This window comes from Megascapheus bottae, chromosome X (genome assembly GCF_031878675.1).
Source record: "Megascapheus bottae isolate mThoBot1 chromosome X, mThoBot2.hap1, whole genome shotgun sequence".
NCBI lineage: Eukaryota > Metazoa > Chordata > Mammalia > Rodentia > Geomyidae > Megascapheus > Megascapheus bottae.
In genome coordinates, this window is record NC_143547.1 from 74,891,871 (window position 1) to 75,180,228 (window position 288,358).

The 288,358-nt window shown below is 38.5% G+C and overlaps 4 protein-coding genes across 6 annotated transcripts; 3 read left to right on the forward strand and 1 right to left on the reverse strand.

The window, feature by feature from the left end:
* Nucleotides 1-7,696: 7,696 nt before the first annotated feature.
* On the forward strand, nucleotides 7,697-20,603 carry LOC150041353 (UDP-N-acetylglucosamine transferase subunit ALG13). 3 transcript variants are annotated; one of them, XM_090326852.1, is made up of 4 exons: nucleotides 7,697-7,800; nucleotides 8,516-8,678; nucleotides 10,407-10,545; nucleotides 20,522-20,603. In XM_090326852.1, exons 1-4 carry the CDS (start codon nucleotides 7,720-7,722, stop codon nucleotides 20,556-20,558), a joined length of 420 nt encoding a protein of 139 aa, XP_090182978.1. In that variant the 5' UTR covers nucleotides 7,697-7,719; the 3' UTR covers nucleotides 20,559-20,603. The 3 variants fall into 3 exon arrangements, with proteins under 3 accessions (XP_090182978.1, XP_090182977.1, XP_090182980.1); XM_090326851.1 differs by lacking the exon at nucleotides 20,522-20,603 and adding an exon at nucleotides 13,115-13,282; XM_090326854.1 differs by lacking the exon at nucleotides 20,522-20,603 and adding an exon at nucleotides 13,115-13,282 and having other exon boundaries at nucleotides 7,714-7,800; nucleotides 8,620-8,678.
* LOC150041354 (UDP-N-acetylglucosamine transferase subunit ALG13-like) lies at nucleotides 20,530-52,740 on the forward strand. The gene is made up of 23 exons (XM_090326855.1): nucleotides 20,530-20,691; nucleotides 21,157-21,240; nucleotides 23,805-23,855; nucleotides 24,743-24,789; nucleotides 27,297-27,369; nucleotides 30,859-30,940; nucleotides 31,130-31,292; nucleotides 33,990-34,065; nucleotides 34,602-34,710; nucleotides 36,024-36,088; nucleotides 37,040-37,140; nucleotides 38,516-38,643; nucleotides 39,079-39,325; nucleotides 40,349-40,462; nucleotides 41,172-41,325; nucleotides 42,261-42,369; nucleotides 45,396-45,428; nucleotides 45,509-45,564; nucleotides 45,927-46,092; nucleotides 47,508-47,645; nucleotides 48,483-48,523; nucleotides 50,362-50,539; nucleotides 51,771-52,740. Exons 1-23 carry the CDS (start codon nucleotides 20,551-20,553, stop codon nucleotides 52,034-52,036), a joined length of 2,622 nt encoding a protein of 873 aa, XP_090182981.1. The 5' UTR covers nucleotides 20,530-20,550; the 3' UTR covers nucleotides 52,037-52,740.
* An 11,047-nt stretch (nucleotides 52,741-63,787) lies between these two features.
* On the reverse strand, nucleotides 63,788-239,585 carry Trpc5 (transient receptor potential cation channel subfamily C member 5). The gene is made up of 11 exons (XM_090326750.1): nucleotides 239,112-239,585; nucleotides 135,604-136,000; nucleotides 101,253-101,774; nucleotides 82,407-82,743; nucleotides 80,756-80,895; nucleotides 76,428-76,750; nucleotides 71,680-71,875; nucleotides 67,724-67,927; nucleotides 67,435-67,476; nucleotides 66,175-66,264; nucleotides 63,788-65,549 (listed from the first exon to the last, which is right to left on the reverse strand). The coding sequence occupies exons 2-11, from the start codon at nucleotides 135,979-135,981 to the stop codon at nucleotides 64,857-64,859; spliced, it is 2,925 nt and encodes a 974-aa protein (XP_090182876.1). The 5' UTR covers nucleotides 135,982-136,000; nucleotides 239,112-239,585; the 3' UTR covers nucleotides 63,788-64,856.
* On the forward strand, nucleotides 87,846-99,090 carry Trpc5os (TRPC5 opposite strand). The gene is made up of 4 exons (XM_090326751.1): nucleotides 87,846-87,997; nucleotides 93,649-93,769; nucleotides 95,379-95,467; nucleotides 96,956-99,090. The coding sequence occupies exon 4, from the start codon at nucleotides 96,968-96,970 to the stop codon at nucleotides 97,277-97,279; it is 312 nt and encodes a 103-aa protein (XP_090182877.1). The 5' UTR covers nucleotides 87,846-87,997; nucleotides 93,649-93,769; nucleotides 95,379-95,467; nucleotides 96,956-96,967; the 3' UTR covers nucleotides 97,280-99,090.
* Nucleotides 239,586-288,358: the final 48,773 nt, after the last annotated feature.

Here is a 288,358-nt window from a genome sequence, read left to right on the forward strand (position 1 = left end):
CCCTGAGTTTAAGCCCCAGGACTAGCAATAGAAATTAGGTAGAAATTGATTCCATATGGGGCTGGGAGTGTGGCCTAGTGGTAGAGTGCTTGCCTAGCATGCATGAAGACCCAGGTTCAATTCCTCAGTACCACATACATAGAAAAAAGCCGGAAGTGGTGCTGAGGCTCAAGTGGTAGTGCTCTAGCCTTGAGAAAGTCCAAGGACAGTGTTCAGGCCCTGAGTTCAAGCCCAGGACTGGCAAAATAAATAAATAAATAAATATATATATATATATATAAAAAGAAATTGCTTCCTTATGCATTAGCTTCCTGACTGCATGTTGCTCTTGCTGGAAGTTTCTCCTTACTGTGGCTCTGCAGAGACATTGACTTACCCTTGAGATGAAAAGAGCAACTGAATATATTCATTGAGTTTCAAATCTTAAACTGATTTTGTAACCCTGAATTAATCCCTATGGTCATAATGCATAAGTCTTATGTATTTTTTAACCTCTAAATATCAGGTAAAAATTGGTTTATTTGCATTTTCTTGGTTAATTACACACTTTGGAATGATCTTTCCATGTGGAAGTCATTGATAACAGAATCTAATTCCAGACACCAAAGTGACATTAGTTTCATTAAATTGAAATATTTCAAAGGTTGGAGTCAAAGCCTGGGAATTAGAACTTGTGAGTTGTAATTACATCTTTTTTTTTTTTTTTTTTTGCCAGTCCTGGGCTTGAGCTCAGGGTCTGAGCACTGTCCTTGGACTTTCTCAAGGCTAGAGCTCTAGCACTTGAGCCTCAGCACCACTTCTGGCTTTTTTTTCTATGTGGTACCAAGGAATCGAACCTGGGTCTTCGTGCATGCTAGGCAAGCACTTTAACCACTAGGCCAAACTCCCGGCCTGTAATTACATCTTGGCCACAGATTGGTGCTTTTCTTGGAAGCACACAAACTCAAAAAATTCAAGTGCCTGGAAAAATGACAATGAGAAATATTTGCATCCTTCAATATCAGTCCTTTATGTAGTTTAATGAAATATTATCTATAAATGTCTCTGAAATGCTAACATGGTGTTGATTACTTTCCTAAAACCTTCAATTAAGGGACAATTTTAGCACCATGGACAAATAGGTAAATTGGTTATGCTTTTATGATCCTCTTTTATTAAAATTATTACTGTCTGCTCTGATTCAGTGTGGTGTACAAAGTACAGTCATTTATAAGGAAAACGTGCTTGTGGCAGGAGAGAAATCTATCTTGAACTGGATTCCTACTTTTTTGACTGGGTTTTCAGATGCTCTCTTCACTTACTCTTTTTTTTATTTAAAGACTTTATTAAAATTGATTTTTACATCATCTTTCAAATGACGTGTTTAACAAACAAATATTCAAGAAGAAATCTCTATAGACAATCACTGGCACTTAGATTTTACAACATAATTAAGATTAGGCTGAGGGTTTCTATGTCATAGATACATATTAACCTATGTAATAAAACATTATATCTATAGAGTCATAACTTTTTTTCACAGTCATTTATTTTGCTATTACAATAGAAATTATAGGTACATAATTTATCATCCAATAATACACAAATTAAAAATTCTTTAACTCAAATTACTAGAATGTATATAGAGAAGTTAATCATCTCCATAGCACTGCAGATTTTTTTTCATTTTGAATTGTCATTTCCAATGTACTATATTTTTACAGAATTTATTAACGTTGATTTTTACATCTAGAGTCATAACTTTTTTTTTTTTTTTTTTTGCCAGTCCTGGGCTTGAGCTCAGGGCCTGAGCACTATCCTTGGACTTTCTCAAGGCTAGAGCTCTACCACTTGAGCCTCAGCACCACTTCTGGCTTTTTTCTATGTATGTGGTACCGAGGAATCGAACCCGGGTCTTCATGCATGCTAGGCAAGCACTTTAACCACTAGGCCAAACTCCCGGCCTTAGAGTCATAACTTTTTATGTCTATGTAGTTGTGTTTATATTTCCAATACCATGTCCATAGCATTGGGTAAGCGAATATTGAGTCATCACTCTTGTACTGTTTGGATCTAATGGCCACATTTTAAGGATACCATGCGCCTTTTCTTTCTTTGGTCTTAACTTGCCACAGTCAACATGATTTGCTGTAGATTCATCCACTTCCCTGCAAATGCCATTACTTTATCTTGTCTGTTGGCTATGTAGAATTCCATTGTATATACCACATTTTTTGTACCCATTCATTTGCAGTAGGGCATCTGGATTGACCAAATTGGCCCAGGACTGCCCCCCCCAAAAAAGAAGTCCATTTCATTTTGAGCAATTTAAATTAATATTTGGTGTGGAAAAAAAGGGCAACTGAATAGCTAGGATTGGGTAGTTCTGAAAAGACAAAGGTCTGGAAGTACAAAAGTCAGCACAAGCCATACACTCTCCTAATGGCTTGGTCTTTTGTTCCAACCAGAGAATTTGTGCTAAAGTTTAGTCTGAAGTTTGTTTGCAAGGCCATCAGTAGCTCACTGGAGTAGTTTGACATAGGTGTAGGATAGGTTTTTGTTGTTTGTCTGGCTTTGGGGTTGAACTCAAGGCCTAGGTGCTGGCCCTGAGCTCTCTTTTCCTCAAGGCGGATGTTCTACCACTTTGAACCGTGGTGGTGATTCTAATTTTGAGAAGTTAGTTGGAAATAAGAGTCTCATGGGGACTTCCCTGCTCTGGCTAGATCCTCAGATCTCAGCCTCCTTTGTAGCTAGCATTACAGCTTGAGCCACCAGTGCCTGGGTTATGTGTTTTAAAAACTAAAATCTACAAGAGCGAGGACTCAATATTTCTGTACCCAATGGTATGGACATGATATTGGAAATATAAACACAACTACCTAGACATAAAAATTTATGACTCTATACACATAATGTTTTTGTTAGGGTCCAGTCCCCCAATATTAGGGTCCGTGATCAAAGGAATGAGTCTGACACAAAAGCGGAAGTTAAGCAGAGTTTTATTCTGTGCCTAGCATCGAAAACCATACTGTACGGTCAGGGCCATCTCTAAAATGTGAGTGAGAGAGCGACCCCACTTAATCTCACAGCCAATGGAATCTCAACATACTTGAGTGATGGCTGGGGCAACCACGGACACCTTTGCTGTTTGAACTGACCTATCATCTCAGTGGGCTTCTGGTGCACTGCTATGATGAGAAAGGAAAGGGAGGGAGTTTCCTGGCAGGCCAAGGGGGTAGGGTGGGGGAGGAATTCTGGTAACTCTACCTGGTTTAACTGCTCTTGTAATCTGAGCTGTTATCTGGGATTTTACAGCCCCAGCCTTGAGTCAAGTCCTCCTTTGTCATAAAGTTGGGAAAAACCTATAGATGGTGGACTTTGGTGAAGTCAAGAAAGGGGTACTCAGGTACATCTTATTATGTAGCCTAGTCTGGTCTAACTCATCTTTCATTCTCTTCAGTTTTATTACATAGATTAATATGTATGTATGACATGCAAACCCTAATTTTAATTATGTTCTAAAATCTAAGTGCCAAAGATTGTATATAGAGATTCCCTTCGGAATACTTGTTTGTTAAATACGTCATCTGAAATAGGATGTAAAAATCAATGTTAATAAATTCTTTAATTAAAAAATAAACCTTAAAATCAACGTTGCACTTGAGGCTGGGTTGGCACCCCATCCTCCCCTAATCTTGGTAGGATGTGGCTGAGGGAACTGGGCCCCTGGGAAGTTGTGTAACTTTCACTGGGTAGGACATTCTTCAGCACTGTGGTAGAGGGATCCAGCAATTGGCTGGGAATGTGGCTTGGTGGTAAAGTGCTCTCCTAGCATTCATCAAACCCGGGATTCCATTCCTTAGTACCACCTAGTCAGAAAAACCAGGAAGTGGAGGACAGGCTGACAAAGAAAAAAGAAGTAACGGGTTCCCAGCAAGTGTAGGCTCATTGTACGTATGCAAATGACCTCTAAAGGAGGAGCATAAAGCAGTAGTGGGGGGATCCCAGTATTCCTCTGCTTCCTGTTTCCTAATCGGAAGGTGGATAGACTTTCCTCCTCAAACTCCGGGTGGCGAGTGTTTCCTCCGAACACAACTGCGTGGTCTTCCTGAGGTAAACACAGCAGCTTATGGGGGGGATTCTAGCCTCACATAGTGGACCAGGACTTTGCCTCCCTTTTCCCAGCCATAGTCAATAAAGTCTTTTATTTCAAAATGGGAATTGGGAATTGATGGCCACCATGTGAGGACTTTCCGGGAATCGAGTAGAAGTCTACGTAGGTGGTAGAGACCTGAATGTCTCACTGGGAGACACAATTCAGCTCATTACAAAGAACTCCCTTTTGGATGTTGTGGTAGGCACTTTCCTGATGGGAGAAGTGGGGAGGTGGCCTTTAAGTAGGCCAATAGCTGATGCATAGCACTGGCTTTCCAGATTGGCCGCTGAGGGTTCTCTTCAGTCTCTATCGTTCTCTCGTTGCCTACTGACTTCTGTAGAAGTACACTTGCGGGCCAGCCACCACTCCAGGTAACCGAGACTAAGTCCTGGTGCTGAGAGCTCAGCTTCTGCTGGTCGTTGTCGGAAGAGTTTCACAAAACTTTACCGAATTATATGACTATTCGCTTGTTTATAGCGGGGAGCAGATATGTAAATTTTTTTGCCTTCCTTTGTTTTTGGGGGTCGGTCTGGTGTCTGGAAGTCGGGGTGTGGGCACTTTTTGGTCGGTTGTGGGACTTGAGCTCTCAGTCTGCGCTGCTGGCCATGAATTCTACAGCTCAAGGTTACTGCCCTAGTTCATGGGCTTAGGCGCTGGCCAGGAGCTCTTCAGGTCAAGGCTACCGCCTTACCCCTGGCGCTGCAGTAATCACTTCCCGTTTTCTGATAGTCGGAGATGAGTCCTTTGGACTTTTAGTGCCTTGGGCCGGCTTGAAACCGAGATTCTCAGTCGGCCTCCTGAGTAGGTAAGATTACCGGCTTTAGCACCTGGCTTGCCCCTCAACACTCTTGTTCAAGGCTAGTGAACACAGCAGGCTTTGCGTTTTCTGGTGGTTAACTGTACATAAGTCTTGCCAAATTTCTTCCTTAGGCTGGTATGTGAGAGGGATGGATTTTTAACTAAAGTGGAAATAGAAATAGTACATTCAGGATTTAGTTGTCTGTAAAATGTCTCAAAAGTATTTCTGATTTCATATTTGCCTTTTAGCTCTGGAGAAAAAATGTTAAACTAAATAAGTCTGGTAGCTTAAAAATGGGAAAAAATCTCAGCAATCCTATTAAAATCCAAGCTGATTCTAATGCTAGTTTAATGAAACCCCTACTACTATAAATGGGGATTTAATATGATGAAAAGCTGTTTACAGAGAAAACAATTTGGCAGGGCCAGCAGCATGGCCTCAGGTAGAGTGCTCACCTAGTGTGAATGGAGCCCTGGCTGGGTTTGGGGTTTTGTTTCCTGGGTAGAAATGTTTGTGAAGTAGAACTCGAATTGTGGTTGTTTTTCCGAGAAGGATAAGATTTTGAGGTAGAAAGTCAAACGGGACAGGGTTTGATTGCAGCACATTATATACACACAAGGAAACAATGCTGAAGCTCCTTGCTGTGATAAAAAAATAAGTGCTAATAAAAATGAAAGGAAAGAAAACTGTATCTTCCCCCAAAGATTACATTTGGAAATGCAAGAAACTGATATTTGCTACTACTTTTAAAAGTTTAAGGTGGTAATGGTATTGCTTATACTGTCCTGGCCAAATGCCTGTAGCTCATACCTGTGTCCTGGCTCTTCAACAAGCCTGACATTTGGCCACTACAGTTTAAAGCCAACTGGGAAGACTTGTGTTGAAAAATACATGTGAAATTAGCCAGTTAAATGCCAGGCGTGACTTGTGTGTTGTAATATGGTAGCGGTGAGAAGCAAAGCTATGTGAGATAATAAGTGGCACACAGATATAAATCTATTTTTTGATTTGCTATTTAAAATATAAACATTTTGTTTTGCTGTTTACAATTCTTATAAAATAGAATGAAATAATTACTGAAATGTAATGCTAGTTGCTAGATACAAAAGTAAAATTTTAATGCCTGTCTTATTATTTGCATTACTTCAGACAAGAAAATAAAGAATATTCTGTTAACAGGAAAAACATTCATGGGCTTCCTGTTATTTTCTTTTAGATAAAAACATTATTAATGTTACTGAACTTTAAATACCAAAAGACACATCCTGATACTGTAAAATAAGTTTAAGAAATTTATAAATCAGGCCCAAGATTACTGGCAGAGTGCTTGGCTAGCATGCAGTAAGCCCTGGGCTTGATTCCTCAGTACCACATACACAGGAAAAGGTGGAAGTGGCTCTAGTGCAGAATGCTACCCTTGAGCAAAAAAAAAAAAAAAAACAAAACTGTCCAAGGACTTTGCCCTGGCAAAAAAATTGTAAATCAGTAAACACATTATTAATCTGCTTAAATAAATCATTTGCTTGTTTCCAGTTATGTATGGTATTTAAAATAGAAACAATAGCAATTATGGATGTTTTTGGTCATTTTTTATGCCAGATACTGGTTTGAGCTCTACATATAACATTTCATTGCTGGTAATATTTTTTGGACAGACCAGGAGCTTAAATGCAGGGCCTGGGCACTGTGTCTGGGCTTGTTTTACTCAAAGTTAGCACTGAACCACTTGACTCACAACACCATTTCTGGCTTTTTCTGTGTGTGTGTATGTGGTACTGAGGAATCAAACCCAAGGCTTCATGTATGCTAGGCTAATCACTCTACCACTAAACCCAATTCCCGGCATTGTAGCTACAAATAAAGCACTATTATTACCATTTTATAGATGAGCAATTTATAAATCCTTTGTTTATCTGCTTAAGTTACACAGCTTACAAAACAATAACATAAATCTGGAATTGAAACTCAGTGTGACACAGCCCCAGCTCCATAGCTTATATACTATTGTATATTGTATATAAATTGTTGTTCTGGTGGTCAATAGGTCTACTATGCTGCAGAATAAAGATGCTTTGGCTGTACTTGTGTCTATTGTGGTGAAATTATGTTTATTAGTAATTAACAGTTTCTGTAATAACGATCAATATGAACAAATGTGATTCAGTGTATAACAAGGAAAAGTGGATGTTTCCTACCGAATTTTCTCCAACATACAGAGGGCATGTGAGAACTGAGGTTGCTTTCAAAGAAGGCAAAAGGGAGCCTCTTGCTACAGCTAGAGTCATTCCTTCTTTACAAAGAACGGTAGAATTACCTAGTGGAGCTAGTTTGAAAGTCAGTAATGTTGGTATAATAGACATATGGACGGAGTCAAGCCCAGATAGTTGCCGGAAGGTCTTAAGTGGGAATAAATTTTTGTCTGGTGCTTGTCAGGAGAATTTGTCTGGTCTGGGAGAGGTAAAGGTTGGAGCGTTAGTGAATCAGGTGTGTAGTGTTGTGTGCCTTCAAACACCAAGCATGTTAAACTTAACCATTAGAAGTGTGCAGTACGCAGTGATGACACCACTAATGTGTTTGGATTTTTTTTTTAACTGTTTTTGGGTTAACACCCGCAACTCTTGAAGTTGGTAACGCCCCACGTCCTCATCACGTGGGACATCACGTGGGACGTCGCGGGACGCAATTTCACAGGCTTTTTTTCCAGCCACGCCTGTTTCAGTAATTTGGCACCGCCCCTGTGACGCAGCTTCCGGCGTCGCGATTGGGGTTCTGACGCACGCGTGAGATGAAGTGCGTGTTTGTAACCGTAGGGACCACCAGTTTTGACGACCTCATTGCGTGTGTGTCGGCGCCAGACAGCTTGCGTGTAAGTGCGGGTAGTCGAGAAGTAGGCCCCGGAGGCGTTTGTCGGTCGCTGGAGGCTTTTAGGCCTTGGGCTGGCCAGGTAAACCTGGCTTGCTGCGGTAGTTAGAGAGGGGTGGGGGGAGGGTGGAAAAATACACGTTGCCGTTCTCTAGTGCCAGTTCCCTTACTGACCCGTCCCAGCTGGGCGTCAGTACTCAGGCTTCTGGGGTCTGTGGCTTCCTGTTAATTCAGGCCACTTCTGCCGTCTTTCTGGCTCCATATTTGCTGGGCTTTCTTTCCGTTAGCATCATGCCTCTGCTGACTTTCTACGGCTTCACCATTCGTAACTGCAGCTGATGTCCGGGTGAAAGCCACTTAAAACGTCTGTGCCCTAGGCCATGAGCACCTGAGCGGACCCCCACAGGGACCCCCCCCATCGCTAACTTCGGCTCACCGGACATTTGCTAATGTTTGACTGACAGTGTCCCCGGCCTCGGAGGCCAGAACAACAGCTCTTTCAAAATCCTCTGGTGTCCTTACATTCCTCAGGCTTATTGATTCCAGCTCCTGGACAGGAGGGAGGCTTGAGGTTCTTTATAAAATTGAAATGACACAGGTGTTCTAGTTAGAATGCACACTGAAGGTTGATTATTAGCTCTTGCTGTTAACTGAAAGCAGGCCCAGCTGTTAAGAGTAGCCAATTAAAAAAGCCCGGGTTTTCTTATTTCCTTTTATAGATCATCCAGAGTCTTGGTTACAGCCGACTTATCCTCCAAATTGGTAGAGGAACCGTGGTACCTAAACCATTCAGCACTGAGTCATTTACTCTGGATGTTTACAGGTACAAAGATTCCTTGAAAGAAGACCTTCAACTAGCAGATCTTGTTATTAGTCACGCAGGTAAATTTCTAAGAATGTCAGTTTTGTCTTTGATTAAAAATATTTTAATTGGGGCTAGGAATTAGGCCTAGTGGTAGAGTGCTTGCCTAGCATGCAGAAAGACCCGGGTTCTATTCCTCAGTGTCACATACGTAGAAAAAGCCAGAAGAGGTGCTGTGGTGCCTGTAGAGCTCTACCCTTGAGAAAAAGCCCAATGACAGTGCTCAGGCCCTGGGTTCAACCTCAGGACTGGTAAAAAAAAAATATATATATATATATATATATACACATATATATTTTGCCATTACTTTTACTGTGTCATTCAGTGTAACCTTATTGGATATGTTTGACTTTTGTGAATGCAAGTTTCACATTTGTGGATAAGGATAGGAAATGACTGTATTACCCCAGTTGTACAATAAGACCCTTAATTCAGATGGACAGAATATTTTACCCAATTAACATGTAGCAGATTGTCAATTTGAATTAGAACTGGAAAGGGATTGAAAGCAGGACACAGTTGGTAGTGCACTACCCAATGAGCAAAAGTAGAAGGTATCAAGTTTGAGCTCTAGTCTTGGACTTAAAAGAAAAAGAATATTCAATACTATCAGTGTGAAATATATGTCATAAAATATGTAAATATGTAACTACATAGCTAGGAAATTATTTGTAACTTCTGAGAACCATCCTGTTAAAATTTTTTTTTTTTTTTGCCAGTCCTGGGCTTGAGCTCAGGGCCTGAGCACTGTCCTTGGATTTTTCTCAAGGCTAGAACTCTACCACTTGAGCCTCAGCACCACTTCTGGCTTTTTCTAAGTATGTGGTACCAAGGAATTGAACCCAGGTCTTACTGCACCACTAGGCCAAACTCCCTGCTCCTGTTATATACTTTTAAGACTTTTCTGCCTTTAGATGATTTGCTTTGATGGATCCCTGCAGTATTGCATACTGTCTCTGGTGGGAAGATATTTGTTGGTTTTCACAGAGGATTTACTTTGAAAAGAGAAGCAACTAGAAATGACACTATTATAGATTGGTGAATAAATCTGTTCAACTGCTCTAAATGTTTTTGTGGATATACTTTTGTGTAAATGCTTAAGTTGTTTAGTCCTATCAAACAATTCTGTGCACTTTATGCCGGTATTTTTCCATTTTATAATCGAGAAAACAGATACAAAATGCTTAAGTAGCTTATCCAGCCAGCAAGTCATGGATAGACAATTTAGTACTGAAGTGTTTGTCTTGAATTTTACCTGTCTCCAAGTATGGTATAGCACTAAATCATAAGCCATATGTTGTAACTGTAAAGTTGTTATTTTTTGCAAGTTCCATGGGTTTGAATCTGCCTAGCAAATAGGAAGACTAGCAATAGCTTCAACTTAGTGTATCAACAATAGAGAACAACTGATGAGTATATTGTAGTTCACATACTTTAAGTTATTCATCTTTACAGTTCAGAACGAGACTTGATAAGTAACTATTTATTTTGAATCTGGTCTGAGCACTGTCTCTAAGCTGTTTTACTCAAGGCTAGCTCTTTACCAATTTGAGCCACAGCACTACTTCAAGTATTTGAATAGTTAATTGGAGGTTAAATTCTCATGGGGATTTTTTTCTTCCGGAGCTGGCTTTGAACCTCCATCCTCAGGTATCAGCCTCTTGAGTAGCTAGGATTACAGGCAGTAGCCATCAGTGCCTAGCTACAATAAGTATTAAATATTAGCAAATTTAATTTTACTTTTGTAGGCGCAGGAAGCTGTTTGGAGACTCTGGAAAAAGGCAAGCCACTTGTTGTAGTGGTAAATGAAAAGTTGATGAACAATCATCAACTGGAATTGGCAAAGCAGCTACACAAAGAGGGACATCTCTTCTACTGTACCTGCAGGTAGAGACTGATTATTTCATCTATTGTCTAGACTTTTCCATCTGTCATTATCAGTCTACCTACCCCATCTGTCTCTTGTTTCTTTAACCAGACGTATTTGGAGTTTTTCTTCCTACAATACATTTGAGTTTGATTTGTGTAGTTTTTTTTTCTTTGTCATTTGTTTGCATGAGAATTTGAGACTGTTTATATTTTCACCTGGATGTGCAAGTTTCTGTGAATCTAATATTTAAACTCATTATTTTGATTTTTGGTTCTCAAGGTGTTTGCTTCTCTTTGTTACTTTGATTTTTTTATAAGTTAATGGAGTCATTTAATGTGTTAACTCAATTATACCTAACAATGTAATTGACACTATTAAGTGCTGAGGATATAGTGGTAAACATGAGGTAAAAATCCATGCTCTTAATGTATTTGAATTCTAGTGGTAGAACTTCATATGGTGAAAGATGCTAAAAAGATTGGCTTGAAGACTTCAGAGGTAGAATACCTAAGGAAGGCTAAGTAGAAACATTTGAAGTAACACTCAAGTTGTAAGAGGGAATCATAGGAAGCTCCAGAAGCAGAACTGAACTTCAAAATCTGAGTTATAGGGGTAGGAAGTGACTCAGTTAATACTAGTGGTAGCCATTGAGCATAAGTGATGGATACCAAGTTTGAATCATGGTCTGAAACCTAAAAAAACATAAATGCCCTAATTTTGGAAATGAGCCTGGACTTTGGTATTCTTGGAAACCAGGAAAGTATGACAGGAGTATAAGGGATAATAGACTATGTGCCAGGGAGAGGTTCACTTAAGTGAGAGGTGTGATTTTGGTCTATGTTCTCTGGGAAACAACAGAAGAATTTTAAGCAAATGAATTGTTTTATAGTAAGAAATGTTTACTAGAAGTACATTAGAAGTAACCAAGAATCTATGAGGGAAAATGGCTGGATTTTGTTCTTTGAGGCTCTACAAGCTTGCTAAAGGGCCAGGTTATCAGTAATTGCCAATTGTTTTAATTGAAAGGCTGCCCTAATGTGATGTTTTAGAAAGTAGCTTGCTGGAGTTTTACTTAATAGGATAATTATCCAAGTACATTTCATGTGACAGAAAATTTGTTTTCACTAGAAACTAGTTACAAAACATTTTTAATTTTTTTCTTCTGTCTCTTTAGATGTTCAGTAAAGATTTGTTCAGTAGCTAATCATTGAATACCCATTATGTGCCAGATATTTTCTAGGCATATGCATATTGTGTGATATATATTACACACACATATTATACACACATGGCTATAGGTAGAGATCTGAAGAAAGCAAAGATTCACTATTTCATGAGGGAAATTGGCTGGAGGCATGGTTCAAGTGGTAATTACCAGTTGAGCAAGCAAGTTGAACAAATATGAAGCTTTTTAGTTATGATCCTCCTGATGGCAAGAAAAACCAAAAGAAGACAGATGCCTAATGCTAGCAAGTCAGGAAGCGGAGATCCACATGGTTGAACTTCAAAAGTCAGAGAGGAATGCTATATGTGTTGCAAACTAACTATACAAGTCAGTGTTTCCAGATAACTTTTGGTATTTTGCCTTCATTATAACTTTATGAAAAAAGGAAATTTGATTTCATAAAAAAAATCCTAAAGTTTAACTTGGGCTCATTAGAAAACTGTACTGTTTTATTTATATGTCATTATAAGAAAAATCAGGGGGCCGGGAGTTTGGCCTAGTGGTTGAGTGCTTGCCTAGCATGCACGAAGACCCGGGTTCGATTCCTCGGTACCACATACATAGAAAAAAGCCAGAAGTGGTGCTGAGGCTCAAGTGGTAGAGCTCTAGCCTTGACAAAGTTCAAGGACAGTGCTCAGGCCCTGAGCTCAAGGCCCGGACTGGCAAAAAAAAAAAAAAAAGAAAAAGAAAAATCAAGGACACGAACTATTAAGAAGCAAAATTGTGGTATTATCATGTAAGGTAAATCATTTATTTTTTCCAAGTCTAGGCTGCCCTAATTTAGGAGACTGGGTCAAACAAGTGTTGAGGTAATAATTTTGTGTTAAAAATTACAACCTTATTTCCAACAGGCAAGATTACTGTATACTGCTTAATTATATCAGAATTATAATAGTAAACTCCTAGTAAGAAATTAGGCCTGGAGTCTGGCCTAGTGGTACACTGCTTGCTTGTCTAGCATGCATGAAGACCCAGGTTCGAATCCTCAGTACCACGTGCATGGAAAAAGCCAAAAATGGTGCTGTGGCTCAAGTGGAAGAGCTCTAGCCTTGAGAAAGCCCAAGGACACTGCTCCAAGCATCAAGTTCAAGCCCCAGGAGTGGCAAGAAATACAAAATAAGTTCCCAGTCTTCATTAATGGTCTTGTAATCTGTATTAACAGTTTTTCTATTGCTATTTCAGTATGTTATAGTGATTTCAGTATGTATAGCCTATAATACTAAAATACATAAAAGTTTACACCTACAGTTTAAGGAGCATCACTGTATTCTTGGAAGTTAGATTCAGTCATCAAGTGGACAACAGATGAACTAATGACATTTTCTCCCATGTTACCTAATATTTTTCTTCTTTTGTTTTAGCACGCTTCCTGAGCTGTTACAGTCAATGGACTTATCAACACTGAAATATTATCCTCCTGGCCAGCCAGAAAAATTTTCTTCATTTTTGGATAAAGTTGTTGGATTACAAAAATAAACATTACACTATCAACACTTAAAAATACCTCAAATATGGGCTGGGATTTTGGCCTAGTGCTTGCCTATCATACATAAAGCACTGGGTTCAATTTCTTGGTATCACACAGAAAAGGCCGGAAGTGGTGTTATGGCTCAAGTGGTAGAGCGCTAGCTTTGAGCTGAAGAGCTGAGGAATAGCACCCAGGCCAGAGTTCAAGCGCCACTATGGACCAAAAAAAACAAAAAACACAAAAAACCCAAATGTAATCCATTATATGTAATTAACTTGAAATAGATGTATACATTACAGAATAATGTATACTTAATGCACCCATTGAATGCATAGGCTGTTTCATGAACTTATTGTATGAACTTAGCACTTGGGTACAAATCTTATTAGGAGTTCATAAACATAGCAGATTATCCTAATCTTTAATATGAAATGAGTCTTGTGCTACAATCGCAAATGGATTTGGAAGTATTTTTCTAAAAAATAAATCTACCTGTAAGAGGCTGAAGCAGGACGATCATGAGTTGGAAGACAGCCTGAGCTCCTTTGCCATTCTCTGTCTTCAAAAAAAAATTGAGAAAACTGTCAACAATTATAAAGGCAGTTTAATAAGTGGTTCTGTGGCTCAAGTGGTAGAGCGCTAGCTTTGAGCTGAAGAGCTCAGAGACAGCTGCCAGGCCCAGAGTTCAAGTCCCACGACCAAAACAAATGAGTAAATGAAGTTGGATAATATTCAGATTATAAAACAGTAACAAAAGTTTTTGCATGAGAGGAGCTCCAGTTTCATGATTCACAGAACCATTTTTTTTGATCAACAGCAACGATGAAGTAAAAAGCTTAGTAATTACGTAAAAAAGATGGCCACATGTAGTTGATGTACTCAGAGAAACTACTTTATCTGGAGAAAGAATGAGCATCTACCCTTTTGGATTCTAAGATATAAACACAGTATGTGAAAATAGCCTTGTCTATTGTAAACGCTTGAGGGTTGAAAAGACTAAATCAAATAGTAAATATATTTTCTGGGTGCCAGTGGCTCACACCTGTAATCCTGGCTAGCTACCCAAGAGGTTGAAATCTGAGGGTTGTGGTTCTAATCCACTTCTGGTAGGAATGTTCATCAGACTTTTGTCTTCAGTTAGTCATCAGAAAGTTAGAAGTGAAGCTATTGCTCAAGTGGTAGAGCACTATCCTTGATCCCCAAAAATCACTCAGGAACAGTGCCCAACACCTGAGTTCCATTCCCAGGCCCAGCAAACATAAAAAGTTTGTACTTGTTTCAGTAGATGTTTGTTAATTTTTCAGGATGTTCTATCATAGTGATAATGAAATATATACTGTATCAGAGAACTGGACATTGTGTTTATATAAAAAGTAGTTTTACAAATGAAAAATAAATGTATATAATGGCTTAAATACATGGTTGTAAAACTCATATGTGTATCACATGTATCCAGGTCGATGGGTACATTTGAAATTGTTTTTTATTAGGGTTTGTGCTTTTAGGACGTTTACATTGAAGGTCCTACTTATGTGGTAGAAAGCTTAGATATCAAAAGTAACATTCTGAGCATAGTTCAGTAGCACATACATGTAATTAATAGCTTTTGGGGAACAGAGGGGAGTAGTAAGTACTAGGCCAATAGTGAAACTGACCTCAAAACCTAAACCAAAATCTTGTTCATTGTGGAGATGAACCCATTGTTTCCTCAAAGTGTTAACATGTTTCTATCATTTTACTTGGGTTACACTATGTATTGGTTTTTGCAGGATTTTGGAATTTTGTTTTACATGGAAAATAGTAAATATTTTCTAATGGTAGAAGACAGTAGCAGTGTACTCTGCGTAAAAGTAAGAAGCCAGCTTGGATTAAAATATTGCTTAGAATTAATATTGGTGCATTCACTTTTACATAGCTGAGAATTCATAGAACCATAGTCATAACTATTGTGTATTAATAATACGTAGTGTTTTAGAAAAAAGTTCAGAATCTGGGTACCAGAGTGTTCTTTGAGATCTTCAACATGTTTCTCATTTGAGAAAAATTCTCATGAAGTTTATGTTGGTTACTCAGTATTTTATGGCATTCAGAAATAAGCATAGCATACCAGAAATGAATTTACTCAGATTGGACTGGAAAGTTGAACTTAATTGTGGACTTTTTACGTCTAAGACATTGTAGAATCAGTTTGATTTTGTAGAATCAGTTTGATTTGGTAAGGATCCTCAAGAGATTAGTCTAGTTCCAAGGTTCTCAGTTTAGTAATGAGCATTTGCCAGAAATGTCAGTAGAAATGGGTTCTTGACTCGGTCCTGTGCTCTTATCGTGCTGTAATATTTGCTGTAGGCTTTCCATTTTTTGTAAGTGTTTGCCTACTTTTTCTATTTCCTTCCAAATTTTGCTTATTTGAAGTTCTTTGATTTTGGTGGGAAAATTTTGCTTAACTGGATTTTTCTTTGGTGCGTGGATTCTCATAGACTTAGAAATCTGATTGATGAGTTTGGGGAAATTGTTAAAATCCATGATACCGTGAATGAAAGACAATTTTAAATTTTTAAGAGTTGGAAGATGATTTTGAGAATAGCAAATGCCATTCAAAGGTGAGGAAACAAATGAAAACATTAAATTTCAAGTTTATATGGTAGTGGTCCTTAGAAGAGAAAAAGATAATCCAAATTATATTTGAAATATATTTATAATAAAAGTAAATTTTGTTTTATTACATAATAGCTTCAGGAGCAGGATTAATGTAACACAATTTTTGATTAAAGATATAGTGATCCCTAACTTATCGCAGTATTATGTTCGCAAGGACCCGGTGACCAGGTAAAAATTAGCCAAGTAGAAGTAAGTGAAAGATGATATAGCAAGGGCTGACTAAGGCTACTATAGCACTGGTATTTTGTGGATTTTCAGTTATTAGGGGTGTTCAAAGCCATTTGGGGCACAAAAGTCCTTGAGACTCATCTCCAATTGACCCGCCAGAAACCTGGAAGTGGTTCTGTGGCTCTAGGGATATGGCAGTAGCCTTGAGCTGAAGAGCTGGGGGACAGTGCCCTGGCCCAGAGTTTAAGTCCCACTACTGACAAAACAAAATAAAACACACAAAAAAAACCCATAACAAAGAAATTACAATTTCCTGATACATTTCAAAATAAAAAGTGATGCTGGGCATGATAGTACATTTCTATAATCGCAGAACTCGGGGTTGTAACAGAAGGATGTTAATTCAATGCTAGCATAGGGTACATACCCCCTGCATCAGAAAACAAGTAGCGTGTAGGAATTAACACATCAATTTCATGATAACTTAAATATTATATAGCAATAATATTAGGTACCTTGGTGCTAAACATTGAACATGCAATATGTTACCATTGCAACAGACTTAGTTTTAGACTACAGAGACATGTCTCAATTGCTCAAATTGTGCAACACTGGCACATGATCTGTGGAATTAAAGAGTAGGCCTTCCTTAGAGCCTTTAATATTCCTAATAGACGTTGTGGATTTTGAAGATAGAATTATAGAATTATCAGATACTTCTACAGTGCTTCTAAGAAATACCAACCCAGTCTTATGGGTGACCACAGTTGCAATATATTAAGTTACAATTTGAATATTTTTAGGCTTCATACAAGGAAGAAGCATCTTAAAATTAACATTTATTTGACAAGTTGTAACTATTTCAGAGAACAATGTGTGTGCATGAGTATATATCATTTAGGATGATTAACTCAGCATAGCTTGTCACTTGACACATTTGAAATTTAGTTATTTAGAATTAACCTGTTCTACAATAGATCTCCCAAAATACAATAGAACTCCCAATATACCTATTAACCTGGCATATTACACTTAGTGTAATGTTCTCCGTTTATATCCCATGTTCTGTTTATATTTATGTTGTTAAGGCTCAATTATATTCCAATGTGTGCAGACACAATCTCAATATCTTGGCTATTAAATATGTTTCTAGAAGTAGGCTTGCTGGATCATATGGTAGTTATATTTTTTGGGTTTTCTGATAACCTTTATACATATATTCAACAATGAATGTACTAATTTGCATGAGAGCTCCCTGTACCCTCTCCAACATTTATTGTTTCATCTTTTTGATATTGATAAAAGCTACAGTAACAGATATGAAATGATTTCTCAGGATTTGACATTTTTTATTTACATTTATCTCATGGTTAGTGATGATGATCCAATCTTTCACATACCTGTTTGTCACTGCTGTCTTTTCAAAGATAACTTGTTCAGTTCTTCTGCCCATTTTTAATGGGATGGTATTACTATTCAGTTGGATTTCTATATATATGTGGGATATTGTTAATGAGACATAAAATATCTCATTTTTTGTGGGCTCTTTTGTCTGGCCAAAGTACTTTTGTTAGATATCATTCATCACCTTTGGTTTTGCTAGTTTATGCACTCAGTATTGAAGTATGTTTCTAGTTTTGAAGTGATGACTATCAGAGCAGCTAGAAAATTCTTGTGTTAAGGTTTTTTGTGATGTTTGTGTTCACTTCCATTACCTCTGCATAGATACCTACAAGTGGGCTCACTAGGTAATGTGGAGATTTTGAGTTGTTGATCTGATTTCTAGATTGGCTGTACTATATCAGCATGAGCCTTCCTGTTTTGTATTTGGTGAACAAATTGTATTGTCAGTTTAAATTTCTTAAGTTCCTAATCATAAGATACATGTCATGCTATCTCCGTAAAAATATGCGAAACATTGTTAATGGAGGTATACAGTGCAGATATGGTTCTGTAGTAGAGCATATGCCTAGTATGTCCATGTCCCGGAGGCAGCGGCAAAAAGATAGTATGATTGATAAACAATGCATTATTAGTCACTTGGGAAATGCAAATCAAAACTACACTGAAATTCCACTTCCAACTTGCTTAGATGGCTATAATTAAAAGATGAACAGTAAGTATGGATTAGGAGAGAAATAGAAACTTTTCATATTCTTCTTATGAAAATGTTAAAATAGGACAGATGCTGTTGAAGAGCTTCACAGATGTTTATAGAATTATATAATCTAGTAACATAGTATGTACCTAGGAGAATTAGAAAAACATGCCCACGTAAAAATACCGCTTATGTACTTTTTTCTATATAAATGGTCACATCACTATTAATAGCCCTAAATAGAAAAATCCCAAAGTTATGTTTACTGATGAATAAATACTGGTCAAGTATATATAATGGATTGAAATGATATTATGTTCTACTGAAAACCTTTCTTCAGGTGAAAGAACTATACATATTGGTAAGTTTCTTTTCTGTGGCAAATCACATTCTTACTAGAAAACTCAGAAAGTAACACCAGGTGTGATTGCTAAAGACAAAGCACCTGCCTATACATAACTTTAAAACCAAACCCCCTGCCTTTACCTTATAGCAACCCAAGGAGCTTTTGTGTATCTCTATGTCTTTTCGCTCCCCTCTGTGTCTCTCTCAGGGTCTCTATCTCCCTGAGAGTACCCACACTGTTAACAGAGTATGCCCCCGTCCATCTTTTTGTCAGATTGCCTGCTTGTGTATTCACTCAGTAAAGTTCTGGCAAGTCATTTGTCCAGAAATTCTTATTCTGCAATAAAAGTCAAGGACCCTCAGTGAAGAGGTTCTATATTTAAAGGGAAGCTTCACTAAACTTATTGTTTGTCTGGTGACTAATGAATTGGCCATATCTCTGTAGTTCTACTTCTGTGTACTTCACTTAAATGTACTTTTACGTTTTTGCCACCCAGTTCCTAATTTTTCTGATCTTCCAGTTGTCTCCTATTTTCTTTTTCTTTTCATCTGACTTTTTCCTTAGTCAAAATGTACTATGGGAATCATTTGATTTACTTTAAAAGGCAATAGATACTGCTGGGTGCCATGACTCACGCGTGTAATCTTAGCTACTCAAAAGGCTGAGAGCTGAGGCTCAAGGTTCAAAGCAAGCTGGGCCACAAAACCTGGACCTGGTCAGCTGGACCTGACACTCTTATCAGTGTAAGTGTGCAGGAGATCCTGGGGCCAAACAAATGTTTGGTCTCTATTATTGCTATACAGCAGTTGGAAGACATTCTTCAAGAAGTAATATTAGAATTTGTTAGCATAGGCAATATATTTAATTTCTGCAATCCTAGCAGGTGTAGAATTAAATGAGATTGCGTATAATGATTTAAGTCTTATACCTTAAATATTTATGTAGTTGCTTTGATACTTAGATATGTGACCTCTGCCTCCATAGATAAAAGGAGATCCCTTTTTGTAATCTTTTTATTAGCATATGTTTATTTTACAAAAAGCCTTCATTGTAATTTTCATTTACATAACTCAAAGGTAATTTCTCTGTGCTGGTACTTAGACTTACAGTTTAGTTTTGTTGCTCACAGTTTACCACTTTAACCACACCTCCAGTTCAGGTTTTGGGTGATTAATTGGAGATGGAGTTTTTCTGCCTAGCTTGGCATGAAACTGACAACTTCCAGGTCTCTGCCTTCAGAGTACTTAGAATTATAGGCATGAGCTATTGGTGCCCTGAAAAAAAAAAAAAGGCACTGCCCTTGGGTGAGATTTTGCTCAGGACTAGCGTTTTGCCCCTTGAGCCACAGCTCCATGTCCGGCTTTATGTGGGTATGTGGTACCAAGGAATCGAAACCAGGGATTTCATGCATGCTAACTGAGCACACTACAACTAGGCTACAATCCTAGCCTCACTTGTCTTTTTGACTCAGAGTGGTGCTGTATCAGTTTAGTTACACCTCCACTTCCACAAAATATATTCTTATTGCAGAAGCCAAGCAATCAGGATTTTTGCCCAGCACTTACTGAAATTGTGAAGAGAGCAGGGCATTTACAGAAAGTACATGGAAATCTTCAGGTAGACACTATTGTAGACACTTGAGTAATTGTGTACAGGCTGGCAATTGCAACTTCATACAGCTCTTTGCCTGAGTGAATCTGTAAACCCTGTTTTCTTTGGAAACTCGAGGTCAACTTCTGCCATACACTTTTCTCAGCCTTGATTGAATTAGTCCTACCTTTGCAAAGCTGTGCACCTTCTACTGCCAGTGTTTCCTCTTAAAGTTTCTTATTCCTGGGGCATTGCTTCTTCCTCTTTTCACAGGGTCCTGCCTTGACTTGAGCCATCCAGCTCCCTGCTTTTCCTGCTCCTGGGAGGTGCCAAGAATCCACACTGCTGACGCCAACTGGCCCTTGGTGCCTAGACCTTGAACTGCTTTCTGGATACATTGCTGCCTATTCTTAGCTGCACCTTTCTTTTGCTTCATTCAGCACTTCCATTTCCTCCTCCCTGTGGCACAATGCATAAAGGATGGAAAAAGTACTGCAACCAGAAGTCTTTGAATGAAGCATCAATGGATGAATATTTAGGCAGTTTAGGGCTGTTTCGAAAGCTGACTGCCAAGGATGCCTCTTGCCTCTTTCGGGCTATTTCAGAGCAGGTAAAATAAAAAGAAATACGTCTTGCTATCCTTACCTTTCTGCGTTTGAGATGTGTCATAGTCCTGTAGCTAGAGCTGTAGCCTAGCAAAAATAGGAAGATAATTTTTTTTTTGGATTCTTATTGAAAACACCCAGACATGTATCAAAATTAGTTGTACTTTGTTGGTGCAAATTACAACAACCTGTGCCACTGCTGGTTAGTACAAGTATGTTGGCATGTTTATTGTTGAAATTACAGTTTGAAAGCAAACTGGATAACTGTATCTTAATTCCTTAAGTAGAAAGGGGGAAGGCCCCCTTCCATCCAAAATAACATTCTATCATTAAATAGTATGAATTCTCAATTTCCCTATTTCCTACATATACTCTAGAGAAGGGAGGTTTGTATAGAGTTCATGTATTTGATTTAAAAGCTTGTTTCAGATGATTTTTAACAGTAAGTTAGTCTTCCTCTTCTTTTTTAGTTATTTTGCAGCCAGGTCCACCATTTACAAGTCAGGAAGGCTTGCACCTTATATATGAAGGAGAATCAACAAACTTTTGAGTCTGTAAGTACATTATGTGCCCTTGGGTACGTATTGATGAAATAGATGTGCAAAAAGAACTGTAAGCATGTGCATGTGAAAACAACATAGTCTCCTCTTTTCTCAACAGTAGATACTTTCTAACTGATTTCCCACTTAGCATGCTTCTGAAACTCTGCCCAGAATTTGGCTGTTTTGTATGTTAGCTTAAAAAATAGAAAAATATCTAACTGGCACATACCAAGCACATATTAGGCTAAGGCAGGAAGAGTTCCAGAAGTAGGCCATCTTGGCTACATAGTGAGACCTATCTGAAACAACAATTAGATACAAATTTGTGTACTTCCTACTTCTTATCCTCAAATCCTAAAAATTAATTTGGACTGCCATTTTTACATATTTTAATTTTAATAATGTATAGGTTTGGCTCTGTAGGTTTCATACACATTTTAATACATCTGTAATAACTTTCAGTGTGAAGAGTTATAACAATTGTAAGGAAACAAATTAATCAGAATTATTTTTTTTGGTTTTCACAGTGCTGGGGCTTGTACTCTGTGCCTGGGCGCTGTCCCTGAGCTCTTCAGCTCAAGGCTACCTCCTTACACCTTGTGCCACAGTGCCACTTCTGTTATTCAGCCTGGGCTGGCTTTGAACCGAGTTTCTTAGATCTCAGCCTCCTGAGTAGCTAGGATTACAGGGATGAGCCAACAGCACCTGGCCTGAACATCTTTTAACATATGAGAAATTCTAGTAACTGCAACTATTCCACAAATAATGGTATTTAACTAAAACAACTTTTAGATATTCAGTAATTTAACTCTTACTAAGACAGAAACACTTTAACCATGTTCTACTTTGTGTACCCTTCCATGTGACTTTTCATTTTTATATTCCTGTCCAATACTAATTTCTTTCTGTTTATTAAATTTCCCTGCTTTCTCTTTGAAGTTCAATCTTAATTTTTTAAACAGGTTTCAATGAATTTAAAAGTGCAATGAAGGATTCTTTTAAGGTTGTTACCTTAAAGTTGAGTATGTTTTCCACACCTGGGGAAAGCATTGTTCATGACATTCAAATGAAAGGCTGTGGTGTGAAGAAGTGTGTCAGTATTTTTGTATATTAATATCACCTGTGGTTCTTGTTAAAATGCAGATTCTGAGTCAGTAGATCTGACTTGAGACCTCTCATAAGATCTCTGCATTTTCATTAAGCTCCCAAGTGAAGCACAGTTTTGGTTCCTGATTGAATTTTGAGACTATGGATAAATATCATTACAATGAGTGATAAGAGCTACATACCCCTAACAAAAAGTTTATAGTATGTGACTATCCTTTAAAAATCAATCTCTAGAGAAAATTATGCATATTATCCTAATATTGACGATTTTTGAATGGATATGTACATAAGTAAAAAAATGCATTGTTTACATTATGTACTGTATTACATGTCAGTTTGATCTCAAAAGTGAGTTGTTTTTCATATAATTTACTGGTCCCTGGGCTCAAACTCGGCTTGAGTGCTGTCTGTGAGCTCCTTTTGACTCAAGGTTAGTGTTCTACCAATAGAACCACAGTGCCCATTCCAGGTATTTCTCTGAATAATTGGAGGTGAGTCTCACAGTTTTCCTGTCTGTGCTGTCTTCAAGCTTCAGCCTCTTGAGTTAGTAGGATTACAGGTGTGAGCCATTGTCACCAGGCTGAGAATTCAAAACTGCATTTTTAAGTCATTATGCACATGAATAGAAGTAGAAATGTTTCCTGATTTTAATTCATCATTATGTACATGAATAGAAGTAGAAATGTTCCTTGATTTTAATTCATCATTATGTACATGAATAGAACTAGAAATGTACCCTGATTTTAATTCAGTTGTGTGTGTGAGTGAGCATGTGTGTGAGCACACGCCAGTCCTGGAGCTTGAACTGAGGGCCTGTCACTGTTCTTGAGCTTTTTCACCTAAGGCTAGCATCCTACCACTTTACTTACAGCGGTACTTCTGGTGGTGGTTAACTGGAGATTAAGAGTCATGTACTTTGCTTGCTGGAATGGCTTTGAATAGTAATATTCATACGTCAGCCTCCTGACTAGGTAGGATTAGAAGTACAAGCCACTGGAACCCAGTAATCTCATTTTTACTGAGATATACTATACGTTTACTAAGCCATACGAGTTTAGTTTCTACAGTTAGGATATGGAACATTTCTATCACTCTTAAATTCCCTTGTGCCAGGAGCTCTAGTGGCTCTTTTGAGATAAATAAAATTCTCTAATGTTTCTCAGTTAGATTTTGAGTACTTTTTCATTCAAATTTGAAATCCTTACATTAAGTGACCTAAGCTTGCATTTCAAAAGAAGCTCAAAGGATATTTGTTGAAATTCAGTGGCATATAGATAAGGCAGGATAACTCCTCAGGTACATTTCTAGTGCAGCTGTTCTCCATTTAACATTTTTATACATGTGGAAGTCTTCTTGAGGTATAGTACAAGGTAGTAATTTAATGCCATAATTATGAAGCTGAATAAGGTCTATAATCAGATGTCAGTAATTCTGTGTATTTGGTTAAGTCGTTTGTTTTATTTTTTAAGTGTGTGGAGGGATCTTTTGAAAAATACCTGGAGCGGTTGGGAGATCCCAAGGTAAGATGAAATAATGGGAGATTTAATATTTTCGGTGATTTGGGACAGTAACCTGAACATAAGTCTTTATAACTAGACACAAAATATTTGCAGAGGTAACCAGCTGTATTAAATAAACTAGTTACCTAAAAAAGTTGAAGACAAAGCCGGGCGAGGTGGCTCACGCCTCTAATCCTAGCTACTCAGGAGGCTGAGATCTGAGGATTAAGGTTCAAAGCCAGCAGGGCACAAAAGAACCTGAGACTCTTATCTCCAGTGAATCTCTAGAAAATGGAAAGTGGGGCTTGGCTCTAGGGTAGGGTGGAAGCCTTGAGCTGAAGAGCTCAGGGACAGCACCCAGGCCTGCTTCAAGCCCCATGACCCACTAAAAAAAAAAGTTGTTTTAGTGTTGAATATTCAGAATTGGTCGTTAATCTCATCATCCATAGACTACTGGAATCATTGCTTGGCAAAGAAAGTGTTGGGAAACAAAGCCTTTCTATGTTAATGGGGGTGGAGGGTAGTAATGTTATGAAGACATAATTTAAATAATTAATAATTGTTCTATTTGTACTCTTTTGGGAGTACAAAGCATATATTTAATGTGGTCAAAATAATTTCATGTGAAAATCGATTCTAATTTTTTGATTAAAAAGTTTAGTAAATATTCTACTTTGATGTTATTATTGTAGCTCCACTTTTGTGTCTCTTAAATCACATATTAATTGTATCATTATTTAAGAGGGATTTTTAGTCTATTTTTACATTATTTACCAAGTGTCATATATTCTCCAAATAAATTACAGAATGCTTACAAACCCTTTATCTGAAACTATTAAAAACCATGTGTTTAAAAAGCTTACTAGGTATGAAATACTTTTACCAACTTGTATAATATTTATGTTTAGGAGAGTGCTGGCCAGCTGGAAATACGAGCTCTTTCTCTGATTTATAAGTAAGTTGTATTTTCTTTGCTTTGGGAAAGTATTTGCAATGTATAAGACTTAAAGTCCCTTTGGAGAATTTATATGTTCCTCATGTATTCTGAAAAGGTCAAGAAAGCCAGGTTATTGCACTTTTTGTTAGCCAACCTTGTTAAACGATAAACCAGTAGTAGTGTCTTACAACTATAATTTTACGTATTCAAGCTCAGATGTGAGGATTGCAGTTCAAAGCCAGCCTGGAAAGTCAGTGAAACTCACTCATACTCTATTTTTAATTAACTACTCAGAAAAGTTCAGAAATGATACTGTGGCTCAAGTGGCAGTGTGCTAGCCTTGAGCACAAAGGCTCAGGGGCAGTGATCAGCATCTGTGTTCAATTCGCAGGACCAGGAAAAAAAAGGAATGGTCATTAACCTTTACCTCAATCATTCCTGTCTGTAGGAGCTCCTGGAAGTTGGGCATGGTGACACAAATTTGTAAATCTGTAATCCCATCACTCAAGCAGTTAAAACAAAAAGATTGTGAGTTTATGAAACTAATTGAGCTTCATAGTGGGAGCCTGGATCAGTCTATTTATGCATCCTGCCCTTACAAGAAGTCAGAATATCTTAGAGAAATACTGAATGTTTAAATTTGCTTTTCAGTGTATTCTTAGTGTGGCAATATCCTTCCTAACAATCTAGCAATTGGTTTGGAGCTGGTGTAATGGTTTAAGCCCTAGTATGTTAGACATTTGGAACACGGAGATGAGCCTTGGTTTGAAGTCAGCTCAGGCAGTATCTAAGACCCCACTTCAACCACTGGTTAGGCACAATGATATCTGGATTGCAACTGCTATGTAGACTGAGGAATCCTCAATGTTTGACATACTGTCAAATGCCTGTTGTTGCCAATTAACACTGAATAGCATAATAAGAAGAAAATAGATCAATTCCGCCGGGCATACAGAGATACTTACTCAAAAGCAACCAATGCAGAAAGGGTTTGGATGTGTGGTTGAAGTGGTAGAGTTGCCTGTCTGGTAATCAGGAGTCCCTGAGTTTAATCATCATTGCTGCCCAATGATGACATTGGTTTGAGGTGAAGCAAAACACTCAAACAGTTTATGGTGCAAAAAGAAAGGAACTTTACCTCAATAAACACTATATCTGTGTTATTGAAATTTTTTATGACATTTGTTTATTGTAATAGTTGACAAAAACTTTGAGGATGCAATTTATTTTGGCTAATCCTGGGGCTTAAAATCAGGGTCTGCAGACTGTCCTTGGGCTTTGTCAAAAATGCTAGCACACTACTACTTAAGCCACACCACCACTTCCAGGTTTTCTTTTTTTTTTTTTTTTTGCCAGTCCTGGGCTTGAGCTCAGGGCCTGAGCAATGTCCTTGGACTTTCTTAAGGCTAGAGCTCTACCACTTGAGCCTCAGCACCACTTCTGGCTTTTTTCTATGTATGTGGTACCAAGGAATCGAACCTGGGTCTTCATGCATGCTAGGCAAGCACTTTAACCACTAGGCCAAACTCCTGGCCCCTCTTTTTTTTTTGCCAGTCCTAGGCTTTAGCTCAGGGCCTGAGCACTGTCCTTGGGCTTTCCTCAAGGCTAGTGTTCTACTCTGAGCCACTGCACCATTTCTGGCTTTTTCTATGTATGTGGTACTAAGGAATCGAACCTGGGTCTTCGTGCATGCTAGGCAGGCACTTTACCACTAGGCCAAACTCCCAGCCCCCACTTCCAGGTTTTCTATGTGTGTGGTAGGGAGGAATTGAACCCAGGTCTCCATGCATGCTAGTCAAGTGCTCTTTTTTTTTTTTTGCCAGTCCTGGGCTTGAGCTCAGGGCCTGAGCACTGTCTTTGGACTTTCTCAAGGCTAGAGCTCTACCACTTGAGCCTCAGCACCACTTCTGGTTGTTTTCTATGTATGTGGTACGGAGGAATCGAACCCGGGTCTTCATGCATGCTAGGCAAGCACTTTAACCACTAGGCCAAACTCCCGGCCCCTAGTCAAGTGCTCTTACATGAGGCCAAACTCCCGACCCTAGAAATACTTTGAATTTGAGAGAAATATGTAGCTACAGAGATCAGTGTCAAATAATCCTTCCTGAATCATCATAAATTAAAGATGGCAGTAGTGCCAGCCTCAGTGGCTCACGCTTGTAATCCTAGCTACTCAGGAGGCTGAGATCTGAGGATCAAGATTCAAAGCCAACCCAGGCACAAAAAGGCCTGAGACTCTTATTTCCAATTAACCTCTAGAAAATGGGAAGTGGGGCTTGGCTCAAGTAGGGCCTAAAACTGAACAGCTCAGGGACAATGCCCAGGCCCGGGGGTAGGGTGGTAGCCTTGAGCTGAAGAGCTCAGGGATAGCACCCAGGCCGAGTTTAAGCCTTATGACACACACTAATAAAAATAATAATAATAATAAAAATAATATATTAGTTGAAAAGCACAAATATTTGTATTTCTATTTGTTTCATGTAATTATCTCTTTCCACACTCACCTTTGCATTGTACCCTTGTAGTCGGGATTTCATTCTTTATCGCAATCCCGGGAAGCCACCAAGTTATATCACAGATAATGGCTATGAAGACAAGGTAAGATGAGTGAATGTTGACCAAAAGAATTTTAATGGTGCTAGCTTATGAGGATATTATGGGGTGTGTGTGGGGGGCACTTTTAATGTAGTTAATGAAGTAATGTAGTAAATGTGACATGCTCATTCTAACCTGTCCACTCATTCCGAGTGATTGTAACTCTAAACAAATCTGTTCCTGTCATTCCTCTGTAATTGAAAGATAGGAATACTTTTAAAACCCTAATTGGGCTCTTCACAGATGAGAGGGTAAGGCTTAAAATCTGAACATAGGTAATTGGTGTTTTAACGTGACCAAGAAGTTGTGATGAGAATATGTACACATGTGTACACCATGCTTCCTAATGTGAACTTTTTAAAATTTTTACACACTTCTTGATGGTATTTCTTTATATCTCCATAAACAATTTTCTATGTAATTATATTATCACCTTGTATTTATATACTTCATTATTATTTTCATTGAGGGCCAAGTTTCTGCTGCCTATTAAAGTTCTTAGATGGGAAATAGTATAATGTAGTTTATTTAATACTTATTTTTAATTTTATGTTATTGTTGAGGTGATGCACTGAGGGCTTAAAGTTAGATACATCAGGTAGTGGTTACATTACTTTTTTTTTTTTTTTTTTTTTTTGGGTGCCAGTCCTGGGGCTGGAGCTTAAGGCCTGAACACTGTCCTTGGGTTTTCTCAAGGCTAGAGTTCTACCACTTCAGCCACAGCACCACTTCTGGCTTTTTCTATGTATGTGGTACTGAGGAATTGAACCTGGGTCTTCATGCATGCCACGCAAGCACTCTTACCACTAGGCCAAACTCCTGGCCCGGTTATATTACTTTTTGAACATTGTTATCCCTACCTATGTTTCAGAAGGTAGTTTTTTATTGCATGCGAATACTAAACAGGTAAAGTTCATTTGAATTTTTCTGTTAGGCTCCAACTCAGCCTGGCTGCTGTCCCTGAGCTCTTCATCTCAAGGGTACTGCCCTACCAGTTGAGCCACAATGCCAGTTCCTGTTTTCTGGTGGATATTTGGAGAGTCTCACAGACTGGGATGGTTTTGAAGAGAGATCCTCAGATTTCAGCCTCCTGAGTAGCTAGGATTACAGGGATGAGTCACTGGAACTGGGCGAAAATAAGTGTTTCTTTCAGGAGGAGTTTGTATTTTACTTTTAAAACCCTTATCCTATGTATTCAGTAAGGGAATATGAGACTGGGTAATTCTCGACCTTTGTAGGTCTTCACAACTGAGCATAATACTAATGTAATGATGACAAGGCAACACTAAATCACTGAAAACTTTATTGTACTGTTACAGTGACATAAACAAAAGATCTGAATTAAGGGAGTGGTGTCAGGAATAGAGTACAATGAATAGGACATAACATAGAAAATTATAGATTGGGACACTTGCTTAAACAATGGCTACCATTTAATTTGTCTAGCTAACAAGCACTTTTCTGGATTTTGAGGGTAACAGAATGACTATAATAAGATATTTGTCTTTCAGCATGTGAAGAGCATTGATTATACATAGGGAAATATTTAATTAAAATGATAACATCAAGTTTGGTAACAAAGCATGTACAAAGCATGCAAAATAGAAAGCCCTTCTCTGCTTGTAATCTGTACAAAATGAGTACGTGTGAAAGGCAGTGTACTCAAAAGGCAAGAGATCTTTAGAGACTATTAAAGTTGGATGTAATAAAGGTAATTATGGACAAATTGGGTAGCATGAAGTAATAAGGGGGTGAAATAAGCTTGTTCTGAGAATATCACTGGATATTGTGAGAATAGTCATTTGAAGCCTTGTCAAAATAGCATTCAGATTTTTCAGGTGTATAACTGAAAAGAATTTTGTCATATGTGAAGGTATGGGAATATTCCATAGCTCCAAGAACAGAACTGGAGCAATTCTTTTTTTAAAATATTTTTTATTGTAATTAATAAAAGGGTTACATGATATTTGCCAGATAGAAGGTGCAAGAACTGGAGCAATTCTTAAAAAAAAAAACGGGGAGAAGATAGACATGGTATTGGAAATATAAACACAACTACCTAGACATAGAAATTATGACTATAGACATGTTTTATTACAGAGATTAATATGTATCTATGACATAAAAACCCTCAGCCTAATTTTAATTATGTTCTAAAAATCTAAGTGCCAGTGATTGTATATAGAGATTCTCTGCTGAAATACTTGTTTGTTAAATATGTCATTTGAAATATGTAAAAATTAATTTTAATAAACTCTTTAATAAAAAAGGAGAAGATAAGTTATTGACATAATGCACACTATGTGGGAAATGAACTACACAACTTGCAGGTGGGGATGAGAGAGAGAAACTGGGAGCAAGAGAATGGGTAATATTGTCACAAAAAGAAATGTGCTCTATAACTGCCTTTCCTCTATATAAGACCTGCATAATAATGATAGAAGTTTTTGAAATATCTCTGAAAAGAAGAAAAGGAACATGGGCTCCATGCTTTCTATTATTTGTAATACTTAATATGCATCTAGGATTTTCTTAGCAGAGGAGTGCAATATGTATGCTCCTAATGGATGAGGCTAATTGAAATGTATTCAAGATAGGGAATACAGAGATTTATCCTTATGTAGTATGTGAACTTATTTCTTTTTTTTTCTTTTTTTCTTTTTTTGCCAGTCCTGGCCTTGGGCTCAGGGCTTGAGCACTGTCTTTGGGCTTTCTCAAGGGTAGAGCTCTACCACTTGAGGCTCAGCACCACTTCCGGCTTTTTGCTATGTATGTGTGGTACCGAGGAATTAAACCCAGGTCTTCGTGCATGCTAGGCAAGCACTCTACCACTAGGCCAAACTCCCGGCCCAGTGAACTTCTTTCTTTTTTTTTTTTTTTTTTTTGGCCAGTCCTGGGCTTGAGCTCAGCGCCTGAGCACTGTCCTTGGACTTTCTCAAGACTAGAGCTCTGCCACTTGAGCCACAGCACCACTTCCAGCCCTTTTCTATGTATGTGGTACCGAGGAATCAAACCTGGGTGTTTGTGCATGCTAGGCAGGCACTCTACCACTAGGCCAAACTCCCGGCCCTGAACTTATTTCTTATGTTTTATTTTTTTTCACTTTATGATTTGTCCTCTGTTGCTGCTGTAGCTGGCGTACCTCTTACATTGTATACACATTTATTTGTTTGATTTAGGGAAGGGAGTGGGAATACCAAGAGCATGTGACTAAGGACCAACCAGTGTAAGAGCCATATTCACATTTATGTTGGAAATATACTCTACAACTTGGGAGGGGTTAATGGGAAGAAGGAAAGTAGAAAGAAAAAAAGATAGGAAGGGGTAACAATGTTCAAGAAATAATGCACTCAGCACAAAAAAGAAAAGACTGAGATATGGCTTATAATTATTGACATTTCATATTATAAAATTTTATAACAATTTATTGTATTTTTTATTGCACTTATTTTCATGATTATAAGATAATATTCAATTTTCTGTTTTTTTCAGATTATACTGTGCTATACAAGTAATGGTCATTATGATTCTGTGTACTCAAAACAATTCCAATCGAGTGCAGCCATTTGTCAGGGTATGTGAAGGCATTATAAGTAATTGGGTGTGATTTCACATGACCTACAATAAAGGTCCAAGCATAAACACGACCTTTTGAAGACCGTATTTATATATAAGGAAATTATATTTGAGTAATGACTGCTTCTACTTTGTTATAAAATAATTTATTTTGACAATTGAATTTTTCTCCCTTTTATCCCTTCAGCTGTACTATATGAAATCCTCTATAAAGATGTATTTATTGTGGATGAGGACATGTTAGAAACTGCAATTAGTATGTTTCGAAGTGGTTCCCGGAAGAATAGACACAATGCTATAACTTCAAGTGAGAATGCTGATACTGATCAGAAGAGTTCAACTCAGGATAGGTAATAAAGGGAAAAGGGATGTAAACTAATTTTCCAATCCAGGGGCTGGAACTCAGGGTCTCTGTACTGTTAAGCACATTTGCTCAAGGCCAGGGCTTACTGCATGCTACACGAGGTCTCTACCAATAGGCCACATGCATATCCAGGATAATCATTGTTCATGTCTTTCTATCTAATCATTGGAAAGTGGAAGAGGCCTAATGGGCTATGAGATAGATTGCATATACATAAATAAAATGCACAAACACAATGTGTTCATAAAAGATTTTTTCATGAAGAGAAACTTCCTGAAAGATATGTTTTCTTATGATGCTTTTATTTTGGGGGCTTTGTTCAAGTCTCAATGTATTTTATATAGTTATCAGAGACTGGAGTTATCTAGTGACTTTCAACCCTTATTTATATATTAAGTCTCATCATTTGTTAGATTTCATTGCTTATTGTCAAGATTTTTGATGTTGGAGTAGGTTCATAAACCTCCCATGTTTTTATTAGTACTACAGTTTAAGCTCAAGTTTTCACATTAGTTAGGCATGCAACCAGCCCTTCACTGTTAATTCTTTTCATAATAGCATTATCATGCTATGTTTTGTAGGCTGGCCTTGAACATCATGGTACTTCATGCCTCAGATACGTAAGTGCTGGAATTTTAAGCATGTGCCACCTGCTCACCCCCCAAAAAAAGCCCCGAAAAACAAAAACAAAGCCAAAAAAATCCCAGAATAATTGTGTATATAAGGATTGCCAATTTGAAATAGAAACTGAGGTTGAATGGTAACTGGCATACACATTAACAAATAGGATGTTTTTTGGCTAATAGGGCCTTTGAAGCTTTTGAGTATATTCACTAAGTGGAAGCATAGACCTCTGTGGAAGCTGCTATTGTTATATACATTTAGTTGCAAAATTCCAAGTATTGGGATAATAAAATGGAAATCACATTTCTTTGTGATTCTTTGTTTGAAAACTCAGATTTTGTATCCATGATCGATCTTCTTAGACTTGTAGTTTTATTCATTGTTTTCAGTGTTGTATCCCTGAATTTTTATAAAGAATTTTGGGGAAAAAGAAGATACTTTCATAGAAGGTAGTCAATGTGAAATCAGCTAAAGAAGGGAAGTAGCTCTGAGTTGGGACAAACAGGTATTTCAATCTATTTGAAGGTTGTTCAATATGGAAAAATAAGTGGTAAAAGGGAATTATGTATTAGATATATTCATGACAAATGGACAGGGATAAAATTCTTCTTCCCTTAGCATTAATGGATACTGGTTAAAAAACATTGTCAGTTATATAATAGAGATTTTATATATTGTATAGTTGCAGAGTGGTAGGTCATCTGAGCTGTGTCTCAACAGCTGTAGAAAAACACAGGGACAAGCATTTGAGAACAAATATGAAGAGTGCTTCAGAAAATTGCATTGTACTTAAAAAGTACTTGCAGCTTTTGTCTTTTGGACAGAAGATGAATTTTGTGTGTCTATTTTTTTAGAGGTGGTTGTAGGATGGGGTTACAGTTTAACATGTCATTTTTTTGATTGGTCTATCTTGATCAGCTATCTATTCTCCTCTTCCTCTACCAGTTACAATAATATTCTTACTCCCACGTTTTTAATTGAGTATTATGAGTGAGTTCATGTACTATTCCCTCTCACTCAACACATGTTTCAGCTTCCTGATAATTTATTGTCTAAAAGAAAAAAATCAGAGGATTTTTTTTTCCTTTTCTTTTTTTGCAAGTCCTGGGACTTGAATTCAGGACCTGGACAGTGTCTTTGGACATTCTCAAGGTTAGCACTCTACCACTTTAGCACAGCACCACTTCTCTAAGCCATGACTTCATGTCCCTAAGAATTTTTTTTTTGGTCAATACTGGGACTTCAAGCTAAAGTTTTGTGCTTTTGTTTGGATTTCGTTGCCCTCTGCCACATGAGCCAACATTTTTTTTTTTTTTTTGCCAGTCCCAGGGCTTTAGCTCAGGGTCTGAGCACTGTCATTGGGTTTTCTCAAGGCTAGAGCTGTACCACTTGAGTCACAACTCCACTTCTGGATTTTTCTATGTATGTGGTACCAAGGAATTGAACCTGGGTTACATGCATACTAGGTGAGCACTCCACCAGTACTCCAAACTCCCGACTTACAGTACAACATTTCAAGTTAGTAACTTGAAGATAGTAGTCTCAACATTTCTGCTAGACATGGGCTTTTTTCTTTCTTTGTTTCTTTTTTTAGTCTTGGTGAAATACCACATTGACTGGCCTGGAATGGTAACGTCCATGATAGGTCGATGTCAAGCTTTCTGATTTTCTTTCTTTCTTTATCTTTTTTTTTTTCTTTTCATGGAGTAAACTTTTTTATTTATTTTTATTTATTTCTTTTTATTTTTTTGCCGGTCCTGGGGCTTGAACTCAGGGCATAAGCACTGGCCTTTGGGCTTTACTCAAGGTTAGTGCTCTACCTCTTGAACCACAGCACCATTTCCGGCTTTTCTATGTATGTGATACCTATGAATGTGGCACCAAGGAATGAAACCTAGGTCTTCGTGCATGCTAAGCTAGCACTGTTACCACTAGGCCAAACTCCCGGCTCATCTTATTTTTAGATCTAAGCTACTTTACCTCAAGTTGGTGACATAGTTTGTTAAATGTAAATAAAGTACTGCATTTAATGCTCTTTGCTGGAACTCTTTTCAATTAGGACTGAAGAGTGTGGTGCCTACTGCAGTGCTGAAAATATACCAGAGGGCTGTACTGATGAATCAGAAGAATCAAAGGTTTGATACTTCCCAAGATTAAAAAAAAATTAATATTGCTAGATCAATAGTGTTGTAATTGAAAAGTTAAATACAAGTTTTCCATTCTAATTTTGTGTGGCTCATGGAGGAATTTATTGTGGTTTTTATGAAATTGTGAAATCTTTACCAAACTGAACACTTTAAAAATATCGGATAATTATTTTCAACTTAATAATAATAATAATAATGATAATATGTCAGTATTTAATTTTAAGCAATCTTCTTGTGGTAAATTGGTTTATTTCCTTTAAATGATAGTGTCTTTCATATTTCTGGAATTTAGGTACTGATTCTGGTGCAGAAAGGAGACGTTTTAACATGCATATGGACATTAAAATCAAGCATGTTTTTTAAGATACATGGGCTAATAACCCTAGTGCTCATATTTACTGTGGTGAATAACTAAGAAATAGTAGAAAATTAGTTCCTTTGGGAATTAGAATTTGACCAAAGAAAGTTTTTCAGAAAGAAGACTTAAAAATGGTGAATTTGTAGCTTGATTATTTTTGTTTTAGTCTCCAGAAAATCTGCCGAAGTTGCTCTTCCCATACAAGGTGCTCAAAGCGCTGGATCCAGAAATCTATCGTAATGTAGAATTTGATGTTTGGTTGGATAGTAGAAAAGGTAATGAAATATCAGTGTGATCCTTTTGATTCCTGACTAGTCCAGAATAATTTTGAAAGTTGTTTTATAAATGTTTCTAACATACTGATATTTTTAAAGGTATGACCTTTTAAACCATCTGTCTATATTTTTAATGTCAAGGAGAAGAGACGTTGGTTTAGAAGTCAAGAGGGCTCTTTTTGAACCTTTACCTTATCTGGAATTTAAACTTTGGAAAAGTTACATAACCTGCAAATTAAGCACTAAGATTACCCTTGATGAATAGGTAATTAATTTAGACCTGTGGAGATATGACTCATTACCTGGTATTGGTCCAATAGTTACTCTTAGCTGATTTTAATTGACAAAAAATTAAAATATTTGTAACATGATTATGTAAAATTTAAATCTCCGTGTTTATCAAGTTTTGTAGCAAAATCAAGTAGTTTTCTAACAGTGTTTGTGTGGGCCAGGAAATTTTAAATACTTCATGGCTCCATACAGAAGAATTCATCAACCAAATAACTTGCCCTTAATGTCAGTTTTTACTGTGCCACACTTAATTAAATACCTTAATAAGATAAAGTTAATATAGTAAGTTGTTATTAACGGAATAGAAAAAGTCCATAATATTATTTTGAAATGGTCCTCTTTTAGTGTTTGGCTACTTAGTTCCGAACTCTGTGTTTCAACCTATTTGCCATTTTTTTTTTTGCCAGTCCTGGGGCTTGATATCAGGGTCTGCACACTGTCCAGGAGCATTCTCAAGGCTCGTGCTCTGCACTTGAGCCACAGCACCACTTCAGCTTTGTCTGTGTATGCAGCCATGAGGAATGGAGACCAGTGCTTGGTGCATGCTAGGCAAGCATTCTACCACTAGGCAACATTCCTATCCCAGCCCATTTGCTTTTTTAAAACACAAAACTATGTTCCAAAAGTATTCTAAGTGACCACAGGAATAACTCATCAATAATATTACAATGGCTTTTAAAGACTTTATATGTTGATTTTTTTTTTTTTTTGTCAGTCCTGGGCTTGAGCTCAGGGCCTGAGCACTGTCCTTGGACTTTCTCAAGGCTAGAGCTCTACCACTTGAGCCTCAGCACCACTTCTGGCTTTTTGCTATGTATGTGGGGTACCGAGGAGTCGAACCCGGGTCTTCATGCATGCTAGGCAAGCACTCTACTACTAGGCCAAACTCCCTGTCCCTTGATTTTTTTTTTTAACCTTACAATGAGAGCATTGGCAATGAGAAACGCTGTAGTAAAGGTAAATTAGGAAATGATTAAAAGTGGGAAATCTGTTGTAATCCAGTTGTATTTTTGTTTTATTAGAACTCCAGAAATCGAATTGCCTAGAGTATGCTGGGAGACAGTACTATTTGGGAGACAAGTGTCAGGTTGGTTCCTTCTTCGATCAATTTCCCCAGGATTGTACTTGTAGTCAATTACCATGAATTAGACACAGTAATTGCTTATAATTCTTGAACTTGAGAGGCTGAACCAGGAGGATCATGAATTTCAGGAAAGCATGGGCCAGATACATAGTGAGTTCAAGCCCTGCCTCAGCGATATATACTGAATCCTGTCTCAAAAAACTATTGTGACTCTAACTCAGTGACTGAAAGCACTTAGTAAGACTGACTGTTATCCCTCACATTACAAAAAATTATTTGATCATAGGTTTTTTTTTTTTCTTTTTTTTTGCCAGTCCTGGGCTTGAGCTCAGGGCCTGAGCACTGTCCTTGGACTTTCTCACTGCTAGCACTCTACCACTTGAGCCTCAGTACCACTGCTGACGTTTTTCTATGTATGTGGTACCGAGGAATCAAACCCGGGTCATAGTGCGTGCTAGGCAAGCACTCTACCACTAGGACAAACTCCTGGCCCTGGTCATAGTTTTATATACAAAATACAAAAAAATGTTTTTAGTATTTTTTTAGAGTTTAATTGTAAACCTTTGTGGTATTTATTTAGATTTAACGTTCTTTCTGCATGTACTTGTTTCATTGATGTCAGTGTTGTCATTTAAAAATGGTACATATTTATCTTTAATTGGGAAATACTAGTTTTGTTTTGGATGGTATGTTTTTCTTGTTTTTTTTTTTTTTGCCAGTCCTGGGCTTGAGATCAGGGCCTAAGCACTGTCCTTGTGACCTTGGGCTTTCTCAAGGTTACAGCTCTACCACTTGAGCCTCCGCACCATTTCCAGCTTTTTTCTATGTATGTGGTACTGAGGAATCGAACCCGGGTCTTTGTGCATGCTAGGCAAGCACTCTACCACTAGGCCAAACTCCCGGCCCCCGTGCTGGATATGTGAGTAGACATAACTGGATAACATTATTTTTCAGGTTCGTTTGAAATTGGATGGGAAATATTACAATGCTCACATTCAAGAAGTAGGAAATGACAACAATTCAGTAACGGTTTTCATTGAAGAATTGGCAGAAAAGTAAGAACATAATCTTTAATGTAATTGGAAGTCTAGTACTGTACTCATAGCATTTTTCAGAGTGTGAATTTAAGAATTAACAGAATGTTAGTAAGAGAATCAGATATATGTTACTGGCCTAATATTTTGCAATATAAAACATCGGCTACTGGGCCGGGAGTTTGGCCTAGTGGTTAAAGTGCTTGCCTAGCATGCACGAAGACCCGGGTTCAATTCCTCGGTACCACATACATAGAAAAAAGCCGGAAGTGGTGCTGAGGCTCAAGTGGTAGAGCTCTAGCCTTGAGAAAGTCCAAGGACAGTGCTCAGGCCCTGAGCTCAAGCCCAGGACTGGCAAAAAACAAAACAACAAAAAAAAAACATCGGCTATACTATAGCTAAATACAGAGAAATTCAGGAATCACATACTGAAATTTTCAAATCATAAGCTTATCACCAACTTATTACAACTTACTAATGATAACAAAATTTAAGTAGTTTTTTGAATTTCTCCAACATCAAAATAAGCTAATTCAAATTTTATCTGCAATCTCAAAAACAGATTAAACTTGATCTTTTGAAGTCTCAATGTCCAATACCTTGGATTCCTAACAATTTCCAGGCATTGCTTATGCTGTTAGCCCACTTTAGGATAAAGTAAAGTGAACTGTCCCCTGGTAGAAGACCCCGCCTGTAATTCTAGCTACTCAGGTGGCTGAGATTTGTAGCCAGCTTGGGCAAGCAAGAAAAGCCATGACATTTCTACCTCTATTTAACTAGCAACACAATCCGTAGAACACTTGCCTTGTGCCAAAAAGCTCAGAGACGGTGCCCAATCCCTGACTTTGCCACAGGAGTGATATATCCACCAAAGATACCTTAAACTAAACTATTCTGACCAAACAATCAAACATTTCAGCAGTGTAAAATAATAAAAAGTTATTTTCATACTCGTTTAGATGTATCATGTCCATAGTGAGTCAGTAAGGGAAGATGTAGATTGACAGTGGCTCTGTTTATATAAATGGTTCCCTGTTTGCATACATTTATCCATGATCACAATGTAGAAAAGAGTATAACATACCACTTGGTGTTCTTAAATATCTTACATTTTCTATAGCCAATGCAGAGGGGAACAGATTTGATACTCTTCTAAAAAGAAGCAGAAAATCTTTATGATCTAGCATATATCATAGTATGTGCTACAAATGCTTCTGAAATTGTATAAACTAGTCCTAGATTTTCTAACTTACTTAACAAACCTTAATGGGGAAGCTACCAACAATAGACTTAAAGAAAATCTACTTGGAAATGAAGTATGAGGGATGGGGATATGAGTAGTGAATTAGTAAAGTCTGTGTTGTACTGTCTTCATGATGACTTATTTAAATTTAAGGCATGTTGTTCCACTGGCTAATTTAAAACCAATTACCCAAGTGAAATCTTCTTCGTCTTGGAATGGCATACCAAATCGGAAAGGAAGAGGTTATCATAAAACACATGGAAACTACGTCCCAGAAATGGGTTTGTATGCCAAAGGTTCTTTTTGTTTGTCCCTTTAGCTCCTACACTCATTGCGCTTTCTAAATGTATACTATATGTCTTGTGTGGTTTTTCAATAAGTTATGCTTTGCTGTAGAAAGAGGGTTCTCCTGTGCTTCTGACTACTTGGTGCTAGTGTGACTATCAATTAGAACATAGCAGATGTACCTCAAAGAGGGGAATGGAAGATTTTCCCTCGTGTAGATTTAATGGTATAAATTCACTTGCTGAAATTTTTCTTTCAAATTACCATGAAGAACAGCTAGAGATGTGAAACGGCATTTTGGGATAGAGTAATGTGGGTGGCAATTTCTCTCCTTATATCTGTTATATCTTATTAAAAGCACTCTTGTGGGAGTAGAGGTCCGCTGGACCTGTTATTTTCATCATGAAACTAACTACGTGTTTTCCTAAAAGGTATGTCACAAATGAGCGTAAAGCAGCGGAAGAAGATGTTCAAAAAAGGTCGAGGGAAGGAGGGATGTATGAATATGGGCTATGGCAGAGGAGAACCCATCTTCCCGCCTAGGGTTCATCATGGCATACAGTTTGGACATGGCCCTCCACTACAGTACCCACAGATAGCTGGCAATGTTATGTCCAATGAATGTTTTTATCCTCCACATTCATCTCAAAAACATGGACGTGGTTATGGAATGTTGAGGTAATACTTTCATGATAATATGTCTTAGAAAAATGATTCGTGATGGGCCGGGAGTTTGATCTAGTAGTAGAGTGCTTGCCTAACATGCACGAAAACCTGTGTTCGATTCCTTGGTAGCACATACAGAGAAAAAGCCAGAAATGGTGCCATGACTCAAGTGGCAGAGTGCTAGCCTTGAGGGAAAAGCCCAAGGATAGTGCTCAGGCCCTGAGTGCCCAGGACGGGCAAACAAAAAAAAAATACTTCATGGGATTCCAGGCTCTGATGGTTCTCGCCTGTAATCCTGTACCCAGGAGGCTTGAGATCTGAGGATCGCGGTTCAAAGCCACCTTGGGCTTATCTCCAATTAACCACCAGAAAATGGGAAGTGGCGCAAGGGATAGGGCAGTAGCCTTGAACTAAATAAATAGCTCAAGGACAATGCCCAGGCCCAGAGTTCAAGTCCCACAACCAATTTAAAAAAAAGTTAGTTCATGGGGCTGAGAGTTTGGCATAGGGTGGAATGCTTGCCTAGTATCCACGAAGACCTGGATTTCATTCCTTGGTGCCTCATACACAGGAAAAGCCAGATAGAAGTGGTGCTATGATTCAAATAGTAGAGTTCTAGCCTTGAGAATGCCTAAACACAGTGCTCAGGCCAGTGTTCAAGCCCCCAAAATGGCCAAAAAATAATAATTCATGATTAGAATAATAGAGTTCAAAAAACCCTTATTATTTAGACAGTTTTCATATTATGTGTCCAAAGAGAGCTTAGAGGTGATACAGACTTAGTTCTTGTCACATGAATTTATTGACAAGTGTCTATTCTCATGTTTGTACGTGTGAAACAGTTGAAGAGATACTTGAAAATTCAATGGTATCAAATGAGTGTTCTTAAGGTGTTTGCCTCTATATTTATGGGTAAAGCTAATACCAGTACAAAGTTCTTCATGACTGGATGTTCCCAAAAATGCATTATGAATCTTTGTAATTACAGAGATTGACTTATTTAAGGGTTCCATTTTCCTTTACCTTTATTTTTAGGGATTCATCTCGCTTTATAAATAGGCACAATGTACCAAACCCTAAAGTGGGTTATTACTCTGGCCCAGGTAAAAGGTATTTCCAGAACTATGATAACGTCTCCTATAGATCTCGGTAAGTAGTTTATTTTGCAAGTTATAACAATACTTAGACTGGTGATACGACTAGTTTTGTAAAGTATCTATTGTATTGTGTTGGAATTGTTACTTAGAAAGCATAAGGAAGCTGGCCGCGCTATAGGTGCATGCCAATTCTCCTAGCTACTTGGTTGACAGAAATTTGGAGAACTAATTGAAGGCCAGCTGGGTAGAGAAGAAGCTCTTCTCAGTGGAAAACTGAATGCAGTGGGCAATGTTTGTTATGCTAGTCATGTCAGAGAAAATATGACATAAGCAAATCATGCCCTACTATGCAATGAGGTAGGAATCAAGACCATATGCCAGACATAACCAACCAGAAAACTGGCTCATTGATAAGAACACCTGCGAGTTTGGCTGTAAGCCTGATTTCACAGCTTATTACCTTAAAAAAAAAAAAAGACAAAACAGCCAGGTATTGGTAGCTCATACCTGTAATCTGAAATGTGAGAATTGTAGTTCAATGGCACCCATTGGCAGAAAAATCTGTGAGTGTTATTTCTAATTAACTGTCAAAAAGCAAAAAATGGTGCTGTGGTTGAAAGTGGTAGAGCACTAGCTTTGAGCACAAAAGCTTAGGGATAGTGCCCAGGCCTTGAAATGAAGCCCAAGACCAGTACCAAACAAAAACAAGTTATTACCATGTTTTAACCTATTCCACCTTTTTATTTTCCAAATTATGTAAGTTCCTTTAGACGCAGTCAACGGCAGTCACACTCTATGAATAAGGAATACCAGTACAGGTTTGCCCCTGGAGGCCAGATTCCCAGTGGCCTGGAAGAAAGTATTGCTTACTATGAAGTTGCAGAAGGCAATGATACTGCTTATCCACCTTTACCTGTAAGTATATCATAGCTTCACTCTTAAGGCTGTTTATACCTGTTTCAAATTAATGGTAATGTATGTAAATTTTGTTTGTTTTTTTGCCAGTCCTGGGCTTAAGCTCAGGGCCTGAGCACTGTCCTTGGATTTTTCTCAAGGCTAGAACTCTACCACTTGAGCCTCAGCACCACTTGTGGCCTTTTCTAAGTATGTGGTACCAAGGAATCGAACCCGGGGTCTGGGTGCATGCTAGGCAAACACTCTACCACTAGGCCAAACTCCCAGTCCAATGCATATAAATTTTAAGTTTATTTTTCTGGCGCTGGGATCAAACCTAGGTCTTCATACAGAGCGGGGAAGCACTCTATAGTTGAGGTATCACCTCAGCCCTAATTCTGAGTATTACTAAATATAGGCCATCAGGGTAAACACCAACTTTCCTCTTTGATCTTTTAAACGTTATCTGTTTCTTTGTTTTTCTTTTTTATAAATCTTTTTGGCCTGTCCAGGGGCTTGAACCCAGGGCCTGGGCACTAGCCTTGACCTTTAAGCTCAAGGGTAACACCAGAGACACATTCATAGCCCTCTTTGTTTTTCGTGACAAGATCTCATAATGTTGCCAGAGCTGGGTTTGAGTTTACAATTCTCATTTTCCCAATGGTTAGGATTATTGGCATTTGCCACCATACCTTGTGAAAAGATCTTTTTTTTGCCCCAAATGGATAGACAATCTTGTCTATGTATGGGCTAATACATTCTGGTTTTGTGACCATTATTTCATACATTTTTCTATGGTAAACTACAATTTGAACTATTTATTTAATACAATTCTGTTAAATTTGCAATTTATAGTGTTAGTGTAGTTTCTTTAAATTGCTTTCAAATCATCCTTCTAACATTTTACTGATTATAAGCAGAGACTTGTGAGTGTGTGTATCTGTTTTTTGGTACAGAACCATGGCATTCCCCCTACGATGGTTCCTGTGACTTCCGGATACTGCATTACAAGACGTGGACATGGCTCAGGAAAACAGACTTTGGACAATGGCAGTAATGACAATGGTGAGTCATTTAGTGTCAAATAGTTTTTAAAAGATTCTTATTAAATTAGAACATAAGAACTGTGATGTCAACCAGAGGTTTGGTTTAAGAAGGTGTCAAACTGTTAGCTGATAGCTTATTAACCATAGAACTCTAAATTCTCTTTGTAGCTTTGTGGGTTTTTGAGGTACCAAGGAATTGAACCCTGATCTTCTTACAGGGTATTCAAGTACTCTACCACTAGGCCAACTCTAGGCCTTTAGATTTCTATTTTTTAGTAATCTACCAAATTATTAGACAATATTGACAATATTCTTAAATATGAGTTTTGATTTGGTCATATATCATATGAAAATATTCCTTAATAGTAATTTATTATTCAAAATTTTCGTTATCATTTTTATATTTTCGGTTTTTTATTCTTTTTCTTTTTTTTTTTTTTTTTTTTGCCAGTCCTGGGCTTGAGCTCAGGGCCTGAGCACTGTCCTTGGACTTTCTCAAGGCTAGAGCTCTACCACTTGAGCCTCAGCACCACTTCCGGCTTTTTTTCTATATGTGGTACCGAGGATTCGAACCCAGGTCTTCATGCATGCAAGGCAAGCACTTTAACCACTAGGCCAAACTCCCGGCCCCTCTTTTTTTTTTTTTTGTTTTGTTTTGTTTTTTGTTTGGTCGTGGGGCTTGAAGTATAGGCCTGGATACTATCACTGAGCTCATGAGCTCAAGTCTAGAGTTCTATCATTTGAACCACTTCTGCTTTTCTGATGGTTAATTGTAGATAGGAGTCTCATGGGCTTTAGTGCCAGGCTTGATTTGCACCTCCATCCTCAGATTTCAGCCTCTTGAGTAGTTGGGATTATAGGCGTGAGCCATCAGTGACTGGCAACTTTAGGCTTCTTATGTGACTAGTACTTATCCTAATAAGACTGATGTGCAACAACTCCTTCCTCCAAAGAACTCTGTTTCATCCGTATTTATTGATATAAATTTGCTATCTCTTCTAGTAAGTGTATTTATAATTTATTGAAGTTGTTATTGCATCCTTCTGAGAAACTTAGAATCCCCAATATATGTAGGTAAAAAAATGAAATTCAAAGATAAAGCTTGAGCTCAAGGCCTGAGCACTGTCCTTGGACTTTCTCAAGGCTATAGCTCTACTACTTGAACCTCAGCACCACTTCCTGCTTTTTTTCTGTGTATGTGGTACCAACAAATCGAACCCGTTCTTCGTGCATGCTAGGCAAGGACTCTACCACTAGGCTAAACTCCCAGCCCCCACAGATAGTTTTTGTAGCACCTTTATTGAGCTCTAATTTGCATACTCTATAGTTTACTTATTTAATATGTATGATTAAGTAGCCTTTGGTGTACACTCATCACCACAGTTAATAATAGGGCATTTTTATCATCTTTCAAAGAAACTGCATATCTACTCTCACACACACCCCTTTGATCATGAAGTGTTTATTTCGGCAAATTTTTTTGTTGTGGCCATTGTCCCAGAGATCTTCAGCTCAAGTCTACCACTTCCATTTTTCTGGTCTTTAATTGAAGATCTTAGCCTCTTGGACTTTAGTCCCTGGGCTGACTTTGGACTAGCATCCTCAGATCCCAGCCTCCTGAACAGATAGGATTATGGGTATGAGCTACTGTGCCTGACTTGACCATTTAATTTTTATACTTTTTATCGATTCTGGTGTTTGAACTATAGGGCTGGGTATTTCCAGAACTTTTTTTGGTCTAGGCTTTCGCTATACTATTTGAGACACAGGTCCACTTCCAGCTTTTTCTGTTATTGTTTGGAGATATGAATCTGACAGACTTTCCTGAGTAGACAAACTGCAAACAATGATCCCTAGGTTTCAACCTCCACAGTACACGGAATAATAGATTTAGCCGTGTACTTTTAAATAATGTGTAGCTACTGAAAAACTGCAGAAGATTTAGTGTCTTGAAATTACAAGGTAATTTCAGTAAATAGAGTCTCAGTAAATAGAATTCCTATCTTTTTGGTATTTAAATGCAAGAAAACTAATGATTTTCAAAATGAAATAAGGGCAAGAATATCTGACACAGAAATGATTGGTGATAGGCATATTCTTGAAGATCCTTACTGTCTTTTTCTTTTTGTACCGACGGGTAACTTAACAGTAGATGTACTACTGTCTTTTGTTGACCTAACTGAAGGAATAAAATCTTTTTCCTAAACTTATATCTTGCTTCCTGTTTGATTGATGGTACTGTTTTTAGGAGTAAAATCCAATTTACATCTTTGGGCTTCATTTGAATGACAGTTTGCAATAAATGAAAAGTTGTCTGATGAACCACCCTTTCAAGAAACACTTTGAAGATAAATTGTATACACACATACACGTATCAGTATATATACACACATTCATGAAACATAGTGGCGAACTTTGAACTGAGGCTTCTACTTGAGCATTGCTTCCAACACTTTTTGGTTTGATTTATTTTTCAAGTATGGTTTTGTGTCTTTGCCAAGGCCTTATCTTACACCCTGATACTCTTTACCTATAGCCTCCTGTGTATTTGAGACCACAGGTATATACCAACAAGCCAGGTTTGTTTGTTTGTTTGTTTATTGTGGGTCATGGTGCTCCTCAGCTGAAGGCCACCACCCTACCCTTGAGCCACGCCCCACTTCCCATTTTCTAGAGTTTAACTGGAGATACAGGTTCTTTTGTGCCGGGGCTGGCTTTGAACCTTGATTCTCAGATCTTAGCCTCCTGAGTAGCTAGGATTACAGGCATGAGCCACCGTGCCTAGTCTGGTTTACTTTTTATAGCTTATTTCTGACTCTATCTAATTGGCCCAAATTATAAGGTAATTTTGGTTTTGGAAATGTGCTCAATGGGCTAGGAATGTGGCTTATTGGCAGAGTGATTATCTAGTATGCATGAGGCCCTGGGTCAGTTCTTCATTTACTACATAAATTTACAGAATATGGTCCTGACATTAAAGAAAAAGCAAGTTCTGCCTATTGGCTAATAAAATGCATTTTCCTATCTTTGTCTTTTTGTTTTTAGGGGGTTATAATGAAGATTATCTTTATGCATCAGGTCAGTGAGATCTAGATTTAGCCTTATGTGTTATTGTTGATGAAATTCCAAGCTAATGTTATTTTTACTTTATGTTCTAGAAGCTGACTATGAAAATTCAGATGTATATAGCACGAGTGTGTCTACTGGAAACTTGGTAGGTACTTAATAATTGGTAACTCCTACTATAGTATGTCACTATTCTAGGAATTCTACATATAACTGTTTAAGTGAGCAAAGCACTGTTTTATATAGATATACAATAGCTCTCTGGAATGGTATGCAGAAAATCCAGACATTACCTTTGAGGAAGAAGATACCTAGGCAGATCTATATTACTGAGAAACTTTCCGTTGTATATATTTTGATGTTTGATTTGTAAAGTTTATTAACAATAACCTTCAGAAAAAAAGAAAGCTATTAATCTGGAATCTTGTGAAAGAAATAAGCTTCCTTTATATAGAATTTACAGAGATTGACTTGTTTTAGTTTTCAATATACATTATTTCCTATTTATAGGTGATCACAAATTCTGTAGCAACTGAAAATTCATGTGATGGTCATATTCCAGCTTCAGACTTGCCTAACTGTGCAACAGGTGATCAATGTAGTAGTACCTCGTCAGTTTCTTCACGTAATTCTATGCAGCCTGTATTTGTCGCTCCACCTACACAAGGTCCGGCAGGTAGGTTATAAGTAATTCCTTATTTTGTGAGTCTCTTTTTCAGATGATTAACATGCACACACAAGTGTTCTGCTTATCACATATGTTTAATTTCCACAGGTAAGTTTGTGTAACCTAGTAAATATTAGTATTATCTCTCATGAGATTTGAGAGTCACAGTTTCAGTTCATCTCTAGTATAATTTTGTTGCTTATTGAATGTAATTGAACTAGTTTCTAAAAACTTTCTAGTTTAGTTGTATTATATAAAAATTGAAGACTAGGAGCGTGGCCAAGTAGTAGAGTGTTTGACTGGGATGCACAAAGTCCTGGGTTCAAGTTCTCCATACTGCATAGACAGAAAAAGTCCGAAGTGGTGCTGTGACTCAAGTGGTATAGCACTACCTTGAGAAAGCCCAAGGTCTATGTTTAGGACTGGAGTTCAAACCCCAGGACTGGCCACAAAAATAGACATAGGTATAGTTTCACATTATAATATAAATTATTGAATGTTGACTATAAAATGTAATGCATCACTGCCCTGAGAATGTCATAATAAAGAATATTAGATTCTAAACTTAAGAGGTATGAAATAGAATCCCAGTTTTGCTAATTTACTAACAGTATACTTTTGGACAAATTATCATTATATGTGAGTTTGGGAGTACTATCAATACCAATTCATGATGTTGTTGTGCAATTTAAATTTCTTAGTTGTTCTGGGAAAATGATGACAACAGCTGGGCGTAGTGGCTCATGACTGTAATCCTAGCTGCTTTGGAGACTAAGCCTGATGACCATGGTTCAAAGCCAGCCTGGCACTAAATTCCGTTAGACACTTTATGTCCATTTAACGAGCAGAAAATGGGAAATGGTATTGTGTCTCAAGGGGTATAGGGTGGTAGCGTTGAGCTGAGTAGCTCTCGGTAGCACTCAGGCCTAGAGTTCAAGCCCCAAGACCAACCAAAGAAAACGACAATATCAACATAGCTTGACAATCCAAGTTCCAATATAAAAACGTATTTCACAAAACCAACCTCATATGTAGAATCTTGAATAAAAATAGGAGACATGGTTTGTTCTCAAACATCTAAATAGAGGCAGATAGTGGCAAGCCACTATTTACTAAGCCTGCACAATGTCAGGGTTTGTGTGGGAACAAGAAGATGGAAGTTCAGAGAACATTGCTGTGTGGGCCTGAGGATTTTTAATAAAGTTGACAAGATTTCACTTATCAATTTAGAAGGAGCATCTAAAATGGGGAAGGGATATGGTTAATACTGAATATATGAGACAAGTAGTATAGGGATTAGAGCAATGCAGCCATTCAATAAAGCAGTTTAGGAATACAATAAACATTGATCATTGTCATCCCTATGTTTGGTTTTCTTTGTCAGTAATTGCTATCCTCTCTATACCCCTCTGCTCCTTTTCCAGGTGCTGCGGCCTCTCTGCCACCACCACCACCTCCTCCACACATTCCACCTCCCCATCTTGAAGTAGGAGATGCTTCTAACCTACCACCACTACCTCCACCTTACTCCTGTGATCCAAGTGGACGTGATCTGCCTCAAGGTAAGCATGTTTTTTGAAAATTGGATCAAGAATATTTATATTTGACATTTAAATATTTATACTGTTTTTTGTTTGGCCTATATGTCAAATGAAAATTGATGAGAGCATAATTCTAGGGAAATTGCTAGTGAACAGAACAGCTGAATACTGAGAATGTTTTTTCACATATTCAACAGTAGGTTGCTTGGGTTGATGATGGCACACTGGGATTTTTGTTGTGCTTTGATAGGTACATGGACAGGAAGACATTCTCAAATGTACAACTTTACGTTTCTCAACTATTTTTCATGACTTGACAAGCAAGAATTTTTCATTAAAGTTTTATCCATGTATTAAGTTATTTAACATATATATGAAATTTTTGCACTATTCAACATTTTGGATGCTGAGTTCTCAAAATTTGGAGTGTTCAAAGGTTATGATCTCAATGTTTATGATATGAGATAGAGATTGCGATTGTTTTTCTCTCCCCCACCCCTGTCGCTATTCCACCAGTACTAATTGTCAAAATGAGTTTCCTTTCCTTGTTTGACTACATTTGTGCTTTTGTCAAGTTGAAATAATGTGCTGAGGTATAAGGATGGTGGTTTATAAAATTGGAGAAAAAAACATAGTGGAAAAAATACTTTCCTACATATATACAGAATAACATTCCTATCAATTTGCTTAATATTGAGGCTAATAATATTTGTATTTTCACAATCAATCTTAAATCAGAGAATGATCTTAACTATAATGGTAAGTAATGATATCTAATAATGCTCAAAGAAAATACTTTTAAATGGTAGTTCTAATTGCTTAAGTCCGTTTCACTAAATTAATATTCTTTCATTTTAGATACAAAAGTTTTGCAGTATTATTTCAATCTGGGATTGCAGGTAAGAGTCATGTTGAAATTAGTTTCATAATTCCAATTTTTAAAATACAATCTTTTACAAAAATCAGAGTCTTGAACTGAAAAATACCAAGTATATTTTCAGGACCTATAATTTAGTTTTGTGAATATGATGTAGATCAGAATATTATTTTAGCCTCCCAGAGATTTACTTTCTCTTAATATATTTTCTTGCTTGGGTAAGTCTTGAATTGTGAACTTCCCAGCCTTAGTCTCCCACGTAGCTAGGGTTACAGATGTGAACCACCATAACTGGCTAAGGTAGCTATTTGTGTATGTGCCAGGCATGGTACACTGAACTTAAGTTCTTGGCCCTATCCCTTAGCCTTTCTGTCTCTAAGCTAACACATGAGTCACAACTCCCACAACTCACTTCTAGCTTTTCTGATTTGTCTTACAGACCTTCCTATCCAGGTTGGCTGTGATCCTTAGATCTAAGCTTCCTGAGTAGCTACTGTTTTGGTTTTTTTGTTTGTTGGTTTGTTTGTTTTTTTGGTGATCAGGGGACTTGAACTCAGCCTGGGCACCGTCCCTGAGCTCTTCAGCTGAAAGCTGAAGGCACCACTTCTGGCTTATTATTATTTTTGCCTGTCCTGGGCCAATGTGAACTCAGGGCTTTGGCATTGTCCTTGGGCTTTCTCAAGGCTACAGTTCTACCACTTGAGCCACAGCATTATTTCTGCCTTTTTTTCTATGTATGTGATATGGAGGGATCAAACCCGGTTTCTCATGCATGCTAGGTAAGCACTACTACGAGGCCAAACTCCCAGCCCCCTTAGTGTAATTTAAGAATTGATTATGTACACTTTTTTGTTGCTGGTTCTAGAGCTTGAACTCATGGTCCAGTGTGCTACTTCAAGCCACACATTTATGACTTTTTGTTAGTTAGTTGGAGATGAGCATCACAAACTTTCCACCCAGGCTAGTTTTAAATCATGATCCTCTGATCTGAGTCTCCTGAACAGCTGCACTTATAGGTGTGAGCCACCAGGCCCCAGCATATATACACTTTCATTTATCTTAATTAGCTAATGACCTATGGAAAATTTGTTACGGTTCACAACACTGAGGTATTAAAAAAAACTCATCTATTTCAAGTAGAATAATCCATACATATAGTCATAGCTACTCAAGAGGCTGAGGTAGAGGGATTACATGACCTCAGGAGTTGTAGGAATATAGTGCTTAATTTCTGTGTTTTTTTTTTTTAAAACAATCATGGGGCTTGAACTCAGGGCCTCAGCACTGTCCTTGGACTTTATCAAGGCCTAGTGGTCTACCCCTTGAGCCACAGTACGAGTTCCAAAATATGGACTCAACCCAGATGCCCCTCAGCATATGAATGAATCCAGAAAATGTTTATATATACACAATGGAATTCTATGCTTGTAGAAGAAAGAATGATACTTCCATTCTGAAGGAAAATTATATTAAGTGAAGACCCAAATAAATAGAAGCCACATGGGTTCACTTATTTACTGAAACTAGAAAGTGCCTATGAATCTGCAAGTAAAGTGGATGATAAGAGACAAAAATTCACATAGCCATGATAAATTATACTAGACTACAGGCAGTCAGATGGTGAAACTACAGAAGGATTATTCTTAGGAGGATCACAAAGGTTCAGTAGCTACGTGCGTGTAATCATATAAAATGATCTTCATCTAAATGAACTTCAGGATTTTTATACTGGTTCTATTGGACATGGACTCTCCGAGAATTCTTTCTGGGCTTCCTTTGAATCATAATCCTCCGGATCATAAGTGGCTAGTTTTACAGTTAAGTATTCATTTGTTTATGTCATTTTTTTCTTCACTCCAGTGCTTTCACCACAATTACTGGCATTCCATGTTCTACATGGCACCAATGCAGCCACAGCAACTTCATGTAGAAAATTTTCCAGTTGGTACTGAGTCATCTCTGGTAGACCAAACTGATCCTCACTTATACAATGAGGTAGACATAGCAGATGGTACCCAGGCAGAAGCATCAGCAAATGGTGAGTATCTACTAACATTGCCAGCAAGAAAGGCAATTAAATTTTATTGGGAACAATTTAATTATAGTCTTCAGATGTTTGATTAGATCTATATACTTGTTCTAAGATTTCCGAAAGAAAAGAGTTGTGATCCCCTTGGGATTTCTGAAGCCAGATAGATATATTCACACTAGAACTTTGATTTTATGTTTCCTTTCACTGTATTACATTTGCATTCAGATATAAAGATTATTGGTGGCTGGGCACAGTGGCTCACACCTACAATCCTAGCTACTGAGGAGGTCAAAATTTGAAGATCTCGGTTCAGAGCCCGCCTGGGCACTAAAGTTTGTGAGACTCTTATCTCCAATTAACCACCAGGAAACGGAATAGGGTAGGGCAGTAGCCTTGAGATGAAAAGCTCAGGGACAGGGACCAGGCCCAGAGTTTAAGACGCATGACTGACACAAAGGAATTGAGTGTTCTAACTTTTCAGACATAGTTGTTCTACCCAACATTTTCTCAAATGAGCAGAGAGCTTTTTATTTGCGGATAAGCATTTAATAATATTTGTTATAAAAAGAAACTTTCAGGGGCCGGGAGTTTGGCCTAGTGGTTAAAGTGCTTGCCTAGCATGCATGAAGACCCGGGTTCCATTCCTCGGTACCACATACATAGAAAAAAGCCGGAAGTGGTGCTGAGGCTCAAGTGGTAGAGCTCTAGCCTTGAGAAAAGTCCAAGGACAGTGCTCAGGCCCTGAGCTCAAGCCCAGGACTGGCAAAAAAAAAAAAAAAAAAAAAAAAAACTTTGAGATTTTTTTTTTGTCAGTCCTGGAACTTGCACTTGGGCTGAGCACTGTCCTTGGGCTTTCTCAAGGTTAGAGCTCTACCACTTGAGCTACAGCACCACTGTGGCTTTTTCAATGTATGTGGTACCAAGTAATCAAACCCAGGGCTTTCTGCATGCTAGGTAAGCACTCTACCACTTGGCCAAACTCTACCCAAAAGATACCTTTGTCAGGGAGGGGGTGGTGTTGTGGGACTTGAACTCTGGGCCTGGGCGCTGTCCCTGAGCCACTTTTCCTGTGTATGTGATGCCATGCATGATAGGCGAGCACTTTAGCACTAGGCTATACTCCCAGCCCAGTTTCAGTGATCTTATAATGAAGAATATTTAATTTTCACCTGTTGAAGTATCCATTTAATTTGTAGTAGATATTTATATAATATACTGTATCTATTCTTTGTTTCAGATTCTTTTCCAAATGCTGACCCTGCATCTGTCCCCCATGGAACAGTCTATTATCCAGTAATGTCAGATCCGTATGGTCCTCCATCTTTGCCTGGTTTTGATTCCCGCTTGCCTATTGTGCCGGATTATCCCTATGTTACCACCTGGCATCCAGTTGGTACAACATATGGTAGTTCTTCTCAAATCCATGGTGCTATGAATCCTGTCCCAGTTGGCTATACATGTTCACCTCACTTGGCTTCTCGTTATATACCTCAGAATATGTAAAATTCAGCAGTATGAAGTATTATTACACTGCCATTTGATTGCAATTTTTTTTTTCTTAAGGTGTCATACATAACTAATTTCGGTGGTAACAATGCTTACTGTATTGTATCTGCCCTTAAGATTTTTTTGAATGTAAAGTACTCCTGTAAAATGAAGAACATCACTTGAGTTTTTGAATAAGAAAATTGAGAAATGTGTATAACTGGCCTTTTATTGTTATTTTTCTACCAGCCAGCTTGTCAGCATTGTATTATTAGTTCATGATGCCAATTGACAAATGGAATAAATTGTACCAATTATTTCCTTTGTTGTTTTGAGCATATTAAAGTGCTCAAATTGGAATTATTTCCACTTTATGGAATGTAAAACAGCAAAACAGAACCTTTGATTCTAGGTACTAAGTATTTTTTTTTGTAATTCTTTTTTTTTGTAATGTATAAAGGGGTTACAGTTATATTTGCCAGATATTAGGCGCATTACTTCTCACACATTGATACCCCTTCTCATGTTTTTGCTAGGTAATATTAAATGAGAAAATTGACCAAATTTCTTTTAATATATGATAGGTTGTATTCTGTGATTAGTTTGAAGGAACATGGTGCTCGGCTTTAGATTTACTCAATATCTATAGCTTACTTTTGGATTTATGTTATTGTTTTACTGCACAGTATTGAATTGATGTCTTTTGCACAATTGGCAGTAAATAAAATCTAGCATTTAAAATTGATATATAAACGAGTGGAATTTTCTTCTGCCTTTTTTGTTTTTCTTTTTCTTTTCTTTTTTTTTTTGCCATTCCTGGGCCTGGGTTCAGGGCACGAGCACTGTCCTTGGACGTTCTCAGGAATAGAGCTCTACCACTTGAGCCACAGCACCACTTGTGGTGTTTTTCTATGTATGTGGTACCGAGGAATCAAACCCAGGTCTTTGTGCATGGTAGGCAAGCACTCTACCACTAGGCCAAACTCCTGGCCCCCGCTTCTACATTTTCACGGTAGCAAACAACATACCAGGCATTTGATTGTTTCAAAATGTTTTCCCTGTCAGCTTGGTTGCAAACAAATATGAGTGGTTGAACTGTAGGAGAATATTTGAAGGACCACGTGAAATGTTTTGTTTTGTTTTTTGTTCGCTGTGGGGCTTGAACTCTGGGTCTGGGCATTGTCCCAGACCTCTTCAGCTCAAGGCTACTGCCCTACCCCTTGAACTACAGTGCCACTTCAGCTTTCTAGTGGTTAATTGGTGCCTGGGCTGCCTTTGGACTTGCAGTCCTCAGATCTCAGCCTCTTTAGTAGCTAGGATTACAGACGTGGGGGGCATGGCTCATGAAATATTTTTGAAGACCAAGTTATTGTAATGTTGTATTTGTTTTTTTTTATTGTTTAAAAAAGCGTTACTGCCATGGCTGGGAGTATGGCCTTGTGGTAGAATGCTTTCCCAGCATGCACAAATCCCTGGGTTTAATATCTCAAAACCACATACACAGAAAAAGCTAGAACTGGCACTGTGGCTCAAGTGGCAGAGTGCTAGCCTTGAGCAAAAACTGTCCAAGAACCAGGGCCTGAGTTCAAGCCCTAGGACTGAAAAAGAGGTTGAGGAACTTTAACAGAATTTTTCATTGTGTTACACGTTTAATTGTTCATAACTTGTCAATTTTGTCCTTCAACTTTAATTTCTCACGGCTTGACTTAACTGTGACTTCCTATGAAACTTTTAATTATTTTTTGCCTTTTACCTTTCAACTAAAAAAAGAGAAACCCATTATTCTCTTTTGATTATTTCTCTTTTGATTACTATTTTGATTGTTTCCTTTATCTACAAATTGGCCTCTGAAAAATTGAATGGATGATCAAGACAATACACACTTAGAACAGCCAAACTTTGCATAGGGGTGAGAGATGTGGCTCAATGATAGTATATGTGCCCAGCAAGCATGAGAAACTGAGTTCAAATTACAATATCGCCCAAAAAATGACAACTGTGTGTATACTAATATTTCAATATCTTGTCTAACCTTCTACGGTGTCATTTTATCCTGTCTACAGTTTTTTTTGATGAAAAGGTTTTGGTTACAGTTATAATATGGGATAATCTCTTTGTAAGTTTCGTTTTTGTGCCAGGCCTAGGCTCTGTTCCTAAGATCCCTTTTGCTCAAGGATAGCACTCTACTACTTGAGTCAGAGCTCCCCTTTCTTGTCACAGACTTTCTTGCGCAGACTGGGTTCAAACAGCAATTCTCAAATCTTGGCTTCCTGAGTAGCCAGGATTTACAGATGTTACCCACTGATACTCTTCTCTCCCTAGCTTACTTTTACTATTATAAACATTTCTAGAATTTTATATGTCTCATAGCAAGTGTATTCCTGTATATTCAATTGATGCTGGTTCCCTAAATAGCATCTAAGAAATATGGTAGAAGGGAGAAGATACTAGTCTATCTTGATAATGTGGGTCCAGAATTTGGCTGGTTTTGAGACAAATGTGTCTGCTAAGGCAGCTCCTTTTTTACCTTTATTTCAAATTTCATGAATATTTGATGCAATTTAATCAATCATCTAGAATCTTAGGTTAGTGTTTTATAAACAAACTACTTATAGTAAATCTACAGTTCGTAAATGAAATCTTCAATATTTACGGTTTAGATCATACAAATATAAGCCTCTGATTTCATGTGATAATCCATCTCCTGTAATTTAAAAATGGCCCTCTTTTGGATGGGGTGAGGTAAAAATAACCTGCTGCTGAAATTTGCAAGAATCCTTGGATACAGCTACAGAAAATACAGGTGGCTTTTCTATTATTTAAAAAAAAAAGGGTGCTTGACACTAGTGGTACATGCCTATAATCCTACCTACTCAGGAGGCTGACATATGAGAATCATGACTCAACAACAGTCTGACAAGGAAAGTCTATGAGACTCTTCATTTAACTACCAACAAGCAAAGGAAGCTGTGAATCAAGTGGAGTATAGCTGTAGACATGAGCAAAATGGTAAGGAATGGTGCCTAGCCCTTGCATTCAAGCTCTAATACTTGCATCAAACAACAAAAACCCAAGAACAACATTCAACGTTTTCCTCAGCCTGTATCAAAGATGGGTGAGTGGTCTTTATTTTGTGTATATTTAGTCATTACCTCTTGATTTGCTCTTGATGATCCAAAAATTAGCATTTTTCTCTTGTTTAACATTATGTCTAGTTAAAATTAACAGGAGGAGATAAAATTGCACCATGGCTTTATTCATCCTCCACTTACAGATATAGATCTAATTATACTGAAAGGTAGAAATTGGATAATTTCCATAGCACAGAATGAGTTAGAATTCATTTTTATGCTGTACATATGTTCTCTCAACAAATTGTGGGATTTGTCTTGATTAAAAACAGACAACACTGAATATTTTATACTTGAAAGTCAAAACTAGCTAACTTAAATCATCTTCCATTGCCTTGGAGTCTAGAATCAAACTATAACCTTTTTAGTTGTCTTTGAAAATAAATTCATGATTAAAAAAAAAAAAAAGTGGCGTGCTGGCTCACACCTGGAATCCTACCTACTCAGGAGGCTGAGATCTGAGGATTGCCATTCAAAGCCAGCTGGGGCAGTAAATAACACTGTGAGACTTTTCTCCACTTAACCACTAGAAAACAGAAAGTGATCCTGTGGCTCCAGGGGTAGGGCAATGGCTTTTTTGCTGCCCCAGGGCCAGACTTCAAGCCCTATGACCAACCAAAAAAAAAAGTGTGTCCAAGTGCTTGTGTAATATACACAAAGCCATGGGTTCAATTCCTTGGTATCACACACAGGAAAAAAGGGTAGTGGTTCTGTGGCTCAAGTGGTAGGGTAGTAGGGAGAAAGCTCAAGGACAGTTCCCAGACCCTGAGTTCTGAGTTCAAGCCCTAGGAGTGGCAAAAAAACAAAAAAGCACCAAAATGATTGAGATATATCTATGAATAACTAATCAACATTTTGTTTTCTTTCATTCCTTCCAATTTGCTGAAATAACTTGGAACTAACAAAGCATGATATAGTTTTGTTTTTTATAAATTTGGTTCTTTTCGCTTACTGCTTTTTTTCCAAGATTTATTTTGAGAAATTATACAGAAAATTAGAATTGTGCAGTGAACATCCCTGTATTATATCTGCCTCTTAAATTTAGTTCATATTTATACTATACTTGCTTTTTCACACCCATTTTTAAATCATTACTAAATTTTAAAATGAAACTGCTGACTTAAATACAGCTTACCCCTAGACATTTCAACATGCATAATTGTTAACTAGAGGTCAGCATTTAAGATTTTTTATTTCCCCCTTGGAAGTTAAGTGCTGGATATAATGAGTTCCTATATAAGAGTGAATAGTAAACCCTCATTAGATACCATATCACCTGCCAAAAATGTCCTTTCATAATTTCCTCAGTTACTTGAATCCCATTTTCATGTAATTCTCCCTGATGCCCCACAGCGTAGATTAACTTTCAATAAGTGCATATATATGAACCAAAATGTGTTCTTTTGTGTAATACTTTTTCAGCATAGTACTTTGGATTCATGTATGTCAATAGACTGTTCGTTTAACTTTTTTTTTTTTTGCCAGTTGTGGGGCTTGAACTCAGGGCCTCAGCACTGTCCTTGGGTTTCCTCCAGGCTGGTGCTGTACCACTTGAGCCACAGCACCATTTCCTGGTTTTTCTATGTATGTGATGTATGTGGTACAGTAAGTAATTGAGCCCGGGTCTTTGTGTGCTTGCTAGGCAAGCACTCTACTACTAGGCCCTGACTGTTCCTTTTTTTTTTTTTTTTCGATCCTGGGCTTGAGCTCAGGGCATGAGCCCTGTCCTTGAACTTCTCAAGGCTAGAGCTCTACCTCTTGAGCCTTAGCACCACTTCCGGCTTTTTTCTATGTATGTGGTACCGAGGAATCGAACCCGTGTCTTAGTGCATGCTAGGCAAGCACTCTACCACTAGGCCAAACTCCCGGGCCCCCTGACTGTTCCTTTTTATTTGCAAGTACTATTTCTCTCTCGCTCTCTCTCTATATGTATATATACTATAGTTTATCCATTTTTTACTCTCTTCTTATTTTTAGATATTATCAATGAAGTCTCGCCCACAAGTTTTTTGGTGAGTACTGTTTTCATTTTTCTTGAAATAAAAATATTGGGTTATAAGTTAATTACATGCTTAAATTTACAAGGAACTACTAGACATTATCCCAAAATGAGGTTGTGATATTTTAGACAATGACCAGCAAGAAATGGAAGTTCTGTGAATAGATGGCATCCTTTTATTTTTAAAACCATTCTAGAAAAAATGCTTAACTTACTCAACTACCTGCAAGTGGTTATGACCATCTGTATGTGGTTTCATCCTTGTGGTTATTGACTATGGGCATCTTAAGATGACATCATAAGATGACTACCACCTGTGTGGGCTGTTTGCCTTTAGAAGCTCAGCCCCATGGAAGGTCCGGGTTGCTTTCTATCAGCCTGAAGGTACATACTGGCCTCTGCATTGTTACTAAACTGACTCCGAGCTCAGTTTGCTGACTGCTAGTGACTACTGCTGTGGAGGGGATGGGGGTTGGGGCCCCACAAAATGATTAGGATATTGCATGTGTAGTAAGTGGTTCTTTACTGACATTTTAATTTGCATTTCCTTCATTATATTTTTCATGTCAGACATTTTTCATTCACATTATTGCATTGCAGGACTACTTTGTAACTGGTTGGAAATCTTTGTCATATACTAGACTGCATTTTGAATTGTCTTTCTTAGATAGCTGAAAATAATTAGGCCAGAAGTCAAGGTGAGTTATTTAGCTAAAATTAAGCTGTTTTAATATGCTAGACAATGCTTTGGCCTAAAGTTTTTCAAATACAATATAATAAAGTTTCACAATCTGAACTGAATAGAAAGAGAAAGTCTATTCAAGAAATACTAAAAGGAAATGTTCGTTGACACTTGAACTATTTTTTTTTTCCAATCCTAGGGTTAGGCTCAGGGCCATAGCACTGTCCTTTGACTTTCTCAAGGCTAGAGTTCTACCACTTGAGCCACAGCACCACTTCTGGCATTTTTTCCATGTATGTGGTACCAAGGAATCAAACCCAAGTCTTTGTGCATGCTAGGCAAGCGCTCTACCGCTATGCCAAACTCTTGACCCTTGAAGTATTTTTTTTAACAGTTCTGGGCCTTAAACTCAGGGCCTGAGCGCTGTCCTTGGACTTTCACAGCTCTACCATTTGAGTGACAGCACCATTTCTTGCTTTCTTATAATGTATGTGGTTCTGAGGAATCGAACCCGGGTCTTTGTGCATGCTAGGCAAGCACTGTACCACTAAGTTAAACTCCCGGCCCAACACTTTTTCAGATTTTACTAATCATGCCCAGATTGACCTCAAGTGACTAAATAGATTCAAATTGTTTCATGTAAAATAGATCATTTGAAAATACTCAGTAATATGATAATTTCTTCTTCTCACGTCTAGGCATGTCTTTGATTGTTATAAGCTTTGGTTTTCTTTCTTTTTTCTGATTGGAGCCTAGCCACTGTCTCTTAGCTTTTTTTGCCCAAGGCTAGTGCTCTATCACTTGACTTACCTTCACCTATACTTCTTCTTTTTGGTGGTTAATTAGAGACAGAATTTCAGAGACTATCCAGCACTGGTTTGCCTTTGAACAACAATCCTCAGTTCTCGTCCTCCTGTTTGTTTGGTAGATTGTGCGGCTTAAACTCAAGGTCTGGGCACTTTTCCTGAGCAGAACCTGAGCTTTTCTGCTCAAGTATAGTGTTGTACGACTTTGAGCCACAGTTCTCTTCCACTTTTTCTGGTAGTTGATAGGAGATGAGACAAAATTTAATTATTCATAATTTAATTACTCATAATTTCATAATTAACAATTCTCAATGTATACTGTTTTCAAAATCATTTTGTATTCTGAGGTCCACAGTTATTATTTTTGATGGTTAAATTATGTGAAATCCATTGTTGTTCATAAATGTTTATTAATAAATCATTACAATGGAAAAGGGAGGAACAGAGCATCTTTAAGTAGCCATACATTTTGGTAGGAGAAAACAAATGCTTTACTTTTGTTTATACTGAAGCTAAAATACACAAAATTATTGTACAAGTTAAGACTGACAGTGACTTTTCACTTTTTACAGAAATTAGACAAAAGTAATATATACTCAAAAATTTAAGCATTGAAAGTTGTCTGCAAAGCCAAACAGCCATTTGCACAAACACATTTGGAACTTTCCCTTTCTTGAATTAAGCTCAGGAGAGAAAATTTTAGCATTAAATTTGACACATTTTCTATGTGGTGATGTATGACAGGCTGCCAACTAGGCTGAGAAAGTGAATTAAGCATAGCCTATTTTTTAGAGTATATTTCTGTCTTGCTATCAAGTTTGCCTGTAGCTACAAATTACATGCATTGCTTCCACTGGGAGTACAGACCCCATCCTCTATTTCAACCACATTTCGAGTAATCTTAAAGAAATGGAATCCTGTGAAGAGTTATGATATTCGTGCCTTGCTAAACACTACCTTTACATGTTCATTCCTCTGCTAGGAGAAACAAAACCAATGTATTTTCCCTAGAAAAGGATGTGGTACTATATGGGAAAAGGTTTGTCATTGACAATTGAAAGGTAAAATCATGTGGCTTTACCTCTGCTATCTTAAAGAAGTAATTTAAACAGGTTTTATTTTTACTGTGTTGAAGAACTCATTTGAATTGTTTCTGGGTAGTGGTGCCAGTGCTGGGGTTTGAACTCAGACCAGGTGCTGTCCCTGAGTTTTTTTTTTTTTTTTTTTTTTTTTTTTTTTTTTTTTTTGCAAAAGGCTAGCACTCTACTGCTTGAGCTTTATTTCCACTTCCATCCTTTTTTCGTGCTTGAAGATAGGAGTTTCACAAACTTTTTGCCTAAGCTGCCTTCAAACCACAATCCTTAGAACTCTACCTCCTATGTAGCTAGAATTAGAGGAGAGAGCCATCAGCACCTGGATAAAACAGTTATTTTAAAAGCTAGTCATTTATACAGTTGAATTTTATAAAATTGAATTTCCTTTACCATTAACAACAGGTTGGCCTTAGAAGTCTTAAAAGATGTGACAGAAAGTGATAGAGCTATGCTGTAACACCATTTCCTTGTCTAAACATGGGACTTTTTAGTATATCTGAAAATTCAAGTAACTGCTGCAATCCTTCTACATCTTGCTTTATGGGAAAAGATATAAAATGAGCAAGTCCAGCTTAAAGGACTTGCATGTGATTGGTAACTTTCAGTGAAAGTAAGAAGTACCAGTCAGGGAAGTATCTTGGGCAGGTGTGTGTTAGTACACGTCATGTATTTGGAAGTTAAGGAACAGCTTACAGGATATTAAGTTTTGACATTTGCTAAAGTCAAAAGGTACGATATGTTGGAAATTAAAATGCCTTTTCTCATTGTTAGCAATAACACATAACCCTAATATTAATGTCTTAGCTTTAACAAAAGTGGAGATTCTGGTTGCTCATGTCTAACACAGGACACTGACACCCATTGGATAGCAGTTCAAGGCAAACCTGGACAGGACAGATAGTTAATTTCCATCTCCAAAATAGCCATCTAGGCTAGAAGCATGGCAAAAGAACAGAAAAGGAGGACATCTCTGATAGAATAAATGACTATGAAAAACAAATGGAAATGACACAAATACAAACCTTAAAGATACTATTTCCTCCAGCTTTGATGCCTGTATCATGCCAGCACTTAACTCCTCTGTTTTCCAATATTTCATTTTTAGAAAGCAAAACTCTTAAGAAGATACACTCTTTCTTTGGACCATCAAGCAGCATACTGGTGAGTATTCCAGGTCATATGTAGACATTATCAATATATTTCTGCCACAAAAATATGTACATTTTAAGGGGGTTTTCCTACCTAAATGCTTTATTTTTTCATAAAACTAGAAGGCCTGAGTCTGATACCTCACAATATAATATTTGTCCAGGAAGTATCTTTCCAATGAGAAAGTTTTTCTCCTCCAAAAAGATGTAGTAATTACTAAAAGGTATAAAATATCAAGACCAAAATAATCAAATATTATGGTTTTGTGTGTTGGTGTGCATATATACCAAATTTTCACTTATATTTCCCAAAAAACAAAGCAAGCCAAAGGATTGCCTTTAAAGTGGCCATTGGCAATACATTTACAACAGCATTTCTCTATACTAAAATAAGGCTCACATTGGATTGGAGTAGTCCCTAATGGTTACTTCTATTCCAACAAAGCAGATGCTTAGAGCAATTAAACAAGCAAAAGATATAATCTAAAATATATTTTTGAGGCAAAGCTTCTAGGAATTGCAGTTAGGGACAGCTTTAAAGTAGGTTTGAAGAGGTTATTTGGATGGTCTAAACAATTCGTCATTTATATTGACTAGTCTATAAAAGTTTCTAAATATTTGGTAACTTAAATAATATGTGCAATTTGTCTTATGTATTTTTCAACAAAAGGGATTTCTGCCTAAATTCAAATGCTTTTTATCAGATAATTTAACAAATCAAGATCTTTGCTACTAAAACTAACTCAAAACACAACTTGAATCCTCCAGACAAAGCCACACAAATACAAAATGGTTATTATTCTTATTTTCTAGCTAAGGTATCAATTCATATTTTTCTCTAAAATTCCCATTGTAATGTTCAGAGGAAATTTGTATTCTCACAAGAACTACAAAGTTCATTTTGAAAATTGCATTTATTAAGTCATTCAAAGAATGTACGCTGTCCCCATGCCTATAATCCTAGTTTCCGTACTTGTTAACATCAGGTAGGTCACAGTTCACGATCAGCTTGGGCAAAATGTTCATGTGACGGTATTTCAACCAGTAGCTGGTGTGCAGTTACATGTGTCTGTCATCCCAGGTTTACAGGAAGCTGAGATAGGAAGGATTGTGCTTGTAGGTCAGCCTGGACAAAATATTTGTGAAACCCCCTTCAGCAGAAAATGCTGAGGATGGTGATACACCCCTGTCATCCTATTTCTAATGGGAAATATAAATAGAAGAATCATAGTCTAGTCTGGCCTAGGCAAAAATAAAAAGACATACTCTATCTTGACATTAACCAGCAATACAGGAATGGGGACATGCCTAGAAAGCATCCAGTACTTCCTAAAGAGATGGAGGGTGTACTTGTTGACTAGGAATATTGGATTAATAAAGATGTTTTCATATAAATGGAAACTATCCCCCATTCTAAATGAGGCCTCAACATAAGTAAGTGAAGTCAAATAAGCCCAGAAAACGAATGTACTCCCATGAAATAGGACACTAGTTTCTTTCAGTAATAGACATTGACTACTGTGCTTTATAGCTTTTCTCTACACTTTTCTGAGAAGACTTATTTTGGATTTATTTTTCTAACAAACTGATTTACAAAGAAGATGTGTTTCTTTTCATGAAATAGAGATATATTTGTTTATTTGGTAGCATCAGTGTGAGTTAGGAATGGAATCCTGATGTTATTATTATTGAAAATAAATTTGACAAGAGGAAAACTTGAATCTGTAAGTTTACAAAACTTACTTATGGAAAGTCAAAGCCATTTATTGTAGTTCCATTTACTGAATCAAAGGAGAAGTTAGATTAGAATAAATGATCACCTTAGACAAGAGTAAAGACTTATCCTGGGACAAATATTAGCCAAATGGGTATCATTATTCTTTACTGGATCTGAGGTTTTTTTGGTTGTTGTTGTTGGTGGTGGTCATGGGGCTTGAACTCTAGGCCTGGGCGCTATCCCTGAGCTCTTCATCTCAATGCTGCCACCCTACCCTTTCAGCAACAGCGCCACTTCTGGTTTTCTAATGGTTAACTGGAGTTAAAGTCTCACAGACTTTAGTGCCCGGTCTGGCTTTGAACACTGATCCTCAGATTTCAGCCTCCTGAGTAGCAAGCATTACAGGCATGAACCCATGAACCACTGCGCCTGGTTTGGAGTTTTTTTAATTTTTTATTTTTAAGACCTTCACTTCCTCCTGTTCCTTCCCTGATTTACTTCTTCTCTATGAGGAACAATTAGATCATCATCCACCAGTACTAGGAATAGACATAGGAATCAATTCAAGTAAGAGTAGTGTCCAAGGTTCTTTGAAAAGTCCTTCATTTCACTAGCACCAGAAATGTTCAAGAATATAGAAGGATTTCTATTGTTACATTTAAAAGAACACGTGGCTGGGTTTTTGTCCTAGGGATAGAGTGCTTTCCTAGAATGCACGAAGGCCAGGTTCGATTTCCTCAGTACTACATGCCTAGAAAAGCCGGAAGTGTTGCTGTGGCTCCAGTAGTAGAGCACTTACCTTGAGTAAAGCCCAACGACAGTGCTCAAGCCTTGAGTTCAAGCCCCAGGACTGGCAAAAAGAAAAAAAAAGTGACACATAACTTTCTTGGTCTTCCCCCACTTCACTTTTCGTCATTATATATTGTTAATATCCGAGAGTAATTTATAGCAGTTTTAGATGTTAGATTAAGAAATTCTTGGTGCTAATGTTGGTTAAAAAAAATCAACTTTTTTCCCCAGCAGGTATTGTTATAACTTTAATTATAAATTTGTGCCTCTGTATTCAGAGAAATAATTAATTTGGATGTGTAAATGGTGCTTTCCTTGAAGACTAAGTAGAGTTTGCATTCCATATATATGTCTATGAATTGACTAGGGCTTGTTATATCTGCAACATATGATATATATATTTATATGTATATGTATATGTATATGATTCTACTGAATAGTAAATCTGCAACTTGAATTAGGGTACCTAAACCTAAATTTGTTTTGTTGGTTTTTTTCCCAGAAAAAAATTAAACTCGCCAAAAGTCATTTTTGTCATTAGAATATTTTTAAATCCACGCTTTCCTCATAGAAATCCCTTGATAGCAATAAGGGCTGAAACTATCAATAGCTGGTAGGACTAAAGAACTATGCTAGCTACTTATATTTTCTTGCCAATTTCTGAGACGTGGTCACTAATGCAGTGCAGTAAAACTTTTGAAAAAGAGTATACCTTGTAAATACTAATTCTGATGCTATCAAATTTTAAAATGTTAACTGAAATACATCAAGGGAGGAAAGGAATTTAACTTTTTACATGTGAGATAGATGCTATAGAGTACTGTCTCATTGGCACACATAATAAACTAACACATCTTTAAGGAAACACAAAGCTTCACAGTGCCTTCAATAAGAGTAGTGTTTAGAGAGAACACAGAAAGGCCTACTATCTAGAAACCATAAGCTGACAATAGCCAGCCTCCTTTTGATGCTGTTTATTTGAACAGCATAGGCAGCATTTAGCACTGAATGGCAATAAAGATAGGCAGATTGATTTGCCTTTTCTGATAGCGGTGGAAACTGCTGAACACCCTCCCCCACCCCAAGCTTGTTGGGGAGATGCCTTGTGAAATCCTGTGGCAGTTGAGGAATCTGTGGGGTAGCAACAGTAGCAAGTGGCACCTGGAGATTCAAGGAAGCAAAAGTAAGCAAAGCAAAAAGGGTTAAGCACCCAACTGCACCTCAGCTGATTAGGGGCAAGACCCCTTCAAGACATCTGTAAGATTTAGTGTCTATAGGTATAAAAAGGCAAACGATAGTAATAATACCACAACCAGGACAAAATTGGAGAATGTGGCTATCAAAGATGGGGGGAAGGACATTTTAGGAGTTTCATTCTCCTCTCTATGGGGCAGTGAGGGGATCATTCTGTCACCTCTGACAACAAGGAAATTACAAATTTAGTCTTGAGTTCCAGAACAGGTGATAGGGACTTAGAGCCGAGTTGTCACTTGTTCTTCCTGTCCGTCACCCCATTTGTGCATGAGCAAGTCACAAGCCTCTCCCCAAGTTTCAAATACATCCTCAGAGGAGTCTAAAAGTTTAGAATTTGAGGAGCAGATACTGGATGCACAGTGAAGAGAACTGGAACAGGCTAGAGGGCATTCACTGCTCTGAGCAGCGCCCCGGACTTCACCTAATTCTACCTCACTGAGGTTAATTTCACTTTGAGAACACGCCTCTGCTTTCCCTTTCTCCATTTGAGAATATCTGATGTCCTGCCACATATAGTGCTGCTGAACGAGTCCATCAGAAATTGTGTACATTGGCTCTGAACTGGGTTCAGACATATGACCATTAAACTTGGAGAATAAGAAACCCAGTTTCTTGAAAGAAGGACCCAAGAAGGAGCGTTTGCTTGATGACTCGGCTTTTGACTTTCCTTGGGCACTGCTGGCTCTTGGCATGGTTCTGATGAGAGGGGGTCCATGACAGGCCTTTTTTTTGCAGCCTAAATTAAAAGAGACACTCTTGGATTTGGCCCGAGCCCCACCACTGCCATCATTCATATCATCCCTCTGAGAGAGTTCAGTGCTGCTAGTGGAAAAGCTTCTCTTTGGGGGTTTTCTATTTCCTAAGAGATCAAGCACTTCATATCGAAAGCTGGAGATGTCTTGCTTTAATTCCTAGAGGAAGAGAGGAAACAGTTGTATCAGGATGCTTGATCTTCAGTGCAAAGATGGCAAATAGGATACTTTGGAATATTCTGGGTTTGTCTGGGAGCAAATCACAACCTGTATCTACTGGATGCTGCTGTAATAACCCAAACTATCACCACACTGCCCCGGAGACAAAATGATTTGTGGTTCACAATAACTGTCTTACATTAATGCTTAGTAGCTCTGGCTAGTTCATGATACCTAATATTAGTTCCTAATATTGTATGAACATTTTAATATTTAATGGTAGAGTTTCTTAAGATTTTCAATATAATAACAGTTTTTTTTTCTTCTGTGTATGTGGCAGGACCCGGGATTGATGCCTCAATACCACATACATACAAAAATGCCAGAAGTGGTGCTGAGGCGCAAGTGGTAGAGCTCTAGCTTTGAGAAAGTCCAAGGACAGTGCTCATGTCCTGAGTTTAAGCCCAACACCGGCAAAATTAAACAAACAAATAAATAAATAAATGAGAAGGTAGAGCTAGAGTGTATCTCAGTGCCAAAGCATTTGTCTAACATGTTTCAGGCAGTGGTTCAATCCCTAGCTATACAGATGACTATCAAAGAAAGGGCTTCATGATTAAGTTACCTTAAAATTTTCTTCTGTTAGCCCCTCATTTGTTTTGGAATTTCTTATCATGGCAGCCACATATCTTTTGACTAAATTCCTGATAACTTCCTAAAATTGAAAACAAAACAAAACATAAATAGGCATTCAGTTTCCTTCTGAAGCTATCAAGGAAACAAGCACTATACCAGAAATAAAACATGCCCAGGCAATCTATGCAATACAAATCTACCCTTTTTAGACTGAGAATACCCTAATTGGCCATTGTCAATATTCTTTCCCTTCAGGCTATATTAAACATTAGTGCCAATAAGACGAGAGCCTCTTGATAAAATTTGCAATCAAGATATTTTTTTTTTATTTTTTTGCAAGATTTACATTCAAATCTTTATTTTTACATTTAATTTTATTGTAAGGGTGATAATCAAGATATTTTAATGTTTTTCTGTGTGGTCTTGTTATGGAGTTGTACTCAGGGCCATGTTTTGGTAGTAAATTATCTAGCACTTGAGGCATGTCCCTAACACCATATTTTTTTATTTTTTTTTGCTTGAGTTCCTTTTTTTTTTTTTTTTTTTTTTTTGTCTAGCCCTGGGGTTTGAACTCAGGACCTGAGCACTGTCCTTGGCTTTCCTTAAGGCTAGGAAGCTCTACCACTTGAGCCACAGAACCACTTATGGCTTTAAGTTCTTAATATAAAACTTTAACTTCATTAAAGATATCTTCCTGTTATATATTGCTATTGTATGATGTAGTCCCATTACCCTGTGTTTTTTCGTTCACAGCAGGTTTTATACTTCTAATCACTTAATTTTAATACTAATGGCTGTATGATAAACTTCAAAAGGGGAGACATTGTGTCTTATTCACAGTGATTGTTCACGGTGACTTTTCTAGTGTTTTTGTATCTGATATACAGTAGGTGCTAAATAGTTGTTGACTGATTATCCAACCACATACCCTATTTTAATCTCAAAACTGATACAGGCTGGGAGTTTGGTCTTGTTTAGAGTGTTTGCACGGCATGCACAAAGACCCAGGTTCAATTCCTCGATACCATATAGAAAAAAGCCAGAAGTGGTGCTGTGGCTCAAGTGGCAGAGCTATACCATTGAGAAAACCCACAGACAGTGCTCAGGCCCTGAGCTCATGACCAGGACTGGCCAAAAAAATAAATGATAGCTTTCCAAATTATGAATATTGTTGATCCAGCTGGGAAAATGTTATATATCTTGGGGAGTCTCCAAAACCATTGCACCTAGTCTTGAGAGGAATCTTTACCTGATAATGTTGATTTTGTATCAGGCTGTCAGCATGGCGTTCCTGTAATTGAGAACAAATAGATTAAATCAACAGTCTACTTTACCCACCAATCCCAATATATTTTCCTACCCACCCATCCTAGTATATTTTCCAGTATTAGGACAGGAGAATGATATAAGTGCTCTTGCTTGATAGATCCACAAAGAGTAAATGAGTTTGTAATGATGTTATATTGTTAGAAAGGGACTGTTAGAAATAAGAAAGGGAAGAAAATATTTATTTAAGTAGAAAGTTTGAAAAGTCTTACTGTGAAACTTCTCAAGTTGTGCCTTCTCCGTCTACCATCAGGATCTCTTTTAGGGCAGAAAGTATTGTTGAACCAGTTACCAAGATATAGAAATGATTTAGGACTGGGGATGATGTTGAAAGGAGGTGGCAAAGTACCACCTTCATCAAAATAACTCATCCAGAGCTTTGTTCTTGCAAACTTCCACTCAATATCAGCATGATCCTATGAAAGACAAAGGTTCAGATTGATTATTTATTTACCCATTCTGAGGCTTGAACTCAGGGCCCGGGTACTATCTCTGAGGTTCTTTTGCTCAAGGCTAGCCTCTTGAGCCATAGATAGCACCACTTCCAGCTTTTTCTGTGTATGTGGCAAGACCCGGCTTTGATTCCTTGGTACCACATGTATAGAAAAAATCCAGAAGTGGTGCTGAGCTGCAAGCGGTAGAGCTCTAGCCTTGAGAAAGTCCAAAGATAGTGTTCAGGCCCTGAGCTCAAGCCATGACTGCTCCCCCCCCCAAAATCTATAGATGGATAGATAGATAGATAGATAGATAGATAGATAGATAGATAGATAGATAGATAGATATGGAGTGTAGCTTAGTAATAGAGTGCTTGCCTAACACAGAAAAAGCCAGAAATTGTGTTGCTCAAGTGGGCAGAGTGCTAAACTTGAGCAAAAAGTGTCGAAGGATCGTGCGCAAGCCCTGAGTTCAAGCTGCAGGACTGCCCCCCACCCGCCCAAAAAAAAGAAAAAGGGTAGGCCAAGAGTTTGGCCTAGAGTTGGCTGTGGTTCAAATGGTAGAGCTGTAGACTTGAGAAAGCCCAAGGTCAGCAGTCAAGCCCTGAGTTCAAGTCCCAGGACTTGCAAAAAAAAAATGTATATATATATGTGTGTGTGTATATGTATGTATGGCAAAATAGCAAAAGACTTGCAATTCAAGAATTATCTAAAAGGATAGAGCCTAAAGAAGAAATATGTGGAAATAATTCAAGGAGGTAATAGAACCATGGAACTTCCTGTTTTGAAAGAGTACTTTAGTCATTTATTTTTTTAAACATATAGTTGGTTGTGAGTAACAAATCATTATAGCATTCAGACTCCACTAGATACATTTAAATGAATAACAGGATAGTTTTTTTTCAAATGTCAGTCTACCATATTTCAGAAATTACATCCTTTGCACTATTTAAATTTATGAAAAATTTAGATATCAACACATAATACATAAGCATAAATTTTTATCAGTGCATATTCACGCAAAATATCTGAATGTCCATGTTCTCCTTAACTTGCTTAACTTCAGCATATGAATTGTACATAGAAGGGGAGACCCTGAGAAATCTGAGGGGGATGATTAAGGCTGAGCATTGGACTTGGGCTCTAGGCAGAAAGGGAGGAGATAAGATATTCTTATCCATTTGAGAACAGAACTTATCAAGACATTGCCTTGTTGTGTTTTTTTTAAATAGCAAATACTGGTGAGAATGTGGAGTAAAAAGAATTCTCATACACTGACATTAGAAGAAAAACTAAAATAACAATTATGGAGATTATGACCCAGCTCTCCAACTTCCAGGTATATGCCCAAATGAGGTAAGGTTAACATATTAAAGAATAGTTCATAATATCTAAGACATGGAATTTCTCTCTCTCTCTCTCCCTATTTATATATATATATATACACACATATGTATAATTTGTGATTCTGAGATTGTCCCCAGATGACTGGGGGTGGGTGGAGAGACCACCTGCCTTCTTTGGCACTTCACTTCAGTGGTGTGCAATAGCTCTTCCGATCCTTGTCTGCTATTTTGGCTGTGCCAGGTTTGTTTAGATGAATGTCTTCATTTGCATGGTCTATTCATCATCTGAGCCTGCACACGCTGCCATCCTAAGGGATACAACTAATCCTATAGATTTGGATTCTCTTCAAGCCAGCAAGCAGCTGTGCCTCAGTGAGGCCCATGCTGTTTACTTATAGACAGCATTCGGGTGAGCACTACACAGCAGCCAGCTAAAAAACTGAAGGGTTCTTTTTCCTTCCCACCAAGAGTTCTTAATAATTTACTGAATGAGGTGTGATAACAGCTTATCATGAGCTCCAGGCTTTGAATGTGGGTCTGAGGGAAAAAATAGGACCTAATATAAACTCTGGGACTGGGTCATCTATTCCATCTAATATTTTACTATGACTGACTCTTAGGAAAATAGGATCAAGAAAATCTACTTGATATACATGGATATGTGTATCAAGAACAGTAGCTTAAGAGAGCTTCAAAGATAAAGAAGGGAGTCATTAATTCTTCATTGAAAATAACAGTAACATATAGCATGACCAGCTTCACTTGGGTAATGCTAATGGGAAACCAATAGGACAGACATGGAGCTATCCCTGCTTCAGTATACCTTGAGGATAACTTTGTACATCACCCATGTAGAGTCTCCTCTCGCAGAGTAATACAGATCACTCCAGATTTCTGGAGCCAGATTACCATAGCTCTAATTCCTGTATGAATTGTTGATAAAGAGTTCAATTGTTCACCAGACTGATATTAGCTAGACTTCTTGGACTCTGAAGCAGAATGTGCATGAACTGGATTCGAAGTGCAGAATGCTGAATCTCGATCTAGACTGTCAGCCGTGATGCCTTTTGAAGCAGAAGAAATTGATCTTTAGTGCTTTCTATTTCTGTAGAAGCCCACACAATATCAAGGTAGGTCCTTATAAAGATTATATTCAAGAGCCAGGCGTGATGGCTCAGGCCTGTAATCGTAGTTACTTAGGAGGCTGAGATCTGGTGATCAAGGTTCAAAGCCAGCCTGAGCACAAAAGGACCTGAGACTCTTTTCTCTAATTAACCTCTAGAAAAGGAAGTGGGGCTTGGCTCAAGGGTAGGGTGGTAGCCTTGAGTTGAAGAGCTCAGGGACAACACCCAGGCCCAGGGGTACGTTAGGTACATTAGGGTACTTGAGGGGAAAGAAAAATCAACCTCTGAGATTCCATGCCTACCCTATCTAGCTTCTAGATTCACACTAGGAGGGAAGGGAAAAAGTGAAAGAGGGAGGGAGGAAAAGAGAGGTGGGGAGGAGAGGGGAAAGTGAGCAAATAAAAATGGAATTATATTACATTTCAAGAACAACAGATAAACAGAATTCCAGAGCTACGAAGGATGTGTCAGCCTATTCCATTCATCCACAGACACACAGACTGACAAGAATATTCATGATGATCAATTCCAATTCATTGACTTATTGGATGAAGAAAACAGGCCCTAAAAAGTAAGTAATCCATGTTATTCCCATTATAAACAATAGAGACAAAGTTATCGGTTTTTAAATTAAATTTTTTCCCATTACACTTGTTTCACAATTATTTACCTATGTTGATCAAAAGAAATAGCCTCATTTTCTGAAGAAAGGCCATCTATGTATATGAAGTTCTCACTTTGGAAAGTGGGCTATTATCCTGCATTCTATCAGGAGTTTAAGATCAGCTGAATATGCAGGCTATCAATGGCCAACACCTGTATTCCTAGCTTCTTAGGAGGTTGGGTCTGAAGATCACTGTTCAAAGCCACCCAGGGTAAGAAAGTCACTAGAACGCCAATCTCCAATTAACTATCACCTTGGAGATTAGTGCAGTGCTAAATTGTGTGGTCTATTGTACTCTAATCGCTTTTTTTAAATCTAAGGCAAAAGAACGAGCTCTAAAGTTTTAAAAATATTTTCAACAAGTGGCAAGAAAGTCATTAATAACTCATTAACAGTCCTGGCTATGTTGCTAAGGTTTAGTAGGCTCAGAATCTAAACAGAATTGTCTCGGAAAGAAAGAAGCCAATCTAACAACTGAAAAAGCAAATGTATGTTAACTAAAGCAGATGATTTCCTTTCAATGAACTTGCAATGGGTTCTATGGCATTGTAAGACTTCCTGAAACCAAAGTAAGCACCCTTGGAAAGCCCCTTTACTCACAGCAATAAGCTGGTAGGAGTTGTTCATCATAGCAATTAGCATGTTCAACAGCACTACCAGAGAGATGACATTGTATGTTCCAAACATGGTAGCTCCAACAAACTCAGTGAACTCATGTCTGGCTTTCACGTTGGTCACATAGAGATTTAAAAGGCCAAATACAGACCAGAAGAGTGACTGTAGGGTTTCAAAGAGCCTGAAAGAAAAGAGGATAAACAGAGGCCATCTGTAATTTGCAACATGTATAGTGATGAGCTTACAATATTTTGATCTTGTCCCTAATACAACTGATAACTAGGTCACTTTGTTCTTGTTTCTATGTCTTACACTTTGCTCTTCTACTTGGAATATCGCTATTTTCTCAGCTTACACATAACCTAAACATTTGCCCGGTTTATTTCTTTCATTCTTTATACCAAGTGATCTATCATTATAATTATGCAGGGGCAGCAAATGCAGTGAAGAATGTGGAATTGGGGCTATATTGTACTTGGGTTGAAATCTCAACTGTGACATTTGTTAGCTGAATGAATGTAAAGCAAATCACCTTTTTTTCTTTCTTTTTGGTGCTGAGCATGAAACCTACAGCCTCAAACACGTGAACCATGTGCTCTGTCACTGAGTTACACCCCAATGCACAAGTTACCATTTCTCATAGTTCTTTTTATGGCTCTCACAAGGTCAAATGGTGGTAAGTCCAAAGGATGATTTTGATATCTGTTCTATGAACTGCTAACTGAATGCTTATATGCTTTATTAATATGCATTATTATTGGAAACGTACTATATATAAGCATATTATGCACTTTTATGTATATTATCCTGAGATCTTTGTAAAAGTTGGTTTCTAATGAGGAAACAGCCAGACAGAGGTTGACTTCTTCAGGGACACTCAGGTGCTGAGTCCGCGTACGAAACTACATCTACCCAATGATAGATAGCTTTGTCCATTATTATTTACTGTCTAATTCTCCACAGTCAAATATGGAACGGCAATGTTATGCTTTTGGTGTTAAGGGTTTCTTTCCCCTTATTCACAAATCTTGACACAGCCTTAAAATACAGGCCACTTCTGGATAACATAAAATAGCCATTTCCCATGCACACAAAAGAGATACAAGATGGACACTTCAACTTTTCTGGAGTGTGTTGTTCTTCTCCTTGATTTTTTTTTTTTGCATTTTTATAGAAAATTTTATTCAAGTGGTAGAAGGTTAGCCTTGAGAAAGCCCAAGGATAGTGCTTAGGCCCTGGGAGCCAGTACCGGCAAAAAAAAAAAAAAAAAAAAAGTTCCTCTTATTTCTTGTCATTATTAATAGCTCAGCTCAACTATCACTAAAAATTAAGCTAAATTCTTTTTCCCTGTTCTATTTTTTTTTTTCCAGTCCTGGGGCTTGAACTCAGGATCTGGGCATTATTGCTGAGCTTCTTTTTGCTCAAGGCTAGCATTCTACCCCTTGAGCCATAGAACTACTTTCAGCCTTTTCTGTGTATGTGGTACCGATGTATCAAACCCAGGGCTTTGTGAATGCTAGGCAAGCACTCTACCACTAGGCTACATGCTCTGCTCCTCTATTTTATTTGTTCAAGACATAATCATTGTATAAGATGGTGGTACACTGTGTAATCAGAACAAGGCCATTACTATCTTCATCTCTTCAAGAACTTACCACTTGTTTGCAGGGAGGAACATTCAAAACTCTCATGTTTTGGAATGTGTTGTTCATTGTACTTTTATCTAAGTTTCCCTATGTGCCATAGAACACCCAGACCTCTTGTTTCTATTCAACTGTCACATTGTGCCCACTGGCCAACATTCCTTCTTTTTAACAACTGCAGTATTATCCCAAGTGGCCAATTTCTCTCCTTTCCCTCACCCCCATTTCCTACCTCTGTTAACCACTATTTTATTCTCTACTTCTATTCTCTGCTTTTACTTTGATATAAGTAAGTACCAATTGGTGAACCATTTTGGAATCATCTGTGAGATGAGAGTGTGTGCAGGCCTTGAAAATCAGAAAACTTGGGCTGGGAGTCTTTCCTAGCATGCACGAAGACCCAGGTTCAATTCCTCGGTACCACATACATAGAAAAAACATCAGTTAAAGGAATCAGCAAGTTGAGTACATTCACACGAGGCTTTCAGTAATGATTAGCTGACTGTATGACAAAAAGGCAAATGTCATCAGAATGTTGGTAGGGGCTGGTGATTGTCCTGAATGTATATATTATATTTTTTTTATTCATTATAGCTGCAACAACTAAACTGTAATGTTTGATGTTAAATGTACTGTTCTACTGCTAGTTTTTCCAATGATGGATACAGATTTTTTTTTTTTTTTTGGTTGGTTGTGGGCACGGGCACTGTTCCTGAGCTCTTCAGCTCAAGGCCTGAGCTCTACCACTTGGAGTTACAACACCACTTCCTGTTCTCTAGTGGTTAATTGGAGATAAGAATCTCATGAATTTTTGTGCCAGGCTGGCTTTGAACCATGATCACATGTGCTTGTCAGCAAGGAAAAAGAATTCCCTTTGAACTTTGTGGCAGGGATAAAGAACATTCCCTATTTTTATGTAGTAGAATCCACTAAAATCTGAATCTTTCTGATAGTCTGACTGAGCAAGATATACTTTAGTAAGAATTCAAATTGCCTGAATTGAAGCATTTAGATGAAAATATAAATCTGAATCAGGCCTTAATGTAGAGGGGGGAAAAAAACACCAGATAAGTGGGAAAATTGAGGTAATATCCCTGCTGATTTGGCTCCCACATAACAATGTTTCTCCATAACTGACACCTGAAGATATAATTTTGTATAACACAGGTGTCCATTTTTGGCAGTTGCCCCTGCTGGGCAGGTGAAGGAAGCAAAATGTCAGTTGGTATCAGGGCTTTCAAGAAGGTCTTTCATAAACATTCCCAGCAGAGTTCCCATAAAAAACATGGCCTCCTGGAAAGCACTTTGCATTCAGGTGGTCAAGCCTGTGGAACATTTTGATGGGAACAAATGCAGTCTCCTGGTGCTCCAACCACTACAAAATTTCTCATTCTATTGAAAACAAGCTGACTGAGTTCTCTCTGCAGTGACATTTAGGAGAGGAAGCAGTTATACTGAAGCACTAAGAAAGTGGCAAGCTACCATTCTGCCCTCTTGGTAGGCCTAACAAAACAGTACTAACTCTTGGCCAATTTATTTTTCTTCTTTTCTCCATTTCCACCTAATATTTTGGCCTGATTTCTGGGAGGAGATGGAGCTATGGTCTATTGGATAGACAGGGGAGTGTTACACAATGGACAACAGTATGAGCCAACTGTTTGAAATTCAGTTCATATGAGTATCATCCTGCAGAGATCATTGAATGATAGCAAGGGTAAGAATGTGTGTAGCCAATATACTCTGACAACTTCTGTACATGGACACCTTTTAAATGGTGGCATTAACATGCCACTGAATTGTGTATTTTTTTAAAAAAATTTTGCCAGTCCTGGGGCTTGACTTCAGGACCTGAGCACTATCCTTGGACTTTCTCAGGCTAGGGTTCTACCACTTGAGCCACAGCAACATTTCCGGTTCTTTCTATGTATGTGGTACTGAGGAATTGAACCCAGGTCTTCATGCATGCTAGGCAAACAGTCTTATCACTAGGCCAAACTCCCAACCCTCAACTGTGTACTTTTCTTTCCTTTTTTTTTCTTTTTTCTTTTTTTTTTGCCAGTCCTGGGCTTGAGCTCAGGGCCTGAGCACTGCCCTTGGACTTTCTCAAGGCTAGAGCTCTACCACATAAGCCTCAGCACCACTTCTGGTTGTTTTCTATGTATGTGGTACTGAGGAATCAAACCTGGGTCTTCGTGCATGCTAGGCAAGCACTCAACCTCTAGGCCAAACTCCCGGCCCTCAACCGTGTACTTTTTAAACCTGTGTTAAGAAATAGTACTAGAGGTAAATAAGATGGATAGGTTAGCTAGCACAGATAGATTTTTCCCTATCACTGATATGTTTGGTCAAGTAGAAATCTCTGTGCCTGGCCCTTTTTTGTTCTTCTGAGACAAGTTTCTTACTATGCAAGCCAGGTTGAACTTGAATTGTCTATATAGCTCACAGTGTTTATAAACTTGTTATCTTCCCAACTCAGTTTTCCAAGTTTAGGAATTATACAAGCACCATAATGCTTTATCCTGACCTTTTTTGTTTACCATCATTCTTGAATGTCAGTCCGCTGGACTGACTTGTAGAGCTAAAGGATGTTATATGGAAAGTAAGGCAACTAGAAAAATACTGCAGGATCTCACGCTGAGGATAGAGTGGAGAATGGGAAAAGTCTGGTAAATGGATAAAAGTTATACTTAGATAGGAACAAGATGTTCTGAGGTTCTGTAATACACAAGGAAAACTCTAGATAAGGACAATGTATTCTGTATTTTATACTGTCCAAATGAATGCTTGCAGTGATAAAGATTAATGTTACAACACAGTGTATGTACACATTCACCAAAACTACACTTCACAATGGACTCTTTATAGTTGTGTTTCTGGGAGTCTGCACATTTCTTTTTCTGTCCTCTGTCCTCAACTTTTCTTTCTCTCAGTCCATTGTAAGCAAAGACCTTTTTCCACCTCATACTCTTTGAGTGGGTCCATAGTAAGCTTTGCCTACAGCCAGGATGTAGTGTTGAATCTTGGTGCTTAAAATAGGACAAAAAAGTAAAAGGCATAAAAAGAGCAGAATAATAGACTGAGGAGTCTTACGTGGAGAAGGCATTGTTCTGTTTCTCACACCGGATCCCTTTGCAGTTGTTAGGCTCATCGATAGCTCTGGTCTCATAATAAAAGTAAAGCTGGTTCAGTCCATTTGCAAAAGCCAGTAGTACCAGACAGTAGATAAAGAGGAATTTGAGGATATCAAGAAGCATGCGTCCCAAAGAGATCTGTAGAGGCCCTAAGTGGGAATTGGCTGTGAACAGGGATATGAGACGCAAGGAACTCAAAATGTTGGATATTGCGAAGAGTGCCTCTGCAATTAAAGTTGGGTGCCACATTTCCCATTCCTCCCTTGGACGAGAACCATTATACTGGTGGGGGAAAAAAAGAAATAGCATTTAAGATGAGAAGTACAGTAAGCATTTGTCAAATTTCCCCCCTTAACCCTTCCATATTCAAATAAAGCCACCATAATAATACACATCAAACACTTATATAAGACAATAACATGACACTGCCTTTTTGCTATATTCAGTGAGCACTACTATCTGCCTCCTACTCCAATCCAAATACATACCCAGCATAAGTACATAGCAGCATGAATCTTGGAGCATTCATCTGGAGTAGCCACCTGTGGTTTATCAATAGACATTTTTGAACTTGGTTTACCAGGTTTGTTAGAGAATGCTGCTAAAATTCAGCCAGTGTTGTGCCCAAGGTAGAAGGCACAGTTCACTCTGTTTCTTAATGAGATTTCAAACCCGATCTGTTCCCTCAGTCCCTCCATTGGGTCTGAGATCCATAGTAACTGCAGTTATTCAAGGACAAAAGTAGATTCAGCCTTGTTAGTGTGAGGTGTTTGTCATTTCTCTGTGCTGACTGTGGCTGGGGCCTTAGAGAACTTCCTTTGGGATCTCGTCATCAGAGTTTTCTTCTGAATTTTAAGCAGTAATATTCTAACATTACCACAAATGGCACAGTCAAAAATCAATGATTAATTTATATATCTGAATATGATAAACAACATGATTCATGCTTGCTGCTTTTGTGTAGATTATAGCTGGGTACCTAGAAGATGCAAAATAAATGTTAGATGAATTAACTTCATATTAGGTTCTTGAAAAAATGGAAGTCAGAAGTAAAACTATTTAAGGACTATTAAACCAAGATCTAGTGCATTGCTAAGAGTTTACATTCAATTTAGATATATTGTGGGATGTGTAGAACTGTCTTTAGAAAACATACAACAAAATTTCATTTGAGCATTTTCATGATTCAAATATAATTGTAAAAGCATAAGTGGACCTTAGAACAATTCACATAACCAGCCTAAATGTCAGCTTCCTCACTAATAAGAGCAGGAATCTGAGTTTGATGTTCCTTCCAGATTTAACATTCTGAATTTCTATGACTAATATCTCTTTTAATTAAACAAGATCATTAGATAACTTAGATTATACATACATATATATGTATATATACATATGTATAACCCTGTGATTATGAATGGGAATATACATACAAGGAAGGAAATATTCATTAAAAAAATTAAAGGACAGGGCTGGGAGTTTGGCCTAGTGGTAGAGTGCTTGCCTAGCATGCACAAAGACCCGGTTTGATTCATTTGTGCCACATACATAGAAAAGAGCTGGAATTGGTGCTGTGGCACAGTGGTAGAGCTCTAGCCTTGAGAAAAGCCTAAGGACAGTGCTCAGGCCCTGAGTTCAAGACCGTCGACAGGCAAAAAAAAAAATCGAGCCTGCAGTTTGGCCTAGTGGTAGAGTGCTTCCTAGCATGCACGGAGACCCGGGTTTGATTTCTTGGTACCACATACATAGAAAATAGCCGGAAGTAGTGCTGAGGCTAAAGTGGTAGAGCTCTAGCCTTGAGAAGGGGAATCTTATCCTTGTGGATTTTCTATCTCCACACCTAGAAGAGTAACTACAGAATTCTGCTACTCATAGGTTAATCAACTTAGATTTCCAGAACACTTAGAAATATGAAAGATTATTCTCATGGAAAATTTGTATTTTGCATATATACCTCTGTAGAAGTCATATGTATTGCTTAGCATGTGAGTACAGGAAATTAACATCAAGCCATCTAAAATATATGTCTGCAATTTTTTTTTTTGTCAATGGCTAGAAAATGCTTTTGTTTGGGTTTGTGGACTGTATGTTCCCTTTTGCCACTACTCAGTTCTTCTTTATAAAGTATGAAAGCAACGTTGATAATATATAAACAAATGGAATGGCACTAAGCCAGATTTGGTCCACAGAAATGAGTTTGCTGACCTCTGATACAACTGTTTTCTAGAACCTTATGTTTCAAAGACACTGTAGGAGCATCTATGGCCCACTGTCTGAGCCGAAGAAGAACCTTAGAAGACTCATTGTACAAGACAAACTTAGTCCTTTGGGCTCTCATATTAGAAATCCATGTATGTTTGCTTGAACTTAGGATCTGAGCACTGTTCTTGGGTTTTCTCAAGGGTAGAGCTCTACCACTTGAGCCACAGCACCACTTAGTTTTCCTATATATGTGGTACTAAGGAATCAAACCTGGGTCTTCATGCATGCTTGGCAAGCACTCTACCACTTGGCCAAACTCCTGGCCAATGACTTTCTTTATGTATAAGTCATCTCTTGGCCATTCCATGTGCCACCAATGCAGCAATGGTTGGTTTGGTCTGCTTAGGGAGTCATCCCAGACTGGGAATGCATCTGTAGGTGACAGGATCAGATCCAGCCCATTTCCAAGTTATTATTACATTCTTGTTTCTTCATATACCATGTCTTCTTTAAGTTATGCACTGAGGAGAAATTCACCAGCTTAATAAAGTGGTGGGGAAATCTGTAGCTCTTTGGAAATCTCACCAGTAAAGTGGATAAATTATATGGTTAGGTAATGCTGAGCATTTATGCACATATTTTTTTTTCATTCTACCAAATGTCAGTCCTTTTCCTCATAATTTATTCTAAACATGACTAAGCAAAACCTAGAAATTCTTGTAGTGTCACTAGTGTATCCATACCACTTCTAAAGGGAGCATTTTTTTTCCATTTTTCACATCAGTTTTCCTTTTATGGAAATTGTTAGTATGTATTAAATGATCACCACGTGCATAAGGCATACTCTGGGGTTCCTTGCAAAAATGTTTCATGAATGCTTTCAATATTCGTACTCTACTAACTCCCAGTGTCTTAAAATTCAAGCTTTACCTTCTATGGGGATTGCATCAAGGTTGTGTGTGTGTGTGTGTGAGAGAGGGTGAGAGAGAGAAGGAAAGAGAAGATCATTTCTCAGTTGATTGAGAAGTATGGCTTGGGTAATAGTCAAAAGCTGGAATTATCCTGCTTGTGAAAGTGCTAAAGGAAAGCAGGCTACTAAATGTCTTTGCCTGTAGTGGAGTTTTCTGGGATACAGCTATCTTTCATATGAAGAATAGTAGAACAGTACAGGGAAAGTGGGAATATTTAACTTTGAGAATCAATGACTCAGCGGGTAAGGGAGAGATGACTTCATGCCCGGAAGCACAATTATGGAAAAGGAACATTCTTGTTCTCTGTGACCCCACAGGGAAGGATTGCCAATGCATGTGGCATGGGGGGGAATAATATTGGACAAATATAAATTATTTCTGTGACAAGCTTTAAATAGGTTTTTGGAGATTGCAAATTCAGTGAATTTTCTGGCCCTTCCCTATGCAAGCATCAGTGAACATTCTTCTTGGCAAGAACAGGAGATTTAAGCACTGACAGTGGAAGACCCTTTACCCTGGGCGTCTAAGAAGCTGATGATTCATTAAAAAAAGTTCCATTTTCTTTGCTTAGGCAGCTACTGCCTACAAATCATAGAAGCAAAGTCTGGTTTTTTTTTTATTGTAATTATTATAAGGGTTACATTATTCACCGGATAGAAGGTGCATTACTTCACAAACATTGATACCCTTTCTCATGACATGGTCCCCATTTCCCTCCCCCCCACCCCCTGGCAAAGTCTGTGTATGTGGCAGTTTGTCAGATGCACAGAACTCTCACCATTACTTTTCCCCTAAATCTATATTGCATAGTTCCTTTTATAGTGTTGCTCCTGGGTCTTGAACTCTTTTTTTTTTTTTTCTTGCTCAAGGCTTGTGTTCTATCACATGATTACAGCTCCACTCCCATCTTTTTGAGGTTAATGGGAAATAAGAGTCTCATGGATTTTCCAGCTGGGGCTAGCTTCAAACTACTATCCTCAGATTTCAGCCTCTTGAATAGATAGGACTACAGACATAAGCCACCAGCACCCAGCTTAAAATTGTATTCTTTCAATGCAAAAAATTAACATAACCAAATAACTGCTTAAGAAAAATGGCAGCCATTCCAGTTTACCTTGACATAGGCCACAATCTTCAAGGAAATCGTAGCCAGGTACAGGGAATTCATTGCAAAATCCATCAAGTTCCACCAGTCGTGGATGTATTCAGTAAATCCACCATCCCACATTTCCTTAATCTCCCCCCAAATGAAACCTGAAGAAAAATGGCAAAAAAGTTTACATCTACACATAGCAGTTCTAGTATTCCTAGAAGTCTTCTGTCCAGTACATGAAGGTGAATTCCAGAGTAGCACTTATTTCTCCACTCCTCTTTCCTATTTTAACTCTCAATGATGAACTAGTCATACATGATAGGCTTTTCATAATGATGCCCATAAGATGTATGGTTCTGGGTCCTTCTTACTAATTTTTCCTATAGTTACTTGAATATTCTTGCCTTTTTGTCCTACTGTGTTGGGATATGAGCTCAGGACTCAGTTCTACATGGTTTTCTTGCTTCTACCTTTGTCTATAGCCACACTTCCAGCTTGTGTTTTGTTGTTTACTTGGTGATAAAGTTGTCAATTAATTAATTAGAACCAGTAGTTGAAGATTTCTCTGCCCAAGCTGGCTCTGAAAATCACAATCCTTCCAGGTCTCAACTTCCTGAATTGCTAGCATTACTGGTGTGAGGCACAAAGCATTTTCTTTCTTTCTCTTTTCTTTCTTTCTTTCTTTCTTTCTTTCTTTCTTTCTTTCTTTCTTTCTTTCTTTTCTTTTCTTCCTTTCTTTCTTTCTTTCTTTCTTTCTTTCTTTCTTTCTTTCTTTCTTTCTTTCTTTCTTTCTTTCTTTCCTTTCTTTTTGCCAGTCCTGGGGCTTTAACTCAGGGCCTGAGCACTGTCCTTGGGGCTCTACTCTTTGAGCCACAGCACCACTTCTAGGTTTTTCTATGTATGTGGTACCAAGAAATCAAATCCAGGTCTTCCTGCATGCTAGCAAGCACTCTACCACTAGGCTAAAGCTATCTGAGTCAATCTTCCCAATTTGGAAGGTACAGATTAGATCAATATAACACACAGTCACTATGTTCTAGTAGATTCTGAAAGTAACACATCCCATCATTTCTTAGAACAAGATGTCCATGAACCATATTATTAGATAGTGGAACTGAATCTAGGCAGTGAGCCCCCAGATAATTTAGGACCCTCTTCTTTCGTCTCAGTGTCTGAGGGTTTTGTGGAATTTTTCCTGATGAAATTGGTGTCTCAGTCAAAAGCTATGGCTGTAGTCAAAGGCTGCACTTCACAAGGACTTGTAAGTGCATGTGTACCAACTGGGGAACATTGAACTTTCAGCTCTCAGGTGTGATTTAAGATGTCTCAGAAGCTGCTAGTTAATACATAGAGTACTGATTTTCAGACCAGAATTTAAGTGCCATAGACTTGGATGATAGTTATATTTGGAGAGTCTATTGCCATTCATTCTATTTTTTTTTTTTTTTTTTGCCAGTCCTGGGGCTTAAACTCAGGGCCTGAGCACTGTCCTTGGCCTTTCACAAGGCTAGAACTCTACCACTTCTGGCTTTTTCTACTGAGGACTTGAACCCAGGGCTTCGTGCATGCTAGGCAAGCATTTTACCAACAGGCCACACTTTCTGCGCCTAAGATTTTCTTTAGACAAATTTAAAAGGCAGTGTAGCCATTGTTCCTGGGCTCTTTCACTTACCTAGAACCCAAGGCAATATCATCCATTCTACAACAGTTGGGGGAGGCCCTTGCACATGAAGGTCTGTCCTGACGATGTGCTGAGAAGCCAGGAGAAGCATGAAGAGGAAAGTCAAATAGGATGCTGTGTGGCAAATGAATTTGATAAAAGGTTTCTTGATGAACAGTCCAAGATTGCTCCTGGGTGAGATTAGATAGGCTATAGACAGCATAGGAAACAGGAATCCAATGGTCATGCATGTCAGAAGTTTGACAACCCAGTGTTTCCGCCGCCATCCCGGGAAGCCATCATACCACAGGGTGGCAAGCAACTGTTGGCAATTGGGTTGAGCAACAAACTGAAAAAAAATATAAGAGAACAAGTTATATTATTAGGGTACTCAAGAGGCAGTCTACTTTCACATTTTCACACATATCACCCCAGAAAGAGGCTATATGGCTGATCCCAAGAGGAAACTTATTTTCCATGTTCTCACAAATAGATTTTACCCAGAGTCAGATTTACATGTAAAGAAGCTATATTTTTATTAGGGTGTCGTATGTTTTTTACTATTACAACGATTTTATCCTCTTGGGTTTGTGCTTGTGTGTGTGCTTGTGTGTGTGTGTGTGTGTGAATTGTGCTTAGTAAACAACTCTTCACATAGGCAGTTTATCATAGATTGAGTTGTTATAATGTTTTAGACATTGCAACGGCTTTTCTTTTTTTTTTTTTTTTCTTTTTTTTTTTTTTTTTTTGCCAGTCCTGGCCTTGAGCTCAGGGCCTGAGCATTGTCCTTGGACTTTCTCAAGGTTAGAGCTCTACCACTTGAGCCTCAGCACCACTTCTGGCTTATTTTCTATGTATGTGGTACCAAGGAATCGAACCCGGGCCTTAGTGCATGCTAGGCAAGCACTTTGACCACTAGGCCAAACTCCCAGCCCCACAACGGATTTTCATATGTATTATCTTAACACAACCTTGTAAGCAGATAACAGTATCATGTCCATTTTACACACCATGGGACTGAGCTCCAATGACATTTCTTTTTAAGTAGGAGAGCCAGGCCTGGAACTCCAATCTATCTGATTCCCATACTAACCTCTGAAATAGTACATTGTTTGACAATCCGTGGAACAAGTAACTCCAGAATTTCTTTTTCTTTTTTGTCCCTTTTTTTTTTTTTTTTTTTTTTTTTTTAAGTAAAAGTTTTGCTGTGTAGCCCAAGTTGGCCTCAAACTTGTGATTCTCTTGCTTCAGACTTCCCAGTAATTGGTGTGTACCCCAATGCACAGTGATGAAATCTAAAATTCCTAATAACTTACCCACTGACCTTGCCACAATGATTGGAATGCCCATAGCAATTACTGCTTTGGCAAAAGGCACTGAAGTTGAATTACAGATGTAGGATGTGGTGGTACAGTAAGAGAAGCTCGAAAATATCTCGAACAAGTTGGAGTGAGTATATTATAGTAGCTGGTTAAAGGACTAGCTAGGATTACAGATGTGAGCCACCAGTGCCCAGCTGACAAGTTTTTCTTAATCCCCCTTCTTCAGTCAATCTTTGTTTTGGGCCACAGAGCTCTCAGTAAGAAAAGAGTTCAACAAGTTGATAATATAATTACCTAACTAGTTTTCAGGTGATTTAAATTTTTGACTATGTACATAAAATGCAATGGGAGGGTCTGAAAGAAAGGTCATCTTAACTCCATCTTGCTATTCAAAAGTTTGCAAAGTAATACAATTGGGCCTTGGCTTCCTTACATCTGGCCAACCTAGGATCAAAATATTTCTGGGCCGGGAATTTGGCCTATTGGTTAAAGTGCTTGCCTAGCATGCATGAAGACCTGGGTTCGATTCCTCGTTACCACATACATAGAAAAAAGCCGGAAGTGGTGCTGAGGCTCAAGTGGTAGAGCTCTAGCCTTGAGAAAGTCCAAGGACAGTGCTCAGGCCCTGAGCTCAAGCCCAGGACTGGCAAAAAAATAAAAAAAAAATTAAAAAATAAATATTTCTTTAGGCCAAATATGCCTTGGAGATCCTTATCTCCAGTTAAGCACTCCAGAGAATATTGGAAGTAAAGCCACCCCTCAAGTCTTAGAGAAACAGCCTTGAGCAAAAAGCTCAGGACAGTGCCCAGGCCCTGAGTTCAAGCCCCCAGACCAGCACAAAAAAAAAAAAATGTTTTTACATCTGTGTCATTCCCCACGCAATACAGCATAAAACTATTTATATAGAATTTACATAGTACTGGTGTTCTAAGTCATTTAGGGATAAAGTATAAAATATACAGGAGAATCACAAATACAATGCGACTATATGAGAGACTTGAGCATCTGATGATTTTGGTGTGGGGGTGGTTTGCAGAACCAATCCCTAGCTGTAAAAGCCTTTTGTTCTCTGATTAGCAGTCTTTTATGTTTCTAATAGAAATCAGTGGGGTTGAAAATGGAGAATTTCCACCTATCAACATTTTCTTTCTTTCCTCCCTTTTGAGATGTAGAAAATTTGAGAGATGAGAATGAGTCCTCTACTCAAAAGTGGGTAGGTGAAGATGAAGAAAAAGCAGTTACATGTTATGGCAAGATGGGAGGTAAGGGCTTTCTCAGTCTGAAAACATGTGGTGATCTTTCAAGAATCTCTTCTTGCTCATTCAGTGAATGGCTATACATAGAAATGGGCCCAACTATCATTATTCTGTGTTAACTCTTCCAAAGATAGCCTGGTTATAAACAAGTGTGTATTTTAAAGCCAGCTCCAGGTGAGTAGCTATTTGGGAGACTGAGATCTGAGGATCATGGTTCAAAGCCAGCTGAGGGAAGAAACTCCATGAAATTGGATAGGGAAGGGGAGAAATGAAGATAAGTCAGGGGGGGGAAGGGGAGGGAAATGGGGACCATGTCATGAGAAAGAGTATCATTGTTTGTGAAGTTATGCACCTTTTATCTGGTGAATATAATGTAACCCTTCTATTAATTACAATAAAAATAAAGAAAAAGATATGAAAACCATATATTAACAGTAGAAAAAAAAGGAAAAAAGAAAAGTAAACTCAACAGATCATTGTTCATCCAGAAGGAGAAAGAATCAAATGAGCTGGAATCCCAAGGGATTGATTATTTCTTCTGAATATTTGACCACTGAGACCTCTCTGGTTTTGGTTTAAATAAATTGGAAACCTCTGTTCTTTCTCCTTCTTTCCTAGGACTAGGCTTATTAGTAATTGTCCCCCAGGGGATCTTCCATGGATGGAGCCTAGGGCCTCTGCATTGGAAGCAAGCATTGTCTTTGGGTTTTCCTCAAGGCTAGAGCTCTACCACTTGAGCCAAAGCACCACTTCTGGCTTTTTCTATGTATGTGGTACTGAGAAATCCAACCTGGGTCTTCATGCATGCTGGGCAAGCACACTAACACTAGGCCAAACTCCTGGCCCTTTTAGTAATAATGACTTATTGAGGGCCGGGAGTTTGGCCTAGTGGTTAAAGTGCTTGCCTAGCATGCACGAAGACCCGGGTTCGATTCCTTGGTACCACATACATAGAAAAAAGCCGGAAGTGGTGCTGAGGTTCAAGTGGTAGAGCTCTAGCCTTGAGAAAGTCCAAGGACAGTGCTCAGGCCCTGAGTTCAAGCCCAGGACTGGCAAAAAAAAAAAATAAAATAAAATAATGACTTATTGACATCTTGACCATGTACTTATCTTTATTCATTGTTTTTCTTTCATGTTCTTTTTTTGGGGGGTGAGGAGGGAACATTGTGGTGCCGGCTGTGGATCCTAGACTCAGGGCTTGGGTGCTGTCTCTGTCCTTTTTGCTCAAGGTTCATCTCTATTATAGCTACTCCGGAGGCTGAGCTGTGAGGATTGTAGTTTGAAGCCATCCCAGACAGGAAAGTCCCTGAGAATCTTACTTCCAATTAACAACCCAAAAAACCAGAAATGGAGCTTTGAATCAAGTGGTAGAGGGCTAGCCTTGGTCAAAAACAGTAATTAACAGTGTCCAGATCCGAAGTCCAAACCCCAGACTGGGCATACACACACAAATTACATGACCAGTGGGCAGGCAGAGAAAGATCACCAGCCTGCAGTTTGTGACTTACAAAAAAAAATTCCTTCTTGAAAACAGGAAGTGGGGCTTGGCTCCAGGGTAGGGTGGTAAGCTTTGAGCTGAGGAGCTCAGAGACAATGCCTAGGCAGAGGTGGGGAGGGGTAGCCTTGTGCTGAATGAAGAGCTCAAGGACAGTGCCTAGGCCGAGTTTAAGCCCCATGACCCTCACACACACAAAAATTCTTCTTACTGGGTGCCAGTGGCTCATTATGGTAATCATAACTACTAAGGACACTAACCTGAGGATTTGTTAGAAGCCACCTAGAGCAGGAAAGTCTGTGAGACTATTATCTCCAATAAACTACCAAAAGAGAAAGAAAAAGAGAGAAAGAAGGAAGGACAAAAGGACAAACATGCATGCTAGCCTTGAGCATAAGAAACTCAAAGAGACAGTGCACAGGACCAGGACCAGCAACCACCCCCCACCCTCAATCCTTCTTCTATGTTGTTTTTGAATGGACTCTGATTCCAATTTTTGAAAAGTGACATTTTACTAAAGACTGCAGTTTATGTTCACCTTCCATTCTCCAGGCGCCTGTAGCAACTACAGAAAATTAAAAACCAAGCCAACAACAAAAAACTGTTCTTAGTTGTGCTTGGTTAGTTTCCCTGATTAGAGGCTAAATATCTTTAAGGCAGTTACCATGGTTTATATCTCCCAGATTTAGGGAGAAGGAAAGAATAACTTCTATTAAACAATAGAAGGGGCCTATGGGTGCATCCCAGTCTTAGAACACATATATAAGGATGTAAAAGGTTCCCTATTTGATCCCCAGCACCTAAATAAATAACACGCACAGAAGCAAACAGTAAAGGGATGCCTGTTTGCAGTATGTGTGCTTTCAACCTGGAAGGTAGTTGAAATGAATTTTTGAAGCAAGGTCTTAGGCAGGTGTTTCCCATCTAGAATCCCAACATTAAGGAGTCTGAAACAGAAGGAATGAGTTTTAGGTAAGCATAGGTTACATAACAAGACCTTCTTTACCTCACTTGCCACCTGAAAAGCAGCAGCACACAAAGCAAGGTCTTTGTGAAATAAATGAAATGTTTCAATGTGTTGTTAACAGAGCCCAGAACAAACCTCCCCATCAAACACAAATAAAATAGAAAAGGCAACATCACAAGAAAAACTGCCATTGAAAACAAGATACCAACTTCCTGTTGAATGATATAAACATCATGCTCAAGCAAATTCTCAGCTTGTTCACAGAGTTAGCATGGAAAACCCACAGGTTGTTGCAACAGGAGTTGAGAACACAGTGGAACTCGTGGTAAGACCCAGCAGCCTTAGGGAGTGAGTGAATTCTTTATAAAGCTATCTTCTTTGGTGCAGAATGTAACTTTTGGCTGATTTTGTTACAGATGACTATCAAGGTTATAACTACTCTGTACCACCCGGGGTTTCACAGCAGTACTTCACTGCCTTTACTGGGGCTGCCGTCTATTTCTCTGATGAAATGAGAAAATGGGAAGCTACGAGTGAAAAACTGAATTCCTGCATTCTCAAGGGTATGGTGATGGCTTTCGTTGTATGTAGCTTTACCTTTGACTTAACAGCTCATATAATTACTTGATATTTTGTGGTCATAATGCTAATTTTTAATTATACTCTGAAGTTCTTAAGTGAGAAGGCTCCACATCTTTGTGATACTGTTCTTAAGGATTCAGACTGCATAAATTCTATATGGATGGATAGATGATTACCTATGTTTGAATAAATTTGTGTTTCAGAACGAGGACTCCCTTCAGCATGGAAGACAAATTCCACAGGAATGACATTGGGTGATAGAATGGCTGGGGTCAAAACGACTAACCTGGGGTTTCTTATAACTCTTGTCTGAGAAGCCATTGAGACTTGAATTAGATTACAAGATGGAGAGCACTGCAGTACCAAAGATGATGATGGTAAAGGAAATATTTTGGAAATAGAGTTGACAATATTTGGCCGGGAGTTTGGCCTAGTGGTAGAGTGGTACTCTAGTTTCTGGTACTCGGTACCAGAAACTAGAACAAGTTGGTTACTATAAATTTAGCATCTGCTGGGTTAGTATAGGAGGTTTCTGGACAGCAGCAGTACGAAGGAAAAACATGGATATGATAGGTGTAGTTTAGAGATTGTTTGCAAACCAAAGGTAGAGTGTTGCATTACTCCTGCCTCCAATCTTTTGTATTCAGAATAGGAAGGGAGGAAAATGAATGAATATAATGTTTAATAGGAAAAAATAATCTCGTAGCATCTATGGGCAGATACCACATCCACATACACAAAAATACCAATGGTGTTTTTCTTTCCAGTCCTTGACATTGCCAGGATGGTTGTATTATAAGAGAAAACATCTGCAAGAGTAGTTGTCTTTCTAGTTACCCCATGAACCATCTTGCTGTATATAAATGGTGTGTTTGTGAGTGTTTGTGTTCCAATCGTGGGCCTTAAAGTCCTGGTCCAGGCGCAATTCTTTTTTTTTTTTTATTTTTTTCTATTTTTTTTATTGTAATTAGTAGTAAAAGGGTTACATGATGTTTGCCAGATAGAAGGTGCATTAATTCACATACATTGATACCCTTTCACATGTCTTGGTACCCATTTCCCTCCCCGCAGGCGCAATTCTTGAGCTCTGTTACTCAAGTTTAGCACTCTACTACTTGAGCCACAGCTCTACTTCTGTTTTTTTCATGCTTAATTAGGGATAAGTGTCTCAAGAACTTTTCATGCCGGGAAGGGACAGGGACTCTGGCCTAGTGCATGAAGTCCTAGGTTCGATTCCCAGGAACCGCATATATAGAAAAAGTCCGGAGTGGCACTGTGGCTCAAATGGTAGAGTACTAGTCTTGAGCAAAAACGTGTCCAAGGGCAGTGCCCAGGTCCTGAGTTCAAGTCCCAGGACTGGCAAAAAAGAAAGGAAGAAAGAAAGAAACTACGCGCCAAGGCTGAGTTTCAGGTATCAGCCTCCCGACTAGCTAGCCAATAGCATCAGATCTACATGAGGGATATTTTTGCTTGTTTGTTTGCTGTGGCCAATTGCAATTCAGAGCCAAGGGAGTGGCAAGGGCTGGCGTAGAAGGCCACGCCCACATCCCACATCCCACATCCTGGTCCTCTAGCAGGTTGCCTGTACCTGTAGCAGGTTGCATGTGCCGCTTGGGAGCTGATCCTCTTCTCCACAAGGTACTGTCCAGTCTTCCCTTGAACACCTCCCATCTTATCTATTTTAACACAAACTTTGCGGAAGGTCTTCTGTTATATTTTATTTGTTTATGTGAATTTTAAGGAAAGAGGTCTTGGGAATTATTAAGAAAAAATGGTTTTCTGGTCTTTACACACTATTTGTCCTCCTCCCTCCCACCCAGTTGTGACAAACAACTCTCCAACTCCAACCAAATATCCCCTGAAGTGAGTTTGTGTCCGGCGGTGGGGGGTGATCTATGATGAACCTCTCTTTGGGGGGTGGGGGGGGTGGGGGACTAGGCCTGTGGCATGAACAGGGTCCTGACATTGTTCCTACTCTTCCTTTTTTCAAAGATGGTACTTTATCACTTGAACCAGAGCTTTACTTACAGGATATATATAGATATATATATATATATATAAATTTTTTTTTTTTTTTAATTTAAGAAGTTAATTGGGGCCGCGAGTTTGGCCTAATGGTAGAGTGCTTGCCTAGCATGCACAAAACCCTAGGTTCTACTCCTCACTACCATATACACAGAAAAAGTCGGAAGGGGTGCTTAGGCTCAAGTGGTAAATCTAGCCTTGAGAAAGCCAAAGGACAGTGCCCAGACCCTGAGTTCAAGTCCCCCCCCCCCCAAAAAAAAAGTTAATTGGAGGTAAGAGCTTCAGCAACATTTCTGGCTTTTTTCTATGTATGTGGTAGTAAGGAATCAAACCCCGGTCTTCTCGGATGCTAGGCCAAACTACTAGGCCAACTCTGGCCCCTCAAAGCCATTCCTAGTCCTAGCTAGGTCTAATCCAGTTTAACTCCAGTTATGCTCCAGTTAACTCCAACTGTCCCATTTAAACTCCGGTAATTCCCAAGCCTAGTTTACTTGATCTAAGGCTAAATGTGCTTGAAAATAACCCTTTGACTGGGACTAAGTCCCAGTTATTTTTTTTGTCAGTTATGCGACTTGAACTTGGCCTGGTCTCTGTGGATGGCTACAGCCCTCTCCGCCTTGAGCACCAGCGCCACTTTAAAGACTCTTGATCTCCAATTAGCCACCAGAAAAAACACTGTGGCTAAATTCACTCTGTGCTAGAATTCAGCTGAAAAGCCCCTTAACTGACAAAAAAAAAAAAAAAAAAAAATGAAAGAAACAAAAAGAAATATAGGGGCTGGGAGTTTGGCCTAGTGGTTAAAGTGCTTGCCTAGCATGCATGAAAACCCTGGTTCGATTCCTCGGTACCACATACATAGAAAAAAGCCAGAAGTGGTGCTGAGGCTCAAGTGGTAGAGCTCTAGCCTTGAGAAAGTCCAAGGACAGTGCTCAGGCCCTGAGCTCAAGCCCAGGATTGGCAAAAAAAAAAAAAAAAAAAAAAGAAAAAGAAAAAGAAATATAAATGGAGTGAATTTTATCAAAGTACATTGTATGTGTCTATTTAAATATTACATACTACTTTATGATGATTCGGTTTTTAAAAGATAGGACACTGAAGATTACATAGCGAGTTCAGGGCTGGCTGAATTAAGTGGTGAGACTTAAAAAACTGAAGCCTGGGGCCGGGAGTTTAGAGTGCTTGCCTAGCATGCATGAAGACCCAGGTTCGATTACCTGGTACCACATACATAGAAAAAAAGCCAGAAGTGATGTTGAGGCTGAAGTGGTAAATCTCTAGCTTTGAGAAAGGGCTTAGGCCCTGAACCCAAGCCCAGGACTGGCCCCCCCCTCAAAAAAAAACAAAAAAAACCCTGAGGCCTAAGGATGGGGGAAGATGATGACAGGGGTAGCATTGAGCAAAATGTGTTGCATTATAGAGAATCCCTTCTTGCATGCTTGTTCATTAAACATGACATTTTAAATATGATATAATATGATATAATATATGATTTAATGTTAATAAATGTTTTAAAAAATGAGTGTTTTATTTACAAATTGCTTTGTTGAATGGTAACTCCTTTGTACTCTACTTAAAAACAATTAAAAGAAATTTGAGTACATAAGGCCATATAGTATGACACTAAATGTAAGGACCTCCAGGATATAGAAACAAAAGCCATATAATGAGTGATTATTGCCCTTAATGTACTATGTTATCTCTCATCTCTTTTTACTGTCCCTTGGTTATCTCATAATGTTAAAATATTTCACCTTGTTATCTGATATATTTTATATATGCTTAGTTGGTTATTTGAAATAGGAAAGGGAAGGGGGGAATCAAGTTGTGAGGGGGCAGAGGGGAGGGAAATGGGAAACAGGACATGAGAAAGGGTATCAGTATTTGTGAAGTAATGTACCTTCTATCTGATGAATATAATGTAACCCTTCTATTAATTACAGTAAAAATATATATATTAAAAAAAACGAAATTTGAAGGCTGGATAGCTTAGTTGTAGACCATTTGCCTGGCATGCATGAAGCCCTAGGTTTGATTCCTTGGTATTATATACACAAAAAAAGGCCAGAAGTGGTGCTGTGGCTTTTAGGAAGCCCCAAGAACAGTGCCCAGGCCCTGAGTTCAAGCCCCAGGACTGGCTGCCAAAAAATTAATTAAGCCCTAGCTAGGTCTAATCCAATTTAACTCCAGTTATGCTCCAGTTAACTCCAACTGTCCCATTTAAACTCCAGTAATTCCTAAGCCTAGTTTAGTTATTCTTGGTTTAAGGCTTATTTCGGTCTAATTAGAGCCTAATTAAACCCGGCCTGGTTCTTTTAAAATTACCTAAGCAGTGCCCATCTTGGGTTTATCTAGTACAATTTAGTGAAATATACATACATACATATATATATATATATATATATATATATTGATTGTAGTTTTTTAAGGGATGTATACTGAGGCTGGTGGCAAAAGTGAATTAACATTCAGCTATTTCACTGATTTCTACACCAAACTTCCCACCCCCCCTTTTCCCTTTGTCTCTCCCAGTTTCTCCTCATAACCCTCATAACCCTCTTCTGTTTCCCCTCCCCTCCCCCGCCCTCCATACCTGACTTACTTTGTTGGAGGGAATTAAACTGCTTGAATTCTCCCCTAAATATACCATCTTTTCGTTAATACATTTGTGTCCATTTTCATACCATTTGAAATAAAACAATATTATTTCTAATAAAAGGAGTAAAATTATACTGTGTATATCTGGTGATTATTGCTGCAGTGAATATGGTTATGGTGGCTTTACTGTATCCTGGTTTGTAATCTTTGTTTTGTTTTTGTTTGTTTGTTTCCATGGGCCATGTGGCTTGAACTCTGGGCCTGGGCACTGTCCCTGAGCTCTTCAGCTCAAGTCTACTGTTCTCCCTCTTCAGCCAGGCCCCACTTCCTGTTAATTGGAGTCTCAGGTCCTTTTGTGCCCAGTTGGCTTTGAACTTTTATCCTCAGATTTCAGCTTCCTGGGTAGCTAGGAATACAGCCCTGAGCCACCATGCTGGGCCAGATTTGTAATCTTTTGGGTAGATCTCAGGTGTGAAATTGCTTTTTTTTTTTTTTTTTTTTTTCCAGTCCTGGGCTTGAGCTCAGGGCCTGAGCACTGTCCTTGGACTTTCTCAAGGCTAGAGCTCTACCACTTGAGCCACAGCACCACTTCTGGTTGTTTAGTGGTTAATTGGAGAGAAGAGTCATGGTCTTTATCTTTAGTGCCTGAACTGAGATCCCCAGAGCTCAGTCTCCTGAATAGGTAGGAATACCCCACTACACCTGGTCTTATTGCTGTATTTATTTATTTGTTTGTTTGTTTGTTTGTTTGTTTATGTCAGTCATAGGGTCTGGGCACTACCCCTGACCCCTTCAGCTCAAGACTAGCATTCTACCACTTGAGACACAGTGCCACATTTCTTCGCAATATGGTTTTCTAACTGTAGGTGTACTCTGGGGACAACAATCCTGTTCAGATGAAGGTAATAATTGTCTTCCAGGTGATTTCCAGCTTTTGATCCAACTGGTTAGTCACTTCTCATGGTTTATGGTGTTCTTATTGCTATCATAATCCTGGCTCTTATTCTTCTAGTGATTTGGAGGTGTTTATAGCTTTAGAAAACAAGCTGCGGAGAGCAGAAACTGCTCAGAGTGCTGAGAACGTGAACAATCAACTCTCCATCCTTTCTAAACCAGCTGTGTGATCTTGGCAGGTAACCTACACTTTAAGGGTTTGTTTCCAAAAAGTGTTCAGAATTTGAATTTGAGTACGGGTCTGCTTGATATACCATATCCTACCTTATAATTATTAGCATCATTTTACTCTCTTCCCAAAGAGACTTTAATTCCCGAGCATCCAACAAACATGGGGCTTCTAGGGAACCAACTTCCCAGGATAGGGCCTGTTCACATTCCCCCGAGAAAAGATGGGGTGCTTGGACAAATGTTTTGAGAAATTTTTATGATTCTCTCTAGGAAAATAACTAAAAGATGTTTTCAAAACTAGTTGTTTTCCTATAGTGACTCGTTTGTGAAGGGTAAGCAAGAGTCTGCCAATCTCTGCAGCAATGAACAAATTTGGAGAAGGAAAGAAAATTCTGTGGAACTTGGTTGAAATTTGCCATAAGGACATTTCCTACTCAGTTTCTGTTTTGAATTTTTTTGGTGTATATTTTCAAGAAGGTGCCATGTTTAGCTCTTCAGCTGTACAATTCTCTTTTCTTGATAAATTAAAGATGGTTCAGAGGATTTTAAATGTCAATTCCTATAACAGGCAAGTGCTGTATTGCACAGGTTTTTTTTTTTTTTTGGCAAAAATTGGAAGCTTTGAAAAAAGTAGTTTGAAGGTTGAATCCTATTTATTTTTTTCTTGGTATCCTTCCAGAGATGTTCCTGCCATGTTAAAATGATAAAATTTGCCCTTTGGGGATAAAGTTTTCTTGATGTCTCTTCATAGGTTAGGGAGGACAATGAGAACTTAGCTATGCAGAGAGGTGTTCTATTTTTTAAGTCCAGATTGAAGGCTTATATTGAAATGGTACTGCACAACTAGTGAAGGGAGCATTATGAAAAAGAATACCATGTTTATAAGTAGAAAACGGTTGCCTGCATTCACCAAAGGCATATTTTAATCTCTCCTACATAACTGGCTCTGTTCCCCTTGGATATGAACCAATTTACTTTGTCTGATGAAGAAAAGGTTATCAACTATAAACATAAATTCAGAGGATTTGAATTCTTTCCTCCTATTCTATTCTACTGGTAAACACACATTGCCAGATTTCCAGTTAGAAGCAGTGCAAAATAAAAGTGTAAGACTCTAGGTAAAAAGAAAAATGAAGGGGCAGGGAGATTGGCCTAGTGGTAGAGTGTTTGCCTAGCATGCATGAAGACTGGGGTTTGATTCCTTGATACCACATACATAAAAAAAAAAAAAAAAAAAGCTGGAAGTGGTGCTAAGGCTCAAGCCCAGAACTGGCCAAAAAAAGAAAAGAAAAATAGTGGCTTTTCATTAGTTGTGTTTGCAAAATTCTAACTATCCAAAGGATAAACACAATCGCTTCCCCCACTGTCTCTCTGAGCTACTTTTTTTTTTTTTTTTCTGGGTCATGGGGGCTTGAACTCAGGGCCTGGGCTCTATCCTTAAACTTTCTCAAAGCTAGCTCTCCACCATTTGAGCCATAGCACCAATTCCAGCTTTTTCTGTGTATGTGATACCAAGGAATGAAAACCAGGGATTCATGTATGCCATACCACTGAACTGCCACTAGGTTATGCTCCTAGCCCTGGAGACCATACTTGACTCTTGACTTTTCTGTCTAGGTGCTTGTCTACAACTCAACCAGCTCAACTCATTTGAGGATAATAAAAACTTCCCTGGCCCAGGAGTGAAAGCACACGAGAAGCCTCAGGTAATATTAGCATAAATTGTAGTTCTTCTAGAAAGCAAAGTAGAAAGAATGGAAAAGCTATAAATGTAGCAAGTCAATAAGCCACCCAAGATACGGAAAATTGCTAAGAACTTCCTGCATTCTTACTATTCATTTTTAATGGTAGAAGTGGTAAGGCAAGGCTGGGAAGTGGTAAGACAAGGCTGGGAGTTTGACCTAGTGGTAGAGTGCTTGCCTATCATGCACAAAGACCTAGGTTTGACTCGTTGGTACCACATACAGAAAAAAAAAATCTGTAAGTGGTTCTGTGGTTCAAGTGGTAGAGCTTTGGCCTCGAGAAAGCGTAAGGACAGTTCTTAGGCCCTAATTCAAGCCCCGGGACTGGCCAAAAAAAATGTGGTAAGACAATTAATGGCAGATAGATAATGTTGAGGCTTATTCTTAGATTATTTCTTTGAGACAAAGTCTTACTACATTGCCCAGGCAGACCTGGAGCTTACTCTGTAACCTAGATTGGTCTTGAACTTGTAAATTTTCCTTCCTAGCCTCCCCAGTGCTTGGGAAAGCAGCAGTGGGCTATCATGAGCAGCTCAAATACTTGAACTTTAAAGACAAAGCATATTGCCTTATAGAGGTATACTAGTATATTAGTAGTCAAGTTAAAAACAGGTATGTAGAGTCCACAAGAATTATAGATAAAAATATTATAACCATGGCTTTAGATATAGGTTGAAGAACTGCTAAATATAGGTGAGCAGTAAGAGAAACAGTCAAGGAACTAGTATTACAAATAGAGCTATTCAAAATTTGGCAAAAGACATAGAATGTGAGGTTTTACTTACCATGCACTCTACAAACATCATAAACCTCGATAGGACCACTATTCTCATTCAGGACCAGCATAATCAAATCAGCATCCTCATTTATCATACAAACTAACCATAAATAACCATTGCCACCCCACAGATTTCTATTGCTATTTACTATAGCTTTCAATTCATGTACTACTTAAGTGGAGTCCTTGATTTTACACCCGATTAATAAAAATGGTTGAAGAGCTATTGCAGTTTATTTCACAAGAATAAGTCCTCATAATTTGGGTAATTGGGAGTTTCAATGAATGGATTTTTTTTCTTTTTTTTTCTTTTTTTTTTTTTTGGTCAGTCATGGGGCTTGCTCCTGGGCACTGTCCCTGAGCTCAAGGCTTCAGACATAAGGACATAAGTTACAGTGAGATAAAGATGCTAAGAAAGAGTTCAAATGTTGAATGGATATATACTGTCTTACAACAGATATACAAAGATATTTTATTGACACTTCTTTCACCAAAAGGATTAAGATCACAAGAAATTCAGTGTTCATTGCAGTGACTAAAGGATTAAGAATAATAGCTAGAAATCTCCTTTTAGCTTTAAGCACAATTCTCAGTAGGGTATTCTGTGGGTAGAATCTGTAGGACAGAATGAGGATCATGGGTAGTAATCTATATGTCTATTTTACTGTCATCAGGTAAAAAGAGCAATGGAGGCCAGGTCAATTCCCGAGCTTGTCAGTGGACTTATTGAATGCGTAGCCCAGCTGCTAAGAATCGCTGAAGAGCTTCTGCAGCTTATTTCGCAGGAACATCAAGTTCCTAATCCAATTCCAATGTCAGAGAGCGAAACAAGTTCAGTTCATTCTGATGATATGTCACTACCCGATCTCGGGGATCTCTCTGATCTAGAGTCAATACTTTCACTAAATGAAGATGAAGATCTCGTCATTGATATCGATGAAGCAATGTTAGAAGCCGACCACCTGTTAAGTAGCGATGATGAAATGGTCACTCCGTAAGTGCCCATTGATGGCCTCCAACATGGGAGGGCCAAGCTTATTTCAATTATCTGCTGGTTTTTCTACACATTAGCAATACGCATTTTCTTGTAAGCAGTTTTTTAAATTTTTTAAGGGTTACATTATATTTGCCAGATAAAAGGTGCATTACTTAACAATCATTGCATTTTTAAACTGTACTTTTATTACTGAAAGTTTATTGGCTAAGGTTTTAATTTTTCTAGCAATGACAATTTTTCTATTTTAAATTTCTATTTTAAATTTTTGTAAAGAGTTCAGTGTTATGGTTTTGCCTTTCCTTCTGCTTGTCCTCTTAAGAGTCTTGATGACCCAAGCCAAGAATCTTCCCTCACTATCAACAGGGTGAACAACTGATGAGTGCTATTTTATCTCAGGACATGTTCTATAATAAACAGGGCTTAGAAAGGGGAAATCCTCCAGGTTAGAGTTAAGCTAAATACCTGTAACCTTGGACAATGCTAACACCAGTAGGTCCCAGTGGACAGTTCCTGTAAATGCTGATCCACCTTGAAATTGCTTTGAAACATTGGTTGCTTAATGGAGAATGGTAATATGTCCAAATATGTAAAAGAGAGGATGAATAAGAGAAAAGAGGATGGCTGGAACAAGCCCTGCAGTGACTAGTCACCAATGGAAAGGCAAACCACTTTGCATATAAACCTACAGATGATGTTTCAGGAGGGAAAATGGAAAAAAGTTTCTTATTGGATGTAACTGAGTTTAAATCAAAGAGGACTCTTACAGTCTTGGTCTACTAATATTTACTATTGAGAAGGTACCCTAATAATGAATATGAAGAAACTAGTATTTAGACACATATTCTTCAAATATATTGAGAGGAAATATAACCTTTGGAGCACTCTCTCACTTGAACAGAGAAATGAATATACAGGAAACTCACAGATAACATCGATTCTGTTCCAGAGCGTCCTCTCACTTCCATGTGGAAAATTAGCTATGCAACAGTTCTGCCAAATCCATGGACAAATAGTATGGACTGTTTCTTAAGATATGGCCTTTATATGTCATGGGATGGGCAATAACTAAGGGAAATGGATACCATTGGGTGGACAGTTTGTTATGGGAAATTATTCAGAGAGTTAAGAAAATTGGTTATAATGTTGTGTCCAAATAGAATGCAGAGCACTAGTCATTATAGACCTGGTGTGCTTCAGCCATGATAGATATTGAAGGATAGCTTTTCAATCCAAGTAGAGCTCTAAGATACAGAGCTCTTGAGAGAAAATGGCCATCATGCTAACATCCACAGGCCATCAGAACAGCATTAAGAGAAATGTCTAGATGACTTTAAGAGCTACTAGACTTGAACAAGTCTGAACTTGTAAAATGGTGTAAAGTGCTTGGGTGTCAAAGATGAGAGATGTTGCAGTCTTGTTGTAGGTAGACCTGCTGAGCCTCTTTTGACCTGAATCATCATTTTTAGTAGGATTTGTGTCACTTTTACATATTTAGAAGTTAAGATGTAACCCTTTGCTAAGAAATAGACATTTTACAAATTACATTTGCTATTTAGACAGACTTAAGAATGATAAGAATTTTAAGAAGTAAGATAAGGACCGGGAGTTTGGCCTAGTGGTAGAGTGCTTGCCTTTGTGCATGTACAAATATTCGGGTTCAATTTTTCGGTCCCACATACATAGAAAAAAAGCCAGAAGTGGTGCTGAGGCTCAAGCCGTAGAGCTCTGGCCTTGAGAAAGCCCAAGGACAGTGTTCAGGCCCTGAGTTCAAGGCCCAGAACTGGCAAAAAAAAACCCAAAACAACAACAACAACAAAAAAAACTTAAAAAACTAAAAAACTTTAAAAAAAATTTAAAAAAACTAAAACAAAAAAAACCAAAACAACAAAAAAAAAGAATATCTTTAAGAGCTGGAGCAAGCAACCAAGGTATTTTCAGGGGAGAGGGAAACATTAGTGAACCCTCAATACTTATATTTTTATTTTATTTTATTTATTTTTTTTTTGTGTGTCTACCCTACCCTTTTGCCAAGGTCCACTTCCCATTTTCTAGAGGTTCATTGGTGATAAGAGTCTCAGGTTCTTTTGTGCCCAGCCTGGCTTTGAACCACCGCACCCAGCTACTATCAATATTTTTACCCCTCTTCAGAGTGGGAAGACCTTGCATGGAGTTAGGCCTAAGCAGATACATCAATGATGTAGGTTCAAGGAGAGGTAGGAAGGTTAACACTCCAGTAACTGGGTGCCGGTAAATAAAATCTTGAATCTCATAGAAGAGTAGAGGCAGATTATTTGTTGATGGATCTTCTTGAGAACAATGCAAAGTCAGGTTTTGCATGACATGGAGTGAGAAAAAGGGAGTCCTGCTTGAAGGTGTTAAAAGTAAGGGAAATGGATGTGGTAGATGGCAGTGGAGTAGGGAACACAAATTTTCTTTGATGTGGTTTGGCTGAGATACATGGGCACACTTAAATGTCATGATTGCTTCCAGTTATTACATTATAATTGTTTATTGTGTTTAATTACCTTTTAATGTAACCATTTTAACATTTCTTGTAACATTGTTGGTTTTTTTTTTAAAGATGTTTGAACTAATAAACATTTAATCCTAAAGCAAAGAGCTTGTGGTTATTTTATTTGATCATTATTTGTTTATTTGGAGCCTACGAAATGGTCATAAAAGAACCTAACTCACAAGAAGTTAGTCTGCTTGGCATGTAAAGATTATCCAATAGTTTTATGCCAGCTTTTCACAAGACTAAAGATTTCTTACTCTATTTTGCATCAAAGTTATAACTTGGAATCAGCTCTTGTTTCATTCTTTGGAGTTTATTTTTTGCAAAATTAAATTCTTTTAGGGAGTCTGAGTTCTAGTAGGAATAATAATGAGGAAAGTACAATGATGAAAAAAGGCCTCAGGAGATAATGGATTATATTCCATGTAAGGCTAAGATTTTGGTCCTGAGAAGGTTATGTAACTGAACAGTATTAACCCCTTAGCATCCAACTAGATTTATACAATTATTTTCACTAAGGTTGACTAATGTGTATTTCTTGCTGATGGTCCTATCCTAATCAACTAAAGATATTTAGTGATTCCTCTTGAATATACTCATTTTTTTCCCAAGAACTCTTTTTTTCAGTTCACATTTAAAACTTGATATATAGATAGATATATAGGTAGATAGATATAGATATGTGTGTGTATATACATATGTGTGTGTGTGTGTGTGTGTGTGTATGCAGAAAGCTTACATAACACAACAAATAGAAAAAACTAAAACAAAAAGTAGTTTCTGTACTTATTTGGGAACTAATTTGTATTTATCCATACAACTGTCCATTGCTTTGAATGTTTCTTTGCCCACCTTCTTCAGGTCATCTGGAAAAATGCCCTTTAAAAATGTCTCCAACTAGGCCTGGGAGTTTGGCCTAGTGGTAGAGTGCTTGCCTAACATGCACCAAGACTCAGGTTCGATTCCTTGGTACCACATACATAGAAATAAGCCGGAAGTGGTGCTGAGGCTCAGGTGGTAGAGCTCTAGCCTTGAGAAAGTCCAAAGACCGTGCTCAGGCCCTGAGCTCAAGGCCAGGACAGGCAAAAAAAAAAAAAAAAAGTCTCCAACTGGGGCTGAGAGTTTGGCCTAGTGGTAGAGTGCTTGCCTAGCAAGGAGGAGAGGGCAAGGAGGAGGAGGAGGGAATAGGGGAATACGAGAGTAATAGGAAGGAGAAAGAGGGGAAGGAGTAAAAGTGGAGGACAAGGAGAGGACACAGAAGAAATACTTTCCTTTTGAAGAGCCATGTGGCTCCATAAGGGTGTATCTACAGAGACTTCTGAGTCATGGGATAAATGGACATGTTTCTGAGGCTTGGCCAACCATTCATTTGTTAGGAGTCTAAGTGGTAGGTAAATGCTGAGCCTGGCTTTGCTGCTGGCCTCTGGAGGCTGTACACATCCCTGAAAGCAGAGCTTACCTCTTTCTGGTGGTATTTGATTGCCACCTTCAGCTTAGCTAGGTCATGGTATTTCTGAGGGTCAAGTTCTTCACTGTGGTCATCGCGATGGTTGAGGATGATCTCCAGTTCCCGAGAGCTTCGAGCTTGGTCCAACAGATCTTTAGCAAAAAGCTTGCACTGCTGGGAGAGCTCTTCATATTCAGCCTTGAACTCATTCTCCACCTTGCTGAGCTCCTTGAGCTCCCAACCCAGACGAAATGCTGTTAGAATGGGGTCCTCACTTGATAAGGCAATGAGGGAGGGGCTTGCCAGAGCCTTATAAATGTTCAGCCGGGAGCGGGAGTGGCGTAGACTGTCCACTTCTGAACTGGACACACACTCCACACAGTTGCAGCGGATCTGATGGGGCCGTGGAATAGTGACCCGTTTTTGGACAAGCAATTTGATAATTTCATAGTTGTTGGTATGGGCTGCCAGCATGATGGGTGTGATGTCTGGTGTGAACTCTGAGAACTGAGTGTCCATCATCAGAGTGGGGACCTGTGTACAAGAAATGACAAGCAAAAGAAGGGCAGGATTAAACTAAGGAGAGAGAAGGAGCAGATGACCCCTAAAATGGTAACTCAGGAACTTTAGTCCCCATTCTTTTACTACATCTTCGCAGAATAGCTAATGTTTGTAGAATGTCCACTGTGTTTCAGGCATTGGCTTATGTACTTTCCATGTATTCACTTCTTTAATACCCACAAAAACACTGGGTGATAGTGGATCTGGTGGTAAATAGTCTTCTCATACAAAAGAACTGAGGCACAGATTGGTTGAAAGACATACCTGAGATTATACAGCTGTAGTAGCAGAGCCAAATTTAAAACCAAAACATCGTAAATGCAGAGTGTGGCTCTTTAAATTATATTACTGCCACATGCTCAGTTCTAGCTGAGACAGAATAGGGGAAACAGAAATAAAGATGCTATTCTGACCTTCTGGAGTTAGGTATATCCAATCTATATGAAGTTGGTAACAGTATATAGTTGTATAGTTTCCATTCCAAATGAGATATAGACATGTCCAAATTAGTCCTTTGAAAGGCTAATGACAGCTAATCATCTTCAATACAGTTTAAGTTATCAAGCACCGCTGGCTGGAAAGAAGACTCTCTCAAATGGTTCCAGTGATGTGTGCATAGGAGACCTCAGAGAAAAAATGAGCAAGGCCAGACACCATACACCTACCTTCCTCTGGGTCCTAGGAAAGTGGAGAACATTTGCTCTGGTCATGGAGAAGTGCTAAGGACTTAACTTCTAGGTTTGTGGCAGCATTAGTTACTAAGCCAAAAAGACCTTTGACAACGCTGCTGTTTATTTCTTTGGAGTAAATAGAAGCTAGAGGTGAGGGGTACAGAGTTCTTCAGATACTTGAGAGCACCAATTTTAAGATGTGTCTTTGGAACCTAGATTAGTTTCTGCCCAATAGAGGAACACAACTCATCAGACTGGAATAGAATTCAAATGCGATTGAATCCAGACCTACAGAATGGGGAAGAACTAGAAGAGTCAGAGGAAATCTTCCATAGAGGAAAACTGTTCAAAATGTGGATAGGAGGCTAGGCTCCATTGCCTAGCTACTCAGGAGGCTGAGATCTGAGGATCACAGTTCAAAGCCAGTCCAGGCAGAAAAGTCCATGAGATGCTTACCTCCAATAAACTATTGAGAAAAAGCTGGAAATGGAGCTCAGGGACAGTGCCCAGGCCCAGAGTTCAAGTCCACAAAGGACAAAAAAAATGTGGATAGGATTCCAAAACATGGGGAAATATTAATCCTAGCACATTTAACGAATGAAAGAAAACAGTTATCAATACTCATTTTAAGTGGGAAGTACAGAATACAAATAATGGCAAATCTCATAAAATAGACTAACCTTGTTTTAATCGATAATATATTTTTTTTTTTGCCAGTCCTGGGCTTGAGCTCAGGGCCTGAGCACTGTTCTTGGACTTTCTCAAGGCTAGAGCTCTACCACTTGAGCCTCAGCACCACTTCTGGCTTTTTTTTTTCTATGTATGTGGTACCGAGGAATCGAACCCGGGTCTTCATGCATGCTAGGCAAGCACTTTAACCACTAGGCCAAACTCCCGGCCCTCGATAATATTTTTTTTTTCAGATTCTCAAACAGCTTAAAGCCTGGTGCCAGTGGCTCACATCTGTAATCCTAGCTACTCAGGATGTTGAGATCTGAGAAGTATAGTTCAAAGCCAGTCAGAGCAGGAAAGCCTATAACCATGAGAAAGCCAGAAGTAGAGCTGTGATTCAAGCAGTAGAGCACTAGCCTTGAGGAAAAAAGCTCAGGGATATTGCCCAGGTCCTGAGTTCAAGCCCCAGTCACAGCAACATACATACATACATACATACATACATACATACATACAGTATAAAATAAAAAAGAAACCAGAACTCACAGTTACTGGAAACCTGAAAAAAAAAAAAAGGATGAGTTAGCTGTGGTGATATTAGAGTTTGAACTCAGGGCCTCATGAGTTTGTGGCTTACTTGCTCACAGCTGGCACTGTACTACTTGAATCATGCCTCCAGTCCAGGTTTTTGCTGATTAATTAAACATGGCGTCTCCTGTACTTTTAAGCCTGAACAAGTAGTGAGTAATCAGGGAGTTGGGGGGGTGGGGGCGCCGGGAGTTTGGCCAAGTGGTAGAGTGCTTGCCTAGCATGCACGAAGACCCAGGTTCAATTCCTCAGTACCACATACATAGAAAAAAAAGCTGGAAGTGGTGCTGAGGCTCAAGTGATAGAGCTTTAGCCTTGAGAAAGTCCAAGGACAGTGCTCAGGCCCTGAGCTCAAGCCAGGACTGGCAAGAAAAAAAAAATTAGAGAGTGGGAAAATGTGGGGGCCAGGTCGCTTGCATCACTGAATGGCTTCACCAGCCTTTGAATAGTTGAAAGTTGGCTGCACATTGGTCATCAATTGTTAGGATGGAGCAGTGAGTAAATATGGTTAAACATTTAGAGAGAGCAGCTACAAACAAAACAGCGGGAAGTGAGCAACATGGCTCATGAAGTAAATTGGACATGGGAAAGAATAATCTCCAAAATTAACATAAGCCTACAGGCTAAGGAAGATGTAGGTCTGAGTGGGCCTGGAAATGAATATAAACACAATCCACATAAAACCTAGAGTTGAGAGAGATGGTTAAGTGAGCAATTTGTCACAGTTTGCCCAGAAAGAAAAAAAGCTCATATCTGAAATGTTTGTCCTTTCTTTGAAGAAGAATATTCTTCATTGTCTATTCACTATCTATAGGAGTTGGGAGAGCTGGAGAAGAGTAGCCCTGAGTACTGGGTTCAGTTGGTGGGACTATTGACTCTGTCATGCAGCTTTTCCTGTCTTCTCTCTCCTTCCTTGCTTTTTATTTATTGTTTTGCCATTCCTGGGATTTGAACTCAGGCCAAACACACGCACATATGTCTGTCTATCTATCTATCTATCTATCTATCCATCTATCATTCTGGCAAATTTAGCTCTAGTAAACTAATTTGTGACTCTTGTATTAGTCATAAATTGTGAGACTAAGGAGAGGTAGTGAGGAAGCTGAACATTTATACAGAGGCAAGATGATCAAAGGCCTTGGATGTCATTATAGAACTTAGGTGTTATGTGTTAGGCATAGGAAGTGACTGGAGTGTTTCAATCAGGAAAAGCACCTAGCTAAATAAGTGTTTTACAATATCCGGTTTGGATAAAGGTGGGCCACCAGCTGTGGTAATGTGTTCATGAAGATTTAACAACTAACTTGCCACTGGATGAAAATAAAAGATCTTTATTTATAGTACTTGCCGATTTCTAGGATAGAAAGCTTTCCTCTAGGCAACTTTCAAGCTTCTCAAGTGTTGGGAGCACAGAGCTGGAGAGAGGAGCAGATTACCAGACAGGAATTTGAGGATACTAAAACTACTTCCAAGATATAATTCGTCTGGGTGAAGGAACTGTTAAGATCTTAAATGAGACATCAGTTCTAGAGACAAACAGGAAAGAATGGATTTAAGGTATGCACTGGGTGCCTTAGGTAAGGAAAACAGAAAAAAAAATAAGGAGGATAGGTTTCTTTATTGCATGCCTGGTTGAATGGTACTGCCCATTATCTGCACCTGATGTGGCCACCCCCCCACACGCACGTATTCACACTTGGCCACACCTCCCTCCTTCCTGGCTACTTTGGTGTGGGCAAAGCAGCTGCAAAGGCCTGTGGCCTTTCAGCCTGAATAGCATGTGGTCTTTTTTTTAATCCTCTAACTTAATTTAAATCTTAGAGGTGGAGGGCTAGAGCAAAGGTAGTGTGATGGTTGGTGTTGATAGCTTGATTATATTTAGTAACACACAAAAAAGCCTAGATGTGGAGCATTAAAAAAAAAAAAAAAAAAAAAGCCTAGATGCAGAGTATAGGTGGCTCAGCCCTATAATCCTAGCTATTCAGGAGGCTAAGATCTGAGAACTGGGGTTCAAAGCCAGACCAGGCAGGAACACCTGTGAAACATAGATTTGCAATTAGCCAGCAAAAAGGCCAAACGTAATGCTGTGGATCAAATGCTAGAGCATTAGCCTTGAGCAAAAACAGCTCAGGGACAGTGCTCGGACCCAGAATTAAAGCTGCTGGACCATCACAAGCCAACAAGAGACAAGAACAGAAGAAAGGAAGAATGAAGGTAAGTAAGAAAAAGAGAGATTTTGATGGGCCGGGGGTTTGGCCTAGTGGTACAGTGATTGCCTAGCATGCACAAAGACCTGGGTACCACATACATAGAAAAAGCCAGAAGTGGTGCTGAGGCTCAAGTGGTAGAGTACTAGCCTTGAGAAAGCCCAAGGACAGTGCTCAGGCCCTGAGTTCAAACCCAGGACTGGCAAAAAAAAAAAAAAAGGAAAAAGAGATTTTGAGATGAGCAAAGCACGCCTCACATTTGTGTGATGGTTAAGGATATTTCCCTAGAGAAGTTGATTGTGAAAATTAAGATTGATATGAGCATATTAATTTCTATGTATGTTAATAATGTGATGGCATTATTGAGCAGTGGTGAAAAGTAGAAGGGAGTTGAGTGTCCAACTAATGCAGTTTGGAATTGGGGGAGGGGAATTGACCTAAGTTTGGAAGGACTCCTTATCCTGGAGACTGCTAGGTAAAAGGCAAATTGAGTAGAATTGTGCAAAATACCCAGTTGGAGAGGGCTGGAACTTGAAGTACTTCCTATCTAAAAATTAATTTCTCATTGAAGTAGAAGGTGAGATGCTAATGAAATGCAGTGGTTGAGCCTAAGGAAACTGAGTTAGAGCTTTGTCAGTACTTAGCCTGGTGTTTGCCGCTGTGGGCTTCTCACATCATGGCGCCTCTGGCTGGGGGGAGGGAATTCTCTACCCAGAGCCAGTAAGCCTAGAGGTTGGGTGCTATTCAGTAAATGCAGATACGGAAGGCAGGCTCTGCAGCAAAGAACAAAGGTGGGCTCTCAGCTAACGACCAAGGCCAAGAAAGCCTATCCATATGGAGATTTAAGGTCTTGACATGCTGTGTTTCTGGTGGGGGTTGGTAAAGCTCCTCTCCTCTCTGTGCTGGTGTTTCTTGACTTCCCTGGAAAATGGGGAGGCCTGTCTAGTACCTGGCACGGGATGTTTCCTATGACCCAGCCCGCTGCCCTAAAGAGTTGCTATTGCCAAGCATCTCCATGTTCAGGCCCTATGTCCTGTCTCCTGGCTGTTCTCCCATCAACATGGCAAAATGTGGCTTCTGTATATCCTGTAAATTCTCGCCATATAACACTATGAATGAAAGAAGGGGCATGGCAAGAGCTGAATACATATGTGGAGGATTTGCTGAAGGAAAAGCTAGGGAGCTAGCTACTCAAAAGGCTGACTGAACTCTGAGGTTTATGCCTTAAAACCAGCTTGGGCAAACTTTTTTTTTTTTTTTTTTTTTGCCCATTATGGAACTTGAATTAGGCCCTGGGTGCTATTCCCAAGCTTCTTTGTGTTCAAGCTTAGCACTCTACCACTTGAGCCATAGTGCCACCTCTGGCTTTTATGAGTAAGTTACTGGAGACAAGAGTGTTATGGGGACTTTTCTGCCTTGGCTGGCTTTGAACCATGATCCTCAGATCTCAACCTCCTGAGTAGCTGGGATTACATGTGTGAGCCACCAATACCCAGCTCTAAACCAGAGTGGTGCTATGGCTCAAGGTTGTAGAATACTAGGCTTGAGCAAAAAAGCTCAGGGGGGCTGGGAGTTTGACCTAGTGGTAGAGTGCTTACCTAGCATGCATGAAGACCTGGGTTTGATTCCTCAGTACCACATACATAGAAAAAGCCCGAAATAGATCAATAGATGATCAGGTAGCAGGAGTTGGGGAAAAGAGATGCTGGGATCCTTCTGATCTGAAGTGTTCTATCTCAATTTAGACTTACCTCTCTTAGTCATTTACTATCCGTTTTGTTTGTCCTATGAAGTTGGGAAAATGATAGTACCTGGGTAAAATCATGAGTATTGAATGAGACTATGTGTGTTCTGGTTACATAGTAGTACATGCTTCTCCACAAATGTATTGTTTCTCCTTTCAGCAACTAATGTTAGTATTTCAATATGGGTCCAGGAGTTTAGCCTAGTGGTAGATTGCTTGCCTAGCATGCACCAAGACCTGGGTTCCATTCCTCAGTACCACATACATAGAAAAAGCTGGAAGTGGTGCTGTGGCTCAAGGGGTAGAGGTCTAGCTTTGCAAATCCCAAGGACAGTGTCCAGACCCTGAGTTCAAGCCAAAGAAAAAAAAAGAACTGTATATTTCTTAACACAAACTGTTTTGTTTTGTTTTGTTTTGTTTTTTTTGCCAGTCCTGGGCTTGAGCTCAGGGCCTGAGCACTGTCCTTGGACTTTCTCAAGGCTAGAGCTCTACCACTTGAGCCTCAGCACCACTTCTGGCTTTTTTCTATGTATGTAGTACCGAGGAACCGAACCCAGGTCTTCATGCATGCTAGGCAAGCACTTTAACCACTAGGCCAAACTCCCGGCCCCCTGTTTTTGTTTTAAAGAAGTATTTGTTGCCAAGTGCCAGTGGCACATGCCTGTAATTCTAGCTGCTTATAAGGATGACGTCTAAAGATCATGGTTTGAAGATAGCCAGGGCAAGAAAGTTTGTGAGACTTATCTTCAATTAACGATTAAAATGTCTGAAGTGGAGCTGTGCCTCAAGTTGTAGCATGTTAGCCTTAAGCGCCAAAGCTCAGAGACAACACCCTGAGTTCAAGCCCCAGGACTGTCACCCACATGCAAAAAAATATTTTTACCTTATTTTTTATTTCTGGGTTAGGTTAAGGTTTGACTCTTTTATTAATTTTTCTGAGAAAGGGTCCAGGTTGGCCTCAAACTTCGGGTCCTCCTGTTAAGACTATTCCAAGTTTTTGTATTATAGGCTAGCACCACCTAGCCATCTTATATTTTTTTCTTCTTTCTATCTTTGCTTCCCAAGTTGCTAGGATGACAGGCATGTTTTCTCATCTATATACATTTTAATTTTTTTCTCTAATTTAATACAAGTTAATGCAGAACTTGAGTCATCTTCCGTTTGTAATCTCAGGGATGTGGTGTGAGGCACACGAGCATTCTGTGCCTTCTATGGGATTTTTTTAAATTTTATTTTAGGTTATTCAGATTAGGTTAACTAAATTTCATAGTTTTTTTATTTCATTTTATTTTTTTTGGCCAGTCCTGGGCTTGAGCTCAGGGACTGAGCACTGTCCTTGGACTTTCTCAAGGCTAGAGCTCTACCACTTGAGCCTCAGCACCACTTCCGGCTTTTTTCTATATGTGGCACCGAGGATTCGAACCTGGGTCTTCATGCATGCTAGGCAAGCACTTTAACCACTAGGCCAAACTCCCGGCCTTCATAGTTTTTTTAATCTTGAACTTGTGGTCCTTTTGTAGGTGACAATACCCTATCTGAAAGACTAATTAAAACAAAAAGGACAGGGAGGGTAGTTCATGCCATGCCGTGAGTTCAAACCCACGACTGAAAAAAGAAAGTTGGCAAAGACTTTCAATAATGCCAGAAAGAAAACTGGAAGTCCTTTCTAGAACATTTTTTCTGGGTTATCGATGCCTTTGATTGCTTTTAATTTCATAGCTCTATTATAATGCAAATAATTATTGTGTGGAAGTGACTATAGGCAGTCATTAAATGGACAGGCATGGCTATACTTCAATAATAATTCATTTACAAAAACAGGTGACAGTTCATAATTTGGCTGGCTCACAAACTAGAATGAGCAGATCCCTGGTTACTGATTCTGTAAATTAATTGAATTAAATGAAGTATTTGACATGCTCTTTAAATTTTAATGAAGATCAGGATTTAACTTGTTTTAAAAAAATTATCCTGTAACTGCCATTTTGTATTCATATTGAGGTCAGATAGAAAATTCAATTTCATTGTCTCTCATTAAGTTTTTGTCTTCTCCCTGAACTCCAAAATCATACTGAATGAATGATCTTTTGTTTCCTCTTAAGCATTTTTTAATAAAAAGAAATAAAAAGGTGTAGGAATAGGAGAAAGAAATAAAAAATTAATAAATTAGATTTCATTCATGCCACCTACAAGTGTTTCTAAAGAAAACAGGTGCATCAGGCAACTTGATTGAATTCTCAGAATTTTCAGATTTGCAGTGATAAGGACATGACCAGTAAAGCAGTTTCATTGCCTGCCTCTTGCCAAGTCCTTAATGAGCTGGTTCAAGGATTTGCCTTAGAGCTCCTTGCTGAAATGCTAGTATTATATTCTAGGATCCTTCTGGACTAATCAACAGGGGACTGAATTGCCCTGTCAAGAGCTCATCAGGTGAAGTTCTTACAGTACAAGGAACAGAGTGAAAGTCACCCTTATATTTTTGCCTAAAATCTATCACCATGGGATATCACAGGGATACAGGTCATGCTTCTTTCTTCCCTCTTCCAGGACTAGCTATAGGTGGTTATTGTCTACAAGTGGCTTAAGAGATACATGTATTTCCATTAGCTTCATCACTGGAAACAATCTGCTAATTGATTTTTTTTTTTACCTTATTGTTACTAGACATACATAGGAAGCCTTGGTAGAGTTGATCACAGTTCTGCGATTAAACTTGCCCTTGTAATTAATGAGCACCCTTATCAGGAGCCACTTCATTTGTGACCACAATACCATGTGTTTACAGGCTCAGCCTCTCCGGTTGGCACTTCTCACACAGCAAGCCTCACAGTAGAATGTTGGAAATGAATGTCCTATCTTATGCCTTGATTTAGAGAAATTGCAATCTCCCTCCCCTGCAGAGTCCCTTCCTTCCCATTGAACATGCCAGATAAAATTAGTGTTCAACCATTTTTTACAATCCAAAAAATGATTAGAAATGAAATTTCATTTCTCTGCATTACACAGAAATAAAGAGCATCATATCTAATCACAGCATATTGCCATGTGCCTGCACTGCTGAACTACAAGTTGGTTAACTGGTAGGGGATATGCATGAATCACATTGCCATCAGACATTAGATTCTGATGAAAAGATAAATATGAGATTGTATATTTCCTGGATAATGGCAGCTTGTTTCAAAGCTAAGGTCTATAGGAGCCGGGAGTTTGGCCTAGTGGTAGAGTCCTTGCTTAGCATGCATGAAGACCCGGGTTCGATTCCTTGGTACCACATGCATAGGAAAAAAAGCTCGAAATGGTGCTGTGGCTCCAGTGGTAGAGCTCTAGCCTTGAGAAAGCCCTAGGACAGTGCTCAGGCCCTGACTTCAAGGGCTACAATGGGCAAAAAAAATAATAACAAAGCTGACTTTTATAATAATTTAGGCTAATGACAAATTACATAGCCACAATGGACAAAATTTATTTGTATGACTCAGTTTCATGTTGCCACAAAAATATCCGAGATGGTTTATAAATAGCTTTATATAGCTTGGAGGTTCAAACCTAAGATAAAATAGCCCATCGTTTGGGCCTCAAGGGTGTCATAATCCCTGCTGAGGCCAAGTTTCAATGAAGTAAGGATCTCCAAGTAGAGTACACCTCCTTAATGTTGACCGCACTTTCTAATACTGCTACTTCAGGGACCCATGTATTAACAGGAAACTGTGTGTGTGTGTGTGTGTGTGTGTGTGTGTGTGTGTGTGTGTGTGTCTGTCTGTCTGTCTGTCTGTCTGTCTGTCTGTCTCTGCTGGTCCTGGGGCTTGAACTCAGACCTGGGTTCCTAAGATTGTTTTGCTCAGGCTAGCTATTCTACCACTTGAGCTGTACCTTCATTTCTGGCTTTTTTGGGTGGTGAACTGAGATAAGAATCTCATGGGACTTCTTGCCCAGGCTGGCTCCCAATCCTGATCCTAAGACTTTTGGAGTGGCTAGGACATGTGCCACTAGTGCCTGACTTAGAAAAAGAACTTTTTGTTTTGCCAGTCCTGAGGCTTGAACTCAGGGCCTGAGCACTATCCTTGGGCTTTTTTTTTTTTTTTTTTTCCTAGTCCTGCGGTGTGGACTCAGAGCCTGGGCACTGTCCTTGGGCTTTTTTTTTTTTTTTTTGCCAGTCCTGAGGTTTGAACTCAGGGCCTGAGCACTATCCTTGGGCTTTCTTTTCTTTTCTTTTTTTTTTTTTTGCCAGTCCTGGGCTCGAGCTCAGGGCCTGAGCACTGTCCTTGGACTTCTCAAGGCTAGAGCTCTACCACTTGAGCCTCAGCACCCCTTCCGACTCTTTTCTGTGTATGTCGTGCTAAGGAATCCATCCCAGGTCTTTGTGTATGGTAGGCAAGCACTCTACCACTAAGTCAAACTTCCACCCCCCCCCCTTTTTTTTTTGCTAGTCTTCGGGTTTGAACTCAGAGCCTGGGCACTGTCGTCGGGCTTTCTTTTTTTTTTGCCAGTCCTGGTCCTTGAACTCAGGGCCTGAGCACTGTCCTTGGGCTTTTTCCTCAAGGCTAGTGCCGTGCCACTTGAGCCAGAGCACCACTTCTAGCTTTTCTATGTATGTGGTACATAGAATCGAACCAAGGTCTTTGTGCATGCTAGGCAAGCACTCTACCACTAGGCCAAACTCCTGGCCCTAGTATAAGAACTTTTGCAGAGCACTTCCCATATTTTTAAGCTATTAGGAATAATGTCACAGTATCCACTGGATTTTTTTTCAAGATGGATTTTTTTAAAGATACATACAAATCAATAATGAATATAACAATGACCAGCACTAGCCTAAATAGCAGAAATAAATCCTAGTTTTCATGGCTACTGCTTCTTGAATACTTTCTCTATGCTAGGCGCCATGTTGGAACATCCCATTTAGCTTTCACTATAGCTCTATTTTGTAGGCATAATATTCATCCTCATTTTACACAAGAGAAAACTCAGCCAAAGAGAAGCCAAATACCTTGTGCAAGGTCATAGATCTAGGAACCAAATAAGTCAGCATTTGAACCTTTATCCCTGACTTCTTTTCTTTTTGCCAGTCCTGGGCCTTGAACTCAGGGCCTGGGCACTGTCCTTAGGCTTTCTCAAGGCTAGAACTCTACCACTTGAGCCACAGCACCATGTCTGGCTTTTTTCTATGCATATGGTGCCGAGAAATCGAACTTAGGTTCTCGTGCATGCTACGCAAGCACTCTACCACTAGGCTAAACTCCTGGCCCTATCCCTGAAGTCTTTACTGTTACCTGCTATAGGATTCTATCTTCAAACCAGAAAAATAGATCAGCAATAATATGATGAATATCCATTTGCACATCTTCAAACCTTAATATTTAATTTACTAATATATCTAATGGATTGTAACTGGTTTTGAATATCAGTATTTTCAACTAACCTTCTGCCTTAAATACAGATACACATTATATAGCATTGTTTAGAATTTCACATCCCACAGCATCATTGTTTATTTCACCTCAAATGGCAATTCTTAGGTTTTCAAAGGTAAGCACTAATCTAAGATAATTTCAAGGGTAAGCCCTATTCGAAGATTATATATATAAATATATATTCTCTTATATATATATTATATAATGTGCCAATGACATGGGTTGAGAGTTTATAACTTCAGGGTTCCAGTTGGAGGCAATTAGAAAAACATTTTTCTTAAATATCAAAAGTCACAAAGGACAAAAGATTAGGGGACGGGAGTTTGGCCTAGTGGTAGAGCGCTTGCCCAGCATGCACAAAGAGTGGGGTTTGATTCCTCGGTACCACATACATAGAAAAAGCTGGAAGTGGCACTGTGGCTCAAGTGGTAGAGCACTAACCTTGAGAAAACCCAAGGATAGTGCTCAAGCTCTGAGTTCAAGCCCCAGGACTACCAAGAAAAAGAACCCCTCTCCCCCAATTTTTTTTTATTATATCAGTATGTTTATTTTGCATTTTCTAGTGCAAATTTTTTTTTAAAGGACAAAGGATCAAATGAATGATCTGTCCCTTTTACTCTCAAACTATGGGTTATATGAGTAGGTGGTTGGTAGATTCTGAAAAGTAAGGTGTACCCTGGGATGGATAGGAAAAATGAAGGAAAGCTGGGCACCGTTGGCTCATGTCTGTAATCCTAGCTACTTAGGAGGCTGAGATCTGAGGATTGAGGTTAAAAGCCAGACCTGGCACGAAAGTCAGTGAGACTCTTATCTCCAATTAAACACCAGAAAACCGGGTGTGGCACTGTGTCTCAAGTGGTAAAGCGCTAGCCTTGAGCTGACGAGCTCAGGGACAGCTCCCAGGCCTAGACAGAGTTCAAGCCCCACGACCAAGCCCCCCACCCCCCAAAAAATAAAATATGCTGAGAAAGGAGGAAGGCTAGATTGTAGGGTGACAGTACTCTGTTGAGGGAATTTTATGCATATTTAAGATGTCATCTTATTAAGAGAATTGTAAAAAGAGTAAGATATGAGATACTTGAACCAAGAGATGTGTTTTTATCAAGATAGTAGAACTGTGAGAGTGTTGTGCTAATCAATGTGTCTTCAGCTTTGTGTGGAGGACTGGAGCCTTAATCTAACACTGTGAGGACATAAGCTTATCTTGCAGGTAGGCCTTTGGCTGAGCTTAATATAAATAGATTTTGAGGAAAGCTCTTGGTTCAATTTTTATAGGTCACCATGTGAGATTTAAACTCAATTTCTCTTACTGATTGTTTTACTGGAAAGAGGATAGCCACAATGCGATGTTTTCAATGTCATTGTTCATCAAATTACTATGATGGGTTTGGGTCAAAACACAAAGATATAGACAGACCTGAGAAGCCAGGATGATGGGAGTACATAGTAATTAGATTGTCAACAACTGTATGATAGATTTCAATATAAATAATCGTCTATCATTTCAATATAAATAATCTTTTATCATTTCATAATTTTTTAAGTTTGTACTCATCTTGATAAGAATGTATTTGCTGGCAAAATGAAACAGAAAAAAACAAAACAAAACAGATTGTGAAGATCTATTTTTTTAAGTAATTTACAGCCACATAGAAGAAAGGAGATAGTTTAGGCCTAGAAGATGTTGAGTAATTAAAAATGAGTTTATTTGGGGGCCAGGAGTTTGGCTTAGTGGTAGAGTGCTTGCGTACCATGCACAAAGACCCAGGTACGATTCCTCGATACCACATACATAGAAAAATGCCAGAAGTGGTGCTATGGCTCAAGTGGTAGAGCTCTAGCCTTGAGAAAACCCAAGGATAGTGCTCAGAACCTGAGTTCAAGCCCAGGCCTGGCAAAAAAGAAAAAAAATGAATTTATTTGGTTCTCAGAGTAAACATAAAATTATAAAAAGATAATTGTCATGATGGTCTTGAAAAGCAGTGAGTAATGAAAAAGAGCTAAAGTTGATTTGGGTAAATGACTTCTAGAACACATAAGATAGAAATTTCCATTCCAGAAAGGAGGAACAGGCAAAAAGGAAGATACCGCATGTCTCACATATGTTTAGTACTAACACCATACTCGGATGTTTTCTTTGTTTTTATTTTTTTGGTACTGGGATTGAACTCAGGGCTTCCAGTTTGCTAGGCAAGTACTATATCACTCGAGATATTCATTAGTACTTTTGCATTCAGCTTGTTTTTCAGATGGGGACTCATGCTTTTGTCCTAGCTGACATCTTGTCTGCCTTCTGAGTATCTGAGATTACAGCTCTGTACTACCATCTCTGTCTTGTTTATAAGATAGGATCTTGTGCTTTTGAATGGGCTGGCCTCAATCTGTGATCCTCCTGTCTCCTCTACCTCAGTAGTGGAGGTTATAGATGCCTGATACCATGTTCATGCTGACAGTCTTAAAGCTCCACAATAATCTTCACTGACTCCACATCCAACTTTCCTGCCTGGAATTGTCTTCAAACCATGATCCTCAGATCTCAGCCTTGTGAGTAGCTAGGATTACAGATGTGAGCCACCACCAGTGCCTGGCTTCATTTCACCTTTTGCAAATGCTTTTTCACTCTTATCACACAGCTCTCATGAAGATTCACTGAATCTTTCTGCTGTTTCCTTTTTAATTATAAGTTCAATTTTTAATTCATCTCTTTGCTCTCACTTCATTGTAAGCAGTTTAAAGTAGTCTTGCCTCAGCCTTAGTGCTTTTGCTACTTAGAAATTTTTTGTACCAGATTTCCTAGTTTACTGCTCTTAAATTCAACATTCCACAAATTCCTGAGACCATGGGCACAAATCTACCAACTTCTTTGCAATTGTATAATCAAGATGATCTTTCTACACTTTCTACTAGTTTCTCAGATTCCTGAGACCATGTCAGAATGTTCCTTAATGTCCCCATTTCTTTTTTTTTTTTCTTTTACATTTTTTTTCTTTTGCCAGTCCTGGGGCTTGAACTCAGGGCCTCAGTATTGTCCTTGGACTTTTTCCTCAAGAGTAGAGCTCTACCACTTGAGCCTCAGCACTACTTCTGGCTTTTCTATGTATGGCGTACGGAGGAATCGAACCCAGGTCTTCATGTATGGTAGGCAAGCACTCTACCACTAGGCCAAAGTCCCAGACAACTGTCAAAAATTCTATCAGCAATCAGGTTATAACCATTTAAGCAATCCATTAAAACGTGAGACTTTCAGCTGTGCCAGAGGCTCACGCCTGTAATTCTAGCTACTCAGAAGGTTGAGATCTAAGGCTTATGGTTAAAATCTAGCCCAGGCACTAAATTTCATGAGACTCTCATCTCCAATTAACCACCAGAAAACCAGAAGTGGTACTGTGGCTCAAGTGGTAGAGCCATAGCTTGAGCTGAAGAGCTGAGGCCCAGAGTTCAAATCCCATGACAGACAAAAAAAAAAAGACTTTCTCCTAATGTTCTTCTGAACCTTCCTTAGAAACACCTTTAATACTTTCTTCATAGTAATACAGGTTTCTCAAGCCTCATCCTCCAAATTCTTCCAGCCTCTGCCAAGCCATGTCCATTTTCAGGTATTCATTGTTGTTGGAGACTGCCTCAGGGTCTCTTAACTTGCTGTCTAATACTTTTAATATGATAGCTTAGTAAAAAAGTTTTAGGCCGCTTACTTTGTGCTGAGACATCTGGATCATTATCTTTATTTACTGATTGCTTTGCTCTGTGTACAGAGACATCCAGAGGCTATCTTGACAAAGTTAATCTATAGACTGCTCTGCCTTATGCTAAGGAATGTTTGAACTGTTATCTCGACAAGTTAACTTGCCCCATGTCTTGTTTTCTCAGGCCCCCTTTCCTGCTTACCTTGATATTCTTGCAAGCTAGCCCCTGCTTTAAAGCCCTATATAAACCCCCTCTGACTTTCAATAAACAGACCTTGATCAGAGCACTGTCTTGGTCTCATTCTTTGTGTTGGTCTGTCCCACTCATTTAGGTACGGTTCCCTCTCGGGTCTCAGTTGACTGAACCCCGCGGGCCGGGGCACATTGTGTTAGCAACAATCTTATTTTTTTCCCAGTCCTGGGTACTGAACTCAGGGCCTGAGCACTGCCCTTGGGCTTTCCTCAAGGCCAAGGCTCTACCACTTGAGCCACTGTACCACTTCCATCTTTTCTATGTATTTGGTACCGAGGAAGGGAATCCAGTCTTCATGCATGCTAGGTAAGCACTGTACCACTAGGCCAAACTCAACAATCTCAATTTTGGGTACCAATTTTTTTTCTCTCTCTTTTTTTTTTGGTCAGTCTTGGAACTTATACTATGGGCCTGGACGTTGTCCCTGAGCTCTTTAGCTTAAGGCCATTTCTGGGTACCAATTTTCTTTCTTTCTTATTTATTTATTTATATTCATTTTTGCCAGTCCTGGGCCTTGAGCTCAGGGCCTGAGCACTGTCCTTGGACTTTCTCAAGCTAGAGCTCTACCACTTGAGCCACAGCACCACTTCTGGCTTTTTTCTATGTATGTGGTGCTGAGGAATTGAACCTGGGCTTCGTACATGCTAGGCAAGCACTCTACCACTAGGCTAAACTCCTGGCCCCTAGGTACCAATTTCCTAACTTTTATTTTCTGCTGCTATAAATGAATGCCACAGGACTAGGTCAAAATAGAGAAATTAAAAAAAAACAAAAACAAAAACAAAAAACAATCTCATGGTTCTAGAGATTGAAAAGACCAAGATCTCAAGGTAATCATCATACCATGGAAAAGGAATAGTTTGAGAAGGAAGTCAGAGGTAAAAGGAACACAGAGAGTTTCTTTTATAAAATAAAACCACTTCCACAATAACCAAGTAATCCATGTGCCGCATAATCTGTTTATGAGGGCAGAAAAACTGTCATGATTTATCATCTCCAGAAGTTCCCAAATTCCAAATATTCTTTTTTTTTCCTCCCCAGTCCTGGGCTTGGGCTCAGGGCCTGAACATTGTCCTTAGGGCTGGTAGAAGGGGTGGGGGAGTGACTGAAGCGCTATCATGATAAGAAACTATGCCTCTTATTATGGATATTGCCTTTCCTAGAGTTGATGAATTATATGGTTTCAAATATTTTCTGTTAGGCTGTGATGTGCCCAGGTGATCTATACACAAGATGCTAAGAGAATCGACATATTAAGTAATGGAATATCAAGTGGATTAAGAGGATTAATACCAGTGGGTGATCAACATCTATCCTCAGACACACTGAAAAGGCAGTGGGCCTATATTAAATGGCTGACTATGCATCGAATGGATTAATAGGTTATTGAGGAAGTGGCTTTATTATAAAAAGGAAACTCTGGCTTCTTTTTTACCTCTCTGACTTCCTTCTCATCAAATTATTTCTTTTCCATGTGATGACGATTACTCTGAGATCTTGGCCTGTTCAATCGCTCATTGTAATGGAAATTACACTTAGAGATGTTCTACACAAACATGAGACAAACTTGCTATGACTGCAACCAATGGCAAGACCCATTGTTGATGCTGCTAGCAGCACCTTGTGACAATTTTGTATTCAAGATCTTTCTGCTTGAACTGCCCATCTGAATTTTCTGAGGGGTTTCTCTCAGATAACCATGTAAGTAGGAGCTCCTCGCTTTGTAGGATTGGACTACAGTTGGGAAGACATTGGCTATTATAGCATAAATCAGGTGAAGAAATTACGTTTTCTACTGGTTGCTGGTGGCCCAGACCTATTATCCTATCTACTGAGGAGATTGCGTAGTGAAGATTGTGGCTCAAAACTAGCAAAAGCAGTAAAGTTTTGGGAGACATTTTATTTCTAATTAACCACCCAAAAACCTGGAAATGGAGCTGAGGCTTAAGTGGTAGAACACTAGCCTTGAGCACAAAAGCTCAGGGACAGCGCCCAGGCCTTGAGTTCAAGCCTCAGGTACAGGCATACACATACAAACACACAAACAAAGTTGATTTTTCAGTACACAGTTGCCAATATTCAATTCATGGATCACTAATATAATGGAAATAACTTAAGACATATACATTTTGGTTAATATAAGAAATTGCCTAGGAGCTGTGCACTGGGACCTCACATCTCCAGTCTAACCCTAGCTACTCAGGAGACTGACATCTGAGTATAATGGTTCGAAGCCAGCTCAGGCAGGAAAGTCTGAGAGAGTATTATCAGAAAAAGCCAAATGTCGAGCTGTGGCTCAGGTGGTACAGTGTTAGCCTTGAGCACCCAGAATCTCGGGTAGAGAGCATAAACCCTGAATTTAAGCCCCAGAACCAGTCAAACAAAAAGTGGCCTAAATTATCTTGTGATTAAAGCTACGATTATTATGTTGGCATCATGGTTATTATGTTGTCCTCATTCAATTGCAGATAACGGCTTTCCAGACAGTTTTTTTGCGAAGCAATGGTTTTCACTCTTTAATATATTGCATTTACTCATCAGTTTTCCTTCTATCACATTTTGAGAGGGAAAATTTAAAAATTGCTTTGTTTTTTTTTTTTGGCAGTCCTGGGGCTTGAATGCAGGGCCTGACCACTGTCCTTGGACTTTCTCAAGTCTAGAGCTCTACCACTTGAGCCCCAGCACCACTTCTGGCTTTTTCTGTGTATGTAGTACTGAGGAATCGAACCTAGGGCTTCATGCTTGTTAAGAAAGCATTCTTACCACTAGGCCACACTCCTCCCCCACAAAAAAAAAGTTTTCATAGTCTGAACCTTGTACTTGGAGCTGTTTGTTTAATGCACCATCTCAAATCTGTTATGTTAAAAGACCAAGTATTGATGGAAAGGTGAAGGCTGGTTGCCTTGCTTGAGGAGAGAGGAGAGGCGAAAGAGAAATCTCTTTTTTGTTTTGTTCTTTTTTTTTTGGTCAGTCCTGGGACTTGAACTCAGGGCCTGAGCACTGTCCTTGGGCTCTGTCAAGGCTAACACTCTACCACTTGAGCCACAGCACCACTTCTGCCTTTTTGCATCCTTGTGAGATTATTTAGTATTACTCTTTCATGTTTTTGCACCAGTCCTGAGACTTGAACTTGGGGTCTGGGTGCTAGCCCTGTTTTTGCTCAAAGTTAGTGCTCTGCCACTTGAGCCACAGCTCCACCGCCAGGTTCTGTTTTTTTTTTTTTTTTTTTTGCCAGTCCTGGAGCTTGTTCTCAGGGCCTGAGCGCTGTCCTTGGGCTTTCTCAAGGCTAGAGTTATACCACTTGAGCCATAGCACGATTTCCAGCTTTTTTCTGTGTATGTGGTACTGAGGCATCAAACCCGGGCCTTCGTGCATGCTAGGCACACACTCTACCTCTAGGCCAACTCCTGGCCCCCACCGTCGGGTTTTTAATTTGTCTCCACCTAGTACACAGTTGAAAAACAAGCAACAAGAGAAATCTACCCCCATACTTCGTTCATCATATCAAGTACCATATTTGATACACCCACTGCAAAATTGTAGAATTAGCACAGACATAGAAGATCAGATGGTCCAGTATCATTACACATAATAACCCTTTTGTTAACACTGTTCACGGTCTAGTCTTCCTCTATTTAAATATGTCTTGAGGGCACATGCCATTTTATTTCTCTCTACTGGTGAAAGTATTGAAATTTCACCAATGCTGTGCTCACCTTTAGTAAGAAGAGGGGCCCAAGTGTTAATTTTTATTTTATTTTATTTTTTTTTTGCCAGTCGTGGGCTTGAGCTCAGGGCCTGAGCACTGTCCTTGGACTTTCTCAAGGTCACAGCTCTACCACTTGAGCCTCAGCACTACTTCCGGCTTTTTTCCATGTATGTGGTACCGGGGAATTGAACCTGGGTCTTTGTGCATGCTAGGCAAGCACTTTACCACTAGGCCAAACTCCCGGCCCCAAGTGTTAATTTTTAATGCCTTTACAAACCTGGCTTTTATATAATAAAGCCACTTAACTCAGTCCAGGAAAGGAGTCATGCTTTCTAACTTGGAGTTCATCCTCATTTGGTACAAGGGAGCTCTGTGCCCATCTCCTCAAAAGCTACTGAGAGTTGGTCTCAAGAATATTTCAAGGTGGTGAGAAGACAGAAGTCAGGCTTGGGTGTGCTACTTCTGTCTTCTTATCTGCCGTCTAGCTTGGGTACTTCAGTCTTGACCCTACTGGTTGAATTATTCAGTTGGTTAACTCCAGCTTGTTCTTAGGTAGTAATACGAATGAGCAGTGAAGGTTAGTCTTGCACATTTAAACAGCTTCCCTGAAACAAGCTCTGTTGCATTTTCTCCAAAGTATATTCCAGGATGCAGAGCTCACTCCCTATTCTGATCAGAGAAGGTATTGCCCAGAATAGCTTAGCACTGACAGTAGAATATGTGAACCCAACTTGTCTCATTTCCTGCTTTACAAATGGAAATCAGCTAATTTAGAAATTTTGGCAGTCTTGGATTAAAATGATAAAAGGTTTTAATGCTAAAGCAAGAAATGACATTCCTCAAAAGAAAAGCAGAAGTTAATAACACAAGGTCAAGTCCAGGCTCACCACTATACACTCCCTGGAGAAGACTAATTTGTTAGTAAAAGCTCTGAATTATGATCATTTTGGTTATCATGCATGAATGTTTCTCATTCAATTTCAGGGACTGCAGACTACTTTCTAAATGAACTTGGGCTTTAGATATAAATGTTCAGTTATTATTAAAGGGCGTACTTTAATGCTATCTGACCAGACTGCAATAATACAGAAACAAAGATGGCCAGCTCAGACCCTTCCATGAATTTCAAACCACGTGTTTCTAGAATCTTTCCATATGACAAGAGACTTGCTTTATGAGGTTGATTTTTTTTGGGGTGGGGGGGAGATGGTAGAGTACTAGAGAAATCAGTAGTTTTGCTTCCAATTTTATTTAGAATAGGTATCAGCATCCAAAAAGAGCAAACACTGTATTGATTTAAACGTTGTTAGCTTTAGGTTCTCATTCCCTTTTCTACTAAGACATAAAGTGTGAGAGACTGCTTAGTCTAAAAGATGAAGGAAGCATTTATGTTTCAGGAAGCCAAGGAAAATGTTTTCACCTGTAATTTTCTTTTCTCTAATAACAACCTCATTGCAATGAAATCAGAAAAAAAGAATGCCTGAATCTTATTTCTTATATTGTCCTCCTCTTAGAACTATTTTTTTTTTTTTGCCAGACCTGGGGCTTGAACTCAGAGCTGGCTTGGGCATTGTCCCTGAGCCTCTCAGCTGTGCTCAAAGCTAGTGTTCTACCACTTGAGCCACAGCACCACTTTTGGCTTTTGCTGTGTATTTGGTACTGAGGAATCAAACCTAGGGCTTCGTGCATGCTAGGGAAGTAACTCTTACAACTAGGCCATACTCCTGGCTCCATTAGAGCTAATTTTTATGCTAAAGACCTATCTCTTTTCTTGTTTCTTCTCCTTTCTACCTCACTTGGGATTGAGTTACTGGCCTGCCTGCTCAAACTCTTTTGTGCCTCCTGCTCAATAAAGTGTCACTTTAATAAGATTATAGACATTCTTTCCTTTGAATCATGATGCTTACACACAAAACTCTAAGCTTGAAAATAAAAGAACAATTTGCTATGAATAGTCTTTTAAAACAGAGATGCTTAGATATTTTAAGTTTCATTTCTGTAAACATTCCCACTGTGAAAGATAGATACAATCTATTAGTAAAGAAAAATGATATGTTCTAAACTATTGGTTTGAAAAGATGAATCTCAGGGGGCTGGGAGCATAGCCTAGTGGTCGAGTGCTGGCTTTGCATGCACAAAGCCCTGGGCTAGATTCCTCTGTGCCACTTACATAGAAAAAGCTGGAAGTAGTGCTGTGGCTCAAGTGGCAGAGCGCTAGCCTTGAGCAAAAAGTGCCCAAGGACAGTGCCCAGGCCCTGAGTTCAAGCTTCTGAGGACTATGTGCAATACCCTAGGTTCTACCATCAACATCATAGGGAAGAAAGGTCTAGTATGAGCTGAGAATGGTGGCACACACCTGGAATCTTAGCATTGGGGAAGCTAAGGCAAAAAACAAAACAAAGCAAACAACAACAACAACAACAACAACAACAAAACAAATCAAAAACCAAATCACAAGTTTTAATAGTGGTCCATACTTATAATCCAGCACTGAGGAAGTTGAAGCAGGAGAATCAGGAGTTCTATGTTGTGAGACCCCTGTCTCAACAAAGCAAATCAAGCAAAAGTAGTTTGAATGTATGTGTTTTTCTCTTTGGATACACATAGCACACAGCTAGGAGGGCACACAGTTTTTTGTTTTTTTTTTCTAGTCCCGGGCTTTGAGCTCAGGGCCTGAGCACTGTCCTTGGGTTTTTTTTTTTTTTTTTTTCTCCAGGTTAGAGCTCTACCACTTGCACTACAGCACCACTTCCAGCTTTTTTCTATCTGTGTGGTACCAAGGAATCGATCCTGGGTTTTCGTGCATGGGAGCAAGTACTCTACCACTAGGCCAAACTCCTAGCCCAGATGTGTGGGTTTTTTTTTTTTTTTTTTTTTTTTTTACCCTTTGGTCAGTTGTGGGGCTTGAATTCAGCCTGGGTGCTGTCTTTGAACTCTTTTGCTCAAGGTCACTGCTCTACCACTTTGAGCCATAGCTCCACTTTTCAGATTTTTCAGAGCTACAACTTTAAGAGAATACTGAGAATGGGAAATAGGAGGTATTTTTGTTTTTGTCTTGTTTCAAGGTTTTTTTTTTGTGTGTGTGTGTGTGTATGTGTGTGTGTGGAGGTACCAGTCCTAGCTTGAGCTTTTTTGCTCAAGGTTAATGCACTTGAGTCCAGCTCCACGGTAGGGGGATATTTGGTACTTACTTGTAGACAAGTGTCTCACAGACATCGCACCCCAAGCTGGTGGCTAGAATTACAGGCATGGTTTACCAGCACCTCACTTCTTTCAATTCCTACATTTCCATATATTACTTGTACAAGAAAACCTTCTAAAATAAACCAAGGAATATAGAGAAGAATGGTGATGACCTAGCCTTCTTGCAACTAAGTCCATGTTTCATATTAGAAAATAATAGTTTAGAAGGGCAGAGGGAGAAGTTTCTCAAGTAAATATGAGACAAAGCTCTAATTTTCCCAAGTACTGCCTATCTTCTGGAAAATTTGAAGTTAAAGCCCATTGATACCAAGCCTATTTGATACCAAGGGGATGCATTGGAATGTCTCTGCTAATCATGTTCCTTAACATTCTACCCCCAATTCTGAGATGTACAATGGAGTTGATGGTAGGTGCACACAAAAAAATAACATCAGAGTGCCCTAGAAAAGTGAAGGATTTAGAAATTCTTCTTTCCAGTGTTAGATTTATTAGAGGTCATCATTCGTGTATTTTCTTGGGGTAAAAAGGGAAGGTAACAGTCTCAGAAGCAATCCATCACTGGTGTCAGCATCTTCTTCCATCTTTAATTTGAGGGTTCTTTCAGTGCCTTTATTTCCCCATTCAATCTGGCTCACAGCCTTCATTCAGTAATGGATAGGAAACAACAATCTTTTCTTAGAACAAGACAGAACACCCAGTCCTGAAATCAGCTCATATTAGCCCCTCCTAATAATGCACTGTTCCCTCATCTTTACTAATAACTTCCATGAGATGATTTCTTAGAACAGAGAATAGTTTGTAGATTGGAGTCAGTTAATCCTGCCAGAGGCAACAAAATGTTTGGTTTTATCTGAAAGTCCATGATTAAAAATAGGGATTCCAAAAAAAGAAAAACACTGATAGTGAACCAACAGGAGGTTTGAGATAAAATGAATCACAGACAAAACAGAGAGGCAACAGAAAAATTTTACAGGCTGGGAGCGTGGCCTAGTGGTAGAGTGCTTGCTCAGCATGCGTGAAGCCCTGGGTTCGATTCCTTGGTACCACATACACAGAAAAATCCGGAAGTGGTGCTGTGGCTCAAGGGGTAGAGCTCTAGCCTTGAGAAAGCCCAAGGACAGTGCTCAAGTCTTGAGTTCAAGTCACAGGACTGGTCAAAGTAATTGGAGATAATGGATATGTTTATGACTTTGATTGCAGTGCGTGGATATGTGCATCAAACTGCACATAAAATACAGGGTTTTTATGCCTATACGTTTTACTTCAACAGAATGGTAAGACAGGCACTAAAAATATTAGACATGTACATATGGGACCTGGTGGAGGTGAGGATAAATGAAGCAGGGGAGGAGTATCAAAGACCAATATGGCCAATTCCTTGCAACACGTCCTAGAGAGTGGTCCTTCCAAACAAGCCCCAGGTGATCAAGTAATTTTTTTTTTGCCTTCCACCTTTTACTTTACTCCAGCTCTCTTTTCCCTGACGGACAGAAGGACACTAAGAACCTGTTGGGATGTGGTGCTTGTTTACCAAGTTCCTAACTAAAGAGCTATTGCATAGTTGGCTCTAGTTTTCTCCTTTAATCAGAAATAAAAAGGAGAGACTTCCCCTCATCCCAGCAAGTGTTATTTGTTGAACACCGAACACCGCACTCTTTGCTGACCACTCTCAAGGGTCAAGAGGGCTTCTGTTCAGTTCTGTGAGTAAGGTATATCAGCTTCAAGCTTTGCTTTCATCACCAGCCTGTCCTTCACGCTAGTATTCACAGTGGACAAACAAACTTTCCTTTCCATGCCCCTATCATTGCTCATTTTCTTCTTCCTCTTCTTCTTCTTCTTCTTCTTCCTTCTTTTTCCTCCTCCTCCTCCTCCTCCTTTTCCTTTTCCTTCTTCTCCTTCTTGCCAGTACTGGGCTTGGGCTCAGGGTCTGAGCTTTGTCTTTAAGGTTTTTTTTTTTTTTTTTTTTTTTTTTGCCAGTCCTGGGCTTGAGCTCAGGGCCTGAGCACTGTCCTTGGACTTTCTCAAGGCTAGAGCTCTACCACTTGAGCCTCAGCACCACTTCCGGCTTTTTTCTATATGTGGTACCGAGGAATTGAACCCGGGTCTTCATGCATGCTAGGCAAGCACTTTAACCACTAGGCCAAACTCCCGGTCCTGTCCTTAAGTTTTCTTAAGGCAAGAGCTAAACTACTTGAGCCACAGCACCACCTCTGGCATTTTTTTCTTTTCTTTTCTTTTCTTTTTTCTTTTTTTTCTTTTTTGGCCAGTCCTGGGCTTGAGCTCAGGGCCTGAACACTGTCCTTAGACTTTCTTTTTTTTTTTTTTTTTTTGCCAGTCCTGGGCTTGAGCTCAGGGCCTGAGCACTGTCCTTGGACTTTCTCAAGGCTAGAGCTCTACCACTTGAGCCTCAGCCCCACTTCCGGCTTTTTTCTATGTATGTGGTACCGAGGAATCGAACCCGGGTCTTCATGCATGCTAGGCAAGCACTTTAACCACTAGGCCAAACTCCTGGCCCTAGCTTTTTTCTATGTATGTGGGACCGATGCATCTAACCCCGGTCTTGGTGTATGCTAGTCAAGCAGTCTACCACTAGGCCAAACTCCCGGCCCTGCTCGTTTACTTCTTTTAGACCATCATCATCTTTTTGTCTTTCCAAGGCAAAGCCAGTTCCTTTTCTGAAATGGCCTTTTATTTCATCTACATCATATTTTGGAAGATGTGGTACATTTTTTTGACATTATCATGTTTGTTGTTAGCATATGGGAAGGAATAATCACTGGGTCATGTTTGGTGTATTAGAGTTGGAGGGGGTAGCAAGATGCTTTTCAGTCGTACTTTTTCATACTCAAGCTGGAATAATGTGCAGTGACTAGAGCCATAAATTGGAATAAAAGTAATTAGAATAACATTGTATGGCCAGTGGTGAAAAGGAGACAAAATTGCTACGAGACACCTGTATAGATGAACAGACAAATGATATGACACAAATAAGCCATACTTAGGAACAGAAAAGAATAGGAAACTAACTGGACATACGGATATAGATTAGGGAAGGAAACTCTAAGTTACTGGTAGCCCTGAAATGTGGGGTTCATGGTTAAAGCCTCAAAAAAACCTTCATCTCTTTACTCTTCTTTTTCTCCCGGAGTTACTTAAAAGGGACAATGTGTGCAAATCTGTTATCTCCAAGACACTATAAATTCCTCCAAGTTCCTGTAAGTCCCTAGCTGTATGTTTCAATTGTGTTTTTTTGGTGGAACATATTATTCCTAGTCAAAAATATTTTAAGAGATGAATTGAACTGTCTAACTGAATAGAATGAACTATCTGCTAAAACTCTGTCCTCAGTGAGGTGTTTTTTTTTTTGCCTGTTCTGGTGATTGAACTCAGGGCCTGAGCACTGTCCTTGGGTTTTCTCAAGGCTATAACTCTACCACTTGAGCCACAGCACCATTTCCATCTTTTTCTATGTATGTGGTACCAAGGACTTGATCCTGGGTCTTAGTGCATGTTAGGCAAGCACTTGAACATGAGGTCAAACTCCCAGCACACAGTGAGATGTTTTGTATAGGCTTGGCTTGTATCTGTTTTGGTAGATGGCATCACATGTAACAAACTCCTCAGAGAAAGTATAGAAGTAGGAAAAAAAAAGTTTAGCTGAGCTGAGTGATCTTGGGCATACCACTTTAGACTAAATAGTCTCTGCATAGTACAGTTGAATTCTGTGTTCTAGATAGATTATGTCTCTTGAAAATAAACACACATGGCATTTCGGTTTACCAGTTTGGCCAGTATGATGCCATCATTTTGCCTAGTTTAATTTGAAATTGAACTGGCAGATTTCTTTTTCTTTTTCTTTCTTTTTTTTGCCAGTTCTGGGGCTTGAACTCAGGGCCTGGGCACTTTCCTTGTACAATATTTACTCAAGACTAGCATTCTGCCACTTGAGACAAAGCACCACTTCCTGCTTTTTCTTTTTCTTTTTCTTTCTGCATCCAGATAAGTAGTGCTATTTTCTTTCTATATTTCTTCTTTTCTTTTTCTTTCTTTTTTTTTTTTTTTGGTGGGTCATGGGGCTTGAACTTGCCTGGGTGCTGTTCCTGAGTTCTTCAGCTCAAGGCTACCACCCTATCCCTTGGGCCTGGGCCATGTCCCTAAGCTCTACATCTCAAGGCTACCTCCCTACCCTTGAGCCAAGCCCCATTTCACGTTTTCTAGAGGTTAATTGAAGATAAGAGTCTCAGGTTAATTTGTGCCCCGGCTGGTTTTGAACCTTGATCCTCAGATCTCAGCCTCCTGAGTAGCTAGGATTATAGGTGTGAGCTACCGTGTCCTGCCACTACCTGCTTTTTCTATGTATGTGGTACCAAGGAATCAAACCCAGGGTTTTGTGCATGCTAGGCAAGCACTCTTACCACTAGGCTATGCTCTTAGCTCCCACAGATTTATTTTTCTTGACTTGATTAACATAGTTCATTGCTTTGGCTTAGAGTTTCCAATGGGAAGAAATTGCAAATGACAGCATTAAAGCTGTTACTCAGATTATTGCATACAGGTTTATCTGAATTAAGGAAGGAAAGGGGAAAAATTAAGTGACTTGTTCAAGGAAACAGATCCAAAGGCAATGATCTTTCTTCTGGAACAGGCTGCCTAGAAATACAAGGGGGACTTGGAATCTTTCCTTTGTTGTCATGTTTCTTAGTGAGTAGTCCAGATTTATATGATAGGCTATATAGGTCTCCTTGCCTATGCTCCAGTCACCTTTGTATAGGTTCTCATTGTCTCCCTTCACATTGTAAAACCTCATCCTACGGTCAAGAAGCAGGCACTGTCTGAGGAGTAATGACCTGTTGTTGGAGATTTTTTTTGGCCAGTCCTGGGCTTGAGCTCTGTCCTTGGGATTTCTTAAGGCTAGAATTCTACCACTTGAGCCTTACCACCACTTGAGCCTTACCACCACTTCCGCCTTTTTTTCTATGCATGTGGTACCAAAGAATCGAACCCAAGTCTTTGTGCATGCTAGGCAAGTACTCTACCACTAGGCAAAACTCCAAGCCCATCATTTAGTGAAGTTTTTAACAAGAAAACAGCATTATAAATACTATTAGGACCCCCAAAATGATAATGTTAATAGGTACTTTTTTTTTTTTTTTTTTTTTTTTTTGCCAGTCTTTGGCTTTAGCGCTGGGCCTGAGCACTGTCCTTGGATTTTCTCAAGGTTAGAGCTCTACCACTTGAGCCTCAGCACCACTTCCAGCTTTTTTCTATGCATGTGGTACCAAGGAATTGAACCTGGGTCTTGAACCCAGGTCTTCGTGCATGCTAGGCAAGCACTCTACCACTAGGCCAAACTCCCGGCTCCTTAATAGGTTCTTTTAAACATTAAATACAATTAAGTGGTACCGAGGAATCAGACCTGGTCTCCAGGCTTCTAGGCAAGCATTCTACCACTAGGCCAAACTGCTGGCCCTGACAGTTTAATATTGTTAACAATCTTTTTTTTTTTTGCTACTTCTCGGGCTTGAATTCAGGGCCTGAGCACTGTCCTTGGAGTTTCTAAAGCATAGAGCTCTACCACTTGAGCCACAGCACCACTTCACCTTTTTTCTATGTATGTGGTACCAAGGAATCAAACCCAGGTCTTCGTGCATGCTATGCAAGCACTCTACCACTAGGCCAAACTTCTGGCCCCTCCTTGCAGATTTTTAAAGATTAATCTCAACACCAACACTTATCAGTACTGTTGAGATATAATGTGAAGAATTTATTTGTGAGACCAATTTTAATTGAATGCCATCTGCCACAGACAAATGAGTAATTATGGTACAGTTCAGAAGGGTAGGCCATGGGGAGAAGGTTGGCTTAGCTGCTTTCTGGCTGCATGAATTAATGCAAGTAACTAAGATAGAAAATTACTAGGGAGATGAATGGACACAAGCCAGCAGCTCTACCTCCTTCTTTAAATTCTTAGTTTTGCATGAAAAAGGAAGAGGGATTTTTGAAATTAGGCAGCCTCCCTAACATCAGAAGGGTGACAGAGGAGAGTGTGAGAAAGAGAGGGGAGTGTGAGAGGGTAGGAGTGGGAGAGAGTATGAGAGTGAGAGAGAAGGAGAGAGAGGGGAGTAAGAGACAGGGGGGAGATAGGGAGAGGAGAGAGAGAGGAGGGAGAGAGCAGAGAGAGAGAGAGAAGAGGGGAGAGAAGAGGGGAGAGAACAGGGGAGAAGGAAGAGAGATCAGAGTGAGAGGGGAGAGAGAGATTAGAAAGATCAGAGAGAGAGGGAGGAGAGGAAGGAGAAGGAGGAGAGAGAGAGAGAGAGACAGAGAGAGAGACAGAGACAGAGAGACAGAGAGAGAGACAGCGAGAGAGAGACCACTCTGGCCTATGGTAATTTGTCATGATGGTCTTAGAAAGCAGACACAGAGGGGGTACTTGGGCTTTGTTAAAGTGATGATTTCAGTGCTGGGAGTTTGGCCTGGTGGTAAAGTGCTTGCCTACCATGCACGAAGACCGGAGTTCAATTCCTTGGTACCACATACATTAAAAAAAAAAAAAAAAAAAGCCAGAAGTGGCTCAAGTAGTAGCTCTAGCCTTGAGAAACCTCAAGCCCAGGACTGGTAAAAAAAAAAAAAAAAAAAAAAAAAAAAAAAAAAAAAAAAATCAGTATTCTGATTATATAGTATCCAGCAAGACTCCAGAAGCTATACTGCAGACATTTCCCAAAAGAACACTAATTGTTTCTGAGCTGGTTTTGAACATACCTAGAAAGGAGCCTCCTCTTCCTCTCAGACTCTAGCTGAACATTCTTTTCCTGTTGACAGTGCTCCTCTAATGGTCTCAAGGTAGAAAGCATAATAAATATGTGATACAATGGTATCACGTTTTCTGTTGTCTGGAAAATCTGAATTCTGAGACCTTATTTTAGTGTTCACTCAGGAGATCACACATCCTGTAGATGGCTAGAATATACCAATAAGGAAAGAAGCCATGGTTGATGGGGAGTGGGCCAAGAGGGTTAGATTTCTGAAACAATGAGAGGACTACATAGATACATACACATGTTCTGTATAGAAAACTGTCTTGATAGAATATCCCCATCTTCTCTGTAATATGAGGCCTCTAGTGAAAATTCTAGGCAGTATTAGCCATTTATGCTCAGCCTCTGAGTTTCATTTAAGAGTAGTTATGATAGCTGGACACGGTGGCTCACGCCTGTAATTCTAGCTAGTCAGGAGGCTGAGATCTGAGGATCACTGTTCAAAGCCAGCAAATTAACCACTAAAAAATCAAGAAGTGGCTTTGTTTGTCTCTAAGTGGCTTTGCTTGGCTCAGGGGTAGAGAGGCCACCAGACCCAGAGTTCAAGCCCCACGACTGACAAAAAAAAACAAAACAACAAAAAAGTATGATAGACCAGAAGAGTGAGGACAGAAAGGGAATGCAGGAAGAAAGAAGCAGAAGGGTAGAGCTGCCACCCTGGAGCTCAAGTAATGTCAAGGAAATCATGAGTTTATCTTTTCAAGATTGATGGAGGTCATCTCTGCCTAATCTCCTAGTGAGATAAAGTGGAAAAGGTCAGTTGTTTGGATTCTCTGTGTTTGTGGAAGGAGGGACTTGTCTAGCTGAACTCCAGGTCCTTTAGGAGCTCTGTGTTTGCTCATATTCCTGATTGCTCCCAGGTAAACAGATCCTTTCTCTCCCAGAAAGACAAAGAGCTCCAACTAGCAGGTGGTTGTTATAGTTACTGACATATGACTTATCACAGGGAATTGTCAGAGGAGTGGAAGAAAATGAAATGTAGCAGAAGCTGGTGATTGGGGGTGAAGGAGAGAGAACAATCAGAAGGACAAACCTGCTGAAGAGAACTTGGATGGTATGACATCTAAGTAGGGACAGAGCGTGTCCATGTGTCTCAAAGTGCCCTATGTAGCTCTGCTTTGGTTCTATAGGCACTGAAGTGCCAACACAGTGTCTCATCCCTATGAGCTAAATTCTGCCTTTGCAAAAGGAAGGGTATACCTTAGATTGTACCTGCTGTATCCATTTTTGTGGGGAGAGGGTTGGTCATGGGGCTTGACCTCAGATTCTGGACACTATATCTGAGCTTTTTTCACTCTATCACTTAGAACCACAGTACCACTTCAGGTTTTCTGGTGGTTGATTTAGAGATGAGTGTCTCATGGTTTTTCCTACTTGGGCTGGCTTTGAAGTGTGATCCTCATATCTTAGCTTCCTGAGCAGCTAGGATTATAGTTGTGAACCACTGATTTCTGGCTCTATCTAGTGCATTTCATCCTGACTGTCAAAGTATCAGTGTTTGCTATAGCACTGGTAAAAGATGGGAAATGGAATCCCTTAAACCAGGACTTGGCTTATATTCAAAACTAGAGCTGACATTGGTAGATGATTTCCTTACAAATCATCCTCTGCTTTCTTCTTCCTTCAGTGATGAGGCTAAATACAATGAAGTATTAAACTCCTCACTGTCTTGTTTAATACTGGGCTACATGCTTTCCTGGGAGATCTACAGAACTCTTTCATATCCTTTTTTTTTTTTGGCCAGTCCTGGAGATTGAACTCAGGGCCTGGGCACTGTCCTTGGACACTTTTTGCTCAAGGCTAGAACTCTGCCCCTTGAGCCACCCTGCCATCTCCAGCTTGTTCTGTGCATGTGTTACTAAGGAATCGAACCCAGGGCTTCGTGCATACTAGGTAAGCACTCTACCACTAACCCATACTCCTGGCCCCAAGCCAAACTCCTGGCCCCTCTTTCATATCTTTTAACAAGTAATCACATCAACTACAAGGTAGTAGATTAGCTACCTGACACATTAAGCATAAAAAAATTAACCCTTCTATTAATTACAATAAAAATATATGGAAAAAATATTTGAGTATCAAGTCTAAGTCTTCATTTTCAAGAATGATTAAGTTATAGATGCTATGCCTTTTTTCCATTTTCTTTTTGTTTTAAACAAACTGTATCTAACAAACAGTATAAAGTGGTATGTGATTGGTGTCAAAAGAAGAAAGAGCCGATATTCACCCTAGCTCAAGGGACGTGCAAAAATCTTGGTGTAGGGGCCAGGAATGTGGTTTACTGGTAGAATGCTTCTCTAGCATGCAAGAAGCCTTGGTCCCTATATGCAGAAAAAGCTGGAAATGGTGTTGTGGCTAAATTAGAAGAGCTAGCCTTGAGAAAGATCAAGGAAAGTGCCCAGGCCCTGAGTTCAAACCCAAGACTGGCCAAAAAAAAAAAAAAAGTCTGGATGATACAAGCATGAAATTGTCCCACCACACAGCAGGGTTCTGAAACACAGAGCAACTCAGTTTTGAAAGCAGTAATTAAGATGCTTGGTTCTGGTTACATATTAGTCATTCATTGAATAAATATTTATTGATTGCCTAAGATGTTCCAGACCTTCTTTCAGTGATATATAGCAATGAATAAAAGGGAAAATCCTTACTTTTTTTCAGGGGCAAGGGGTTGCACTAGATTAAAGGCTTTTGGGGAAAAAGGAAGTTAGGGTCTTAACTCAGACTTTTAGTATCTCATCTACTCTGTGAATTCTAAATCTTAGTCTTTGAGTTATCATTTTTTGTTTATTTGGGGAAGCAATAAAGCTATGAATTTCCTTTAAACCCAGCTTTAGCTATACCCCTATAGGATTTGATACTTAGTGTTTTCTTTACAATTGCTCACAAAGTGAAGTCACTCTGTGTGACTCTTTGGGCATCTCTATGTGGCTGCTTCCCTTTCCATTTTCTCCACAATGTTATTATATGGGCAAGGAGGCCCTCCTCAGATCTGACAGAAGAGGCCATTTCATCTTCGATTTTCGGCTTTCAAAGTTGTAGAGAAAACTCAATCTATTTTCTTTATTATTACCTAAGCTTGCATATTTTGTCATAATCATATAGAACAAACTCGTAGATAGAAGCAAGGTACTGAGTGAGCAGGAATGACCGAATTATTGTATTTTGTCTTTATTATTATTATTATTATTTTTCCAGTCCTGGGCTTGAACTCAGGGCCTGAGCACTGTCTCTGGGCTTTCTCAAGGATAGAGCTCTACCACTTCAGCCTCAGCATTACTTCTGGCTTTTTTCTAAGTATGTGGTACTGAGGAATCCAACCTGGGTCTTCATGCATGCTAGGCAAGCATTCTATCACTAGGCCAAACTCCTGGCCCTTATTCTGTTATTTAAAGAGGAATAAACCAACTTGTTCATGATAGCTTGAAACATGGAAAAGGGCAGAGTTGAGAGATCAATGAGCAGATTTTTATGTTTTTCTGGGATAGTTCTCAAATTTAAGCATGAATGGGAATCTCTGGAGGGTTTGTTAAGGAACAGCTTGCTGGGTTTTACCTCATAGATTGTGATTTGGATATATTGGTGGAGATGTAGCTATTTGAATTTTTTTTTTTTGCCAGTCCTGGGCTTGAGCTCAGGGCCTGAGCACTGTCCTTGGACTTTCTCAAGGCTAGAGCTCTACCACTTGAGCCACAGCACCACTTCCGGCTTTTTTCTATGAATGTGGTACCGAGGAATTGAACCTAGGTCTTCTTGCATGCTAGACAACCACTCTATCACTAGGCCAAACTTCTGGCCCTATTTGAATTTTTACTAAGTTTCACATAAGGTTAATGTCGGTGGTTTAAGGATCACAATCTACTTTTTATTTATTTATTTGTTTATTCATTCATTCAATTGTTGGTACTAGAGGGTTTGAACTGAAGGCCTGTGTAATCACATAACTGTTTCATCCATGCCTTTAGGCTTTAGAGACGATGCTTTGTAGCAGAGATCATGAGAACACAGTCGTAGTGGTGGGAGCTGGGTACATGTGGTTCATGCTTGTAATCTTAGCTACTCAGAAGCTGAAACCTGGAGAATGGTTCATTAAAGTTAGCCCGAGTAGAAAAGTCTGCAAGGGTCTATCTCTAGTTAAGCAGCAAAATGCTGGACTGGAGGACTCGTTCAAGTGGTAGAGTACCAGCTCTAGGATTCAAGTCTTGATCCAGAAACACACACACACACACACACACACACACACACACACACACACACACACACACACACACACACACACACACACACACAGAGCAAGAGTTAGAGTGACTGGAAAGGAAAACTGCCTCATAGGAATTCGAACAAGGAGGCAAGGTAGAGGAAAGCATCCAAGATGGTTAGAGTGTCATATCCAGGTGCCCTAGAGAGTAATAGTTACAAAAGCAAAATGTCAAACATCTAGGTTTGATATGTAATCACATAATAAAAGCTGGGGAAATATGTGAGATTTTATTTCCTTTTGTATGTCTCATCTATGCTGTGACACTCCACTGTCTGTACACTGAAGACAGGAAAAAGGCCAGGTCAGTGTTTGTCTATACTATACCTGCTGGATAAAGGGGGAAAAATATAGAAGTTGGAGGTAGGGAAAGTAGAAAAGTTTTGTAGTATATTCTGGAAAAAAAACTTTCATAAATATGTTTGACTTAACAATGAAAGAGGAAAAGGTAAGTGAGTAGAACGGGGCAGATTGCTGAAAAAAATTTCATAGATAGGGTTTGTCAACGACAGACGTCCTAACGTTGCTTAGTTTTAAGAGTCGGGCATTCTGACATGCCTGGTTATTTACCATCCGATTGCGAATTCTTTTACCTGCTTCTCTCCACTGGGCTTTCTGTAGCTGAGTAGAAGCTCCACTGCCCCCACCACTTCCTTACGGATGGCATAGAGTAATGCATCACCCACATACACGCTGTGGTTCAGCAGGAGCTCCATGATCTCCAAGTTCTCGTTTTCAATGGCAATAAGGAGGGCACTTCGGCCCAGAGGATCCATGCAGTTGATGTTGACATTGTAGTAGATCTCAGCCTCCTGCAGGGCCTGCTTCACAGTGGCGTAGTCTCCCTTCTCTACGGCATTGAGGAAGGCCTTCTCCTCTGCAGAGAGCTCCGTCTCAGCTCTCACGATTTGCAGGGGGATGCGATCTCTATATGGTGAGTAATTGACCTTCTTGTAGTACAGCTGGGCCATGGCTCATAGCCAATTAAGACTAGGTGAGGAGAGAGAAGAAAAAGAATATTCTTCGTTACTACAAAGTCTCCCATGGCCAGTTAACCTGGACAGCCTCATTAAGTGGTTGGAAAATTCCAAAGTGTTTAAATGACACCATCATTTTGCTTTTGCTAAAGGGTATAGCAGGGGCAACTCATGCTTTTGGGTCAGAAACGTTTGGCTTTAACACTGATTTTTTTTTTTAACCACTTATCAGCTGTTTGATGTTAAGATAAGTTACTCAAACTTGCTGTTCTTCATCTGCTACTAAGGTTTTCCATATGAAAAATATTACTTGCAGTTATCATTTTGTGCCAGGTTCGATGCTATAAAAAAATTTCCAACTCAAAAAGCTCTCGGGGACAGTGAAAGGGGACACACATGATGCAGGCAAATGACACAATGAGATACTCTTGATTAGTAATACACAGTTGATGCTCACTCGTCTTTGACTAGGTTACTCTTAAGCTCTTCGTCTGTGCTAATGTGCAAAATTACATTTGCTGCTATCACAGATACATATTCCAGAAAGATATGCTGTGTTAGTGCTAACTACAGCTCTGCTACTTGCTGTGTTGATTCAAATAGGCCAAAGCCATCTGCAAAAGATAAGCAGGTACCCATGGTTTTTTTTTTTTTTAATGTGTGTTTTTTTTTTTTTTTGTTTTGTCTTTCACCATTGCTCCTAACAGAGCTGAGAATCTGTTTGATTTAATTCCACATAGCGAATGGTCTGTTTTATTTGTACCAGATCTAAAGCTAGATTACACTTAATAATATTGATTTCCAAGTTAAAAACCTATTTACTGTGCTCCTATAATGTGTTTAAACTTTCTTTGGGAGACCAAGATGAAAAGATAAGTCTTTGCTTTCTAGAGCTCTTGCCTTTAATTTACAGATCAAATTCACTCACATTCCTCTTCACTCCTTGTACTAGCTCTGTGAGGTTGAAGAACATGAAGCTCACATCCATTAGGTGATTGCTTCTTTTTCTTCCATTCCTCAGGTCCCCCGGACCCTGAATTAGGGTGGACCTATTTTAGTGGGTTTCATTATAGAACTGTTTTAGCAGTGAAAAGAAACAAAAATTCGATAAAGAGCCCCTTGTCTCATCTCCTGGATGCAAGGGAACATGAAGACAAGGAGCTTCCACAAACATTTACCTCACTCTTTCAGGTAATTATATCCTGCCTTTGGCAGAGGGAGAAGGATATATTATATCAAGCAGCATTTGCAATTCATATTGGTGTGATCTTCTGGGAAGTTAGCATTTGAAGAGAAGTGGTGCCTCTTGCCCTGAAGACAACTGAATAACAACTTTCTTTCTGCATCCACATAAGTAGTGATATTTTCTTTCTTCTTTTCTTTTTTCTTTTTTTTTTTTTTGGTGGTTCATGGGGCTTGAACTTGGCTTGAGTGCTGTCCCTGAGCTCTTCAGCACAAGGCTACTGCCCTACCCTCAAGCCAAGCCCTACTTCCTGTTTTCTAGAGGTTAATTGGACATAAGAGTCTCTGTTCTTTTGTGCCCGGGCTGGCTTTGAACCTTGATCCTCAGATCTAAGCCTCCTGAGTAGTTAGGATTACAGGCGTGAGCCACCCCTCTCAGCGCTGTGCAGCTGTTTGCGGGTAGTACTCAGGGCCTGACTACTGTCTTGGATACTTTTTGCTCAAGGGTAACACTCTGCCACTTGAGCCACAGCAACACTGGCTTTTTCTCAGTTTGTGGTGCCCAGGAATCTAACCCAGGGCTTTGTACATGCTAGGCCAGGACTCACAGCTATGCTAGCTCCTGGCCTTGATACTTTATTTTCCTTTTTCTATTTTTTTTTTTTTTTTGCCAGTCCTGGGGTTGAACTCAGGACCTGAGCACTGTCCTTGGACTTTCCTCAAAGCCAGAGCTCTACCCCTTGAGCCACAGCACCACTTCCAGCTTTTTCTATGTATGTGGCACTGAGGAATGGAACCCAGGTCTTGGTGCATGCTAGGCAAGCATTCTATCACTAGGCTATATTCCAAGTTCCCTGGCCATGGTATTTTCTTTCAATACTTTCATGAAAGCTAACCATGCCTAAAGGAAAGAATCTTAGAGGAAGCATTTAACACTACAAAAGACATGACAGGGGATGGGAGTTTGGCCTAGTCGTAGAGTGCTTGCCTAGCATGCACAAAGACCCGGGTTCGATTCTTCCATACCACATACATAGAAAAAAGCCGGAAGTGGTGCTAAGGCTCAAGTGGTAGAGCTCTAGCCTTGAGAAAGTCCAAGGACAGTGCTCAGGCCCTGAGACCAAGCTCAGGACTGGCAAAAAAAAAAAAAAAAACAAAAAACAAACAAAAAAAGACATGACATTAATAGACTGTCTTGTGCTTTGCCTATGTGTTCTCAGCAAACTGGGGGAGAGGAGAGATTTTGATCTCCCAAAGACAGACTTAATCATCCACAGCTTCCTTTGTTAACTACATCAAGAGCTTCAGGAATGCCCGCAGTCTACTAGATCGAGCAGTTCTGCCAGCTACACCATTGCCACAATGTTACTCCTTTTCCCTCTTAGTCAACTTATAGACTCCTTCCAGTCATTTCATGAATCCAAAATCCCATCCCCATTTCAGTACTGCCTGCTGCTCTTTTGATGAAAACAATAGGATTTGTAAGACCTGCAATAGCTTGGTTTCATCATTATCTTTGTGATTTCTTTGTGATTCTTCTTTTTTTTTTTTAAGGGCCTTGAGCTTACAAGACAGGCACTTAAACCAATGGGTCATATGCCTCATCAGTGTTTTATTTCTTTTACCTAAAGTGTCAGGTTTTTTTCCCTCCTAGGCTGGCCTTGGACTATGATTATTCCTACCTATGATTTGTGTTTAATTGGGATTGCAATCATGCTGTGCCATGACTGTGTTGTTGGTTGAGATGAGGTCTCAATAACTCTGTACCCAGTCTGACCTCAAATCACAATTTTCCTCATCTTTGCCTCCTGTGTAGCTAATATTACAGTTGGGATCCCCTATATTTGGCCTCCCCATCATCTTAAATCACTTTCTCACACTAGTTTTGGTTTTCTGGAGCTTCTTTTAATACTTTCAACATAGTAAGATTTTTTTTGTAATTCAAGACCTTTGATCACTGCAACTTTCTTCAGTATCTCTCTAACTATTCTATCATTCTTTGCCTTCTTCCTTCCTTCTTTATGCTTACCATAGTCTGTAGCTATGTACTTCATGGTCTTATGGGGTAATTGTTCTGTCTACTTAGCCTCTGAATCTCAAGTGAAGTATTGGGTTAGTCCTGTTTTTTTAGCATGTGTACATATTACAGTGCCTCACATACCCTGGATATTGCTATGCATTTGGTGAATTAATAAGCCAATTTTCTGTAGTGGTCTTTTTTTTTTTTTTTTTGCCATTACTGGGCTTGAACTCAGGGCCTGTGCACTGTCCTTGGACTTTCTCAAAACTAGAGCTCTACCACTTGAGCCTCAGCACCACTTCTGGCTTTTTTCTATGTATATGGTACTGAGGAATTAAACCCGCGTCTTCATGCATGCTAGGCAAGCACTCTACCACTAGGCCAAACTTCCAGTCCCTCTGAGTTGCTCTTTTAAGGGCATGCCTTTGCACAAGGCTTCATCGATTCATTCCACTTACTAGCTTCCTGTCATAGGCCCCTTTCTCTATGAAGACTTTACTCAACATCCTCAAAAAGTTAGCCAGTTCCTTTTTTGGTTGGTCATGGGGCTTGAACTCAGTGCCGAGGCACTTCTGGGCTCTTTTGCTCAAGGCAAAGCATAGTACCAGTTCTGGTATTCTGGAGGTTACTTCGAGCTTAGAGTTTTGTTTTTTTTTTTTGCCAGTCCTGGGCTCGAGCTCAGGGCCTGAGCACTGTCCTTGGACTTTCTCAAGTCTAGAGCTCTACCACTTGAGCCTCAGCACCATTTCTGGCTTTTTTCTACGTATGAGGTACCGAGGAGGAATCGAACCCGGGTCTTCATGAATGCTAGGCAAGCACTTTAACCACTAGGCCAAACTCCCAGCCCGAGCTTAGAGTTTGAACTTTCCTACTCGACTTGGCTTTGAATTGCATTGTTCAGATCTCAGTCCTAAGTAGGTAGCTAGGATTTCAGTTGTGAGCCACTGGTGGCCACCCCCATTCTTAACTATTCAAAGGACTCAATCTTTTGTTCATTTTTCTCTTTTTTTTTTGAGGGGGGTGGGGCAATCGTGGGGCTCAAACTCAGGGCCTGAGCACTCTCCTTGGGTTTTCTCAATGTAGAGCTCTATCACTTGAGCCATAGCACCACCTACAGCTTTTACTATGTATGTGGTACCAGAAATCAAATCCAGGGCTTCATGCATGCTAGACAAGCACTCTACCACTAGGGCAAACTCTTGGCCCCATCATGTTCAGTTTCCTACCAGGGTAAGAGTTTTTTTGATTTCTGCCATCCTAGTACTCACATAGGTCTGAAACATGATAGGTTCTTGGTTATTGGGTATAGAAGGAACAAAAGCAATGACGCTGATAAGAGCTCACGCAGCCAAGTGCTAAATTAGATGGTACTGATTTGGTGATTTTATAAAGGGCTCAATGATGACTGGACTTCTTTGGGGAAGGTTGTTTGGAGGTAGTAGAAGATTTTTAGATGGTGGATTGAATATGCAAAAATAAAGCCACCCCAGGCATTTACAGAATGCAAAAACAAAGGTGATGAGATTTATCATGGCCTGATTGGGGGCTATTTTTTAGCTTAAAACAAGATATAGGGGGTGACAGGTGAGCTAAAGTTCCAAAATAATAGTTCATAACCTCCATTTTCCCATCTGAAAAATGGTCTTGAATATGTACCTCTTGAGAAGCTGTCACAGAATGAGAGGCAGAATGACTTTTGTGATGGTGTTACTGCCAGTGCTATGGGGAAGGTATGAAGATTCTAGTAAGACACATCTGTGGAACTCATTAAAAAAAAGGTATATATCCCAGAGAAAGGTGAGGATGAAGAGAAATAACTCAACCATTGCCTTATTATATGCCAGGCAGTATGCCAGGAACTAGGGCCATGCAGATAGACAAATAATTTTAGTTTTGAATAGTTGCCATGGTTTATGCCTTGTGCCAGGGGCTGGGGCCTGCACGATTACTACTATGTTTTCCCCTAACAGCAGTCACAGTGAGTGCAGTGAGCAGTGCTGTTACCTGAATTCTGACATTGAGTTGCTGGATACCAGATTTATGGCCATAGGTTCAACTACTAAGGAGTGATGACAGTAAAACCATGGCAATTGAGTCTTGAAGTAAGCATAATTGGATGATAGAGAGTCAAATCAAAGTCTTCTTTTCCTTTTCATCTCTCACATTTGGATTAATCTGGTCTGTTTCATTTCCAGTGGGCTGTGATATGAGAAGCCTCCTAAAATTCTTTTGTAGAAAAATGTCTCTCCCGAGCTTTGCCTGAGATTGTGCTATTAGAGTCATTCTTTTACAATAAGGTACTACATCTCCCAAACTACTGCTGGAAGGAATAATAAATCATAAAGCTAACAGCCAGTTACAGCTTAACATGAATTCTGTTAATATGAAACACTGTGACTTTGGGTAGAAGAAAAATCGAATAAGGAGCTGGGTGCTAAAGGCTCATGCCTGTAGTCTTCACTTCCTCAGAGTCTTGACATCTGAACGACTGATGTTCAAAGTAGCTTGGGCAGAAAAGTCTGGGGAGCTTTATTTTCCAAAACCTAGCAAAAAGCCAAGTTGGGGGCATCTCTCAAGTGATAGAGCACTAAGCAAGCAAGGAAGCTGAGGGAGTGTCAGATCCTGAGTTCAAATACTGACACTGAAAAAGAAAAAACACCAGAGGTGTGGAAAAGGAAGCAAAGGACATGTATTCAAAGGGAATGGAAAGCCTGGTTCACTGCCTTCAAAAGAAATTTTTTTTTTGTACCAGTCTGGGGCTTGAACTCAGGGCTTGAGCACTGTCCTTGGACACTTTTTGCTGAAGGCTAGATTCTGCCACTTGGGCCACAGCATCACTTCTTGCTTTTTCTGTGTATGTGGTTTCTAGGAATCGAACCCAGGGCTTTGTGCATGCTAGCCAAGCACTGTACTACTAGGCCACACTCCCAGCTCCTTAGAATTTCTTTTAAGTAACCATGTCACTTGGTATAATATATGTCAAGAATGATAAACTGATTTCCTGCACCGTGTGTCAGCTTACAGATGATTGCACATATTTAATATTTTATTTCTTTCCTTGTCCTCTTCCAATTCAGCGGGAGCTGAAGTAAGGTGGCTGAGCCTAAGTAAGGAAACTGAGGCACAGCCAAGCCAGGGCCTGCCCAGGTGGTGGGGGTTGGTGACTTCTCTGCCCCTGGCTGGTGTCTCCACCCCCTGTGGAGAAAAGGCTTTTAAAATGCAGATGACTAGCCACAAAGCAAGCAGGAAAGGCTCTGCTTTGGAGAAAACAAAGCCTTACATATGGAGATTGTGCTCTTGGAGTGCAAGCTCAGGGATTGTGTCTATGTACTTGGGTCTTCCTGCATCTGGGTTCAATTCTTTTGTAACACATAGAAAAACTGGAAATGATTCTGTGGAGTTCAAGCCCAAGCCTGGGGGGAAAAGAAGAACAAAAAACAAAAAGCAAAGCAATACTTCGGCAGAGGAAAACATTTCAACGCATAGCCTATGAAATTAAAAAAGCTGAGGGGCCGGCAGTTTGGCCTAGTGGTATAGAGTGCTTGCCTAGCATGGACAAAGACCCTGGTTTGATTCCTCAGATCACGTACATAGAAAAAGCCAGAAGTGGTGCAGTGGCTCATGAGGTAGAGCCCTAGCCTTGAGAAAGCTCAAGGACAGTGCTCAGGCCTGGAGTGCAAGCTCTAGGACTGGTAGAAAAAAAAAAAAAAGAAAAGAAAAAGAATTAAGAAAATGGAGGGAAGGGGTGAGTTGGGAGGGAGAATGATGAAAGATGTGATATCAGGATGCATTGTATTCATAAGCATCTGTTTAATGTCAACAATGTTATTTTGATAACAAAATAATAAAAGAAAATTAAGAAGATATCAAAGTGATTATATGAAAAGAAGCAAGCAGTTCCAAAACTCAACACCCTACAACCTTCCTCTGACCAGCCCAATTCTGTCCATTAGTACTGTGCATTAGTACTGTACATTCGTACTGTGTATTAGTACTGTGCATTAGTACTGTGAGCATTCTTCAGACTGGTAATTCAGTCCTTGCTCATAATATAAATTTTCCTAAGAGTTACAATTGCTAAGGTAGTCAGCATTACTACCAACTTAGAGTATAGTACCTGGCATAGAGTAAGAATCATTTGTCAAATGTATTAATGGTCATTCATAATTTAAATTGCACAAATTTAGCATGTTGAACTCTTTGTCTTAGAATGACCCCAAGGAAACAGACAACTGAACAGATGATTATGAATAATGGAGAGAAGTCACTAGGGTTTCACCATCTAAACTCCAATCATTCTGACACTTGTGTAATCTATGTGCAGAAAGCCCCAGAACTCACTAATTCATTAGGCAGAAAGCAAGCTAAGCTAACCCCATCATAATGTCTGTGCTCAGCAATGATCTGAGCCTAGATTTGGCATCCATCTGCCCAGCCCATCGATTTTGCTATGTAAATCACATAGTTTAATCCCACAAATGTCACAGATACTATTAGACAAACTCCTTTGGCCAGCAGCAAAGAAAGAGAAAACACGATAAGCTCTCTGAGACAGCCTGTTAGACCATCCTTTCATGCCTGGAGGACTACATAAGCAATAGGCTTTTTTAGCCAAATGCCTTGAAATGTAGACTAGTTCAGTTCAATATATCCCTCAGGCTTGGCTTAGATTAATGGTAGTTGCGTGTAGGTTGCCAAGGATAAAGGTAAAGGGTGTTGGGAAGGAATCTTCGTAATAATTCACCCTGAAGAAATGCCAGAAATTCCATTATTACTTCCTATTCCCACAATCCCACTAGTGGCAGACATATGGAAAGGGGATTGAATTCAGACCCTAGAGTGAGGCCACAGCTAGGATAGTCAAGTGTCTCCAGCAATGCGAACTGGAAGAGGGCAAGGAAGGAGATAAACTATTAAATATCTACATTTGTCTATAAGTTGACATTCAATGTAGGAAAATCAGTTTTATTCCCAAAAAAGCTCAGGGCAAGGGAGGCAGAGTCACCACTGGAAACCCCAGGCGCAGGTACTGCATTGACAGCATTCCTTTGCTCTGTTTTTAGTGATCCTGTACTTTGTTGTTTTTAAAGAATGGTGCTCAGAAAGGAGCACAGTGCTCTAGAAATAATCAGGCCAGCGTAGATGACAGACACGGTGGAGACCTTTTTTTTTTTTTTTAAATTTTATAAAACAGCACCCTAATGCTCTTGAAGATTAAACTAAAACTAAAAGCTAGTGTTTGAAAAGAACAAGAGAGGGCCGGGAGTTTGGCCTAGTGGTTAAAGTGCTTGCCTAGCATGCATGAAGACTCGGGTTCGATTCCTCGGTACCACGTACATAGAAAAAAGCCGGAAGTCGTGCTGGGGCCCAAGTGGTAGAGCTCTAGCCTTGAGAAAGTCCAAGGACAGTGCTCAGGCCCTGAGCTCAAGCCCAGGTAACAAGAGAGTACCTGTGGGAAATTTATCTATGAAATGAAAAAAAAAAAGATCCTGTGGAAACTTTTGTCATTCATTCACTCACTCGATTCAATTGTATTTTCTAGAGGTCATGATGTCACAACATCTTTATTTTTTCTGGTAGTGGTAGTTTATTCATTCTTTAACTCTGTCATAACTTTTTTTTTTTTTTTTTTTGCCAGTCCTGGGCTTGAACTCAGGGCCTTGAGCATTGTCCTTGGACTTTCTCAAGGCTAGAACTCTACCACTTGAGCCACAGCACCAGTTCTGGCTTTTTTTCTATGCATGTGGTACTGAGGAATTGATTCCCGGTCTTCGTGCATGCTAGGCAAGCACTCTACCACTAGGCTAAACTCCCTGCACCTGTGGAGACTTTTTTTTTTTTTGTCGTTCATTCACTCATTCAATTCAATTGTATTTTCTAGAGGTCATGGTGTCACAACATCGTTATTTTTTCTGGTAGTCATAGTTTATTCATTCTTTAACTCTGTCATAACATTTTTTTTTTTTTTTTGCCAGTCCTGGGCTTGAACTCAGGACCTGAGCACTGTCCTTGGACTTTTCTCAAAGCCAGAGCTCTACCACTTGAGCCACAGCAGCACTTCCAGTTTTATCTATGTATGTGGTACTGAGGAATCGAACCCAAGTTTTTCATGTTTGCACATAACTCTATCCAACAATTTCAATAATCAAGACCTTGGTTTGATAGGCTAAACAGCAAATCAGTCAAGCACCCACCCCTGTCTCCAGGGATGCAGGTACCGCCCATCACCTGCGGGAGGAGGACTTTGCCTTCCCCCCACCCTCCAAAGCAGAGCCCTTCCAGCTCACTTTGAGGCTAGTAATCTACATTTTAATAGTCTTTTCTCCACAGGGGGTGGCAAATTCCCTCCCCCCAGCCAGAGGCAGCAGTAAATGGCCCAGTACTTGGGCATGCCCAGGCTTGCCTGTGCCTCAGTTTCCTTCCTGAGTGAATTTTAGTTCATAGAACTGCAATGTGGAGCTGTGCATGGTAATGCATGACTATAATCCTACAGTTTTGGAGGCTGAAGAAGGAGGATTCAAGTTCAAAGCTTGCCTAGGCTTCACAGTGAGTTCTGTTTCTGTGGGGAGAGGGTGGGTGTGGTTTGCCAGTACTGGGTCTTGAGCTCAAGGCCTGGATACTGCAAGAACCGTTTTTAAGAAACTCCAATCCAGAGGGAAACACAAAATGTGTAAACAAATTAGACTTTTTCTACCATTTTGTAACTATAAGGGGAGTCAAACTAAAAAATACAACCTATAGAACCAGGAGTTTGGCTTGGGGGCAGAGTGCTTGCCTAGCATGCACATTTCTTTATTGTTATTGTAAAGGTAATGTGCAGAGCGGTTATACTTATAAGTCAAGTAATGAATACTCTTTTTTTTTTGGACAATATCACCTTTTCCCTCTCTCTTCCAGAGTTTCCTTCCCATCTCCACCCACAAGTGTGTACTTCACCTTCAGCAGAGTGTCTAGTGAGTACCACCCCTGCATTGGTTCAACCTTTGTTCCTCCATTTCTGGGCTCCCTCTCTATTCTTTCAAACAATGAACAAACAAGATAAAAGGAAGAGGAAAAAAATTCAATGCAAAAAAAACCCAACCTTTTGTTTCCATTTCCAGGGGTTTGTGTTGATAAATACTATTTTATTTGATCAGATACACACACGCTTTGTGCCTTTGGACATATCAGAAATCTTTCCCAATAGATTTAGCTACATGGGACTTTTCTAAAATAAAGGGTGATGCTACCTTGAAATTTAAAAAAAATGAAAGACATAAAATGGATACACTATATCTATATTAACATATATAAAAGAGACAATTTAAGGCACTATTTGAAGGATCACCAAATGCTTCATTATTTAAGGAACACGTTTTATTAAAGAATTTATTAAAATTGATTTTTACATAATATTTCAAATGATGTATTTCACAAACAAGTATTCAAAAAGGGAATCTATATACAATCACTGGCACTTATATTTTAGAACATAATTAAAATTAGGCTAATGGTTTGTACTCTGTTTTTGAAAATCAGCTTACCATCACTTTGTGTTCTCAATCCTGTTTATATCTTTGTGCCAGCAACAATATGTTATTGTTTGAATATAAAATGTGCCTGAAAGGTTCATGGTCTAGGGGCTTAATTCCAGCCAGATGCTTCTGTAAAGTAATTAGATCATGAGGCCTCTGATCTTAGCAATGGATTCTTTGATGGATACTAAGATGGCTTTAATGGGAAGCGGCAGAAGATAAGAGGTAAGACCTAGCTGGAATAATAGAGCATTGGGGGCTTTCCCTCAAAAGCTCCTTGCTACTTCTCTCTTCTGCTTCCTAGCCATCTAAACTGAACAGGTTCCTCCACCCTGTCCGGCTTCCAAGATAGTCTTGCCTTGCTTGCCATAGGCCCAGACAAAGGAATCCAACTGAAACCTCAGCAATCTTAAGCCAAAGTAAACCTTTCCTGTTTTTAAATTGCTTTGAGAGCATTTTTTTTTTCCCCAGCAGAGTACACATAAACCAGAAACTTCCTCAGAAGGTAATAATTTGAGGAATAAAAACATTATTATCTGGCATGAGAAAGTGCATTTCACAGGAAACCTTGCGTTAAAGTAAGTATGATACTTTGAATCTTTCATTTCCTCCTCCCCTCCCCTTCTTCCTCCCTCTATTCTTCTTCCTACCCACACAAAGCCCTGAGTTCAATTCCTAAAAATAAAAGTCAACTATTTGAACATAAGAAGTTCATTATGAGTAAATGACTACAACTTGCACCATTCCAAAGCATTCTTGCATACTGAATTCTAGAAAAGAGCAAATGTCAGGTGGCACCTGTGTGTAAATGAATCAGCTCTCCATCGCTATAACAAAATGCTCAAGGAAATTGACTTCTACTAGAGCTTGAACTCAGGACTCTGTGCCTTAGCTTTTTTGTTCCAGGATGGCACTCTTCTAAGCTAACCTTCAATTCATAGTCCTCTTTCTTCTACTTCCTGATTGCTGGGATTACAGGTGTATAACACTGCAGCCCTCCCCCCCACTTTCATTTTATTTTAATGTATGTGATACTGAGGAATCGAACCCGGTCTTTGTGCATGCTAGGCAAGCACTCTACCACTAGGCTAATCTGGCCTCACTTTGGCTTTTTCTATGTATGTGGTACCAAGGAATTGACCCCAGGGCTTCTTGCAAGCAATCTACCACTAGGCCACATTCCAGGCCTCAAGAGTAGCCCCCTTTTAATCTGCTTTGAGTCATGTTTTTTGTCTTACAAGAAGCTGAAGAAATTCTAAATGATAGCATTTTCTAAAATACAAATTACTAAATTAACCCATGACATAGAAAACCTGAATCACAAAAGAAATGCAAATAGCTAGAAATAGTCAAATAAAAGCCATTTAATTAAGATGTCTTTTAGAGCTGTATATAGAACTTTAAAAATGAATGCAATTTCCATAATAAATATATTTCAGATCATGAAAAAAGAAAATCAATTCTGCAGAAGTTGAATATCTTAATAGTAAAAAGCCAGTAAAATTGTTCCCAAATGAGAGCTATAGATCAATTTCAACCATGATGAATCACCCAGAATTTCTAAATGAAATTCCACTGATGGTGACTAGATGGAATTTCTCAAAATACAATCTTGTTAATGAAATTCAGTGGATATTCAATGTAAAGAAAAGAAATATGATTGTATAAACATATAAAACTCATTTATTAAAAGTAGGAAAGAATAATCTGATGAGCATTTATTTTAGTATCTACTTTATAGCTTGAAGTAAACTTATAACAAAAGGAAAATGCTAATATAAAATATAATTACATGGGGCCGGGAGTTTGTCCTAGTGGTAGAATGCTTGCCTAGCATGCATAAAGGCCCGGGTCGATTCCTTGGTACCACATACATAGAAAAAAAGCCAGAAGTGGTGCTGAGTCTCAAGTGGTAGAGCTCTAGTCTTGAGAAAGCCCAAGGACAGTAATCAGGCCCTGAGCTCAAGCCCAGGACTGGCCAAAAAATAATAATAATAATAATAAAATATATATAATTACTTGAAGTCAATAATAAATTTTATTTTATTTTATTATTTTTTATTTTTTTTTGCCAGTCCTGGGCCTGGGCTCAGGGCCTGGGCACTGTCCTTGGACTTTGTCAAGGCTAGAGCTCTACTAGTTGAGCCACAGCACCATTTCTCGCTCTTTTCTTTTCTCTTCTCTTCTCTTCTTTTTTTTTTCTTTTCTTTTCTTTCTGCCAGTACTGGGCTTGAGCTAAGGGCCTGAGCACTGTCCTTGGACTTTCTCAAGGCTAGAGAGAGCTCTACCACTTGAGCCTCAGCACCACTTCTGGCTTTTTTCTATGTATGTGGTACCGAGGAATCGAACCTGGTTTTCGTGGATGCTAGGCAAGCACTCAACCACTAGGCCAAACTCCCGGCCCTCTTTTTTTTTTTTTTTTTTTTGCCAGTTCTGGGCTTGAGCACTGTTCCTTGAACTTTTTAGAAAGAAAGATGTTATTTTTCTTTGTTTGTTTTTCATATATTTTTCTTTATTAAAGAATTTATTAACATTGATTTTTACATCATATTTCAAATGTCATGTTTAACAAACAAGTGTTCAAGAAGGGAATCTATATAATCACTGGCTCTTGGTTTTTAGAACATAATCAAAATTAGGCTAAGGGTTTGTATATCATAGATAGATGTTAATTTATGAAATAAAACATTGTATCTATAGAGTCATAGGTTTTTATGTCTATGTAGTTGTGTTTATATTTCCAATACCATATAGAAAGATGTTATTTGAAAAACGACAAAACAGAGACTTCAACTTTTTCTGGATACTGGAATCCAATAAAATAACCTACAACAAACCAATTAGTCCTTGCTGAGGACATTGCTTATTGAATCTTGGTAAGAATTTTGTGACATTTTTACTGACCCCTTTGCTATTACCTGTTCGGTAGCTTAGAGGCAGCTCTGGTGCGAATTGTTACATTCCTAATGCATCTGGCAAGAGACAGGTATAGAGATTTCGCAATAAAGAAATTGTGACTGTATATTTTGACTGACGAATCCATATGTATTAAATTACTATGTGAAGCAAGATTGGCTTAGAAGTTTTTCTTTGATTTACTTGCAGCCCTTGTAATGTTCTCAGAATTGGAGTAGCAGTGCTTGCCAGATGTCAGACACCTTCTTTGAGCAGGTAAATGAAAGAATCAACAAACTTGGAGATACAGCAATTGAAGGAAGGTAGTAAAAATGATGAAGGTAAATGAATAGTCCCTCAAAAATGTATGAGAGACCTAGAATACCAAGAGATGTATGATACCAGATTAAGAAGATAAATCTAAGACTTCTAGAGTAGCTCCTAAGAAAATAAAGAATATTTAGAAAAGGAAATGAGAAGCTATTTAAATCATATACGACGAAAAGTTAAAGAGCCATATGGTAATTGTCCATACTTGTAATACTAGCTACTCAGGAGGCCAATATTGTGATTAAAGCCAGCTCCAGCAAAAAAATACCTTGAAATTCCATCTCCAAAATAACCCCAAAAAAGTTAGATTGGAGACATGACTTATGAGAGAGAGCTTGGTCGCCATAATCTAGTGAGCCAAGCCATTTGTGCAGGTCCCTAAGTTCAAGCTCTAGTACTGGCATGAAAAAAAAGAACAGTTGATGACACAACAGAAAGCAGTTATGAAGGAATTGGGACCTGAAGCACATGTAAGAAATATAGAAAACAAGTATCAAAATAGTAGTAATCAACCCAGTAATTTCAATTTTAAGGATTTGGGTGAAGGAAATGAGAGAGAAGTATATCACATTGGATATGTTGATGTTTGAGATTTCTGCAAAGACTTTAGTGGGGAGATTCATAATCAGTAGATTGAAAGGCAGCTACACTGATTTTCTATGCTAGTCACACACTTACTGCTGCTTTAGTAACTTATAAAATACATCTATGCCTAGCACGGGTGTCTTCCTAATATTTGCATTTGAAGATAGCTGGCTAAATGTATTTCATCCAGACATCCAGTGAGGACTACATTACGAATGGTAAGTAAAGCTGTTGGGAGTGAATGTGGCTATGAAAGAGAGTAAACCTTGAGTAGATGAACAGATTAGTGATTACAGGACAGATAAGTCACTGGGCACATGTAGCTATTTAAGTTTATTGAAGTGAAATAAAATCTGTCTCTCAGTTACACAAGCCATGTTTTAAAGATATAATCATATCTAACCTATGTCTACTATATTTGTTAATGTAGACATAGGCCCTTTTATTTTAAACAAGTCCTGGGGCTTGAACTCAGGGACTTGGGTACTATCCCTGAGCTTCTTTTGCTTAAGGCTTGAACTCTGCCATTTGAGCCAGATCACCATTTCTGGCTTTTCCTGTGCATGTGCTAATATGGATGGAACCCAGGGTTTCATGCCTGCGAGGCAAGCAGTCTACCACTAAGCACCCCAGCCTGAAGAACATTTTCATAACTGCTGGATGGCTTTACTATCTCTTTCACTTCTAAAATATATAAAATTCAAGGGACTCTTTCGATATTAGGGAAAAGCACACATTATACCTATCAAAATTTGGTTAATTTTGTTACATAATATATTCTTGAGGCTACAGGCATGTAATATTTTCAGTTTTGCAAGCATTTCCTTCTAATCCTTTCAGATGTTCAGGGAGTGTTGTGGAAGCACTAGAACTGTATTAAATCAATACTTTTCATTTTCACTGGAGAAAAAACATGAGGGAAAAATGCAAATTTGTCTGTCCCAGTTAGAAAGTTTCAATCTGTTGCTCAACCTCATTGCTCCTTTGTCTGCATGATGTTCCTTAAAGTAGCTAAGGGAAAGGTGAAATGGAATGATACAGGTTCTGGCACATAACAGGCAGCGTAATTGGTTAAAAGTCTTGCATCTGATTGTTAGTGTGACTTTTATCCCAGACCCCTTAGTCATATATGCCTGTCACTTTTCAGTTCTCCCTTCACATGGAATATAAGGTAATGAGGTGCTTATTAGCCAGATGTTTCTAAATGAGACAGGAGGACTGTTTTTAAAAGAATGTTATGATACAATTGGATAATATGGATTAACAGGGAATTCGTTGTGGTAATTTTTGCTGTATTTCTATTTCTATGAAGGTTTTTTGTTTGTTTTTGTTTTTGTTTTTTGCAGTCCTGGGGCTTGAACTGAGGGCCTGGGCACTGACCTTGGACACTTTTGGCTCAAGGCTAGCATTCTGCAACTTGAGCCATAGTGCACTCACTCCTGGCTATTTCTGTGTATGTGGTACTGAGGAATCAAACCCAGGGCTTCGTGCATGCTAGGCGAGCACTCTACCACTAGGACACTGAGCACACTGTCCTTGGATTTTCTCAAGGCTAGGGATTTACCACTTAAGCCACAGCACCACTTCTAGCTTTTTTTGTGTATATGGTACTGAGGAATTGAACCCGGGTCTTTGTGCATGCTAGGCAAGCACTCTACCACTAGGACAAACTCCCGGCCTCATTTAAGATTTTTAAAAAAATTAATTTTAGTTTTTATTGTAATGTATAGAGGGTTCACAGTTACATTTGCCAGACAGAGGGGGTACATCACTTCTCACACACTGATACCCCCTCTCATGTTTTTCTTCCCATTTCCCTCCTCCCACCCCCTCCCAAACATCTTGTTTTCCCCCTGCCTTTTCCTATTTGAAATAAACCAATAAATGTATATACAGTATACCAGGTAACAAAGTCAGATTCTGTAACCATGAGATTAACCAAGAGCCAACAAAAGAGTAGAGAAATAACATAGTACATTAAGGACAACAATCACATAATGCAAAGCTCTTGTTTCTACATCTTGAAGGTCCTTTCATTTAGTCTCATCCTATATGGCCTTGTGTAGCTAGGTTTTGACCTACTGTAATCCTCTGCTAGGAAAGTCCTAGGTTTATACTAAGTATTACTAATGAGGGAAACCATTGAGCCTTTTCTTATTTCCCATAGATTTTGACTTGTAGATCATGTTTTGTGAAAGCCTGGTTAATTCTCCAACTCTTTGCTTTGACTTGAAATGTTTAATAGCAGAGCTTCAAAATCAAAGAGAAAAACTTGTCAGATTATGTGGAAATATTGGAATGCCCCTTAGTGGTATAAAATGGTACATTTGGAAGCATGGTATCTTAGGAGGTAGGTAACCCAAAGTCTAATTCTACTATGTCACCGGAAAAATGAACACAGGTAAAGAATTCCATCTTCTTATCTATCTCTCCCTCTTCCTCCTCCTCCCCCTCCTCCTCCTCCTCCTCCTCCTCCTCCTCCTCCTCCTCCTCCTCCTCCTCCTCTCCTTCCCTTCCCTTTCCTTTCCTTTCCTTTCCTTCCTTCCTTCCTTCCTTCCTTCCTTCCTTCCTTCCTTCCTTCCTTCCTTCCTTCCTTCCTTCCTTCCTTCCTTCTTTCCTTCCTTCCCTTTTTAGCAGTCCTGGGGCTTGCAATCCAGGTCTGGGCACTGTCCTTGGTGCTTGAGCTTTCTCAAGGCTGGTACTCTACCACTTGAGCCACAGCATCACTTCTGGCTTTTTCTGTGTATATGGTACCAAGGAATCAAACCCAGGGCTTTGTGCATCATCGTAGGCAAGCACTCTACCACTGTGCTATGCTCCTGGCCTCTGTCCTCTTCTAGTTTGGATTCAGGGTCTCTCACTTGCTTGGTAGATGCTGTGCCTCTTGCCCCTTTTTCGCTCTGGCTCTTTTTGAGATGACGGGTATGTACTACTGTACTCAGAGTTATTTTTTATTTGTTTTTTTGGCAGTCACAGGACATGAACTCTGGGTCTGGGTACTGACCCTGAGCTCGTCAGCTCGAGGCTACTGCCCTACCCCTTGAGCCATATCACTTCTTCTAGTTTTCTGGTGGGTAATTGGAGATAACGAGTCTCACGGGCTTCAGTGCCCATGCTGGCTTTGAACCATGAACCTCAGATAATAGCCTCCTGAGTACCAAGGATTACAGGCACGATCTCAGTCTCCCTCATTGGTGACATTGGTGAAAGGCATGCACGTATATTGTCAGCTTTTTTTTTTTTTTCTTTTTTTGCCAGTCCCAGTCCTTGACCTCAGGGCCTAGGCAATGTTCTAGAGCTCTACCACTTGAGCCACAGCACCATTTCTGGCTTTTTTGTATGTATGTGGCACTGAGGACTCCAGGCTCCTATATTCAGTTTTTTATTAGCTGAAGTGGGGTCTTGGTAACTTTTTGTCTGTGCTGACATTAAGCTTTGATTTCCCTATTCCCATATTTGCTTCTTGTGTAGTTAGGATTACAGATGTGAGCCACTGGTACCTGGCTATTTTACTTGTTCTTTTTGCCTCCCTTAACTTTTCTTTGCATGGAGAGTAGTAAGTATAAAGTGATTGCTAAGATTGAGTGCTAGCTTCCAAATCAACTATTTATTAGAATAATGTTTGTAAGAGATTCACAACATTTATACTACCTAGAGACCACTAGTTAGATAAAACACCAGGTGTGGGCCTTATTTGTTAGCCATTTGTTTCCTCTATGGAGGTTGGCACGCATGAGAATTTAGACTAAAAGAAAAGTTTGAGACTCATGCCATTTTTTAGAAGTAAGATAGATAATCTAGAGCGAAGGTCCATTCTCTTTTAGCGCTCTGGTCAATCTAGCATTATAAGCATGTTTCAAAGGTAGAATTGCATAGGATCTAAAGCTACTCACTCATTTTCTGAAAACTGGGAGGGGACTGAGTTGCGTGAATGCTAATTTACAGTAATTGTAGGTGTTGTGTTCATATCTAAAGGATCATTGTGATATTTGCGATTTGCATCACAGAAAATGGGCTCAAGATCTTTCCCCAGTCAGACAGCTAGGATTTTGTTGTTAGAAGACAATTTTTCAGACAGCTAGGATTTTGTTGTTAGAAGACAATTTTCTTCCATTAAATGGCCAGACTTTCTCCACTGCTTACTGATGACTCCTCTGGCTCTGTCATCTATAAGGGAACCTCTCAATAGTGTGTTCCTGAGAATTCAGGATACTCTCTGTGGACTTCACATAATATTTCTGCATGTTCAGTATAATATTTAAGCTTTAATCCTGTTGTTCAGTATTCACTGAATATCATGTAAATAGAAGAATGTTCTTATTTTGACAAAAGCCACCTCATCTTTTATGTCTGGACAGATCCTTTTCCTCTAGTACCATTTTCTCAACCTCCTATCTCAGTCATGCCTTGTTCTCTGGCTTCTATGTCGATGTAAACTAGCTTCTTAGGGGCCACAAATTTCTGCTGCTTTTCAGATTTCTCCCTCCCATACTGCCTCAGGTGACAACTGATTTGACTCACATTCATTTCTTGTTCTTTTTCCGCAGCATGTTCCCTTGTGAGAAAGAAAGGGTTTATAAAGGGTCAGATTGAGAACATACATTTTCTACCATGATATCTGACTAGAGGGATTTTTTTTTTGTCAGTCCTGGGCCTTGAATTCAGGGCCTCAGCACTGTCCTTATACTTTCTCAAGCCTAGAGCTCTACCACTTGAGCCACACCAGCATTTCTGGCTTTTTTTTCTATGTATGTGGAACCGAGGAATCAAACCCCGGTCTTCCGTGCATGCTAGGAAAGCACTCTAGCAGTAGGCTAAACTCCTAGCACTGACTAGAGGGGATTTTTACCAGCAGTATAAAGTGCAATCACAAGTATGTGACCATGGACAAAAGCAAGCCATTTATAACTTTACTCACATCTGTGAGAGTCACCTGAGGATTAAGAGAAATAAATCTATGGCTAAAAATCCTGAGGTAAAATTCTACCCATGATGTAAAATTGTCTCTAGGAATGATAAAAAAAAAACAAAGACAAAAACCAAAAAAAACTCCCTTAGATTGATTTTATTTTTCTGGCTGAACACTTTGTTGCAATGTGACAACCATCAGTGTTTTATGGAATTTGACAAATTTCAGTTGACCGGAACCTTTCTAAAGTGTTATTTACTCATCTTATAGTGCTCCTCGAGTAAGCAGTTCTGGAAGTTAAGTTCTGGAAGTAAGTTCTGTGATTGTGCAAAGTGAGATTTTATTCACCCTGATATTTCCATGCATACTCAGATCTTAGGATTTTGTGGCCATTGTTTCTCCCAGTTAAAATGTATCTCCAGTCAGAACACTTAAGTTCTCTTTCACTTTAGTGATGCCTGAACATTAGGAATACCAATGTGTTTATTCGTACTATCTCATTTAAGGTTTAACTTACCCTTCTCTACCTCACAAAATTACCATTTAAAAGAAAGAGGATTGTTTTACCATAATAGAAATCAGTCATTTGCTCCAAGGCCACAGTCATCAAAATTTCGAATTCCACCTTCCAGGTTATTTTCTTGTTCACTTATTGGGCTATTCAGGAATAGACTAGTTCTGTGAAATGCAGTGATGGACACATAAGCCATTGTAAAATTTAGTCTTCCTCCCACTCAAGAGGTGAACTTCATGTTGTATTTGAATACAAAGCCACCATGCATCATCTAAGGCAAAGAGAACATTCTGTTCTGGGCACTTTCTTTCTATGCGGTTGCTTTATTTTGTCTGTTGAACTCCTTTTCTCCTTATCTTGCAAAAGTTCAGAACTCTGAACAGGCTATTACTCATATTCCAGTAGCTGTACAGAAGAGGACAATTCTATTAAAATTATTAAATTCTGGGTTGCATGATGAAATCTAAATTTCTAGGCAGTTAGAGGTGCCCCACATTTGGGATTAGGAAAAACAAATTAGGGGATGGTACTATATCTGCATGTCTCATCTATCTAATCACTATCTCTCCATCTCATATCTATCTTTATATCATGTTTCTATTGTCTGTATATGTGTACTTGCATATGTATATATGCATGTATGACTCAGTCTATCTATCTGTCTATCTATCTATCTATCTATCTATCTATCTATCTATCTATCTATCTATCTATCTATTTCCCTCCCTCCCTCCCTCTCTCCCTCTCTAATGACTAGGAGTTAGCCTGTGTTTGCCCAGGAAACCAGTGTAGCTGACTACAAATTAGTATTGACCTTTTGGAAGATGACTGTTACAGCCTCTTACAGAGTTTGGTGAATATTACCATTTTCCTTCTGCTAAGTATCAATTTTTTGAATATCCTATGTTTTATTAAGGTATTATTTAATCACTGCTTTATAATTTCACTTTGAAACCCTGAGAAAGGTCCTGGGGCTTGAACTCAGGGCCTGAGTACTATCCTTGGGCTTTCTCAAGGCAAGAGTTCTACCACTTGAGCCACAGTACTACTTCCAGCTTTTCTATGCATGTGGTACTGAGGATCAAACTCCAGCCTTAGTTAAACACTAGGCAAGCACTTTACCACTAGGCCAAGCTCCCGGCCCCAAAATGTCATTAAAATGACAGATTCTGTGGCTCAAATGGTAGAGCTCTAGCCTTGAGGAAAAAGCTCATGGACAGTGCTCAGGCCCTGAGTTTAAGGCCCAGGAATAGCAAAAACATAATAATAGAAATTAAAAAAATTGAAGATACATGGTAATCAATTATTGGCAGTATATTTCCTAGGAAATTGTTCTACTGCTTGAACTGTAACTCTAGCCCTGCCTCATGTTTTTATTTTTACCAGAATTTTGCTTTTGTGTTTTGAAATTGGCTCAGGTAACTGACACATACCCATTAAGGACAAGAAAATATATGAATAATAAATAAGGATAGCTTTATTAAGCCAGTACCAATACCTCATAACTGTAATGCTAGCTACTTAGGAAAGAGATTATGTGGACTATGGTTTGAGGTTGGCCCAGGCAAAAAGTTTAAAAGGCTCCATATCCAACCAATGCCATATATGCCTGTTACACTTGCTACATGGGAGGCCTAGATCAGGATGACCATGCTTCTAGCCAAACTTAGGCAAAAGGTCTTGGGGACATCATAACAGAAAAAGCTGGTATGATACTTTGTCTTCCTATTTAAGGGGAGAACATTAATAGAATAAAAACACAATAAATTTTGATCTTTTGCTCTGCATTCACTCCTGTTTTTCTAAAGTCCTACAGTTACAATCAGTCTTTATTTCTCTCTTTGTATATAAATACATATATATCCATGTGTTTATGTATCTGTTAAGTCTAGATTCTATAAATAAGCAAAGTACACAATATTTGGCCATTTGGGCTTAATCTTGCACAACCCAATATCTCCAGTTCTATCGATTTTTTCTGCAAATTATGTCATTTCATTTTCCTTTATAGCTCAGTAACAATCTAAATTATTTATATATATTATTTAACTATAACTCTACACACTGTAATCATACACACCCACACACTACAGATTGAGTCCATAGTGCAGTTATACAAGTATCTCTCTAGTGTACCAATTTATACTCCTTGGGATATATTCCCAAAAGTGGTATGGTGAGAAGATAAGGTTACTTTAGTTTTTGAGGACACGCCATAGTGATTTCCATACTGGTAACATTAATTTATATTCCCACCGTCAGTCTAGCAGTGTTTGTCCTTTGTATTATTTTCAGCACTTGTTATTTTCTTGATGACTGCCTTTCTGATGAGGATGATATGAAATCTTAGTGTGGCTTTGATTTGCATTTCCTTTATTGCTAAGTATATTAAGCATTTCTTCATGTATCTTTTAGCCATTTTCTGTTCTTCTGAGAATTGTCTGTTTCAATATTTTTTTCCTGTTATTCACTGGGTAATATAGTGCTTTACCCATTGAATAGGGAACAATTATTTTCTCCCATTCTATGTGTTATCACTTGGTTCTAGTTGTTTCTTTGTTGTCTAGAAACATTGATGAAGGACCACTACTCAATCCTCGCTCATTTTCTTTGCAATTAGGGGTACTATTCACTAGATAATTACCTGTGCTTATATCTACCACAGTTTTCCTTATTGATATCTTATAGTAATTTCAAAGTTTCAGATCTCATATCCATGTGGAGTAGATTTTTATACAAAGTGAGATTTAAAGGTCCAGTTTTAGTCTCCAGAAAGTAGATAACTAGTTTTTCTAGCACCATTTGTTGAAAAATCTGTCTTTTCTCTAGTTAAGACTTTTGGATTCTTTGTCAAAAATTAATGTGACTATAGCTTTGTAATTTAAGTTTTGGTCCTTCAATTCTGTCCCATAGGACTTTGAGTCCATTTTTATTTATTTATTTATTTATTTTTTTGTGGGTCATGGGCTACCTACCTACCCTCCAGCCAACCCCCACTTCCCATTTTCTAGATGTTAGTTGGAGATAAAAGTCACAGGTTCTTTTGTGCCAGGGCTGGCTTTGAACCTTGATACTTAGATCTTAGCCTCCTGAGTAGCTATGATTACAGGTGTGAGCCACCGTGCTGTCTTGAGTTGGATTTTGTGCTTGGTCTTTTCATCAAAATGACCCTAGAATACGATTTGAAATCTGTAATATTGGTTCCTTCAGTATTGCTTTTTTCCTTGTGATTGCTTTTGCTAATAAAGTATTTGGCTACTAAGACTGACACTAAAATAGATCCCTGTAAGGCTTGAGCTGATGCAGGTGAAAGCTTGAATCTGCCCCACTGGGTATACTGTTCTTGGCCTGATGCTGGGATGAGGTTAAGAGATTTCATCCATGGGCTCTGGCCTGGTCCTGAGTCTCATTGTAGCAGGCCTAAACTGAGTTTCAAGTTCAAGTTCTCTGCTATCTTTTGTGCCATTCTCCCAGCGGGTGCTTTGTGTCCCTGCTCATTTTACAGCTGTCACTCTACTGTTGGTTTGAGCTTTGCCTGCAGTCCAGCATTGTTGTTTAATTGGAGGTGACCCTTCACAAACTTTGCTGCAGACGCTGACTTTGAACAACAGGGCTCTGAATCTCAGCTTCCTCACTAGATAAGCACAGGCTAGATAAGCACACTTACTACTAAGCCACTTGCCCAAGCCTGTTAGGGATCCTTTGAAAGCTACCTTAAAGGACTTTCCATGGGACCTCATATATTAAACAATGGCTATTATTTTTTGGCAATGTTATACAAGGGACTGAATTCAAAATAGAACAATGTTAAAATTGGTGTGTTCAAAAGAGAACCCAAAACTCAGACTTACACATGGAAACAAATTTCCTAGTGGATCCTAAATAGATGCACTCCCAAGAGGGGGGAAAAAAAAAACATAATGCAATGATCTTTTCTTCAACTGATTACATCACATAGCAGGAAAATATATTCCCCTATGGATAAAAACACTTCATATTATTTTAAACATACATAATTACAAAATACCCAAATACAATGAAACACATAGATCTTAATAAAAGCAAATATCTCTAGAGGTCTATCTATCTTACTGTGACAACATCACAATAAGGGTACCTATTACCCCTTTGTTTTTCTTTACTGGTGTTTCAGTACTAAGACAATCTGTTGGTCAAGTGATGCTAAATTTGTTAGACATTCTCTGATAAAGGAGTAAAACACTACAGTAATCCCAGTATTGTTGCAAAATGGAGAGATTAGGTAAGGGTGGTTTTTTTTTGTTTTTTTTTTTTTTTTTTTTTTTTTTTTTTGGTGCGTGTACCAATCCTGGGCCTTGAACTCAGGGCCTGAATATTGTCCTTGGTCTTCATGTGCTAGGCAAGCACTCTACCTTTAGGCCCAACTGCCAGCACTACTAGGCCACATTTCTGGCCCTGATTTCCACTTTTCATAGTTGAATATACTGTTGGCTATTGGTTTGCCATCTGTAGTGGCTATTTTGATATTCATTCCTTCTTTTTTTTTTTTGCCAGTCCTGGCTTGAGCTCAGTGCCTGAGCACTGTCCTTGGACTTTCTCAAGGCTAGAGCTCTACCACTTGAGCTTCAGCACCACTTCCGGCTTCTTTTTATGTATGTGGTGCTGAGGAATCGATCCCGGGTCTTTGTGCATGCTAGGCAGGCACTCTACCACTAGGCCAAACTCCCGGCCCTGATTCATTCCTTCTTTTCTCATTTCTTTAGAATTTTTTTTCCATATAATTTTTATTGTAATTAATGGAAGGGTTACATTACATTCGCCAGATGGAAGGTACAATACTTCACATACATTGATACCCTTTCTCATGTCTTGGTCCCCATTTCCCTCCCCCCACCCCCACCCTCATCTTGTTTTCCCCCCTTTCCTATCCAATTTCAAATAACCAAATACGCATATATCCAATATATCAGATAACAAAGTGAAATACTGTAACAATATGAGATAATCAAGGGAAAGCAAAAGAGATGAGAGATAACATAGTACATTAAGAAAAGCAATGACTCATTATATGGCTTTTGTTTCTCCTAGGAGAGACCAAGGTTTCTACTGATTATGACAAATGAGGGAAACCATTGAGCCTATGTTCCTTTGAGTCTGGCTTACTTCACTTAATATGATTTTTTCTAGGTCTTTCCATTTCCTTACAAATGGGGAGATGTCATTCTTTCTGACAGCAGCATAGAATTCCATTGTGTATAAATACCACATCTTGCTGATCCACTCATCAACTGAGGGACACCTGGGTTGGTTCCATATCTTTGCTATGGTAAATAGTGCTGCAATGAACATCGTTTTGCTAGTGGATTTAGTATGTCCTTGTTTCTGGACGATTGGGTAAATGCCAAGTAGTGGAATTGCTGGGTCATAGGGAAGCTCTATGTTTAGTCTTTTGAGGAACTGCCATACTGCTTTCCATAGTGGCTGAACGAGTTTGCACTCCCACCAACAGTGTAGTAGTGACCCCTCCTGGCCATATCCCCTCCAGCATCTGTTGTAATTAGTTTTCTTGATCCTGGCCATTCTAACTGGAGTGAGGTGGAATCTTAGAGTTGTTTTGATTTGCATTTCTTTTATGGCCAGAGATGTTGAGCATTTCTTCATGTGTCTATAGGCCATTTTTATTTCTTCTTCAGAGAAGACTCTCATTAAGTCATTGGCCCATCTTTTATTTTATTTTTTGTCTTTTTTTTATTGTAATTAGTAAAAGGGTTACATGATATTTGCCAGATAGAAGGTGCATTAATTCACATACATTGATACCCTTTCACATGTCTTGGTACCCGTTTCCTTCCCCCCCCACACCCCACACCCGTCTTGGTTTTCCCCCTTCCCTATCAAATTTCAAATATCCAAATACAAATAAATTCAATATATCAGATAACAAAGTGAGATACTATACCAATATGAGATAACCAAGGGACAGCAAAGGAGATGAGAGACAACATAGTACATTAAGGACAACAATCATTCATTATATGGCTTTTGTTTCAATATCCTGGAGGTCCTTTCAATTAGCTTCATACTATATGGCCTTATGTATCAAGGTTTTGCTCTATTGCAGATCTCTGCTACTAGAGCCCAAGGTTTCTACTGATTATGATGAATGAGGGAAACCATTGATTTGGCCCATCTTTTAATGGGGTGGTTGTTTCTTTGGAGATTAGTTCTGGAGTGATTCAATTTTTTGAGCTGTTGATATATTTTAAATATGAGGCCTTTATCTGTTGTATGGTTAGTGAAGATCTTCTCCCATTCTGTAGGCTTCCTAACTAATTTACTAGCTATGTCCTTTGCCATACAGAATCTCTACAGTTTAATGCAGTCCCACTTATCCAGCCTTTCTCTGATTTGTTGTGTTTCTTGGTCCTTATTGAGAAAGTTTTGACCTGTGCCATTGGAGAATATTAAGTTTTGTTAAACTCTTTTACTACTTCACCATCACTTGAGGATCATATTATTCTTGTCCTTGATTTTATTTATATGCTGTATTATGCTTACTGGTTTATGTATGTTGAACTCTCACTGCGTAACTGAAATGAAACCAACTGGTTATGGTGTATAATCTTTTAAATTTATTGTTGAAGTTTATTTGCAAGAATTAATGAATTATTGGTGTATTAAGAATTTTTGTATGTATGGTGGTCAAAGTAGTCAACCTATAATTATCTTTCATTACTGTTGTGTTCTTGTCTTATTTGCGTATGATTATAATACTACCTCTATAAGTAAAATTCCTTAATTTTGTACTTCATGGAAAAGTTTGAGTATTGATATAATTTAATAAATACAATTAAAGATGATAAAGAAAATAGCACATCAAATACTGTTTAAATCTTGGGGATGAGGATAGAATACTTTTAAAATCCATATTGAAATAAACTGGAAAGCAAGGTGCAATGGATCACGCCTGTAATCCTAGCTACTCAGGACACTGAGATCTGAGTATCAAGGTTCAAAGCCAGCCCAGGCACAAAAGGACCTGAGTCGCTTATATCTGACTAACCTCTAGAAAACGAGAAGTGGGGCTTGGCTCAAGGGTAGGGTGGTAGCCTTGGTAGTCTTGCGCTGAAGAGCTCAGGGACAACATCCTTTCCAAGTTCAAGCCACATGACCCTCAAGAAATAAATGAATGAATAAATAAATAAAGGAAAATATACAAGAAATGGCATTTACCTCGAGCCAAGTAACTATAAACTATGTAGAGATATCCATAATATGTAATGAAATTGATGCAGTAAAAAAAGTGTCTCCTAACAGTACCAAAAAGAATTTGTTTGTAATCTTAAATATGCCTTGAACAGTACCAAAATAATGTGGGAAATAATCAAGGATGAGAATATACCAGGAAAAAGAAAAACAATATAGTAACAAAAGGTTTAATTTATCTAAGAGTCATTATGATCTTTAACAGCACAGTTGGCTTGACCTAATTCACATTCATCGAATGCTCCATTCAACTGTAGCAGAATATACATAGCTATTTTTTGCAGGTTCTCTTGGAACATTTAAAAGGCAAATTGTATTTCTTTCCATAAAAATTCACAACACATTTCAAAGGATTAAAGTTAAATAATTCAAGTTCTCACAATGAAATTAAATAGAAATTAATAGATCTTTGAGACAACTCCAAATTATTGGAAACCTACACCCTTATAAATAAACCAATGTGCATAAATGCCACATGCAATGAGTTATCCTGTACTTTAGATGTACTACCTTGGTATACTCAACTCCAGGAAATTTCACTGAAGGATAAGGCCTCTGAACTTTTGTTAGATTTATTTTTTATACTCTGACATGCAAATGTCTTACAAATAATGTAGAATCATTTCCTCTTTTCGTTTACTAGGTGCAATCAATATAATAATAAATGTAATAGATCAATGTGACATTGGAGAGGAAGGGTGAGTAGAATCTTTGGGGATGTATTTTTTGACATTCGGTTGGTGGTTGATGTACTGCTGAAGGTGGACCATGAAACTACATTACTAACCTTGACACCTGAAAGGTAATGGCTTCTGGTGATCCTTATTGACAGAAATGGAAAAAAATATATATACTTGCAAGTTCAAGAGCTACATGCCAAGCACCAAGAGATATGTTAATTTGTTTTAAAAATGAAAGCACAGCGGCTGCAATTGGAGTCACCACCTGGTTGAGTTTATGATAATCTACTCTCATTCTTCCAGATCCATCTGTCTTCTGCATAGGCCAAATGAGCAATATGAATGGGAATGTGGTAGAAATAAGCAGTCCTGCCTAGTCTGAGTTCTTACTAGTGGCATTAATCCCTGTAGTCCTTCACGAATGAAAATTCTCTTACTGACATACTATTTTTCTGAGCAAAAAGTAGTTTCTGTGGCATCTTGTTAGCTTTTCCACCAAAATACGCTGCATTATACAGATCAAGGAAGCAATGTGATTCTTCCTCCTTCTGGTTATATTCCAATTAAGCCTTACAGAACTAGGGAAACAATACAAGTGTGGTTACTGTGAGATCATGCTGATATAAAATCATATTAGTAAACTGGCCTTTGTAGCCATTATTCTGGCTAGTAGACCATATTGATATTTTGGAATTATTGTCACTTCAATACTAGTGTCCTATTGTCCTTTGCCCCAGAACAAATGCAAAGGCATTTCAGGGCAATATCGGGAAAAGACTGACAGTGTAAGTCCTGGTTGTAGATGAGGGTCCCTTTCTGCAAGTGATGTTGTCTCCTCTTAAGCCTGGGAATTGGCATAATGCTATGGAATTGACCGATTCTAATTTCATGATTTATTTACATTGTTGTTTTACTAGACCCAGAAACATATAGAACAAGCAATAATTAGGCCTATTAATCTATTTCACTCTTAGGACTCTGACCAACTACTCAATGCCATGGGTCTGCATACGCCACAATATTCCAATTGGTGGTTTGAGTCTGTGATCCTTCACCATGACCATACCCCTGTTTGTATTTGGTAGGTAAGTTATGCTCTTGTCTTCTACTGCTCTGGATTCTAATTATTCTTATGTTGTTTGAATTTCATAATCAGTAAATACAGTTCCTACAGAAAGCTATGTCCTATAGATAAAAGCGATCATAGAGCTCTTGAATACTTCAGAGTATCTGCTCCGGAAGTATATATTTTTTCACAGTTGTGGTGAATGATATGCCATTTGGATCATTCAAGTATGGGTAGAGTGAGCTGGAGTGTAGCCTATCTGTAGAGTGCTCATCCGCCATGCATAAAGCTCTGGGTTCGATTCCTCAGTAGCACATATACAGATAAAAAGAAGTGGCGCTGTGGCTTAAATGGCAAAATGCTAGCCTTGAGATGAAATTGGACAGTGCTCTCAGGCCTTGAGTTCAAGCCCCAGGACTGGAAAAAAAGAGAGAAAAAAAAAGAAGAAAAAATAAGAAAAAAGAAAAAAAAGTTAAAAAAAAAAGAATGGGTGGGCTGGGAGTTTGGCCTCCTGGTAGAGTGCTTGCCTAGCATGCCTGAAGACTCAGGTTCGATTCCTCGGTACCACATACTTAGAAAAAAAACTGAAAGTGGTGCTGAGGCTCAAGTGGTAGAGCTCTAGCCTTGAGAAACCCCAAGGACAGGGCTCAGGCCCTGAGATCAAGCCCAGGACTGGCAAAAAAAAAAAAAAAAAAAAAAAAAGAAAGAAAGAAAAAGAAATATACTCATCATCTTACACAAGTAAGATGTAACCCCTCTGTAACCCCTACAGTTACATGTAACTGTAACCCCTCTCTCTGTACATTGTCTTGACAATAAAATTATATATAAGAAAAGAATGGGTAAGATGGTCTTATATGTCAAATACACCAAATAAATCCAGTCTCTCCATACTTCTTTTTCTTTGGTGGTTGTAGGGCTTGATATGAGGGCCTGGGCATTGTCCTTGAACAATTTTTGCTCAAGAAAAGCAATCTACAACTTTGAGCTGCCATTTCACTTGCTTTTCACCTGGTTAAATGGAGATGAGAATCTCATAGGGACTTTTCTGTCTAGGCTGGATTCAAACCAAGATCCTTTGATCTCAGCCTCCTGTGCAGCTAGGATTATAGGTATGAGCCACTAACACTCAGCTCTCCACATTTTTAAATCTCTTCCTCTACTTTGAGGTACTTGTGCTCTTTCCAAATTTCTCTAGTATGCATTTCTGGCAGTTATTTCAGCCAACTACTTAAACTCTTAGCCATTTCAATTTCCACAAGTTTTATTAAAAGTAGAATATGTGATTAGCAAGTCCATATCAAGAAATTTGTCCTTACCTAACTCTCTTACTTAAAGCAGGATCTTATACCCCAACTATCCATTGCTACACTTGTCTGAATTTTTTTTTTGCCAGTCCTGGGCTTGAGCTCAGGGCCTGAGCACTGTCCTTAGACTTTCTCAAGGCTAGAGCTCTACCACTTGAGCCTCAGCACCATTTTCAGCTTTTTTCTATGTATGTGGTACAGAGGAATCGAACCCGGGCCTTCTTGCATGCTAGGCAAGCACGCTACCACTAGGCCAAACTCCCAGCCCTTGTCTGAATTTTTTTTAGTGTATTTATCTACAAGTGATTGTGTAAGGGGATTACTTTTTAGCATATCCCTTTATGTGTACAGCATACCTTGGTTAGAATGACCCCTTTCATTTTCATCATTCTCTATCGTCCTACCTAACCTTTCACCTCCCAGTCTGAATTTCTATTTGTATATATCAGAAAACTTAGATGATTCCTTTAGAGACTAGTGTACTTTTTATACTCTGTACCTCATCTTTAGGGACTTTCTGAGATGTGAGTCTAGTGAAGGAGGAACGTAGTAGGTGAACGTCCTCAGGATAAAACATTGGGTTGTACAACCAACTGGTGTGGGGAGGCCATTGCAATTTGCTTAGGAAAATGTAATGTGGGAATAGAGAGGCAAATCCTACTGGGGCTGGGAAGCTTTTCCTATTGAAAGACTCATTCGAATTTAGTTAACACTTAATTAGAATTAGGTAAGGTATGTGCTTGGCTTCATTAGGATCTTCACAATGCCTTATTTGATTGTTCAAGATCCTATCTCTTTCCAATTAATGATCAAAGCATAAAGATTGTTCTTTTTAGTTCTCTTAATGATTCATTATTTTCTGGGTTCCTTCAGCAGCTTTGATGGAGAAATTGAGTATCTGAAGTGCTAAGCTACCACAAAGAGGTTGGGCTGTCTTGGACATTCCCCACTGTGGATTATTTCTATCCTTCGGTAGGAAAATCAAGGGGAAGTGTTATCGTCTGCAAAATTTCCTCCTTCTCCTTGCCTTTTCTTATACGTTAACTGCTGGTACTAACAGAAGCCACTGTAACACTGATGGTTACATAAAAGTTTGTCTGCAATTAGGATTCAAACTACTATTGGATGAGGTAAAGAGACAGAATCACCAACTGGTAACTATTTTCTTGTCCCTATCAATTGTCTATGTCTTTCCAATTTCCTTTTATTTACAAAAAAAAAAAATCTCATTTTTTTTCCATTCCTGGGGCTTGAACTCAGGGCTTGAGCACAGTCCTTGGGCTTTCCTCAAGGTTAGTGCTCCTCAATGTGAGCCACAGAACCACTTCTGGCTTTTTTCTATGTATGTAGTACCAAGGAATTGAACCCCGATGTTCATGTATGCTAGGCAAGAACTGTCCCTTTCTCCCGCTTAGACCCATTGTATTTGCCACATTTCTGCCCCCAATAGGGTAGTTGTGCCAGTACCTAGTTGCATTTGGAATACTGCTCTTTATACCTCTATCCTTTTGTCCAGCTACTCTTTCAGCATGGCTTCCCTGTTGGCCTTAGCATGCACACAATAGCCATTCTTTTCCCTTATGGCACATCAACTGAACCATGTGTATTAGCTCTAATATGATATTGGTTTGATTCACCATTTAAAGAGTTAACTGTCCCTCCCATCTTCATCTTTTATAAACAAAGCTGTAAATCATATGAATGGCCAGGGCCTGCATTCCAGATGTTTGCATAATCCTTTTTTATCCTACTTAAGAGTGAAAATATTAGGGTACTGTGTAGGTAGAGAAAACACATGAGCAAACAAGCAAATCTGATAAATAGATAAATCACTTTAATGAAGTAAAGCCCTCTGGGAACCTCATGCAGCATTTCTTAAAACCTGGTCACAATGTATCACTTCTAGATACATCCATCAAATACATAGATAGGTGAGTTTTTTTTAAAAAAATAAAAATAAAAATATGAACATAGCTACTGAGAAGCTCTGCTACCTTTACCAAAGGCTGAAAATCTACAAGGTAATGAATAGATTTTTCAAAGACGAGTTCAGTTTTTCTAATACACAGAGCTCCAAAATATCCTCAGGTTTTTAGTTCATGTCATTAATAATTTACATAATTTATTTTCAAAAGGAAGAAATCAATAAGCCTAGCTAACCTCTTAGATAGGTGTGGCAACGGAGAACAAATTTATTATCATTCTTATTGTCCTTAGCTTTGATGTATCTTGAAGATACAGCATTCAGAATCTGAAGTAACAGATCTGGGAACTCTAGAACTAATCAAATGAACCCAGGATATTAGATATAGATCTGGTCAGTTAGGTAAAGATGTCTGCAAGTTACTGCCTTGCACATTCAAAATCCATTGTGTGCCTGGAATCAGAGTAGGGGAAAAATGCAGTAGGAGGAAGGGCTTAATAAAAGTTATGGAAAAATTTGCAAGTGGCAGACATTTTCCTCTCTTGATCATTATATTTTCATAGGTGAATACGCATGTGTTATATATAATTTTAAAAATTATATTTACTCATTGAGATTGTTAGTAAAGAAAATGAGCAGGGATGTAAAGAGTCTGGAGTTGTGTTATTTATTAGCTGAGTGACTTTTTTTTTGCCAGTCGTATGCCTGAGCTCAGTGCCTGAGCACTGTCCTTGGACTTTCTCAAGGCTAGAGCTCTACCACTTGAGCCTCAGCACCATTTCTGGCTTTTTGCTATGTATGTGGTCCCGAGGAATCGAACCTGTGTCTTTGTGCATGCTAGGCAAGCACTCTACCACTAGGCCAAGCTCCCGGCCCAGCTGAGTGACTTTGAGAAAGATTTTAAGCTATTCCTGTCTCATTTCCCTCCTGAAAATGGGAATTGTAATGAAAGTACCTAAATCAGCTTTTTAGAATTAAATGTGAAAATATGAGTAGAGCACTTAGGACAATACTGAACATTCTTTATTCGAAGCAGCAGCTATTATTTTACCTGCAATTGAATTATAAATTTAATTTCTGATAAAAGTAGTGAGCATCATAAGTAGAGCAGATTAAGGAACTTTATTTATAATAATAATAATAATTATTACTTTTTTTTTGTGGGTCCTGGTGCCTGAACTCAGCCTGGGCACTGTCCCTGAGTTCTTCAGCTCTTGAGCCAAGCTCCACTTCCTGTTTCCTAGAAGTTAATTGGAGTCTCAGGTCCTTTGGCTTTGAATCTTGATCCTCAGATCTCAGCCTCCTGAGTTGCTAGGATTATAGGCGTGAGCCATCACGCCAAGCTTGTAGGGATTTCTTTAAAAAAATTTTTTTTTAATACCATTCCTCTTAGTTTGGTTCCTTTTTTTCCCCCCCTAGTCCTGGGCTTGAGCTCAGGTCCTGCACATTGTCCTTTTGTTTTCTCAAGGCTAGAGCTCTACCACTTGAGCCTCAGCACCCCTTCCTGCTTTTATTTTTCCATGTATATGGTACCAACAAATTGACCAAGGTCTTTGTGCATGCTAGGCAAGCACTCTACCACTAGGCTAAACTCCCGGCCCTTGGAAGGAATTTTTTTTTTTTAAATGTAAGCAAGCCAGAAATGTATTGGGAAAGGAGGACTATTGTTTGCATGAGGTGGTAGCAAAGTTTGAACAGGGTAAGGAAGTATAAGCAAAGCAAACAAAAATATTTGGGAGAAAATGGTGTGTGTACTGATCTTGGTGAAACATGATCTTTCCCTTTATTGTGCTCTCCTTATCCAGCAATAAAATCAAAAGTGTTATTAACATACCAAGCACACAGTCCTGCCTCAGAGTCATTGCGCTTGCTCTTCTCTTAGCCATGAATGATCCTCATGTATGTAGATCAGTGTTCAAGCATGGAACAGAATTCCTAGTCCTAGTGTTGTTCACTCTATTTTCCTTTCCATACTCTTTATAGTCACATGACATACTTGTAATTTATTGATAACTTATTGGCTTTCTCATGCCACCAAAATGTGTTTCCCACAGGGCAGGAATTTTGCTGGTTTGTTCATTGTTACTCTCAGTGCCTGGAAAAGTATCTGGAATATTTTGAGTTTCAAATGATTGTGTATAGAATGAATTAGTTGCTTTAAAAGTAACATCCCTACCTAGGCATAGTGATACAGACTTGTAATTCCAGCATGAAATGGAAGCAGGAGGATCATAAATCAGAGGCCAGGTTAACACTAAGAGTCTTACTCAAAGTATGAAAAGTAATATACTCACTACCTTATAAATGTAAATGTAACCCTTCTATACAACACCTTGACAATAAAATTAAAAAAAAAATATTCAAGTAGTGGATGTAACTCACATTGTTCCTTGTTACCTGGAAAATATGGATTTGATCAGGGATAACAGGAAGTGATGGGAACAAAGCAAGGGAAAAGTAGACTTTTAATGTGGTTCTGTGCTATTAATTTGTACATATGTGGAAAATTATCTTTTCAAATAGAAATACTTTCGTAATTTTTTTCCTTTTCAGGAGAAATGTTGGATAATAACAATAGTTATTTTTTGGGGGGGTCATGCGTCTTGAACTCGGCATGGGCACTGTCCCTGAGCTCTGTAGCTCAAGGCTACCACCCTGCCCTTGAGCCAAGCCCCATTTCTCATTTTCTAGAGGTTAATTGGAGTTGAGTCTCAGGTCCTTTTACGCCCAGGCTGGCTTTGAACCTTGATCCTCAGATATTAGCCTCCCGAGTAGCTAGGATTACAGTCGTGAGCCACCACGCCTCACTTTCGTTCTTCTTATTTTAAAAATGATAGTATGATGCTGTAAAACCTTTATCATAGGGAAGCAGTAGAAAAATAATCTAAAACTTTTTGGCAAGTTTGCTGAAGCTTTGGACTATTTAAGCTTGTGAATTTGTAGCTCCAAATAAAATGTGATTCACAAGATACTTGCGCGGGATGTGAATGTTCTGCCTCAGAGTGGAGAGGATTTTATAAAAAAAATTAGTAAGTCAGTCACATGAATTACAATTAGCTTTACGGGAGAAAAAAAAGCTGTCTGCATTCAGAAAGCACAGGTCTTCTAGGACTCCCAAAGCTGCATGGTAAGGTTTTGCACACACTGGCTGCCAGATCAGGAGCAGCTAAAAGTGTTCAAGTGAAATATTCTGTGTAGAGCTTCTAAGTCTCTTTGATTCTAGCCCAAATCTCATTCATCCTCCCCAAAAATATCTAGGAAGAGGCAAGATAACCATAATTTAGACATAGGCATGAAGGAGGAGAAATCAAGTGAGATTCAATTGTTTGTTCAGTGCTACTTCTTACAAGTCCAGGGAATCTCCTTTAATGGGTAATTCACCAATATTGACATCATAATACATATACATTCTCTCTCCCCATCCCCCCCAATCCTAAGCAAGATTTTCGGTGAGATGTGTCACCATTTTCTTTACACTCCTATGAAGAGCAGCCCTTCTGTTGATGTCAACAGCACCTCCTCCAATGTACGTACCACTCTCTCTTTTTTTTTTTTTCTCATTTTTTCTGATTGCATTCAAAAAGCAAGTCAATGCTAAATCACTTAGAGTTGAAGCTTCTTTTTTTTTGAGTTTTAACATAGACCAGTTCGGTAAGTTGAGGTATATGTAGGTCCACCACATGTAGTGCCCTGTTCCAGTCCATTTCTACCCTTTTATTTTAGTATTCATCCTGCTTTAACTGACACTCTTCCTGAGTATTTTTTTTTTTTTTGCCAGTCCTGGGTGTTGAATGCAGGGCCTGAACACTGCCCTTGGACAGTTTTTTTGTTCAAGGCTAGGGCTCTGCCACTTGAGCCACAGTACCACTTTTCTACTTTTTCAGTGAAAGTGGTACTGAGGAATTGAACCCAGGGCTTCATGCATGCTAGGCAAGCACTCTACCACTAGGCTACGCTCTCTGGCCTCCCTGAGTATTTTTATTCAAGGGTAGCACTCTATCTACCACTTTATTAGCTTCAGTTCCAATTCTGGCTTTTTGGTGGTTGATTACAGGTGAGAGTCTCATGGGTTTTCCTTTCTGGGCTTACTTTTAACTATTTTTCAGATCTCAGCCTTCTGAGTAGCTAGGGGAAAAAGTGTGAGTCATTGGTACCTGGCTCTTTTTGTCAGTTTTGTGTTTTTGTTTTTTAACCAATGTTGGTCTTGAGCTCAGGATCTGACACGAGCACACTGTCCTTGGACTTTTTCAAGGCTAAATCTACCACTTGAGCCTCAACACCACTTCCATCTTTTTTTTTCTATGTATGTAGTATTGAGGAATTGAACCTGGGTCTTTGTGCACGCTAGCCAAGCACTCTACCACTAGGGCAAATTTGTGGCCATCCTTTTCTACTCTTGATGTGGAGTTTCCCAAATAAAAAACAATCCATTGAATGTCTATATGTAGCATTTTGAAGCCAGGAAGAAATTGGAATCTAACCTTTTGTGACCGATCTTTCATTCCAATAATAAAAACAGAATCATTAAGGTGAAAAATCTTTCTACTCTTATGTAGTGCTTGCTCTCACCTCAGTGAATTCATTGGATGCAATTATTCTGAAACCTCTGATAGCTGAGTAAATTGGACTGGGAGTTTGTTTGGCTCAATTGATAGATCACATGTTCAGCAAGTAAAAGGTCCCTGGTTCGATCTCTAGTACTACAAAACTAAAGCAAAACAAAACAAGTCCCAAAAATCTACAAGAATTTAGCAGTTGCCCACTTAACCTTACACTTGAAGACATCTATCGGCTACTTATTTGGATATTCAAGAGAAACTGAATGAAGGCTTCCTATTAGCCACCAGTTGGTTAGTTGCTTGGCTTAAAATGTGAGCAAAACCAGATGTGGCACCTACCTTCTATGAGATTGTGATCTCATGAGTGAGATGACATTAATTATATAATTATACAAATTTCAACATAATTATAAACTGAGATCCTCTGAAGGAAAGGAATGTAGTTTTTTTTTTTTTCCCCTAAGGAAATGAATATGACAGCAGAGAAATTAGAAAGGCCTATTGAAAGAAGTACAACTTAAACTCTGGGCTAATAGGAGTAAAGTAACTCATCCAGAAGGAATTGTATTCCAAGCAGAAAGTGCAGAAATTCTAAGCAGAAAGTTCAATGTGTTTTGGTGACCCACCACCCAGGCCAGCATGGCTGGAGTGCAGAGGGCAAGAAAGATTTGAGAGATGTGGCTGAGAAGTCAAACAGAAATGTGGTTTAGTTGGGATATGTCATTGGCTTTAGGAAGGGACGATTCTACATGGTGACAAAGAGTACTGGTTACCTTCGCCAAATTTCCATAGGAATTCCGGCCTCCTTGATACTTATGGTAATCAAAAAAGTCTCTAAATTTGTATACATTGTCTACCTAAGCACTGCTGATATCAGAGACCTATGAGTCTAATAAATATTTTAGGCTTTTATTTTGCGGGCAAGGAGAAAGCAATAGTAGACAGTTTAAGAAGAGGAATAAAACGATCCAATTTATATTCTGAAAAGATCATTATAGGTATAACGTAAAAATCAAATGTAAAAAGAAAATCAGCAGGGTGGGGCTGTGGCATAGTGCTAGACTGCTTGCCTGAGACTCATGAACCCCTGGGTTCGATTCCTTGGTATCACATACACAGAAAGAAAGCAGGAAGTAATGCTGTGGCTGAAATGAGTTCAATCCCCAGACCTGGCAAAAGAAAAAAATCCCCACAGATCCTTCCTGATAAGATTCTTAAATACGCAAAGGGTTGGGCCAGGAACATGGCCTAGTGGTAGAGTGATTGCTTAGTGTTCATAAAGCCCTGGGCTTGATTCCTCAATACCACATACACTGAAAAAGCTAGAAGTGGAACTGTGGCTCAAATGGTAGTGTGCTAGGTTTGAGAAAGCCTAAGGACAGTGATTAGGCCCTGGGTTCAAGCCCCAGAACTGGCAAAAAACAAACAACAAAAAAACCCCCCAAGTAACAAAAATACAACGGGTTGCCAAGCCTAGTTGTAAGAGTGCTTGCGTAGCATGCACAAACACCCAGGTTAGATTTCTCAGTACCACATACATAAAAAAAGCCTAGAAGTGTGGGAATTAGAGGATAGAGATCAGTGGAAGGATGTTGAACAAACATGTTGAACAAACATGTGCCAAGAGATCTTGCAACCGTCATTTCTTCCTGGAACAAAAAGTCTTTTATGCCTCAGATAGCCTGGATTATTTTCCTTTGTCACTCTGGTGGTAGGCATATGCTAAGCCACTGTGCGTCCCTAGTAGCTTTGAGCAATAAGCAAACACTATTTTGTCAAGCCATTGGTTAACACTGACTTCCAAGAACTTTTATGCTATTTATGGCTGGCCTCCAGTTTTCTGTCACCATGTAGCTAGGTTTACTTAATTGAGCCATTACATTCAGCATCATGCATTGGTAGTCTCTTTTATGTATAAGGGACAATCTCATATTGATAGTACCATGGTAATATTGTTCATAACCTGCATTTTGAAGAAAAGATATCAAGTTTTCCAAGAATTGTACAAATCTCCCCTCAAAGTCAGTAGGATAATTTTAGCCATGTTTTACCACTTACCACAATGATGTCATTATAGTAAGAGTCCCATACCAGATCACAATGGTAATGCTTCTGATAGCTCTTTCAATCTCAAGCAAACATTCCTCTCTTTTTGATTGTCTTAAGCCTTTAGGAAAATTACAGGCCAATAACTTCTGATAATGGCTTACCATTTGGGTTTATACACATTTAAGGACTCAAATTATGCGTAGAATAAACAAGTCCTGTCTAGTGGTAGAGTGCTTGCTCACCATGCACGAAGACCCAGATTCAATTCCTTGGTACCACATACACAGAAAAAGCTGGAAGTGGTGCTGTGGCTCAAGTGGTAGAGCACTAATCTTGAGGAAAGCCCAAGGACTGTGTTCAGGCCCTGAGTTTAAGTACTCGCAAAAAAAAAAAAAAAAAGACTTCAGTAGTTGAGGGCATGCGTCAAATGATAGGGGACCATTCTCGGAAGAAGCCTGGGACTCTTAGTTCAAATCCTAGTACAATTAATAATAATGTTTTAAAAAAAGAGTGTAGAAAATAAATGGTTATCAATCAGTATCCTGTGTGATTCAAGTTCAGTTTGCACAGTTTACTCACACATCTGTGCTTACAGGTATTATAAGAAATAGCTTTATTTGAGATGTACTGATAGGGCCCTTTTCAGATTGAAATGGAGCACTGAGCATTGTAGAGGATGCAAAAGTGTCCATGGCATAAATGTCTTCCACAGCTTTGGATAATAGTTTTATACTCTAGCCACTAGAAATACAAAAAGGCACACGTAAAACTCCATGTAAGGATAGGAGTGCTTGCTTTCACCTGGGGAAGAAGTTAGGTGACAATGGAAGGCTTTGCAGTGAAGACCATAATTAGGTAGGCAAAGACTTTCTAAGACCAGTGGTTGATTATGGGAAGTGTTTTACCAGCAGCAGTATTGCTTGGGGATTTGTTAATAATTCAAATCTCAGACCCACCTTAGACATGTTCAGAAATCTTAGATAATCTGGTGTAAAGCATAGCAAGCTTGTTTGTTTGTCTTTGTGCAAGGTAATGTTTAACAAGGTCTGTAGGGTATTCCTTCCTCCACATGCTCAAATTTGAGAACTTCCTTCAGTAAAGATGAAGGACCTTTCTAGGTCAAGGAAATTGTGAAGGAAATATCAATGAGATTAATGTAAAGTGGACTGTTCAAAATAATCTGTGGTTAGCTGGTCGAGTGCATGAGGTTCTGAACTTTACATTTCAAGCAATTGGCAACAATTGGCTATGAAACTGACTATTCTCATTGTAGTCTAGTGGTTGTCTATGTGTAGGAAATATCAGAGAGGCTTATTGATATTACTAGTTCCATTATTCCTGTCCAAGACAGTCAGATTTAGTCAGTCTGGAGGATTTCTCAACTTTGATGATGTTCAAATTTCCACAGGGGTTGGTAACATCAACTCAGTGTAGCATTCCTTTGTGAAAAGAAATCTGAAACATCTCTGTAGATACGGGGAAGAAACAGGGAGTCAGTGTGTCAGTCAATTTTGTATTGATGTCATAGCAGCACAGGAGAGGCAGGGTATTGTATAAAGGAAAGATTTATTTTAGCTCATGATTCTAATATTGCAAGGTTTATAGCCTTATTTATGATTTTTTTCCCTCTTGCTGCACTCTGAGGTAGCACAGGCCCTCACATGGTGAGAGACAGGAATCACATGTTTGTCCTTGTCTATTTCTTACACAGTCATAAGTAACTTAACTATGGGAACTTATCGTAGTGACTCTATTTAATCTGAATCACTTTCCAAATGCCCCAACTCTAAATACCAGCCGGTGTGAGCACTTATGTTCTTGTGTGTAGTTTCCCAGTTCTGCAGCTTGAACCCAAAACCTGTGTGCACTGTCTGTAATCTTTTTAAATTCTTTTTTTATTAAACTATTTATTAGCATTGATTTTTACATCATATTTCAAATGACTTGTTTAACAAACAATTATTCAAGAAGGGAATCTATATACAATCACTGGCACTTAGACTTTAGACATAATTAAAATTAGGCTGAGGGTTTGTATGTCATAGATAGATATTAATCTATGTAATAAAATATTATGTCTATAGAGTCATAAGTTTTTATGTCTTTGTAGTTGTGTTTATATTTCCAGTACCATGTCCATAGCATTGGGTACGCAAATATTGAGTCCTTGCTCTTGTACTGTTTGGTTCTATTAGCCATATTTTAAGGATACCATGTGCCTTTTGTTCCTTTGGTCTTGACTTGTCTCACTCAACATGATTCGTTCTAGATTCATCTACTTCCCTGCAAATGCCATTTCCATTGCCTGGCTATTGTAAATAGTGCAGAAATAAACATAGCTTAGCAGGTGTCCTTATCATATCCTGGGTTATGGTGTTCAGGATAGATGCCCAGGAGTGGTAGGATCATAGTGAAGGTCAATTTTCAGTTCTTTAAGAAACCTCCACACAGCTTTCCATAGTGGCTGAACTAGTTTACGATCCCACCAGCACCTGTCCTTGTCTGAGTTCAAAATCTTGGCCATTCTTGTTGGGATAAGGTGGTATCTTAGGGTTGTTTTTATTTGCATTTCCTTTATGACCATGGATGATGAACATTTTCTCATAGGCTTTTTTGCCATTTTAATCTCTTCTTTTTATAAGTCTCTCTCTAGTTCCCTTGCCCATTTAGTGAATGGTTTGTTGCGATGTAAGCTTTTGCTCAAGGCAAGCGCTCTTATCACCTGAACCACAACACCACTTCTAGCTATTTCTGAGTAGTTTATTGCGATAAGAGTCTCTTAAACTATTTCGTTTTTGCCTTAGCTAGATTCAAACTGCAATCTTCACAACTCAGCCCTTTGAGTAGCTAGCATTATAGGCACAAGCCACCAGCGTTTGGCTAAATACGACAACTCTCTTAATACTATTGATATATGACTTTGGGTATTATAGTCCTGCAGAAGTTAAGGAAAGAGAAAAAAAAACATATTTATATTCCATCATCATAGTGAGTGATAGTGCTAGGAACTATTCTCCCCACTGCCACTTGGGTGTCACAAAGGACATATCTCAGAAAGCCTAGGCTGGAGATTTAGCCACCCCTCCCCCTACCCTTTATAAATGACATTAGTAGCTCAGGATAAACCTTTCCTGCATAATTAGGATAGATTTGATATGATCAGGGCACTATCACAAAGCTATTTAACACAATTGCCTATGCCCAAGCCCATCTGATGTATCTGTGTGCCTATCACGGCTTGCAATGTCAAGGGGAAAGAGTAAGGTTCTAAACCTGAAGTCAAGTTCCTGCAGCTGCTCCATGGCAAGTATGCCACTTCCTCTCAATGTCTGCCCCTGCAGCTTCTGCTGGCTCATCAGCCAGCTCCTACCCAACAGTGGGAGACAAGGGGGAGGTGGCAAACACAGCCCAACAGCCTTATGATCATCTACAACCAGCCAACAATGATGTTGTTGCTTGAGGTATTCAGGAGAGAAGCAGTACATAGAACCAGTTAGCAATGTGGCCTGTTAGATTTTGGGTAGGGCATGGAAACTTCTAGAACCACTTATCTCTGTAACAATTACAACACACAGCAATATAAACAGCAGTGTTTATAATAAATATTTATGGCAAGAATCTTATTAAGTGTAAGTGGCTGTATATAGGGGTTACAATTCAACAAGTCAGGATATGTAATGAATTATTTACTTATCACAGCCTAGATACCATGTTTTGGATTTGTATAAGTTATTTGTTTTTGTGACACAGTAGTTGAGGTCTCCTTTTGTTTTCTTTTTTTCTTTAGCATAATGGGGTGGGGTGGGATTTTTAACTCATGGTCTTGTGCTCTTGTTAGCCTCTTCCTGAGCAAAGAGTTTTAAGAGAGGGTAAAGAATGTACCAGCAGCTACACCGCTGATTAATGTAAAACCAGGACTCTAAACCAAGTTTGCTAGACTCCAAGTCAAGCTGTGAACCTCTCACAGATGGGTGCTGTAAAGCCTTCCGCATTTCCAGAATGGGTCGGATTTGTTTGGGGTGTAGACGATTACACTCTTAATAGAGTCTTGAAGGCCCTGCTGTAGGGTTTGAGCTTTATTCTAGATGCACAGGAGAGCTATTAAACACATTAGGGCATTATTATTGGCATTAGCAAGCAATTTCTGGCAATAAAGATTATGGGTAAAATGGGCTCAAATGGGAGAGAGAAGAATAGCTCCGTAATTTATGGTGCCCTAATGCAAAATGAAAATGCATTGTTGAAATGGTGGTAAGAGCAGAGCTTTAAGCAAGCATGAGTGCCTGTGAGCTTTCTCAGTCTTCCTCTTCATGAAGGCATTCCTAAGGATGGAAAGCCAGTGCAGAAGTTATAGGGTATTGGGAAAGGAGTGGGTAGGGTCTGTGTCTTGAGAGGAGACTACTAAAAAGGATATTTGGAGAAGTAATTCCCATATTCAGTGACAGGTCTGAATTCACTGCTAAGTGAGAGCAGTAAGAAGCCTTAGGAAAGAGGTAATGTGAGGGAGAAACTCATATATCTTTTAATTTTTTTTGCTTGTTCTGAGGCTTGAACTCAGGGCCTGAACACTGTCCTTGAGCTTTCTTGCTCATGGCTAGCACTTTCTTACTTAAGCACTTTATTACTTATTCAGGATACTTAGAGAAAGGGACGCACTGGTCCTATGTGAATTGGAGTAGTTACAGTTCCAGATCATCCAAAAAGTCTGTTTATTGACCTAATAGGGGAACTTGGTATGTAAGGACTAGAATAGGTGACTCCATTAAGCATGGCCTAACTATGTGGCAGGGAGATTTAAAGATCTTTTCATCATAAGGTCTGCATCCTACTACCTTATTCTCTGTCTTATTTATTTTTTATTTTATTTTATTTTATGTTTTTTGCCAGTTGTGGGCTTGAGCTCAGGGCTTGAGCACTGTCCTTGGGCTTTCTCAAGGCTAGCACTCTACCACTTGAGCCTCAGCACCACTTCCAGCTTTTTGCTATGTATGTGGGGTACCGAGGAATCGAACCCGGGTCTTCGTGCATGCTAGGCAAGCACTCTACCACAAGGCCAAACTTCCAGCCCCTTATTCTCTGTTTTATGCTCAGGGGGCATCCCACTACTCTTAATGGCAATCTGTAGGGGGAACTCATTTCATCAAAGGTGAAATTCATGAAATATGTACCCATAATGCAATTCTCCTAAGGAGGGCCCCGGATTAGGCATAAGTGAAGAAATGAGTGTTGTGATCCATCTCTTCCCTGACTCCCAGACTGGTGGGTCTTTGGTCTACTACAGACCTCAAATTCTTTTTATTTCCAAATGAAACATCCAATATTGATAGTGCCTCACACAGAAGTTACCTCCTTTGGTATGTCTCTCCTATTTTAGATAGAGAAAAAGTTGGCTGTACAGAGAGAAAGTCCTTTAATGGCTGTTTATTAGCTATATGATCTTGCAGCCATCACTTAACTTCTCAAAGGCGGAGGGGGGGCTTCTTTTGCATAATAATATCTACTTAACAAAGTTATAGTGAAGACTAAGTGAGATAATATTTGTAAAACATAATGTTGTCTAGCACATATTAAGTGGTTAATAAATGGGAGATTAATCATAATCTTAATCATAAGGAGAGAAGTCAAATGGTTCAGGTGTGTGGGCTGTGTGGCTGCCACCAGTTTGGAATCTGGGCTTTAAGCTTTCCCAGGAGATCTGATTGTCATTTCCACAGTCAATAACCCTGGCTTCTGCAAACTACAAAAGGGCTTTCTTATCTCACTGCTTGGCTGGTGCCTGGTCCCCTCAAAGCTGCACAGGCTAGGTGAGCTGGGTCGGGGCAGAGGTAATAAGGCAACCATGAGTTTGAACACATGCTTGCTCCATCATTAGACTTAGTAGGTAGTATAGACTTAGTTGTAACAGGAAGGTTTGAATTGGGGCTTCCTTACGAAATGAGGCTTGATGTCCAAGCAGGAAGGAATGACATCTGTCTTAATTATAAATTTTATTTCTCATTGTAGGTCCTTGCCTTCCAGATAGCCAGTGCGTTGGTGAAATGCCTGGCTACTTAGGGATACTCATTATAACCACCCACATGCTTTTCATTTCTAGGCAACCCTTTCTAAAGTCTTGTTTCTTTGTCACTTGTCTGTTGAGGGATCCAATCTTAGAGGTTTTCATGGTTCTAAATAGGAAGTGTTTGGGCTAGGTATCTGTGATCAGTAATAACTATATTATCACTGCCAACTTTTTTTTTTTTTTTGTGGTTCTTGGGGTTTGAATTTGGCCTTGGTGCTGTCCCTGAGCTCTTCAGCTCAAGGCTACTGCCCTACACTTGAGACAAGCCCCACTTACTCTTTTCTGGGGTTAATTGGAGCTAAGAGGCTCAGGTCTTCTTGTGCCTGGCTGGCTTTGAATCTTGATCCTCAGATCTCAGCCTCCTGAGTAGACAGGATTACAGGTGTCAGCCACCTCACCAGGCACCACTGCCAACTTTAATTCATGATGATTCAGGATAGATTTTGGATGCCTCAGAGGAGGGAGCAGAGTAAGAATTTTCACTTGGTAAGGCAAGGGCAAGATATTCTAGAGCAGGGGTCTTTTATGTCTATCACCAGAAAGCCTGGGGAAACTGGCTGTAGTGAAAGGCCAAAGATGTTCTAGTTTTTGTGTGTGAGGAAAACAGGCTGTATGATTCCAGAGCTAGCTCCAGCTCCCCCACTTACTACCTCTGTCTCTGGAGACAAATTGTTTTCCCCCTTTCTCTGCCTCAGTTTCCTCATTTATTAAACAGGCTAAATCATTTTACATACTTCACTAGTTTGCTTTGAGAATAAACAAATATGCCTGGAATATTTCCTGGCATATGGTAATTGTATTAGTTTTTTTTCTCTTGCTAAAATGAAATGCCAGAGGTCAGGTAATTGACAAAGAAGAGATATGAAAATTGAGAGAGAGAGGGGAGGGGGAGAGGGGAGAGAGGGGGGAGAGGGGGGAGGGGGGAGGGGGAGAGGAAGGGGGGTGGGTTGGTATATTTATGACAAGATTGGGGTCTTGTGAGAAACATAGTAGTTCATTCTAGGAGCAGCATTCTCAATAATCCAGTCACTTTATACTAGGTTTCATCTCTTACAGGTTCTATCATTTTTCATTACCATAGAAGCTTCCAACACCTGAACCCCGGGGGAGCAAACAACATGCAAACAATGACAGTAGCTGTTACGTAAGTGTTAAATAAATGTAGAATCAGACATAACTGGCAGCCAAACATTTGGCTTGTGAGAAGATCAGCCAGCCAGCTATCTGCTTCCCTTCAGGGGAAGAGTAGGAAGAGTATCCAGGATGGAAACTTAGTGGTCTTAATCCTCTACAAGAGAGATACGCAGCCCTCCCCATTCTAATAAAGGATAGGAACAGTCTAAAACTGAGAAAGCTGTGTGGAGAAAAGTAAGCTCAGACAGACTGTACCTGGTTGAATGGTTCATCAGCTGCGATTTGGCAGTTCTGGAGGAAAAAAACATGCCTAAAATCCCATATCCTTCCTCCCCCCACCACACACACAATTTCTCCCTAGATCTAATAGGCTTTTTTGCCTTTTGGTTGATTTTCTTGTTTCCAAGATGGAGGGACCTAATTGGACAGTGCTTGAGCAAGTCAGAATGGATCTACAGTGGTGGGTGTGAGACTCAACAGCCACCCAAGGCAAGTGGAAGCAACCAAGCAAGATATGCATATATATATATATTTATTTATTTATAATGAAAAGGTTACAGGCATCATAATGATTGCAACTTGGAAAGAATCATCTGCTGCCTCTTCTCAGCAGACTGGATTCAAAGAACAGCCTGTTCTGTTGGAAGGAGGCTCATAAAATCTCAAGCATCCAGTCTGTCCCTCATCTCAACCTCACTTTCACTAAGCTATGCTCTTCTGCCTGGAACAGTGAGGCTCTTTAACAGGGGCTAAGCACCCCATTAACCTTTTACCCAGAAGCAGGTAGAGAAGGAAGAAAGTGGGGCCAGATAGGTGGGCAAAAGAAAGGTAATTTGAAAAAAAACAATTCATACAATGATCAGTCAAGAAAAAGAATTTTTGCCCACTGTGTTTAATTGAACACTTGGTTGTACATTTAAGGAGGGGGGAATTGCTGTTATTTTCCTGTGCATCTATGTAATATTGGTATGATTCTTGTTAAAATGGTCAAATATTGCCATTGTGATTTATTTCACCTATCATTTTTCTTTGTTATTCCTTGTGATACCATGCACAAAGCTCAGTAGTAGCAAGTACTGGTTAAGCCTTTTTTGTTTGACTGTATTTCAGGCAATAAATGTCTCTCTCATAAGTCTCTTTCTTTGCCTAGCCAAAGGAAATTTGAAATAAAAACATTTCTCATTGATCGAGCACTTTACATCATGGAAGGGTGCGGAGAGTTTGACCTTGTGGGTAGAGTGCTTGCCGTAGCTTGTACAAAGACTGGGGTTCAATTCCTCTGTACCACATACATAGAAAAAACCAGAAATGGTGCTGTGTCTCAAGTGACAGAGCTCTAGCCCTGAGAAAGCCTTAGGACAGTGCTCAGGCCCTGAGTTCAAGCCCTGACACTGGCCAAAACAAAACAAGAAAGTAGACAATGTTAGGGAAGGTGTGTGTGTGTGTGTGTGTGTGTGTGTGTGTGTGTGTGTGTGTGTGTGTGTGTGTGTGTGTACAGGAAGGCTATTACATAATTGTCTGTTCTATTTAATTTTCAGGGTTACCTTAGAAGACAGATGTTCTCCATAGATGAATCTGGAGCTCTTGTGGTAAAAGTCACATCTGAATTCACATGCTATGATACGGTGAAGATTTGAATGATCTGGTTTTTCATTATCCTCTCTTTTCATTGCATTTCTTCCTGATAATTTGTGTTTCAGGTATTTCTTAACCCTTTGCTATTATACTTTTTTATTTTTATTTTTTGCTATTATACTTTTTATCTTTAAGAATTGTTGAACCCCAGTACTAGTGTCTTACAATTGTAATCCTAGAGGATGAAGTCCACAATTCAAAGCTAGCCAGGGCAGGGCTTATCTCCACTTAAGCACCAGAAAACCAGAAGTGATGCTGTGACTCAAGTGGTAGTGAAACCAGATATAGTAGGGAAAATGAGGTACAGTCAGCTTCCAGCAAATACAGGAGTTATTCCTTCAAGTATTTCCCTTAAGGAAGTATTGTTGTTCAGGGAACAACAGTCATTTTAGGAAAAATAAAACAGGCTAACATGGGCCGGGAGTTTGGCCTAGTGGTAGAGTGCTTGCCTAGCATGCACGAAGACCCGCGTTCAATTCCTAGGTACCACATATATAGCAAAAATCCAGAAGTGGTGCTGTGGCTCAAGTGATAGACCCTATCCTTGAGAAAATCCAGGGACAGTGCTCAGGCCCTGAGTTCATGCCCAGGACTGGCAAAAAACAAAAACAAAAATAAAACAAAACAAAACAACAACAACAACAAAAAACCAACAAAAAAAACCCCAGGCTAACATAAGGCAACTGTAGCTTGGAAAAAGGCAACTTAAAACTTAAAAATATGGTATTTAGGCACATAGAAATGCTATCTTTGCCCCAAAGAGAGAGGGATACATTTCTCACCCAAAACTGACCAACCTACAGAATGTTTGACTTCCTGAGCAAACTTATCAGCTCATAACAGGTTGCCTCCTCATCTAAATGATAATCATGGCAGAATGCATTCCTCTCAGTAATACCTGGTGTGGTAAAAAGAAAGACAACTCTGATTTGCATAACTTAATCAAAGAAATGCTTCAACACTGAAGGAGTGGTATGTCTCTCTCTAGGAGATCCATTACTCTGCCCTTTTGGGTCTGTTTGCCTCCTTGCTTACTAACTAAAGCTCTGGCAAGTTTTCTTAGCATAGTGACTTATCCAGAAATTCTTATTCTGTGATTGCAGTCAAACAGCCTAATTGAAGAGTTCCTGTCTGTAAAGGTAAGCTTCAATAAACCTCACTTTCCATCTGATGACATAAAAGAGCTAGTTTTAAGCGGAAGGGCTCAGGGACAGCTGCTAGGCCCAGAGTTCAGTTCCCAGGGCCCACAAAAAAACTATGTTGAACAGCACGGATTTACTCTCCTGATACCTAAAAGTAGCTCATATGTTTCCCAGTTATTCTGAACAGCATCCTCTCATGTGTATTACTCAGACAATAGAAAGCTCTAAATACTACATGGGTCAGCAAAGTATTTAATCGGTGGTTTAAGGTGGTGCTTGCAGATGGTGGCTTGCCACACATTAATGATTAAACCAACCTCCTGTAATAATAGTACAGTAGTTGAAGTTTTTTTCCAGATGCTGGAAAGTGATCTTGATTATAGAATACATTCTGAGGCTTCAGGAGATTTTTTTATTTATATGGCCTGATATTTATAGAAACTGGGGCCACTACATTTTCTTGGTATTACAGTGTGGATTTTGAGATAAAACAATTGAGATGGTAACAGAGCCCTTGGCTTTCATGTAACCAGATTTTTCTCTCCTTCATTTAAGAGCTGAGAAAACTGAGGCTGAAGTGAGATACGGCCTCACTCTCCAAAGGTAAGTTCAAAGCAGAGTCAGCACATAACCACAGATTTTTGTGGCTCCCTTCTATCTCATCTGGCTACCTGCTCTGTTTTATAGCCTACTGCGTATAGCACTTTTCTTTTTGTTTTACATGTTTTCTTATATCAAGTATTATTGAGTAGTTGCCACATGCCATATTTTGACTCTGTTATTGAATAGCCTTCCTTGAATCATGTCATGAGGCTATAAGAGTATTTAGTGGTCTGCTGTCCATTTTTTTTTCTAGAATCACCAAGCACATAGCAATCTTTTTTTTTAATCAGCCCCGGGGCTTGAAGTTGGGGCCTGAGCACTGTCCTTGGGTTTTCTCAAGGCTAGAGCTCTACCACTTGAACCACAGTACCACTTCTGGCTTTTTCTATGTATGTGCTACCAAGTAATCAAACCCAGGTCTTCCTGCATGTAGGCATGCACTCTATAACTAGGCCAGACTTCCAGCCCTCCACTTTATCTTCCGCAACTCTGCATGTTACAGTAGTTTCAAGGAGCGTACAATGGGTTCCATGCCCTGACAGGCTTTTCACTGAATACTTACTGGTGTACAAAAAGAGAGAAGGAAATTAGGGCACTCTTTGAAAGAAAGATTGATTAAAAGACATCACTACAGTTGTGGTTCTCCAACTTGAGTATGCATTAAGGTTACCTGAAGAAATGTTAAAATAAATATTGTAGAGCTCCATTCTCAGTTTCTCATGTAAGACTGATCTAGGACCCCTAAATTCCTTTTTCTTTTTTTTTTAATATATTTTTATTGTAATTAATAAAAGGGTTACATGATATTTGCCAGGTAGAAGATGCATTAATTCACATATATTGATATCCTTTCACATGTCTTGGTCCCCTTTACCCTCCCCTCCACCCCCCCACCCCCATCTTGGTTAAAATTCCTTTTTCTCCTCATTAATTTCACTATCTTTTTTTTTTTTTTTTCCCCTGCCAGTCCTGGGCTTGAGGCCAGCCCCTCAGAACTGTCCTTGGGTTTTCTCAAGGATAAAGCTCTACCACTTAAGTCTGAGCACCACTTCCAGCTTTTTTCTATGTATGTGGTACTGAGGAATCAAACCCGGGTCTTTGTGCATGGTAGGCAAGCATTCTACCACTAGGCCAAACTCCTGGCTCCTCTTTTCACTATCTAATGAAATAATTTTTTTAATGGCATTTCTGGGCCTTAAACTCAGGGCCTGAGCATTATCCTTGAGCTTTCTCAAGGCTAGAGCTCTATGATTTGAGAGCCACACCACCACTTCAGGCTTTTTCTGTGTATGTGGTACTGAAAAATCAAACCTGGCTCTTCATGCATGCTGTGCAAGCACTCTACCACTAGGCCAAACTCCGGCCCCAAAAATAATTTAAAAAAATTATTGTGAGTAATGTACAGAGAGATTAAATTCCCAGATCACTATCTGGATCTAGATAGCACGTATTAATAAATATTTTCCTAGGAAACAAGAGCTTTATATTGTGCGATTGTTGTTCTTACTGTATTAAGTTATTTCTCATCTCTTTGTTTGCCCTTATGGTTAATCTCGTATTGTTAATATATCTAAATTTGTTACCTGGTATATTATATATACTTTTATTTGTTTACTTGAAATTAGGAAAAGGAAGGGGCAAAACAAGATGATTAGGGAAGTGGGGGAGGTAAATAGGGATAAAAACATGACAAGGGGTATCACTGTGTGAGAAGTAATGCAACTTCTACCTTATGAATGTAACTGTCACTCCTGTATACATTATCCCAATCCCCCCCAACAAAAAGAATTTTAAAAAAAGGGAATAAAAAGTCTTAAATACAATAAAGTACCAGAAGGAATTATTTTCCTAGTCTATAAATGGGTATGTAATACTTGCCCTTAGGACTTGCTAAGTAATGACTTTGAAGACAGTAGTCCAGTTTTCTCTCCTGTTTTTAAGTGTAGGAATGGCTTCCAAACCATTTCTGTAATTAGGTATTTTCATAGCACTGTAGAAGAATTTGGACAAAATTTTAGGTCATTTAGTCCAGCTACCTGCATCTAAACTGGGATATATAGCACATGATTGCCTCTTTCCACTTTGTCCTTCATATAGCACTTAAATGAGTTTGATGAGCATTTCTCTGTTTGCTCATGAGTGAATCATCTTGCCCTCATTCGTACCATTAGATGTGCAATTGTTAACTATTTCAAGTAAATTAATGTATTCAGCAGTATTTGGGTACGGTGCTTTCATTGAGCTTGGTACTTAATGTGCTCCTTCATTTCTAAACAATAATGCCTTTTAATTTCTCATAACAAAACATGTAAAGGTCCTCAGATAACATCTTATCTTTCATTTCTAGAAAATAGTAAATTACATCCCTTGTTGCTTATTAAATAAGCTGGATAGCTCTTACAAACTAACATGCAGGCCACATGCCAGACCAACTGGGTCAGAATCATTTTCAGAGCTCGCAGGATAATTTTAATGTTCATACAAGTTTGTGAACCATTCTTAAACCAAGATCACTTTTCCCTTTAGTTTACTCTTTTTGCTTTGTTTTTGTTTTTATTTAATTTATTTTTTTTTGCCAGTCATGGGGCTTGAACTCAGGGCCTGACTATTGTTCTTGGGCATTTTCCTCGAGGCTAGCGCTCTACCATCTGAGCCATAGTATGACTTCGAGCTTTTTTCTAAGTATGAGGTACCAAGGAATCGAACTCAGGTCTTCTTCTTTTTTTTTTTTTTTTGCCAGTCCTGGGCTTGAGCTCAGGGCCTGAGCACTGTCCTTGGACTTTCTCAAGGCTAGAGCTCTACCACTTGAGCCTCAGCACCACTTCCGGCTTTTTTCTATGTATGTGGTACTGAGGAATCGAACCCAGGTCTTCATGCATGCTAGACAAGCACTTTAACCACTAGGCCAAACTCCTGGCCTCGAACTCAGGTCTTTATGCATGCTGGGCAAGCACTCTACTAGTATGCCAAACTCCCTGCCCTACTTTGTTTTTTTGCCTTATGAGAGTTGCTCTGAATGTCAGCTTTACACTAGAAGGTATTTGTGATAATTTGCCAGGTGGAATGATTCTGTCAGTTCTGGAAGTGTACTTTGTGAGCCATGGTTCTAAAGGAAGGTACAAAATTACCTTCATCCAGTACCTCTTTAAGGGAGTGATGACAAAGGGGGAACCAATGCAACAATACTGGCAAGACAATATATTGGAAAGGAATTTTACAATGTGGGGGTATAGGGGGAAGGGAAAGTTTGAGAAAATTGAGGGAGGTAGTACAAGGTTTCACAAGAAATGTACTCATAGCTGGGCGCCAGTGGCACACACCTGTAATCTTACCTACGCAGGAGGCTGAGCTCTGAGGGTTGAGGTTTAAAGCCATCCCAGGCACAAAAGTCCTTGAGATTTTTTTTTTTTTTGCCAGTCCTGGGCTTAAGTTCAGGTTGTGAGCACTGTCCTTGGGCTTTTTCATGATAGAGCTCTACCACTTGAGCCTCTGCACCACTTCTGGCTTTTTCTATGAATGTGGTACTTTGGAATTGAACCTTGTAATTGAACCTGGGTCTTCGTGTATGCTAGGCAAGCACTCTACCACTAGCCCACACTCCCGGCCCTTTGAGATTCTTTATCTCCCATTAACCACTAGAAAATTGGAAGTGGTGTTGTGACTCAATGTGGTTGAGTACTAGCCTTGAACTGAGGAGCTCAGGGATAGCACACAGGCCTTGAGTACAAGTCTCATAAAGGTAAATGGAGGGCTTTTGGGGAACTAAGCAAATATTTACCTGGCTAAGTGCAGGCAGCCCACAGAAGCGTAAAAACTTGAATATAGCCATACATAGGTTATCTTGATTCAGTTTCTTTTGAGCTTGGCGTATTGTTTTCAATCATATGGATCGATTTCTAGGCTTAGAAGTACTATTTAATGGGGCCAGGAGTGTAGCTCAGTGGTAGAGTTCTTGCCTAGCATCCAGAAAGCTCTGGGTTCGATTCCTCTGTACTACACACACAGGAAATGCCAGAAATAACACTGTGGCTCAAAGGGCACAGTGCTACCCTTGAGCAAATAGTGTTCAAGGACAGTACCCAGTTTAAGCCCCAGGACTGCCCCACCCAAGTTCTATTTAATTAAAAAAATGTTTATTGTTAAAGCACAGTGTAAATTAGAGACCATAAGCACTAATAGTTTGTAATAGCAAAACAAGAAGAATGTTTTGAATTTTTGAATGTCAGTCAGATCTTTTTTTTTTCTTTTTGGTGGTCAGTCCTGGCGCTTAAACTTAGGGCCTGGGCACTGTCCTTTGGCATCACTGTGGTATGGAGGAATCTAACCTAGTGCTTAGTGTATGGTATGTTATCCATCCACTAATAAGCTATGCTCCATGCCACTCAGTTAGCTTTGATTTCACAAAGTAAAGGTTAGAGGCTAATAGAGGTGCTGTTCCTGCTTTTGACATGCATCCCCTCTTTTAGAGAGGATCAACCAGAATAGAGATGATAAATGAGCCTAGCAATACTAAGACACCAATTGCAGAGGGAAATTTTGGAGAGGTTGATACGTGTGGTTCATCTTCCCTAGTTCTCATATGCATTCTCATGTGCATACAGAAGAGACAAGGAATGTTATTTGCTATTTGGTCTAACTCAGTTTCCCTTGTGTGTTGGGGCCTTAGTGTGGGGGTCAGAGTGACCTTGGACCTGCATAGCTGAGTACACAAGGAAATGAGCTATTAGCATGATTTTGGCTATGTTAGTCCCTTCTTGTTTACTTGATTGCTGTTTTGCATGAATGCAACACCTGGCAGTTTCCTGGTTTTAAGAAAAGTATTTGAGATGGGAAGTTGAAATAAACAGGGCTACAGTCTTAAGCTCATAGCCTTCTTGGGCTGCTGACTTGAGCTGTAGACCTCTCGACCCCATCTTTTTCTTGTCTTCTTTTCCAAGTCCTCACCCCCTAAATCAGGAATCCCCATTTGCTGACAGCAGGCCCTGGCACTGGGTAATGTAGTATAGTGTAGTATGGGTATAGTGTACCTGCTATTGCAGATTAAGACTACTCAGAAAGGAGAATTAGGACTTTGTCATCTTTCAGGTCCTCTCCTTCACAATGACCACAATTTCACCCTTTTGAGAACTTGGTAGAACCTTTCCTTTTATTTCTCATGGCTCTGCTTTGATCACTGGTGTGCTTATGTTTGTATATATTCATGTGTGTATGTAGTGGAAGGAAAAGGAACCGTATAGACAGATAGGAACTATCCCAATTCATACTGCTGGAAATGTAGCTCAATGGTAGAGAATCTGCCTTGTTCTACCTCCTTAAGCTGATAGTCTGAATTTAATCCCCAGTGCAAAGACAGACATACAGAAGGAAAGGAAGATAGAAAATGGAAAGAGGAGCAAAAAAGAAAGAAAGAAGGGGAGAAAGAGAAAAAGAAAAGTATGGAGGGGGAAAAAGGAGAAAAGTCCATGTCAAGTACTTCAGTTTAGCACATTGTGAGTACTTAATATATAGTTTTAGTTGTATAGCTACATTGAGAGAGAGAAATGTCTAGGAAAAGGCAGAGAAGCCACCATATTAACAATATCAAAGAAATCTATGGCATCTTTAAAAACTAAAATTTGGATCCTTAAGAAGGGCCTTTTGCTTGGACGCATGCCACTTATGCAGTACCTTTAGCCTACTATTTCACAGGCTCTGAGATTTAAGATATACAGGAGAATAAGGGGTTAATGAGTAAGGTTTCCAAACAGGTAAAGGATTGGGCAGGATTTGTTATGTGATAACCTAAGTAGCAAGAGGTAGAGCACACAAATTAGGTCTACAGGGAATGGAGCTAAAACGATGGTGATGCTGTGGGCCTTTCCTGTTTTTGTTTCCCTGTGCACATTGCATTAGTGTCTGAGATCCCTGAAATCTTTGAGGTCCACTATAGTTGCTCTGTCTTCCTTTATCTCTACTTTGATCTCTGTACATATTGTTTAAAGTATAACACATCTGTGAGTGTTTCTATGCTGATGTGGTTTGTTGGGTGTTCTGAATGCCTCTTGTACCCTAATGAGCTTCTCTTTTTCAAGATTTGTGAACTTTATTACTAACTCTGTTTAATATGTTTATATCTATAATTGGAATCTTCTCCCTTTCTAGTATCCCCATAATTTGCAAATCCGATATTTTAATAGAGTTCTGAATTTCTTGTAATTGCTTTTCACATTTCTTTGATCTTTCTTCTATATTCTCTTCATTATTCTTAAACTATCCTGTCTTCCATGTTATCTACCCTGTTCGAGAGGCTTTTCATTAAGACCACACATTCTTGGCATTTTTATCTTTGCAACTTTTGTGACTCAAATGGTAGTGTGCCAGCCTTGAGCTGAACAGCTTAGGGACAGTGCCCGGACCCATAAAAAAAAAAATATATATATATGGCTAGAAATACTTCTAGTAAACTTGAAGCTTTGAGTTCAAAGACCAATGCTACCAAAAATAAAACAAAAGTCAAAATTTAAAAGTGATTATGTTTTCTCATCTCCAGATTATGTTTTCTCATTTCCCTTTCTTTCATGTTCCTATAGCCTTCAGAGAGTCTCACAACATAAATGATCAAAGTATGTGTTGTTATCAAATAGACTTGTGCTGTGCAACAGAATAACCATGGCTACTGAGCCCTTTAAGTGCAACTAGTATGAAATGAGATGTATTGCAACTATAATAGAGAGACTAGAGGTTGAAGACTTAATACAAAGAATGCAGAGTGACTGTTAATTTTGTATCATTTTTGAAACAGTATCTTTATTTACTTCTTTGATCATAGACTACAAAATTGATTGTGAGAGGTGGAGGAAGAGTGGAAGAAAAACATCGGAAGGGGTAAATATGTTCAAGAAGTAATGTACTCCTTACCTAACAAAAGTAACTCTAGCCCCCCTATACATCACCTAGACTATAAAAGGAAAGAAAAGAAAATTGAAAGTGAATCATTTTTACTAGACTGGACTATATTAGTAGACTGTTACTTCTATGTGGACTTTTACCTTCTCTATCTTGTTATGTGCACTGACTGAGATATGGTATTACTTCTGTAAGTATTTCTAAATAATCAGATGAAGGAATCCATCTTTGTATTTAGTTTTGTATAGAAACCTGGATTTTGGCTTGAAAGCACATGGTATCATTTTGGATTTATTTCTCCATTCTTCTTGGTGACCATGCATTTAATTGACATTACTGTTTCTCATATCTTTATTTTCACTAATGATAGGAAGTTGTGACTGTGATTAAATGATGTCACGTTATTCCACTTATTCATCCTGTGTCTGGTTAGAGAAATAATGTGATCAAGAGGAAATAATTTTCCAGCTAAGGGATATTTAAAGGAATAAAAGTGCAGAGGCCAGTAGCACTCAGGATTTGGTGACTAAAAGTACCTTTATTCGATTTTTATTGCTTAATAAAAATTACTACAAATTCAATGGCTTTCAACTAACATAATTTAGTTTTTATTGTTTCTCCATCTTTGCACAACATGTTCAAGCTGTCACTGAGCTAAAATCAAGGTGACTGGAAAGAGCTGCTGCATTTTTATCTGGGTTTATGGCCTCTTCTACTTTCATATAGGTTGTTGGCAGAGTTTGCTTTCTTCAGAGCCAGTTAGAATATGTTTCTTTGACTCTTTTTTTTTTCTCATCATACTTTTAAAGGGATCACCATATCTTAAGGTAAATGATTTGGGACCTAATTATACCTGCACATACTTTTTTTTTTTTTTTTTTTTGCCAGTCTTGTGCTTGATCTCAGGCCCTGAGCACTTTCTCAAGGACAGAGCTCTACCTCTTGAGCCTCAGCACCACTTCTGGCTTTTTTTATGTATGTGGTACGAAGGAATCGAACCTGGGTCTTCAGGCATGCTAAGCAAGCACTTTACCACTAGGCCAAATTCCTCGCCTGCACATGCTTTTTTAATACCTCGCACTCCCCTTATCTGCACACATCATTTGTTCTTTGTTTTTCCAGTGTCAACCGGACATTATCAGTGTGATGAGATAGCAAGTAGGAGTATTGCAAAGGCAGAAAACAATTGGAAATGTGATCTGTGGGGCCTGACAAGCAATGATCATGTATTTCACTTTGTCAACCACTGAATTTAAAGGCATAGTCGCCTCCTATGTTTCTTTTGTTGTTGGGAGACTTGGGAAAAAAATCATATTAAGTGAAGTAAGCCAGAACCAAAGGAACATAGGATCAATGGTTTCCCTCATTTGTAATAATTAGTACACCTCTAGGACTTTCCTAGCAGAGGATTACAATCGTGCAAAAGCTAGATATGTAAGGCCATATAGGATGAGGCTAAATGAAAGATCTCTAGGATATGGAAACAAGAGTATTATCCTCTGTGATTGTTGTTCTTTTGGAAATATCTGATCTGGTCAAGTACCTTGAGACAATGTTGGTCTCATCACATTGACTTCTCATTGAGTCCTTTCTTCTTCAACAACCCAATGAGGTAGAAGCATTTTTTTTTTCCAGTCGTGGAGCTCGAACTCAGGGCCTGAGCACTGCCTTTGGACTTTTCTCAAGGCTAGAGCTCTACCACTTGAAGTACAGCACACTTCCAGCTTTTTCCTATGTATGTGGTACAGAAGAATTGAACTTGGGTCTTTTTGCATTCTAGGAAAGCATTCTACCACTAGGCCAAATTCCCAGCCCCCATGTACATTACTTCTTGAACTTTGTTACCCATTCCCATGGTTTTCTCCTACTTTCCCTCCCGAAAGCATGTTTTTCTTATACAGTTCATGTTCCCATTGGTTCAGCTATTAAGAATGATTTTTCAGCCACAAAATAATCAATAACTTGACTGCACCCACTCAAGACAGCAGTCAATTTTCAAGTCTTCTGGGAATGTTTATCTAGTTGCCTGATGCTTTAGGCTATTTGATGACTTCCATTTGCTGCTGGCCTTTGAGATCTTTATTGGTCTCATTATCACCTCTTCCACAGGGTCACAAGAGAATAGAAGGAATCAGTAGAAAATCCCTTTACTTTCCTGTTAGATGCATTGAAGAAGGGTCCCATGAGATCTGAGGTAGAAACAAATAACTGATTCTACTGGTATGAAGAATTATCTGACATGTATCCATTTTCTTTTATTTTCTGTCTATCTTATCCTTACTTATAATGAAAAACTGACTTGATGCCTAGGGAGTGTTTTAGGTTTACAATATCAGATGTTGTTCACTGTGCTAATATACACATAAAATATACACAGTAAAGAAGAAAAAATCAATATAAAGCAGCCAGATGGTAACTGGAGTTATTTCTATTTAATTAACTGTAGCTGAGTCAAAACTCAATTGTGTTTTTCTAAAATTAAGTAGAATATTAATGACTTCTCCACTAATAAAGTTTTTCTCCATTTTTGCAACTGCTTAGACTTTAGCTTTTCTGGTACCACAGTTAATAGGGTTAGATAATTATTTCACTGCCACTGCTAGCTCCTTATCCTTCCTAGGGTCCCCGTGTAAATATGGAATCTAGAGGGAATAATAGACACCGAATAAACAAAATGATGGAATATACCTGCTCTGGAAATCAAGGCTTCTCTGTGTGTGGAGTATATATTAAATATACTTGGGCAGATTAAAAAGGAACAAGAATTCCCCAACAAGGGCAATAGAGGCAAGAGTTATAAAGTTAAAAGAAGTTTTCACATTCCTTTTTGATTTTTGGAAGTTATTGACACATCTTGCTGTAAAACCCAGAACTTAGGAGGTTTAAGAATTCCTGCTCTCCTATTCAGGTTTTCATGTTGCATGTTTGTAATTCTAGAACATGGGAAACTGAAGTAGGATTATGAGTTTGAGTTTGAGTCCAGACTATGTACAGCTTAATATCCTGTCTCAAACATTTAAGGGCTTTTATTTGGTTTAGTGATACATAGTTTGTCTAGTATGTACAAAGTCCTGGGCTTAATTCTCAGCACTACAATATCAGTAAATAAATAATAAAAGAATATCTGCTTCTCTGAGGTTGTTGAGATAAAATTGGTCACTGCCATGGTATGCTAGTTGTCTGACATGGATATTCTGCAGATGTCTATAGATACTGAATGGGGTACTGAAATGGCCTTGCTTCAAGAGGTATAAGAACTTGACACTCATGTAAATGTACACATTTAGGAGTAGATAGAAATCCAACAGATGACTGGGTAGAGATTTTATATTTTTAATACAAGGATTGTATTTTTTTTCTGTTTTTTAAATTAAATAATCTACTAACATTGATTTTTACATCGTATTTCAAATGTCATGTTTAACAAACAAGTATTCAAGAAAGGAATCTCTATACAACCACTGGCACTTAGGATTGCATATTTTATGTCATAATCAGACTATCCAAATTCCCTGTTATTTTTTTTTTCCCGTGCTGGGCCTTGAACTCATGACCTGAGACTGTCCCTGGGCTTTCCTCAAGGCTAGAACTCTACAACTTGAGCCACAGCACCATTTCTGGGTTTTTCTATATATGTGGTTTCAAGGAATCTAGTCCAGTTGGTTGTTCATGCTAGGCAAGCACTCTACCACTAGGCCAAACTCCAGGCCCTTCCCCTGATATGTTTTTCTATGACTTAATATGATAAATTAATTATTAATTTACAGACATGGTAGACTTAGCTACTGTTTAAAATCAAACCATATTTTCACATGTGTACACAGGAATCTTAGCTATCAGGTATTCCAAACAGCACATCAGAAAGTGGGTTGGAGCTGGGTACTGGTGGCTTATGCCTGTAACCCTAGCTACCCAGAAAGCTGTGATCTGAGATTCACGCTTGGAAGCCAGCATGCATAGAAAAGTCAAAGAAAAACCTGAAAGTGGGGCCTTGTCTCAGGAGGCAGAGTACTAGGCTTAAGTAAAAGGAGCTCAAGGACAGTGGTCAGGTCCACAGTTAAAGCCCCTGGACTGGCACATAGTGCCTAAAGCAATATCTGACACATGCTGTGTATTCCAGTCTATATTGGATGAATGAATAAGTAGTATTCTTCACTATCACCTATGGCATAACACAACTAATGTTTATATTTAGTGATTGTCATGAATTGAAAGTATATAATGTATAAAACCCACAGCTGTAAAAAGGATACAAGTTCTGAAATTACAACAATGAGGGGTGGGGAGTTTGGCCTAGTGGTAGAATGCTTGCCTTGCATGCTCAAACATCCAGGTTTAGTTCCTCAGTACCTCATGCCTAGAAAAAGCTTGAAGGGGTAGTGTAGCTCAAGTGGCAGAGCTCTAGCCTTGAGAAAGGACAAGAAGAGTGTCCAGGCCCTGAGTTCAAGCCTCAAGCCTTGCAAAAAAAAGTATAAATAAATAAAATTACAGCCATGACAAAGAAAATGGGATTGGTAAGTCTCCGTAGCCTGGCTTCAAACACAAAGAGAAATAATGTGTTGTCACAGGATTCACTGTAACTAACATTTTAGAGGAACATGAGTGACTGAATAGATGTTGCTTACAGCAAGTCTAATACCTGGTACTTTCTTATTGTATAGTGTGTGTGCACAAACACAAACACACATAAGAAAGCGAGAGAGAGAGAGTAATTTTGACAGAGAGAAGCCTTCTTACTACACTTGTCCTTAGGAACTGGAAAGGACATTTTTACAAAAAGGACTTAGTTACTTTAAAATTCATAGCTATCTCCTTTAGTCTTGGCCTTTCTTTTTGCAATTCTACCACCTGCCACTGAAATCTGTTTTCAACCTCCAGCCTCTTGTGGATTTGTCAGAGTCCTTGGCAGAGCTCTTTGACAAAGATCCTGATTCTGGCACGTACAGGCATATTGGTCCTTAACTGGCCACATCTTGGGAACCTGATCTCAGAATCCGGTGAGAAAATCTAAGTGGCTTCATGCCTGGCTTATACGATTTAGCATCTATGAATTCTTTTTTTTTTTTTTCCCCCAGTCCTGGGCTTGAACTCAGTGCCTGAGCACTGTCCTTTGATTCTTTTTCTCAAGGTCAGAGCTCTACCACTTGAGCCTCAGCACCATTTGTGGCTTTTTTCTATGTATGTGGTACCAAGGAATTGAGCCCAGGTCTTTGAGTATGCTAGGCAAGCACTTTACCACCAGGCCAAATTCCCGGCCTCTATGCATTCTTGCCTCATTGTCTTCTCTTTTGTGGACTTCCCATGTACTCTTGACTTCCAGATTTTCTGTTTAACTTGTATGATACTTGTCTCTTGTTTTCCTTTTCTATTTTCATTTTTGTCTGTTGTGGAACTTGAACTCTGGTCCTGGGTGCTTCTCTGAGCTCTTCATCTCAAGGTTAGTGCCCTATGCCTTGAGCCACAACGCCACTTCTGGTTTTCTAGTGGTTAATTGGAGATAAGAGTCTCATGGAATTTAATGCCTGGCTGGCAATTCTCAGATCTCAGCCTCCTGAGTAGCATGAGCACCTCGCCCAGCTACATCTATTATTTTCTTGGGGGTGATCTTGGTTCCATGAGCTCTCCATATATAGATTATTTTCTGTTATGTTATTACACCTCGATTTCATAATCTGTTTTTATCTATAGCAGGATTTCCATGTCATTCTAGTGCTCTGGACTTCCTTGCTAGATATCCTCAAATAATTCTTGCTTTAATCCCTAGGGGAAAATAAATGTTGTGATCAGTATAAACCAAAGAAAATTCACAAAAAATATAAGAGTTGGTCAAGCTACTATTTTTCCACCCATCCTTTTATAAGGAATTCTGGTTTTATAAGACTTATCCAATCCATACTCACTTAATAATGGATACTACATTGTAAGAAATACTTATTCATGTCTGAATTATTACCAAGTCCCACAAAAAGACCACTAGGCCAAATTCCCAGCCCCGATAATTTTATTTATTAACCTAAGGAGGCAAGGAAGTGCCCAGAAATTTGGCAAATCATGATTTGATCTGTGAATGTGATTTACATTTTCAATAGTAGAGTACATTGTGCTCCCTATCTCTGGGTGAACTTTATCCAATTAGTAGAAGACCTGGCTAGAATAAAGAAATTAACTCTCCTTGCTGACTATATGAGAGACAATCATTTTTGTATCGACGGTCTTGGGGCTTGAACTCAGTGCCTCAACACTGTTCTTGAGGTTTCTCAAGGCTAGCAGTCTACCCTTGAGCCCCAGTAGCACTTCTGAATTTTTCTGTGTATGTGATACAAAGAAACTGAACCCAGGACTTTTTGCATGCTAGGCAAGCACTCTACCACTAGGCCAAACTCCTGGACCCTCCTTTGAATTCAAACTAAAGCCTTGACTGTTACTGAGTCTGTAATCTGCCAACTTTGAGCTAGAACTTAAGAATCCATTCACTTTTGGTTTTTCCTAAGACTCGAAATATATACCAGTAGCATTCTGGGATCTTTAGTTTGCAGGTTTTGGGACTTTTGAGCTTTCGTAATCATTTTAATTTCTTGCCATAATACCTCTATAAAAAACACAGAATGGTGCTTCTATAGTAATGCCAGACTAGTCTACATGAAGCATGAGAAAAAGTAGAAGAATATAAGAAACAATCTTAGAATATTCTTCCATTCATGGTGACTTTAGAGAAAGGAACCTTCATTAAGTATTTAGGAAACAAAGTTAAAATCTTGTTTCAAATAAATTATTTATAGTATGACTTTGGACAAGTCTCCTCTATCATTCCCGTATTATGGGAACATGTAATGAACTATCAATCTAATACCTATGTTATGGATATGCTAGAAAATACCCAGGAAAAGGATTGGAGCTAAGCAGCTTTACCATGTACAAGGAGTAGAGTTATATCTATTATAAGAGAAAATAACTGGGGCCGGGAGTTTAGCCTAGTAGTAGAGTGCTTGCTTAGCATGCACGAAGACCCGGATCTGATTCCTTGGCACCACATACATAGAAAAAAAAAAGCCGGATGTGGTGCTATGGCTCAAGTTGCAGAGCTCTAGCATTGAGAAAGTCCAAGGACAGTGCTCATGCTCTAAGCACAAGCCCAGGACTGGCCAAAAAAAAAAAAAAAAAAAGAGAAAGTAACCAAAGTCAAATGACTTAATTATTGCTAATAGATAATATCAACTCACAGCATTTAAAAAGGGCCAAAATCATAGAAGAGAGCTACTGCTTCCTTTTGCATTAGTTTTGACATGAAGTGTGAAGCAAGGAGCCACTTTCATTCTTTTGCCCATGGATGTCTACTTATCACAGGGTTATGGTGTTCCTAATGCTTGTTAAATCATAGTATTCTTTCCCCATGGAACAATCTTTGTTTTTGAGTTTCAATCAGGCATGGACACATAGACCTGTTTCCGTATTCTTGATTGTATTCCAGCTCTATTGCAGTGGTGCCTGTGTATCTATCAGTAGGTCAGTACTGTAGAGGGTTTTTTTTTTTTTTTTTTTTTTTTGCCAGTCCTGGGCTTGAGCTCAGGGCCTGAGCACTGTCCTTGGACTTTCTCAAGGCTAGAGCTCTACCACTGGAGCCTCAGCACCACTTCTGGCTTTTTCTATGTATGTGGTACCGAGAAATTTAACATGGGTCTTCATGCATGCTAGGCAAGCACTCTACCACTAGGCAAAACTCCTGGCCCAAGAGCCAACTTTAATTTTCTCACCTTTTTTTTTTCCCCCCCATTCCTGGGGCATGAACTCAGAGCCTGAGCACAATCCTTGGGTTTTGCTCGTGGCTAGTGCTCTAAGACTTGAGCTATAGCACCAGTTTTTCTATGTATGTGGTACTGAGGAAGTAAACCCAGGTCCTCGTGCTTGCCAGTTAAAATTCCCAGCCCTAGTTCATTAATTTTCTTTTAGTTTTCTTCTCAGTCTTGCTCAGCTAAGTTTATTAATTTCTTTTTGATGCTACTATTGAGTTTACTTTGTGCCAGTCCTGAGCTTGAACTCAGGGTCTGAGCACTTTCGTTGGACTTTCTCAAGACTAGAGCTCTACCACTTGAGCCTCAGCACCACTTCTGGGTTTTTTCTATGTATGTGTATGGAGTCATTGGACCCTGGTCTTCGTGCATGCTAGGCAAGCACTCTACCTGGCCCCTTTTTCTAGTTTTTATAAGGTAATTTATTTATTTTTATTTTTTATTATCTTTAGGTTGTATGGATTTTACGAATACACTCTATCTTGTTCAATGACTCTCTCATTTTTAAATGTCATAGCATATAAACCACAAATTTGCCTGTTACCAATGTACTTTATGAGGAATAGTTTTTTATTTTCCTCATGAATAGCTTACACTTCAAGATTTCTTTGTATGCCTTATGCATTTTTCATGTAATATGTATATTTGTTTATTCTTACATTCTAGGTTAGCATATTAGATTTATCCCCTCTATGGTTTGTGCTTTGTGGTTGTATGGAGCTGTATTTGTCTATTTGATGACTTCTCCAAACTATGTTTTCAAAGTCTGTCATCGATATGTTGTCAGTGAAGTCTTTGTTCTGTAGCTTGCATTCTGTGACTATCATGACGCATTTTTCTTGACCTTTCTCTAATATATCCCAGACTGGTCATACCTATGTTTCCACCTTTGTTTTCTATTTGCAAGGATCTCAGAGATGAACCAGAGGCTAAAGGTTATGGTCTTCTGTCTTTTCTAAACATGAATTTAGACCTGATCCTGCACATGCTTTTTATAATCAGTGGTTTTAAATGTTTTACTTTCCCCAAAAGTTTTAACTACAGATTTTCCTTCCAGGATTTAGGTGTACTGATCTCTAGCATTTGGATAAACCTGAGTGTCTTATTTAGTGCTTTTTATCTACGTCACAGCTGTAAGGAACCTCTATCACTGTCAGGCAGAGTCTACAATCAATTGGAAAAACAGGGATATTAGAAACAGCAGACTTGTGCCTCATAATTTAATAGATGATTTATTTAATCCCATTCTCTGGACTGAAATCATTCTTCATGAAAAATAAAAATAGTGCAATGTGACCTTGGCATTGACCTAAGTACTAAGTATCTTTGAGGGAAGACTCACAGAGGCAAGTTGTTGACTCTGCTCCTTCACTGTTACTTTAATTATAGTCTTTCAAGGGTAACCAGATGGCACTAATGAGGGAGGCTCTCCAAATAAAAGACCTCGGTGGACAGAACCTTCTTGTACTCTCCATCTAACAGATGCTCTATATAACTAGATTTTCAGTTACACTCCCTGGAATTACAGGGTTCCTTTTTGGGTGATGTAGCATATACAGAAAGCCCCGAGATAATAAATTCTCATTATCTAGTAGTTAACAATTAGGGAACCACTAGATCCCTGAATATTGATAAGTCTTCTCAGCTATTGAGAATTGAGGGTGTATACATGACTGAAGGTCTTTCAATCTTTTGAATTATCAAATAAAACAATTTTTGTTCATTAGTAACCACCATACTATACGTTATTTTTTTTTCACATCAGTTCTAGCTAGCTCAGAACCTCCATTTGCTGAACTACAATGATACATTTATAGATTCAAACAAATAATTCAGTGTTCATTATGTAGATGGACTAAATTCAGCCCAACACTTAAAGTGAAGATTGATAGATATGTATTTCACACATGAAATTTAATGATATATTTTAGAAATTGAGTATGACCCTTCTCTTTCTGTTCCACACAGATTTTTTAGAAGAATAACTGATAACTCAAAGAGGGCCCTAATCTGAATTATGCCTATTATTTTGTATACAACTAAAAGGAGCAATGATAGATAATCTAGTGAGAAACAAAATAATCTAGGGGTCAGGAGACTTGAGTTCTTAGTCTAGCCTTTCTCTTAACTATCTACCTATATAACCTACAACTAAGTTTCCTTAGTATAAAATTATCATATTTACCTGTATTGGGTTTGTGATAAGATCTTTCTTTGGATTTAAGTGAAGTATAATAGATTCTTTGGATTACATGAACTCTGTAATTCTTTAAAGAGACTGTCTTTTATCTCGGTTTTGCTCTATTGTAAATCTGCTAGGAGAGCCTAACAGTTTTTTTTTTTTGTTGTTGTTGTTGTTTTGTTTCTTTGCCCGTCCTGGGCTTGGGCTCAGGGCCTGAGCACTGTCCTTGGGTTTTCTCAAGGCTAGAGCTCTACCACTTGAGCCTCAGCACCACTTCCAGCTTTTTTATATGGTACCGAAGAATCCAACCCAAGTCTTTGTGCATGGTAGGCAAGCACTCTACCTCTAAGCCAAACTCCCGGCCCCGAACCTAACGTTTATACTGATTATGACAAATGAGGGAGACCATTGAGCCTAAGTTCCTTTGAGTCTGGCTTACTTCACTTAATATGATTTCTTCTAAGTCTTTCCATTTCCTTACAAATGGGGTGATGCTAAATGAAAGGACCTCCAGGATACAGAAACAAGAGCTTTTTACTGAGTGATTATTGTCCTTAATGTACTATGTTATCTCTCATCTCTTTTGTTGTCCTTTGGTAATCTCTTATTGTTACAGTATTTCACCTTGTTATCTGATATATTGTATATATGCGTATTTGAGTATTTGAAATAGGATAGGTAAGGGGGATAAGATGAGTGGTGGGGATGAGGGGAGGGAAATGGGGACCAAGACGTGTTTTTTTTTGCCAGTCCTGGGCTTGAGCTCAGGGCCTGAGCACTGTCCTTGGACTTTCTCAAGGTTAGAGCTCTACCACTTGAGCCTCAGCACCACTTCCAGCTATTTTCTGTGCATGTGGTACCAAGGAATCGAACCCCGGTCTTCGTGCATGCTAGGCAAGCACTTTAACCACTAGGCCAAACTCCCGGCCAAGACATGGTTTTATGTCTGTGGCGCCTATATAATTGTTGAAAGGCATTTAGATAGCTTGACTCTCATTCTTAGTTTTTTTTTTTTTTTTAAAGTAAGGTGGTCAATTTGAAAAATAGCATTTGTTTCAACTGTTACTTTATGGACAGTAGGGTGATAACTCAAATGCAAATCAAATAAACTAGACTTAATTTGCATGTCTCAAACCACCCAGGAGAAGCAGCATGGGGAAACTGGAGTGTTAAGGATTAGAAACTAATTCTCTATGTACAGCCTATGATGAGGCTGACAGATGCTCGCTGCAGATATGACAAGTGCATATTTTATCTGAAAATTGTATTCTGCAAGGACTTTGGTATAAACCTGCTAACTGGTACCCATGAAATGACAGTGTTGAAATCAAGTTTCTAGAACAGTGTGACAGCCATTAAATGCAGGATCTATGGGAAGGTAAGATAAGTGGTGCCGATTATTTGGAAGAAAAATAGAAAGTGCCACATTAGATGGGGGGAGTCTGATGTTATTTATGGGCTGTGATCATTTACTCCAAGAGTCAATAACATTTTCTTCTTCAACTCTTCTGTCCCGGAACACATCTTCAGTGTCTCTTCTGTGCATGTAATATCCTCCAAGGTCAATCATGTCAAGCAGAGTTTTTCTCCCTTTTCTCTTTTGGGGCTTCATAATAGTATTGGTGAGTTTTTGTTTTTTTCCCTCAGTGTTCATTCTTTTGTTTTCTCATCTTATAGATTGAGTCTCGACTGTCATTAATTCTCAGTACAGACTTTCTTTGAAATAAGTTTTCATTTTTAACTGCTAGAGCCCAATCATCTCTTCCAAACCCCCTGTCTTCAACACCATCCAAAATGTAACTTGGCTACAATTCATCTACAAATTTCTGTTCTTTTTAGGAATGTCTCCATTTGATCTGAAATCCTACCAGGTTTGCTCTTAACTGTTTGACTTCATGAGTCTTATTCTCTTTCTCTAATATATTTTTTTCTTGTAAAACTTATACACAATCTTCCCATCCTTCATGTTTTCCTCTATGAAATCTTCCTATTTACTATCATCCACTGTGCTTCAGTCTACGTGTACCCATTCTTTTTAAAGTATGCATATCTATACATATTATACTGGTATAAAAATGCTTCATTTAGGAATCTTACTCTATTGGACTGTAGTTTATTTAGGTAGGAACTGTGGCTTATGTTTCTCTTAAGTTATCAGTTTCTAGAACATTGCCAAGCCTAGAGAATCTCACCGTTAGAGTTTATGGACATTAGGTACTATTGTATGTTATTTTCTTTGAGGTAACAGTTGTATTTCTTCATATGTCTTGAAGTTCCTAATTCTGTGGATTTGCTTAATTAGCTTATTTCTTTTTTTTTTTTTTTTTGCCAGCCCTGGGGCTTGATCTCAGGGTCTGAGCACTGTCCTTGGACTTTCTCAAGTCTAGAGCTCACCCACTTGAGTCTCAGCAAGCAGCCAAATTACACTTTCTCCATCTAGACTGGAAAAGAGGGCCATAGAGTTTGTTCAAAGCTGTGGCATAGGTGGGCCTCTCAAAGTTTCTTTTACTTTTTCCAATTGAAGGACAAGTTTTGGAGCTTTTTACAAAGCTTTTACTGCAGTAAGCATTTCTCCTGGGGAGAGGAGTAGAGCTACAGCCTGGTATTTCCTTCTATACCAGGGCTTAGATCAGTAGCTTAATTTTCAACCCCCTGCAGGCTGTCGTCCTCTCCCAGTCACCAGGGGCCCCAGATATATTATTTAGAATCAGGGTGTTTGTTTACATGCCTAGACAAAATGGGTCTGGCATTTCTGTTGCACTGCAGTAAAAGGTTAGAGCTTACATAAGCCAGATAAATGGGACATCAAGGTGACTCTATTTTATGTATCACATTAACATAGAACTGCAAATCCCTGGGGCATCCTTCAGAAATCCAAGGAAGCCAAGACTATACTGCCTGGGAAAGGGAAAAGATGGATAAAAATTTGAGGAAAATCATGGATAATTAGAATTTTGTAGTACTTTGGTGTCATCCTGTTTGGAATTTACCCACGTTAATAGAGCCATGTATAGAGAAGACTCACTAGAATAAAACTGAATGGACATCCCCATCTGTTTTTCCTCCTCTTTTTGAGAAAATACTTATGTCATCATTGTTCCATTATATCAGCTGTTCAAGAGCTCAAAATGAGGGCCGTAAACTTTTCTTGGCTACCCAGCCTACTTTGACAAGCAGACTACTACACAATTAGCTTTATGAAAGTAGGGATCCTTGTCTTATTTTCTTCATAGTATTTTATTATCTAGAGCACTGCTTAGTGCACAGTAAATTCTCAAAAATAATCTTTTAAAGCTAGATGCCTTTGGCTCACAACTGTAATCCTAGCTACAAAGGAAGATGAGATTTGAGGATCATGATTCAAAGCCAGTTTGGGCAAGAAAGTCTATAAGACTCTTATCTCCAACGAAGTATCAATAAGTCATAAGTTGAGCTATAGCTCATGTGGTCAGTGCTAGCCTTTAAACATAAGAAAGAAAGCTCAGAGACAGTGCCCAGAATCTGTTCTAGCCTCAGCACTGGTACAAAAAAATGTTGAATTAAGGAATAAATGAATTCTTAGGCTTGCCCTCATATTCAACAAGGACCATATTTTCAAATCTGTGTTATTGGTGGAGCTATGGATCACATGACCTATACCTACCAAGTGAGTATCTTTTTATTTTTTGCCAGTCCTGGCCTTGAGCTCAGGGCCTGAGCTTTGTCCTTGGACTTTCTCAAGGCTAGTATTCTACCACTTGAGCCACAGCGCCACTTCCGGCTTTTGCTATGTATGTGGTAGAACCTGGGTCTTCGTGCATGCTAGGCAAGCACTCTACCACTAGGCCAAACTCCCAGCCCTTGGGTATCCTTTTACTTTTTTTTTTTTATGCCAGTCGTGGGCTTGAGCTCAGGGCCTGAGCACTGTCCTTGGACTTTCTCAAGGCTAGAGCTCTACCACTTGAGCCTCAGCACCACTTCCTTCTTTTTTCTATGTATGTGGTACAGAGGAATCGAACCCGGGTCTTCGTGCATGTTAGGCAAGCACTCTACCACTAGGCCAAACTCCCAGCCCCCTTGGGTATCCTTTTAAACTTGATTCTCAATCTTTATCATGTCAGAATCATGTGTATTGGGGCATGCTATAATACATTGTTATCCCTCTAGCCCCTGATTTTCTATTTCTTTTTTGAATTTTCTTTTTAATTATTGAAATGTATAGAAGGGTACAGTTGTATTCTTAGATAGGGGTTACATTACTTCTCACACATTGATAACCCCTTCTTATATTTTTTTCCCCATTTCCCTCCCTCCACATCCTCCCATCATCTTGTTTTCCCTCCTTCTCTTTCCTATTTTTTTAAATATATTTTTTATTGTAATTAATAGAAGGGTTACATGATATTTGCCAGATAAATGGTGCCTTAATTCCCACACATTGATACCCTTTCACATGTCTTGGTCCCCATTTCCCTTCCGCCTCCCCCACCCCTCATCTTGTTTTCCCCCGTTCCCTATCCAATTTCAGATAACCAAATACAATTATATCCGATATATCAGATAACAAAGTGAGATAATGTAACAATATGAGATAACCAAGGGTTCTCTTTCTTATTTTAAATAAGCAAATAAACATATATACAATATACCAGGTGACAAACTCAGATACTGTACCAATATGAGATGAATCAAAGCACTCCCTTTTTTTTTCTTTTTTAATTATTCACTAGATAAATCAAAAGCAGTGATTTTTTTCTCTTCACTCCCAACATTTCTGTTTACCAAGGTTGAGTGGAGAGATTCGTACATTGATTGGTGCCTATAGCTTGGGCAGGGTCCTCCAGTTTGCGCTTTGCACTTCCACTGAGAGATGAAGCACCTGATTTTCTAATTGAGTAGGTGAGGTATGGGGCCCAAGATATTTCATGGTGAAGTGTTCCTAGGTTATAACCATGTGCTCTCTTTCCTGAAGGGAAACACTTAGTTCTTTGGTTCTTTTGTTACTCATAATAGGCGTCATCAGATCACAGGTGAAAACACTGATTCCTACTAGCTCTTCTAATAGACAGGAAACATCAGGAAGTAAAATGAAAGAAATTGATCAATGATCATTTTGAGATAGGGTGGTCCAGGAGACCTGGACCTGATTCTGTAGCCCAAGTTAAACTTGAAATGTGTATCCTCATGCCTCAGATTCCTGAGGATGGGGATTATACCGTGTGCAGGTCTATATCCTCGTAGCCAGCTACAACTCCATTAAAAAAATGGTAATTGGATTAATTATGAGTTTTCTATTCCACCTCACCAAACTGGTAAAGAATGATGATCTTATTCTATGCTAGTAAGAAATTAGATATTTCCCTACTGTATTTGTGGGTAGTCTTTATAATCAGATGCAACCAACCCAGGCCCTGATGGCTGACGCCTGTAATCCTAGCTACACAGTAGGCTGAGATCTGAGGATCATGAGCACAGCCTAGGCACAGAAGTCTGTGAGACTATCTTCTCTCTGATTAACCACCAGGACATTCGAAGTAGTGCTCTGTCTCAAGTGGTAGAGCCCAAGCTCTGGAGTTGAAGAGATCAAAGACAGTGCCCAGCCCTTGAGTTCAAGCCCTATGATTACCATCCCCCTCTCCGCCCTAATAAAAAATTAAATTCAACCTTTGCTCACTGCCTACTTTCTTATTTTTTCTCATCCTTAAAATTTCACCATCCTTTTGCAGGTTCTATCTAATTATGTAATATAAGAAAGACTTTTCTTATTGCTCACAGTGTTTGATACTTTATAAGTCTGTATAAATAATATGTATAAATAAACAATTATGTCTTTGAATCTTTAATTTATGCTGGACCTACCAGGACTACCAAGCTCTTGAAGCTTGGTTCCTTGTCTGTTTTCCTCATTAATTTATATTCAACACCCAGGTTATGTCTGGCATCTAGCATGCCTTCAGTTCCTCAGATAATATCTGGAGAATGCTATTTTTTAGTTTTGAAAGGTTAGAAAGTAATTTCAATGCCCAACAGTAGCTGTTTGGTTTTGAAATGTAGTACATCTGATTTTTCAGCCATGAATGAAATTTTGTTGTTTGTAAGAAAATAGATGCAGTGGAAATTATCGCTTTAAATTAGGTAAGCCAAGTCCAGAAAGACAAACATCCCATGGATACACTCATAAGGGAATTAAACCTAAAAATGTATATAACATGAGTGTAAAAGTGGTACTGTTCTGTAAGAATCATTAAGTGGGGGAAGAAGAAATTTATGCACATATGCATACTCACATACACATATACACATTTTGATAATCATCCTTCAATGGACATTTGATTTTATCATGGATAATACTATCATGGATAGTATTTTTTTTTTTTTTTTGCCAGTCCTGGGCTTGAGCTCAGGGCCTGAGCACTGTCCTTGGACTTTCTCAAGGCTAGAGCTTTACCACTTGAGCCTCAGCACCACTTATGGCTTTTTTCTATGTATGTGGTACCAAGGAATCGAACCTGACAAATAGAATTGCAGGTTCTCAGTCTTTTCTTCTTCCTTCCTCTTCATCCTGACATAGAATATGAACAGTTTATGCAACCACATGCTCCTGTCATGATTTGCTGTCCCCATTGTAGATCCTAATAGACAGGCCGCTCAAGTTTGGAATGTATTGTTTAGAATCCTCTCCATATAAATACATTGCCTTCCATATTTCATTATATAGTAATGGAAATCTGAGTAGCACTTTACAACCTTTTTATGTACCAGTGCCATATAAAGGTTTCAGTTTCTCCATATCCTTCATAACACTTTCTATTTTCTGCTTTTTATTTCTGCTTTTTATTTGCCATCTTATGGATTTGAGGTAGCACATTATAGATTGTATTTGCATTTCCTTACTAATTAATGATGTACAGCTTTGTATGTGTTTATTAGTTATGCTTTCTAGGTTGAAGCGTGGATGAGTGCTAATAATATCTTTGATATATCTTAACAGTTCGATGGTAAAAGAATTGAATTTATAAAAAAATTATGAAGTCATGGTTTAAGCTAACTTCCTCAACTGGGCTTTAATACATAAGGCTGAAAGTCAAACTGAAATCATTCATGCTAACGTGTAATGTCACCAAATTGAACCTGTGCTATTTTTAATATATAGCCAGGAGGGGGAGATGAGAATCAAGTTTTCCAAACCAGTTAATGTTTGAACTGGAATCATAATAAAGTTCTCTTATTTAATCCTTGTAAAAATAATGTGAAACAACAATAATAATAACATAATAACAACATGATAATGACAAAGCAACTGATGTTATATTAACACTATTATTAATAATCATTATATTTAATAATAACCAAATAACTGATATTAACCAATCAGTTATTTTTCTGTTCTTTTACTTTGGCTGAGTCTTACAGGAAATATGACTTTGAAATAATCAATCTGTTGTTTATTCTTTGATTTTATTTCCTTCAGTTCTTTCATGTCTTTAAAATCAACCTCCTCTGTTCACCTCATTGGAACACATACTGTATCTTATGTAATGAACTGGTGCCTGGTTCTCAAAGCAAAAATGAGGTCAAATCAAAGTATTTAAATTAAAATTGTTCTTATTTTGTCTTTTAGTAAGTTTAAAGATTGAAGAGTAGACTGGAAAAAACACCTAGAGAGTCTTCTTGGACACTAGAGCAGAAATGGGTAGGTAAGGACTCAAAGTCAAATAATTTGGGTTTATTATCTTGCAGTGTGATTTAGGTTGTTTGAACTTGAGCTTGAACTCTAACATTGTGGTAGTGGTACTTGTGTTCCAGAGTTGTAATGAGAACTAGTTAAGTTTTGCAAGAAAATATGCATGTCACCAGGTTTTCTTCTTTCCATACAGCAGCATGCTTAATGTAACAATTCAAATTTCTTGTAGAAATGTTTTTCCTGACAAAAATCAAAGAGTCCACATGTATCTAACTCAACCATATCTAATTCATGCAGTACACGACCTGTGCAATAGTACAGCGGTCTTGCAATATACCCTAATTCCATGGCAGTGGTGTTTTTAAAAACTGCCTCAAGTGATTCTGGTCCAGGTTGTGAACTACTGGTGTATTATATATTATATATTTTATAGAGCTTGTGGTATCTAGTGAACAACATTTTAAAAACTGATCTGTAATTATGACATCTCACTAAATCAAAGTGGAATGAAATTGGTGGATAAGTTTCCACCAATGAATTTGATTTAGGGCTTTCTTTAGAATCAGTTTCCTAGCTGAATAACTTTGGCTTACTTACTGCTGCTTAGCCTTAGTTTCTTCAGTTATGAAAAGAAAAGGAGTGGCATTAGGTGATATGGAGGGTCTTTTACAGGCATAGCACTGTATGTATATTCTATGCACTTTGCTGCTTTGAGACTAACAAAAATTCTCTGCCAGGCAGTCTGTACTGATTACAGCTCCTTTACTTGAGAAAGTGGAAGGCATATGTTTGCTTTAACTCTGTTTTTAGAGAGGGGCCATTTTTCCCATTAATTGCTCTGCTTCTTCTTGCCAGTATCTAACAGGCTTCTCTAAATTGAAACAGTACACATAGCATTATGGCTAACTACAAAATGGCAACTTCGTTTGTTTAATTATCCTTTTTAAGGATATGCTTAATTGAATAACATATTTACTTATGTATCATGAGTTATTTAAACGTTTCCTTTTCCTGTCTATTAATACTGAACTTGAAGGTACAGTTTCAATCATCTGAAGGTTTAATGAAAGTAGCTGAAGATCTGTGAATAGGCATTTTTGAATCTGCTCACTTTCACTCATAAAAGTCCTTAAATCTCCTTCTGGGGCTCTGTTTTCATGTACAGAGGAATTTTTGCTTCAGCTGGCTAGCATTAAAGACAATTTGGAAGGCATAATATTTTCTTTTCAAAATTAGGGAGAAAAGGGTTTGTATGCAGCTAATGGAATAATTCACATAGGTTGGATTTTTAATAAAGAACTGACTTTCCACTTATAACTAGTTCACTAGCTATATGACCATGGAAAACGACTTCCTTTCTTTAGTGCAACCTTCTATTATTTAGGCTTTTCTCTGAATTACCAAATCTAGTCACTCAATTTAAAAAAAGAAGATGTGCCAAACGTTCCTATAGCTTTTCTTTTGCTGGTACTGGTGTTTGGATTCAGGGTCTTGCAACTTGCTTGACTTGCTTGCTTTGCCATACCTTTAGGCTAGCTTTTTTTTTTCTTGGCTATTTTGGTGATGAAGTCATTGAACTTTTGCTGTGCAGGATCAGTTCAAACTTTGATCTTCCAGATCTCAGCCTCCTGAGTAGATAAGAATGCAGATATGAGTCTCTGGTGTTGTATCACTGCTTTTTCAGCTTTTAGTGGTTTTGCGTGTGCCTAATGACCTTGCAGAAAATACTTCTTTGTACTTAATTTAATTCTACTACAATTAGCATTTCTTATCCAAAAATAACATCAATAATTAAGATCTGTCTCCAAATTTCAACTTGGATTTAAGAATCGGGATAATTGGATTTAAGAATCTGGATATTCAAATTTTTGGACTCCTGCTACAGATTCTGATCTCATAGGTTTGAGTAAGGACTAGATCATATCCTTTTAGATGACCTGTGAAAAACCATTAGGGAAATATTTCCCAAGAAAGTAATGGAGAAAGAACATTACGTATGCTATTCCTTGCTTGCCGATTTTCTAGCTCTGTGTAATATTTTTGTAAAGAGACAGTTATTACAAACTCCTTTCTTCAATTTCAAAAAAGTAAGGTGACTTCTCCAATCCCTAGGGAAAGTAACAGTTTGGCATTTCCCTCTCTTAGCTTAGAGCTGGTTTATTTTATTTTATTTTATATTTTTGCCAGTGCTGGGCTTGAGCTCAGGGCCTAAGCAATGTCCTTAGACTTTCTTAAGGCTAGAGCTCGATCACTTGAGTCTCAGTACCACTTCTGGGTTTTTTCTTTGTATGTGGTATCGAGGAATTGAACCCAGGTCTTTGTGCATGCTAGGCAAACACTCTACCACTAGGCCAAACTCCTGGCCCAAGAGCTGGCTTCTTTTACTGGATTCTTCAAAGCAATCTAACCCTGACATTCATCACAGCAAGTCAGGATGACAAGCAAGCCAATGTCCTGTCTTACTCTTTTTCCAAATAGCTAGTCTGTATGGACAAAGGGAGTCAAGTGATAAATAACACATTATCCTCAGATGTGTATCTGAGCTTTCCCTGCTTAAAAAATGAGCTCTGCTCTCCACTAACATCTGGTATGAACAGATGAGCTTATGACAGCTTTTGATTCTATGCTCCTTATATCAAGTAATTAGAAAAGAAAGGAATGGCAGAATAGGAAGGACCATTCATATTCTTGGAGAATAAGAATGATCTGACACATACACATGGTATCATTCCCTTACATCAAGACCTAGAGGGAAAACCACCTGCTGATCTTGAATAAAGGCTGTGATACCAAAAAAAATGCTTGGAAAATCTATGTAGTGATGCAACTTTATTATATTTTATTTATTGATTGATTTTTGCCAGTCCTGGGCTTGCACCCTGGGCCTGAGCACTGTCCTTGGACTTTCTCAAGGCTAGAGCTTTATTGCTTGATCTACAGCAACATTCCTGGCTTTTTTCTATGTATGGAGTACTGAGGAATTGAACACAGGTCTTCATGCAAGTACTCTACCAATAGGCCAAACTCCCTACCCACAACTTTTATTTTATAAGGGAGAAACTTAAAATCTGAGAGGAGATGTGACTTGTTCAAGATTTCTTTAAATCTTGAAAATAGTGAGTACTGATTTCAATTCTTACCCTTAAAAGATTTCAAAAAGAAAATAAATCAACAGGAACACATTGCTGGAGCACTTACATATGAAACACTATTGTGTGTGCTTCCAATTTAATTCCTACAGCAGGTATATTATGCTGGAGGTAAAGCAATGGCAATCTATGAAGATATTGAAACAGGACTCCAAAGCAACTGAGTAGTTCTGATATCTAAAAAAATTGCCATGCCCATTCCTGCCATCATCATGAACTCTGAGTGCAATGTTCATCAGTGTTTACTTGTGTCCACCTCAGAATAAGACTAAGCTATGATGAGCTTCATATTCTCTAGCTCTCCAAAGTAACATTCAGAGAAATAGCTGCAGACAGTATTGATGGGTAAGCAAACTTTATGGAGATGTTTTTTTTTTGTTTTTTTGTTTTTTTGTTTTTGTTTTTTTTTTTTGCCAGTCCTGGGCTTGAGCTCAGGGCCTGAGCACTGTCCTTGGGGTTTTTCTCAAGGCTAGAGCTCTACCACTTGAGCCTCAGCACCACTTCCGGCTTTTTTCTATGTATGTGGTACCGAGGAATCGAAACTGGGTCGTCGTGCATGCTAGGCAAGCACTTTAACCACTAGGCCAAACTCCCGGCCCTATGGAGATGTTTTGATCAAAGGAGAAGTATGCATACATTTATTCTAGATGGTAGAATGAGGGAAATGGTATTTAAGGTATAAGCAAGTTTATTTTTATACAGAATCTTTTTAATACACGGATTCTGTGAGATTCACAATGTAAAGGAAGATGACTAACCTAAATGCTGAAAGACCTAAGTTGCCCATCTCCTTTCCCTTTTAGTCCTAACCAGGGGCAGAATTCTAGGTGCTCAACCCTTGAGGTCCATGATTCCAAATGAAGTGTTTGTAAGCATGTGCATTAAAAAGGGTTGAATTTGTTGGTTGGGAGTTGTGGCCTAGTGCTTGCCTAGCATGCACGAAGCCCTGGATTCAATAACTTGGTACCACATACACAGCAAAAGCCGGAAGTGATGCTGTGGCTCAAGTGGTAGAGAAAGCTCAAGTAAAGTGCCCAGGCCCAGAGTTCAAGCCCCAGGACTGGCAAAAGTAAGGTGGAGTTTAAATTCTTTGGTTGAATATGTTCTCTATACTGATCTCACAACTGTTCTAACCATTCACATTTTTCTCCCACCCAACAATTTCACATGTTTATATTATTCATCTGGATGGTGAAGACATTTATTTTAGCAACCCCTGCTAAGGTAGCTCAGAAGTAATGAAATTTTATAGCAATGCAGGGAAGTGTGGCTGCCCACACTCAAGGGATACTATCCAGAAGTTGAAACAAAAGAGAATAAAATATATTTCCCTTACAAATTAAAGCAGAGGAGCTATTAATAATAATGTAGTTAATAATTGATTCATATCTAGTATTTTCTATTATTGATGTACATGAAGGTATTCCAATCCGTATTATATATTTGATATAATAAAGTACACAGCTATGTGCTCATTTGATGTAAAAAGTCTTACCTGAATTCTTTGTCCAAAACACTAGTGATTTTCTATTTCCTCTGGTCAGGCTGTTTGCTGTAGTGAAGCTTGTTTCTCCACTGGGAGAGCATGTGATAATAATAGAACTTCGTAGCAAGAGTTCTTCTAGAAAACTGCTGTGCTCAAAGATGTATTCTAGAGCGGAATATGTTATTTGTATGACTGTCCCCAAATTGATTGAGAACCATTGTCAGAGGCTATTTTGAAGAAAATAAAACCCCAGGAGAGGGTTTATTAGCTGCAATTTGCTTTCTCTTTGAACTCATATGTCATCCTGGATGAAAATGCCTGCATAATTCATGCTTACTTTCCCTTGGGTCCTGCAACCATAAGCCATTTCCTAGACTTTAATTTTCTGTTTCCTCTTATATTGAGGGTAACATATCTGAGATTATGTCTGATTCAGTTTGTATGCTGTTGAAATTGGTCAAAAAGCTATTTGTTATACACCTATTGACTATATATCAAGCTGTGATTAGTCTATGGCAAGTTAAATTTTGATAAAATCTGTGCTGAAGACTACAGGACAGGTGGTGAAAAAGAGGAACTGACAAAAAGCTTTTTTATTACCAGGACTCACTGACAGCTTTCCCCCCCATTCTGTAAATACTAAGAGATGGTCCCTGAGTGATAGAATGGAGAATGCAAAAGCATGTCTGAGGAAGAATGATGATGGTGAAAATGGAGGACTGTATTGGTATATAAAACTAGAGTGACTAAACGCCCTTTCAGTTAAAGGTATAACATGTCAGACAGACCATTAGAACTCTCAGAAGAACTAAAACACCTGGGTTTAGACTACGATTCTCATTATACATTAATTTGAGCAACCTTTTCCAATTAAGTGAATAAACTTCCCTTCCCCACATGCATATGCATGCATATCAAAATGCATATTGAACAATTGGATCTGAAAATAGAGATTTAGATGAGAGTTGGGGATACAGTAAGGAATAAGTAGTGAGAAGGGAGAGTAAGAATACAGGGAAATTCAGAAGCAGATTGTTCTGGAATGAATTACCCCTGTGAGTTTTCTTTATAGTAGTTCACAATCTATAAGGAACAAACAAGTGAACTCCCAACTGAAAGTTGTTGAGTTTTGAATTAGTTGCCTCCAACACAGGAGCAGAAATAGATCATTCCTGGGATATAAGGCTTTTATTTTTTTCTATGAATTATTATCATCTTTGTCTCTCTCCTATATATGATAGGCATTTGTTATATCTCCAGGCTATTCCACTTAATTAGCCCCAGTGTATTTTGCTTCTAGACTTGGAATTCAATTGCATTGTGGTAAGACAGGCAACTTATTTTACTTTGCTCTACTTCATTTAGATTGCGTTCCAGATGCCAGACAGTAACACTCTCCCAAGGCAATATGATTTCTGACTGTAAGTATGCTGATATAAAAATAATTGAAAAAATATTTATTATTTCTCTACTATATGCAAAGCAATATGTTATTTTCAGGATTTCAAAGTAGAAAAGAAAGAAATACAGCCTTTAATAAAGCTCAGTGTACCTAGGCAGCCAGAAAACAATAGCTGGTGATATTATAAACAAGTCATTAAAAAGGGCCATGTACAATCTTTAGGTAGTGGCTCAGTCGACTAGAAATAGGGAGAAATCATTAAAGGGTGGTGAAAAGCAATAAAACCTTTAAAATATGTTACACACTAGGTATGCGCTGATTATTTTGTTGAGGAAAGTAGGTAGGTTTGACTTGTATCTTGAAGGACATACAGTATTTATTCAGAAGTAATTTAGAACAAGTACTATTTTTTTTGTTGTTGTTAGGTATGGTATTACAATCTGCAATCACAGCACCCAGGAAGCCAAGAAAGTATGGTAAGTCCAAAGACAGCCTGAGTTACATAGCAAGATCCTGTCTTAAAGCAATAATAACCAAAAAATCAAACCAACAAACCTGATGTTTTTTTGTTAGTGATAGTTGAACGCATGGGGTCTCATTTGCTAGGAACGTGTTCTGTCAGCCGGGAGTTTGGCCTAGTGGTAGAGTGCTTGCCCAGCATTCACAAACACCCGGGTTCGATTCCTCGGTACCACATACATAGAAAAAAACAGCAGGAAGTGGTGGTGCTAAGGTTCAAGTGGTAGAGCTCTAGCCTTGAGAAAGTCCAGGGACAGTACTCAGGCCTTGAGCTCAAGCCCAGGAATGGCAAAAAAGAAAAAAAAAAAAAGAAGAAGAAAATGCTCTGTCAATTGAGTCATATCCCCATTCTTTTTTTGTTTAGTTTCTATTTTTCAGATAGAGTTTTTGCTGTCGCCCATGCTGGGATCATATCATCCTATCTGTATGCTTCCTGAATATCTGAGCCCACAGGCACTTGCCATGAAGTTTGGGTAAAAGCTATATTCTTTTTTTTTTTTTTTTTGCCAGACCTACGGCTTAAACTCAGGGCCTGAGGACTCTCTGGGCTTTGTCAAGGCTAGTGCTCTACCACTTGAGCCACAGCATCATTTCTGACGTTTTTCTGTATATGTGGTACTGAGGAATCTAATCTGGGTTTTTCTGCATGCTAGGCAAGCAGTCTACCAGTAGGTCACACTCCCAGCCCCTAAAAGCTATATTCTTGATGAAAACTCATGTGGAATTGCTGGTTCATTGGGGAGCTCTATGCTTAGTCTTTTCAGGAACAGCCATACTGCTTTCCATAGCGGTTGAATGAGTTTACACCCTACCAACAGGGTAGTAAGAATTTCTTTTACTTGGCATTTATCCAATTGTCTAGAAACAAGGACATACTAAACCCACTAGCAGAAAGATGTTCATTGCAGCACTATTTACCATAGTAAAGGTATGGAACAGATCCCGAGGCTGTTCAGTATATGATTGGATCAATAACATGTAGTATTTACACACAATGGAATTCTATGCTGCCATCAGCATGAACAACATCACCCCATTTGTAAGGAAATGGAAAATTATATTAAGTGAAGTAAGCCAGACCCAAAGGAACATAGGCGCAATGGTTTCTCTCATTTGTCATAATCAGCACAAATTTTGGACTCTCCTAGCGGAGGATTACAGTAGCTCAAAACCAAATACGTAAGGCTGTATAGGATGAGACTAAATGAATGGACCTCCAGGATATGGAAACAAGAGCCATATAATTTGTGATTGTTTTTCTTAATGTACTATGTTATTTCTCATCTCTTTTGCTATCCCTTGGTAATTCTCATATTGTTACAGTATCTTACCCTGTTATCTGGTATATTGTAAGTATGATTATTTGTTTATTTGAAATAGGAAAGGGAAGGGAGAAAACAAGATGAGGAGAGGGGATAGCGGGAGCGAAATGGGGACAAAAACATGACAAAGGGTATCAATGTGTGTGAAGTAATGTATCTTTTTTTTTTTTTTTTGTCAGTTTTGAGCGTAAGCTCAGGGCCTGAGCACTGTCCTTGGACTTTCTCAAGGCCAGAGCTCTACCACTTGAGCCTCAGCACCACTTCCGGCTTTTTTCTATGTATATGGTACCAAGGAGTCGAACCCGGATCTTTGTGCATGCTAGGCAAGCACTCTACCACTAGGCTAAACTCCCAGCCCAAGTAATGTATCTTCTATGTGGCAAATATAACTTTAACACTTGTAATAACTGTAATAAAATTATATGAAAAAAACTCATGTAAAAGTGAGAGAAGCAAGGGTCATAGTAAACATTAATGCTAACAATAGATTTTTCCAGAGCAAATGGTTTATAGAGGGAAATTGCTATTATTTGAATATGATGTAGTGTTGCATAAAGCCCATGTATTACTTGCTTGGTCCTTTCAGTGGCTGCTGGTATGTATCTTTCCAAGGCAACATCTTGCTGGATATTCTTAAATCACTGGGTCTGAATGCCAAGTAAGATCACATATCCTCTGTTTCTTGTGGCTTCTTAGCTTGCAATGTAAACATTTTGCCCTGCCACCTGTGATGTATTCTTTCATTAGAGTCCCAAGGAAGTAGAATACCCCTTGTCTTGAAGTATGAGCCTAAAATATCCCTTTTCTTCTTACAATTTATAATTATTTCAAGTACTTTTTATAGAGATAATGTGGTTTGTGCTAGATAATGGAAAGCCTAGGTGCAGAGGAAAGTACTTTGTTTTTTGTATTGTAAGTTATAGGGAGACATGTGAAGATGTTTTGCAAAGAGTAATGTCAAAGGAAGATGAATCTGGTAACAAAGAGAGACTAGGCACAGTTATATCAGTTAGATTAGCTAGGAAAGTGAGCCTGCTGATGAAAACTCGATCTAAGTAGAAGTGGGAAAATGTAGTAAATAAAGATCTATGAACCTGTCTGTCTGTCTTTTTGTGGATCAAAAGGAAGAATGTAAGATGACTGACTTATACAAGAGTTAGGAATGGTAACAGTATCTATGGAAATATCTTTTCTCCTTTGCTTTTTAATGGTGTCTTTTCAAAAGGATGCATCTTGGAGTTTAAGTCCACTTCTTAGCATTGTATTATTTTGGAACTATGTGTGTTGTTGGGACCCAGAGATTCTATACTTACTTGTTTGGACTTTGGCTTGTGTGCAGGGCTAGCCCAAACTATGACAGATCAAATATATTATATCTTGATTTGTCTCTTTTATTTGGTTCATTCCTGGCAAGTTGATAGATATGGCCCAGAATTAGTTTTCTACGCAATGTAGAGGCTCAGTAACTCTTCTACATTTCCATACCTTTCTCCTTAACCATGCAGCATTAGCACCATGTCTCTGCTTGATTTTTACTGTGCCTCATTCATGATACTAATTATTAGCCTTTGATAACAAATGATATCTTTGGGATTGACATTATGCAACCCAATACACTAGGCTTACACAAAAAGTGATTCCTTTTTTAAATTATTATTCCATTGATTTAAATAACAGATCCCTTTTGCCTACAGAGCAGAATTCAGGAAGTTTTTTCCTCTATATCTCACTCTGGTTCAGACTTAGTAATGTATGCTTGAATGAATTCCATGAACAAAAGATACTGGAGGAAGATATACGAAAGTCTAAAAGAATAATGTCAGGTAGTATATAAAAACCTACTTAGCATTCTTAAGTGCTCACTTATTCCAAAGTAATTTATAATAACTGAGTTTGTCTACAAGCCAGCAAACTCACTGCCTACACCTAACACATACACTCCAAAATAAGAGAAGTCTATGGTTCCTTCTGTCATATATAGGAAAGCAAATGAAGGCTGAGTAAATTCCATTTTTAGTTAGAACAATGATGGAGTAAAAACCACAGCCTACAAATGTTGATGCATAAAACTATTAATATTTATATGTTTATGGCAAATTTAAAATATGCTTATACTGTTATTTGTTTTTCCCATGAGGTAGATTAGGTAGTTAGCATTATGTCCCCAGCTACATGAAGATACATTTCTTACTCAAGATCACCTAGCAATTTAACATCAACTGTCATTTTTCTTCATTCTTCATCTTCATTTTCCTCATAAGAGCCTCAGTACTCGATCAATAAAGTCAGGAGGCACACGGAGAAGGAAGTCCCCTCCCTCTGCATGGAATACCATGGAATTGATTCTGACTGGGTTAGCCTCATGCACCCCCAACATCTGGTTTCAGAAATATGAAGGAAGCACTTAGGATCTTTGACTCAATCCTTTCCCAAGTACCACTGCTTTATTTTAGATATTGACTAATTTTCAATAGCAATGTATCAAGAATAATTTCCCTAAGGATACGTTTAGATAATGGGTCCCAGAAAGTCATCCTTTTCTTTTTTATTTTTTTGGTGGGTGGTGGCTCTTGAACTCGGCCTGGGTACTGTTCCTGAGCTCTTCAGCTGAAGGCTACCACCGTACCCCAGGGCCTCTGCATTGTCCCTGAGCTTTTCAGATCAAGGCTATCACCCTACCCTTGAGCCAAGCACCACTTCCCATTTTTAGAGGCTAATTGGAGATAAGAGTCTCATATCCTTTTGTGCCCTGGTTTGCTTTGAGCATAGATCCTCAGATCTCAGCCTCCTGTGTAGTTAGGATTACAGGTGTGAGCCCACGCCTAGTCTTTTTTTTTAAAACCTGGATCAGATAGTGATCTGACTTATTTGTGCAAATGTGACATCAAATCTCATCATCTAACTTTCTTGGATTCTTCCAAATAGACCTTGGAGAGATGGTTACAGTTGTCTCATATCTGTTATCCTTGCTATTCAGCAGTCTGAGATCTGAGGATCATGGTTCAAAGCCAGCCTCGGCAGGAAAATCCATGAGCCTCTCCAACTAACAATCAGAAAACCTGAAAGTGGCTCTTTGAGTCTAAATTGTACAGTGCCAGCCTTGAACAAAAAAACTCTTGAGAGAGAGTCTAGTTCTCAAGTGACAAAAAAAAGAAAGACAAGGAGGAAGGAGAAGAAAGAAAGAAAGTATAGAGGGAGGGAGGGAGGAAGAAAAGAAGAAGGAAGGAAGATACCTTAGAGGTTAGAGATTGGGCAATGTGTCTTTCTAGCATAAATACAATTACATATTTGACGCTTAGTTGGTTTTTAGTGAATAATCATTGAACCTTCAGTAATGAAGCCACTCAATCATTTAACTTTTGTAGTAGGTCTTTGCCCTTATGGAGCTTACTAGTAAACAATATACACAAATAAATACTATACCTCAACATAACCTGGCAGGTGTACAGTTTGAACTTAAGTTGTCAGGCAATGTAATGTAGAGGTTAAAAGTAGGGTCTCCCTTCCTCCCTCCCTCCCCCGCCTCTCTCTTGCTGCCTTTGTCTCTCTTTCTGTCTCTCTGGCTCTCTCATGCTCTCGTGCTGGCCTTGGGGTTATACCCAGGGCCTGAGCAGTGACCTTGGGTTTTCTCAAGGCTAGAGCTATACCAATTGAGCCACAGCACTACTTCCAGCTTTTTTTCATGTATGTGGTAGTGAGGAATTGAACCTGAATCTTCATGCATGCTAGGCAAGCAGTCTAACAGTAGGCCAAACTTGTAGCCTCTCTTTTCTTGAAATGGGTTGCCCTACGTTTGAATCCTGCTATAACTGGTGATTATGTTGTTTTAGGCAACTTAGTGAATGCCCTTATAATTTACTTTTTTAAAAAGAAATCTATAAAAGAGGAATTATTATAGTGTTTACCTCAGAGGACTGTGATGAGGAGTTTATGCATCAGTACGGTAAGGCTTAGTGTGTGGTCCATACTAAGTTTTTTACAGCATTCTAGAGTAGTATATAAATAAATGTAATTTAAGATGCTATGTCTCGCCTTGTTCCTTCTTCACCAATTCTACTTTGAACTCTTCATACATGACCTTCCTAATTTGTGTCACTGTAGGATTTGGGGAAAAGGAAGATGGTAAGAATGTTTACTCAGCCCAAAACCCTGGAGCTCTCCTTATCTCCCTCCTACTCTCAGGGTCTCAGTCTCATTGAAGGATCAATCACCTCGGTATAGCTAGGGCTGAGTTATGGGGCACTGCTTAGTCGTCTTAGGTACTTTGTGTACTACTAATAGTCCAGGTTTTTGCCTTTCATCAAGGTTATTTTTAGGCTATTGTTTCTTGCCTTCAACAGAAGACAATGGAAGCACTGAGATTTGTAGAAAGATATTTTGCAGGAATTTGTGAAAATTGAAGCTGACTCTTTTATTTCTTTACTTTTTATTGTGAGTAATGTTTATTTGCTTACGATTAACCTTGCCTCTAATAGTCCTTCCACTGTCACCTCTATTCCGTCCCATTGGACCTCTGAGTAGTGTGAATGGGTGTAAGTTGATGAGAAAAATTAAACACTTCAGTAATTATGCATATATTGTTTTATTTCCTAGCTTGCCAGAATGTGTATGTGCTGTCTTAGCTTTGGCAGATCATGTCATTACTTTAATGAGTCCAGAACTATAGAGTCACTTCCAGTAGATTCCCTGGATTGGTTCTTCCCAGCATGGTACCAGAGCTTCTCTGTGTGTAAGATACTCTATCTGACCAGCGGAAGGAATTCAATCTCAGAAATGCTTTGCCTTTTCTACACTGCCCATCTTGGCTGCTCTCAGAGATACTAAACTCTGCTTTGGCAGAAATGGAGAGGGAAATGGGATTTAGACATGAAGTATGGCAGGTGCATGAAATGCTCCACTTAGTCAATAAGGGGCCTGGAGATATGCCAGGTACATCTCACCTGGCCGTCTAGCTGTCAAGGTCACTATATCCTTGAATTTCCTCGGTGAAATAAAACTGGATCTTTAATGATCCTTGAGACATGAGCAGGAATTTATAACCATGTTCATATAGTTTAACCCCTCACCCCCCATTTTAAAATTAGCATCAATTAGTTACACAACAGGGTTTCATTTTGACATGTACATATTTGTATACATACAATGTATGTCCATCCTTCCATCACTCTCCCTCATCCAACCTCTTCCTTCCCGAAGCCAATCTTTACATTGTTCCATTTTCAGAATTATTGTCACCATATTTACCAGCCTTTATCCTCTCAATTAACCTTTCCCTTTCTCACTCATACCCATTGTCTGGGCACACAAGTCCCCAGGTCTTTGAATTGTAATCCTCAGATCTCAGCCTCTGAAGAATATAGGCATGAGCCACTGGTGCTTGTCTATTCAAGTATCTCTCTCCCTCTTTCTCTCTCCCTCTTTCTCTTTCTCTTCTCTCTCTCTCTCTCTCTCTCTCTCTCTCTCTCTCTCTCTCTCTCTCTCTCTCTCTCTCTTTTGAAGACATACTTCATGGTCTCATTCTGTTCAGTGAGGAGAATAGTGATGATTATGATGATGACGAAGTTTATGGCAGTTAATGGTTATTTACCACAAATTATGCTTGATGGTAAGCACTGCTGTTTAATTCTTCCAGCAATTCCATAAGGATTATTTTCATTTTATGAATACTAAAGCTAAAGCATGGAATGATCTTATGTCTCTCTTTCTTTATTTTTATTTTATTTCTTGCCAGTCCTGAGCTTGAGCTCAGGGCCTAAGCACTGTCCTTAGATAATCTCAAGGCTGGAAACCCTACCACTTGAGCAACAGTACCACTTCTGGCTTTTTCTATGTGTATGGTACCAAGGAATCAAACTTGGGTCTTTGTGCATGCTAGGCAAGCACTCTACTAAGATGCCAAACTTCTGGCCCTCACTTGAGTTAATATCATAGAAGTAGCAAGACTAGGGCTTAACTCTAAGAATCTTGAATTCCATTTTAGTGCTTAAAATGTTAGATGGAATGTAGTTTGGGATTGTGCAATTCTATCTGCATGCACCCTGGTCCTTTTCCTATCCACTGTTTGATCAGGCCTCCTAATGATTCTGGAATGTACAATTGTCTGGAAAAAGACCTACTGGAGACCTACTTGCACAACGGGAAGCTCAAGTTTTCTGGTAGAAGGTGCACATGGAGTTTCTCTTGTATCAACTGAGTTACAAGTCTCCAACAGCTTCTAGTGGTCACTTTTATGTGAATGCTTGTGACCTTTCTTCCTTGCTATACTGATTCCCAGACAAAGCATTTATTTCCTTCATTTATGGGTTCCTCAGACAATTTTCTCTTTGCCCATTTCTAAAACTGATTTTGGATTGCCCAGAAAAGAGTTAGTGTGGTAGCCCTTCTGATTTTACTCCTGGATTCTCAGAGGAGCCAAACTTAACATACCAGCTGTTCTTGCATTTTATTTGGATGTGTGCCGGACAGTATAAAACTTGTGTCTTGCATCTCACAAATTAAAAGTGATTTTTTATTGCTGAGCTCATGGTGTCCTGAAATGTAATGAAACCATCTCTTGCACTAGTCTCCATCCCTCAGCAGTATTATTCTCTCTCCATAAAAGTCAGTTTATGTTTCTCCTCAGAGCTTGCCAGTGTACCATCTCTGTTATGTTGCAATGAGGTTTCAGGAAAGGAGATATAAGAATTTCTGGGTAGATTGCACTATTGTGAAAACCAGATACCATATCAACCCATGTAAAAGTTAGCTGCAGAGCCCACTGAAAAGACCTTGGTCCTGGAGGCAGTGGTTCTATGGATGGGGTGGTAAGAGATTAAATGGCTGACATTGTATTGACATCTAAACAAAATGGCAAGTCTTGACTCATTTCCTCATTCCATTGCCTACCTTTCACTTTCAGGCTTTTAGTCACATGGCTATAGGTTGATGTTATGAGATTCTGATTGTTCAAGCACTTCCAAGCCTCCAGGGTCAATCTATGCATATTGCTCATAAACAACTGATCCTTTTCCTTCTCAAAGTTGAATAGTAAGGATGTCATCCAGTCCCCATACCCCCTCACTCACAACAGAAAAATCTTGTCTCTGACTTAAGAGAGGGAAACACTCTTGTGGTATGAACTTCTTCCAGTTCATGTGAAGTATGTGTATCTAACTGCTTCATTTTGTGAGGAAGAACTGTTCCTCCTCTTTTCAAAGGCTTACTCTGTTTCAAAGGTAACCTCTGTTGATTAGCTGTCTTCCATTTTTATTCCCTTTCATTCTTTCTTTTCTTTCTTTCTCTCTCTCTCCTTCCTTCCTTCCTTCCTTCCTTCCTTCCTTCCTTCCTTCCTTCCTTTCTTTTTCCTTTCTTTCTTTCTTTCTTTCTTTCTTTCTTTCTTTCTTTCTTTCTTTCTTTCTTTCTTTCTTTCTTTCTTTCTTTCTTTCTTTCTTTCCTTTTCTTTCTGCCAGGCCTGGGGATTGAACTCAGGGCCTGAGCACTGTCTTTGGGCTTTCTCAAGGCTAGCACTCTACACACCATCACTTGCAGCATTTTTCTATGTATGTGGTACTGAGTAATTGAACCGGGGCCTTCATACATGCTAGGCAAGCACTCTACCACTACAGTCCCCATTTTTCTTCCTCTAAGATGCATAATCTTTACTTGGGTCTCTCCTTCTTAGCACTGGAGCATTTGAGCCCCTTTATTAACAAGAAAAAGTGTTAGGCGGATGTTGTAGCTGTGGGCTATAATCCCAGGTAAATGGCAAGGAGAGATTAGAGGTTCCTGTTTCAAGGATCCGGGGCATAGAAATTCTAAGCTTTGATTCCAGCTGGACCATTCTGTCCAAAGAAAAATTATTCTGAAAAATAAATAAAGGAAAAAGGCACATGATGCGTTTAACAAATATGAGCACTGTAAGCACAAATCTTAGTCTAGCCGTAAGTAAAAGTAAGTAAAGTAAATAAATAATTATTCTCTCCCTGCTTGGAACTACTTCCTCCCTAACCAACTCCACAGTGAAAAATTCACTTCTTCTTGCTGCCCCTTGCAAAGTGACTTCTGTTATAGTCATCATTCATTTTTACCACACAAGAGCATTGCCAGTAGCCAACATTTATTAAGTTCTTAGTATGCCCTAGATACTATGTTGGACATTTTTCATGAATTATCTTATTTGATTTTAACCTGCATTGTACTGATGATGGTCAGTAAAGTTTATTCGTGACTTGTTCAAGGTCACATATGCCAGTGAACAGTCGAGTTGAAAAACTGAAGCAGTTTGAGTATCTAAGTAATTTCCATATCTTGTCTATATGAGTAATTCCAACAGAGTTTTTTATTCTCACTTGTCTTTTTCACTCAATTCTTGCACTCTACCACTTGAACCCTATCTTCACTTACTGCTCTTGTTTTTTTTTTTTTTTTTTTTTTGCTAGTTTAGTGGAGATAAGAGTCTCATGGGGCTGGGAGAAGTGGCTTAGTGGTTGAGTGCCTGCCTAGCATACTTGAGGCCTGGGTTCAATTCCTCTTTACGGCCTACGCAGAAACCAAAAGGTATTTTGAGAAAAAGTGTCCATGGGACATAAGAGTCTCATGGATTTTCTGCCAGGACTATTTTGTCTTTTTTCCTTTAATTTTATTAAGTTGCTATTGCTGTTGAGTTTTTTCTCCCCCAATTTTTAAAAAAGATTTCATTAACATTGATTTTTACATCATATTTCAAGTGTAATTTTTAACAAACAAATATTAAAGAAGGGATTCTCTATATACAATCACTAGCCTATAGATTTTAGAACACAATTAAAATTAGGCTAACGTTTATATGTCATAGATACATATCACTCTATATAATGTAGCCTTATATCTATAGAGTATATATCCCATTATATATTTTTATGTCTATGTAGTTATGTTTATATCTCCAAGACCATGTCCATAATCTTGGATACCCAAATATTGTGTCATCGTTCTTTTATTGTTTGGATTTAATATCCACATATTAAGGATACCATGCGCCTTTTGTTCCTTTGGTCTTGACTTGTCTCACTCAACATGATTCGCTCTAATTTCATCCACTTTTGTGATTGGTTTCTTGGGTTTGTTGGGGTATGGCGTGATTAGTTCCTTGAGTTCATTGTAGATACTGGATATTGATCATTTCTCTGATGTATTATTGCTAAATATCTTTTCCCAGTTGGTTGGCTGTCTTTCTACGTAAGTAGCTATGCTTTTATCTGCAGAAACTTTTTATTTTTAGGTAGTCCCACTTGTCGGGTATGACCTTGGAACTCTGTTCAGGAAGTTTTTGCCTATGCCTATGAGTGCCAGTGTCTCTCCTACTCAATCATGTAGCAGTTTCAAGGTTACAGTTCTGATACTGAGGTCTTTGTTCCATTTTGAGTTAATTCTTGTGTACGGTGAAAGGCTAGGGTCAATTTTTAGTTTTCTACATGTGCCTGTCCAGTTTTGCCAACACCAATAATTGAATATGCTGTGTTTGTTCTACTGTATATCGCTACTTTGTTGAAAATAAGTTGACTATAGGTATGTGGTTCTATTTCTGGATCTTCTCTTCTGTTCCATTGATCTTGTCTATTTCTGCCAGTACCATGCAGTTTTTGTCATTATGGCTCTACAGAAGAGTTTGGATTACATCTTCTCTTTCAGTAAAGAATGTATTTAGGATTTTGATGGAGATTGCATTGAATGTATATATCAATTTTGGCAGTATAGCCATTTTCACTATGTTGGTTCTCTCTACCCATGAGCATGGAATGTCTTTCCATTTCCTAGTATTCTCTTTAATTTCTTTCATTAGGCTTCTACAGTCTTCATTAAATAATTCCTTTACATCTTTGGTTAAGTTAATTCCTAACTGTTTTATTCTTTTGGGGGCTATTGTGAATGGGATTATTTTCTTGATTTTGCCTTCTGTTTGTGTATTTTTGGTATACAGAAAGGCAACTTGTTTTGCAGGTTGATTTTGCATCCGGCCACTTTGCTATAGTGGTTTACTAGTTCTAGGAGTTTGGGAGTGGAGTTTTTTGGGTCATTCAGGTATAGGATTATGTTATCTAAGAATACGGATAGTGTGATTTCTTCTTTCCCTATGTGGATCCCTTTGATATCCTTCTCTTGCCTTATTGCTCTACCTAAGGGTTCCAGCCCTATATTGAAGAGAAGTGGAGAGAGTGGGCATCCCTGTCTAGTTCCTGATTTTAAGGTAAATGGTTCTAGTCTTTCTCCATTCAGTACGATACTGGCTGTGGGTTTGTCATATATGGCTTTCAATTACTTTAAGTAATGTAACTCCTATTCTTACTTTTTCTCGAAATGGATGATTTCTGAAAAAAATATAGGCTACCCACATTGTATAAAGAAGAAATAAGTCAAGTGAACAAACCAATTTCATACAATGAGATAGCTCAGGTACTGATGGTTTCACTGTGAAATTCTACAAGACTTTTATAGATGAATTAATACCTATACTTTTGAAACTCTTCTGAGAAATGGAAGCAGAAGGAGCCATACCAAACTCATTTTATGAAGCCAATGGCACATTCATCCCCAAACCAGGTTAAGACCCAACAAAAAAGAGTGTTTCTGTTTCTTTTTAAGCCTGCTCTGCTGGAATAATTGATTGTACTTGCTTGGTTAATTTCTGCTGTAATGTTGCAACAAGGAACACAAGATTTGAAGTTGTATTTTCCTGGGGTTGTGTATTTCCCTATTTACATATTCTTCATATAGCTAATACATAATATTTGTCATTGCTATTTTTTACTATCATTATAGTTATATTCTTTTTTTTTTTTTTTTTGGTGCCAGTCCTGGGGCTTGAGATTAGGGCCTGAACACTGTCCTTGGGCTTTCTCAAGGCTAGAGTTCTACCACTTCAGCCACAGCACTACCACTTGAGCCTCAACACCACTTCTGGCTTTATGTATGTATGTGGTACTGAGGCACTCCTACCACTAGGCCCAACTCCTGCCCTCATGCCTAGGTCCTATAGATATATTCTTATGGAGTGACTCCCTAGTGTACATCTCAAACTCAGATTTCTGTTTAGAATTCTAGTCCAATGTGTCTACTTATTCATCATCTGTACTTTGATGTCTCACTAACACTTTCACCTCCAAATGTCCCAAGTCAAGGCATCATCTTTCTCCCATCCAATATTTTCATCTGTCCCTTTTCTTCTGTCATTCATCACTCTTAGCAATTTTACAGTTCACTCTGTCACTCCACTGAGAATCCTGGGAGTTCACATTCATTTGAGGAAAAGGTGACAGGAAATATCTAGTTTTAAAGCTAAAATGAAACCACAGATTGTAAATCTTTCTCAGTTGAAAATTGAGGTTAGTTTTGTGGCTGAATTGAAAAACTGTACCTCTTCTTCCCTTTTTCTTATCTCGTCTCTTCCCTCATGTCAGATTATTCTTCTCTTCATTCGTTAAACTTGATGTGCTTGTTTCTGACCCCTCAATTTGGGTGTAGTATTGCATTCCACTGAAATGCAACCCTAACATATTTTGAAATGTTACTCAACATTATAATCTAAATACTATAATCTAAATACTTGGCTTTTCTAATTAGTAAAATAAGGTTATATATTATATCCGTGAACATAGATTTTAAATTGAATCTCATACTTTATTATGCTTTTTGTCATTAAATCTGTTGGCAGTATTATTTCAGGTAGACTACAGTGAGCGCTAGGAGCATGTATGTTTTTTCTTGTCCATTTATTACAGAGCCTTGCACAGATGCTTTTGTATAGAATTACTGTTCTTCCTCTGTGAGGTTAAACTTCATAATTTTCCTAAAATTTTTGCTAGGAGATTTTAATTTGTTGTTGATATGTGATCTTCTATACTTATGTCAATAGTTTCCAAAATTTTCATTGCAGTTCCACTTGGGTTCTAGTTCTATATATCAAAAATTTGGTGACCAATTTTACTATGATGCCTATCGCTAACTCAAAACTTAACTTCCGTTCTCGTCACACCTTCTTTAAGTCTCTGTGGCATCATCATTTCTTTGTTACCTAGGAAAAACTACATACTGTATTCATGACACATGTGCTGCCATTTCCTACAGCATGTGTACAGTTTGTTCATGGTGACTTTTATAATCTATCATTACCAGATTTACCAGTACAATAATTACAGTTATAGCTATGGAGAGGTAATATGTCCAGTTTTTCTTGTGAGTACTTAATTCCCATTTGCTCATTCCACCCTTGTCACATTATGATACCATATGCGTTTTCACTATTATCTTTTCATACATAACAAAACTTAAGGCTCAGAAGGAGAGATCCAAAATTAGCCAGATTACTTTGCACCCAGATTCTCTATTCAACCACAGTGCTACTCCTCATGCCTAGGTTTTTTATTTATTTATTTATTATTTTTTATGCCAGTCCTGGGCTTGGGCTCAGGGCCTGAGCACTGTCCTTGGACTTTCTCAAGGCTAGCACTCTACCACTTGAGCCTCAGCACCACTTCTGGCTTTTTGCTATGTATGTGGTACCGAGGAATCGAACCCGGGTCTTCATGCATGCTAGGCAAGCACTCTACCACTAGGCCAAACTCCCGGCCCCTGTTTTCGTTTTTGTTTTTGTTTTTTTCCCTAGTCCTGGACTTGGGCTTGGGGCGTGAGTACTGTCCTTGGGTTTTCGCAAGGGTAGCGCTCTACCACTTGAGCCACAGCACTATTTCTAGCTTTTTTTTTTTCTATGTATGAGGTACCAAGGAATTGTACCTGGGTCTTTGTACATGATATGCAAGCACTCTACCACTAGTTTCAACTCCCAGCCCGATTTTTATAATTTTTGCCTTACTTGTATTCTTGTTCTCCCATGAATCTTTCCTGGAACCCCAAACTTTACTAGACTTATCTTTCTTTCTCTCTCTTTCACTGTCTTCCCCCCCCCCCCCCCAGTCGTGGGGATTGAACTCAGGGCCTGGGCACTGTCCTTGGATACTTGTTGCTCAAAGCTCTCTGCCACTTGAGCCACAGCACCACTTCTGGCTTTTTCTGAGAATGTGCTCCTGAGGAATTGAACCCAGGGATTCATTCATAGTAGGCCCAGCAGTCTACCAGTAGGCTACACTCCCGGCCATAATTATCTTATTTTTCATCTACAAAATCCTTTTGTATTTCCATTTCATTCACTAAGATCAATCCAGCTACAGTGTGGAATACAAAGCTATCCAAAGTCTTAATACACACTAACTTTTTAGCTACATCTGTTAGCAGTGTACTAGTATATTGTATGAATGGCTCAGACTAAAATGCCCTATTAAGCCATATCAAGATTTCATTTGATCCCCGTTCTTGTCATCCAGCTCAGTGTGGCCACGCTATTAGGTCCCAGATGGGAAAAGAGTATATATCTTTATAATCACCCATAGTGCCTTCTACCCAGTCGAACTGAGTGAATATTTATCAAGTAATTGATAGTAAGGCCTCAATTACCACTCAGAGGATTGAGTTGTTTAATTACTCCTTAATGCTCTCATCTTTTTTGTTCCCCACTAGCTCTATTACTTTTCTTTTCATTAGTATAATTACCCCATTAACTAATGTAAACATCATTACTTTACAATATTAACATCTTGGGATAATGTTTACCTACACATTATCATTTCTTCAATATATATACTTTCAAATCTCTTAACATTTTAGTCTTAACGTTCATTTGTCATTCCTTGTTGTTTAGCTAAAACTAAACGTTTCTATTGAAGTCCACTGTGTAAATGTGTCAGCATAGTCTAAAGCATATAGTTTCTCTGGTGGCCCTTCAGGTTAAATATTTTATGTGAGCTTCAGACTTTCAGGACCTCTTCAGCACTGATTAGGGTCCCCTGAGCATTGTGTCCCTGAGATGTCACAAGTGGGAAGTTCATGTCCAAATCCTGAGATCTACAAATTGCAGATGCTCAGGTATCACACAGTGAAAGCATTCTCATTTTTACTGGACCTTTTCCTTTTTCTTTGGATGTTTGATGTTTTCTAGGAATTTATAAAGCAGTAAAAATAGGTTTAACAATACCAAATAAATAGAAAAAAAGAAATGTGTTTGGAAAGGACCAGGTTTGAACAGGGGCCCAGAGATTTAGTTATTCATGAGGATTTTGGAATATTTATAACATTTTGCCTAGTGATTTCACGCATTTAATGTGATATTTGACATTGCATCTATATGCACAAAATGTGTACATGTATGTGCATGAACTCACATAACTGAAAGATCTTTTATAAAACAATTATTAATCTCTTTTGCTCTATTTCATTTAAAATACTGGTTATAAACTACTAAACAAGTTTCATAGTGTATTAACATTTTAACAGTAGCTTGAAAAGAAGAGAAAATGATGGTATAGGTCAGTAGAAGCCAAGCATACATTGCATTCTAGTACCCACTGGGAAGAATAGATTCTGAGATTATAGCTAAAGACATATCCACAGTAAGGAATGGCAAAAATAATTAGGTCTGGTATATTGATTTTGTTATCAGCTTTACTCAATTCTCTGTGAAAACTAAGCTTTTCGTGTTTACTGTTGATGTCTACTGCTATATTAAATGCTTTCCAATGATGTGGTAGTCTGTTTTAATGTAAAAGTTCCATGTTCCTTTTCCTAGATAGGTAGAAAGTTGTATTTGGCTTGGCCATTGTGGCTCTTCCTACATTTCCAGGTGCTTGGGAGGCAGAGAAAGGGGCTTTGTTATCCAGGGTTGGCTCAGGCTAAATGAATTAGTCAAACTGTATGACAACAAAGAAGCTGAGTGAGGTGGCTTATGCGTATAATCATAGGTAAATGAAAGCCTTTGGTGAAAGTACTGTGGTCCACAGCTAGGCTTGATCTGAAAGTATGAGACTTGTTCTGAAAAATAATAAAGGATGTCTTTCCATTTCCTAGTGTCCTCTTTAATTTCTTTCATTAGGCTTTTATACTTTTCACTGAATAATTCCTTTACATCTTTGGTTAAGTATATTCCTAAGTATTTCATTCTTTTGGGGGCTATTGAGAATGGGATCATTTTCTTTTTTTTTTTTTTGCCAGTGCTGGGCTTGAGCTCAGGGCCTGAGCACTGTCCTTGGATTTTCTCAAGGCTAGAACTCTATCACTTGAGCCTCAGCACCTCTTCCAGCTTTTTTTCTATGTATGTGGTACCGAGGAATCGAACCCGGGTCTTCATGCATGCTAGGCAAGCACTTTAACCACTAGGCCAAAGTCCAGGCCCCGGGATCATTTTCTTGATTTGGCCTTCTGTTTGTGTATTGTTGGTGTACAAGAAGGCTACTGACTTTTGAAATCCAAAGAGTACAAGAGTGAGGACTCAATAACTGCATACCCAAAGCTATGGACATGGTAAAGGAAATATAAGCATAACTAGACATAAAAACCTATGACTCTATAGACATAATGTTTTATTTCATCAATTAATATGTTTCTATGACATACAAACCCTTAGCGTAATTGTGATTAAGTTCTAAATGCTAAGTCCCAGTGATTGTAAATAGAGATTCCCTCCTTGAACACTTGTATGTTAAACTTGTCATTTAAAATATGATGCAAAAAATCAATGTTAATAAATTCTTAAAAAAATAATAAAGGAGAAGCGGCTAAACTTGTGTTGAAGTGATCTAGAGTCCAGTTTTTTCTTCCTCTTCTTTCTCCTTTTCTCTCTTTGTCTTCCTGCTTATCTTCCTTTTAACTTGCTTTTCTGTTTTTATTATTTTATTTCATTTTCCCTCTCCTTTTTAATCATTTCAAGAGCTTGGAAATATAAGAAGGAATTTTACCTACTTCCACTGCAGGTGCATTTCAAGGTGCAGTGACTGAGTATGCACACAAAGCCAGAGTCACAGTCTTTGATTTTTGTTTGTTTGTTTGCCAGTCTTGGGCTTGAGTTCAGGGCCTGAGCACTGTCCTTGGACTTTCTCAAGGCTAGAGCTCTACCACTTGAGCTTCTGCACCACTTCTGGCTTTTTTTCTATGTATGTGGTACTGACAAATCGAATCCAGGTCTTCTTGGATGAAAGGCAAGCACTCTACCACTAGGCGAAACTCCTGGCCCACAGTCGTTGATTTTTAAATGCTTTGCTGATGATGCTATAAGCAAGATCATTTTCATAAATGTGGACAGCTAATTTTTGTTATGTTTAATAGTTCTAACCTCCACCTGAGTAGGATAACTGTAGAAATATGTCATGTTTTCTTCCCTAGGAAGCTAAGAGTGAGTGTTTGTATTTATTTATGTATATGTGTGTTGAAGGAAAGCAGTGTGAGAAGCTAAGTGACAATGATATAGATAGAGCGGTACCATGTGGGTATAGTGGTGTATGCCTATAATACCAGCACTGCGGAGGCTGAAGCAAAACTATCTGGAGTTTCTTACCAATCTGTGCTACATGCCAAGATACTATTTCAAAAAAATCACCACAAACATATACATATAATATAAACATGTAAATATAGGATGTAAGTACAGAGTATGATTTTCATAATAGTCTCCATTCAGTTTCTTAGAGATATTTTTAGAGAGTTTTAGAAAATTTATTTAATTGGTAAATTATTTGGGTTGTGGTTTTCTTTTCTTTTTTTTTTTTTTTTTTTTTTGATCAGTCCTGGGTTTGAGCTCAGGGCCTAAGCATTGTGCTTGGACTTTCTGAAGGCTAGAGCTCTACCACTTGAGCCTCAGCACCACTTACGATTTTTTTCCATGTATGTGGATCTGCGGACTTGAACATGGGTCTTCATGTATGCTAGGAAGCACTCTACCACTATGCCAAACTCCCCCCCCACACTTTCTTTTGCCAGTCCTGGGGCTTGAACTCAGGGCCTGGGCACTGTCCTTGAGCTGTTTCAAGGCTAGCACAAGCACTAGTTAGGTATGCTAGGCAAGCACTCTACTATTAGTCCAAACTCCCAGCCCCTGGTTTTGTTTTTTACTGATACTAGTTAGTTGTATGAACTAGGCAACTTATTTCTAACATTTGAGCTCTAATTTCTCTTTTCAATGGTACTGGGTTTGAAACCAGGACTTCATGCATGCCAGGCAGGCATTTTACTGATTGATCCAAGGCTACATCGCATTTTCTTTTTTTGTGGGTCATCGGACTTGATATCTGGGCCTGAGCACTGTCCCTGAGGTCTTCTACATACGCCTACTTCCCGACCCATGGAGCCACAGCGCCTCTTCCTGTTTTCTGGTGGTTAATTAGAGACAACAGTCTTAAGGCCTTCAGTGCCTGTGGTGGCTTTGAACCTTGATCCTCAGATCTTAGCCTCCTGAGTTGCTAGGATTACAGGTGTGAGCCACCATGCCTGGCTTACATCACTTTTTTTTTTTTTTCTGGTTAATTTGGACAGAAATTCTTATATTTTTTCCCTTCCTATTTTTTTATTTAAGAATTTATTAACATTGATTTTTACATCTTATTTCAAATGACGTATTTTCAAAGAAGTATTCAATAAGGGAATAGAAATTCTCCTATTTTATGCAATCTGGCTTGGACAGCAATTTTCCTTTTCGTGCTTTGTGTAATCGCTGGAGTGACAGATGCACACTAGTTTGAGAGGCAAACATTTCTAGCTTCCCTCTGTCTCCAGTGATAGTTGGGCTTGAACTCAGACCTTGAACTTGGTAGGTAATTGCTCTACCATTTGAACCATGTATCCAGTACCTTATTGCATTAATTTTAAACATAAGCTATTGCCTAATGTCTGTGCTGTGGTCTTCCTACTTGCGTTTCCCCATGTCACTCAGGATGACAGTTACATGCCACTGCGCTATGCGGTGGTTAAATGGAGTTTATATTATAAACTTTTTGCCCATGATGACTTGAAACTGTGATCCTCAATTTCTTTTTTCCAAGTAGCTAAGATTCAGGTACTGTCATTGCCTATATCTAACTATTGTTTGAGATGGGAAGCTCACAAATTTTATTCCCAAGGTAGGTTTGGAAAGCAATCCTGCCACTCTCACCCTTCTTAGTGGGAAGGCAGCACATCTGGCCTCCAGTTTCTCTAGATGAAACGAGTGGTTTGAGCCAGGCGTGATGGCTCACACCTTTAATCCTAGCTACTCAGGAGGCTGAGATCTGAGGATCAACATTCAAAGCCAGTCTAGGCACAAAAGAACCTGAGACTCTTACTTTCAATTAACCTCTGGAAACGTGGGTCTTGGCTCAAGGGTAGGGTGGTAGCCTTGAGTTGAAGAGCTCAGGAACAATGCCCAGGCCAAGTTCAAGCCCCATGAACACCCCCTCCCACCACCCCCCCCCCCAAAAAAAATAAAAGAATGTTTTGGACCTTGACAAAATACCTGCCTTTTTTTCTTTTCTTTTTTTCTTTTTCTTTTTTGTCAGTTATGGGTCTTGAACTCTGCTCCTTACCGGCGCTCATTATTCTTTTTTAATCATCTGTTCTCACTCATTTCAGGATCATGTACATGTTTGTTTATGAGACCACAGCAGAGTCATTTAACACACATTTCTTGCTGGTAGGATAGGACTGTTGGTCTTCCTGGACCAACGACTTCAGGGCCTCATCAACCAAAATCAAAATTAGCCCGTGTTCCAATGGAAGCTACTATATATACATCAGCTACCAAGTTCTGGACGTGAGGGTTCACCTCACCATAGTCTTGATCTGGACGTTCTGCTTTGAATGAGGCGTTACATGTGTCTGTCAGCTGGAAACTTTGTCACACCAATCCCTGTAAACCTGGAAAGTGACTGGGTGAGGTTGAGTTGGTGTCCTCTTGGGACACACATCCTGTCCTCCCTCTATTTCCTTTATCAGCTCGTTGAAGCCATCTGAATGACTTAGTGAACAGTTCCTGAAAACAGGAACTGTTGGCAGATGTAAAAACAGGGAGAAATGCTTTGGTTTTTCTTTCAGGAATACAGCAACAGCACAAGACAAATTAGAATATTTGGGAGTAGGAGGGAGGGACATAGCCTGACACATTTGAAATATCCACTTGCTAATTAAACACCTGAGTGGCTTGTAGATTGGGATTTAATATGCCAAGGAGTGAAATGAGATAACAAAGCTGTAAATGTACTTCAATGTTCCCATGTTCCGGGTTTTAAGAAATTCTACCACTGTTCAGTGTTTACAAGTCAGATTGTAGGCAATTTTAGAGAACTTGACGTAAGAGTGAATTTTCTGGACTAATTCCATTTCCAGACAAAGCAAGCATCTGGATGGTTTTCTTTCTATATGTTTCCAAAACGTATTCCTTTTTTCTTTCTCCCTTCTTCATTTCTGAATTCCTGGCTCAGCCTTGCCTAACAAGTGGGATTCTGTGTCATTCCTAGGGCTGTTAACTGTCGAATGTAGCTGGGAGGGATGGTATATATTTTATCTGCTCCAAGTCTTTCGTCTGAGGCATATAACTGAAGCTGTGTGAATCTGTATCTGTGAGGCTATGGCTGCCTGTATTGATTCTGAATCCCTGCACCTGCTCACCTCCTTGTTTTAGGAGTAAATGTAAGTCAGGATGAGTTCACTAGCTAGCCACACACTCGTATCCCCAAGGGCAAAGTAAAGACCTATCCCTTACATTTCATTCCTGCTGATATTTTGAGTTCTTTCCCTATCATGAAGCTGTCAGTGGCTTCCTACCTGACTGCAATTTTGTTTTGCTATCTGTGCGCAAGTGAATTTTAACATAGCTGACTGAGGATATATTTGCTCACATTTCTTTAAAAAAATGAGCATAATTTCAGATCCTACCTGGATAATCTTCATTTTGTTCTCGCCTCTTCATAGTATGCATCAGACCAAATTGCCTGATGCAGCATAAACAGTTTCACTTCATGAAGATTCTATTTTTCTCATTTGTTGAATTGGAAGGAGGTAGTAATGCATTGAAAGTTCAACAGAGGAGCATACATATCTTGAAAGCACAAGTTCGGCACCGTTTCCCCACTATTCTAGTAGCACAGAACCCATACTGTTGATATTAAAGTCGTCAAAAAGCTATAAACACAGAGAAATTATATCTTTATGTATGTATCTAATATCTCTATTAGACACATTCATATTCTAAAAGTTTATGAAATACCTTCTCCCTAGAGCCAAAATCTCAATATCAAGTAGAATTCAGTTCTCAATTCAATGTTACAAACAGATCTTAGTTGTTTCTTTTATCCAACGGTAAATACTTGCTTTGAAGCCAATGTGGTACTCTGTAAATCTGTTACCATGCCCTTTAATTTAAATACGCACATTTTTAAAGACTATGTGAAAGTACCAATTGATATAATTTAAATATAAACTTGGAAAGAGTTTATGGAAAATGAGACATAATGTAGATAATCTATAGAATACCAAAATTCTGAGAACAGCAATTAGCAATTATGAATGATGATATATAAACATGTCATTCCTGCAAAATGCCCTGAAGATAAATATATAGCAGTAGACAAGTAATTTGGGGTGCCATCTGAATAGAAGACTTATTCCTCATTTAAATCCATGGAAAATATGCACTGTTTCTAAATGGAGCATTATTGATTAGTCTGAGTATCTCCTACTCACATCATAAACTAGGGTAAAGTTCACAGATTCTGTCTTCCTGGCTGGTTTCCAGGCTCCAGTGCTTTTCATAAGGAAGTGATCACCTTGCTAAACACTTGGCTATCACTAGGTACTATGACTGTTGCCCAAAGGTGGCAGGCTGGCAATGGAAAAAAAAACCCTTTTCTCCCAGTCCATGCAGCAAGAGCAGAGGCCATTCAGAAAGGTAGTGATCTGTGAATTCAATTTAGAGTCCATATACATGACACATGATTATGTCCATTTGTCTACATCAATGTAAATGCTGAGTTACCAGTTTGGAGCCCTCATTTGCACATCTTTTTTTTTTTCCCCAAGGAATCTTAGGAAATGAATCAGGCAGTTTAAGTTTGAAGAATACAAAATCATAACGAAAGTAAATGGGGTTCCAGAGTCCTCAGAGCCAACCCCCTTGTCTGTTCGCAGCAGAAGGAGGCTGTTGCTGAAAAAATATAAGGACTATCCGTATTCCCACATTCATTCCAGGCAATATGGAATAAGCCAGGGAGCAGGTTCCCTGGGGATCTTAATATTTATCCAAGGATGGAGTAAATCACTGTCCAAGCAGAAGTAGAACAAGGCTGTGATTTTGCAGGCAAAAGAATGCCTTGTATCTCTGCCAACAGCATCTTCCTCTAAATCCCCTAAAAACCTCAAGACCCCATGGTACCATTCTCCCCCAAACAATCTGTTGCTTTCCCACCACCCTAACCCCACATTCAGCAAGCCAGTATCTGCTACTCCTATAAGCAGCCTTTATGGAACCTGCACTTCAATCTCTTGATAGCACAGGGTGGCTTGTCAACTTACCTAGGTTTCTTAGGATCTGTGTCTTCTGATGTCTGTGAACCAAGGGTGCTGTGGAGCGGCAGTCTCTCTGTACTTGTCTTCCCAGGCCGGTGTGCAAATCAGCAGCTGCCTGGGACAGTCGCTGGGGACCTGGAGGCTTTCTAGTGGGGTGGGTGGATGAGCACAGAGAAACGGGGCGGGGTGCAAGCCATAGGAGCAAGTATGGGCTTTTACTGCTGCCTCCTTTTCTCTCCAGTTATTTCTAAACTTCCCTGTGACTGGCTGGACCTCCTCACCTTTTTTTTTTCTTTTTTAAAATTTTTCTTTTCCCTTCACCAGAGCCCTGAAACTCTTGGCTCTACTTATGTTCCTACACTGTTTTCATTCTCTTCCCAGGGCTCTCTGACCCAACCTGAGTCTTCAAAGACACTCTCTTCCCTCATGCAGCCATGCACACACATACACACAATAAGATCAAAAAAAGAAACGGAGAGTGGGAAGAGCTGACTGGGCGGTGGAGAGAGAGAGAGAGAGAGGAGAGAGAGAGAGAGAGAGAGAGAGAGAGAGAGAGAGAGAGAGAGAGAGAGAGAGAGAGAGAGAGAGAGAGAGAGAGAGAGAGAGAGAGAGAGAGAGAGAGCGCGAGCGCCGCATTCACACTCCTGCACACACACTGAAGCTCCAGATGCTAGGTACCAGCTGACTAGAGCCCTGTCCACCCCTCCAAATCCCCATTCTACCATAAACCTGGTCTGTCCCGTTCCCTTCTGCTGCCGCTTTTGGAAAATGCTATAGAGCAAAGGGAAAGGGACAATCAAGGAGGTATGCTCCTTTTCTCCTCCCCACCCCCTGGCTCCCAAAATGTCTAACCCTGAGCTCTTCTTCTCCTCCCTTTCTCTATCTGCTCCAGGTTTTCTTCACTGCTGTTTTCTTTCCTCCCTCCTTTTGGGGTGGCTTTGAGCTGGAGCTGCAGAGAGCCCCTCTCGTCGCAGTTGTGATGTGATGTGATGTGTGTGTGTGTGTGTGTGTGTGTGTGTGTGTGTGTGATAGAGAGGGGGGAGGGGAGGGAGGGGAGGGGGAGAGGAGGGGGAGGTGGGGAGGAGGTAGGAAGTAGTTAGCCAAAGCCCCCCTCACCTTCCCCCAGCCCCCAGGCCAAAGCTTCTCACCCAGTCCTCCCAGCTAGCAGCCGGGCGGGGCGGGGCGGGGGAGGCGGGGAGGGGGAGGGAAAGAGGGAGGACGGGGCAGCCTGCAGGGGCAGCAGCTCCTGCCTTCTCTGCAGCTCAGCGGCCAGGGGTGGAAGGAAGGCACAGCCGCAGCCCTAAGTCAGCCCCCGCTGCCCCGTCCCACGGTCTCATCTCTTCCCCCCTCGGTACGGAATTTTCTCTTTCATTTGTTCTTTTTGCTTCCCCAGCCCTACTCCCCCCCCCCCCCTTCCTGCACTCCCCTGGGTGGTGGCAGCAAGCAACTGGAAGGGACGAGGGGAGGTTGAGTATGGGTGAGGGGAGAGGAGCACCTGGGGGCACCTGGCTTGAAGAGGTTCTCCCGACCCTTTGGACTGTTTGTGGTTGTCACCTCTGTCCACGCATCTCAAGTGGGACTGTGGGCTGGCAGTGGCTAGTCTGCACCGGTGGCCAGGAGTCATTTTCAGGGAAGGAGTGTTGAGTTGGACAAGCAGACAGAGGACCCCAAATCCTAACAAGCTGATCTGGGTGGTCTTGTGCAGGCTTCTATCCCTTCTATGTCTTGTTAGCTTAGTATAGACAGCCCCTCCCCCCAATCCCTGGAGCACAACCTAATTCTCTCCTCCCTGTCCCTCTCCACAGGGTCGATTTCCCAAATCCCAGCCTAGATTGCAGCTGTGACATGGAATCCTCTTGTAAGATCAAGGGTTACATTGCTTAGTCTGGGGAAGGCAGTGGGGGAAGGGTGTGTCACCGGAGGGCACACTTGGGACAGTGTTTGATCTTTGCCTTGTCTTCAATCTCTTTTCATTTACTTGCCCACATAGCATGGTCCACCCTCTTCTCTAGCTCCAACTGCCAACCTACTAGAATGCTCTTGGGACTTGCTGAATGAACTCCCTCCCTGCCACCCCAAGTCTCAGACTTTTTACCTGTGACCTGTTGGTATTTAGGATCCTCTTGCTGCAGTATTTCATGGCTTGGCCATTTAATCCCAAAATCTACGCTTTGGCTTTTATTTCCCTCCCTAGCTCTCTCTGGAAAAGACAATGGGAGATTCTTCCATTCTGGCCACCAAGCTGGTACCAGCCTCCCAACTGCCTCTCCAGCCCCATTCTCAGAATCAGCTCAAGCTCCCACAAAGCTCAGCTGGAGTTCCCTCTGTTGCTTTACTGCCTTGAGCACACACTGCCAGCCTCAGTCCAGCCTCAGAAAAAAACAGAACCATCTCTCTGTCATAAATAGCCCAACGTTCTCATGACTGTTTTTTTCTGAAGCTGACATTAGTTATGTTTAGTAGGAGTCTAGCAACTTTCCTCCTGGGCTACTCTGGCAAGGTTTCTCTCTGCAGGCACTAAACAAGATAAGCTTTCCACTTATTCCACTTATGCTCACATCTCCTAGGTCAGATGCAGTCCAATATTGTGAAAGAAATCAGCTTTTGTGTGAAAGGAAGAAAGAATTACTTTGGGGACAGAGCGGGAGAGAGAGAGAGAGAGAGAGAGAGAGAGAGAGAGAGAGAGAGAGAGAGAGAGAGAGAGAGAGAGAGAGAGAGCGCGCGAGCGCTGTTGAGTTTCCCTTCCTTGCCATTTAAATACTTCTGGAAGTGTTTAAAAGAGTGGCCAAATGGGTAGCTAAAAATTTCATGTGACTGTGACATGCTTCTGCCTTTCCATAATTCAAAGATAGTTTTAAGGTATCCTGGCAAGCATAGTCTCCCAAGCAAGGGCACTTTATGTTGTGGTTAAGCCAATCCCTCCTTTGGTGTGAAGTGGGGCTTGAACTGAGGGCTTGAGCACTGTTTTTGAGCTTTCGCAAGGCTAGAGCTCTACCTCTTGAGCCTCAACACCACTTTTTCAGTGGATTGTGGATAACTGTAAAATTTATCTGAGCCCACACTATCCTTATGCTACCCGTTCCTTTAACATTCTTAAATCAGTGATACTAAAGGAAATTCCATCAAAAGTGAAAATCACCATAGAAATGGGAGGGGTTTCTATATAAATTTCATGACATATCTAGTAGAGCATCTTCTAATGTAAATAAGGCTGAGTGGCTATATTTTTGTGTGTGTAGATGTATAACTATTGCAGTTTTCAACTTGGTGGTTTAGTTTATATGTCTGTCTGAATTCTCAAAAGTAATCTACAACTGATTTGTAAAATTTGAAAAAAAGTTTAAAGCCAGAACTGGAAACAAGTATCTGAACAGACTTAACTATTTTTAGGATAAATTTGCTCGCATGGTCTGACCCACTCAAACAATATAACAGGTGCCAAAATGCTACTGAGACAGCAATTCATATACTCGTTTTCTTCTTACTGCCTTGATTGCAATGGACAATGACATGTGTATATCAGACTTTCTTGTAGTATTGTAGATGAAGAGAGACATAAAAACTTTCATTAAGCAAGGTTTCTCAACCTGAACATTACTGACCTTTTGGGCCATATGAATCCTCATTGTGTGACTGTGTTGTGCTTTACAAGCTACGTAGTAGTTACTTTCCAATAGTAGTTGGGGCATCACTATGACAAACATAAATGTCCCCAGGTCTGGCCATATATCCCCTTGGAGGCAAGATCACCTCCATACTGAGAAAAACAGCATTTAAGATAGCTGCCATATTTGAAAAGATCGCTTATTGCAGCTCTACTTATATGGCAGGTGTTACACAGAATTTCTGAAACGAGGATATAATTATGAGGAAACTGCATAGCAGAGATCTCAGAACTTAGTAAGTTTTACAGCGTGGTACGGTGGCTCAAGTGGTAGAGTACTAGCCTTGAAAAAGCCTAAGGACAGTACTCAGGCCCTGAGTTCAAGCCAAAGGACTGGCCAAAAAAAAAAAAAAGAGAGAATAAATTAAAAAAGAACTTAGTAAGTTTTCGCCAAAGTACAGTTTACTATTATCATCATTGTTATCTGTTTATCACCATTTCACTCTTAAAGGAGAAGGTTATAGAAGATATGTAACACTCTAACAAAGATCTATAATGAGTAGCTCCAGCCTTTACCCAGAAAGAATTGACCTACTTTCAAGAAGGGAAAAGACTACTGACTTTTATAGATAAATAATTTCTGGATAGAATCAAACTAACTTTCTCTTCTGTGTCCTATTTGTCTTCAGATTTTTTTTTTTTCCAGTCCTGGGCATGGGCTCAGGCCTTGAGCACTGTCCTTGGACTTTCTCAAGGCTAGCACTCTACCACTTGAGTCTCAGCACCCCTTCTGGCTTTTTGCTATGTATGTGGTACCGAGGAATCGAACCCAGGTCTTTGTGTATGCGAGGCAAGCACTCTACCACTAGGCCAAACTCCCGGCCCCTGTCTTCAGATTTTTAAGATTCTATCTTAAAGAGATTGTTCTTCCAGTTACCACAACCCTGTGACTTCTTTATATGAGACTCTAGAGTCTTAACAATGTGTATAACATTGAAATGAACACGACAAAATATCACAGAGGTTGCAATAAGTTGAGCATTTTGAAAGCAGTGTGTTTTCAAGGGAACATCTAACTAAGTACTTTTTGGGGGAACAACTCAAGAATGAGAAAGGTAAAAGAAATAGAACAGAATATAAAAAGGTGATTCTTAAAATACTGTGAAGTGTTGAAAAAAAGGTCTTGGTGTCATTGCGGATTTTAACACTCAGCACTGTTTCTTCTCCAGGAAGTCAAACAACATTAATGCAAGTTGTAGAAATCTCGATCAGAAATTTAACAAAAGAAAAATGCAGTAGGAAATGTGGAATATTTGATTAAATTAGCCAAATAAGCTTCTGAAAGAAATTAGGTTCTGGGAAGCTAGGACTACATCAGTTCTACTTGTTTTAATCTAACAGTGTAAAAACACATAACAACATGGGAAAAACAATTATTCAGATTTTGCATATTTATAAATTACATTTCTGTCAAAGTGAATTACTTAAATAAAAGTTTCTATGAATTGGACCACAAATAACTGCAATTAAAGATGTTTTACTGTTCAAAAGTATGTGTAGAGTCTTAGAATACAATTCCTGTAATCAAGGTATAAGGTTTCCAGTTGAGTAGGTTAATTTTAATAAAGGGGTATAAGCAGAAACACATTTCATGAGTTAGCTACGACTTTGCTATGCTAATGGTTAATAGGAAAGGAAGTGAAGGTTGCTTTGTAATGTGGAATTATAGAAACATACAATATGAGTATATGGAGAAGAGCCTTTCCTGACATTAGATGACAAGACTGATTGAGACTTACTACTGTGTAATTGACCTTTGGATAGGCAATCATAATGATTACTCTGCGTGTCCCCCTTTTCGGCTTACTAAAATTTGTTCTTATGAAATGATATGATCTGTCTTAATCATTATACATGCATGTTCTCTTTCTAAGAAGAAGCTCATTTTTAGCTTTTTTTTTTTTCTTCTGTTATGGAGAAACAGTCTATCCCTTTAGGAAAGAGAGTTGAAGCATGAGTCATAGGGACATCATTTGCATGATAATTCTTTTTTTTTCTTAAAGAATTTATTATCGTTGATTTTTACATCATATTTTAAATGACAAGTTTAACAAACAAGTGTTCCAGGAGGGAATCTCTATTTATAATCACTGGGACTTAGTATTTAGAACTTAATCAAAATTAGGCCAAGGGTTTATATGTCATAGAAACATATTAATTTATGAAATAAAACATTATGTCTAGCTCCTAGAATCATCTCAATTTGAGGTCATAGCTGCAAAATCTAGGGAAGTGCCAAAGTTTTATTTATTATTTTTTTTATCTTATTGCACTACATTTTATTGCTTAGGCAATATGCTTCCTCAAAGTTCACAGATTTGTTTTTTTTTTTTTTTGTGATTAGTAAAAGGGTTACATGATATTTGCCAGATAGAAGGTGCATTAATTCACATACATTGATACCCTTTCACATGTCTTGGTACCCATTACCCTCCCCCCCCACACCCCCCACCCATCTTGGTTTTCCCCCCTTCCCTATCAAATTTCAAATAACCAAATACAAATAAATTCAATATATCAGATAACAAAGTGAGATATTATAACAATGAGATACCCAAGGGACAGCAAAGGAGATGAGAGATAACATAGTACATTAAGGACAACAATCATTCGTTATATGGCTTTTGTTTCAATATCCTGGAGGTCCTTTCAATTAGCTTCATACTATATGGCCTTATGTATCAAGATTTTGCTCTATTGCAGATCTCTGCTAGTAGAGCCCAAGGTTTCTACTGAATATGACAAATGAGGGAAACCATTGAGCCTAAGTTCCTTTGAGTCTGGCTTACTTCACTTAATATGATTTTTTCTAAGTCTTTCCATTTCCTAACAAATGGGTCGATGTCGTTCTTTCTGACAGCAGCATAGAATTCCATTGTGTACAAATACCACAACTTGTTGATCCACTCATCAACTGAGGGACATCTAGGTTGGTTCCATATCTTTGCTATGGTGAATAGTGCTGCAATGAACATTGTTGTGCTAGTGGATTTAGTATGCCCTTGTTTCTGGATGGTTGGGTAAATGCCAAGTAGTGGAATTGCTGGGTCATAGGGGAGTTCTATGTTTAGCCTTTTGAGGCACTGCCACACTGCTTTCCATAGTGCTTGAAGGAGTTTGCACTCCCACCAACAGTGCAGTAGTGATCCCTCCTGGCCACATCCCGTCCAGCATCTGTTATTATTCGTTTTCCTGATCCTGGCCATTCTAACTGCATTTCTTTTATGACCAGAGATGTAGAGCATTTCTTCATGTGTCTATAGGCCATTTTTGTTTCTTCTTCAGAGAAGATTCTCTTTAAGTCTTTGGCCCATCTTTTAATGGGATGGTTGTTACTTTGGAGATTAGTTTTGGAGTGATTCAATTTTTTGAGCTGTTGATATATTTTACTTGGAGTTTTGTGTATTTTCACCAATGTACATTTTTTTTTTTATCAAAGAGAACTTGGTACAACATGAAATTTTAACATGAGTGTTTTTCTCTGGAGGATTTGTGGTGCAGAAGTAGCTGATGAGCTATGCTTTATTCTTTTGTCAATACTGAAGTTTGAATTTAGGTCCTTGTACTTGCTAGGCAGGTACGTGTGCCCTGCTCCTAGCCTTGTGCTTTATTCTTGATCAATGACACAAATCCTTATGAACAAGATATTGAGGGGATAGCTATGAGGTGCTCCAGGCAAGTGGGTTGTGGTATAGTGTAGACATTTTACACTCAAACCAACTTAACTTAAATGAACCTAGCTTAGCTTATGTCAAAAATAGGGACAGTGCCTCATGGGGTTACTTGGTAGACATACACAGATTGTGCATTAGAGTACGATAAAATATAATATACAACAAAAGCTTAATAATGGTTTATTTCCTTCGCTCTCTTTACTATCCCTTTCTATGTTTCTGTTTTAATGTAATTCATATAGCTTTAAAAAGTCAATCCTCTTATCTATGGCACTGGATTTACAGTGCCATTCATTATATTTACAATGTTATACAGTCTTCACTTCCATCTAGTTCTAAAACATTTTCAATTTCCCAAAAGGTCCAGCTTCCAATAATCTGTCACATCCCATTCTTTCCTCTTCCAACCAAAGCCTACAACTGTGTTTCCCATTCTTATAGATACAATTATTCTGGATATTTCATATAAATTCATATAATATATAATCTTATATTTTTACTTAGTATAATATTTTCAGTGGTAATCTGTATGTTACCATGTATCAGTACTTCATTCTTTGTTACTGAATATTATTCCATTATACATCTGTAAAACATTTTTAGTCAGTCATCCATTGATGAATATATGTGTATTCCCTCTTACTATTGTGAATAATATACCTGTGAAAATTTGTGTATAAATATTTAATATTCATTCTTAGTAGTTTGAGGCATAACTCTAGGAGAGGAATTTCTGGATCATATCATTATATTTGTTTGAAGAGCCAATCACCAGCAATTTACAAGTGTTTTGATTTCTCCACATACTTGGCAATACTTGCTAGTTTTCTGATTTTTAGATTACATTCATTGTAGTGGGTATGAAGTGGTACTAACTAGAGTTTGATTACATTTCCTTGGTGATTAATTGTGCCAAACATCATTTGACGTGCTTGTTTGGCCCTGTATATCTCTTTTGTCCATTAAAAGTTTAGTTCTTTTTTTTTGTCACTGTTGGGTTGCAAATTTTTCGTATGCATTTTCAAAACTAGATTTTTATATAACGTACAAGTATTTTGTGTCATTTTGTAAGCCTTTTTTTTCTTTTACATTGTAGCGCTTTTTTTTTTTTTTTTTTTTTTTTTGTGGGACATGGGGCATGAACTTGGCCAAGGTAGGCACTGTGTTGGAGCTCTTCAGCTAAAGGCTATCACCCTATCTTTGAGCCAAGCCCCATTTCTGGTTTTCTAGAGTTAATTGGAGATAAGAGTCTCTGGTCCTTTTGTGCCCAAGCTGGCTTTGAACCTTGATCCTCAGATCTCAGCCTCCTGAGTAGATAGGATTACAGGAGTGAGACACCATGCCCCACTGGAGCTTCTTTTGATGCAGATGCACCCTTAATTTTGATGATGCCAACTTTAACTGTTATTTTTGTTGCTTGTAACTATGATCTCTCTCTCTCTCTCACCTCCCTCTCCCTCCCTCCCTCCCCCTCTCTCATTCTCTTCTCCCTCCCTTCCTTTCTCCCTTTTATCTTGTGTGATTGTTGTTCTTAATGTACTATGTTATTTCTCTTTTCTTCTTTTGCCCTTTGTTTAATCTCATATTGTTACTTTATCTGACTTTGTTCCCTGGAATATTGTATATAGGTTTATTTCTTTATTTGTAATAGGAAAGGGAAAGGGAAAACCAAGATGATTGGGGGGGCGGGGAGGGAATTGAGGACAAAAATCATGAGAAGGGGTATCAATGTGTGAGAAGTAATGCACCTATTACTTGGTGAATGGAACTGTAACTCCTCTATACATTACCCTGACAATAAAAAATAAAAAAAGTAGATAACAATAAAAAAAGAATGTTTTTCAAGGAGAATATTAGATCTTAGCATCTCATCAAAAAAAAAATCAATTGGCTTTTTTTTTCTTTCTGGATCCTTGATTGTTCATACCAATTGATATGCCAATCCTTATTCTACTTTGAAACTTGGAATTGTGAATCTTCTGACATTGTCATTTTTTCAAAACTATTTTAGTTATTGAAGTCTCTATTTCTGTATAAATTTAAAGACCAAGATTTACATTTCTTCAGAAAAAAGGGCAGTAAAATATTCATAGTGATCACATTGACTATGTAGATAACTGCTGGAAGGAAATATGTCTATCTAAACAATATCATATTACAGTATTACAGTCCATGACATGCTATGCATTTTTGTTATTTAGGCATTCTTTAAATAATCTCAGTAGTATTTTTTAGGCTTAGAGTTCCTTGACTAACTTTATTCTTTTTGATGCCTATAATTTTCTTTTTTGTAATTTTTTTCAAGTCCTGAGACTTGAACTCAGGCCCTGGGCACTGTACTTGCATACTTTTTGCTCAAAGCTAGCACCCTGCCACTTGAGCCACAGTACCATTTCTGGCCTTTTCTGTGTATGTGGTACTGAGGAATCCATTCCAGGGCTTCATGCATGTTAGGCAAGAACTCTACCTACCACAGGCCCATGCTCCCAGCCCATAAATTGTTTCTTTTGAGATTGTTCATTCCTAGTGTGTCCATGCATAATTTTTGTTATTGTTGTTGTTGGTGGTGGTGATGGTGGTATTGGGGCTTAAACAGGGTTTGTGGCCTGTCCCTGACCTTTTTTGCTCAAGGTCAGTGTTCTACCACTTCCTATTTTCTGGTGGTTAATTGGAGATAAGAGTCTCACAGACTTTCATGCCCAGGCTGGCTTCCAACTTCTATTCCCAGATTTCAGCCTGCTCAGTAGCTAGAATTACAGGTGCGAGTCAGTGGTGCCTGGCTTATAACCAATTTTCATAGATTAATTTTAATGCTGGAAGTTTGTTAAATATGTATACTCAGTTTAAAGTTTGTTTTGTGGCTTAAGATGATTTTCTGCTCATAAGATATTGATATGTTATAATTAGGATTCAGATTGAAGGTTATTATTTCTTGACTAATTATAATATAGTATTTACAGTAATAAAATATTGGGCATCCTCATCTTATTTCTGGTATCAGGGAGAAAACTTTCAATTTTCTACCTTTTAATTAGGGAGCAAAACAAATTTATATGTGACATAGTTACTGTTAAGGACTTTTGTTAGATTAATTTTCTATTTTTATATATCATTGTTTTCCATCACTTTTCTTTATTATGATCTCTTTTTGCATTTTGTTGATTTGTTCTTCTATTTTACTATTTTACCTGGTAATGGAATAATATAGGGAAGCTATCAATCTGTTATTTGTCATATTGGTTACTATGAAATATGTATCTTCACCTTATGCTTTTTTCCTCATTTTTTTCTCATTAGCATGCAAATCACTTTCTCAGATCCCTATCTCACACCTATTTACTTACATGTTAAACTATCACTTCAAACTCTATAGGAGTAAAATTGATTGCTTTCCCCCCAGAAAATCCATTTCACATTAATAAGTTTAGCATAATTATGGCTCTCATTAACCTAGCCCTCCAAATTTAAGTTTATCATGTTCTTTTCCTTTTTTTTTTAGCTCCCAAGTTGGATAATGTCTCTAAAATCTATTCCAAATTCTTCTCTATCATTTAGATTTGATTCTTTATCTTTTTCTTTTTACTTCTTTATTGTTACATATTTAGATAAGTATAGCAGATCTTGAATGAATTATTTGCTTTAGATTTTTGTATATTCACTGTAGTCTACTTTAAAATCAGCATCCTTTCAATTCAAGTCTTAATGTCTCATGATAATTTTATTTGGCCTATCAGTTTAAACCTTAGAAACTCTCAACTCTTTATCAAGTTCCAGTTTATCTACATTTTCCCCAATCCACTAGCAAGTTATATTTTTCATGTCAGGAATGAGTCCATCAATGACCTATGAACTATCATTGTCCTCATGAATCCAACACTCCACTTTTCATCTTTCACCAATACACACTTGAAATCATTTGTGCACCAGAATACAGATTTGATATGCTATATCTGCTTGATATGTGTCTACTGTCGTAAACCATTCAATATATTATAGAAGATAGAAAATAGATAAAAAATTTAAATAATGGGCAATTGTTAACAGAGGAAATATTCAATATCAAGACCTAATACAAAATTTCAGAAAGACTTAAAGTCTGGGTGGAGCATAAGTACCATGTAAAGGTAGAAATAAAGGGAGACCAAGGCACAAAAAGGGTTGTAGGCACCATTCCACTCAGAGATAAAAGTATGCATGTGAATATCTATGAAAATAAGAGATGTTCTAGCCAATTGTGGTGGTACATGCTTCTAATCATGACTTCCTGGAAGGTTTGAAGTTTGAGGTCAGCCTGAGCAAAGTTATCAAGAGATTCTAGCTGAAAAAATAAACTAAAAATGAAAAGATGAATGCATGGAGACTGTGTGTGTGCCCTTAATTTCTGGCCTCATTACTACAAAAGACCATATGTTGTAGAAAGTAAAAGGAATTAAATGAAAATTCTAGATGCATCCCAAAGAGAAAAAAAAAAGCAATTAAAAGAGTGTGGCTTAGTGGTAAAGTGCTTGCCTAGTATGTACGAAACCCTAGATTTGATTTCTCAGTACATATACAGAAAGTAAGATGTGGCTCTATGGCTCAAGTGACAGAGTGCTCGCCTTAAGCAAAAAGTGTCCAAGGACAGTGCTAAGGCCCTGAGGTCGAACCCCAGGACTGCCAAAAAAATAAAATAAAAAAAGAATTACTGAGGAAGTAATATACAGAGAGTATATTATGTAATTCTATGATTGCTATGTTAAAAAACTTTTAACTTCATTCCAAGAATAATGAGAAGCCAGTAAATGAATGTAACATGACCAGGAATCCATGGTAGAAGAATCTGTCTATAAAAAATGGGTTGGAACAGAAGACTATAGGTGAAATGATTAGCTATGATGACATAATATATGAAAGAATTAATGATGGCTCCTCACAGGATAGTCATAACTAAGATATAGATAATGTAACTAAAGTATGAACTAGCCAGGGCACATAATCAGCAAAACAACTATAAACTGGTGATTAAGGCAAAGGGATGTAAAAAAATTGGTTTCCAAGCTTCTAGCTTGATCAAGTAGGTAAGTCATGATACCATTTCAATCAAGTATAGACGCAGAAGGAGAAACATATTGAAAAGGGAAGACATGAGATTTCACTTTGGGGGATGGAAAATTTAAAATACCTTTAAGACATTCAAGGAGAAGATGTTAGAGCATTTCTGCACCTGCTAGAGCTTAAAAAATGAGGTCAAGGTCAATGGGAAGATTTGAAAGTCGTCCACATACAGATGCCATTTAAAGTTATAAAATAGAATGGTATTAGCTAGGGAGAGTATAAATAGAGTTGGAAAGAACGTTCAATTGTGAGGGCCTTTGCTCCAACTTTTAAAGATCAGACAATAATATAAAGGCTGTCAATGGAGACTGAAAGTACTCTAGAGTGGAACAGTGAAATAGCGTAGTTTTGTAACAACAGTTGAGCATGGTAACCTAGAAAAATTGCTTCCTGGGCAAGTTAGCAACAGTACTCGATGTGATAATTGTCTACTGATATAGGGGCAAAAAGCAACTACTGGGGTTAATTATATCGTAGTCACAGTTCCTTGATCTTAATTAGAAAGTATTGCATGGAGGAGTGATGTGGAAGAAAAGAAATGAAAACAGTGTAGGCAGCTGTTTATTTGGCTGAAAAGAAGAGATGAGACTGTCAGTGACCCATGCGTCTTCAAAGGTGGTTGTGTTTTCCTTATTTTTAAGATGGGAGTGTTTAAATAATTATGTTTAAGTAGTTGTACAAAGGAGTTGCCATTTAACAAAGAGGTTTATGAATACAATACATATTGATCAATGTCACCTCCTTCAACATTCTCAACTCATCGATGGGAGAGGTTTTTAAGATGTTTCAATGGTGGCAGCACGAGCAGTAACAAAGAAAAAGAAAAAGGAAAAGAAAAAGAAAAAGGGAAACATAATTTATGTATTGGAATTTCCATAAAGAGATCAGGAAAAAGACCATTACCATCATAAAATGAAAGGAGCAAAAATATTTGTATGGTTTCAGGTGAATTCATAGGTTTCACATATATATTCTTTTTTTTTTTTTTTTTTTTTTTTGCCAGTCCTGGGCTTGAGCTCAGGGCCTGAGCACTGTCCTTGGACTTTCTCAAGGCTAGAGCTCTACCACTTGAGCCTCAGCACCACTTCCGGCTTTTTTCTATGTATGTGGTATCGAGGAATCGAACCCGGGTCTTTGTGCATGCTAGGCAAGCACTTTAACCACTAGGCCAAACTCCCAGCCCCTATATTCTTTTATATATATACATATTCTGTGGATTGTTATGAGAGATGAGATTATTTGTTGAGATGATGCAGTCAAGGTGTGAGAGTTAGAGATTTTGAGATGGTGAGACTTTGAGTATCAGAGCTAGGTAAGTGAGGACTATGGAAGTAATCAGGAAGAGCTGGTTGGCGATTCTTGCAAGATTTAGTTCAGAGTACTGTATAGATGAGAAGGGAGATGGATAATTTATCCAGGTTTTTCTAGGTGGGTGTGATAGAAACACAATAGATCAAAGAAATCTAATCTCCATATGGAACCAAATGCAGACAGGGAAAGCTATGGGTAGGGTGAAAATAAAGGGTTCTCTGGATAGGCGATACCAAATGAGATCAAACAATATCATTCTTGAGAGAAAGTTAATGACCTAAAGTTTCCAGTGAGTAGTAGAGGATATATATGGTAGAATATTGCTGAGAAAGTGATTGGAGAGTGTGGTATGATTGTAACAAGCATCATTAGAAGGCTTTGTTTGAATGCCATGTGCTCTACAGTATTGGAAGGTTATATAAAATCTGAATTCCAATAACTTTAGGCTTCCCTTTTAGCACCATATCTAGTTACCCAAGTTCTATGGCTCATGCTTTCTGTAACATGGGAATGACAATACCACTTATCTCTAAGAGCCAAAGAATATTTTGAATATTTTGAATATTTTGAATATTACCAGGTCCCTAATAATTGCTATGTAAGTGGTCAGTATATATATATATATGTGTGTGTGTGTGTGTGTGTGCAGTGTTCTGTTATACAAAAGGTAGATACTCAGTTCTGATTGGGTGCACATACAACGTTCCAGAAAACAGTAGGCATCTCATTTGTCAACTAGAATCGTTTAATTCTTTTCATATGTGACCTATTCTTATGAAGAATCTACTGAATACATGAGTAGTAAAGTTTTCAGGCCCAGCAAGGTCACCAGCAGAGATGTGTCTTCTGAAGTCAACTTTTATTAAGTCCCTCCCAAAATTGATGTGAAATATATCAGCTGTATCCTCAAAGACTGTATAGGTAATAACATTACAGGCTTTATCAGTAGTGAGATTTCTGGCTCAACCTGGTTGGTAGTGAACAGAGTCTTGTACAATATAATAAAGCTATTGGATAAGAGAGACAATTGAACATCTCTAAGTTAGTAATAACCTTGGATATTAGTGTTGGAAGTTATCATCAAGGTATGACAGTTTGGAGCATGTCCCCAAATAAGCATTGTTTCTCTAGTGCCTTTAATAGATGATTCAAACCATGAGAAGTGGAATAGGCTTTTCAGATTGAAGTGTGTCTTAGGGTGGGATGGAAGGCTATTTTATAATATATTTAATGATTTATAAGGTAGAAACACTTATACCAAATGATATAGCCACTCTGAAATCTCAGTTACTTAGTAGGATGATATAGTACAATTGCAAATTGGGGGCTATCCTGGGTTACAATAATGAGTTTGAAGCCATTTTGGACAACTTTTGGAGATCCTGGGATAAAATTATAATCAAAACCAAATCAAAGTCTAGTTTAAAGGTAAAGTCCTTTCCTGGCATATGAGGCTTTGGTTTCAGTTCTAAATTCTGCAAAAATAAGAAAAGTCCCCTATATCCCCCTATTTTCATTTATACATAAACATTTATTGACTTATATATTTGATAATTATATATTGGGATAATACCAGTGAACAAAACAAACAAGGGTAGCTGTCCTTTTGGAATGAATATTCTGATTAGTAGAGACAAAGGAGAAACACATGACAATATATTCAACCAAAGGAATCATCATTACTTACTCAAACAATATATTCTTTTTTCTGATCAAGAAGACACAGGAGTCTCGAGCAACAAAGTTTGGTTTAGGGTTTTCTTCCATTTATTTACTATGAGTCTAGTACCAAACATACTTTTTTTTTTTTTTGCCAGTCCTGGGCTTGAACTCAGGGCCTGAGCACTGTCCTTGGACTTTCTCAAGGCTAGAGCTCTACCACTGAGCCTCAGCACCACTTCTGGCTTTTCCTATGTATGTGGTACTAAGGAATTTAACCCGGATCTTCGTGCATGCTAGGCAAGCACTCTACCACTATGCCAAACTCCCAGTCCCCCAAACATACTTTTTATATTCCTGTAAACTTTGCTGCGTGCTGGTGGCTCATACCTGTAATTGTAGCTACTCAGGAAGCTGAGATCTGAGGATCACAGTTCAAAGCCAGCCCAAGCACGAAAGTCCATGTAACAGTTATCTCCAGTTAACCATTGGAAACCCAGAAGTGGCGCTGTGGCTCCAGTGGTAGCGCACTAGCCTTGAGCTGAAGAGTTCAGTAACAGCACTGAAACCTCTTGACCCCCCCACCCCGTCCGCAAAAAAAGAATATTGTGAGTACTTTTGTCCCATCCTGGACATGTATTTTTTTTTTTAACAAAACTCCATGAGACTTTTCTTTTTTTATTAAAGAATTTATTAACCTTGATTTTTACATCATATTTCAAATGACATGTTTAACAAATGAATATTCAAGAAGGGAATCTATATATAATCACTGGCACTTAGTTTTTAGAACATAATGAAAATTAGGCTAAGGGTTTGTATATCATAGATACATATTAATGTATGAAATAAAACATTATGTCTATAGAGTCATAGGTTTTTATGTCTATATAGTTATGTTTATATTTCCTTTTTTCAGTTTACTTTTCTTTTTAATTTTTTGTCAGTCCTGGGCTTGAGCTCAGGTCCTCAGCACTATCCTTGGAGTTTTTCTCAAGGCTAGAGTGTTAGCACTTGAGCCTCAGCACCACTTCTGGATTTTTCTATGTATGTGATACCAAGGAGTTGAACCCAGGCCTTCATCCATGCTACGCAAGCACTCTACCATCAGGCCAAACTCCTGGCCCTTAGAGATGTGTTTTAATAATGGTAAGTACCCTAATCCAAGGGTAGCAAGTTAGAATTTTATGTATTACTGAACTAAGGTGGGTTTAGCATTAGAAGACAACTGGTCTTTTTTTAGCTTAATACATTGCTAGGTCTCAGTTTAGTTACTACCTGGTGTTGAGAAATGTGGCATTTAGGAAGGAAACAGCATGGCAAGAAAGTCCCAACATGATCAGTGATATAGCAAGTATGTGAACAAAAAATTACTTGTTTAAAAGGGTGCGAGTAACTAATTCCAAACTGTGTGAAATTTAGGTAAAATTTTGTGCAATAAGTTACATTTTTTTAAAAACTAGGATAAACAACAATGTATCAGACAAGGACTATAAGGGAGATAGTCCATCTTGGGGAATATTGTGCCAGACTATAGAACCATGAAAGAAAGAATTTACAAAAGAGTATATTTTCTAAAGATATAAGAAGTTGTAAAGCAGAGTTTGAGAGTGTCAAGTGCTATAGAGGGTGAAAGAGTGCTGATACAAGTACTCTGAAACTGTTATCATTGTTGATACATTCATGACCATTCACCTTGTTTTCTAGGCACTTTTTTTTTTTTTGCCAGTCATGGGCTTGAGCTCAGGGCCTGAGCACTGTCCTTGGACTTTCTCAAGGTTAGAGCTCTACCACTTGAGCCTCAGCACCATTTCTGGCTTTTTTCTATGTATGTGGTACCCAGGAATCAAACTCGGGTCTTCGTGCATGCTAGGCAAGCACTCTACCACTAGGCCAAACTCACGGCCCTTTCTAGGCACTTTTAAAGATGCTTTCACATGTAGAAAATTGTTCAAACATGTTTTGATCTGGAAGTAATATCTAGAGAGTTTTACTCAGCCAATTTTGATGCCAAGAATCAACTTTATCAATTGAATCATATTTCCAAGAAAGACTCAGGGTTATCCTGATAGATGCCAAATGGGTACTCAATTATAATTTAATACTCAATCTGATGAATATACTAAATAAAATACAATCCAGGTCTTTATATAAACATTTAAAAACATTATAGAAAACATGAATAGAAAATACTATGGTTTATGGTGGTACAAAGAAGAAGTCTTACTAAGATTAAGAAAGACAGGATTGCTTCTTACAGCCATTGCAGCCAACATTATTATGAAAGTAGTAAACAGTACAATGAAACAATAAAACCAAGTAAGAGAGACATTTGTTTAAAAGGAGAAAAGATAATAGCCATTTAAATGATTTGGCAATCTACCTGAGAAAGTCAGTAGAATTAACTAATAACAGTTCAGCAAAGTGACAGAAGTCAATATATTGCATACGTAACAGCTAAAAGCAATGAGGATATCTGAAAGATATATTGAACTAAAATTAATATAAAGGTAAAATAGTCATGAAGGAAACCATCACAAAACTTCTTGATTATTTAGGAAGTTTTAGTTATATGTTAAATACAAATATAACACCATAATTTATTATTGTTCTTTGTCACAAATGCCATATCTAAAGATGAAAAAATAATTGATTTGATTGCTAATATTTAAAATTTCTACATGAAAACACATTGGAAAAAAGGTTCTAAAAGTCACAATAATATTTGCAATATATTTGTGAGAACTGCTATTAAGCATGCAATCGAGTTTTATGAATCAATAATAATTTAACACTCAAAGAAAAAATGGATAAATGGCAGTGCAAAGAAAAAAACAGATGTGAATGAGCAGTAATATTATCCATAATGGCTCAGTCTTATTCAAAGTCAAAGAAATGTAATTTTAAAACGCAGACAAAAGGCAAATACATCACTCAATGTTTACATGAGACCAGGAATATATACCATCTCTGCGTAATTCCATGAACCATACAAACCTTACAACAGGCCATTTGACTATGTATTTTAGAAGTTTACAAACATTTACAGGTTTCAAATGAGTAATTCCACTTCCAAAAATTTCTTTTAAACAAATAGTTCTCTGTTTAAACATGTTTAACGTATATAATCATAATATTGTTTGTAACAGTCTGTAACAAACACTATGTAACAAATTACACTGAAACTCACAAACTAAGACAACGAATTTTTATTAGACTTCATAGTTATTGAGGGTGAGGAATCTGGAAGTGGCTTAATTGTCTACAGACAAGCTGTTGGGCAGAACTAGATTAGTTAGGCTCAATGCTTACTGGGATTAAAAATTCATTTCTAATTCCACTGTGAACCTATTGAGACAATGTGTGGTAAAATATATCCCTATAGAAAAAGATGATATTTTGTGGGTGTAGAATGTAGAGAAAAAAGCATTAAGAAATTCTTAACTCTGGATTCTGAATATTTTTTAAACATCAATCTTTGTTTTTTGTTTTGTGATTTCTTTATATTGATGATACTCATGATATCATCAGTAAGCAATCAGTAGTTTTAAAGAAAAAGAATGAGTAGGAGTTGAGGAAATAATTATGGACTATTCTTTTTTTCTTTTCTTTTCTATTTTTTTTTGCCAGTCATGGGGTCTGAGCTCAGGGCCTGAGCACTGTCCTTGGACTTTTTTCAAGGCTTGATCTCTACTACTTGAGCCACAGCACCACTTCCAGCTTTTTTCTATGTATGTGGTATGGAGGAATTGAACCCGGGTCCTCATGCATGTTAGGCAAGCATTCTACCACTAGGCCAAACTGACCTATCTCTTGAGCCACAGGGTAAAGACTTTGAGAAATGTTCTTTTCCTTTTTTTTTTGTTTACTTTTTACTTTTTATTGTTGAGGTAATGTATAGAAGGGTTACAGTTACATTTGCCAGTTAGTAGGTGCATTACTTCTCACACATTGATATCCCATCTCATGTTTTTGTCCCCATTTCCCTCCTTCCACCCCCTCCCAATCATCTTGTTTTTCCCCCTTCCCTTTTCTATTTCAAATAAACATATATACAATATACCAGGTAACAAAGTCAGATACAGTAACAATATGGGATTAACCAAAGGGCAGAAAAAAAAGAAGAGATATAACATAGTACATTAAGAACAACAATCCTCTCTTAGTTTCTTGATCAAGGCTGGCACTGTACTACTTGAGTCACACTTCCACTTTCAGCATTTTGGAGATGAGTCCACAGGTTTTCCTGCCTGGTTCTGGCTTTGAACTGTGATTCTCACATCCCAGCCTCTTTAGTAGCTAACATTACAGGAATGAGCTCCCAGTTCACCAGCTGCCTCTTCTCTTTATTGAATGCATAAGTGCGGGAAGAGGCAACAGTGAAAAGAAGTGAGAGATAGGCAGAGATTGCCTCTTCTTTCTGGAAAGATCCCCTTGCTTCTCCTATCCTCATCTCCTCTGCTTCATAATTCTACAAAACTCCCTACAGCAAAGGGTATGAACGACACACCCAGCTATCCCGTTTCTGTGCAGTCTGGAACCCGGCAGGTGGCGACAGCAGTGAGAGCTTCCATTGCATGTTCAAGCCACAGGCTATGCTTATTTGTGAAACAGAACAATAATATGGTGAGATGCTGCATGAGTATATGCTCAGTGTATCCCAGGCATGCAATGGAGGGAGCTTGTACAGCATGGGGTGTGGCAGGCTCTCTGGGCCTCTTGCTAGATCATGGCCCACAAAGTACATGCTGCATTAATTTGATTATCAGGTCCACATTCATGTCTCTGGATATTAGAGATAAGCCTTCCAAGACACTTCCAATCTTTTTTTTTTCCCACATATTTTTATTGTAATTAATAGAAGCGTTACATTATATTCACCAGATAGAAGGTGCATTACTTCACAAACATTGATACCCTTTCTCATGTCTTGGTCCCCACTTCCCTCCCCCACCCTGCCCTCCTGATATATCAGATAACAAAGGATGATACTGTAACAAATTGAGATAACCAAGGGACAGCACAAGAGATGAGAGATAACATAGTACATTAAGGGCAACAATCACTCATTTCATGGCTTTTGTTTCTATATCCTGGAGGTCCTTTCATTTAGACACTTCCAATCTTAATGGCAGCTTCCTCTTCTGCCCAAAATAAACAAGGAGTGACCAGAGGGTGGGGGAGGAAATGGAAGGCTGACGAAGAGAAAATGCCAAGATGAGATGAGCCTTTGCATCAGGCAAAGGCTGTGGAAGAAAAGTGATTGTTTCTAGGCCAAATAAGACACTAAGACGTAGTGCAGGGAAGAGCATGAGAGAAGGGTCTGGAAGATTTTGTGGGGCTCGGCTTGAGTGCAGAGGAATGAGTTAGAGGAGTCATACTATGCATTAAGAAACTTCACCTTCAATCTTAGGAGAAAAGCACCAAATTGTAATACCCAAATATTCTTTGTATGTGTATAAAATAATATACATACTGAAAAGAACCCCAAAGATCAGGAAACAAAGGACCTCTTCTTAATCTGTCTTCTCATTTCTAGATGACTCTGTATTCTTTACCTCATGTATGATGTATACTCAAGCACATCTGAGAGAAGGCAGGGGTCGGGAAAGGAGGGAAGGGTAGAGGGTACAGAATCAGTGGAAAGCAACAACGAGGGAAATAGTGAAGTAGCAGAGCCCATGGTTGCACTGGACACTGATGAAAGTGAACCAAGCAACTTATGGGTAGAGATGGAGGGAGGGAAAGAGAGAAAAGGAGGGAACAGGTGACGCTAAGCCAAAGGAAAGAAATGTACTTAGCACCCAATATATGTAACAGAAACATTGCTGTATAGAGGTGAGAACCTCTAAACAATAAAAAGAAAAAGAAGCCTCATCTTTTTATCTTTGTAGTATAGAACATTCCTGAAGCTTGTAATGCTACCACAAGGGATGGAGGACATTATTTCAGAATTAATGTGTTTCTATGACATACAAACCCTTAGCCTAATTTTGATTAAGTTCTAAGTACTAAGTCCCAGTGATTGTAAATAGAGATTCCCTCCTTGAACACTTTTTTGTTAAACTTGTCATTTAAAATATGATGTAAAATCAACGATAATAAATTCTTTAAGAAAAAAAATTATCATTAAAAAAAAAAAGCTTATGACAAGAGCCTCCAAATATGGCCAAAAAGATGGTTTAGCCCTGGAATCATTGTGCACAGGGCCTAACCTGTTCAGGAGCTCAAGCCTTTAATCAAGTTTGAAATCATCAAGTTTGAAAAGATGTCTAAAGGTATTGGAATATGCTTTTCCTTTTTGAAGGAAAATATGTTTTTTTCTTTTCACCTCTTTTATTAAAGAATTTATCAACATTGATTTTTACATCATATTTCAAATGACGTGTTTAACAACCGAGTATTGAAGAAGGGACTCTACATACAATCACAGGCACTTAGTTTTTAGAGCATAATCAAAATTAGGCTAAGGGTTTGTATATCATAGATACGTATTAATCAATGTAATAAAACATTATGTCTATAGAGTTATAAGTTTTTTATGTCTATGTAGTTGTGTTTGTATTTCCCTTATCATGTCCATATCATTGGGTATGCAAATATTGAGTACTCGCTCTTGGACTGTGTGGATCTAATAGCCACATATTAAGGATACCATGTGCCTTTTGTTCCTTAGGTCTTGACTTGTCTCACTCAACATGACTTGTTCTAGATTCATCCACTTCCCTGGGAATGCCATTATTTTATCTTGTCTGTTGGCTATGTACCATTCCAGTGTATATCTATATCTATATGTATATCTATATACCACATTTTCTGTATCTATTCACCTGCAGTAGGGCATCTGGATTGTTTCCATCACCTGGTTATTGTGAATAGTGCAGAGATAAACATAGCTGAGCAGGTGTCATTATCATATCCTGGGTTATTATGTTCAGGTACCCAGAAGTGGTATGGCGGAATTGTAGGGAAGGTCAATTTTCAGTTCTTTAAGAAACCTTCACACTGCTTTCCACAGTGGCTGAACTAGTTATTTTACAATCCCACCAGCAGTGTAGTAGGGTTCCTTTTTCTCCATAACCCCGCCAGCATCCAACAGATGATTTTTGAAAAAAAATACATCTTGATCAATATTGCCCCTTTCATCATGCCCCCTTCCATCCCAGCCCCTCCCCTCTTCTCCTAGTTTTATAGGATGTGCATCACACATTATGACTGCATTCTCCTTCCTTTCTCTCTTCATTTCTCTCCCTTCTCTCCTTGCCACTCACCACCCCATCTCTGACTTCCTACTATTCATTTTGTTGGACCATGAGATGGTTTCTCTAAGGAATTACACCATTTGAATTCTGTACTCCATATATCATACTTTGCTATGTGGTTATGTTTATATTTACAAATTAGATCTAGTTTCCATATATCCCATCTTATGTCTCTGTGGGTTTGACTTACTTAACTTGTTTTTTTTGGGCCAGTTCTGGGCTTTTGCACAGGGCCTGAGCACTGTTCTTGAATTTTTCCCAAGGCTAGAGCTCTGTGTAAAATATGTTTTTAAACTAAGGGAAATTATGTTTAGGATAGGTCAAGTTCAGAGGTACTGAAAACAGAACAGACTACTGGTAATAATGGACTATTTGATTGTTTACATTTAATTATCCTTTTCTGCCTTCAGATAAAGCAGCAGGCTAGTTCACTGAATCTAACTGAAATAAGGGTAAAAGTCCTGTATTGTGTTGTAATTTGCTGTTGTTTGGAATAGGAAAAAACACTAAGCATAGGGTTCCATAGACAGCCTTGATGATAACAGAACCTTGATGATAATGTTCGTGGCATCTTATGCCAACTTTAAATTCAGAGTGCTGCATTACTAATTCTAATGGGCAATGACGTTCATCTGTGGATCGTTAAAATGCTTGTTGCCTTTCATGTTATTAGCAAGCCTCTGGGGCTGATTTATATCTCTTTTAAAATCAGTGTCAATTTAACATGCTTTAACAGCATTTCTACTTATTACTTGCCAAATCAGCATTTAAAGTTTTTATTTTATTTTTCAGTTTGCATAGGGGGGTTCTACTTATATTCATAAAGGAGTAAGTACATTACTTCGTGAACATTGTCTTTTTTGAATTATGTTTACAGAAATCCATGTGGTAGCTAACTTCAGATTTAGGATAGAAGTTATTATTTCTCATGTGAACAACCCAAAAGCAAGATTTCGATCTTCGTTTCCAATTTTTTCAGCAACATAGGATCCTGGTAAGGATATTTTATGTAGATAACATAAATTACATAGAAAAGACTTCTTTGTATAGATTAAGAATTTTCTCATGGATATATAAAACTTAGGTCTTTGTTTTTATGCTATTGGAGCAAGCAAATGAGTGTTTTCTTTTTTTTTTAAGGAAAACACTTAAACTGGTACATTCCTGGAAAACATAATAGCCTCACACTCATTTTCCTACTATATAAAAACAAATCATTTGAAAGAAATTAAAATGTTTTTGTCAACCTTCTATTAAATGCAGAATACTAAAATGATTCTGCCACTCCAAATTGAGAAGTATGAGATAAAGGGTTGTATTTCCTGGCATGGCATTTTAAGCCATTTGAACTTGTTATTACAATTTTATAATTTGATTTTAGTATTAAGATAAATAATAGACTGTGACAATAATAGCAAGATTATTATTTCTACAAAAATCAGTTGAATGAACCACGTAAGAATGGGTAAAACAAGGGACTTAAGAGAGTTAGAGAATAGATTAATAAAAGAGCAATGCAAGGTATAACACAATTAAAATGAGGTGAGATGCACAAATTACTAGAAAGGTATAAATTAACATGAGTGATTGTATTAAAAATTTAGTAGTGGTTGCATTCAAGGAACTTACTCATTAGTGGAAAATCTCCCTGTCGACTAGTCAGCAGATCAGATAATTTCATAAATTATATACAAATCATTTTAGAGAGAGAAAATGAAACCAAAATCATCAGAGAAAAGAGATGCATGGAATGAGAACCATAGCAAAATTTACTTACCAACTGATAACTTTAACAAGAAAACTGATTGCAGTGGTATATAAAGATAATTTATTGATTCATATAGCAGGGGAAGAGGAAAGGGAAAGTGGGAGAAAATCATAGGAAGGAGAAACAATATACAAGAAGTAATATACTTACTAACTCATGAAGGTGACTGTAACCCCATTTAAAAATGAAAAAAAAAATAGATTCTGATGGAGTAGGTACTGGTAACTTATTTCTTCAGTCCTAGCTTTTTAGAAGACTGAAATTTGGAAAATGTCAGCCAAAATTATCATTGAAAAGAAGGGCTAGAGTAATGGCTCAAGCAATAGAGCTCCAGCTAAGCAAGGCAATAAAGAGTAAGACTCTAAACTCTAGTACTACAAAAAAGAAGAGCGAGGTTGGCTGTTTTTAGAAGAAAAAGTGTCTTCGGGTTCTGTGAGACTTTTTAACCATGCAATTAGTATATTAGGAACATTTAGTAATTTACCACATTAATATGTCATCTCATCATACCTAAATACGCTTGGTAAAATTTAACAGATATAAACTAAGCATAGGTATGTATATATGTATATATATATATTTGTATATATATATATTTACACACACACACACACACACACACAGTCATGGTGCTTGAACTCTGGGCCTGGGTGTTGTCCCTGAGCTCTTCAGTTCAATGCTAGGGCTCGAGCCCTTGAGCCACAGCACCACTTCCAGTTTTCTGGTGGTTAACTAGAGATAAGCATCTCATAGACTTTCTTGCCTGGGCTGAGAGCTGAAGTTCTCCTCCTGAGTAGCTAGGACTGCAGGTGAGTCCCTCATGCCCAGCAGAAATGTCTTTTATAAAGAAAATTAAAATCTAAAGTGTGGAATTGACCCATTTGTACAAATACTTACATAGTTAAAGAAAAGAACCACATTCAATTATCTGAATTAATGTTTAAATTCAAAAAATGAATTGGTTTGAAATTAGAGCTAGGTGTCTACTAACATCACTTTTTTGTAGCAGTTTATGATTGCCACAACAGAAAGAGCAAGACACGGTAATGAAAGGCATGAAGCTATAATTTTCTAAAATTATGTTATATTATAGAGTATATCTAAGATTGAATCTGAGAAAACTTACATTCCTTTCTGTTTTCTCAGATTATTGCATTATGACACCTTCATTTCTGGGAATAAATCATCCTAATTTATTTGTTTATTTATTTATTTATTTATTTATAGATTTTTTTTATTGTAATTAATAAAAGGGTTACATGATATTTGCCAGATAGAAGGTGCATTAATTCACATACATTGATACCCTTTCACATGTCTTGGTCCCCATTACCCTCCCCTGACCCACCACCCACCCCCTGTCTTGGTTTTCCCCCCTTCCCTACCAAATTTCAAATAACCAAATACAAATACATTCAATATATCAGATAACAAAGTGAGATTCTATAACAATGAGATACCCAAGGTACAGCAAAGGAGATGAGAGATAATATAGTACATTAAGGACAACAATCATTCGTTATATGGCTTTTGTTTCAATATCCTGGAGATCCTTTCAATTAGCTTCATACTATATGGCCTTATGTATCAAGGTGTTGCTCTATTGCAGATCTCTGCTAGTAGAGCCCAAGGTTTCTACTGGTTATGACAAATGAGGGAAACCATTGAGCCTAAGTTCCTTTGAGTCTGGCTTACTTCACTTAATATGATTTTTTCTAAGTCTTTCCATTTCCTAACAAAGGGTCGATGTCGTTTTTTTCTGACAGCAGCATAGAATTCCATTGTGTACAAATACCACAACTTGTTGATCCACTCATCAACTGAAGGACATCTAGGTTGGTTCCATATCTTTGCTATGGTGAATAATGCTGCAATGAACATTGTTATGCTAGTGGGTTTAGTATGTCCTTGTTTCTGGATGGTTGGGTAAATGCCAAGTAGTGGAATTGCTGGGTCATAGGGGAGTTCTATGTTTAGCCTTTTGAGGCACTGCCACACTGCTTTCCATAGTGCTTGAAGGAGTTTGCACTCCCACCAACAGTGTAGTAGTGACCCCTCCTGGCCACATCCCCTCCAGCATCTGTTGTAATTAGTTTTCTTGATCCTGGCCATTCTAACTGGAGTGAGGTGGAATCTTAGAGTTGTTTTGATTTGCATTTCTTTTATGACCAGAAATGTTGAGCATTTCTTCATGTGTCTATAGGCCATTTTTGTTTCTTCTTCAGAGAAGACTCTCTTTAAGTCTTTGGCCCATTTTTTAATGGGATGGTTGTTACTTTGGAGATTAGTTTTGGAGTGATTCAATTTTTTGAGTTGTTGATATATTTTAGATATGAGGCCTTTGTCTGTTGTTTGGTTGGTGAAGATCTTCTCCCACTCTGTAGGCTTCCTAATTAATTTACTAGCTATGTCCTTTGCCATACAAAAGTTCTGCAGTTTAATGCAGTCCCACTTATCCAGCCTTTCTCTGATTTGTTGGGATTCTTGGTCCTTATTAAGAAAGTTTCGACCTGTGCCAAGGAGTCCTAATGTATCTCCTATTCCTTCCTGTAGAGTTTTCAGTGTGTCAGCTTTTACCTCCAGGTCTTTGATCCATTTGGAGTTAATTCTAGTGCAGGGTGACAAAGAAAGATCTAACTTTAGTTTTCTGCAGGTGCTTAACCAGTTCTGCCAGCACCACCTGTTGAAGAGGCTGTCTTTCTTCCATTCTATTTTTTTGGCTCCCTTGTCAAAGATTAGGTGGCCATAGGTCTGTAGTTTAATATCTGGGTCCTCAGTTCTACTCCATTTGTCTTCAGGCCTGTTCTTGTGCCAGTACCAAGCTGTTTTGAGAATTATAGCCCTGTAATAGAGTCTAAAGTTTGGAACTGAAATTCCTCCTGTGCTGTTCTTTCTGCTAAGAAGTGTTTTTGCTATACGGGGTCTTTTATTTTTCCATATGAAATTTTGAATTGCCTCTTCTATTTCTTTAAAGAATGCCATTGGGATATTGATGGGTATTGCATTGAATTTGTAGATAGCCCTTGGCAAGATTGTCATTTTCACAATGTTGATTCTTCCAATCCAGGAGCATGGGAGGTTTTTCCATTTCCTTATTTCTGCTTTAATTTCCTTTTTAAGGGTTTTAAAGTTTTCATCAAAAAGGTCCTTTATGTTCTTAGTTAAGCTAATTTCTAGGTACTTTATTTTCTTTGAGGCTATTGTGAAAGGAGTTGCTTTCCTGATTATTGCCTCATTCCTCTCACTGTTGGTGTAAAGGAAGGCAGTTTTATATTATTTATTTATATTAATTCTGTATTTCAAAATACTATTGTGAACAGGATTTTGTTTAAAATCAAAGGCAAAGAGACTATTTGATATTCATATATTGGCTATTAATGCATTAAAATAGGACGATAAAACTGATTTTCTATGCCACTTTTTGTTTGTGATTTATCAGACTAGGTGGCTGATGCGTTCTTTCTTTAGTCTCAAATTGAGAGATGTGGTAGACATTATTATCTAGTATCAGCATAAGTGACATTTTTCCTATGAAAGTGAACTCATATGTAGATATATTCATAAACTGCTTTGAATGTACTAAAAAGTGAACATTTGGAGTCTATACCATAGAACAAGAATAAACACTTAGTAGCAGTTCTCTCTTCTCAAGACTATAAGAAAAGTTGCATTGACAGTAAGCTGGTCGCTCTACATATTTGAAGTTAAAATTTATCACCTGGTTAGACAAAAATATTCAAGGAATATTTGTACATAAGAATGTACAAAAAAGAGAGGAATTAAAGAAATTTAAAATGGTATCATATAGTCATCAATTTGCTTGGTAGAGCAAACAAAATAATAATGTTCAAATAAAATTTCATTGTTACAGTATCTCACTTTGTTATCTGATATATTGAATTCATTTGTATTTGGTTATTTGAAATTTGATAGGGAAGGGGGGAAAACCAAGATGGGTGCGGGGGTGGGGGGGAGGGTAAATGGGTACCAAGACGTGTGAAAGGGTATCAATGTATGTGAATTAATGCACCTTCTGTCTGGCAAATATCATGTAACCCTTTTATTAATTACAATAAAAAATTAAAAAAAATTCAAGTATTCAGAAAAGTAATACCCAGCAATATATATATATATATATATATATAACTAAAATAGCTACATAGAAATTAAGAATCTCATTTGAATAACCTAGCTTTATGAATGAGGTTGCAGTTCAATGATGAGTCCTTGTCTGGTGTGAACTACATTGTGAATTTATCCCCAGCACCACACAAAATAGACAACGAAGCAAAGAAAGAAGCAAAGAAACATTTAACTTTTGATCAAAAGGAAGTAGAGAATGAAAAAAGTAAACTCAAAGAAACAAACAAGGAATCTTTGATTTGAGATATAACAGAGAAAACAGAAGCAGTTGATTGTTGAAAAAAGATCATTAAATTATTAATCATTTAACTTTGAAAATAGAAAAGAATATACAAATAAGTAAAATCAGTAAAGTGAGGAAAAAACTAGTAATCCTAAAGAAGTGTAAAAGATTGTAAGCACATACTGTGATATATTACACACCAACAAATTATAGAACAAAGAAGAAATGGATAATGCCTTTCAACACTCAAAATACCAACCACAATTAAAGACAAAATAGAATTTCTGACTAGATTGATAAAAAGACTAAGGCTGTAATCAAATGTTTCCAGATTGAAAAGTCTAAGAAGAGATGTCTTCACTGGTGAGTTTTACAAAACGTTTGAAGAAGAATTATCCCCTATCTTTGCTAAACTCTTCAGAAAATAGAAGATACCCAACTCAAGGAAATATTTTTAATTTTATACCTGTATTATTCTGATATTCATTCCAAAGATATCACCTGGAAATCAAATCAAATCAATATACCTTATGAGCACAGGGGCAAAAATTACACAGCAAATAACAGCAAAGTGAATCCAAAAAAAAAAAAAATCACAGCACAACAAATTGAGAGTTTATTCCGTAAATGAAACCCAGATACCGGTCAGTAAATGAATGGGTCAAGATGTGGTAGATTTACACCATTGAATTCTATGTTGTCACCAGCTCCATTTCTTTTTTCTTTTTCTTTTTTGCCAGTCCTGGACTTGAGCTCAGGGACTGAGCACTGTCCTTGGACTTTCTCAAGGCTAGAGGTCTACCACTTGAACCTCAGTACCACATCCAGTTTTGTCTATGTTTGTGTTACTTAGGTATAGAACCTGGGTCTTCGTGCATGCCAGGCAAGCACTCTACCACTAGGCCAAACTCCCGGCCTGACATTGCCTCATTTCTAAGGAAATGGAAAGACCTGGAAAAAAATCATATTAAGTGAGGTAAGCCAGATCCAAAGAAACATAGGCTCCATGATTTCCCTCATTTGTAACAGTTAGTGTATGTCTAGGATTCTCCTAGCAGAGGATCACAATAGGTCAACAACTAGGTACATATGGCCATATAGGATGAGACTAAGTGAAATGAACTGCAAGATATGGACACAAGAGGTTTATGTTTTTGATTGTTGTTATGAATGTACTATATGAAGCTATTTCTTTTCTCTTCGTTTCCCCTTATGTTTTCTATCATATTGTCACTGTATCTGAATGTAATACCTGGTATATTCTATATATGATTATTTGAAAAAGAGAAGGTAACAGAAAATCAAGATGATTAGGAGTGGGTGGATATGGGGAAAGTGGGAGAAAAACATGGGAAAGGGTAACAATGTTTAAGAAGTAATATACCCACTACTTGATGAATGCAACTGTAATCCCACTGTACATCACCCAACAATAAAATTTAAATAAAAGTCAGTATAATACATCAGATTAATATAATGTTTGGGATACAATTTCAAGTTGATTTCAATTAATGTAGGTATAGAAAATTATTGTCAAATTCAATGTCCATTCATAATAAAAATATAAAAAACTGGCTGTAGAGGATAATTTATTCAACATGATAGGAAATATTTATGAAAACCATGATATTCAATGTTGAATTGCAGAGAGGATTCCACCTAGAATAAAGGAGAGATGTAAATATTTATTGTCAGTAATGATAGTCGAGGAGCAATTGGGTAAAATAAATAAGTTAAACCCTGCCCCCCCAAAAAATAAGAGGGAGAAAGTTAATGGCTTTTATTTGCAAATGACATGATCACAAAAGAGGGTTTGGTGCCTGACCTAGTTGTAGAGTGCTTGGCTAGCTCATACGAAGCCCTAAATTCGATTCCTCAGTACCATATACACAGAAATAGCCAGAAGTGGTGCTGTGGTTCAAGTGAAAGAGCACTAGCTTTGAGAAAGTCTGAGGACTGTGCTCAGGCCCTGACTTCAAGCCTCAATACTGGCGAAAGAAAGAAACAGAGGGGGGGGTGTGGAGGGAGGGAGAACTCAAAGAACCCTTCAGCCTGCAAAACTTCTAAAGCTTACAAATTTAATAAAGTGTCAGGGTTCAGGATCAGCACAAAAATATTAGTGTACTGCTATATAGCACCAAGCAATAATCTGAAAAGTAATTTAGGAAAATAACTCAATTTATAATGACATCCAAAATAATAAAATATGTTGGAATAGTTGCTTAATAAACAAAATAGGACATGAATACTGAAAACCATAAAATATTTCTTAGGAAACTGAATAGCTAAATAAATAGAAAAACGTTGCATGATTCTGAGTTGGAAAGTTTAATATTATAAAATGGCTATACAAAGTTATGTAGTCTACAAGTGCAATACATATTAAAGCTGAATTGTCTCTTTTTTCCCTCCAGAAATAGAACGTCTGGACTTCAAAATTTTAAACAATTACAAATGCCCTCGAGTAGATTAAACATGTTTTAATTGATACATAGAGTGACATTTTAGTCTTAGTAAAAAGCCACCATATTTAAAAGTATGTGCTATGGGGATAAAGGTATATATATATACCAATGTAAGATAATGATAGTCCAGAAATATATCAAGACATTAATGGATTTTTTTTTGTCGGTCATTGTCCTTGAACTCTAGGCCTGGGCACTGTCCCTGAGCTCTTTATCTCAAGGCTAGTGCTCTACCCCTGGATACTTAGCGCCACTTCAGTTTTTCTAGTGGTTCATTGGAGATAAGAGTCTCATAGGCCTGGAGTTTGGCCTAGTGGTTGAGTACTTGTCTATCATGCACGAAGACCCGGGTTCCATTCCTCAGTACCACATACATAGAAAAAAGCCAGTAGTGTGCTGAGGCTCAAGTGGTAGACCTTGAGAAAATTCCAAGGACAGTGCTCAGCCCTGAGCTCAAGCCAAAGACTGGCCAAAAAAGAAAAAAAAAAAGTCTTATAGACATTAGTGCCTGGACTGTCTTTGAACTGCGATCCTCAGATGTCAAACTCCTAAGTAGCTAGGATTACAGGGGTCAGCCACTGTGCCTAGGCACATGCTTTTTGTAAGAGTGCCAGGGCATCTCCATATAAATATAGAGTATTCTATTTAACAGGCAATACTGGCACAGTTAGGTATCCACCTCCAAGAAACATTTGAATCCCTATGTTACATATACAAAACTTGACTGAAACATGAAAAAACGTAAATATGAGAGTTAAGACAACTTAAAAGAAAACATTGGCTGCTGTATCACTGAAATCATTGGGCATATAAGTAGATCAATTTGACTTAACCAAAATTGAAGTCTTTGTGCATCAAAGGACTTTTTTTTTTGAAGTTTTAGATTTTTTTTTATTAAATAATTTAACATTGATTTTTACATCATATTTCAAATGACATGTTTAACAAATGAGTATTCAAGAAGGGAATCTATATACAATCACTGGCACTTAAGCTAAGGGTTTGTATATCATAGATACATATTAATTTATGAAATAAAATGTTTGTAGAGTCATAGTTTTTTTTTTTGTTTTTTTTTTTTTGGCCAGTCCTGGCTTGAACTTAGCTCCTGAGCACTGTCCTTGGATTTTCTCAAGGCTAGAGCTCTACCACTTGAGCCTCAGCACCACTTCAGGCTTTTTCTATATATGTGGTACCAAGGAATCGAATACGGGTCTTCGTGTATGCTAGGCAAGCACTTTAACCACTAAGCCAAACTCCTGGCCCGAGACATAAGTTTTTATGTCTATGTAGTTATGTTTATATTTCCAATAACATGTCCATAACATTGGGTATGTAAATATTGAATCCTCTCTCTCTTTTTTTTTTTTTTTTTTTTTGCCAGTCCTGGGCTTGAGCTCAGGGTCTCAGCACTGTCCTTGGACTTTCTCAAGGCTAGAGCTCTACCACTTGAGCCTCAGCACCACTTCCGGCTTTTTTCTATGTATGTGGTACCAAGGAATCGAACCCGTGCCTTCGTGCATGCTAGGCAAGCACTTTAACCACTAGGCCAAACTCCCGGTCCCGAGTCTTCTCTCTTGTACTGTTTGGATCTAATAGCCACAAAAAAAAAAAAAACCCTACTCAATGATACAAAATAGTTAGTATTCCTTTTTTATATAGTATCTTATATCAAGAATGTATAAAATCTTCTTAGGACTCAAAACAAAACAAACATATGAAGGTGAAAATAGTCCAAATTACTCAGTAGTTTGGAATCTTGGCTTGATGCTAGCCCAGATAGACAAATCTTTTATCTCCCATTAACCAGCAAAAATGCCAGAAGTAGAGATGTGGCTGAAAAGGTAGTGTCAGTTTTGAGTAAAAATGCCTATCAAGAGCATGAGGCACGGATTTCAATTACCAATATCAACACATACCCACACTCGCACTTCCAATAATGATAATAGTAAATAATTGAGATTCAAAGAATATATGTAAAAAAATGGAAAGGAAGTAACATAATGGTATATGTCATTAGTTGTGACTAAAGAACAAGCCCAAAAGACAATAAGATACCATTTCATAAAGTCAAAGATAGCTACAATATTTTTTAAAGTTACAAAAAGAGGTATTGATGAGGATATAGAGAAATGAGAATTTGGGTCATATTAATAAAATTGCTTAGACATTTTGGAAGACAATTTAATAGCTCCTCAATGCAAATACAAAATTGCCAAATGATTCAAACATTCTACTTAAAATCATACATCAAAGAGAAATGAAAATCATATTGATACCAGCATTCAAATAAATGAATGTTCATGGTACTATTTGCTTTTGCTAGTCTTAGGCCTTGAACTCAGGGCCTGCCGCTGTCCTTGGCCTTTGTCAAGGCTAGAGCTCTACCACTTGAGCCACAGCACCATTCTGGCTTTTTCTATGTATATGTGTTACCAAGGAATTGAACCAGGGTCTTTGTGCATGCTAGGCAAGACTCTACCACTAGGCTTAACTCCCAGCCCCCATAGTACTATTTTTTAAGTCATCAAAAGTGCAAATAACTTGGGTACCAGTGGCTTATGCTTATAATCCTAGCCACTCAGCAAGCTGACATCTGAAAGTCATGGTTCTATTTCTCAGTACTACATATACAGAAAAAGCTGAAAGTGGTATTGTGGCTCAAGTGGTGGATCGCTATGCTTGAGACAGCCCGAGGACATTGCCCAAGGCGCTGTGTGGTAGCTACAGGAGTGGTAAATCAAATTATTTTTCCTCTGCTTAAATATAGATAGTGTTAGAATATCTCTGGGAAAAAGAAAATTATACAAGGCAATGGATTTAAATTGCAATTAAATATGATTTATAAAAATTATAAATACTAACTGAAATTTAAATTTTAGTGCATAAAATCCGTTACTGAAGAAGTTTAAAAAATGAAAATATCTCTATACGAATTAAGGAAATTCAATTTATAATTAAAAGCATTTATGCCAAGGAAATACAAGTCTTAAATGGCTTGACTGGTAAATTCTGCCAAAATCTTCAGAAAAATAGTCATATAAATCTTATGCAACTTAATTCAGATGATAAAGGAGAGTGAGTGACATTACATAACAAAATTAATTGCTTCAAAATTTTCCTGTTATGAGAGCCAGATAAGTACATTAGAAAACAGGAAAACTACAGATTAACAACCTCATAAACACAGATGCAAAAATCTGCAGGATGAATCTAGAGGGATTTATGCTGGAGAGAGAATTCAAGACGAAAGAAACAAATGGCACATGATATTCTTAATATGTGGCTATTAGATCCAAACAGTACAAGAGCAAAGACTCAATATTTGCATACCCAATGCTATGGACGTGATATGGGAAACAAACGCAATTAAATAGACCTAAAAATTTATAACTATAGACATAATGTTTTTTTGTATAGATTGATATGTATCTTTGACATACAAACCCTCAGCCTAATTTCAATTGTGTTCTAAAATCAAAGTGCCAGTGATTGTATATACAGATTCCCTTCTTGAATACTTATCTGTTAAATACGTCATTTGAAATATGATATAAAAATCAATGTTAAATTCTTTAATAAAAAAATCTGCAGGAAAGTATTAACAATAGTGTCTGCGCATTTTATTAAAATGACATCCTTAGACAGGCAATAATGGATTACTTCTGCAAACTGAGCTATTTGCGATACTGAGATGAAGCGATTTAGGGTTTTAGGCCAGCCTGGTCAGAAAAGTCTGCATAAGGCTGGGAGTTTGGCCTACGGGTAGAGTGCTTGCCCAGCATGCAGGCAGACCCGGGTTCGATTCCTCGTACCACATACATAGAGAAGCCAGGAGTGGTGCTGTGGCTCAGGTACACCACTAGCCTTGAGGAAAAGCCAAAGGCCAGTGCTCATCCCCTGAGTTCAATGGGCAGGACTGGCAAAAAAAAAAAAAAAAAAAAGAGTCTGTGTAACTCTCTCCCTGTAAGAATTTAAACAGTGGCATATGCCTGCAATCTGCAATCTTAGCAGCTCACTGTTTGAAACCAACTGGGGCGGTAAAAATTTATGACACTTATTTTTTTTCTGCTGTTGTGGGTCTTGAACTCTGGTCCTGGGTGCTGTCCCTGAGTTCTTTAGCTCAAGGCTACGGCCCTACCCCTGGAGGCACAGCACCACTTCCTCTATGAGACTCTTATCTCCATCTAATGAGTAGGAAAAAAAAAAAACTGAGAGGAAAAAAAAACTAGGAGTAAAGTACACACCTGAAAAGCTAGATGATATGATGATATGACGCATGTCTATTAATACAAGTATGACACAAAGATTAAATATTTCATATTTAAGTCTGACTGTGTGCCTGGGTATAAGTAATACCCTATTTTAAAACTAACTGGCGGTCCGGGAGTTTGGCCTAGTGGTTAAAGTGTTTGCCTAGCATGCATGAAGACCCGGGTTCAATTCCTCGATACCACATACATAGCAAAAAGCCAGAAGTGGTCCTGAGGCTCAAGTGGTAGAGCTCTAGCCTTGAGAAAGTCCAAAGACAGTGCTCAGGCCCTGAGCTCAAGCCCAGGACTGGCAAAAAACAAAAAACAAAAAACTAACTGGCACACCAAAGGACTGGAATTGAAAGTTAGAATGTCTGCCTAACAAGCATGACATTCAATCTCCATTACTACTCAAAAAAAAAAAACCTGATTGTACAATACAGTTTAGATACAGCTCAATAACAGAGAGTAGATTTCTTCTTGAAAAATAACCAAGGTAATTCACACCATTAACAGACAAGGAAAATAATCATAGATTAATCTAAACAAATATTGAGCAACGACTGTCAAATTTTAATGCTCAGATACTTTTGACTGTGGCAAAATATATGTAACAAGGACTAGTTTTACTTTTCTTCCTAAAACAATCCCAAGTCTGTATAACAATGATTGTCAGTAAAGAAACATTGGTGTCAACTGAGAAGGGATGTATGGTCAGCCGTAGTTTATTCCTTGGAAAGAATGGTAAGGCATGCCACAGGATAGGAATTTACGATGAATCCTAATACATTCTGTAATTTAGATGACACTTACAGGTTCTGAGAGGCAGAGACATATAGAGTTCACAAGGCAGAGGACTAGATGGGACATAGCACAAGGAATGACCTCTAGATGTTTATAGAGTATCACTTCTCAGTATTAGGGGAATACTTATTAAACAAGAGAAGGAATTACTTGATGGAACAGGTTAAAAAATGTGTAAAACAGAAATCAGTCATACTTTTTCTTTTAAGATATTAAATAAGAATTTTATTTGATTCCCATACAGCAAATGAACAAAATAATGGGTTTCATTTTGACATTTTCTTTTTACAATATATATTTTGTCTTTTTTATTGTAACTAATAGAAGAGTCACATTATATTCACCAGATAGAAGATGCATTACTTCACATACATTGATACCCTTTCTCATGACATGGTCCCCATTTCCCTCCCCTCTCCCCATGCTCATTTTGATTTCCCCCCTTCTCTATCAAATTTCAAATAACCAATTAAGCACATGTAAAATATATCAGATAACAAGATGAAATATTGTAACAATATAATAAAACCAAGGGATAGGAAAAGAGATGAGAGATAACATAATACATTAAGGACAACAATCACTCATTATATGGCTTTTGTTTCTATATCCTGGAGGTCTTTACATTTACTATAATGGCCTTATGTGTCTAGATTTTGTTCTATTGTAAATCTCTGCTAGGAGATCCCAAGGTTTCTACTGATTATGACAAATGAGGGAAACCATTGAGCCTATGTTCCTTTGAGTCTGGCTTACTTCACTTAATATGATCTTCCCTAAGTCTTTCCATTTCCTTACAAATGGGGCGATGTCATTCTTTCTGACAGCAGCATAGAATTCCATTGTGTATAAATACCAGAACTTGTTGATCCACTCATCAACTGAGGGACATCTAGGTTGGTTCCATATCTTTGGTATGGTAAATAGTGCTGCAATGAACATCATTTTGCTAGTGGATTTACCATGTCCTTGTTTCTGGACATGCCAAGTAGTGGAATTGCTGGGTCCTAAAGGAGTTCTATACTGCTTTCCACAGTGGTTGAACAAGTTTGCACTCCCACCAACAGTGTACTAGTGACCCCTCCTGGCCACATCCCCTCCAGCATCTGTTGTAATTAGTTTTCTTGATTCTGGCCATTCTAACTGGAGTGAGGTGGAATCTTAGTGTTGTTTTGATTTGCATTTCTTTTATGACCAGAGATGTTGAGCATTTCTTCATGTGTCTATAGGCCATTTTTATTTCTTCTTCAGAGAAGACTCTAAGTCTTTGGCCCATCTTTTAATGGGATGGTTGTTTCTTTGGAGATTAGTTTTGGAGTGATTCAATTTTTTGAGCTGTTGATATATTTTAGATATGAGGCCTTTGTCTATTGTATGGTTAGTGAAGATCTTCTCCCATTCTGTAGGCTTTCTAGTTAGTTTGCGAGCTATGTCCTTTGCCATACAGAAGCTCTGAAGTTTAATGCAGTTGTATAAAGGAGTTAATATTGCACATGTTCATTTATGAGTGCAATGCATCTTGTTCAATATCATCATTCTTCCCCATCCCTCCCAACCCCAGCCTGCCTCCCATTTTTCTTAGTTTCATACGATATACATTGAATATTATCTCTGCATATGCACACTGTATCTTGATCATATTTATCCCACTTTACCTTCACTTGCCATGGCTTTTTCATGTCCTCATCCCCTTTTTAAAAAATATTATTTTTTTACCAGTCCTAAATTGAACTCAGGGCTGGTGTACCGTTCTTGGGCTTTTCTCAATGCTAGCACTCTACCACTTGAGCCACAGCACCACTTCCAGCTTTTTCTGTGGATGTGGGGCTGGGAGTTTGGCCTAGTAGTAGAGTGCTTGTCTAGCCTGCATGAAGACCCTGGTTTGATTACTTGGTACCACATACCTAGACGTGTCGGAAATGTTATTGTGGCCTAAGTGGTAGAGCGCTAGTCTTAACTAAAGCCCTAGGGACAGTGCCCAGGCCCTGAACTTAAGGCCCAGGACTGACTGACAAAAAAATAAATGCTCAATTTTTAGAAGCTAATTAACCTGGACACAGATATGCAGGACTCAGTCACTATGTTCCTAATCAGAATGCCAATGTGCTTTGCTTTGGAAATTGATGAATTGATTATCAGTCTCACTGGAAATATAAAGGGCTTAGAACATGAGTATAAGAAAAGGACAAATCTGCAGAATTTGTACCAGCTGACTTTTCAGCTGTTAAAAAGCTACCATAGACAAGTGTGTTATTGATGTAAAGATAAATAACTAGATCATTTTTACCAGCATTCACACAGCATACCAACTCTACTGGCAAGTAGCGCAGAATATGAGACGGTTCCTCAGACAAGAACCTTCAAACTTATTATAATAGATTTCTTTAATGGCTCTGGGATTAGACGTGTGTTTATTGAATCCTCCTTTATGTCTTTTATATACATTTAAGTGATCATTTTCATGTATGTTATAGTTAACAATAAATCATACTTAGTAAAATGTGTTAGCAAAACTAAAATCTATATCATTAAAATTATTAGCAAATCAAATGGTTTTATAGCATCTGTAGGGTCCTGCTCCATATAGAAATTTGAGATTATTGATGATGTACATGAGAGTTTTAGCTAATGCAAATGATGGTATAGTCATTGGCCTTGTATAAAACTATGGAGAAGTTAATGTATACATGTATAAAATGTATGTCCTTTTTTTACTGTTTATTGAAAGATTCTTTTTAAGTAGCCATCTATCTGTGTCAATTCCACATGCAAGAGAGATTATAGCATAGCTTAATTAATGTAGCAAACAAATCCCTGAGTAAATATTGCTTGGATGTTTGGTTTTTCATTTAAGTAAAAGCTCCTGAGCTCTTGGGAGAAGTCAAATCTCCATGGCACCCAGGGCTTCAATTTCAACTCTAAATGCAGCAGGAAAACAGACATGGGTTTGGATTGAGGTTGGGGCCTGAAGGAGGCCAGGCTAAGTATAGAGATAATTGTGTATTTGTCCATGAGATTTCAGGTAAGATGTACTTGAGAACTCCTATCCCTTCATATGTCCATTAGAAAAACAGCTTTTCTTTTCCTTTTGATTGTTCTTACCTCAGAGTATTTCAAATTGGTTCACATTTCCTTCTTTCCTGGCAGGTGAATAACGGGAGAAGAGAGAGAGAGAGAGAGAGAGAGAGAGAGAGAGAGAGAGAGAGAGAGAGAGAGAGAGAGAGAGAGAGAGAGAGAGAGAGAGAGAGAGAGAGAGAGAGAGAGAGAGGGAGGGAGGGAGGGAGGGAGGGAGGGAGGGAGGGAGAGAGAGAGAGAGAGAGAGAGAGAGAGAGAGAGAGAGAGAGAGAGAGAGAGAGAGGAAGGAGAAGAAGAAGAAGAGAGAAGAGAATCGGACAGGAGAGGATAGGAGAGGAGAAGAGAGAGGAGAGAGAGGAGAGAGTTGAGGAACACTCCAAAATCTCACTTAAAAGGCTGTCTATTTGGTTTTTAAGAGCTGGAGAAATAGTTTCATTGCTTATAAATCAGTGTTTATCTTAGAGGAAAGTAAAAAATAAGCAGAGAGAGAGAGAGAGAGAGAGAGAGAGACAGACAGACATAGAGATACTGACAGACAGGGAAACAGGAAGAGACAGGCGGAGTTGAAGAGAGGGTGAATTGAAGAGATGGATTGAGGGAGAGAGAACAGAAGGGAATAATAACCAGGATTGGATACATTGTATTTATGATAATACTGACAGAATTTTAACACTTTATACTTATACTTCTTTTATTAACAGGCTCTCTGGCTTTTATTTAATCTGTGCACTAATATGAAGGAGTGCTTATCATTGTCTTTTTCAAAGTGAAAAGCCAAAGCAGTTTGATAACTTGCCCCTAAGGTAATGGAGTCTGGATTTGAATCCACATCTTCCTATGTCTTTCCCTATCCCATGTTTTTCCCACTATATCAAGGTACCTTTCTATGCTGCTGAAACAGCAGGTTTAATAGAGAAGAAAACTAAACAGGTTATTTGGTATAATATAAGTAGAATACATGATATCAAATAATCTATCATTATGCCTAGCTTCATTACCTTTCCTCAAGTTCTCCACCCCTTTGACCGATTCAATTTAGTTAATGTGCTTTGCAAGGAGATAAGCAGGCAGGCAGGCCGACAGACAGAAGATAAAATGCTAGAGTTCATTTTCACTTTACTTGGAACTTTCAGGTCAAGCTGAAAACTTCACTTCCTTCTGATCACTCAAATGTCTTAATGTCCATTCATAGAAACGAGATCCCAACCTGTATTTCCTAATCTTTTTGACATTTTGGACTCCACTGACATGCAGAAGCAAATTTAATATCCCATTTCCAGAATTACCCATATAGACATATTTGCATCACAAGTTAGGCCTTTCAAAGATACCTCTCAAAGATGTGAAGTTTACATCTGAGATGAGTTTTCTTTCTGGTATGATGTCTGCATGCAGGGACTTGTAATTGCCAGGCAAACATTCACTTGATGTGCATCTCCCATTGTTTTTGTCCTAGTTTCTTTGCACGTATAGTCTCTCCTTTTTTGACCTGGTCTGCCAACAACAGTCAGACTGCAAACAGAGTTCTATCCATATCTTGCATTTATCTGGGATTACAAGTGACTGGGCTTGAAACTTAAAACAAAAAGAAAAGAGTGAAATCTGTATTAGAGAATGTACACCAGGTCTAGGACTGTGTTTTTGCTAGGATTTTAATGTTTTTCTTTAAAAATATTTTTCTTTAATTAATGTTTTATTTGTCAAATATAATGTTGGATGTGTCCTCATTTTAAAGCATATTCCAAATTGAAAATTTATGCAAGATGAGCCTCAGTTTTCTACCTGATATTGCATATGACAATCCATTTCTACTAAAAATATAAATTCTATTATATCATTAAATTCTTTGCACAATTATGTGCCTAGTGCTGGATAAGGAAAAATGTTTTGCCTTGAGTAGTTGAATTGTATTCGTTCACAGAGGAGGTCAGCTCACTCTGAATTTCAAACTAGAGTCTTCTCTGTACACATTGCTTTCATTCAGTTTTTGTTATTTATATTGGGATATTTATATTTTTTGCCTATTCTGGAAGTTGAACTCAGGGCCTCCTGAGCTTTTTGCACAAGGCTAGTGCTCTACCACTGAGTGTAGCTTCTCTTCTGACTTTTTAGTTATAGGTTGGAGATGAGAGTCTCAGGGACTTTTCTTCCCAAGACTTTCTCAGATCTCAGTCTCTAGAGGAACGAGCAGTAGAGACTTTAGCCACAGGGTCTAGTTTATGGATATTGATTCCAATTTCTAGATGTTGTAAGACAGTTGTTACTATATCTTTCTTTGTAATAGAATCCATTTAAAAATGATTTAGTCCCTTTTTTGCAACCTTATTCTTTGTCTCTGCTTTCTCTTTTCACCATGAGATGATAGTAATGAGCTCTTATATCCTCCCTTTGTTTGAGAGACACATTGTCATAATACAGCCCAGGTTGGCCTTGAACTAGTGATTCTCCTACTTTGGCCTCCTAAGTACTGGGATACAATTATGTACCACCACACATAGTTTCAATCTTTATTTTTTAGATGTATATTATAGGGCCAGGCATGATAGTTCTGTGTTGTACTCCCTATTACTTGGGAGGTACAATGGAGATTCCTGCTTCACAATTTGGAGCAGCTGGATATTCTGGGGAGGATTTTTTTTTTTTTTTTTGGTCGATCATGGGCCTGGGTGATATCCCCAAGCTCTACAGCTCAAGGCTAGTGGTCCTACCCCTTGAGCCATAGCGCCACTTCCACAAGAGTTTTTTTCTTTTCTTTTTCCAGTTCTGGAGCTTGCAATCAGGGCTTGGGCTCTGTTCTTGGACACTTTTTGTTCAAGGCTAGCTCTCTGCCACTTTAGCCACAGGTCCACTTCTGGCTTTTTAATGAGTATGTGGTACCAAGGAATTGAACCTGGGGCTTCATGCATGCTAGACAAGCACTCTACAACTAGGCCACACTCCCAGACACAATGGGGTGGAATTTTTAAAAGCCCACTGGTTAAGGTCCATGTTTATAATGCTTGTCAATGATTTTCAGTTATCCAAACCATGATCTTTTACTGATTGTAGTTATATTTCTTTAATCTCACTTAAACTTGAATGGACTTCTTCATAGCAATGACATTTTTAAAAGATTGTTTATAATGTTCCATAAATTGGACTGAGTACTTTTTGTGATTGGATTTATATTTGGCTTGAAATCTACATAGTCAATGCTATGATATCACAAAATGTCAGGTCAGGAGGTAAGTAATGTCATTTGCTGAATTATTGGTGATGCTGTTTGATTATTTGGATAATGGGGCATGTGTTCGATGTCTCCCTTCTAAAGACAGAGTTTCCATTTTGGTAAATAAGTAATCATGAGACTGGAAAGAAGTCTGTCGAATCACATAGACTCTTAAACAATAGGACTAATTAGTTTCAGAGTTGGAAATAAAGTTCAAGATTTTCCTATTCCACTCATTTCGAGGAAAATACAGGGCTGAGAGTGCTTGCCTCGCATGCATGAAGCCTTGATAGCACATACTCTGAAAAAGCTGACGTGGTGCTGTGGATCAAGTGGTAGAGTGCTAGCATTGAAGAATGCTCAACAGCTGTTCCTAAGCCCTGATTTCAAGCCCCTAGACTGGCAAAAAAAAAAAAAAAAAAGAAAAAAAAGAAAGAAAGAAAAGATCACAGGAATATATATCTGTACATTATTCTGTAGCCATTGGATAGATAAGCAAAGTCAGTTGCTATGTCCTACTGTTGTGCTCTATTTCAACTGTGCTGCACAGGTTTTTGGGGAGCATGGGAATATACCTAGCATATAATAAAATTTGTATATATTTTCACGTGTATGTACACAATGAGATCATTGCGACAGTAAATATAGCGAACATATTCCTCATTGTCTTTGTGATGTCTCCCTGTCCCAGAAAACCACAGAACTGCTTTGCATTATTAATTTATATTTCCTAAATTTTATATAAATGGAGTCACATGACATGTACTCATTTTTAAATCAATGTAAATATTTCATATGTACCTTTTTTTTTGCCAGTCCTGGGCTTGATTTCAGGGTCTGAGCCCTGACCTTGGACTTTCGAAAGCCTAGAGCTTTACCACTTGAGCCTCAACACCACTTCTGGGTTTTTCTTTTTTTTTTTTTTTTTTTTTTTTTTTGCCAGTCCTGGGCTTAAGCTCAGGGCCCTGAGGCCTGTCCTTGGGTTTTTCTCAAGGCTAGAACTCTTGAGCCTCAGCACCACTTCTGGCTTTTTTCTATGTATGTGGTACCGAGGAATCGAACCCGGGTCTTCATGCATGCTAGGCAAGCACTTTAACCACTAGGCCAAACTCCCGGCCTACTTCTGGGTTTTTCTATGTATGTGGTACTGAGGAATCCAACCCAGGTCTTGGTGTATGCTAGGCAAGCACTCTACCACTAGGCCAAACTCCTGGCCCGTAAATATTTCATAGTACATTCATTTTGTACAGTGTACCAACAAACTAGTCCTTTCATTGATGAGCAATAATCCAGTTTATGAATATTATAATTAGCATAGGTTAAACATTGAATTGTTTCCATTGTTTATTACAAAGAAATTATTATGAATATTCATATACAAGTATTTGTAAGAACATATGATTTCATTTGTTTTGGACAAATACCTGAGTAGAAAAACTAAGTCATATAAATGTTGTGTGATTAAGGTTTGATTTTCAAACATTCTCAAATAACAGGCTGGGAGTATGGCCTAGTGGTAGGGTGTTCACCTCACACGCATGAGTCTTGGGTTTGATTCCCAGAACCACACACAGAGAAAAAGCCAGAAGTGGCCCTGTGGCTCAAGTAACAGAGTGATAGCTTTGAGCAAAAAGTGTCCAAGGACAGTGTCTAGGCCCTGACAAAAAAAAAAATTCTCAAATACGTTTTTAAAACAGAACAACTACATTTCCATCGAAATTATATGAAAGTTCCATTTGTTTTGCATCTGTGCCAAGACTAAAGTGAAAGTATTATTTTTAGAAATTGTAATAGTTATTCAGAACTATGTTACTTTTATTATTATTATTAAGTAATTTTACAAAGGTTAAATTTTTATAGATAAGGTTCTGAGTACAATGCTTCTTGGTCAACGTCACTCGTTCCTTCATTGGTCACTCTGCTTCTCATCTACATTTATATAATGGCTAGTGATGATCTTTTCATGAGTCTATTTGTTATACATATCCTTCACTGGCTAAAATTCCTATTCCTTTTTACATTGAAAATTGGCCCAAAGTTCTTCTCTATTGACTTTTGAGGATAACATCACATAATGAAAATATTTTCTTCCAGTCATTGAGACTGCCTTTTCATTCTTTTAACATTGTGTTTGAAGGACAAGGATTTAACAATTTTGATATAGCCTGATATAGATTGACCCTCAAATTCTCTATATCTTTTGCCCAAAGATACTGTCATATGTTTTCTTCTAGAAATTTCAAATGCTTAGGATTTATGTTTAAGTCTATGATCAATTTTGTGTTATTTAGGGTATGTGTAATGAGATATGCAATTTGCTTTTTTTTGTGCAGATATCAGTATTTAAAAATCATTCACTGAAATTACTCATATTTCTACTGAATTTTTTCTCTGTCCCAAATAAATTGAGTATGTATTTGTACGTCTATTTCTTTTCTGCACATTCCACTTCACTGATCCATGATTGTTACATGAATACCACACTGTCTTCATATTTTTGTTTATGTTCCTAGTAATTTATACTTTTCAGTGTACAAGTCTTTGATCTTATAAATTTTACTCTTGAGTATTTTATTCATTTTATATTATATTATTCATTTTATATTAATTACCTTTTTGTATGTTCAGTTTATATTCTACAATTTTATTTAATATTAAAAATCATACCTATGGTTTTCTTGGTATAAAATCACATCATTAGCAAACAAAGATAGTTGCAGTTTCCCTTTCTAACTCATGGTTTTTATCTTTTTCTTGCCTGATTGCAAGTACTGTGCTGAATAGTACTAGTGCTACTGACTAGCACTAGTCAGTAGCCTTGCTCTTTTTCCAATACAAAAGCTTTCATTGTCTCATCATTATGTCAAATGTTAGCTGTGAGGAATTTTATAAGCTTAACTAAGGAGATAAGATAGACTTTGTTTCGAAAGGAAGTAAAGAGGTAGAATAAGTAGAAATCCATTCTGTGTTCACAGATTGGCATAATTAATAGTCTAAAAAATTCATACTACTAAAGTAATATACTGACTCAGTGCAGTTCCAGCTCAAATCCAAATGTCATTTCTTTAAGAACTAGAAAAAATAATTATAAAATTCATATGGAATCATAAATGATTTAAGATATCCAACGGAATTTTTACCAATAAGAACAAAAGTATAGGCATTATGCTTCTTAATTTCAAAATATAGTGCAAAGCAATGCTATGATCAAGACATTGTGGTGCTGTCATTCAATGGATATACAGACCAAAGTCCCAATAACCAAAACCACAATTGAGTATTGGCAATGCATCAAAACAAAATATTGAACAGAAAAGGAAACAATCAAAACTCATGCATTCCAAGGAATACATCCTTAAGGAATCTTGTCCTTGTGTGAACATCATGGAATATAATTACACAAACCTATATTTTATAGCTTACTATATGCCTTAGTAAAAGGGTTACATGATATTTGCCAGATAGAAGGTGCATTAATTCACATACATTGATACCCTTTCACATGTCTTGGTACCCATTTCCCTCCCCCCCACACCCCCTTCCCGTCTTGGTTTTCCCTCCTTCCCTATCAAATTTCAAATATCCAAATACCAATAAATTCAACATATGAGATAACAAAGTGAGATACTATACCAATATGAGATAACCAAGGGATAGCAAAGGAGATGAGAGACAACATAGTACATTAAGGACAACAATTATTCATTATATGGCTTTTGTTTCAATATCCTGGAGGTCCTTTCAATTAGCTTCACATTATATGGCCTTATGTATCAATATTTTGCTCTATTGCAGATCTCTGCTAGTAGAGCCCAAGGTTTCTACTGATTATGACGAATGAGGGAAACCATTGAGCCTAAGTTCCTTTGAGTCTGGCTTACTTCACTTAATATGATTTTTTCTAAGTCTTTCCATTTCCTAACAAATGGGTCGATGTCATTTTTTCTGACAGCAGCATAGAATTTCATTGTGTACAAATACCACAACTTGTTGATCCACTCATCAACTGAGGGACATCTAGGTTGGTTCCATATCTTTGCTATGGTAAATAATGCTGCAATGAACATTGTTGTGCTAGTGGATTTAGTATGCCCTAGATTTTGGATGGTTGGGTAAATGCCAAGCAGTGGAATTGCTGGGTCATAGGGGAGTTCTATGTTTAGCCTTTTGAGGCACTGCCATACTGCTTTCCATAGTGGTTGAATGAGTTTTCACTCCCACCAACAGTGTAGTAGTGATCCCTCCTGGCCACATCCCCTCCAGCATCTGATGTTATTCGTTTTCCTGATCCTGGCCATTCTAATTGGAGTGAGGTGGAATCTTGAGTTGTTTTGATTTGCATTTCTTTTATGACCAGAGATGTTAGCAAATCTTACCAAAAAAAGAAGAGAGCATATCGAAATAAACAAAATCACAGATGAAAATGGTAATATCACAACAGAAAGTACCAAGATCCAGAATATCATGAGGGAATACTTCTCAAACCTTTACGCCAACAAATTTGAGAATCTAGAAGAAATGGATGAATTCCTACCCAATATTAACACACCCACACCGAACAAAGAGGAACTAACCCAACTCAACAGGCCTATTTCAAGCTGTGAAATAGAGAACTTCCACCTAAGAAACGCCCAGGGCCAGATGGATTCACAGCTGAATTCTATAAGGTCTTCAAAGCAGAGCTCACACCAATACTCCTCAAGCTCTTCAACGAAATTGAAAATGAAGGTTCCTTACCAAACTCATTCTATGAAGCCAGTATAACCCTGATCCCCAAACCAGACAGAGATTCATCAAAGAAAGAGAACTATAGATCTATCTCTTTGATGAACATCAATGCAAAGCTTCTCAACAAAATACCGGCCAACGGTCTACAACAACTCATCAAAAAAATTATACACTATGATCAAACTGGATTCATCACGGGGAGGCAAAGCTGGTTCAACATACGTAAATCAATTAATATAATTCAACACATCAACAGGAGCAAGGACAAAAATCACATGATTTTCTCAATAGCTGTGGAAAAGGCATTTGACAATCTCCAACACCCCTTTATGTTAAAAGCTCTGGAGAAACTAGGAATCCATGGAACTTTCCTCAATATAATAAAGGCTGTGTATGACAAACCAACAGCTAGTATTATACTTAATGGCAAAAAACTAAAGCCATTCCCTCTAAAATTAGGAACGAGACAAGGATGCCCACTCTGTCCATTACTCTTTAACATAGTACTAGAATTCCTAGCCAGTGCAATAAGGCAAGAAGCAAGCATAAAGGAGGTCCAAGTAGGGAAAGAGGAAGTAAAACTATCCCTCTTTGCAGATGACATGATTCTGTATTTAAAGAATCCTATAGACTTTACCCCCAAGCTCCTTGAGCTGATTCAAAACTTTGGAAGAGTAGCAGGCTATAAAATTAACCCTCAAAAATCAACTGCCTTCCTTTATGCCAACAGTGAGAGGAACGAGGCAATAATCAGGAAAGAAACTCCTTTCACAATAACCTCAAAGAAAATAAAGTACCTAGGTATTAGCTTAACTAAGAATGTAAAGGACCTTTTTGATGAAAACTTTAAAACCCTAAGAAAGGAAATTAAAGCAGAACTAAGAAAATGGAAAAACCTCCCATGCTCCTGGATTGGAAGAATCAACATTGTGAAAATGACAATCTTACCAAGGGCTATCTACAAATTCAACGCAATACCAATCAATATCCCAATGGCATTCTTTAAAGAAATAGAAGAGGCAATTCAAAATTTCATATGGAATAATAAAAGACCCCGTATAGCAAAAACACTTCTTAGCAGAAAGAACAGCGCAGGAGGAATTTCAATTCCAAACTTTAGACTCTATTACAGAGCTATAATTATCAAAACAGCTTGGTACTGGCACAAGAACATGCCTGAAGACCAATGGAATAGAACTGAGGACCCAGATATTAAACCACAGACCTATGGCCACCTAATCTTTGACAAGGGAGCCAAAAAAATAGAATGGAAGGAAGACAGCCTCTTCAACAAGTGGTGCTGGCAGAACTGGAGTATACAGTATTCTCCCGGTTGTTTCTTTCCCAACTTCCCTCCCTCACAAGTCATCCAGTTCATTTTCAACATAGTGTCTAGTGAGTATCACTGCTGCATTAATTCACCCTTTGTTCCTCCATTTCTGTGTTTCCCCTTGTCCTCCTCGAAACAGTAGAACCCATGTACGTAGATTGGAAGCATCAATAAAAGGCGGAGAAGAAAAAAGAAAACCAAAGTAAAGCAACAAAAACTTATTTCCATTTCTTGGAGTTCATTTTGATAGACATAATTTTATATGATCATATGCAAACATGTATTGAGTCCTTGCGATCCTTTCCTAAGAATATCCTCCTTTGGTCTCATTGTGTGAGTGTTTATAGCCTGTTTAATTTATTGTGTCTATGTGTAATTTTTTTCTCTTACTATCCACTGTGTTTACTTGTGGATTGATAGTTACATTGTAATGAGTATAACCAAGGGAAACCATGCAGTCTGTTTTTTTGCTTAATATTGTTTTTTCTAAGTCTTTCCATTTCCTTATGAATAGTACAATACCATTGTTTCTGATGAAAGAATAGAATGTCATTTTGTACATATACAACATGTTCTTGATTAATTCATCCAC

What these genes read in the sequence shown, in the direction of transcription:
- Trpc5os (XM_090326751.1), top strand. Translation starts at nt 96,968, where the DNA reads ATGGAGGCCAGGTCAATTCCCGAGCTTGTCAGTGGACTTATTGAATGC.
- LOC150041353 (XM_090326851.1), top strand. Translation starts at nt 7,720, where the DNA reads ATGAAGTGCGTGTTTGTAACCGTAGGGACCACCAGTTTTGACGACCTC. An exon ending in CGGCGCCAGACAGCTTGCGT is followed by an intron (nt 7,801 to 8,515) that starts GTAAGTGCGGGT and finishes TTCCTTTTATAG; the next exon opens with ATCATCCAGAGTCTTGGTTA. An exon ending in TCTTGTTATTAGTCACGCAG is followed by an intron (nt 8,679 to 10,406) that starts GTAAATTTCTAA and finishes TTACTTTTGTAG; the next exon opens with GCGCAGGAAGCTGTTTGGAG.
- Trpc5 (XM_090326750.1), bottom strand. Translation starts at nt 135,981, where the DNA reads ATGGCCCAGCTGTACTACAAGAAGGTCAATTACTCACCATATAGAGAT. An exon ending in AGATTGTGGCCTATGTCAAG is followed by an intron (nt 76,751 to 80,755) that starts GTAAACTGGAAT and finishes TTCCCCCACCAG; the next exon opens with TATAATGGTTCTCGTCCAAG. An exon ending in TACAAAATCAACATTATCAG is followed by an intron (nt 66,265 to 67,434) that starts GTAAAGATTCCT and finishes TTTCAATTTTAG; the next exon opens with GAAGTTATCAGGAATTTAGT.
- LOC150041354 (XM_090326855.1), top strand. Translation starts at nt 20,551, where the DNA reads ATGCATAAAGGATGGAAAAAGTACTGCAACCAGAAGTCTTTGAATGAA. An exon ending in ATTTGGGAGACAAGTGTCAG is followed by an intron (nt 36,089 to 37,039) that starts GTTGGTTCCTTC and finishes ATTATTTTTCAG; the next exon opens with GTTCGTTTGAAATTGGATGG. An exon ending in CTGCTTATCCACCTTTACCT is followed by an intron (nt 41,326 to 42,260) that starts GTAAGTATATCA and finishes TTTTTGGTACAG; the next exon opens with AACCATGGCATTCCCCCTAC.